Source organism: Callospermophilus lateralis, chromosome 8 (genome assembly GCF_048772815.1).
Source record: "Callospermophilus lateralis isolate mCalLat2 chromosome 8, mCalLat2.hap1, whole genome shotgun sequence".
Taxonomy (NCBI): Eukaryota; Metazoa; Chordata; class Mammalia; order Rodentia; family Sciuridae; genus Callospermophilus; species Callospermophilus lateralis.
Genome location: NC_135312.1, coordinates 4,088,262 through 4,292,159, shown reverse-complemented (window position 1 = coordinate 4,292,159; position 203,898 = coordinate 4,088,262). Strand labels below are relative to the sequence as shown.

Below are 203,898 nucleotides of genomic sequence, written 5' to 3'. Positions count from 1 at the left end.
GTGAGCCACCTGCCCTCCCCAGGCCTTCAGGTAGGGGCCCAGGGTGTGGTGGAGGTCAGTTGAGCTGCTCTTTCTTTCCTTCTGTAAACCAAGACCCAGCTCTGCTCAGCACCCGGGCGTGTTTTTTCTGGGCCCCATCTTGGGCAGGGGTGGTTCATACTTATTGGGTAAGGACAATCTCCCAGGAGGATTGGATCCGCTGGGATCGGGGTCTGGAGGTGAGACCAGCCATCCTCAAACTGTCCTGAGTACCTTCTGTGGGCCAGGGCGAGGAGGCAGATGAAGAGGGAGTACCAGAGGCCACAACCAGGCCTGTGGAGGCTGACCAGGAAGAGGCTGAAGAGAGACGTCCCAAGAGAAAAGCAGAGGCCAGAGAGCTCAACAAGGTGCCACCCGCCTCTCAGGCTGCACCTTCATTCTGGGCAAACCTCCTAGCCCTTTGGGGAGCTTAAAGGCATCCCCCACATCCTGGAGTAGGAAGACTCCTGCACTCTGCAGATAATTTTCTGTAGAGTTTTTTTCTACCCAGGCTGCCGTGAGGCAGGGAGCTCCTTAACTCTGGTGCCACCAACAGCTATGGAGGGGCACAGGGGAAGTGCAAAGGGCTTTGGGGCCCTTTGGGAAATGATGCAGTTGGAATCTGCCCAGCAGGAGAGGGGACAAGGGGATTGCAAGGTTAGGCTGGAGCCAGGCTTGGGAGGGGTAAAATTCAAGGCTGATAAGTGGAGGAAGCATCTGGTGGCCTTCAGGGGAGTAGAAGTGAACCAGTAACCTTTTGGAGGTGGATCTGTCCCTTCTATCTGGCATGTCACACCCACCCAATCTACTTCTAGAGCCACTGCCAGACAAACATGAGGCCCCCCCCCCCCCAGCACCCTGCCTGGGAGGGAGTTCCCAGTGTTTTCCAGGAGCCCCAGGTGGCTCTGTGAGCCTGGGGGACCTCAGCTTGATGGCAGAGACCTTACACAGGTGGGATCCCCCACAGTGGACAGCAGGTGGGGCCAGGAGCTGGGCCTACATCCCTAGCCCACCTCTGCCTGCTTGCCTGCCATGAGGCTCCATGAGGCCGAGTTCTGCAGACCTCGGCATCAGGCTGCGAGCTGGTGGCAGCAGGTGACCCAGTGTGCCTTTAGTGGAGGTTTTTTGGAAAATTCCACTTCAGGTGTGCTGTGACTTGGAGCCACCCACAAGGGCTCTCTGCTTTCCTAGTATTTGAGCCTGGAGGCCTCCAGTATCTGGTACCTCTTTTATCTTTTGATTTCTTTGGTGCATTATAGCTCTACAACATAGTAGCTGGGTTCATTTTGACATAATCACACATGCCTGGAATTTAATATACTCCAATTCAGTTCCCAGGAGCTCCCTCCTCTCCCTCCCCTCCCTCCCCCTTTCCCCTTTCCCCTACTCCTCCTCTTCTGCTCTTCTGGTCTACTTCCACTCATTTATATAATTAAAAAAATATTTTTAGATGTTGATGGACCTTTATTTTATTCATTTATTTATATGCAGTGCTGAGAATCGAACCCAGGGCCTCTTCACACATGCTAGGCAAGCGCTCTACCACTGAGCCACGACCCAGCCCCTCATTTATAATTTAATTGGTGCTTTGTAGATATACATAAAGGTGGAATTCACTGTTATATTTATACATGCATGCAGTGTAATTTTATCAGTAATTCTGCATTTCTTCTGCTTTCCTGTCCCTCCTCCCTCCCTGTGTCTGGTACCCCTTAAGGATCAATGAGCCATGGCCACAGGAGGTCCAAGTCCTCCCCCATCCCACTCCAGGCCATAGCTGCAGGCTTTGGAAGACCCCTTTCTTTCATTGTGACTTTTTCTTCTAGTCAACCACTCGGGATGCTCTGGAATGGGTGACCTTAGGTTGTGAGCCAGCCCGACCTGGATCAAGGCCCTCAGTAACCTGAGATCATCATGGGGTACCTAGGACAGTTAGAAATGCAGCAGAGATGGAAGGTCAACCACACCACAGTGGTAGGATTCTATTGTCCCCACCCCCAATAGCAGCAAGTGGTAGGCCTCACAGAGATGACAGCCCCTGGGACTGGAGATTTCCCCAGCATAGGGCTCCCCTGGCTTAGCTCGGGACTCTGATGACAAGGCTGAGAGTCTTCATTCCCTGGACCCAGGTGGCTGTGCTTATTGGAGTCTTTGGTCACCCCAGCCACCTTACTAGCACATCTTCCTTATGAATGCAGCATATGTTTGCTGTGGGGAAATTTTAAAGTTACCAAACATACATGGGCAGAAGATGGGCAGCTATGCTCACATATTCCATTCGACATTTTTCCTGTGGATGGTGTTTCAAATCCTTTGATTATACTCAGCATGTCTTATAATTTAAACTCTTCTTCTGGCCTATAATACATTCTTTATGATTTTAAAAGACATTAAAAACTTTTTGACACACACTGTGCCCTATAAATATGTATATGTAAATTTATATTATGTATACAGTATACACAATGTAATAGATACAATATTCTATTGTACATATTTATAGGGTACCAGTGATATTTCAATACAGATCAGGTAACTGCCATATCATCACCTCAAATATTTGTCATTTCTTTGTGTTGGGAACATTCAAAATCTTCCCTACTAGCTACTTTTAAATACACAATTGTTGTCAACCATAGATGCCCTACTGGGAGCTACAGAATGCTGAATTATTCCTAACCAACTGCACTCCTAAAGGTTTTATGATGGCTGCATTTGTCATTCTATTTAGTCAGTCTTCCTGCTTGTTGGACACATTATGTTCATTTTATTGTTGTAAATAACACTGTGGTGACCATCTTGTTAGAAGTTTCTGCCTGAATTTGGGGATAATTTTATAAGGCTCATGCCCATAAATATGTCACTGGACTGAAGGGATTTTGTTGCTGCTTCTTCCTTTTAGGAATGTGCTATTTCTAGGAGTCCTGCTTCCATACATTCGCTGCTTTGAATCTCCTGCAGGCTAGGAAATAGACACCCTTGTTAAAACTGAGTAAAACTCTAGTTAATGGCCGGGTGTGAGGGGCCAAGGCGGCTCCTAGAAGCAAAGTACTGGGCTTTGTGAGGTAGATCCTCCCAAGTCTGGGTCCTTCTGGGTCCATTTCTGGCTGTCTTCTATCCAGAAATTCCTAATACTACCCAATTTCCAGAACCAATCACAGAAAAGCAAATTCTAGGGATTGTGTCCTTAAAATGAGTTTTCTGATGAGGTTCTGACAGCCCTTGTACCAATGGGAAGCTCTTCAGAGACAATGCCCCATTGGCCTTTGCCCTGGGCATGGGCCCAGAACCACGTTGAGTCCTAGCATGGAGTATGGTATGGGCCCAGAACCTCGTTGAGTCCTAGCATGGAGTGTGATGCTGCTACTAATTTTATTCATGCTGTGGACCCTGGTGGCTCAGAACAGGAATCTGGGTGGGAAGGAGGATGGTGAGTGGGTAAGACATTGCGGGCAGAGCTGTGAGACCTGGGTTGAATGGCTTTGCCTCCCAGCCTGTTTCCTCACCTCCAAGATACGAGTCACTGCCTCAGCTTGGCAGGTTATGAAACTCGACCGGCACAGTCCTGGCACTTGGGCTGACACTGGGTGCAGACAAGGCATGAACATGATCCCAGTCAACACCTATGGATAAAGGCCACACCTAGGGGCAGGGAATAGGGGCACAAATATGTGCTGGGGAAATGAGGTCCCTCTGGAGACATGAGGGGCGTGGCAGAGGCCTCCAGACTGTGTGCTGACACCCTGCCCCACTCAACCACAAGCCCTTCTGTCCTTCTCTCTCAATACTCATTGTGGGAGCTCTGGTGCCCTGGCAAGCCTCCTGAGGTCTTCCAGACAACCATTTTCCTTAGAAGAGGACAAAATTGCATACACGAATGTACATCTGTCTGTCCTGGGAACTCTGTGAGGGCAGCAGTTGAGGCTGTGGGCCACTCTAGTGTCCCCAATGCCTAGCATGTGCTCAGAGATGGTTTCCATGGATATTGGACATCCCAGGAAAGGCATCCTCACTCCTCTGAGGGAGGATGAGGTCAGGCTGGAGGGTCTCTCCTCATGGTGGTGAGTTGGCCAACATACATTCTCAATGCTGCTGGGGGCGGGTGGTGCTGTCGGGACTCACTCAGAGGTGTGTTCTCTGAGGCAATGGGCAAGCGGGGAGGAACCGAACTGCTGAGAGGTGCAGGGCTGTTTGCTGTTTTTGATTTTGTCAGACTCAAGTCATAATGAGACTGCATCTAGCAGACATGTGTACTCTTATGACAAAAGGCAGGACACGGGTCAAGTCACAGGGCCAGTGTAAGTGACCATGGACTCCCAAGGAGAGGCTCTGAATCCTGGCAGCAGGCTGGTGAAGGTGAGAGCAGGGCCGACAGAGGGCGCCAAACACAAACCTGTGGACCACAAACTCTAGTTCTACATTCCTGACAATGGCCATTTCTTGTCACTGTATCGTTTTAAAACCCTGAGACTCAGAATTAGGGGTGGAAGGGAGCTGGGGCTCAAGGAACACCATCAAAGCAGGCCTGCTCATCCCAAGTATCAGTTGTAAGAACTGAGCAGGGCTGAGGCAAGTCTGTGTTCCTGTTAGTGCTCAAAACCAGCTGCCAGGTTATTGTTTTTGCTTAAACCACCAGAAATTTAAGCATTTATTATGCACCAAACACTGTGAGAAATGTCTGTGAGGCCTCTCTTGCATTCTATTGAGACCACATTTTTCAAATCTCCACTCTCCTGCCAGGAGACTAGGTACTGAATTTTTAGAACTCTGACCTGGGGAAAAAACACAAGTTAGGTTTCCCTGCCCATCCCTAAGGACAATGGCCCACTGCAAGCTTTCAAACTTCCTCCCACGGATTCAGCTGTAGTCTCTGGAGTTTCCCCTCTAGTAATTATTCAAGCTATGAAAACCCTCAGGACTCCTAATATAAACCCACGCCTTCCGGCTCCTGCTACTGAAGTCTTTGCTTTTGCTATGATGTCCTTAGGATATAATTTCAATCTATCAAATACGAAACTATCCAGGTTGCCGTATTTGCCAGGCACAGGGAAAAGAGCAGCAAATCAAATAAGCTCAGTTTGGCTCAGAGCCTATATTCCATAAGGGGGATGAGAATCAGTTACTTGTGAGATTTCCTAGACATTAACTCAGTTAGGGCCTCACTCAGTCTCTCTCAGCGTTGACCCATCAGGAGGACTTCTCTGAGCCATTTCCCACTCTGTTAAACAGACTTGATCATAGATTGCATCTCTGGAGATTTTGCAACGCTGAAGCAAAATAGGGCATATAAACGTTAGGCCAGTGGTTCCCAAACTTGTCTGCACCTAACACAGCTTTCAAAATGCATTTGCAAAGCCTGTTGCAAATCTCCGGAGGCCACTGGCATGCAGCGCTTTGGAATTTCAAGACTCAGGTTTAAAAAGCAGACAGATTTGGGAATTAAGACAGGCACTGAGTGAAAGCGCAACGAGCGAGCAATCAGAAAAGCCCGTTTTACAGATTAAAAGGCTAAGGCCGGGCGGAGAGGGTGCCAAAGCGCAGTTACGGAGCCACAAACCCCGGACGTGAGGCCGGGTCTTCCACACAGACCACCTTCTCTCCGCCGGCTGAGCCCGGCCATCACTCCCACACACCTGCAGGGAAAAGGCTCCCATCGATGCGCTCCGCCGCTCGGCTCCCCACGCCTGGTCCTTGCCCGTTCGTGCCCCTTCCCCCTCCCGGCCTCTTCCCACTTCCAAGATGGCCGCGGGTGGAGCCGATCAGGTAAGAGCCCCTGTCGGACGCCTGCGGCGGCTCTGCAGACACAAAGGTCCTCTCAGAGCTCTTTCGCAGCTCCGTTAGGCTCTTGCAATAGAAAAGCGCCGGGGATGCCGCTCTGGAGGTCGGAGGCTGCTGGACTGACTGGCTTGGAGCTCGCAACTTCGCAGAATCCGCGGTGGGGGGCGACGGCTCCCGCAGAGGAGCTGACGCAGTCCGGCAGGGGGCGTGGTGACGGGGCGCGGGGCGTGGCGAGAGTGCCTGGGGGCGTGGCGATGGGGCGCGGGGCGTGGCGAGAGCGCGTGGGGGCGGGGCGAGGCGTGACGAGGGGGCGCGGGGCGGGGCGAGAGCGTGCCGCTGTTGGCCGCGGGCAGCTCGCGCGCACCTGCCTCGGATCCGCTGCCTGTGGTGCTTCGGCCGCCCTGGCCCAGCGAATAGCGGGTCCCGCCAGGCTTGGGCTGCGGGCCCACCGGCCGGGGATGGCGTCGCAGCTGCGCTGACTGCGGTACTGAGGGCTCCGCGGGGGCCGGGCCGTGAGGGCGGGCGGGCGCGGGCCGCTGCCACCTGCTGCCGGAGCGACGCTGCCCGAGGCGCGGCGCTGTCCGGACACCGCCGCGCCCCCTCCTGCGCGAGGGCTGCCCGGGCGCGCGGCAGGCCCGGTGGGGGCGGCGCTGCGGCCCGCGGGGAGACCCTGCGGGGACTTGCTCCTCCTCCGGAACTTGGCGGAAAGTTTTCCCCTCAGACTCACCGCTCCTGCGCGCCCGGCAGAGCCGGCCGCTCGGCGCGCAGGACCCCTTCCGGGAGCCCCGGGGCCGCGGAGACCCTGGCCGGAGAGTCCCTGCGGTGGGCGGCCGGGAGGCTGGAGCCCGGTCGCATGTCCCCGCGGCCCGCTATCCAGGCGCGGGGACGGGGCTCTCTCCTGCAGGAGTGTGTCAACGCGGTGGGGCGCGGCCACCGTGAGGACCCTGGCCTGGAGGCTGGCCGACTGGCCCTTGTGGATTCCACAGTGAGCCCAAGCAGCGGGCATTTCAGTGACCATTTCAGCGACTGCTGACTAGGCTGCTTGAAACCATTTCTGTCTTAAAGTTGCATAGAGTACCGTTTTCTCCCGCGTAAAATTGGAAGTTGCTTTGGAAGGTTCTGTAGACAACCATGCACTTTGCGGTGACTAAAGCCACCAGGGAGTCACCATAGTGTCTTGGGGACTGAGTATTCACCCTTCTGCCCTGCCCCCAATCTGTAGAATGTTAGTACCTAGTTTTCTTGGCTTTTTTATTGGGAATGGATTGCCTCCTGGGCACCGGCAGGTACTTTGCAGGAACTGGGCTGGTCTTTACAGCGTAATTGGAACACTTCCTGCTGACCAGCTTATCAGGACAGTACCAACCCAAGTCTCAAGTTTGAGTATGGCTTCTCCCTCCAGCTCTCTTAATTGCCTTCTTAGTTTTTGTATATTTTAGACCCTTGAGATTTTGAGCTCCACACTCTGACTGAGACCCAGCTCTAGGGAACCTGGCTTGTAGCTGTGCTCATGCCAGGGCACACCCTTTGGGAAATTAGAGAACTAAGGTTAAAGGTTGATCTGCTTGGCTTGTCACTACATTGTACAGGTGGGGAATTTGAGGTCCAGAGCGCAGTCAGAGCTGTGCAGCAGGTGCTAGGAGAAATGTTAGCAACAGGAAGAAGCTGGAAGAAGCAGTACCATGAGGCTTCCTATGCACAGAGTGGCTGTTTCTGGGCTTGCTTATGCAAATGTGTTGCTAAAATAGTGGGGCTGAGTTGGCTGGCCCTATCTGGTGCCCAGTGAAGAATAACACCAGCCAACAGCTTCTAGGCTTAGCTCATGCCAGGCATAGTTCTAAAGGCTTTATGTGGGTTTCTTCTCCTAATGTTGTCAACTACCTAATGAAGTAGGTCTAGTATTGTTCCCACTTTGCTACAAGGAAACTGAAGCACAGGGAGGTTAAGAAACTAACCCAGAGTCACACAACTGGTAGGTGGAGGAGCTGGGAATTTAACCCCAGGCAATCTACTTCTAGAGCCTGTGTTATTTTTCCCTTGCTTATTTTTAAAAATTTTCTGTTGAAATCTAACATACATACAGAGAAATATAAAACTTGATTTCAGTTTATTGATTGTCACAAACTTTAGAGCATATATTCTTAAGTACTCCACAGGTCATGTATGTATGGGCTTTGGTGTAGACTTGGTCTGAGTCCAGTTTTCTTTGCTGTGTGATCCTGAATGAGATACTTAGCCTCTCTGAGTCTGTTTCTTCAGTGTTCTTGGCAGGCTTGTGATGATTACATCACATGATGGCCCCTAGCCATGAATAGTACATGGTAAATGCTCAGTGGTGGTATATTAACAATTAAAATAATACATTATGTTGCCTTACATTATTAGGTGGTCTGAATATCTTCTCAGCCTGTTAGTTGCCTTCCAGTTACTTCACAGGTACTTATGACAGTTGGGTTTGGTCATTTTCTAAATGTGGCTGAGACATTTTAGAGAAGAGGGAGCAGTCCATATGTTCAGTCTCCTTAATTTAAAGTGTCCCACTTTTAACTTTTAAACATAACCACCTGAGACCTGTGTAAGTGTCTTGTCTGTTAGGGCTGTGAAGGAGCCTTTGGGGACCCTCAACAGTTTAACCCTTTTTGGCCTTGTGTACTGAGTATTCATGGATGAAACCTGTTTAAATAGCATCTTGGAGGGTACCTGGAAGTTTCCATTTATCTTTCAGAGGTATCTAGGTAACTTTTAAAGAATTATTTTTATCTTAAAGAATAATGCATCTCAGCAACCCTAGTTTTTGTGATTTGTCTTTCCACTGTGCATAATGCACACTGGACACTGTTGGTTCCTTTAGGCATCGTGCCTGATGGTGGAGAGTGAGCACTTGCAGTCAGCTTGGGCTAGACCAGCACGGCTGCTTTATCACATGTCCCCCTCAGACTCAAGGCTGTGATGTGGTAGCAATACTCAAAGCTCTTTAGGAGGTGGTGGAGGTCACCTAGATGGGTGTGAACATTGAGCACAGGGTCCCAAGCGTCACATGTTCCTGGAAGGCAGAGCTAGTATTAATTGTTCATGTAGAGATACTGAGATCTAGCTCTAGCCTGGTCCTTTCTGCCTCAGCCAACACTTTAATTCAAGAATAGAGACTTGCTGCTGGTTGGTGCCTATGAGCCCTCTACACAGCAAGTGGGTTCACATGGAGGTGGCACATACTATGGTTCTCCTCATGTCAGAGGCTGATCATTTCTTCTGACTGGTCCGTGCCTGGGGTTGAGCTGCAGGCCTGGTACAGCAACCATTCCTGGGAGAAAGCTGACAGTGCCACCAGATTTTTTCCCCAGGAAACACAGAGGACCCCCCAGAGGCACATGTTGGGGACAGAAGACTGGCAGGGGGAGCAGCGGGAAGGGGCTGCCATGAGACCTGGAGTAGGTCACGCATCTGGCTCAGCTAGGTGGTGTTTCCTGTGTGAAATGCAGTCTACTGTCTCCCCCGTGGCCATAGTAAGCTCTGGAGGAGGTGCCAGCTGTCTGCATGTGGCCTTTGTAAGCAGCAGAGCTTCTAGGGAGCCAGGGAATTACAGACCTGGGGTCCAGTGCTGACCTTGGCAAGTCACATGCCTCAGTTTCCTTCTCTGTGCAGTGGGGATAATACTTAGCTGATGGGGTTGAGCCAGGATGGTACATTCAGAGTTGAGAATGAAGCCCAGGACTCATCCAATTGTAGTTTCATGGTGATAACTGGGTGTGGGTGTCTGATGTACAGTCCTGGTCCTGTCTTCCTGCAACTTTAGCTCTGGGAATTGTATGCCCTTAGGCCATGACTGAGTAGAGATGGTTTGTGTATGCTTGACCCTAAAGGATGAGGATCTGGAAATTGGGCATGGCTGGGTTAGGGGAGTCTCTGCAGCCAGGGTAAGTCCTCTGTCCTTTGAAGGTCAAAGTGAGCAGTGTGGCCCCTTGCTGATGGGGTTACAAGCAGGTTAATCCCCTCAGGACCATCCAGAGAGGAGCCTAGAACAGGAAGGACTGCTCAGGGCATGTGTTCTGGGCAAGGTGCTAGATAAGACATCAGCACATTTGGCAGCAGGCTTCTCCCTGAGGCTGCCCATGAGTATGTGTTTTTCCCTTTGAGGACATAACTAAATCATTTGGTTTGGGTTTCATAAATGGTTTTTTATTTATGCAGACTTTCATCAAGACCCAGTCTCACTGCTTTTTAAAGAAAAGAAAATCAGACTGTTGCTTCTAGGTGGGATTGCTTCTCACAGCCCTGTCCAGAGTCACCAGTTGTTCCAGTCCTTCAGGCAGTTTTCCTTTTTGCCTTGTGCAGAGCTCAATGTTGGGGCAGGCACATCAAATTCAGATGGTCTTGCTGAGTGGAATAAAAACAGTCTTCCTCTTATCCACATTTCACATCTTGCATGTTTTTTTCTTGTCCGGAAAGTGATTAATCATTGTTAGTCCTGTGTTGAGTGCCTGCCTCCCTGGCAGGGACCGCTCCTTCCTCCCTGAGCTGACTGAGCTGAGGTTGCTCAGGCCACTGTTGGTGCTGCTGGGAAGTTAAGGATGTGGATTTGGGAAGACAAATGTGATAGGAAGGATTATGTTTCACTTTCCTGACCATACAGTATGGACAGTGGCGCCTCACTGTCAGGTCTGGTACCCAACGCGATGTAGGAATGGATGGCCATAGCTTACTTAGTTGCTTGTGTCTGTTGTCTGTGCACGTTGTCAGGAACCCCATGGCAAGGGTTTTCTTCCTCCTGTTGCTGCTTCTAGTGCTCATCTTGTTCTTGGAACATAACCCAACTCTCCACAGAGGTTTCTTGGTTGGGACTGCCCCTGAAACATGCCCACCAAAGAACTTAGCAGTTAGTAATATTTAATTCAGCAAGTAATCCATGCTAAGTTTTTGGCAATGCAGTGGTGTCTAGAAATGAGAAAGACTATGCCTGCCTGAAACTTGGAATCCATTGAAGAGAGACATGAAAAAAGGCATAAAATCTAGTTGTTTTAGGTGGGGTGTGGCCAAAAGGATTCAGGAGGAGGGAGGTCCTGTAGCTCTTGGGAGAGATGGGGAGGGCTTTTCAGGGGAGGTAGACTTTGCAGGCAGTGATAGAGTGGCTCCTTGTGCCACATACTGCTGGAGCCCAAGAACCCTGGTGGCCTGGGTGGGAAGAGTGCACTTGAGAGTGGTCCCATTGCATGTCAGGGCCGAAGATGCTGGTGCACAGGAGGCAGAGCCTGTGGGGAGATCATTGCTTATTCAAGCAGTCTGTGTTTAGAATGCATTTGACTTGGAGGCAGGTCATTTGCCTCTGGCCATCTTCCAAAGTCCACCCCGTAGCCTTGTCTCTGGCATGTACCTTGTTCATACAACCTGTCCCTTGTGTGGTATCAGCAATAGGCAGGTGGCCTGAAGTACAGCTTCTTATGGGGTTAGAAAGGATTGAAGACACCTGGCCTTGGTCTTGCTGTGTGTTGGAAGAGGAGATACCTTTTCCCTTTTAGGTTTATTTCTCTGAAGACCAACACTCTGTTTCTGAGGTTTAAGGAACTTAACCCAGACTTGGAACCAATAGAGGCCTCAAAGGTCTCCGGACTTCCCTAGAAGTAAGGCCCTGGGGCTGCTATCCCCAGCTTCCATGGTAGAGGAGAAGGGAATAGGACAGAGGCTATACCAGTTGGCTGAGGGCTCTCAGCCCCTCTTCCTTCTTCCCTGTGCTTTCTTCTTGGTGAGAATCTGAGAAAGGGTCCTTGGAGTGCCATGAGTGAAACACAATTGTCTCATTTAACCAGTTTCCAATACTGCAGACATAATTGGCTGCCTTGTTTGCCCAGGCACTGATTTTCCTAGGAAGAGTAGACTTGCTACATGTTCCTGTCCACTCAAATGCCAGAACTTCTTGTGGGCAAACTCACATCTCTTCTGTAACAGTTTAGAGCCATTATTTGTAGGTCCTATAGCTCTTTCTGTGGCTTGACAGTTGAGGGAATGGCACATTCCTGGGCACCTACTGTGTGTCAGTGCTGGCTGACTGAGCTCTCACCAGATCTTATTTCTTTTAACTTAGAGGAGCCTGTGAACAGTGTGTTGCTGCTTGTTGTACTGTGGGGAAGGAGGGAAGGTGAGATGCAGAAGGGTGCAGCACCTCATCTGACCTGTGAGCCCCCCACTACTTAAGTTGCAGAGCCAGAACTGCAGTGTTGGAGATGCTCAGCCGTGTACAGTGTCAGGATTTCCTCTTCTGTTTATGGCTCTTTGCCAATTTGATCCCTTGGAGTGTTGATGGTATTTTGATAACTTTAATTACCTTTAACATTGTCAAAGATAGCTCTTAACTGTGATTTTTTTTGGGCGGGGGTTGGGGTTGTATTTTTCTTTCAGTTAAGAAAGTGTAACCAGGCATGATGGTGCAAGTCTATAAATCCAGTGACTTAGGAGGCTGAAGCATTAGGATCCCAAGTTGAAGGCCAGTCTCAGCCACTTAGTGAGGCCCAAAGCAACTTAGATCCTATCTATCTCAGAAGATAAAAAGGGCTGGGGACATAGCTCAGTGGTTAAGTGCCCCTATACCCTCTACTCCCCTTCCCTGCCCCCACAAAAAAAATATGACTTTCAAATTTATGTATGTTTGAATATACCTGCATCTTCCTTTGTGAATCCTGTTATTCATAACAACTTGAGGGGTTTTCCCAGATCAGGGAACATAGAGATACTGTGCAGTGGCCTTGCCTTAGGGGAACACGTGGCTGTGGACTTAGGATAGAAGTTCAGAGCACTGAGCCTTGCACAGACTTGCACCATTTTATACCTGGTGAAATGATTCCCAGATCCTTTTGGAAGGTTAACTGAGTATTTGCTCTATAGGTTTAAGGAATATTTTATTTTTTGTAGTGCCTATGAATTTCACTTTTGTGTCTATCTCTAATTTTGTCTGTTTGTTTATCCTGGTGTAGTATAGTATAGTTTTCTAAGAAAAATTGATAATCAATTAGTACAACACTGGGATTAAATAATCCTTCCTACTCACTGGGTTATATTTCATGTTTTTATATAGTTCAGTCTATTTCTGAATTCTGCTTTTTGATTCATTCCTTTACTTTTCTATTTTTGCTCCTGTGCTATGCTGTCTGAGCAGCTCCTTCAGTTTCTAGGAGGGAGGGAGAGAGGGAGGATACTCCCCTCCCCCTTTTCTGCCTTTAATGAATTTGCTTCTGTCTTGGCACTGACTCCTGAACTTTCAGAAGCTAAGATAACAGCCCTGGCTGCCACTACTGCAGAGCCTCAGCCTCACCCGGATGATAGCAAAAGGCCTCTGGGCCAGGTGCCTATTCAGTGCTTTCTTCCAAGGCCTTTGGTGGAGCTGGGACCAGAATATAGGAACGTCTTGATTGCAAAGTTCTGTCTTCATTCTGTTCTACTCCGGGGTGTGGATTTCAGTGCGCCATCTGAATTCTTAGGGTTTTTTTTTTTTTTGGTACTGGAGATTTAACCCAGGGATGTTTAACCACTGAGTCACTTCCCCAGCCCTTTTTATTTTTTATTTTTGAGACAGAGTCTCACTAAGTTGCTTATGGCCTTGCTGATTTGGTGAGGCTGGTCTTGAACTTGTGATCTTCCTGTCTCAGCCTTCCAAGCCTCTGGGATTACTGGTATGTGTCACCACACCTGGCTGAATTCTTAGCTGTGACATTTTCAAGACAAACAAAAGGTAACCTGACACAGGTTAGGATTGGCAGTCTGCTGTGGGCTCTTCTCCAGGCTGTTTCATGTATCCTACCATCCCTCACTTTAGGCCAGAGCACTTTGGACATGGCCTTGGATATGTATGTGGCACCAGTGCTTTTGACTTTTCTTGTTCTAATTTTGATCTTTGTGGTTCCATTACTGGTGGTTTATCATCACTGAGCTATCCTCTCAACCTGGGTTTTATAACCCTATGGTAGCCATACTAAACTAGGCAGAACCCTCTTTGGGGCCCACAGATTGCAGCTCTGCCACGGGGTAGCAGTAGGATCCTGGGCCCACTTTTAAGTCTCTTGGCACCTGGCTTCCACTGTGGAAAAGGGTTGGCATGTCCTGCCTATGAGGTAAGTGTGGCTGTGCTTATAGCAAGACATGGCCAGCTCAGGCCTGGTTGTGCAGTGTCACTGAGATGGTCTATGTAATTCTTTTTGCTCTTTTTCTGTCCTAATGAAGATATCTTGATTTTTGTGCTACCTAGTAATGAGTAGAACCTTAACTTATTTGTGGGTTGTGAATTCATATACTTTTTAAAAAATTTAAAATTTTTAAAAATTCTAGTTTCATAAACATTTGACAGTGGTATCCTATTTATCATTTGCCCCCCTGAATTAGCTTTGTGTAATTGTGACAAAATACCTGAGATAACAACATGAGAAAGAAAGGTTTATTTTGGCCCGTAGTTTCAGGTTTCAGTTCACAGTCACTTGGCTCTGTTGCTTTGGGCCTGGGGTAGCATGGTACATCCTGGCAGGAGTACATGGTGGAAGAGGCTTCTTCCCCTCATGGCAGCCAGGAAGTAAGAAGAGCAATAGGAAGAGTCCCAATATTGTCTTCAAGGCACACTCCTAGTGACCCAAATTCCTCCCTTTGAGCCCTGTTAGAAATAACCAGAGTGCCACAAGGAATCCAATATGAGCTGGGAAGTAGCTCAGCAAGGCAACTTTACCTCTACCAGGAAGGCGTGCTCTGGAGTCTGGCTAATAAGCCCGCTTAGGTGGGCAGTCCTCCAGTTTTATCCCTAATGCTGCACTGCCCCTTGCTCTGACAGGAGGAGTTCAGGGTTATAGTCTACACAACTGGCTAATTTTAAGATTGGGGTGGGCAAAGGGAAGGACTATAGTTAAAATGGCTATGATTGGATCTTACCTCCCAGTTAAGGCTAAGCACTCTAGTAGTAGAATGGTTAATGGACCTCTGGACTTTCTGTTTCTCACAGCCCTGCCTCCCAAAGGTGCCACCATTTCCCCAAAGTGCCATAGTTTTTAGACCAACTTTTCAACACATAGACCTCTGGGGACATTCAAATCCAAATTATAGTATGCTCCCTGACCCCTAAATAAAAAAGAAAACTTCCTTCCTGCCTAGCACAGTTCTCAGGTTCCCAGCACTGTCCTGAGTATCAGAGATGTGACTGGTGGGGTGACAATGATGAAGATAATGATTTTTGCTTTAGATATATGCTTTGTTTGGGTTCATGTTAACATTCTTGATGTGGTTGGTTCTGAATCAAAATTTGGTTATGTGGGACTCTTTGCATGGCATCCCCCTTTAGAAGGGATGTCCTAGTAGTGAGCTGTGTCTGAGGAATGGCATCTGTGGGTCTTATGTCCACTTTCCTGATTTCTGTGTCTTGTGTTTTTCTAGTTTCTCCTTGGACCAAGATGACTGATGGAAACCTTTCCACTTCCACAAATGGCATAGCCTTGATGGACATTCTGGATGCTCATCAGGGAAAACCCCTTCAGAACCTGCAGCAAGTGAATGCTAAGGGGTCCAGATCCCTCTCAACACCTGAGTACGGGCCCAAGTTGAAACTTGGTGCTTCAGAAGACCGGCACAGCCTTCAGTCAGTGGACTCTGGCATTCCTACCTTGGAGGTTGGCAACCCAGAACCTGTCCCCTGTAGTGTGGCCCTTGTGAAGAGGAAGCAGTCGGAGTCAGAGCTTGTCCCTGAGCGGGCCTTCCAGAGTGCATGCCCGCTACCATCCTGCACACCTCTGGCTCCCAACAGTGCAGAGCGTGAGCAGACTGTGCGGAAGTCCTCCACATTTCCTAGGACAGGCTATGACTCAGTGAAGCTCTATAGTCCCACCTCCAAAACCCTGAACCGTAGTGATGATGTCTCCATCTGTAGTGTGTCTAGTCTTGGCACAGAACTGTCCACCACGCTGTCTGTCAGCAATGAGGACATCTTGGACCTCATGGTCACGAGCAGCTCCAGTGCCATTGTGACCCTGGAGAATGACGATGATCCACAGTTTACTGATGTCACCCTGAGCTCCATCAAGGAGAGCAGTGACCTGCACCAGCAGGGCTGGTCTGATGGAACCGAGGAGGGGAGTAAACTGAGGATACTGGCACCATTTAGTAGTTTCTTTACAAGGTAATGCTGTCTGTGTCACTGTGGAGGAGCTGGACTGCAGACCTATCGCCTTATTCTGGTGTAATGTGTGTCATGTGTCCTGGTTGAGCAGGTGCTGTGTCCTGCAGACAGCCATGCCTTGCCCAGCAGCATGGGAGTCGTGTGGGTCAGATCTGCTGGTGACTCTATCATTCGTTCCTCCCTGTGTCCTTGGCTTCACTTGCATTCTTTGTCACTTTTTGGTCTCTGGCCTGTTGTACCTATGGGTAACTCATAGGTGGTCATTGTCACCAAATCAGCAGCTATAGTTTGAAGCCTTAGGCTCTGAAGGGCCCTTATCTAATGACTTGTTTTTGGGGTCACATGATGACTGCAGATGAAGTGACATCAGTAGTAATAACTCACATTTTTAACCCTGTGCCCTCTGGCAGAGACCAGGCTGGTCTATCTGGGTGTCCCAGTTGTGGTCCTATTCTTGTGCTTATGCCTTGGCCTGGTCCTGCTGCCACTGCACTGCAGCCACATGCGTTCCCTTCTGTGTTAAGTCTGGCCTGTATACCCACTTCGTGGCACCCTGTCCCCAGTTACCACACAGGCCTCCTGGTGTGTCTGTTGTCCCCAAAGTCCTAGGAATTGGCTACTTTGGCTATTGCCTCTTGCTTGTGCTCTCATTCTTTTGTTCAGGAAGCATCTGTGTTTGAGGCCCTGTTCTAGGTGGGTCGTGTGGGGTAAAATGCGATTGAAATACCTCAGGTCATGAGGTTATTTCTATTGCACATTATCCCACATAAACCCATGTGGCTGCAGTGCAGTGACAGCAGGACCAGGCCAGGGCATAAGCACCAGAACAGGACCACAACTGGAAAACCCAGATAGACCAGCCTGGTCTCTGCCAGAGGGCACGGTGTTAGAAATGTGAATTATTACTACTGATGTCACTTCATCTGCAGTCACCATGTGACCCCAAAAACAAGTGGACACATCAGTCAGTCACAGAAGCAAGTATGATCTCCCAAACTCTGGAGTGCTGTACAGAAGGGCATGGAGCCAGGAGAGTGTGTGTGCAGGACTGCCAGCAGCTTCACAGCTGCTTTTTGGGGGCCTCTGGGCCCAAAGCTTCACAGCTGGAAGCACTTGTGGCCACCCTGGCTGTGCACATGCCCCTGGAGAAGCCCATGTTGGACCTTTGCTGTACTGGGTGATGTGCTGGCTGGAGTCAGCTGGAGGTGTCTGACTGGGCACACAGTCATTATTGCTGCCTCAGTTGTTTCATCAGCTACATGCAGGACATTGGATGAGTCTAAGACTAGCCCTGAGTGATTTTAGCCACCTTTTTTTCTCTGATGTGCTGACAGGTATCCTGCTGCTCTAGTAGAGTCTCATCCCCTCCGAGGCAGGTGCCATGCTGTGGTGGTGTGATTTTCATTGGTGGGCTGTTTTTAGCTTTCCCCATTTATGAATACCATAGGTGCCTGTTAAGTGTGGCTCTCAGGGGAAAGGGCCTGGAAAACAGGCCTCCACAGTCCCCTGGGGTCCTTAGGCTATCTAGGAATACTTGCTTGAAATGGGTGGTAAGAGAAAGAGCTCGGCTTTGGAATTCAACAGACTGAACCTACAACTTAGCTGTGTGACCTTGAACAAGTTATTTCACCTCTCTAGTCGTTTTCTCATCCTAACATAGCATTATTAAGAGCCTAGCACAGAATGCCTGTCACGTGTTGATTCTGCTCTGCCCTTACCCTTGTTATCCCCTACATTACTGTGCCCAGGACTTGGCTTCTCCACCTGGGGGTGGGATTAAGTGGGTTAATGTGCAAATTTGTTGTGGATCCTGACACATGGAAGGCTTTACCTCTCTGTCACTTGGGATGATTATGGCTGCGCCCTGCTCCTCTGTCCTGAAGGACCCGAGTTGTCTGTTTGGAACCTCTTCCCTTTTTAGGGAAGCTGTAGCAATTATACAATTTCTAGATCCTTTCCAAAGCTGCTGTTTCTTGAAAACCTTCCTCAGGTGTGGGTCACAGAAAACAGTGTGTCCTCTTTATTTTATTCCTTGGTTGCTGTCTCCTCATCCTTGATTTGATGACTGTGACATTGTTACTGACAGCCAGGCTAAAGTGCTTTTGGGAGCAAGTGGAATATGGCAACAATGAGTCAATAAGTGATACTGTATACAGAGTCTACAGGGTGTTTGTCCTGGGTTCTCAGTGTTAGAGAGGAGCTTCAGCCTAGAGTGACTCTGAAGGAGGGGGTTCTGGGCCTATCATGTGTGGAGCCTACTGAACATTTGTAGGTGAGTAAGTGGAGTTACAGAGAATGCTCCAGAGCCTCCCCCAGGCCTGGCCTGCAGCAGGAGCACCGGAGAGTGTGGACTATGTCAGTCTTTGTGGAGAGCAGGGCCAGGGCTGGAGCTGGTCTTCTGTGGACCCCAGGCCTTAGACATCTGCCTCTTCTCCTGGCCCTTTGCCCCTGCTTTCTGTTCTCTTCCTCCTTGGTCTCTATGCCATAGAAAGACATGTGGGTGGTGTTGTGGGAGGCTGGTCTAGGAGAACATAGTTTAGAGGAAGAGGTGAAGATGGTCAGGGAGCTTGTGACTGGAGGGAGCAGAGCTTGATGAAGTGACCTGAGTGAGATAGGAACAGAGGAGTGACAGGGCGACTGGCTGGGCCTGACCACTGTCCTGCTGAAGCCACAGGCCCAGCTGCCATTTGTTCTTCCTTCCCCACACTGTAACAAACACCTCTGAGCCAGACTCGACCCTGAGCTGTAGAGGGAGTCCTGGTCCTTATGCAGCTAGCAGCCCAGTGGGGGAAACAGACCAGCAGCTGGGGGCAAGGCTGGGGGTGGCACTGCAGTCAGGAGCGCTGGTTCAGGGCTCACACCAGCTGGGTCTCACTAGAGCTCTTCTTCTTAATCGCTGTGTGACCTTGGGCAAGTTACCTCTCTGAGCCTACTGTGCAGGGTTAGAGACCAAGTAGGCTAAACATCTGCATTCCTGGCCCTCTTCCAGCAGCAGCTGTCTGTGATGCTAACTCTGCATGGTTTTGTTTTGTTTCCTAAAGCTTTCTCTAGTTCCTAATCCTAGATCATGCTGAAGGTCAACCCATTGCCAAGTTAAGTTAGTGCAGGACCTCTCCAGTGGCCCATGGTTGACATTTTGGGACAGATGCTCCTTGTTGTGGGTGGCTGACCTGTGCACTGAAGGATGTGTCACAGTATCCCTGACCTCTGCCCACTGGATGCCAGTGGCTCTCCCTGCACGACATGCCCAGACATGTCTCCTCCAGGCATTGCCAGATGTTTGGGGCAGGAGGTGGGAAGCTTGCAGAATCACACAGCTTTTGAGACCACAGAGCTAGCAGGTTGTGACTGTTGATGTTGAATTGCTTCCTCGAAGGAAATTTTCTAATGTAATTTGAGCAGGGTCCTCCTCTTGTTAGGAAGGGAGGGACTGGGCTGAGGGATTCCCATGAACCCAGTGTGGTATTTGTCTAGAAACCCCACAGCTAGTGAATGAGGAGGTGGGAGCTCACTAGTGGTGTGCTTCCTTTCCTCAGGAGCCAGGTTGGCTTCCATGGATCTGCATTGATCTAGGAGGCATTGATTAGCTTTGGTCACATATGTCCCCATTCATATAGTCCTTTATTAGTTCGCAGAGCTGGTTATGGAGGCTCCTTTGCTGGGGGAGAATGTTTAACCTGAGGTTGGAGAACGTGGGGAGCTTGCCAAAAGAAGGCTTCAGTGGGGGCAGGAGGACAGCCTGACCGTGTGAGGCACCTGCTTCCTGCATCTCTGAGAACCCTTCTGAGTTATAATTTAAAGACAGAGGTGGGAGAGTGTCAGTTGAGAGCTGGGCTGCTCAGCTCTAAGTCTGATCCTCAGATCTGCCATTTTATACTGTGTGACCTTAAGAAAGTTACTTAACCTCTCTAGGCTTCAGTATGCACTTGGGTGACACAGGGCCATTTACACCTATCATAAAGAGCTAATGTGAGGGTTAAATGGGAAAATACATGTAAACCTCCAGCATACCAGATACCTGTGTGCAGGCTGGATTTCATGCTGTTCTCTGTTTTTGTTGGTTCATGCACACACACCCTCTCCCCTTGTGCTGGGGATTGAACCCAGGAATGCTCTATCCTTTCTATTTTTTTTTTTTTAAGAGAGTGAGAGAGGAGAGAGAGAGAGAGAGAGAGAGAGAATTTTTTGATATTTATTTTTTAGTTATCGGCGGACACAACATCTTTGTACGTGGTGCTGAGAATCAAACCCGGGCCGCACGCATGCCAGGCGAGCGCACTACCACTTGAGCCACATCCCCAGCCCCTATCCTTTCTATTTTTAATTTTGAGACAGTCTTGCTGATTTGCCCAGGCTAGCTTTAAACTTGTGATCTTCAGTGGCTGGGATCACAGGTGTGTGCCAGTGCTTCTGGCTTTTTTTCTTTTGGTATTAGGGGTTGAACCCAGGGGCATTTAACCGCAGAGCCCCATCCCCAGCCCTTTTTTAAAGTTTTTTAAAAATTTGAGGTAGAGTCTTGCAAAGTTGCTTAGAGCCTTGCTAAATTGCTGATGCTGGCTTTGAACCTGGAATCCTCCTGCCTCAGTTTCCCAAGCTGCACTGTACCTGGCTTCTTTTATTTATTTATTTATTTATTTAATTCTGCTATATGAAAATTTTGCAACCACTGGCTTAAGAAAATTCTTCAGGTGGGAACTTTGACTTGGTATGAAAGTGCTGGACCAGCTTTAGTTTCTCTATGGATCTAGGGTTTCAGGATCTGATCCTTTGGAGGGTGAGAGCAGCATGAGGAGGACAAGCCTGTTGCTTGTTGAGGAGTGAGTGAGTTTATCACGAGGTATACTGTCAAGACACGGCTGGACTGTGTTGTTGGCACAGGCAGCATTTAGTGTGTCTGCTTTTACACAGCTGCCTTCTTTAAGCTTTGCAGCCTTAGGAGGTGGCGTGGGGTGGGATTCTGTGGCTGGCTCATCTTCCTTCCAGGCCGCTTTCCTTCTAGTTAGTCTTTCCTGGACTGCAGCAGCTGGGCAGCAAATGTCTATTACCGGAGCCTCTTGCAGTTCAACGTGAATTAGCACCATCAAATTCTCCCACTTGTGAGAGATTTGTGGCAGAAGTGAGGCAGAGACCCTTTTTCTTCTTGTGACTGTTTTGTGCTTCCTAGGCCTAGCATGTGGTAGAGCTGAGAGCCTGTCCTGCAGTATAGTCTCTGTACCAGTTTTCAGTCCCTGGATTTTGAGAGCGGTTGCAGAGGGTGGGAGACTGCATCTCTTGTTCTGGTGCCAGCAGCACTCCCTGAATTCAGCAGTTCCAGTGCACTCAATGTAGCCGCTCCCCTGGTGCATCTCTCCTGTGTTGTTCAGGGAGCCATTCCTGGAGCCTGATTCAGAGCCAACTCCTTCCTATAGTTTTCAAACCATTCCGATTCCTTGAATTAAGTCCCTTTCTGCTTAAAATACTTAGCATGGTGTCTGTCTTGCACTGGAAGCGGATTGATTCGGGAACCTACTCTTAATTATTGTTTTATGTAAGGAAGTTGAGGCAGGGGTGATTAGATAGCTTGCCAGGGCTTGGGTCTCTGACCTTTAGGTTTCTCATCTGTACAATAGGAACAAGTTTATGTAAGTCTGATCAGAAGGTTGTTGAGGTTAAATGAGGAGGGACTATATCTGAATGTGAAGCATCAGGCACGTGGCAGGCATTTTCATGTCTAGTCAATTTTTTTATCTTGCCTGACTTGTTTTCTATAGCTTTGACCATTTTAGAATTAGCACTAGTGAACTGAGCTGTAACATTTTTTTTTTTTTAAAGAGAGAGTGGAGGGAGGGAGGGAGGGAGGGAGAGAGAGAGAGAGAGAGAGAGAATGAATTTTTTAATATTTATTTTTTAGTTTTTCGGCAGGCACAACATCTCTGTTTGTATGTGGTGCTGAGGATCGAACCCGGGCCGCACGCATGCCACGCGAGCGTGCTACCGCTTGAGCCACATCCCCAGCCCCAAGCTGTAACATTTTAACATCGGCTTTCCTGCAAGACCTGTTAATGTTTCTTGTGACTTTGCCCTGGAATTAGGGACGGACAGAAAATACTTGCTGTGTGCCAGAGTGACTGCTGGTGTGTGCTTGTGCTTGTGCTTGTGCCTGGGGAGGAGTGCCAGGTGGTGTTCTGTTGACCTAGCTGCGTGTTGACCCATGGGCTTGGATGAGGCCGGCACTTAGTGTCTCTGGGGCCATGTTCTGTTCCCACCTTACAGGATTATGAAGATGAAAGGAGCAGTCTGATCAAGGTGATGAGCTTCAAGTGCTGGTAGAAGGGGAGCAGGAAGATTCCAATATGGGCGGGCTTTTGCCATAGCCCCTGTGTAGGTCCCTCTGCAGCAGGATGAGGATGCGAAGAGAGAAGTGCACAAAGCAGGGAGACCTTGTGGGTAGGGCTTGGGACCCACGAGGAGACCCGCAGCTCAAAGCATGGCAGGACCAAACGGTGAGAAAAAGGCCTCTGCAGGAGTGGGATGAGCTGCCTAGATATGAGAGGGTTTAAACTGGTTAGCTGAAGGGGTCCTCCAGCAGCAGTTCCCCTTGTGGAGGCAGAGGCTGCCCAGCTCTGCCCTGCCCATCACTTTACATTCTCTCACAGGCATTTCATAGCCCACTGGAGGCAGGTTGGAGAGGCTCACTGGGCATCCAGCAGAGCTGTGCTCTGATATTCATTTGCTAATTCTGAAGTCCATCAAAGATACCACCCTGCCTCTGGTAATGTGCACCCTGATCAGAAAGAAGGGGAGCTTGGCTGGAGAGAGGAGAGGAAATGAGAGGCAGCTGCTGTGCAGGTGTTATGGGCCAGTACTGGTGGCAGGGGAGGAAGAAGTTTGGAGAGCTCTAACCCAGGTCCGGGGATTGACCCTGTATGTCTTTATAAGGGCACTGAGGCTTCTCCTTCAAGGAGAATAGAGTCCCCTCTCGAGCCATTGAAGGCAAGCAGGTAGAGAAGGCCTTTTCCACCTGTCACAACAGGCTCTAAACGAAAGGGCAGGAGGCTGATGTCAGCTTTGCTTCTCCAGCCTGCCACTGGATTGATGGAATTTGTGGTCACCCAGTTCCCAGGGAGGGAAGACTGCCTCCTAGAGGCTGGGAGCACAAGAACAGGAATGATCTTAGCACCCAAGGAAGGAGTGGTAGTTCCCAGTGTCCTGTAAAGAGCTGTGAGGAGTTTCAGGTAGTCAGAGGACTGTCCTTCCTTTCAGCTAAGTGTTTTCTTGGGCACACACTTCCCCTAGGTCTTCTGACCCTGTTTTGGTCCCTATTCTAAGGGTTTAATGTCCCCAGCTGTGACTTCTTGTTCCAGGTAGATTTTTAACAGCTAATCCTCATGATTGCACAATGTCTGCATTTTTCTAGCCACAGCTGTACACAGCTGTACCTACCAGCCATTGGTGCAGTACCTGGGAGGCCTTTGCTACCTATACTGGAAGATATTTCTCTAAATCCTGGTGAACTCCTTTTTGAAGTTCTCCTTGGTATTTACCAAGGATGCAGCCCATAGTGTCATTGTGTAGGCATGGCTGATAGATGCTACAGAAAGCCTGCTGTCTCTGCTGGACAACAGTCTGTCTGCATGCTGCTGCAGACCACATGGAGAATGTTGGTTGAACACCAGGACTTGCCCAGGGTCTGCTGCCTCTCTGGGCTCTGCTGGGCTTTGTTTTCTTTTGGCAGCAAATCACAGCTGTAATATTTCATTTACCAATTGGCTGCTGTGTACAGAGTATCATGCTAGGTCCTTAAATGTGTTTCTCATCACATGTTAAAAAAAATTTACTGAGAATCTACCAGGGTACTGTTCTAGGTTCTTGGAATTCATTTGGGAACTCAAGGCACCTGCCCTTTAAGAGCTTATGTTCTAGTGAAGGAGGCCAGTAATAAACACCATAAGTAAACAAAGTGTATGCATTGGCAGTAATAAGTGCAAGGGGGGAAACAGAAAGCACAGTGGCAGGAGGTGCTGGAATAACTGGGGAGCGCAGATTATGCAATTATAGGCTGGTCAGGGTCGGTCCAAGCAAGGAGGTTTCAGCAAAAGTTGAAGAGGGTAAGGAAGTTCACCAGCCAGAAACATGGAGAGGTGGTTCTGATGGGGAAGAGCTTGGGTGGGACAAAGACCCACATGCATGGACTGAGAGGAGGAGGAGGAGAGATCTATGGGATTAGATCCTGCATGCACATAGGACATTATAAGATGTTTCTTTGACTCACAGTTAACGGGGACCCTCTGCAGAATTTTGAGCAGAGGAATTGTGGTAGTTTTCTGGTGCTCTGTAACCATTAACTACAGATTTGATGGCTTCAAACAACATGAGTAGTATGTCTTTGGTGTGGTTGGTGTGTTCTCAGGGTGTTACAAGCATGAAACCAAGGTGTTGGTGACTGCGTCCCCTCTGAGGCATTAGTAGGGAATTGTCTGCTCCAGGCTGATTCAAATATTGCAGGCAGGGTGCAGCTCCTCACGTCAGTAGGCCTGAACTCTGCATTTCCTTGATGACTGTCAGCTGGGAAGACTCCCAGCTCCTGGGGCTGCCCATTCTCCTCACTATATGGTCCCTACCTTCAGAACCACAGCAGAGATGCTCTTTGGTGTGGAATCCTTTTGCCTTTGACTCTGCTGCCAGGACGAGCCCTGGTTGATCTCAAGGACTCGCTGGACTGGTAAGGCCCACTGGGAAGACTCTTCTCTCTTAACACCGTCTGTGCCACACCATCTGCCATATAGCAGCACTGGGTCAGCAGCAACTGCTCCATCATGATCAGTTTATGCCCCTGCTCAAGGCAAGAGGTTTTACAGGGGTGGATATCAGGGAGAGGGATATCTTGGGGGCATTCTGGAATTCTGCTTGCCTCAATTTCATTGAGGTTTAAACAGAACTTTAGTTGCTCTATTGAGAGTGGCTTTTGGGCAGGGGTGGGCAAAGCAGGGGCCCTAAGGAGGCTGTTGCAGTGGTCCAGGCAGGAGGCTGGCCTCAGCTGGGGTGAGAAGTAGTTGCAATTTGAAGAGAAATTGCAGTGGGGTGTGGAGAAGAGAAAGGGGGTCAGGGATGAGTCTTAAGATTTTTTGGCCTCAGTCAGTGAAAGACCAGTTGTCAGGTTTGGTTTGAGACATCTTAGACCTTTATTAGAAGGTACAGATGATTTGATAGAAACCTAGCATCAGGAGTTAGGGCTGAGCAGGAGACAGGAGCTGGGAGTTGGCATTGTAGGTGGCTTGGAACTTGGTGAAGTTAGCATAGAGGTGAGTGTGGACAGAGCAGAGGACCATGGAGTGAATGGAGGCACCCCAGCGTTGAGATCTGGGAGAAGTGGAGGAAACCAGAAGGAGTGGCCCTGTGGTTGGAGGGCAGCAGAGTATGGCTTTGTGGAAGCCAGGAAAAGGTGGGCTTCAGGAGGAGAGCAGTTGACTGGGCAGCAGTGGCTGAGATTTGACTGATTATCAGGAGGCCATTGTTGACCCTGTCCAGAGCTGTCTTAGTGGAGCAGTGCAGGCAGAAGCACAACTGTGGTGAATTTAGGAGTGGCTGGGAGAGGAGGAGGGGTTGGAAACAATGAGCAGAGATGGGCTTTTGTTGTGTTTGCTCACAGGAGGGAGAAGTGATGTGCCAGCTGGAGGAGGAAGTGGGTGAGATGGCTTCTTTTTCAAGATGGGAGAAATGACAGTTGTTTGTTTACTGTTGAGAACAATGTAGTGTAAGAAAAAAAAAATTGAACATAGCAGGGAGGAAGAGGATCACTGGAACATTGTCCCTGAGTTCTGTCTGCAGTGTTGGAGCCAGAGTTAAGGAGAGATTGGGTCCAGCTGGGGAAACCACCAGGTGGCAGGTGCCAGGGTGGAGGGTGTGGCACAGGTGCGAGCAGGTGTGGCTGTGGGTTCTGTGGAAGTCTGTCTCTCACTGTCATGCTCCCATTTGTTCTCAGTGCATGCCAGTCACCAAATTGTTTTAAAGCTTCTTTATTGCTTTGTTTTTTTTTTTTTTTTTTGTGTGTGTGTGTGTAAATATAGGTTTTTAACTACAACATACTTACTTTAAAAAAAAAAAAAGACTTTAACTGGGCATGGTGGTGCCTGCCTATAATGCCAATGTCTCAGGAGGCTGAGAAAGGAGGATCACAGTTTTTGAGGTCAGCCTCAGCAACTTAGTGAGACCCTGTGTTAAAATAAAAAATTAGATGGGCTAGGAGTGTAGCTTAGTGATAAAGTGGCCTGGATTCAGTCAATAATAACATACAACAATAATTTTATTTTGGAGGGCAGGTTTAGATTCATAGAAAAATTAAGCAGATATACAGAATCCCTTACCCACTCTGTCCCCTCCCCTTCCAACATCCCCCACAAAGCCATACATTTTTTATCATCAATGATCCTACATTGAGGTCATTACCACTGGAGTCCATAGTTTGCATAAGGTATTCTCTTGGTGTAGTGCAGTCTGTGGGTCTGGACAGATGTATAATGATGTACCCAAGACTGTAGCATCATACAGAGGAGTGTCACTACAAATATTGTTTGCCCACTTTTTCATCCCTCCTTTCTCTCAGCCCCAGCAGCCTCTGATCTTTTTACTGCCTGTCTTTTCCAGGACATCCTGTAGCTGGAGTTGTATTGTAAGCAGCCTTTTCTGATAGGTTGCTAAGCCATGGGAAGGCATGGAAGAACTTAAATGCACACTAAGAGAAAGAAACTATTTTTAAAAATTTTATTTAAATACTTTTTTTAGTTGTAGTTGGACACAATACTTTTATTTTATTTAGTTATGTGGTACTGAGGATCGAACCCAGTGCCCGACACATGGTAGAGCACCGCTGAGCCACACCCCAGCCCCCTGTTTTTGTTTTTTTAAATTAAATTTAATTAATTAATTTATTTTAGTTGTAGTTGTCAAAACCTTTTTTTTTAAATATTTATTTTTTAGTTTTAGGTGGCCCAATATCTTCATTTTTATTTATGTGGTGCTAAGGATCGAACCCAAGGCCTCATGCATGCTTGGCAAGCACTCTACCACTGAACCACTGAGCCACAACCCCAGACCCCCCCCTTTTTTTTTTAATGTGGTGCTGAGAATCGAATCCAGGGCCTCACACATGCTGGGTGAGTTCTCTACCGCTGAGCCACAACCCCAGCCCCCTGTTTTTGTTTTTTAAGTGATGAATACTACATTTCTGTATAGAGGGACCACAGTTTATCCATTTACCTACTGAAGGATACCTTGGTTGCTTTCAAGTTTTGGCAATTATTGAATACAACTGTGAGCACCGTGCTAGGTTTACATGTGGTTGGAAATAAATACCAAGTAGTATGGTTCCTGGATTGTATAGTAAGAATGTGTTTAGATTTGAAGAAGCCACCGAACTATCTTCCAAAGTGACTGTACCAATCTATAGCTAGCAGTGGATAAGAGGTCCCTCGCTCCTCATCCTTACTAGTGCTTGCTGTAGTCAGAAGTTCTAGTTCTTTTACTATTTTTCTTGGTGCAGAATGAAGCAGGGTCCTCAAATGATAGCAAGAGTGAGTGTCTTAATTCGTTTGAGCTGCTAAAACAAAATACCATATATTGGGTGGCTTATTAAACAACAAAAGTTTATTTCTCACAATTCTGGAGGCCAGAGATCCGAGATTAGGTGCCAGCAGATTTGGTGTCTAGTGAGCCACTGAACACGGTTTGGTCAGGACAGCCATCCTTTCATTGTTCTCACGTGGCAGAGGGGCAGGATAGCCCCTTGGGGCCTCGTTTATATGGGTATCGGTCCAATTCATGGAGGCTCTGTCCTCATGGCCTAATTCCTTTCCAAAGGTCCCCCATCCAGATACCTTCAACTTGGGATCGGGATTTTGATGTGAATTTTTTTTTTTTTGGGGGGGAGGCAGAAGCATAAACATTCAGACCATAGCTACGTGGATGGAAAATTGGGTTGGAGGGGAGATGAGGTAGGAGGTCATCCAGGTGAGCGGGTCTAGTAATGCTGGGTCCAGCTGGGGGAGGGTAGGCCAGTGGCATGCTTCTTGTTTGCCAGCCATGTGCCCTGAGAGATATTTGTGTGCTGCGGGACCTAGTTCTGTGAGTATAGTGAAAGCAGGAGAGGAGGGTGAAGGGTGCAGGGAGCATACAGGAATGTGGTCACAACGGTGGTACTGCCTTCGCACTGGGCAAGGTGGCCTGGTAGGTGAGGGTATCAAAGGAGGGAGGACAGGAGGCAATGGCAGAGCTTGGACTTGGTGGAGTGCCTTCCTGTGTGGAACCAGTGGGCAAGGACTTGGGGGTCATCCACTCTGCTCAGCCAGCATGTGGCTTAGCTGTGTCTGGAGGCTGTGTGCAGGAAGGTGGGGGAAGGAGCTGTTGTGCCTTCCTTGATTGGCAGAGCGAGGCAGCCTGCTATTCCAGGGTCCTTGTTCAGTGTGTGCTGATTTGGTGGGTGGCTCTCAAGGAGAGGATGGTGTGGGTGTGGGCTTCCTGTGCCACAACTGGGGGAGAACTATTGGATAGTTCTGAATGTAGGCCGTGAGAGTCCCCTTCTCAGGGTCTCACTGAGAACCCTGGTACTGAGAAGCTGTGTGGTACAGTGGTGCCCCATTTGGGCCTTTCTGCCTTCAGATGGACATAACTGGACATGATCCTTTGGAGAGAGCAGGGCCAGGATAGCAAGTAGGGAAGTAAGTACCAAGAACAAATGTCCAAGGGGAACATGGAACATTGTCATGTGCGCATTAGTTGCCACTTCCTCTTCAGTCCTTGGTCCTTTCCAGGGCTCTATCCTTACTCCCAACTGGCTGTCCTCACTTGATGTGCCTTGGCACTACCCCCACACAACAGCCTGAACAGCTTCCCCTCCCTAGGACAGCCCTGCAGAGAGGGCACTTACTCAGTCAGGGACATTTTCTCAATGTTTATCTGAGGATCTGTATTCCTGACTTGTTTCTGCAAATGCTTAGCCATGGCCAGCATGCCCTGTCCAGCCTCTGTGAGGGCTATCTCCAGAGGCCTTTTGTGTGGCTCAGGATCCATGTTCCCACAAGTGAACTTGTGAAACATGCTGGTTTTGTAGCAGCTTGGGTGCTATGACTTTGGCTGCCCTCTTGGTGGGCCCAGTATCCTCTGGTTCAGGTCCTTGGGTACTTCCTCTGCAGCAGCACTCCTTAATGTTTGTCCTGGGTAGAACCCATGAAGGACACCATAGGCCTGCAGGAGAAAAGCCCTGGCCCTGGGGCAGTGAGCAGTGGTTGCCATCCCAGACTGCTGTATGCTCCCTTAGAGTGATGCCTGGGAAGGCTACAGAAACACAGTGAAGTGTTCCATGTGTCAAATGGTGGTTGCCATCTCAGCAGTAGGGGGGTTGCCTTGACCCAGCCATCCATTCTCTTGGCATCAGGGCAAGTGGTATACAGATATGGTTTCCTGTGTGTTAGATGGAGAGTTGGCCCAGCAGTCTCTGTGCCATGAGGCAGGAGGGGCCTTCACATGGGGTATTGCCTGGTATGTGTGGTCCACTCAAGACATGCTGCCCTGAGTGGGGAAAGATGCTCTGGGTTAGAGGGGTAGGTGGGTGGCAGGGCTGGAGAAGGTCCCTTTTAAGCGGTATCAGGGAGTGCCTTACTGAGAAGGTGACATTTGAGTAAAGGTCTGAATGGGCTGTGGGAGAAGATGCCTCCCAGGGACACAGCAGGGAAGTAGGCTCAGAGATTGGCAGGGTGGACCTTGTCTCACACATCTTGGCTGCTTGGGATTTGTGTTGAGCTCCTGAGAGGTGCGCTGACTGCCCCTCATCCCCAGCCCCTAGCATCTTGTGGGTTGTCTGGAGTCTTCTGTCAGGGCATGGTTGTGCTCATGTTAGAGTTTAGCACTGTGCTACTGTCCGATATGCTAGCCTGGCCACACAGAGCTGTTTAAATAAAATTATATAAAATGGAAAATTCTATAACTCAGTCACATTAGCCATGTTCAGATGTTCAGTAGCCACATGTGGCTAGTGGCTTCCCTCAGGCAGCTTGGATTTGTACACTTTCATTCCTGTGGGAGGTTGTTTCCATTGCTATTCTGACTTTATTTTTAACCTTTGTTACCCCTTTGTACAAAAGCAGCACATGGTGGTTATTTAACAAGCTAATCACAATGAAATATATGATGTCAGGAGAACCCTGCAAAAGAACCACCTACTGGGCCAGGGCTGGGGAGGGGCAGGGAACCAAGGCCAGAACATACTAGGGAGGCCAGAGCGGCCGGGCATTGCCCTGAGTCCCTCTGTTGACTATCTTCTTCTTTTGCGCAGGGACTTGGCTTTAAAGAGATGGGATTCACAGGTCACATATGATGTTTCCTATGAACTCTGGTGCATATTTAAATATCCGAGGTCTGGGGGACACGGAGGGGCCTAGAGCTCTTAGAGTTGTACCTCTAGTGTGGGGATGGAAGACTTAGTAGGATTCAAAGAGTATGCTTCTAGAGCCAAAGATGGAAATGTCTGCCCTGCCTTTTTAGCTGGGTGGCTAATTCTTTTCCTGAACTTTGGTTTCCTTGTCTCTGAAATTTCCATACTAGGCAATGCACATCAAGTGCCTGGCACAGCATTCAGGGCTGTGCTCTTATTAGAGGCACTGGGGTTCCATCTCTGCTTATTGCATGAATGAATAATTGAATGAATGATGGTTAAGTGCTGGCTTGCCCAGAAGATGAGCTGGAGAAAAGGAACTTGAGAAGGACAAAGGATGCAGTAGGTCCTGAAGAGCAGACCTGATTCAGTACAGGCCACTGGCTGGTTTTTCTGTGATCTGGGTGTGTCCCCGTGGGTTGACGGTCTCTTTTCTTCCCCTGGTGGACTGGGAGGCTTGCTTGTATCTGAGGAAAGCAAATTTGAGTTCTAGCTGCTTCATGTTGGTGCTGATGTCACCATTCCTGTCTCCACATGGGAGTTGGTGACATTCAGGAATGGCAGGGACTGATCCAAACAGAACTTCTTCAGCCTGCACTCATTCACATGACCTGCTCAGTGGCTGGCTGTGTTCCCCAAAGCACTCTGACATCCCTGCTGTGTTTCTGCCTTGGTTTCTGGAAAGTGGTATTGATGTCCTTAGAAACCTCCAACTAGCAGGGTAGTTTGGGGGAGTAGGGGAAAGGAGAATGAATTTATTCCTTGCAGGATACATTTGCTTCCTGGGTTTATGGCACACTTCACAAGTGTTAGCATTCTCTGGTAATGAAACACCATACCTTTCTGGAAACCTGTCTGTGTGCTTGGGTAGGTAGCTTGCTGCTTACTTTCGTTCTGCTACAGTCAGTCTGTGAGATGGTGGTTCAGGACAAAGTGCAGGGAACTTTGTGGACTCTGGGAAACCACAGGCAGGCCCCTTCCTGTAAAGCAGTTCTGCAGCTACCAGCTACTTTCTGCTGAGAAATTGACTTCCCTTTGTCCAGATGAGTAGAGAATCTGTTCTGCTTTGCAAATGTTAGTGCATAATCTAACAGTTAAAAATGCCTTATCTAATTTTTCACCTTAATGGTGCTTATTTAAAACTGTCTACACACTTATTCTGTTTTTAGAACATGAGGTTTTTGTGTACCTCACACTGAATTCTCTTATGCCTCCTGATTTTTTTTTTTTTTTTTTTTTTGGTGGATGCTGTGTTTGACTAAATTGCCACATCTAATCAGTTCCTGTTTATGTTGAGTGAGCTGGGTTTGTAACCCAAGTGGTTTCAGTTCCAGCTTTGCTGTACTTGTGAAGAGCTGTGCTTTATCTCAGGGCTCCTAGAAGGTGCTATAGTGGGAGAGAGGAGCATCCCGATTTGTGGAATGGCCAACTTGGCCCCACAGTAGTCCAGTTTTCCTGTTAATTCCAGCTTCCAGTAAGAGGCTTTCAAAATCCATCCTATGTGCATAGACTGTTTCAGGGAATCATAGACATTTCCAGGTGTTTGAAAGGGGTTAGATCTAGGTTCTGATCTTCATTTAGGTTTCAGATCTGGGTGACAAACACATTTCCTACCAGGGATATGGGGGGCCTGATGTTAAGAGGAGTAGCTCTGCCTTGGTTGGTGTGCTGTGCAGGTGGAAAGAGCTGGGTGTGGGGAAGGAGGGCAGGTGAGGGCCTCGGGGTGGGGGTAGGGTAGGGAGGGAGGAGGGTGCATCCTGGTCCACCCGTGCCTGGGTTTCTGCCCTGTAGAGGTTATTTTTAAAGCAGCGGCAGTGGAATGGTGGTCACAGTGGAGTGGGAAGACACTATGTGTGTCTTTAGTCAGGTGGATGTCTGCTGCTGTAGCAGACTGAGGTGTGTGGAGGACGTGTGCTTCCTGCTGGTGCTCTGCTAGGCTCTTGCAGTGAGAGTGTGCAGGGGTTTTGTGTTGGGCTTTCTCAGGCCGGGTGCATATGAAGTGGCCACACCATTCTCTCAGAGTCTGTAGTTCCTCCAGATAGCCACATCAGCTTGTAATGAAGTTGGGAAATAGGACCAGTGCCCAGGACAGTGAGATGTGTGTTGGTGAATAGCTGGGAGTTTTGGCCACCCAAGTCATTTCCTTGATCCTCTTCCTCTTCTCCTGTCTTCTAATAATCACGTGCCTGAAGCTGCTGAGTGTTGTGTCATTTTCCTGCCTGGACAGCGTTTTCACCTGCAACATGGGTTCAGGCTACTCGTTGTGGCACAAGGGCACTCTGGTCCCACCTCTGCTTACATCCCCTGCCCCAGGTTATTCTGTGCCATGACCATGGGCCTTACACTCACTGCTGGTAGTCCCCGAGCCAGCACGCTGAGCCTCCTGCCTCTCCTGGAAAATTCCTGCCTGTCCTTTACGATTCAGCCTCAGTGACACTACTTCTAGAAACTCGCAGGATTACCTGAACCTCTTCTAGACCCCCATGTGGATCTCTCAGCCCCTGTAAGTCCTGAGACTTACAGGATTCCCTGTTCCTGTGAGCTGCCCAAGGCCAGGGCTATGTCTGGTCGATTCAATTGTTTTTGCCAGTGCAGGTGTCCAGTAAGTAACCTTGAGTGTGTAAGGGTGGGCAATAATCTAGAAAGGTAATAGAGACCTGGTATACTCAACTTTTAAATCTAATAATGTAGCTTTTCAGTTATATTATTGTTCTGGGTGGTGGAGCTGCCCTACTGACATTGACCCACATGGTCATACTATGTGTGTTGCCTGCGTGGGTCTGTGAAGCTGCTGAGTTCTGTGGAGGGTCTTGCTTGCTTTTGTTGTGCTGGTAGACCTTTTTGACTCATAGGTGCTTTCTTGAAGCTTCTCTTGGTTTGACAATATGCAGGACAGGTCTGGCAGCATTCCATTGTTCTTTCTAGTTCTACACCTACTGTGAGTTTCCCTTTTTATTTTATTTCCTTATAGACGTTCTGTGAATTTTAGACATATAAAAATATGTGCTATTTCTACAATTTAGTGTCCTGCTTTTTCACTTGGAAACATTTTCCCATAGAGTTAAGGATTGTTCATACTTTCAATAATGTTTTTGTGGTATTCCATCTTGTGAATCATTTACTTGCTCAACAATAAGGAAACATCTTGTTTCCCTCTGAGATCATTGTGTGCGCTTTGTTGTGCTTTGTCTGCATATAGACGATGTCCTCAGGACAGAGTCCCTGAAGTGCTTTCTGCTTTATTACCCCTGACCCGGCTTTCTGGCCAGCTCTGACCTGTCCTTTGGAGGTTGTGGTGCTACACTGCCAGCACCCTCTGTCCTTAGAGTGAGCTTCTGTTTTGTGAATTTGGCTGCCCCCAGCAGTGACCACTGGGGGCTCTTGGAGTTCACTGTGGTTTGGGCTTTTGGTTGCTGTGGATTGAGGTTGGGGAGGACATGTCTTTTCTGCTGGCATGCCTTTGACCTTCTCTGCTCCTCAGGGCTGACTGGACACAGCACTGACTCACACCTCTCAACCTTACCTCTACCTGAGGTGCCCCCTTCCCTCTGCATCATGTCCAAGGCAAGGACCTTAAAGCCCAACACAGCTGATGCCCTTCTCTGAAGCCCCATCAGGGCGCTGTGCTTCCTCTCTTGCAGCCAGAGTTTTGTGGGCCTTTTCTTCCTGTGAGCTCCTCAAGGACAAGGCCTGGGGCTTGGTTGTCCTGATCCCCAGCTACCGAGGCTGAAGTTCTTCATTGATCCCAGAACATCAGCAGAACATTGATGGCTTGGTTCTCTCCAGGTGTGCTGTGTGCGTTCATGTTCCTGGAGCTGATGTAAGGGGTTTTTTAAATCCTCTTTGGCAAGGACACCTTGTGGCAGGGATTTTCCATGTGGGAGAAGACAGGTCTGCCAGGTTGTGGGGGAAGTGGCCCAGGTTTTCTGGAGTGGGGGGAGTGGCACCCCTGCTGGGCTCTGGAAGCCACTGGGGTTAGGACAACAGGGAACTTGAAGATGCTAGGAGGCCTACAAGGAGGCAGGTATTTGCAGTTTAATGAGTACAAGCGTTGGAGTAGTTTAAATCAAAGTGCAAAAAGCAATAACTTGCAGTTCATGGAAACTGCTGGAAAGGTGTGGTCCTAAATTCATGTACATTAAAGAAATGAGAAGCTTGGGAAGGGGAACATTTAATAGTTAAAGAGCAAAGTCCTCATCCCCAGCTACACAATAAGATTGTTTGAGAAACTTAAAAAAGAAATTAATGTCCAGGTCACACCTGCAGAGGCAGAGCTTAACTGGTTTGGATAAGATGTGGGCATTGGAATTTTTAGAACCCCCTCTGGATAATTCTGATGTGAAGCCAAAAGGGAGACCACCTGTGGAAGGTGGCCTGGCTTTTCTGTTTGCTGCATGGTCTTGGGCAAGGGTCCATCTCTGAATTTCCCCCATCTTTGGGAGAATCATATGTTTCTAAGGTAAATCATGCCTAACCTCCTTAGAATGGTCATCAGTGATTGTGTTCCAGTGTGCTGGCATGGTATCTAGGATATAGTTGATTCTAAGCATGTATTTGTTGAAAGAAGAAAATAGCCTGTATGAATATGGTGAGGACTAAATGAGGTGAGCTGCTTGCCTTCTGTAACTAATGAGGCCTTCCCATTGTTTATTCATAAGGTTATCCAGATACATGCCCTGGGGACTCTGTGTTGCTCCCATTCCATAGATGAGAATGCTGTGGTGTTCCCATTTCATAGATGAGACTTCTCCTTCTCAGGGCCAGGCAGGACGCTGGGACTTAGCCCTTCTGCCACAGTTTTAATCCCAGGTATGCCCTTTCCATCTGAGGTTGGCTCTTACTCCTCAAGGTTTCTGGTATGGAAGGAACATACAGCATCTTCATTCCTCTCTGAAAGGGAGAGACCCCAGACTGCTCATGATCTGTGGTATAAACAAACTGTTAACTAGCAACTGTTTTTCTTCTTGGAATTCTGTTGAAGATTAAGAATAAATAGTATTTTTCCTTAGTAGAGTAACAGTTTGTGTTAAATTACATAGGCATTTTCTGCTCTGCATTTTCTCTCTGGGAAAGCCTGGGCTGATGTTGTAGCATGGAAGCCTGACTTAGTTCCCTTTCCTGCACTGCATGTTGGAGGGTTTGGGAGGAGAGTCAAGGAGCTTGTGCAGTACATAGCACAAGGTCTGTTGAGAGTTGGCTGGTGGCAGTGTGCATGGTGGGGTCATTTCAGGGTTAGTTAATGAGTCACCTGTGATCTCTGACAGGTTTTGTGCCTGGCCTTGGGGATACAGGCTGAGCGGCAAGTGTGCCTCCCTTGGAAAGTAGTAATGGTGGTGTGTAACAGACACTGCTGCCAGCTCTCTGTCAAGGTGAATGTGGAAGTGCTTTGGGAACACAGTGGGGCTGTGGGGAGGCCGCCAGACTGGAGAGGCTGCAGGGGAAGTTGGTGGAGCCGGTTTGTTTGTTGGTGTTGAAGGTACAACATCAGGATTAAGTGTTTAAAGTGAACTCACCTGAGTGCCACATGCCCAGCATAGAGAACGAGTATTCCCAGTCTCCTAGAGGCCTCCTTTGGGTCCCTTCCCTGGCAGAACCTTGCTGGCTGAGGTGACCACTGTTCTGACCTCTGTCACCATAGATTGGTGTGGCTGTTTGGGGTTTTAGATTAATGGAGTTGAGCCACATACTTGGTTCGGGCTGTCTGCTCACCACTCTGCGTGCTCCTGTGGATGGGCGTATGATCAGGGTTTGACACCGAGGGGGATACAGGTCTTCCCACGCTCATGAGTGTTTTGGTGGACCGGTACCATGGTGGGACAGCTGCGTCTGCTCTCATGGATGTGTAGAGCACTTTCCAGGGCCTGGCTGTACAGTTCACACGTTAATTATGTGATGCATCTTTTCACCCCGCCCCCCCCACTACCCTGTGTTACTAGGGATTGAACCCAGGGGCATTCTACCACTGAGTTACGTCCCCAGCCCTTTTTTATTATTTATTTTTTAGTTTTGAGAAAGAGTCTTGCTGAGTTGTTTACACTGGCCTTGGAACATGCGTTCCTCTTGCCTCATCCTCCTGTGTTCCTGCACTCGGCTTTATTTTGTTTTAATGAGTGCAGTTTTTCTTTTCTTCTTGAACCCAGGGCCTTGTGCATAATAATTTCTTAATTAAAATGAATTCTAGTTCATAAGTCTTTTTGTTTTGTGGTTAGTGTTTTTTTAATGTCCTGTTTAAAAAATATTGGTATCTTCTGGAAACTTGGTTGTTTTGCCATTATTGACCGGATCCATGATCCCTCTGGAATTTTGTGGATGGTGTGAGGAAACAGTTCCGGCTTATTTGCTGTAAAGATCATCCTTCCCACTGAACCTCTGAAGCAAATCAGGTGGCCCTTTGTATTCTGTTGTTCTGTTTCTCCATTTTCTAATCCACTAATTTCACTAATAATCCTTTAGTTACTGTAGCTATATGATAGGGCTTGGTATTTGATAGAGTACGCTCTCCCACTTTGTTCTGTGAGTTTTTTTTAAGATTTTTTTTTTTTTTTTGAGAGAGAGAGAATTTTAATATTTATTTTTTAGTTTTCGGCGGACACAACATCTTTGTTTGTATGTGGTGCTGAGGATCGAACTCGGGCCGCACGCATGCCAGGCGAGCGCGCTACCGCTTGAGCCACATCTCCAGCCCATCTGTGAGATTATTGTGGCTATTTTTGTTCCTCATCATGAATTTTAGAACCAATTTGACAATTTCCACAAAAAAATTAGCTTGGGTTTTATTTGGGATTTATTGAATTTACAGACCCATTTTTACTTACGTGAAGTAAAATGATCCTTCCATTTCTTTAGCCTTGATCATTTTTAATGCAAGATTATTAAGTTTCTTTCATTAAATTAATTTTAACATTCTAAGGTATTATTTTTGGTGATTTTACTATTGTAAAAAAATATAGATTTGACTCCTTAGTGTTTATTGAGAGTGCAGTTAATTTTAAGTGTAGAACTTGAGTCCTGCTAAGTTTTGCTCTTAATTCTGATAGTCAATCAGTAGAATTTGGGGGATTTTCTCTAGAAAATGATGCTGTCTGTGGGTTAGCCTGGTTCCTGTCCTTTCCCTGTTCTTTTTGCTTCTGTGCTGCTTTGTGTGGCAGCCGGGCTGCTGGCTTCCCCTTAGTGTGGTATTCGCTGTGGGTGCTCTCCTCAGGCACCTCTCTTGTCACTGGGGCTTTTATCAGGTCAGAGGTTCTCTCATTCCTAGTTTTAAGTATTTTAAAAGTGAAGACTGTTTCACACTTTATCAATCAAATGCTTTTTTCCTATATCTCTTGTTGGTTTTGTTTTCTTTTTCATTTTGCTTCTGCGTGAAGAACATATTTTCCCAATGTAAAACTGACTTCTTGATCTTAGAAGAATCCCACCTTGTTTGTGATATGGTGTACTCTACATTTGTCACTGATTTGATTCGATGATCTTTTGTTGGGACTTTTCTGTCTGTGTTTGTAGAGTGTGGGCTGTAGTTTTCCTTTTGATTCTGACCTCATACAGTGGCTTCAGGAGAGTTCTTTCTGTTTTTCAAAGAATTTCTATAAGTTTTTTCTCTCATTGTTAGAACCTAATGATATACTAAAATTCATAGAATAGTATGCCAAAAAAGTCAGTTCTATTGTATCTGAAATAAACAATAATAATTACAAAAGCCTGCAGAATAGAGGAATTTGAAACGTGTTCACACACCACCCATATTTACCCCCTCTCAAGTCCATGTTAGAGGACCCTCAGAGGAACTTCAGAAAGTCCTAACTTTATAATTTTTTATCTTAGTAAATGATATGAATAAATGTGTTTATCCAGTTACCTAGTATATTTCCTGGGATGGATACAGGGAAGGAGAGGGCTAAAAAAGATATGTCCTGAAAGAATGTGTGTTTCTTCCTTCAGTGTTTGGAAGACTTCACCAGTGAGGCCATCTGGATCTGGAATTTTCTTTGAGTTTTTAAATTATGGACTTTAATTTTTTGTTGTTGTTGAGGTATAACACATAACAGGTTGAGGAAGAATTTGTAGAGTTGTGGGACTGTGAAGCTGTAGGCTGTATATCTCAAAAGAACTTCTCAAGGAATCTTGGGAAGGACACTGGAGTTGAATGAAGCACAAGAAGGGGCTGGGCCACTGTGTCCTCATCCTCCATCTTTGTTGTTCCTGCTCTGGCCTTACCTGAGCTGCAGAGGCCTAGACCAAGAAACGTGGGTTCGGCTCCTGGGGTTGTGGGAGGTAGAAGTAGATGGCAGGAATAGCCATTTGCCATGTATGGATAGAGTTGGAGCAGTGTCTCAGAACTCTGTGATTGTTAGAGTAGCTGAAGGGCCCCTTGGATCTAGTACCTGTGCCTGGCCCAGAGCGTCTTGATTCCACAGGTCTCAGTGGACTCTAGAACTCGCATTTCTACCAACTCCCAAGTGATGCTGCTGTGGGTGCAGGCACCCCATTCTGAGAACCATGGGTCAGAGTCCCCAACCCCCTGCTCACCTAGTGTTGGTTCCCTGGCTGGAGATCTTACCAGGTTCTTCCACTGGTCCTGAGGGCCTGGCCCAGGCTGTGCAGACCACTCTTATGCCAGCTGCTTCCCATAAAGATATTGTGTCCATGTATAACTAAAAAAAAAAAACAAGTTAAAATAAAAGATGTGGCCATTGGAGGTCTTTCTCCAACAGGCATTTTTGGTGCCCTTGCAAACACACAGCACACAGATGGGGCATTAAAGGACCAGGGGTGGACGCGACTGTTAGAAGCCCTATTTGAGCCATGTGCAATGGCCGAGGCCTCTCATCTCAGAGGACTGGGAGACTGAGGCAGGAGGATTGCAAGTCAAGCTAGCCTTAGCAATTTATCAAGGCTCTAAGCAACTTAGCAAGCCTCTGTTGCAAAATAAAAATAAAAAAGGCTAGGGGTGTGGTTCAGTGGTTAAGTACCCCTGGGTTAAATTTCTGGAACCATAGATAGATAGTAAAATCAGGAAAAAGAAAAGGAAGGAAGGAAGGGAGGAAGGGAGGAAGGGAGGAAGGGAGGAAGGGAGGAAGGGGGAGGGGGAGGGGGAGGGAAAAGAGAAGAAAAGAAAAGGAAGAGAAGAAGACCTGGCCTGGCAGGTGGAGGAGGGTTATTTTTCCAGGACCGATGATTGTTTCATGACTGAATGATGTTGGCTTCAGGTGGAAGCAGGTTCCTCTTGTTGAAGGTTGTTAGTTAGAAATGGGTTTGTTTTGCTTTTTAAAAGCAGTATTTGAAGCTACAGATGAGGGAAAATCCTTGGGTCCCTGGATGAAAGGCTCTCACGGGCACTTGGACAGCGACTCTTGAGCTGCATCTGTGACTTACTTGCATGTCTGATTGCTTGTGCAAAAAGCACAGTGTCTTGCATGTGGCAGGTGCTCGGTGAGCATTGCATAGTTGGTGCCTCATGCCATTCTGTTTGCGTCCAGGTCTGAAGAGCCAGTGTATTTTGTGACAGTTAATCTGCCCTGTCAGAACTCCATGGCAGTGCTGAGCTGTGGCCCAGCCCAGAAACCCAGGCTTGCAGACTTTGCTGCCCCACCCACTAACCCGCCCTGCTTGTGACTCACAAGGAGCCAGCCTCCCCACCCACCTCTCCTCTCCCCTCCCCTGCCTTTCCAGCTGGTCTGCTCCATCCTGTACATTCACCTTCCAGACCTGGAGGAGGAAGCAGGAAGGGTCCCCTCGGTGTGTCTCTGGGACTGTGGCTGCAGCTTGCCAGGAATGTGGTGACAAGAGGGTCAGTGCTTCTGCAGTTGGCCCCCCAAGCTGTGTGGTCACAGTAGACACCATGGCTGTCTCCCCTGTGCTCCTGTTCATGGACAGGTTGGTGGCTGTTGCCTTGTTTTTCATGTTTTTGTAACTGGAGATAGCAACAGCAGGGTCTGTCCAGAGTGTGGAGGCTTTGGTATGGTTCAGCCCACTGTCCTTTATCAGGCAGAGGTGTTCCTCAGGTGGCCTTCAGTTTAAAACAGGTGCTGTCCTGTGAAGGTTTGCTGTTTGTTGGGAGCTTGCCCACGTGTAGCTGATGCTTATAACACAGTAATGGAGCCTCAGTGTGGTCCCCTCTCCTGTGGAACAGGTGGGTTTTTATCACAAGGGAGTGCTGCTATGTGTGGCATGTCTCTCATAGTTGACGTGGGTGGCCTTTTTTTCCTCGCATTCTTAAAAGTCAGAGGCCAGTGTCAACACACGTGGTGCGAGTCAGTGTCCGAGGGTGGGATGGGCCTAGTGACCAGGCTTTAGCCGGCTTCTTTGTACATTTGCCTTCTCGACCCTGATGAGCCCAAGATCTGTGTCCCCAAAAACAGAGCATTTCTTAACCTCCTCCTGCATATTCAGTGGTGACTGCACGGGATGCCTTTCTTGTAAGGCTGTTGGGAGAAGTGTTGGGTTCAGGTCGTGGTACCTATAACAGGTTAATGTAACTCACAATGGTGGCAACCACCTGCTGCACTGTCCCGTTTGTTTCTGATTGCATTGGACCAGAAGTTGCTCACAGTTTTTGTTAGTGAGATGAAGCAGGGAATGAGCAAGAAGCCCCAAGAAATTACTGAATTACAAATGGAGCTCAGGTGTGGAGTGTCTTGAAGGAGGACTTTGAGATTTATTGTGTAGACTCAGAGGAGCTTTGAGAAGCCTCTGATCAGTGTCCATGGCCAGTGGAACCTGCTCTACTGGGTGTGGAGGATGGCGTCCTACCAGTGCATCTGTCCTCTACTTGCAGTGCCAGGCGGTGGCCTCTGATGCTTTATTCTGACTTTTGGTTCTGTGTGGCTAAGCTGGGTGTCTCTGAGTGGGTCTCCTCACCCTCTTTGGATCTTGCTCCCTCTATTTTCAATGTACCACAGAAGTTATCAGGTAACTCTGATGAATATACACTTGAATGCTCTGTGTGCCAGGACCTGTTCTAGGTACCAGACGCAGCAGTGAGTGAAGAGACAGTGTTTAGCCCCAGGCGCTGTTTGATCTGGTGGAGTAGACAAATCAGACAAGGTGGAACTGTCACTGCTGTCAGGACAAGCTCTAAAACCATGTGGCAGGGACCCACATGCAGCCCTGCATAGTGTTTTGTAGTCAGCAAGTGTTGCAAATGGCTCCTGAAAGTTCCCTTCTTTTAACCTTCCCAAGGTTAAGTCAGTGGGGGACAGTGCCTAAGAAGTAAAGGGATTTGCTGCTTTGGCTTTACAGTCCCTAGTCTAAGGACAGAGGTGGGACTTGGTGCTCAGTCCTGCTGTAGCTTTGTCCCCTGTGAGCATGCAGCATCAGCCTCCAATGCCTAGGTTTCATACACCAGACACAGGACTGGGTCTGAGATAGTATTAGTGACGCTTAGCTTTCAGGACCCCTCACTTGTTCCTAATTTTGTGACCATAATTAATTTTTTTCTTTCTTTTTAAATTTTTTTTTTTTTTTTTTTTTTTTTTTTAGTTGTTGATAAACCTTTATTTACTTATACGGGTGCTGAGAATCAAACCCAGTGCCTCACACATGCCAGGCTAGTGCACTACCGCTGAGCCACAGCCCCAGGCCTAAATTTTTTTTTGAAGTTGTATAAGCATCAAGGACACTTGGATCAGCTTCTGCAAACAGATGATGGAAGTATTGAAGTTGCAGATGTACTGAAGCACAGGGGTTGGGGACTACAGATCAGAGCCACAGGCTGCTGCTTAGCTCAGACTTGCTTTTCTGTGGGAATATAGACCCAGTGTGGACTGAGAAGCCAGAAACTCAGGTGTTTTCTTTTTTCCCCTATAACTTGTGGATTTTTTTTTTTATTAGCTACACATGACATTACAATGATCTTGGCAATTCATAAATTTGAATCAAATGGTATAATTTCTCATTTTTATGATTGTACAGATTGCAGAATCACATTGATCATACAGTCACCTATATACATACAGCAATCATAATGTCTAACTTGTGGATTTTAAAAAATGTTCTATAAATAATTCACACTGAAGAACACTGGGAAGACATAATCCAGGTTCCCAGTTTGTCCCCTCTTCTGATGGCCCTGTGCACTTGCCATAGCTGCACTGAACTCTTTTTAAGAGTGTTGGGGTGACTTACACATTATCCCACATGGGTCTCTTGAGGGCTTAGGAAGAAGGTAGTGTTAGCTCCACTCATAACTGAAGAACACGGAGCCTGGAGACTATAGTTGCTTGTTCAGGGGTGCTGCTCTGTGAAGGAGCAGAACTATCATGGTAGCTGGTCTCTGTGTAGCCCCCCACCCTTTACTTCTTTGCCAAATGTGGTGATACAGTCATCTCCCTGCTTGTGGCTTTTCTGATGCAGACTGAGCTGCCTGATTTAGGACACTGTGGGTGTGGCCTCAGGTTTGGGAAGGAAGGCCAGTTCTGCCTTACTCCTCGATTTGCTAGAAGCTGGTGATGCAGGAATGAGGACAGCTACGGGAAGACTGTGGACAGCAAGTGGGCTGCTTCTGGCCACTTCATCCTTGTTGCAATTAACCATTCTCCTGTGTCCCCTTCCTGCTGCTGCCAGAGCTCTGCTCTTCCTTAGAAGTTGAGGGTGAAAAGGAGTGAATGTTTGCCTTCACTATCATCCATGCTGCTGATGTCCCCCTGAGGGTGGTGGCCAGCCACTCTATTCACCAAGGGAGGAAACTGAGAAGTTTGTGGGCTATGTCCAGTAGAGCAGACTCTGTTTGCCCACTGACACTTGTCTAGGGAGACCTGAAGGGTCTGTGTTTGTGTCCCGGGTGGGCCGCCTTGGGAACTTACCTGTGTGGCCATCTTCCTTGGAATTCTGTCACCAGCTACACACAGAAGCTGTGGGTGATGTTTACAGTAAATGCCATAGGACAGGAGCTCTATGACTAGAACAGTGCCTGACGAGGTCAGCTTAGTTTAGCAAATAACAACTACACGTAAGTCAATAAATGTCTGAACAAATGAAGGTGACACTTGCTGGCATAATGTGGCACCTCCGTGCTATGCAGAGTTCCTTCGTCTCCCTGCTCCTAAGGCTGTGCCTTAACTCCTCCTCTTTGTGCATTGGCTCAGGGCTCACCTTCTTTTGCCTTCTGGTCTCCTTGACCACTGCAGCGGGGAGGACTTTTGGGCTGGTGATGGGGCAGTCCTTGCTGCATTCCAGGGAGGGGAATTTGCTGTATAGTTTTGGTCTTAGAAAGTCAAGGGTGCTGACTTTTTATGGGCTGGTTTCATTGTCCTCCTGTTGGGATGCTTCAACCCTCTTGTGGATGTCAAGCCTGCACCTCTGCCTAAGTCTGACCCAGCCCTGTAACTTGGGCCATCTAATTCTGCTCCCAGGTTCTGAGCTTTCTGGGGCAGAAGCTGCTGACTGCATCCTGTGTCCCACCAGTAAATGAACACAAGGCCTGGTGCAGGTCTGGTTGAGAGAGATTGCTACTTGCTGAGGGGCTTGCAGTGAGAGCCAGGCCCATAGTTGCCCTGCAGCCACCTTTCCAGTAGGCTTGCTACTTCATATTGGTGGCTGAGTCTGAGTAGGATGCCTTTGAGCATCTTGATCTCAATGGCTCCAGGAGGTAGGTGATGGAGTAAGGTGATAATAAGTGTTGCCCACCAGCACACACACACATTGCTGAACACTCTTTCCTGGGATGCCCTCGACCTTCAGCCTTCTCTTTCCTCTCCCCACCAAGACTGGACACACCTCTTCTTGGTTCTCCCCACCCCTAAGTCAGTAGAGAGTTTGTTAGTGGGCTCCTTGAGGCTGATGGCCTTTCTAACTCACCTGTTTTATGGTCTGGGCCTTGGACACCATGGACACTCACTGAGTGGGTGTGGAACTGAGTTGAATGTGCTGGGCACAAGGCCCTGCAGTAGGCACTGGATACTTTCCTAGCCTTGTTGGCTATGTTCAATCCTGGGAGAGGGAAGTGAGGCTCAGAAGAAATGGCTACCAGTGGTAGAGCCAGGATGCAGATGCACTTCTGCAGGCCTTCAGAAGCTCTTGGGCCTGCTCGATTCTGCTGTGCTGAATGCCTTGCCTTTGGTCCTTGCCTAGCCATCCTCTAGGCTCAGTGTGAAGGCTGTGGTCCTACTACTTTCAGTCTGAGGAGAGACTTGGCCTCTAGGAAGCATAGAGCAGGCAGTGTTCATCAAAGAGCTGTGGAGTGAGTGCAGACCATGAAGGAGGGGCAAGAAGTGGATGCAGAAGTCCACGAAATTGCCTTCTGTGTAATTGCCTCAAGATTACATTAATTAATTGTACTTGAGCACAGTGATTGAACTTACAGAGATCACACCAGTGCAAGCTCATTCTCACTCTCTCTTCCAGAGGCTTTCACTCTTGGTGCCAGTGGAGCATCACTGAGTAGTCTCATCTTCTCTCTAGCTTTTTGCCTGTCCCAGCCCTTTGCACCACACCTGCAGCAGCTGCCTGCACCCTGCAAGGTGCGTTGCCATGTGTGCAGAAACATCAGGTACTTTACTGGGTTTGATGAAGTCTTTCTGATCTGAAGGATGGGAATGGGAGTGGTACAAAAGTGTTTCATTTTCTAGTGGCAGAAATACCTAGTTTTGCAAAGACTTTTTTATGAACTTTCAAAAAGAGTTTATATATTTTCTGTTTTTTTTTGGGTACTGGGGATTGAACCTAGGGGCACTTAACCACTGATCCACATGTATAGCCCTTTTTATTTTTTGAGACAGGATCTTGCTAAGTTTCTTGGGATCTCCCTGAGTTGCTGAGGCTGGCCTTGAACTTGTGATCCTCTTGCCTCAGCCTCCTCATGGGGTGGGGAGACCTTGAAAACCAAGAGGAGGGGTGTCTAGTCTTGGTGGGGAGAGGAAAGAGAAGACTGAAGTCTGAGGGCATCCCAGGAAAGCATTAAAAGTTGCTGGGGCCAGGCATGGTGGCACACTCCTGTAATCCCAGAGGCTTGGGAGGCTGAGACAGGAGAATCCCGAGTTCAAAGCCAGCTTCAGCAATGGCGAGGTGCTAATAAGCAACTCAGTGAGACCCTGTCTCTAAATAAAATACAAAAAAAAAAAAAAAAAAAAAAATGGTTGGGGGTGCTGGGGATGTGGCTCAGTGGTTGAGTGCTCCTGAGTTCAATCCCTGGAACTAAAAAAAAAAAAAAATCAGGTTACTAGGATAGAGGTGTTCTCTGCTGTGCCCACCTAAAAAGAGGTAATATATTTTCATGGTTCAAAATTTAAAGATTACAACAAAATTTATGGTGGAAGCTTGTGTTTCACCACCTAGTAACCTGTCCTGGAAGAGTGAATGTCAGCTTCCTATACTGTGTGGCCTACTCCCTACTGTATCATACCTTGCTTTTTTTCTTTCTTTCTTTCTTTCTTTTTTTTTTTTTTGGTACTGGGGATTGAACTTGAGGGCACTCAACCATTGAGCCACATCCCCAGCCCTATTTTGTATTTTTTTTTAGAGACAGTACCTTACTGTTGCTGAGGCTGGCTTTGAACTCATGATCCTTTTGTCTCAGCCTCCTGAGTGCTGGGATTACAGGCAGAAACCAAATGTCTTTTTTTTTTTTTTTTTTTTTGGTGCCAGGCATTTAACCCAGGGGTGCTTTACCTCTGAGCTATATTGCCAACCTTTTTTTTTTATTATTATTATTTTAAATTTGAGCTAGGGACTCCTTAAGTTGCTTAGGGCCTCACTAAGTTGCTGAGGCTGGCTTTGAACTTGCAATCATCCTGCCCCCGCCTCCGGAGTTGCTGTTACTACAGATGTGTGCCACCATGCCTGGCTTGCTTTTGTCCTATGACAAAACGTAGGTCCCCAACATTTTCCCCCCAAAAATGTCCCCAATCCTTCTTAAAGCTGCATATGCCTGTGTTGTGAACTCTTGGGTTTTCTTTTTATGACACTTTAAAAATATTTTATTGCATGTAGCAGCATACTTCAACAGTGTGCTTATGCATGTCAGGAACCCAGTGAGCACAATGACTCTCTGTTGCACAGCACAGGTGCAGTCCCTCTGTCCACAGGGATGTTGATTCTCTGTAGTTTGGAGTCTTGTCCCCACTTCCTCTCTCCCCCAGCCCTCCTTGCCTCTTTGCAGATGGTGATCTTTTGCCTACTTCTTGCCTAGCAGGGTGCCCTGACAGACCTGGGGCTGTAAAGAGCCTGGTAATTCAGGGAATGAGGGAGGCTGAGGAGGTCAGTGTTTGTGTACTCACATACCTGGCTGTTCTTGCTGGCATCCTGCAGGTCCCAGGTAAATGTGTCAGTGACTCACCTTGCTCCTGATTCTGATGACATCCTGTGCTCATGCACTTGTGAGTTGCTTTCTGGCTTCACAGAAGAGCTGTATGGCAGAAATCGCCACTCCCTCTTCCCCTCAGAGTCAAGGATTGACCCAGGGCCTGTGTCTGCTAGGCTAGTGCTTTGCTATTAATCTGTCTCCAGCTCACACCACTTTTTTTTTTTTTTTTTTTTTTTTTTTTTTGAGCAGAGGGTACTGGGGATTGAATTCAGGGGCACTCGGCTACTGAGACATATCCCCAGCCCTATTTTGTATTTTATTTAGAGACAGGATCTCACTGAGTTACTCAGCGCCAAGGCTGGCTTTGAACTCCTGATTCTCCTATCTCAACCTCTTGAGCCACTGGGTTTACAGGCGTGTACCACCGTGCCCGGCTGCACCACTATTTTTAATATGATTTTGTTGTTGGTATCCAAGTCTCCTTTTGAGTTGGAACCTGTTGAGGTGAGATGATCACTTTCTAAGCCATGGAATAAATGCCACAGTGAAACTTTCACTCCTTTTTCCTGCTCCAATAGGACCCTTGCCTCCTCCAGCCTGTTGGGTTAGACTCCTCCTTCATATTGGCATGGCTTTATTGGGGACAGCCCCCCAGCATCTTTTAGAAGCGGAGGCTGCTTCAATAAGATTTTAAATGCCACTGATTAGCATTTTGCACAGATCCCGGTGAGGCCACACCCTGTCACCTTTCCTGGGAGCTCCCCATTCATATAAACCAGGTCCCTCTCCTCAGATCTCTCTGTGCCATTGTGGGGAGGGGCAGAGTGCTGGTTTAGCTAAAGGGGGTGGTGTGAGGATAGTCCCTGTTCCCCAGTGGAGAAGTGCCTGGTGAAGGGGCAGCTTTGCTCTGGAAGCTAAGTGTGTGACTGGGCTGAACCTTGGACTCTTCACCTCATTTAATCCTCATGTCTCCTTTATTGGAGAGTGCATAACAGCTGAGGGAACAGCCTCTGAGGGGCCTCATGGGCAGGTGGCAGGAGCTGAAGGGGATGGGGCCAGTCTGTATGCCAAAAAATCAGGTGCAAGTCTGTGGAAGGACGTGAAGACACAGCATAGGTGATCCATTTGTGCTTTCAAAAGGTGACTCTCAGTAGATGGTGCTGGGACCTGAGGATGTCTTTTGAGTCCTTAGGTGTAGTTAAGGCCCCTGGGAAATATGGCAGGAATGAAGCCTGTTGGATGGTTGTGAGGGCACCGCCCCTCCTCAGGGCTTACAGAGGAGCTTTCTGCCTTTCAGAAGGGGGCATTGTTGGTGGTGGTCTGTGGAAATTGCCTGCAGCCTTACACACCTGCCTGCTGCAGCTGGAGGAAGACTGGAGTGGGCATGTGGGCAGAAGTGAGTGGTGAGGTGAGATAGCTTGGCACTGGGCCACCTGTGCAGTGTGTGTGTGGGGGATGACATGCACCAGGTTGACATATATGCATGGGTGTGCAGAGATCTAAAATCTAAGGTTGCCCTGTGTCCCTGTGCAAGGGTGATGGTTGAAGGCAGGGAACATAGGTACAGCACTGTTTGCACTAGGGGCTGGCTCAGGCAGCTGCAGGTGAACTGGCCTCTGAAAGTGTTCTGGATCTCTCTTGGGTCAGAAACTGCCTGTAGGTTAACAGCTGCCTGTCCCTAATGCTGCCAATAGAGTGCTTTTCCTCCTTCTGACAAAGGGGTTTATTCTTCAGCTGAAGGGCCCTGCACTGGGGATGGGAAACAAGGGAGTCTGTTCTTCTGTGAGGCTTTTTTGGAAGTATCCTCAGGCGCTTCCTCCATGGCAGGCACTCATCTCCCCTGTAGGCTGTCCCCAGCTCCTTGTCTTCCTCAAAGACTTGATGGGGTGCTGCTTGCTCTTCCCCCACCCCATGCTCTGAGACCCTACCTTCCATTGTCCCTTCTCTCGTAGAGACCCCACCCTGGCCAGAGTCTGCTTCCCCTGAGCGCAGCAGCTCTGTGTGGATGCCTTTGTGTCAGATTTGCCTCCCTACAGACATGCATTGTGGCTGCTTTACTTGCCAGCAAATATGCATTGAGCACCTACTCCATGCTGGATAAGGCTCTGGGAGTGTGGAGTGATTGCCCACCCCTGCCCTCCTGGTGAGGAGAGGAGCAGGTGGACAGAGCCTACCCTGCAGATACAGAATAAAGTAGTGAGTGCTCTGGAGATAGTACTGGGGAGCTGGGCTGAACAAGCATGAGGACTTCTGGTGACTTTGTGAGAAGAGGAAGCTTAATTCCAGCAGCCCTGGTCCCATGGCAGTTGACAGTCAGGTGTGACTGCTGCATGCCCCAGCGTTCAAGGCTGAGGGGTAGGCTGACTCATGGGGTCACACAGCTCAGGAAGGGAGGAATAGTTCTATGTGTGTGGGGTTCCTAAAGTACATGTCTGTGGGGAGCTTCCAGACCCCATCAGGAGGACAGCACAGGTTAGAGGGCCAGAGGGTCCAAATGAATGGGTTCCGAACCATCTAGCTTGGTGCCCTTTGGTGTGCTCTCACTGTGCCTGTTTGGGAATGAACCTTGCTTCTGTGATAAGCAGACCTTGCCTGGATTCAGCTGCCAGCTGGGCCAGGCTCAGGCTTCCCATACCTGCTGGCCTGTTCAAAGCCCCTGATTGCAGCTTCTTTTTTATTTGTAGTGACTTGTTTTGGGGTTTTCAACCTCTTATTTACAAAATATAATATATTCAAGACGCTTTTAAAATTAAAAAAATCTGTCAAAAGTCATGGTCTGTTGTGTGAGTGTTAGCTTTGAGTTTTGATGTGTTTGTACCACTGTCATGCAGACTTGGGTAGCACTGAGGGTACTCTGGTGTCTGCCCCTATCCTGCTGGCCCCTGTTGTCTTGGTGAGGAGCACTTTTTGTGCTTAGTCTCCCAAATCACAAAAATCTGGGAGCCAGTCACCCAGGCTTCCCCTTATCACACACTCGTACCCAGTTGCTTCTGTGTAGGTGTCCAATCCATTCCCTAGACCCTCTGAGGCTCTGCGCCTCTTTGCTTCTGAGCCTTCCCTCCTGAGAGCATTCTGTTTCCCTATCCTTCTTCCCTATGCCAGCCAGCTGGCTCCCCAGAGACATGCAGCTCTTTTTCAGCAAGATGCAAACCTTGTGAACTCAAGTTCCTGCTGCCACGTCCTTAGTATCTTCTAGGTGCCTGGGATTGTTACCTGGTTTAATTGCTTAAGTCCCCTACTGATGGCAAAATCAGATATTAAAGGGATTGGCTCTCCTGACTCAAAGTTGATTTCTTATAAATATGAAGAAAAATTGTCTTGGACGATGAAAGCATTTCTGACATGGGTTCTATTATAACCACAGCAGAAATACAAGAAAGAAAACGATGAAATCCCTTGTTTTCTTTTGTGAAAGTTTTTGTAGTTTTATTTTGATATAATTTCAAATTTAATGAAAAGTTGCCAGAAAAAAAAATGACATGATGACCTTCATCTAAATTTACCAACTGTTTACCTGTGCCCCATTTGTGTGCCATCAGTTCTCTCTCATATATGCGTATTTTTTCCTGAACCCTTCCTTAGAAGAGTAAACTGAAGATATTATATCCCTTTACTCCTAAATATATCAATCTATTGCCTAGGAACAAGAGGATTCTCTTATATAATCACAGTATAGGTATCAAATCAGGAAAGTTAGCATTAATCCAAGGCAGTTTTCAAACACAATTAGTCTTTTCTCATGACTCAGCATGTAGCTCAGGATCACAGTTTGCATTTGTTGCGTCTCTGTGGTCTGCCTCTGATCTGGAACAGTCCTCTGTCACTCATGATATGTGTTGTTGGAGTGTAGATTTCGTTTTTACCTAGAGGCCCTTAGTGTGGATTGGTGGGCTTGGGGCACACCCTTGGTTGCTATGTGCTGGCATGTCAGGTGGGCTCATAGCACCAGATCAGGTCCAAGTCCTCATATTGATGATGTCAGCTGTGAGCACTTGGCTAAGGTGGTGTCCCCAGGTTCTCCAGTGTAACAAGAATGGTTTTTACTTTTGTAACTGATAATTTGTAGGTGTTTCAAGCTGTGTAAAGATCCCATTCCTCATCCATCTTTGACCACCAGTTCAGCACCAATTGCTCACTTCCTGACTCCACTAGTGATTACTAGCGTGTGGTTAGGGCCTTCTGAGAGCCCCCTGTTGTTTATGTATTTATTTACTTATATCTCTCTGGGCCATGGATTTCTGTTTTAATGGGTTCTAATCCATATTCTCATTATTTTGATGATAACTGTTCCAGAATCGGTCAATAGGGTCCCCTTTAAGTGGGCTGCTGTTTCTGTTAGGGCCCATGTTTCTCATATAGCCAAGTGCTGCAGGATCACCCTATGCTTTCTAGTGATGCTTTGAAATGTTTGTTTTAATAACTACACCAATACAGTGCATTCCAAAACATGGTTTGTGTGGACTACCAGTTGGGATTGTGCTTTTGGGGGCTTTTGTTTGCTGTTCTTGGGAGAGAAGACATGACCATCACATGAGTGCCTTTCCTTTTATGATACTTGACAACTCTGTAAGTAGATAAATACAGATTAACCTTGCAGAGATCTGAACTGAGCTGGAGGCTAAGTACTAAAGTAGCTGCTGTTTTTAGAAACACTGTGCACCTCAAATTCCAATTCATACAACAGCCTTGTTGATCATGGGTTGGTGTCCCTTTGTTAAACATAAGAAATTGGGGTTAAGAGAGGCTAATGTATAGGTCCAGTGTCACATAGCTGATGAATGGTTGAGCCAGGGTTTTAATTCAGTTCATATAACATGTTTTCCTACTCTAAACTGTAGAATAACAGTTTAGAGATAACAGTTAAATAACAAAACGTTCATTGCTGGTTTCAGGACTTTCTCTTGCTTCATAGTTCTGTCTGATGAGTTAAAAAGTATGTGGCTCACCACATTATCCCTCTCCAGTAAAACTTGACTTTTTTTTTTTTTTAATCAGAATCATTTGGCTGTCCTAATGTCTCTTTAAATACCCAGACGTTCCTTAACCCTTTTATTTTCTTCCTATAGGAATTTGCTTGCTAGAAAACAAAATGCACGACTTGACAAACAAAATGACTCGGGATGGAAGTTATTTGGAAAAGTGCCACTCCGAGAGAATGCTCAGAGAGAGCCAAAGAGAATGCAAAAGGTACACCAGATTCAACCCCAAAACAGGCTGTCGTATGTACGGCATATATGCACGAACCCTGCAGAAACAACTATTGCTGAGGCTTGGAAATCAGAAAACTCTTCGTATTGTTTGCATGCTAAGTTCCTAAAAAAGCTAAGTCTGTATCAGAGTGTGGATGAATTTCACCCTTTTTATTTCTTATAGCTTGTCACATGCACATAGGGAAGTTGAGTGGACAGAATTGAGCTTCAGATATTTGTAACTTGATTAAATTTAATCATGTTTTTTCACTAACAGCTGCAAACTTATTTATCATCAGATTTTTTGGTTTGATATTAAAGCATTCTCCCATGGGTTTCTTGGGCTTAAATCTTTTCCAGTGTGACTCTGGAATGGAAGGCTAGGCTGTCATCTTCCTAGGCTCGATAGGACCCCTTCCTTGCTCACTCTGAAGTTACGTACTTCTACGTTGGGGTCAAGCCAGGCCTGCAGCACTCTCCCCTCCTTGCTGCATTGGTCCTCCCCATAGGAGTCATGCCAGCAGCTGTAGACAAGTGCTCATCTTTGCAGGGCGGGGAGGACTCATGCACAGATGTGGCGTGCTTGTGGTCTGGGTAACCTTGACAGGTAGCCCCGCAACTTCTTCTAGGCCCCAGTGCAGCCATTTTGGCATCCTGACAGTGTGCTGTTGGCCCAGTGCTGTGACATTACCCCCATCCACCTTCTTTCTCCAACCTGATGTTTGTCGAGGCAACACTCTTGAGGACAACTACATGCAAGATCTCAGGATTGACACTGGGTTTAGAGGAGGGATAGGCACCTGTGCTCAGGAGTAGCCCTCTGGAAATGATCCCAGGGCAGGTTTTTGAGGAGCTTAGGTATGTGGAAAGGAGGCAAGGCCTCCCAGAAAGCCTCCCACACAGGCACAGAGTTGTGGCAGAATCATTATGGGGACCTTGTACTGACTGATTGTGATGTGCTAGTTTTAAATGGTTCTATTAGTGTTTCTAGTTCCTTTAAAACTGGGATTGACCCTGTGAGGAAGGATTGTTTATCCTTAGTTTACCAAAGAAGCACTGAGATGCAAAGGCCAAAAGACTTATGCAGGGCCACGCAGCTAGGAAGTTGCAGAGCTAAAATGTGACCTCAGGTAGTCCGGCACCAGGGACTACTGCAGGCAGGGCTGTGCAGGCAGTGGGTAGCATGAACTGGGGAAGCAGCAGGAGGAGGCTGTCCCCAGTGCTGGTGTGCTTGGTGCCCGCCTCCTACCTGAGGGTTCTCTGTTGGTAAGAAATGACGAACTCACCCTGGCAAGTCCAGGTGAGAGAAGGCGGGGTCTGGCCTAGTGCTGAGGTCATGATGGGGTACAGTGATGGCCCCTGTGAGTACCGGACAGATGGGCAGATGACCTGCTGGATGTGGGAGAGGCTGAGGCGCAGCCTGGCACTGGCCTCTATAGTCTAACCTCGGCCAACTGTCTTGAATGCTGTCCGCCATTCCCTGTGCTAATTGTCTAGACCTGGGAAACTCAGTAAGTGTTGGAATTCACCTTTGTGATTGTGGTATTTCAGTTTGTAGGCTTATCAAGCAAGCATAAAATTATAAGTTTGTATGCAAAACCCAGATGCAAATTTCTTAGGAGACTAAGTAGTAACACTGTTGTAAGGTTTTTAAATAAATCTGCACTTTAAGCAAAAGTAAGTTATACAGATCAGACATTCCCATCACTTTTAATATCTGTTGCTTCATATTTGAATTTCTCATTTAGTACCCTGGATTATTTGTTCATTTTTGTTTTAAGGTGAACATGTTCTTGACCTCAAAGGGGTTTTTTTTTGGTTGTTGTTATTTTCTTTTTTTGAATTGAAATGATCAGGCCAGCTGATTATGTGGTAACACAGTACTGTACAGAAGACCATCTGGCTTCAGTCATCAATAATAAAGAATGTCATTATACCTGCATGAGTCATCCAGCCCTGCCGAGGATCTGCTTGCTTGTGCTTTGTGTCTCTCATCTCCCATGCCCTGCTCCAGGTTGGCAAAGTCAGGGAGGAGTCGAAGTGAGGGGCCTGTTGCTGTGAGAAGGCTTCTGGGCACCAGGCCTGAGCGTTGCTGTTATAAATATAAACTCTCTCAGCCCCGCTGTGGAGAGGCGGGGATGGGCCTTGAGCATCTACATTTGTGATCTATAATGGAGATGATAATGTGTTAGGTCTAAAGCATATTCATAAGGTGTTCAGGAAACTCTTAATTCCTTTCCCTTCTTTGAGAATTTTTATTTTTTTAAATTAATTTCTTTCTTTCTTTCTTTTTTTTTTTTTTTTGAGAAAAGCAGCATCACATGATGATTTAGGAACTTGACCTTTAGGGCCAGACTGCCTGGATTTGCATCCCAGCGCTGCCACAGTTGAGTTGTGACTTTGGTCAAGTTACTTAACCTTTCTGAGCCTTAATTTTCCTCATCTCTAGAACTGGGAGAAAAATAATATCTACCTTTAAGGTGGTGAGGATTAGATGAGTAAATATACATCAGGCGTTCAGAATAACAATGAAGGAAGTAAGTGCTGGAAAAGTGTTCACCATTAGTACCTTTTCTTTCTCCTGACAAGATAGTCACAAACAAGAGAATGGAACTGTAGTGTGAGAAGGAGCCTGAGCCATTTATTTGCTGCTTCTGCAAATACCAGGCCTCTTGGGACCAGCTCTTTTTTTGCCTGGGGTGGGGAAAAGCAAAAGCAGTTGTGTTTGAGATGCCAAGCTGAGGGATTGGTATACACCAGCCAGGAGCTTTGGACTTGATTTCCAGCATCACCTCTTTTTGTCTGTATGACCTTATGTGTTGTTTCTTCCTGGTTTTCTCGTCTGCCAAATAGTCATTACCACACCTACTTACTGGATTGCTGGGACTGATGAAAGTAGAAATGTATGTGATATATTTCTGCCCAGAGTCTAGCACAGTATATGGCTCAGAGTTAGTCAAGAAGAGGCTCTCACAACTTTTAGTTAATAAATAGACTCAGTTTTTGATGTAGATGCTGTATGTGCTTTGTCCAGGGCACACCTGACCTCGTTCTAACTGGGCCATGTTCTTACTTGGGCCTAATAGACTTCAACTGGGGTAATGTTAATGTATTACTTTCAAATTTTCAAATTTCATAAAAATTTTGAAACTTATGTTTTCTATTAATTTTAATTATGATTTCAGAGAGATTTCCTTAGCAGGGAAAATAAAAATCACACTAAAGCCATAGTTCCCTACCCACCCACCCCATAACTTTATTTACTTATTTTTTCATGTGGTGCTGAGAATCAAATCCAGTACCTCACATGTTCTAGGCAAATGGTCTACCATTGAGCCGTAACCTCAGCCTAGGCATGCCATTATTAGCTGGCGTTTGTGAGAAATGCACATTCTCAGGCTTCAGCCACCTCCCTCTCCTCAAACAAAGCGCGCACACACACACACTGTGGCTGGGGCCCACAGGTAATTCTTATTCATGCTAAAATCTGAAAATCATTTCTGTGCAAGAAGGGAATATTGGATTTGGGAATAAAATAGTCGTTTTCACCTTTACTTAGTTAGCTCTGGGCTAAAGGGTCCAGAGCACACCAGCATACAAATATTGCTAACTGCTGGTGAATTGGAGTTCTTGAGAATAAAGGTGGGGAGAAAGAGAAAGGCTTTGAGGTCTCCAGCCTTTGGGTTTGTATGCACCAGGGCTTTGGCCAGATTGGCAGGGATGGTGACATTGCCTTGGAAGTGTTGTCCTTTGTCTTATAAATAAAAGGGGGCTGTCTTTCTTGGATTCCTTGGTTCTTGCTGAGTAGATTCATCCTGGGATCACAGTGAAGTACAGAACTTCCTTGGCTGTTGCCTTCACTGGATCAAGCAAAGAAATTTTAACAAATAGATCCAATAATTAGTTGCAATTGTGATAAATGTGGAGAAGTCCAGAGTGCAGTGATCACAGAGGAGTTTTTGAACCACTGAGAACATTTCTTTGAAATCAAGTTTTTCAAGTAACTGCCAATTGCCCTATGCAATGCTCAGTTCTCAGCCCTTGTTTTCTGGACTCATCAGCAGCTAACCCCTTTCTTTCCCTCCAGATGGCTCATCCTTCCTCTTCCCAATCCTGTAAATGTTGGAATGCCTCTCAGGTACTTCCCAGTCCATGGTTACTCCCTATGTCATTTCTGCTGGACTTGAGTCTTCATAGGCCAGACCTACACGGGAGCCCTATGCTTGTCTTCAGTCAGGACTCTACCCCTGAACTGCAAATCCAGGCATCTAGCTGCCTAAAAGACTGTAAGAAGACCAGGTAAAAAGTAAATGTGAAGCTTTGTAATTCAAGCAGATGTCAGAGGCTTGGGGCTGGGAACATGACTCAATGGACTTTGTGAATCTTTTAGGCAACATTGTGTACACAGACTTAAGGAGTGGGCACTATTGTGAGAAAATGGGGCTGAGCAGATCCAGTCCTGACAGCCATTGACAAGGGCAGTGATGGCTGCAGGAAAGGACAGGCTGGTAGATTTCAGTATCCTGGATCTGACTCTTGTCATGGGAGCAGAGGTGAGTACATGGCCTGTTGGTTTGGGCTCATATGACGGGGAGTGTCTTGGATGGCCTTCTAGAATTTCAGGTTAGCTCTTAGATCTTAGAACTTCAGAAGGTGGCTAATCCAAGGGAGCTTGAACTGACATTCAGTCTTCTCACCTAGGATCTTTCTGGGTGACTCACAAAGTCACAGAACATCACAAATTGCAGATAGTACAGATCAGGGTGGTCAGTATGAATAGCTGGCTTTGGACCTAGAGGTGAACTACAAGATAATAAAACTATTTTCACTTTCATAAGCCCTTACACCTTTGGAAGGTGAGCTTCAATGAGCTTACAGAGACAGAGCAGGTCCCAGTTTCGGGTACTATGGAGTGTGCACATTCCATTTGCTTCCCTAATGAAGCTGGGAAGCTGAACGGAGTACATGGAGCAACTGTCTGGGTGCTGGAAGGTACTTGGCAGCAGTGGACAGTGAAGGACCAGGGTTCCCAGCACTGCTGAAGTGATACAGAGTTCAGCGATTTTTTTCCCCTCTGATATCCCCCAACCTGAACTTGGGCAGCCCTAAATCCAGAAAGGGGTGTTCAAGTGAGCACAGTAATAGGAGAAGCCCTGGTGTGTGAGATCTGAGGAGGCACTAACACTCAGGCAAAAGCCCTGCTTATCATTGTCCTTCCCCTGTGCTATTGCACCCCAACTCCCAGACAGTCTTAAGGCAGCAGCAGTGGGGACTGGAGCCCTTAGGACAAGGAACTGATGAAAAGAGCTTTCTTCCTCAGAAGGTGGGTGAAGCCCCAGCACTTTATCCTGTCTTGCCTCCACCTGGTCCTGATGAAGACACAGTTGTGGTAAGTGTGTGGCTAGATAACCTGAACAGAGGAGACCTAGGGAACCAGAAAGTGTTGGGGGACTGCAGGGAGGAGAAGCATAGGAAAGTGATCCTTTAAAGTTTTTAGAACCCCTGGACTTCCTACCAGGTTTTGGGAGTGTGGTTCCCACCCGAAGTGGTATTTGTAGACTTAAGACTGAACTTCATGGATCCCAGACTGGTTACTGGGTGACGCACACGTGGGATAGATTGAAAAAGTACTGAGAATGTGGCTGAGTTTGGAACCACAATTCTAAGGCGGCTAGCTGGAACTTGGGTATGGAATCCAGCTGGATCATTTACCAAAATAAAAAATGTCAATGTTTAGACAAGATCCAGACTCTCATAATACAATATTCAAAACATCTGGAAGGCAGTTCAGAATTACCTGGCTTATGAAGAACTACAGTTATCTTTTTTTAAAAAATATTTTTTAGTTGTAGTTGGACACAATACCTCTGTCAGTGCTCCTCTCTAGACACAGGAAGAGCTGAGTGCCACCATCAGCTAGCTGGGTCTAACTGGCCCAAAGGCATACCAGCCTCCACCATCAGCAGAGCGCATGTTCCAGGCACACTAGGGTAGACCAGGTCCTGGGCAGGGAGAGATTGGAACATTTTGAAAGAACTAAGATGCTACAAATTGAACTCTGACCACAGTGGATTATACTAGAGACAGTGACAGAAAGATGGCAAGAATGCCTCCAGAAACTTGGAGGTTAAACAAGTGACAAACTTGTAAATGAGTTATGCATTAATGAGAAAGTCAAAAGGAAAAACTACAAAATATTTTTTTAATTATACATGGTCACAATACTTTATTTCATTTATTTATTTTTATGTGATGCTAAGGATCGAACCCAGTGGAGGCAAGAGCTCTGTCACTGAGCCACAACCCCAGCCCCCTATAAAGTATTTTGAAATACTTTCTAGGATGCAGTGTTTGGAAAGAAAATTGATAGCATTAAAATTCTTATATTACGGGGCTGGGGTTATGGCTCAGTGGTAGAGTGCTCACCTAGTGCAGACGAGGCACTGAGTTTGATCCTCAGCACCACATAAAATAAATAAAAGGTATTGTGTCCAACAACAACTAAATAAATAAAAATTCTTACAAGACGAAAGGTCTCACACCAGTAATCTAAGTTTCTATCTTAAGAAGACATGAAAGGGCAAACCCAAAGCAAGCAAATAATAAACATAGAAACATAAATAATGAGGTTAAGACAAGAAAATGGTAGTGGAGCCAAGAGCTGGTTCTTTGAACTGATCAGTAAAATTGATCAAACTCTAGTGTACTGACAAAAGAACTAAGTATTCATAAAAGAAATGAAAAAGTGAGGGATACCACTGTGGACCACACATAAATGAAAAGGATAAGAGAATGTTTTGGATAGCTCTCTTTACATAAATTTGACACCTTACATGAAATGGTCCATTTCTTTGAAGATTACAAATCATGTAGGATGAAATAGATAACCAGAGTGATCTTTCAATTACTTAAAGGCAAGTAGTAGTTAAAAACCTTCCCCAAAAAACCTCCAGGCCCACATGGTTTCACTGATGAATTCTACTGAATATTTATAGAAAAAAATATAATTTTAGAAGAAGGAAGACTTCCTGACTCATTTTATGTGGCTGGTATTACCCTGATAACTAAACCAAACAAATAGAGTACTAAAGACAAACTGCAGCCCAGCATCCCTTAAGACCACACACATGAGGTCCTCAATACAGTATTAACAAATTGGATCCAAGAATACGTTAAAAAAGCAATACACATGACTAAGAGATGTTTATCCTGGGAACACAAGGCTGGCTCAGCATTTGAAACCAGTCATTATGATTTGCCACAGTGCTAAGCTAAAGAAAACCACATGAGCCTATTAGTTGAGGCAGACAAAGCATTTGATACAATTCAGTGTCCATTTCCAATAAACCATCTCAGCAAGGACAGTAGAAGAGAGCCTCCTAAACCTGGCAGAGAACATCTTCAAAAATAGCTTTTGCTGTAGCCCAACTGAAAGCTCATTTGCCACTGGTGGGAGTGCACAGTGGTGTAGCCAATCTGGAAGAGCAGTTAGGAATTAAAAAAAAAAAAAGTTTTGGAAGTGGGATGGAATGCAGGAGCACTCTACCACTGAACTTCATCCCCAACCCTTTTTGAGACTTGGCCTTGCTAAATTGCTAAGGATGGCCTTGAATTTGTAATTTTCCTGCCTCAGTCTCCCTAGTTGCTGGGATTATAGGTGTGTACCAATGTGCCCAGCTAGATATTTCTTAGACAGTGAAGTATATGCATTTCTCTTTTGGTAACTCTGGGAGATTGATTCTGGGGCCCTCTGCAGGTCCCCAAATTCTCAAGACATTCAAGTCCTTTAATGAAATAGTATAGTATTTGCACATAAGCTGACGTCTTCCTGTAGACTTTAAACCATATCTAGATTACTTACCATACTTCATACTATATAAATGCTGTGTAAATAATCTTGAGCCATGTTGTTTAGGGAATTATGACAAATGCCGTGGAGATGCAGGGTTTTTTCCAAGAATAGTTTTGGTTGGCGGTTGGTTGAATTGTTTGATTAGAAACTTGCAGATATGGAGGTCTGACTGTACCTTAAATTAGCCCAGCAATCCTGCTCTTCAGATTTTAGCATAGAGAAATGAAAATTTATGCTGATACAAGATCTACATGGGTGGTCGGCCAGTCCCCTTCGTCTCCCTCTGCCCCCACTTCATTCTGGCCTCATCGGCTTGCTATTTTCTCTAGACCTGTGTCCCTGCCCTTGCCCTGCCTTCTGCATGGTATTTATAGGGCCAGGTGTCAGCTCAGTTGGTGTCTTCTCAGGTTCCCCTGAGCACCCAATCTAAAGGGACCCCGTGCCCACATGCTCAGTCTTTTGCAGGCTTCTGGGTCTTTTTTTTTTCTTTCATTAATTTTTATTTTTTATTAGTTGCTCAAGACAATACAATGATCTTGACATATCATACATTTGATTCAAATGGGGTATGAATTCTCATTTTTCCACGTGTACAGATTGCAGGATCACATTGGTTATACAACCACATGTATACATACGGCAATACTAGTGTCTGTTGTATTCTGCTGCCCTCCCTATCCCCCCTCCCTTCACCTCTCTCTACCCAGTCTACTGTGACACATTTCTCTCTCTTTTTTTTCCTTCCCCCTCACACCATCGTATATGTATATTGTATAACAATGAGGGTCTCCTTCCATCTTCTATGCAATTCCCCTTCTCCCTCCCATTCCCTCCCATTCCCTCCCACCTCTCTTCCCTCATGCTCTTCCTCTCTACTCTGTTTTGAGTCACCTCCCTTATATCAGAGAAGACATTCAGCATTTGTTTTTTAGGGATTGGCTAACTTCACTTAGCATAATCTGCTCTAATGCCATCCATTTCCCTGCAAATGCCACCATGATTTTTTTATTTTTTAGTGCTGAGTAATATTCCATTGTGTATAAATGCCACATTTTTTTATCCATTCATCTATTGAAGGGCATCTAGGTTGGTTCCACAGTCTAGCTATTGTGAATTGTGCTGCTAAGAACATTGATGTAGCTGTGTCCTTGTAGTATGCTCTTTTTAGGTCTTTTGGGTATAGTCCGAGAAGGGGGAATAGCTGGGTCAAATGGTGGTTCCATTCCCAGCTTTCCAAGGAACTTCTGAGTCTTTTCTGCATGCACTTGTCTTCACCGAAACCCTGCCCATGTTCACTGCTTCACTGCCTATCTCTCAAGCCCGTCAGCATGTAGTCAGGAGGCTGAGGCCCAGACCTTGCCTCTTGTCAGTACCTGACTTCAGAGGATGACTAATTTGTAATCTACCACTTGCCATTTTTTTGATATTGTTTTATTCTTCTTTCTGTGGCATCATATACATTTCCCTATAGGCTTACATATTCTCCCATGATTTCATTTCTACTTACTAAGTAATGATCGTTGGGGTTCCTGTCTCATGGTTTACCAGTTGTTTCTTCAATAAGCATTTGATCCCTGTGATCCTGGTGGCATGTAGTAAGATTGGGTTTGTGGTTTGCTTGGAGGCCACAGTGAACAAATGAATCAGTCTTGCCTCCCTGACTTCCAGTGTGAAGATGGTGATGTTACAGATAAACCAGATCAGCATGTGGAGATGCAGGAAGTTTTGGAATTAGCTGGGTAACTCAGAAAACTTTAGGGAGAAACTCTTTTTTTTTTTTAATTGATAAATAAATGAAAGCGGAATGCATTAAAATTCCTATTACACATATACAGCACAATTTTTCATATCTCTGGTTGTATATAAAGTATGTTGACACCAATTCATGTCTTCATACTTTGGAAAATGATGTCTGTCACATTCCACCATCCTTGCTAACCTCCTGCTCCCTCCCTTTCCCTCCCACCCCTCTGCCCTATCTAGAGTTCATCTATTCCTCCCATGTTCCCCCTCCCTACCCCACTATGAATCAGCCTCCTTATATCAGAGAAAACATTCGGCATTTGTTTTTTTGGGATTGGCTAACTTCACTTAGCATTATCTTCTCCAACGCTATCCATTTATCTGCAAATGCCATGATTTTATTCTTTTTTATTGCTGAGTAAAATTCCATTGTGTATAAGGGAGAATTCAGTGCTAGCTTGAGATGCAGAAAAGTTCTTAACTTCTGATTGTTGCTTTAAGATTCAAAATTTAGTAAAAACAAACCTGTCATCACATGGTATGCTATGTGGTGTAAACATTACTGCTGGGCACAGTGGTGCACACCATAATCCCAGCTATTTGGGAAACTGAGGCAGAAGGATCCAAGTTTTAGGTCAGCCTGGGCTACTTAGGCTTAAAATAAAAAGGGCTGAGGATGTAGCTCAGTGATAGAAAGCTTGCCTAGCATGTGTGAGGACCTGGGTTCGATTCTTATTACTGGAGAAATAAATTTGGGAATGGTGCTCAGTTTTGACGTTTGAGATAGAGGGTCGGGGTGTAAGTCTAAGTCAGTGATAGAGTACTTGCCTAGCGTGTGTGAGGCTGTGTGTTTTATCCCCTGCACCAAAGTAAATTATGAGATAGAAATTACTCCTGGGTGGGCAGTAATATGTGCAGGGAGTTTGGGGAAGCATATCTTTTTCTCAGTACTAGCAATTGCTTAGTACTGCATCACTGAGCAACACCCCAGCTCTTTTTATTTTTTAAGACAGGATCTCGCTAAATTGCCCAGGCTGGCCTTGAACTTGCCATCCTCCTGCCTCAGCCTCCTGAGTAACTGAGATATAGGCACGTGCCATCATATCCACAGGGAAACATATTAATGCATACTCAACATATTTTCCACGCCTCTCCTTCCTGAATAACTATTGAATCTGTGGCTTCCCAGCATGAGCAAACCTCTCAAGTGTGTTGGGCCCTGGGTGAATGGCTGGAGGTAGGAGGCTGGAGAGGCTCAGAACCTGTCCCTGTCTCTGGGAGCTGAGCTCCACAGTACTTAGCCCTCTTCCAGTTGCAAGCATGATTTCCAGAAAGTCACACTTGACCCCCAGGCTGGATCAGTGCGTCCTGGGGCTCCCTTCCCACTCAGATTCCCTGAGCAGATCTGTCTGTTCACTGGTCCACGAGTGACTTGGGGCAGGGGCCTTTCCCCTCTTTATTCCTAGGGCCAAGCACTCATTTTATTTATTTTTTTTACTCCTTCACACTTATTCTTTTTTGTTATACATGACAGTCAATTAGGATCCCATTCTTGTGGGTGTACATGATAGTGAGATGCACTGTGGTGTATTCGTATATGTGCATAGGAAAGTTATGTCAGATTCATTCTACTGTCTTTCCTATTCTGATCCTCCCCCTTACCTTCATTCCCCTTTGTCTAATCCTCTGAATTTCTATATTCTCCCTCAGCCCCCTTGTTGTGTGTTAGCATCTACATACCAGAGAGAAATTTGACCTTTGATTTTTTGGTATTGGCTTATTTCACTTAGTATGACAGTCTCCAGCTCCATCCATTTACCTGCAAATACCATTATTTCATTCTTCTTTAAGGTTGAATAATATTCCATGTGTATATATGCCACATTTTTTTTATTCTTTCATCTGTTGAAGGGCACTTAGGTTAGTTCCATAGTTTAGCTATCGTGAATTGAGCTGCTATAAACATTGATGTGGCTGTGTCACTGCAGTATGCTGATTTTAAGTCTTTGGTTATAAACCAAGGAGTGGGATAACTGGGTTAAATGGTGGTTCCATTCCCAGTTTTTTGAGCAATCTCCATATTGCTTTCCAGAGTGGTTTCACCAATTTGCAATCTCACAGCAATGTATGTGTGTACTCTTTTCCCCATATCCTTGCCAACATTATTACTTGTATTCTTGATAATTGCCATTCTGACTGGAGTGAGGTGAAATCTCAGCATAGTTTTAATTTGCGTTTCTCTAATTGCTAGGGGGCAAACACTCTTAAGTGCTTGCTGGATGGATGGAAGGAAGGACAACTGTATTTGAGTGATAGCACACTCATTCCACAAGAGCTTGAGTTTCTTCTCTGCCTTGTGCTTTGCCTGGCCTCCAGCCAGCTCAAAGGTTTTACAGTCTAGTGAGGTAATGTGAGTCAAATACTAGTGCACTTACCAATGAGGGCCCCCCAAACTAGAGCCTGGTGCTAAGAGAGAGGGTGCTGTGGATGAGGTGGGCAGGGAACATTTCTGCAAGGATGTTGGAGATGAGACCTGAAGGATTGTCCCCCAGCCTTCTTACTAGTTTCAAGAAAATTTTCAAAGAATAATTTGATGGATACACACACATGTTCCACTTGGGTCAATAGTTGCTGACACATTGCACCTGTACTTTATTGTGCCAATATTTTTTAAACATTGAACCATTTGAAGGTAAGTTGAAGTTGTTTTGAAGTCTTCTTGCTCCTAAATACTTCAGCATACACCTTTTAAGATTCAAGACATTTCTTGTATGGAACCATGAAATTGTAGAGGATTGCTAGTAGTGACACAATAGCATAGATCATGTTCCAGTTTCTTCAGTTGTACCAAAATGTGTGTTTTAAACCAGTATCCTGTTGGGTTTATGTATTGACCTTTATTAGTTAATTAGTTAATTATTCATTTTTTTGTTTTTGTTTTTTGGGTGCTGGGCCTGGAACCCATGCTAGGCAAGCTATATCCAGAGCCTCTCTATGAAAGATGTATCTTTTGCCGGGGGGTGGGGGGTGTCCTGTGGGTTGAACTCAGGGGCACTTGACTCCCAAGCCACATCCCCAGCCCCATTTTGTATTTTATTTACAGACAGGATCTCATTGAGTTGTTTAGTGCCTCAACTTTGCTGAGGCTGGCTTTGAACTTGCAATCCTCCTGCCTTAGCCTACTGAGCAGTTTGGATTATAGGCATGTGCCACTGTCCTGGGCCTCCCCACCTTTTTTGGACTGTGAATCAAAGATTTATTTCATGCCTTGAGATGAATAAGATGGCAAAAGTGATTCCAAGAGCATTTAAAGACTTAGTTATGTAGATGGGCATACAAGCCAAGAAAAAATCAGCACAAGATTGCTAGATTATGGAAACATAAATCTACACATTAAAGTGTAACTCCATGGTATTTGGGCTTTAATGGAGTAATAAGTAGCACAAGACCTGCCCTACAGGGGCAGGTGATCTTTAAGCAGGATGTTGGAAATGCTGTGGGCAAGTTGAGAGGATCAGGATCCCCCAACAGTGATTTTGCTTTAATTCCAGATTTTGGGTGCTTTTTCTTAACAAGGCCTTCACTTACACTGCTAGTGAGGATCAACCTCTGTTTTTAATCTCCTATTACTTTTTAAAAAATGACTTTGTTGAAATACACTTAATACCCCATAAAGTCTCATTGTAAGCATTAATAAACTTTTACAGTTTATTAAGAATGTACTCAACTATCACTGCAGTCCAGTTTTAGAAGATTTTCATCATCCGAAGTCTTAGAAAGTTTTCATGCTGTTTGCAGTCAGCCGCCATTCCCACTTCCAGGCTGATGTGCTTTTGTTCTCCAGACGCTGTGGGCTCAACTGGCTTTGGTGTTGTGCCTGGGCATAATAAGCCCGCACAGTCTGGTGGTGGGCTTGCCTCTGGTGGCCTGGGCACAGCCCTTATAAGGAATTTCATGTAAATGGAATCATGCAGATTACCTTTTGTCCAGCATCTTCCACTTGCTGGAATGGTTTTGAGGTTCATTCATTATCAGCGTGTGCCAGTAGTTTGTTACTTTTCATTGCTGTTTGTTCCTTCTCAAGTTGGTGGACCTGGGATCATTTTAAGGGTTTGGTCATTATGAACAATTCTATGAATTTTTGCACACAGGTCTTTTTGTGGATGTATATCTCTTGGATAGGGTCCTAGGAGTGTGGAAGGTGTATGTTGTATATAAGAAACTGTCCAAATCTTTTCCAGAATGGCTGCACCATTTTACATTCTTCCCAAGGATTTGTGAGAATTCCAGCTTGTCCACATGGGTACCAACAGTTGTCATTCATCTTTTGATTTTCCTAATGGATGTCATAGGCTTCTTCTGAGTGAAGAAGTTTCTGCTGGCAATTTGGGAGTTCAGGAAAATCTGGGTCCCAGATGAGGGTGGGGTTTGAACTTATGATGAAGGGATTTCTATGAGAGTCCATCAAAGCAGAGCCTAATATTGCCCACTGCTGACCCGGAAGAGTTTTGACCCTATGCAGGCTTTAAGGATTTTTAAAAATTGAGGCTTAATTTACAGACAGTGGCATGCTCTGATGAGAGTCTACCATTTAGTTTCTATGAATGCATATCACGATAACAATTCTGTCACCCCTAAAAGTTTATGCCCCTTTGCAGTCAGCGCTCCCAGATGCAAACATTGTGATTTGTCAGTATGCTTTGTGTGTGTGTGTGTGTGCGCGCGCGCGCGCACGCGCGCATACCCTGAGATTTTAAAATAATCTCACTGTAGAAAACGTATGAACCACAGCACAGCATAAGAAAGATGTGCACGCCTGTGATCCCAGCTACTTAGGAAGCAGAGATCTGAGGATTCCAAGTTCTAGGTCAGCCTGGGCAATTGAGCGAGGCCCTCCCTCAAAAATAAATACCTTTTTTAATAAGGCCCGGGGTATGGCTTGGTGCTAGAGCTCTTGCCTGGCGTGAGTGAGGGAGGCCTCGGTTCCGTAGTCAGCACGGGAAGGGACAAGAAAAAAGCCCGTAGTCACCCACCAGCTAGAAGTTGCAGCGTTGACGTTTCGCGGAGTTCCTCCAGTGACGCAGCGCTGCTCTCCGTGTGGCCTCCAGGGCGGAGCTCGGCCCTGGGCGCGCCCCTCTGCGGCTCGGCGTGCCGGGAGCGGCAGGCGCCAGCCAGAGGCCCCGCCAGCCGGGACTGCAGGGCCCCTCCGCCGCTCCCGCTGCCAGGCCGCCCCGCCGGAGTGCCGAGGCCCCGAGCGCGATCGGCGCCCATCTGCACGCGATTGAGCGGCCTGCGCCCCGCGCCTCGGTCTGGAGCGGCGCCGCCCGGTCCGCCGAGCAGCCGCCAGAGGAGGGAGCCGCTGCCGGGCATGGGGCGGCCGGCCGCGCGCCTGTGAGGCCCGGCGTTCATGGTGAGTCGGCCCAGGCGCCCCCGCCTGCCCTGCCGGCCCTGGGGCTGTGGCGCGCGCGCGTGAGTGTGAGTGTGAGCGCGCCCACCGGCCGGTGCAGGCGTGCGCGCCCCGCGGCTTGTGCTTCGTCCACCGGCCAAGCTTGCTCAGGGACGCGGTGCCTGCTCTTCCTGGCATCCTTTGTGTCTGCTCCACAGCTCTCCTGGGTCTAGTTTTAACGCAGACGGCGAGAGAGGGCACGTCCTTCCCCACATTCTTGCCAGCCCAAGCGCTGTTGCATCCTGATTCCAGAGCAGGTCAGTTCAGGCCCCAGGGTGGTCTTGCCATTTGAGGGAGTTTGGGGAGATGAACCTGCACCTGCCCCAGGGCCCAGCAAGGTGGGCAGACTCCAGGGATGACTGGGCTTCCCAGAGTGAGGCTGTTAGTACATTCCACTCACCAGAACACATATTCTTGATGCTTTGTAAGAAATTTGATGATTAGGAAAGGTCTCCTGAGAGTTGCTTCCCCAAATGCCAGCGTTCCGGGTAACTTAGTGCTTTCTGTGAGCATACCGTGTGGGAGGTATACCAAAGAGCCCACAGAAAGGCTACAGGGCAGGTGTTCCCCAAGGCCTTGCCTCTGCTGTGGTCACCAGCACTGGCTTCTGGGGGCTAAGCACTTACAAAACCTGAATAGGTCACTCATCCCCAAGAATGACAGAACATCTCCCAGATCCTAGAACAGGGCTCCTTTGCCTATCCCTTGTTACTATGACAGTGTGAAACCAGCTGCCCTTGTCAGCTCTTCAGTCTCATTGGTCTTTACCACAACTCTATTTTAAAGTACCTCTTTTAGAGAAATATTTTGAAAAGTAATTTTAATAGTAATAGAGTGACAGCCATACTTCCATTGTTTTTTTTTCCGTGCGCTGTGGTGTCTACGTCTTGAGGCTTACTCATTCTCATTTTATCTTAACATTTAGCAGAATGCTATTCCATTCTGATGGCATGGAGAACAGAGAAAGTGCTCCTAGCAGCTTTTTCTATCCCCAGTGCTGCCTGTAAGCTGCCAGGTCCTCAGTCTGGGAGGTCAGGCACAACAGGTGGTGGTTGTGCTGTCGCTGGCAGTTCAAGACACTATTGGGATGCCCACCTGAGTGCGGCTTTATGCCACAGTGCTTCCCAAAGCCCCTCCAGGGTTATGTTAACCGGCTGGTCTTGACTCTGTAGACAGCCGAGTCAGAGAAGTGAGCTTGCTTTTAACTGATGGCCCTTTCTCCTGGCTAAAGTAGATTCCAGGAAGCCAGGTATTGGCATGATTGACTGTCTTTGTAGCACTTTTCCAGTTCTGTAAGTAGCATTAACAACCCATCTTTTCTTTCTGCTTGGAAGATTTCCTTTTATTGTTTGAGAATCCTGGTGTTTTCCCCTTAACCTGAAAGTCTGTTGAGGCAGGCTTTTCTTTTTCTTTGCCGAGTATAATTCAGACTAATCCAGGAGTTGTTACCCTTCTCCTGGCCCTTAACCCAGGGCAGCCTCTGCAGGTAAGGTCTACCCTGCTGGCCCTGCATAGCTGGGCTCCCCACACTTGCACTCTGCTCTCCAGCCCCACTGTAAGCCTGGCTCTTCCACTCTGGGGGCCTCATCTGCCAGCTTTAGGAAGCTTTTTGTCCATCTCATTTACTCTGGACAGAACTCACCACTGTTCCCCACTTAGGATGCCTGTGCTGACCCACAAATCAGCCTGCTCCTAGGTGCCCTTGGCCGTGGCTTGTGTTATCAGAACACCTCTGCCTCTGGCATCTGGCCCAGACCTTTCCAGTCTTCGCTGAAGTGGCACCCATCATGGGCTGCTCTCCACGGTTCCTTCTTGCCTCCTGCCACCTGTTATTCTCTCCTTCTGTATTCCTCTTCTCTCTCCTTGCCATGTCTTCCACCTGCACCTTACTGTTCCTGCAGAGAGCTCTGCAAAGCTGGCGACTGAGGGCCCTAAAGAACCAGGGCCCCATGTGGCCTCTTCACAAATGAGCTCTCTTTTTTATTTTTTATACGTTAATTTATTTATTTATTTTTATGTGGTGCTGAGGATCGAACCCAGAGGCTTGCATGTGCTAGACGAGCACTCTACTACTAAGCCACAACCCCAGCCCCAAGCGATCTCTTTTTTATGTGGTTCTCCTTCTTTCCTTCTCCAGCTTGCTAAATCTAGCTGACTGAATCTGCCAGGACCTGAGGCCCCACTCAGGTACCCTTGCCCCCTGCTTTCCTTTTCCTGAAGCTGTGCTGGGTCATCAGACCACACACTCAACAACCGCACCTCTGGTTAAGAGTCACTTGTTCTGTGTGCTGATGCTGTTGGGTTGGTATGCTCTTGTCTTCTCCAACAGGATTCATCATAGACAGCTCAGGGCAGGAACTTCTAAATGAGCAACTTGCAAACTCTTTTTGAAATGTCCCCAATATAAGGCAAGACTCTGTACACAGATGTAACTAGGTGTAGAACTGAATCAAGTTTTCCTCACTATATGTACTCTGTGGTCCCCCCCCCCCCCCCCCCGTCCTTGGGATTGAACCCAGGGATACTTTACCACTGAGCTACATCCTCAGCCTTTTTTATTTTGAGACAGTCTTGCCAAGTTGCTGAGGCTGGCCTCTAACTTGTGATCCTCCTGCCTCAGCCTCCTTAGTTACTGGGATTACAGGCATGTGCTACCATACCAGCCTATGCACTCTATTTTTATTGTTTAATTTTTAAAAATGCTTTTGTGACCAATTAAACAGAGTTGCACTAGGACTATGAAGAATCCTGTTCTGAATTCCCTGTGCCATTGTCTAAGGGGAGCTGGCAGCAGTTGGCCTGGATGGGTGATTTGTTTTCCTGATTAGTCTGCAGAGCTTTTGATGAGCCCAGCAATGAAGAGCATTGTTCCTTGGTTAAAACCAAGAGACTTTCTGACTTGGTCCCATGCAGAAGAAACTTTGAAGTGGTAAGTTGGACTGAGGTAGGGACTCCACTGATTTTGCCTGGCACACAGAAGGGCTCACTATTCTAGCAGGCTGCTGGCCTCTTACGTGTGTGTTATCAGGTTGACTATCACAGTGGGCTTCATAGTTGCTACCTTTTGTAGTGAGGGGGCTGAGACAGTCCAGCTGCCTTGCCTAAGGTCAAAACTCAGACTTAGAACTGGTCATATTTGCTTCCGAGGCCTCAGTACCTGCGACATCATGTACTGATCTAATGCTGACAATCCTCAATCGAGTTGTTTTTCACCTCTCCCAGGGGTCTTAACGGGTGTAGTCCTCTTATTGTTCCTGAGCTTGGTCTGTCTGGCTTGGACTTAGCTAAGCTTACTGTGTCCAAGAGAAGAGACCTAGGTTTGGAGCAGGACCTGTTCTAAAAGCCACTTGTACTTGGAAATATTGCTTGGGGCTTTGCAAAGGCTCTGAAATTGCAAGTATGGGCAGGTTGGGCCTCCTTCATTATTTTAGTCATGCGTCACTCTATGTGATTAAACATTTGTATTTGACCCCAAGTCTTCGCTGACTGTGTGCTTAATTCAGGATTATAGGTTTGTCATAGTTGAAAGCTTTACTTAGACTGAACATGATAAAATGACTTCCAATTCCTGTCTGCTAGTGGCTTGCATGAATTCTGTGGTGAGAAATGTGGCCAAAGGACCAAATGCTTTGCATTTGACTCAGCTTCCCCACTTAACCGCTGGGTAGGTTGTTGATGTCTCTGGCTTCCACAGTGCCATCTTGGAAGTGGGGTGATGGCACCTTCTGTCTCTGCAGAGAACTGTTGTAAAGGCTAAACTGAGTTAACTGTATTTATGGCCCTTGGAAAGCGTTTGGCCCCTTAACCTTGTCAGCTGCTACTGCTTGTTCTTGATAACAGTAAGAAATGTGAGCTGGGGAGATCTGACGTTTCTGTCATGAATCAAGGCATGTACCCCTCCTACTTTCATATCTGCTGTTGTAGACTTGGGGTTGTTGTTTGGCACTGGAGTGTTTTCCCTGCCTTCTAGGATTATATCAGGTCTGAGGGAGGGAGGAGGCAGGCAGAGGCACACACTGCCCAGGCCCTGTGCACTGCAGACCTACATAACAGTCACGCATGTCCTGCAGCTCCAGCAGCCTGCTGTGGCAGTGCTTGTGTCCACTTTGCAGATGTGGAAACAAGGCTCAGGGATTCCATGTAAGTACTGTGCCTGAATCACAGCTAGTGCTTGGTGGTCCTGAGTTTCCTCCCAAGCCTGTCTCCAGAAGCCACAACTGACCCAAGGAGGACTTGCCCTTTTCCCTCTGCAACTCCATACCTGTTTGATTATATTCTTTTTTTTTTTTTTTTTTTTTTTTTTTAGAGAGAGAGAGAGAGAGAATTTTTAATATTTATTTTTTAGTTATCGGCAGACACAACATCTTTGTATGTGGTGCTGAGGATCGAACCCGGGCTCGCATGCCAGGCGAGCGTGCTACTGCTTGAGCCACATCCCTAGCCCCTTGATTATATTCTTAAAGGAGGTTGGGCCTACTCAGTGGCAGAGTAGGCCCAGCCTGTACATCAAGCCCCAGTTGCCCTATCTGAAGAGTGGGTGACACTTGCCACACAGGAAGTTATGGAGACACAATGAGACATGCAGAGCACATGCAAGCACATGGGAACAGACAGCTGCATTCTGGGACATCTGACTGTTGGGCCCAGCATCTCTGGCCTTGGCATCCAGTTCACTAGTCCAGGCTTAGCTGGTAAATAGCACCTGTGGGTATTGTTACTAATTCTTGTCAGAACATAATATGTTTGATAATTAATTACACTTTATAGTCCATAGAAGACCGAAAACAAGCTTTCATAGCGTGTAGATTTTGGTAGATTTCCTATAAAATTGAAGATTTCTCTGCACACATGGAGTTTGAAGCTTTCTGCTTCTACACTGTCACTGCTGTACCTGGCCCAGGGTAGGTGCTCAGAAATTGACCTATGAGCTAGTGAGTCTATTTTCTCAGTACTTCAGTGGAATGGTTGTAAGGCAGAGCAAGAAGGGTCCTGCATCTCACCTTGCAGGAAAAGTGTACAGAAACTGACTACTCAGCTGTTTCTCACAGCCTCTGTATTTTGAGAAAATTTTTCTTTTCTACTTTTTTTTGGCGGGGAGGGGAGTACTAGGGAGAGGAGGGAGGATACTAGGGATTGAACTCAGGGGCACTCAACCACTAAGTCTTGTCCCCAGCCCTATTTTGTATTTATTTAGAGACAGGGTCTCACTGAGTTGCTTAGTGCCTTGCCATTGCTGAGGCTGGCTTTGAACTCGCAATCCTCCTGCCTCACCTCCCGAGTTGCTGGAATTATAGGCATGCGCCACTGTGTCTGGCTTTTTTTTTTTCTCACTTTTTTAGAAGCCTTAATAGGCCCTTCTGTCTGAGAGAATAATTGCTTGCAAAATAATCTTACGAGTCACACCCTCTTGACAGCTGGTGTCAGTAGAATCTGTTCAGCAGTTCACTACCACCTCATGTCAGTGCTGCTCTTGCCACCTGGAGTGAGGACTGAAGGCTAGGTTGGTTCTACATTCGTCTGCCTGTCTTCCCAGCTAGCTTGTCTTCTTTCTGTTAAGAGATGGTCCTGAGGGCCTTGTCTGTCACGGGCAATGGGATTATACCATTTTCTGATGTTGCAGGGAGCCCACACTTGGTTTCAGAAGCACCAATTTGTTGACTCTCCTGAATCCTTATAGCTGGATGTCTAGAATGTGGGTCACCAGGTGTGACTAAGCCTTTGTGGTTGCAATCCATGGAACAAATTGGTGGCTCAGTGGGCATGGAGGCTGCTCTTAGGTTTCCAGGGCATGGTGAAATTATTTACATAACAACGTGCAGCCGTGACTTCCCAGTGGCCCTTTGATAATCAGTTAACACTCGTAGTCTGCAGAAGACAGCAAATAAGCCTGTCACCAAGAGGAGTGTAGACCCAAATCAGCGCTAATGGTCCTTGTAAGGGGCTACTTTGATGCTGGGACACTTCAAAACTTCCTGCATCATGAAGTTCTGGCCTGGATGCAGAGCTGTGGGGTTCCTTTAGCACAGTTCTTTCTGAGTGGCAGGAAGGTCAGTGCTGCGTCCTCAGAATCAACTTCAAGCACTTTCACTTACAAAACAGCTATGTTGCTTTTAGAAGGACTTCATAATATCAGAACTAGCCAAGCTCAGAATCATCCCTCATTTCTTTGTCCTAGGAATATGAAGACAAAGCTGGAAGACCTAGCAGGCCACCATCTCCAAGGCAGAATGTGAGGAAGAATCTTGATTTTGAGCCACTTTCTACCACTGCACTCATCCTTGAAGACAGACCAGCGTGAGTCTTGGGAAGGGCCTCTGGGGTGTCTGCTTTATAGATGAGGCAAAATGCTGGTCCCTGTTTCAGTAAATAAGAATGAGCGTCAGGAGATGGGAGCAGAGTAGGCCATAAGCATTCATGATCCGGGTCCACATGTATTCTAGTGGTGTCATATGGCTGACTTGGAAAAGTGCCCTTTAGCATGGACGTATTGACCAGGATTTTCCATTTAGGTGATTGTCCTTTTAAATTTACTATTTAATACTTAATTAGATATGATAAATGTTAAGCTGGTCTGTAACTACAAGATGCCCTGGGTTGCTTAACGCCTTGCCATTGCTGAGGCTGGCAAGTGGTGTTTTGGAGGTGCCTTGGTATTGTCAGACAATTCCTGGACTGGCCTATGGGGTTCCCTGGGATTGCATTGAATGTATTTGTGGGTGATGTGAGACAGGGCCCCCCTCTCTGGGCCTCTAGTTTCCTGCTGCATGATGAGGAGATCCTGTTTGGAGACCTTCCTAGGTATTAGGTATTATTCTATTAGGTAATCACAACTGATATATATATATATATATATATAATCTATGTATTTCTTTATTTATTTATTTCTTCTTTCTTCCTTTCTTCCTTCCTTCTTTCCTTCCTTCCTTCCTTTCTTCTTTCTTCCTTCCTTTCTTTCTTTCTTTTTCTTTTTCTTTTCTTTCTTTCTTGGGGTTTTGGGGCTACTGGTGATTGAACTCAGGGGCACTCAACCACTGAGCCACATCCCCAGCCCTATTTTGTATTTTATTTAGAGACAGGGTCTCACTGAGTTGCTTAGTGCGTCTCTTTTGCTGAGGCTTGCTTTGAACTTGCAATCCCCCTGCCTCAGGCTCCTGAGCCACTGGGATCACAGGCGTGTGCTGCTGCGCCTGGCTCTGTATATTTAAGTTTAGCGTTTTCTATGGAACATTGTGTTGTAATAGAAGGTCCTCTGCTAAAAAAAAGGAAGGAAGAAGAAAAGGGACTGTAAAACACTGGGCTAGTTAATGCCTAAGACCCCTGCCCATCCCCAAATTTAAAACAAGTCTAAAAAAGAAGTGTATCTTGAATTGTTAATTCTTGATTCTTAGAAACTAGGTGTAAGAAGACCCTGAAGTAGAGGACAGGAAAGTCAGGTGTAGGCCATTGGCTAAAGCTGCTGCGCTGTGAAGAGTCCTTTCAGTGCTCTGAGATGTGGGTGGGGGCTGGTCACATTCTGCAGCCAGTGGCAGTGACCGAAAATCTCCAGGGAATGTGGGTTACATCGTAATAGGGGCACAGGCCAGATGCTGCTGCCCTTCCATCTCGCTAGGCGCCCATAGTCTACACACACATTTTTGAATGAGCATGCATTTTTAATGTTTTAAATGAAATGTGCACAGCTATGGCATATTTTTGTATGTAAAAGATACTAAATGAGCTACAGAGCTGATATGAAACTTGCACATTTAAAGCAACCCTCTCGGGCTGTATTCATACATATATGCTCTGTGCTGTGCAGCTTTTCCTTCAGGGATTAACTGCTGGCAGTTAGCTTTGTGGTTAAATCACGGTTTCTATCTTGGAGAATGGGGTGAAAAAGCACCAACAGATTATCTGTCTCTATTGCAACTACGGGTAATTGTCATTTTATTTTGTGTACTACTCTTTATAATTTAGTTGTTTTAAAGTGAGTATTTTGCTTTTGTAAAGAAACTTTAGTTTGTGAGAGAACTGTGTAATTTTTGAAAATTTAGCTTTATATCTTTGGGCTTTACAATTTTGGGGGTGGGGTGGATGCTGCAGGTGTTTTTTCCTCCCTTCCAGAGACTTTTATTTGATATTTGTAATGGTAAAAATCCATTTATTTCCTGTCAAGAAACCTCCCAGCAAAACCTGCTGAAGAAGCCCAGAAGCACAGGCAGCAGTATGAAGAAATGGTGGTACAGGCCAAGAAGCGAGGTACCGTGAAGCCACAGGCACCAGATTCTGTGTCTTCCTGGGTATTTTCTTTCTGTCTTTTGGACCTCAAGAACTTGAACTTTGCTGAGTGCTTTGATATTCTGAAATTGTAGTTTTCCATAAAGTAATCTATGCTTCTTCTAGTCATTCCTGGTAGCTTTATTTAATATTTAACAAGAAGAGACTGAATGATGAGAATTCCTCATTAGAAAGCTTCAGCCAATGATGATGTAAAGATATCTGTTTTCGGGCTGGGGTTGTAGCTCAGTGGCAGAGTGCTTGCCTCGCACATGTGAGGCACTGGGTTCAATCCTCAGCACCACATAAAAATGAATAAACAAAATAAAGATATTAAAAAAAAAAAGACATCTGTTTTCTTTATTTACAAGAAGATGTGATTGGATTTGACAAAATTTCTTGCAATTCCTGAAAAACTATGATTCCAGGTTATTTCTTTTTAAAGATTTTTTTTTTAAATTATAGATGGACACAGTACCTTTATTTTATTTATTTATTTTTATGTGGTGCTGAGGATCGAACCCAGTCCCTCACACATGCTAGATGGACTCCACCACTGAGCCACAACCCCAGCCCCAGTTCCAGGATATTTTAAAAGTATATATACTAGGCCTAGGGATATTGCTTGGTGGTAGAGCACTTGCCTAGCATGTACATGGCTCTGGGTTTGATCGCCAACACTACCAAAAAAAAAAAGTTCCTGTAATAAATTGTGGTGTATCCATTCATTGGAATATTATATAACCTTAAAAACAAAAATTCTCACATATTTCAACCTAGAAGAACCTTGAGAACATTATCCTAAGTGAAATGAGTCAGTCGCAAAAAGACAGTTCATGGTTCCACTTATGAGATCCCTAGAGTTGTTAGATTCTTAGAGACAGAGTAGGATAGTGATTGCTGGGGCCTGAAGAGGGGGCTGGGGAAAAGGGAACATGCAGATGTGGATGACAGTGATGGTTGCTCAGCTGTGTGCATGTGCTTAATGCTACCGAGCTGTACATCAAAATGGCTGAAATAAATTTTATGTGACATACATTTTGCCATGATAAAATACAGTTGTCCCTGGGTATCCATGAGGAATGGATTGCAGGATCCCTAGCAGATACACGAGAATCTGCAGATGCTCAAGTCTCGCATGTAAAATCTGTGTATAACCTATGCACATCCTCCTGTATACTATGAATCATGTGTGGGTTACTTAATAAAATGTAAATTCTCCATAAATAGTTATTACACTGTATTGTAGGGAATAATGACAAGGAAAAAAGACTGTACATATTTGATATAGACATGACTTTTTTCCCCCCAGTGTTTTCCATTGCTTGTGGGGTGAATCAGCAGATGTAGATCCCATGGGTGTGGAGATTGCTATTGAGTATAGATAAACTTAAGTGCAGGATCTTTCTCAGAGTTGCTACGTACACACTAGTAACTGAGTGATGCTTAGACTTTTAGAAGTGATCCTAGAGATCACTTTTGGAAGAGGTGTGGAGGGAGCACAGCAGGGTGAGTTCTGGGAATGTTTACTGCTCTGATGGATGTTTCAAGGGTTTATCTGTTCTGTTTGTGTTGGATTTGTGTTTGTGCACTCTTTTGTATGCATGTTGTACTTTAACAGTTTACTAAAGCAGGATGGTGCTAAGCATCCCGGGTCCTTGACGTGTGAAGTGAGCCCTGGGAGCACAGGCTTGCTCTAATGCAGTGGCCTTCTCCTGATTTTCTTGCATCATGACTTGTTGAGAAAAATCACCCAGCTTGAACATGGTGTGGGTCAAATAATAGATGTTCTTTTCCTGTTTTTAATTGTGATTTCTAGAGCTTAAGGAAGCCCAGCGGAGGAAAAAGCAGCTGGAGGAAAGATGCAAAGTAGAAGAAAGCATTGGAAACGCCGTCCTCACCTGGAATAACGAGATCTTGCCCAATTGGGAAACCATGTAAGTTTTGATAGTGTGGGTGCTGCTGTGTTGCAGTTTCTCCCTCCAGCTGGCAGGTAACAGCTGTGGTTACTGAGCTCATAGCACAGCCTTGGGTAGATTAGCCTCAGTTGCCGTGGTCCAGCCCTGGGCTTCCTTGCCCCGATGCTGTGACAGCCCCTTCCAGCTTACCTGGTACTCAGCCTTCCTCTGTGCCCTCTCTCCTTAACATTTCAGTAGCTTCCTGTGATGCACAATTTCATATTTCAACTCTGTAGCTTCGCTGACAGGACCCTCTGCCTTTGTGTCTCACCCTCTTCTTTGCTTTAGTTGGGCCTGTCTCTGTCCCTATGGGGTCACCAACAAGAGTCGATGCTTTTTGGCCTCCGAACCTTTATAGGTTCATTTGTGTGTTCTGGACCTCCTGTCCTGCTAATTGCTGTTTGTTCTCTAAAGCTCGTCTTCCCTAGGAAAGGCTCTCCTTTCCTTACCACAAATCCAGGTGTCTGTGGAAGATTCCCCGGGATACCCTGTAGCTGTCTTCTTCTCTGAGGGTAGAGAGCAGGTTGGCTTTGATGTTGACCTACAGTTAATGCAAAGTGCACACCCAGCGGAGATAGCAGCTGTGACGTCCTTTTGGAAGGTCATCTGTACATCTTGTTTCTTCCTGTGTGGTCGGTCTGGGCTGGGGCCCTTAGGGGCAGTCATGCCAGGGCCATACAGAGGCCGTTGGGGAGCTTAGAGACCAGCTTGCCTCTGCTCATGTCTTGCATGTTGTAATGCTAGAGGCTCATTCTGAGTCTGACCTGGTGTCACTCACTTTCCCTATAGGGGCCAGAGGCTGGGTTGAGGGGCATCACTAGGAGAAGATGTTGTTCTCAGAATTTGTTTTTCTGGGTATTGGCCCTCAAATACTCAATGCTGCTAAGAATGCTGAATGCTCTTTCTTAGATTGGGCCCAGTGCCAAGGGCAGAGGTTCTCTTCTCAGACCCTTGTTGTCTGCCTGCATGGCGACCAAGCCTGCCCTGGGCTGTCCTGCCTTTGCCCTAATCCAGAGGACATACCTCCCCCGAAGGACTGTAGTGAGGAGTAAGTGGATAAAGTACAAAGCGCCCAGCACAGTGCCTGACACAGCCAGTGAGCATCTGGACCACCTCCAACACAGGGCAGATGCTCACTGGCTGTGTCGGGCACTGTGCTGAGTGCTTGGTACTTTATCCACTTACTTCTCGCTGCAGTCCTCCGGGGGAGGTCTGTCCTCTGGGTTTTAGAAAGCAGAACTAAGTGTCTCTGGATCCACAAGGCAGGGTAGAGTTAGGATGTAGCCTTGCTTCTGTAACCTCCAAGCCAGAGCTGCCCCGCAGTGCTGCATTCAGAATCACCATGGAGACTGGCGCCTTTCCACTTGTCTGGTCTTTGGCAATACATGTTCATCATGACCAGTAGACCTGAACAACTGCACCGTTCAGAATGTTCTGGGTAGCAAGTCACCCTGTTGTCAGGGTTTGGTGGCTTGCCCTGTAAGGCCCTGGCCCCACCTCCTGCCTCCCACCTCCAGCTCTCAGCAGGGTGGTTGCACTTTGTGCCCAGGCTCAGCTGCGTGTGGTCCTGCAAGAGGCCAGGTTATTTTTTGTGTCTGTTTTCTGCTCAGAAAGTCCTTCCCATCCTTCACGGGCATAATCTGCTCCTGGTCATTTGAAATTGGTTGGAAGGTGCATGGTCCTCTGTGGTGCTTCCTGCTGTGCCCTGTCTCAGCGGGTGCCCCGCGGATGGTGGCCTGAGGCTCCCCGAGGGCGGAATGCCACTCTTAACTGCTGGTGGTATGTGGCGGGGCACACACCCACACACTAGGCTTTCACCTTGGAGCACACGCTCAGGAACTCATGTTCTGTCCTGTGCAGGTGGTGCTCTAGGAAAGTTCGAGATCTGTGGTGGCAGGGAATCCCTCCGAGCGTGAGGGGCAAAGTCTGGAGCTTAGCCATCGGCAACGAGTTGAACATCACCCACGGTGAGTGCTTGCCTGGGAGTCTCCCCTGGGGTCCTCGGTTGAGCTGGGCTTTTGTTAGGGCCTCTTCCATCCCTTCACCCTGATGGGAAGGATGCAAATGCTGCCGAGGAGCTGCGGCTCTGAGAGGCGGGATGATTCTCCTCTGGGAGGGTCTATTGACAGGCTGGGCTTCAGGTCCCTAAGTTCAGGGCAGATTCTCTAAAATGGAGGGCTTAGAGCTCAGGGCCTCTCAGGTGCAGTGGGATCACTTGTCAGGGTCCTATGGAAGGCAGATCTCCATCAGACATGATCGTGGAGGTGTGTGGATTGTGCTAGGGGTACCTGTTGGTGTTCTGTGGGATTTTCTTTCTTTTTTTTTTTTCCCCCTCAGGCAACCTTAAAGGTACAAAATTTTGTGCTAGGACTGGGTCCTAAGGGCGTAAGTGGTCAGTGTCAAGGAAGTGAGACTCTCACATCAGTGTCCTTGTGCTGTTTGTCATGCTGTGTCACCTGCTCAGACTGCATGTTTCTGCCCACCGGGCCAGACTCACTTTCTAGTCACTGTGTCAAATGCTCAGCAGGCTCTGTCTGTCCAGAGGAAGCAGGTCTCAGGAGCTTCTGGACTGAACATGTGGCCTTCCTGCGGGGAGTGGCTACTTGCTCCTCTCCTTGGCAGTCTGAGGTCTGAGCTGTGGAAGGAAAGCAGGCCCTCCTGCTCGTCCAAGTGAGGCCCACAGTTGCCTGTGAGGTCGAAGGCAGCAGGCTTACTCTGGTGGAACCCTCAGAGTTCCAGGCAGATGGGTGGGTGCCTTCCCTCTCCAGTCGGGCTGTTAGCTTCATCATGTCAGCTTTGGCTTTTCACACAGCCTCAGCCTTGTTCTAAGAACTGTGTCCACCGTGAGCTGCACAACGGGTCAGTTGGATGGTGACTCCCTTCCTGAAGAGGGCCTGCTTTCCTTCCACAGCTAAATCCATATCTGCCAAAATTTTGTTTTTAAGATATTTGCCTGAGAAGATGTACAGCATTTTACTTGTGGAAATGGTTTTTGAGAAATGTCCTCAGAAGGTGAGGTTTGGATAAGTTTCTGAGCATTTATTTCGGTCTGTGTTGTTGAAAATTTTTAACTTCTATCAACATCCCTGTCTATGCAAATTGGATATAGCGTGCCGTACTTTGTGCCTCTGTGTGTGTGTTTTTTGGTTCTCTCTGATGCCTGGGTGGGTTTTGTTTAAATTGAAACCTTCTGTGGACAGAATCATGGTGGGTGGCTTTAGCAGCTTCTCCACCATCACTTGGGTATAGATGTCCCTTTGGCCCTGATGCTGGCTCGCATTTTTTCAGCTGTGACTCTCTCACATGACAGGCTGTTTCAGGGTGCTTGCCCCCATTGGAACAGGTTCAGTACACTGGGGCCCCACTACAACTCCCTGCTCCATCACTGTGCCCGGCCCAGTTCTCTGCAGGCCCTGAAATGTCTGTTAGGTAAGTGGGTGCAGCTCCTGGAGTCCTGCTTGATCTCACCCTGCTGCATCTTCAGGCCAGTGTAAGCATGATCCTGGGTTGTTGAATGCCAGGCACCCTCTTAGGCTTAGTGAAGACTTGGGAGTCTGTAGCGTTGACAGTGATCCTGTTGAGGCAGGTATTGGTGACCTTGTCTTCCTTTTGAGAAGGATCATCCTGAAATGGCCAGGCACTGTGCTCCAGGCCCTGTGGCCTATGTGTGTGAGCAGGATTCTCATTCTAGCACTGGCTGATTCCGACGCCCATGTTATGACTTGGGAAGCTCCAGTTTGGCTCTTTTTGTGGCTGTACATTAGGAAATTTACAGTTGGAAAGTTGACCTAATAGTACTATTAAAACTTCACACTTAGGGAATTTGACTTTAAAACTGGGGATGGGGAGTCTGGGTAGGAGGTATAGAGTCTAACCCCTGCCCCCCAGTACATGCCAGGAAAGTCATGGAAGAGATTTTGTAACACTGACACTTTGACCCCTTTTACCTTCAGGACACAGCCACAGCCTCTGTACCTTAATTGTCAAATTCCTCATATGGGAAGTGATTCCCAGGTGGTCACAAGCCACACAGTTGTTTTCACCCCTACTGCCAAAATGACAGCAGTGTAGCCAACCACTTGGGGGTTGAGAGCAGGCAGAAGTGCCCTGTAGGTGCTCTAGCCACCAGCTCAGGACACTGCCAGGTTTGTCCTGTACACACTTGCCCTTCTGGATAAGGATGGCAGGAAATTGTGTTACATGACTGTGCCCTCCCGCCATGGCAGACAGCATAGATTTTGTTAGAGCCTTCACAAGGCTTGATTAGGGTCGTTCATCAAGAATTTACTTGTTGGATTATAATAGTGTTACTAGAATTAACATTTCATTTAATAAAATAGCACATGCTGCCCAGAAGGCAATTGTGCCCTGTTTATTTTTCAAAAGTAATGATGGAAAAATATAAAGTGATAAAAAGTCTGTGGGTAGCTTCATTTAAAGTCCCAGTGACAGACTAGTGACCCAGAACATCAGGGAGCTGGGAAACATCAAAGCCAGAGGCACAGGAAGTTCCTGGGGTGGGACAGGTGTGGAGCTGGCCCTGAGAAGCACAGTCCTCTAAGGACACTTGGGGTTCAGATATACCCAGGGCTGTCTGTACCTGCCAGTGAGATTTGTGAGCATGAGTTGTGACCTAACTATCACCAAACTTCCCAAGAGAAGAGTTGTTGAAAGATGGGTTCTAAATTTGGAAGAGACTTGGAGACTGATGACACTTGTCTGACAGCAAGAGTTCTTGTTCTTTGAAAGCTCTGCCTGTTCCTGGGCACCTGCTCCCACCCCCAGCTCTACTTCTTGCAGCAGAATGAGCAAGCTGGGCCATGTGGGTAGCAATTCCACTATGTCTTTATGTGAAAACAGTGTCCATCCTCATCCCCCAGATCATAGTCCTGATAAGTTAAATTTCCAAAGGTTGAAATCCTGAAAATGGAAATTCCAAAAGTTGCATTTTCCATGGGGAAAAAAAAAAGGCTATGTAAGAAGGGTAGAAACCTGAATTCTGGTGAGGGGATTTATCATCCATGATGGCAAGAACTAAAGCTGCAGTTGAAAAAGGTGTCATTGGCACTCCTTCCCGTGAACAAAATTCCAAGAGCTTTTAATGAATTAAAGCTACACTTTCTGCAGAAGCCAAGAAGGTTACTGATTGGTTTGAAATAATCATGTGCATGGTGGGACAAGAAGACACACAGCAGTGTTGCTGTTTGACCACCTGTACTGATTGGGTCTGTATTTGAGGATGAGTAGAATGCACGTCTGAATATACAGAGCAGCATAGAAGCGTGGTCCAGAAGATGAGAAAATCAAATAGGGGTGCTCGTATCAGTGTGTACCGAGTCAGAAGCCACGTGGAAGTGTATGTGGACTCGCTCTGCCGGAGTGCCACACCTCTGTTGACCACCGTGCAGGATCAGAACAGTGTGGAGCGGAGGTCACCTCCATGCACTGCCTGTGGACTATCCCTGGTTGTGCTTTGTCATGTGCCAAATTATCTTTTTAGTTTTTTACTCTCTTTTAGAAGTTTTTTTCCCCACTTTTTAAGGTTTTCAGCATTATTTTTTACAATTGGCAATGCTGTGTATTTTAGTTTCATATTATTTCCAAAACTGAAGATATAAATTGTGTAAAGACTTTTGGAGAGTTTTAGTTTGTCTTATGTCTTTTTTACAAATTTAAGACTCCATGAAGTGCATTATCACAGCACGTAGGGTGAAAGCCTGACGAGTGTGTGAGAATGTTGAAACTCAGGAGTGATCTGTGACGGACGACATTTCTTGGGGTCTTGGCTCGTGGGTGACTATGTACACAGTGGTGACCCTCAGTGAATTTTAATTGATCTTGTCAAGAGTCGGATAGTCTGACAGTATCCCAGAGGAGCAGAGCCATCAAGCTGGGTGTGTGTGTGGTAGCCACAGTGCAGTACCTCTGTTCTCAGCAGCTGGTTTCCTTATGAACATAGATCATTGATTTCGTCATTCATCTTTACTCACCCAACTGTCTGCAGTATTCCTGAGTGTTTTGCTCTCAAAAATGTTATTATTGCCTATTGTCTAAAATGACCTATGAAGTGTTCTGTTATGTTTTTATGTTTTTGAATAAGTTCCCCTTTTAAAAATGTAAATAAATTTCTTTTAAGGAATTTTTAAATTTGTTTTTCCTAGGATCCTGTTTTCAGGAGTTTAGACATTAAAGATTTTCATCTTTGGGGATTTGAGCATTCAGGATTATGGCATTTGGTATTGTTTTTCCTTTCGGTGTTATGGCTCAAACCCCTTTGAAGCCAGGCATGCTTTCATTTCGCTCCAGCCCCTCCCCCAGCCAGCTGTTGGGTTGTCACCCTCTGTGGCTCCAAGCACCTCTTGGTCTGTAGACAGAGGTGAGTGAGAGGCTGACACAGTCTCGTGAGGATGTTAGACCAGTCACAGTGGATGGGAGCAAATAGTTGTGGGTGGCTGTGTGACAGGAGACACACACAGGCATGGCAGTACTGTGTCCCTACAGTGCGTGTACCCATGTCTTTAAACAGGAGAGTGCTTCCAGGCCAAGGTGGGGGTTGTCTGTGAAGGAGACAGTTGTGTGTTCTTGGGTGTTTCAAGGAAGATGTGCATGTGAGACTCACCCAGAGGCTTTTCTTCCAGAGCTTTTTGACATCTGTCTTGCCCGGGCCAAGGAGCGGTGGCGGTCTCTCAGCTCGGGAGGCTCAGACGTGGAGAGTGAAGGTACAGACCATTCTGAAGCCTGAGCGATTCGCGGTCAATCACGGATGCCTCTCCCGTTACAAAACAGAGCTGTCTTGACTGCAGTAGGCTTCATGTGGATGGTGTTCAGCTCTAGGGGAAAGGGGGCTTTTAAAGCAAAAATGGAAGGTAAATAACTGTAAGAAATAGTGCCCCAGTTCCTGAGAGGTGTTTTCACCCCACCATAGGAGGGCTGCTCACAGTGCACCGTTTCCCTGGAGGCTGCTCATCGGACTTCAGGCTGTGCCCAGATCACCTGAGCGTTAGCTTAGCATGGAGCTTGGGTCAGCTTCCCGAGAGCAGGAGCTCTGCACTCAGGCTGAACTGTGCCTTTATAAGTGTTCACAGCACACCAGAGTAACCACTTTGTTGGCTAAGAAGCATGTTTTTAAGTGGCCTTTAAAACTGTTGTCTGTATGGCAATTGAATTCAAAAAAGAATAAAACAAATTATTCATGAAAAGTTGTGAGAATATTACACAAGTGTCTTACACGTGACTGTATGCTATAGTAGCTCCCTCAGTTCTCTGCATTTAAATTTTTTTATTTTAACTTGTTTTTTAAATGTACTTGCCATGTAATGTTTTAAAGTTTATGCATGCATGGATTCACTCAGTTTAGCTGATTACCATGCCTCTGGTGATCTTAGGGTTCCAGGCAGGAATAGTTTCCATCACAGTCAAGCTCTTCAAAATAGTATCGAGGGTTGGGATTAAATGGCTCAGTGGTAGATTGCTTGTCTAGCATGCATGAGGCCCTGGGTTCAATCCCCAGCACAGCAAAACAAACAAACAAACAAAAGACAGTATGGAATCAATTATGTCACCTTGTTGATAGTAGCTTTCTGGAACTTATTCATCCCATCTAACCAAAATTTTGTATCCTTTGGCTGGTATCTCCTCAGTACCCCCTGGCCTCTGGCAGTCACTGTTTTGGCCTCTGGCAGTCACCATTCTTTCCTCTGCTTCTATGATGTTTAACTGTGTTGTTTAACTAATTCATAGAAGCAGAGGACAGAATGACGGCTTTTACTTTATTTCTTTATTAGCATCATGTCTCCCTGTCCTTCAATAGGTTTATCCTTGTTGTTGAAAATGACGGGATTTCCCTTTCTTTTTCTGGCTGAATAGTACTTTTTTTGAACCAGGGATTGAATCCAGGGGCACTTAACCAGTGAGCTACATCCTCAGCCCTCTTTTATATTTTATTTAGAAACAGGGTCTTACTGAATTGCTTTAGGACCTTGATAAGTTGCTAAGGCTGGCTTTGAACTCATGATCCTCCTGCCTCAGCCCCGTGAGCCAATAGGATTAGAAGCATGCATCACCGCGCCTGGCAACACATTTTCTTAATCTCTTCATCCACCAGTGGACAGTAGGCTGTTTCTACTCCTCGGCTGTTATGAACAGTGCTGCAGTGAGAACCAAGTGCAGGTGGTCTTTGACTCATCTCATCTCCTTTGGAGATAAATACCTTGTAGTAGGATGGCTGGATTCTATGTAGTTTCATTTTTAATTTTTGAGGCCACATCTGTACCAATGTTGTTTGAGATCAGCTAATGACTTTTGCTGTGGTTTCTGTGCCTGGAGGTCTTTGTGTTGGATTCTGCTACTTGTCCTATTTCCCCCTGGTAGTTGTAATTTAGTCAAATTAGATGTTGATTTCAGATTCTAGAAAATAATCTGATACTGCTGTGGCCTTGGTTGGGGCCATGGGTGTTCTGTTCCCTAAAGCGAGGAACTCCACACCTACCCCACCTCCTGAGGTGAGCTTCCCAGAGCTTTTTCTCGGGGCCTGCTTGCAGGACTGCAGCACCTCATATCACCCCAACCTCTAAGGAGTGCAATGACTCTGGATCTTTTGACAGATGCTGGGTTTTCAGCCGCTGACAAAGAGGCCAGTCTGGAGCTTATTAAACTGGACATTTCTAGAACGTTTCCTAATCTCTGCATTTTCCAGCAAGTAAGTCATAGTGATTTGTTGCAAGTGTGTTTTGTCTAAAATTCATAAATGCCAAGCTGCATGAATTTGTAATCAAGTTTGAAAGTTAGGGGTTTTGGCGGGTAGGGTGGGTACTTCTGTTAAAACATTTAGATATTTTAAATAAATGTAACTGATCAATTCCAACAAATATGACTACATCAGCACTTGTGTTTAAATGGCGAGACCTTCCTCATGATACGAATGCATTACAGCCCCTGGATGGCACAGAAGGGCCTCAGGCGGTTGTCAGTGCTTTCCTTATGAGTGCACATACCAGCCTGTGCTCAGCAGGTTGCCGACGAGTGACCCCCAGAGTCCAGTGCAGCCATCTGGGGACAGGAGGACAAAGGGAGACACCTTTGTCCTTGGTGGCACCCTGGGAGCCTTGGTGTAGCCTGGCAGGTGGCTGAGCAGAGGTGTGGGGCATCTGAGCAGGTGGGCCAGGAGGATGGGACCCCTCTGGAACAGAAGCCAGCTGCTGGAGACAGGATGGAGACAGGATGGAGACAGGCTGTTCTCGCTGGATGGCAGCGGGAGCAGAGTGGTACTTCTTGTGGGCGTGGATTTTGGAGTCCTCTGAGAGGAGTTCTTTGGAGACCCTCTAATCTGTGTGTCAGCAGACATCCCTCTGGGGTCCCTGGGACCTCTCCCTCACCACTGCAGCCGTGTTGTCAGTTCTCCTTCCCGGGTCTCCTTGCATCTGTCCCCTTCTCCATGCTGACTGCCTTTGCTCACCTCAGGTTCGTCCCTCCTCTCCTCCCACAACTCCTTCTATCCACCTCCCTGCCTTCAGAGCAGCCTTGGATGCTCTAGTCTGACTCCCTTATGCTCAGGTTCCTGGCACAGTGCCTTATACACAGCTTACCAGTAAATGATGGTGGAATTAGACAGAATAGATTAGTTAAGTGGCTGCAGAATGAGGGCCTGGCAGGAGTGTTGCTGGATCCAGGTCCTTTAAAGGCATAGGGAGGCACTTCTGCTGGAGATGTCCCAGAGGGCAGGAGAGCATTCCGGCAGAAGCAGGTGTAGGATGGGAGCTCAGGACAGCCAGGCATTCAGGAAATGCCCAATTCCCTGTAGGAGAGAGAGCTTGCTAAAGAATGTAGAGGACATGTGTCAGTTTTTTCTAGTCTCCTAGCAGTAGCTACTTTGTTCTGAGCTGGGAACCAGATGTGGATGGTGGGCTGGAACTAAGAAGGACTGCTTCAGAGCTTGAGCAGAGAGTGCCATGGCCGAGCTCTGGGATACTGGTTTGTGGCTGAGAAGGACAGGCAGACAGACCCAGGTGCCCAGGCACTGGGGACCAGCCAGTGTGGGTGCTTAAGTGGGTTGGAAGGGAGGACTGAGGAGGTGTTGGCCTCCAGGGGCAGTATGTGGTTGCCATGTCAGAGTGATTTCAAAGCAGGGGTCTCAAGAGCCTGAGTGTGGAGGGTCCTCAGACGTGGACATGGCTGCCCAGAGTCTGCTGTCTCCCACCTGTCGCCTTCCTGGTGCCTTGTGGGGTACTCTTACTATCTTGCTTCCTCCCGATTCTAAATCCAGCCAGGAACACTCCCATATGGGTCTTTCAGAAATCTTTGCAGAGGGTCTCTCCTCTCTAGAGAGGGAGAGAATCTACAAAGCTACCCAGAGGCCTGGTCTTGGTGTCATGTTGGTGGAACCTGTGAGCGCCCCAGGGTGGCAGGCCTTAACTGGGCCCTGTCTCATTCCTTCCCCTCCCGCCTGACAGTTCTTCTTGCTCTTCTCTACAGCTATTAGTTCCCTGAGGCCTCGAGCACCCCAGGCTTTGCAGCTCTCCTTAGCTTTCATGAATCAGCCCAGGCTTTTCTTACTCTGGGAGGGCTTTATCCTGCTTGAGTCCCAAGGTCTCCCCGCCCCACACCAGGGTTCTCACACCTCATCCTTCCTTGCATGAAGGCCAAGAAGTATTGCTTTGTAGAAAGGGTTTCAAAGCAGATTTGGGCTTGCATTCCATTGCCTTCTGGCTAGCTTGTGGCCTTGGGGCAAACTGTCCCCTCTGAGCCTCCTCTTGTTCATCTGTAACCTGGGGATGCTCACAGCTACCTAACCAGGCTATTGAAAGTACTTGGCACATAACAGGTGCTCCATCAGTGCTCAGTTATTTTTTTTTAATTAATTTTTATTGTTGGTTGTTCAAAACATTACATAGTTCTTGATATATCATATTTCACACTTTGATTCAAGTGGGATATGAACTCCCATTTTTACCCCGTATACAGATTGCAGAATCACATCAGTTGCACATCAGTGCTCAGTTATTATTTACTATCTTTGACTCCTACCACCAGCTGAAGAGCCGTTTTCCCCTCAGGCAGCCTAGAAGAGGTGTGGTAGGCCCACTAGGCTAGAGGCCTTGTCTTCCTGATCTTTCCCTGCAGTGTAGGATCAGAGGGAGCTTAGTAACCTTTCTGACTAGTAGAGATAAAAGGAAGGGAGGGTCCTGGGAGGACTGTCCTGAGGAGAGGGGAGCAAGAAGAACTCAGATGACAGTTGGGACAGTGTTTCCTAAAACGGTTCCTAAAGCCTTCCTTGCTGTTGGCACACTCAGGTTCTGGGATTCACATGTTTGTCTACACATGGTGCCACAGAGCCCTCAGAGCCTACAAAGGCCCTACAGCAGCCCAGGCCCAGCTTCTCAATTCCCTGGCCCTAGGGCCCCCGAGCAGCTCCCTGGGCATACCAGCAGGGACTTGGCTTCAGAAATGCTGAGCTGGAGAATCCCTGGGTAGCTCTCTGGAGGTGGAGGGTAGACCAGGAAGAAGGGCAGTGGGAGCTGTGGGGTCCCTTTTGAGGGGTTGGGGCAGGTGGTAGAGAGGTTGCCTCTTCTCTCTGGGTTGCTTTGTGCAAGCAAGTCTCCCTCAGCCTGTGGGTCCCAAGGTTCTCGATCTCATGAATAGTTAATGTTTAATAACAAAGGGCAGTGGGGGAACAGATGTCCAAAAGCAAGTTAAGGGCCTTTAGAAGAAGGAGCTGCCACTTGCTGGCACTGGAGCAAGAAGGCAGGAATCACAAGGGTGAACAGTGTTTTCCCTTAAGAACATGCAGCTTTCACAATACCTTTCTCCTTCAGCCTGAGACAGACAGACAAAGCTTCCCCATAGTCACTCTTGGTTTTGTGATGGCCTTGATTCTGTACCTCCCCCAGGCCTGGATGCCATCTTTTGACTCTATGGTTATTATTTTTCCTTCTCTCATTCTTCTCATTTGCAAGTGTCTCTTACTTTACTTAGCCCCTTGATGGGTCAGCATGTGATGGGAGGTGCCCAAGGTCACCTGTGGATTGACTTCTGTCACATGCCAGGAGTGTTGCTACTCTTGTGTCAGCCACCAGCACACGGTCTGGAGGGGTTTGCATTGGGCCCAGCCAGTCCCTTCATGGTGTCTTCTTGCACACCAGCAGTAGTGTGAGGTGGCTCAGGGCTTTCTTCTTGCTCCATCAGGGGGGAAAAGAAAGGGCTACCACTAATATTTTTAGAAGCAGTTAAAGGAGCAAATGGAAATCTTGAAGTGAATGGAGAGTTGGGAGAGTGACTGAAATAAAGTGGCAGCTGCCAACACCTAAGGCTAGAGCCTTTCCCCAGACCTGTTATTCAGAAAGATGCAAAAGATGCAAGGAGAATGTCATTTGGGGGCAGGGAGGCAGGAAGGACCCTCAGGATGAGGGCATCTAGGGATGGGATGCTGCAGAGTCACTGTCTGCATGGCCAGGAGCAGGGCTGCCTGAAGAGCTTCCTGCCCACTCAGGTTGACTTTGAAGGGAATGTGGCATTCAGCAGGAGTAAAGACATTTTACTAGGTGCTCACTCCTGACCCACCAGCCTTTTCAGAGCCGCTTCATGGTTGAGCGGCACACCTCCTTGTTAACTGCGAGTTGGTATTTAGTCTGTTAAACTGCATCTGCATGTAGAGCTGCAGCCTGATGCTTGGCATCTCCTCCTCTGTAAGTAGCAAGTGACTGGTGGTGGCAGCAGTAGCATCCAGCGCTGTTCTGAGCACTAACAGTACTTATGCATGTGATGTTTTTGGTTGTTGATCCTTCTAGGGTGGCCCGTATCATGACATGTTGCACAGTATTTTGGGCGCTTATACTTGTTACCGACCGGATGTGGGCTATGTAAGTGAAGTTTTTTAGTACTTTATAATGTTACAATCTATAAAGAAAGTTGAGATTTTATCCAAAATGCCTCAGCTGCCGATGCCAGGTTGAATGCCTTTGTCTTTTATTGAGGAAGATGAAAGGCCTCCTGGCAATGAATTGACTCCATCCCACATAAAGAAGTTGAGCTGACTCGGCTGCTGGGTGGCATTAATCACACTTGAACTGGGTGTGATTTCCATTTTCTGCATGTGATTTTTTTTCCCTAACATTAATTCAATAAAGCCTCAAGTGGTAACCATTTTTGAAAAGTGTGCTGCCAGCATTTCTGCAGCTTAGAACGCGTGTGTGCATGGTCTTTTGTTAAACATGCTAAATCAGATGTGCCTGTCTGTAGCCCCAGGACAGGGCCCTTACTGAGAACAGTGTTTCATATACAAAGGCCTAATGGGGATTGGCTATGGTTTTCCATTTGGAGGGGTGGGGTGCCAATGAAGAGTGGAACAGGTGGCCTTTGGGTTGAGTGGTGGCACTGAGAGGACTGGTCAGAGTGGGTGGGGCCAGCAGTTCAGCTTCGGGTGAGCAGTAGTGGTTGGGTGGCTACACGGACCTTTGTGCTGTGAGGACAAGCTGCTGTGAGTTGACACACTTTCTCTCCCTCCCCAGGTTCAGGGCATGTCCTTCATAGCGGCAGTGTTGATCTTGAACCTCGACACTGCAGATGCCTTTATTGCTTTTTCTAATCTCTTGAATAAACCCTGTCAGATGGCGTTTTTCCGAGTGGATCATGGCCTTGTGAGTATGCTCTGTGTACATGCCCTGGGTGCTGTGTCTTTATGGAGTTGCCCGTAAAGCACTCTGAATTTTCAGGGGGGGGAAAGAATGCATTTTTCCTCCACAAAGAGATATTGATAACAAGGAGCACTATGGAGTGGGAGAGTACCTGGGCATGTTTGAGATAAGCATAGAAACAGGAGTTCAGTGGCCATGTGTAAGAGTGGATTAGTGCATTCTGTCTTTAAATGAGGGAGGAGGGTGGCTCCAGTGCAAACATATGTACTTGGTGTGTCAGGAAAACCTATGGCAGTGTCCACCTTGGGTCCTTTCCATACAGTATCTTAGAATTGACCTTTGCTACCAATCACAGTCACGTGGGGCCTCTGGAATGTGCTCCTACATGGGAGAAAGGAGGCATGTTTAAGAGCATGCCCCTTTACTGTAAAATGAAGCAGCAGTTTGTTCAGCATGCTGCTACAAATGGTCTTCACCACACTGAACAAATGGAAGGAGTTGACAGTGGTTGCCTGATGGCCCTAACACACTTAGCAACTGAGTCCTCTGCTTGGTACAGGTGAGGGAAGAGGCTCAGGAGGGTAGAGTGACTTGTTCAAGACACATCTGGTATGTGAAAGAGCTGAGGTTTGAATCCATTCTGGTTCCTGGGCCTTTGCTCCTTATGTAGCCTGGAAGAAGACTTAGCAGTTCGTGAATCCCTCAGTGTTTAATCTAGCCTCATCTCAATGCACAGAGGGATCACTAGTGCTCCAGCACCTGGTGATCTACTACTTGAGATCAGCTGGGGAGGGCTTTTTCCTTGGTAGCATAAGGACTTATGGGTACTCCTCAGAAAACGTGCTAAATTGGTGGCTGCTGGGATATATGAACTAGTAGGGTCCTCTTGGAAGACAACTGGTGCTGTTCCCAGCATTAGCATGCAGTTCGCTAGTAAGAGTCAGTTCTAGGAAAGTCACAGATGTGGACAGAACATTATGCATAGAGATGGTCATCATGTAGATTCATAATTGTGAATATGGAAACTGTTTAAAGTGGGGCTCAGCAAATGCAGTAGTGGATTCGCATCTGGGGCTCACCAGTGCAGCAGTGATAATCTGTCATGTGAGGGAGTGCTGAAGGAACCTCACTAATTTTTTCAAGAGTCTGTAAAATCGAACATATGATATAATTGCAACCGTATTTGATCAATAGTCACAGGACATGAGCTCAGCTATAGTGTTTGTGATAGGTAGCCAGAATCAGTGGAATGCATGTATTGTCTAAGTTTTCTGCAGTGAGCATTTACAGGTATTGCTTTCATAATCGATCAGGTGAGAACTTTTCAAGAAATATAATCGTCAGAGATTGAAAAAATCTTTAGGACAGATTCTTACTCTTGAGATGACTCATCAGTGCTAACACACATTGCCTTGATGTTGCTCCTGAAATTTATTCCTAGGAAATATTCCTGATGTAAATTGAATTTTACCCTTATAATAAAACAATCCCTCTCAAATTTCTGCTAACTTTGAAGACTCCAGCTTTTTCTTTGTAAATATGTAATAAAAACTATAATTAGTTTAGCTTGTATTTTTGAGGGAAAATTCTAGAATGGGAATATTGAGTGGGACCATCCTTTATGGCAGGGTTCTCACAGGTGGTGCTGCTGTCCATTGGACTGACCTTTCTTAGATGGTCTAGGACAGGAATGAGGCTGTAAAACTCAGCCTTCACCCTGGGACAGGCATGGATTTGAGTCCCATCTCTACCATATATTAATAATAATGCTCTTCTACCCCTGTTAGGCACATCCTGTAACTACTCTTGGGTTCAGTAGCTAGTGATGCTATTGTGAGATTAGAGATAGTGCTTATCATAATTTGCCTGAATAGCACCTACAGTTAGTTACCATTCAAAACATGTAGCAATTTTATAAGATAATCATTAGATTCTAAAGGTGTAAACATATTGACTCTCTTTCATAGGTTGAAAACTTGTGCTGATAATTAGTTTATTAGTATATTTCACATTGTCTCCCTAGATGTTGACTTATTTCGCTGCATTTGAGGTATTCTTTGAAGAAAATTTGCCGAAATTATTTGCTCATTTCAAGAAAAACAACTTAACTCCAGACATCTACCTAATAGATTGGTAAGACTGTTTTCTGTGGTTTTCCGTGTTTTCTTGTCCCCTGCCCGCTTTCCACTGTCCTCATGGTGAGCTTCTTCCAGGGCTTATCTGAATTCCCGTGCCCTGCTTCCTGGCTTCCTCTCTGTCCTGCCCAGGAGGTGCCAGCTATCCTCCAGAGCCTTGCTCTGCTAATCATGTCTCTGTACTGTGGGCTTCCTTTTACTACCTGGCCCTTCTAGATTCCTCCAGAGAAAGATGGTGTCTTGGACCTGTTTGTTTTCAAAGTGCTGTTTGTCCATCTATAAACAGATGAGATGTCTGTAGGTGGCAGGTATGTGCCAGGCCCTCTGCCAAGTGCCTGGGGTGGTGATGAGCAGGATGCAGTGCCCACTTGCAAGGAACTGCTGCTGCTGTGGAGAGGCCTGGGTCATGGCACTATCCAGCAGTGGTGGGTGCTGTCAGCAGAGGGAGGGAGGAGGTGCTGGACCTAGTCTAGGGGTCAGAGTCCACTGAGGAAAGGCATGGGTGGGGGAGGAGCAGTGTGGGGTCCAAGAGAAGCAGCAGGTGGGTGGGTGGGGTTGGGCTTACATCAAGAGGCCAAGGATGGGCAGAGGGAATTTGGGAGCCAGGTTGTGGCAAGTCTCCGAGGCCATACTAAGGGATTGGGCAGGATTTGGAGGTCACGGGGCACTTGAAGGCCTGTGTTGGGACACAAGTGAGTTTTGAGTGACTTGCGAAGGAAGAGTTCTTGGGGAAGAGAGACCAGCAAAGGACAGTGGGAATGGTAAGGAGCAGGGAGTTGGTGGGTTCCAGGAACATGCTGGTTTCGATGTCAGACAATTGCTGGCCTCATGGTCCAAGCCTAAGCATCAGAGCTGAGATCAGAAATGGGGGCAGATCTGGGTTAGGACTCAGGAATTGTGTGGTATCTGTGGACTGTCTAAATAGAGGCCTCCTGAGACCCACAGTGAGAAGTTCAGAGAGTTTGCTGGAGCCGTACCCAAGGCACAGCTGTGTACAGAAGGGAATGGGGTGGCTGAGAAAAGGGTGTGGCCGTCACCCCAGAGAGTATGCCAGGTTGAGGGCCAGGTGAGAGGACCAGGCACCTGAGTGAAGGGAGGGGGAGTGTACCTCAGGATCCAGCAGCCCCTGCAATGACCCCAGGGTCTTTCATACTGCCTGCGGCCTTGTGATGGCCATGAAGCCCCTCCATGCCCTGTGCCCTGCTTGGCCCATGCAGAACCCACAGGATGAACCTTTCAGGGCATTTCAAGACAAATTGGGAAGGGGCTCTGCAGAAGAGAAAAAATGCCATAATGAAGAGAAGGGTGTCTGGCTTGACCCCCCCCCCTTCTTCTGCCCCCTGTTGTGATTAGGCTTTTTATATTTAAACAGGGTCTCGCTAAGTTTCCCAGAACGTATAGTCCTCCTGCCTCAGTCTTCCAGGTAGGTGGGAGTGCAGGTATATACTATCACACTCTGCTAGGAAGTACATTTTATATGGTGACCCTGTGTGCAGCCTTGTGTGCAAAAACTTAATGTGTATGTGCCAAGAACAAGAGTTCCATGAAGCGACCTAACCCTAATGTGAGGAGTGTTCTGAAGCTTTGTCCCCCAAAGCTTCTGTTAATGCAAGATGCTCTGAAGTGGAATGATTGGCTTGTGAGACATGCAACCTCATCAGCCCATCCAGTTTGAGGACTGGGTGGTGATATGGTCCGGTGGGATGGCTGGATGAGGTGGGTCACCAGGGGCATGTGCTGGAAGGGAACATCCTCCCTGCTCCTCTTTCCTCTCTCTGCTTCCTGCTGCCATGAGCAGGGTGGTGCTTCTCCACCATACACTTATGCTGTGATGTTCTGCCTCTGCTTGGGCCCAGGGCCGTGAACTTGGCCCGCTGCGGACTGAACCTCTGAAACCATGAGCCAGAATAAACCTTTCCTCCTCTAAGCTGTCCTTGTCAACATATTGGTCACAGCAGTGAAAAGCTGGCTAGCACTACCCCTCACTTTCTTCAGGAGGCAAGAGGGCTTTTAGAAAATGCAATCCAAGTGTCATCCACAATGAGGCCACACCCTCTGATGGAGCCCACCTGTCACACTGTGGGATTCTTGGTGTGTGTGGCTTCTGTCTTTAACACTGAGACTATTCTGGCTCCGCTCACTTTTTGTGTGCATGAGGGTTAGGAGGTTGGAACTTACAGCTGAAGCTACAGGAACCAGTGTTGCCGTGGAACAGTTGTGAGGCCGTGGATTAGCCACAGGCTGGGATGTTTAGCTGGTCGGTCTGGCTAAGTGTTTAGGGCACCTTCATTCAACAAATGATGGTTTCTCCTACACCCTTGAACGTTGACTGTGTGGGAGGCCCCTTGCCATCCCAATACTGTTCACTTGACCATAAACCCTCACCCCACAGATTCCTGGGTCAGGACTGGGACAGGAAGAGGGTTTTGGGAGGGGAAGGGTCCAGACAGGCCCAGATCCTTCTGCATCTACTCAATTAAGTTGAAGGCTTCTACTTGAGTTTTGGGATTCTAGGCTGGGGGCCAATACTGTCTAGCAGAGGACTGGGGGTAGCTCAGTGGTAGAGCACTTGCCTGGCATATGCGAGGCATTGGGTTCAGTTCTCAGCACCACATGAAAATAAATAAGGCCGGGAGCGGTGGTGCATGCCTATAATCCCAGCAGCTCAGGAGGCTGAGATAGGAGGATTCCAAGTTCAAAGCCAGCTTCAGCAATGGTGAGACACTAAGCAACTCAGGGAGACTCTGTCTTTAAATAAATTACAAAATAGGCCTGGGAATGTGACTCAGTGGTCAAGTACCCCTGAGTTCAATCCCCACTGCCAATAAACAAATAAATAAAGGTCCATTGGCAACCAAAAAAAAAAAAATATATATATATATATATATATATATAATTTTTAAATTAATTTTTTAAATTTATATATGACACCAGAATGCATTACAATTCTTATTACACATATAGAGCACAATTTTTCATATCTCTGGTTGTATACAAAGTATATTCACACCAATTTGTGTCTTCATAAAATGTACTTTGGATAATAATGTCCATCACATTCCACCATCATTTCTAACCCCATGCCCCCTCCCTTCCCCTCCCAGCCCTCTTCCCTATCGAGATCGTCTATTCCTCCCATGGTCCCCCTCTCTACCCCACTGTGAATCAGCCTTCTTATATCAGAGAAAACATTCGGCATTTGGTTTTGAGGGATTGGCTAACTTCACTTAGCGTTATCTGAAAAATATATATTAAAAAAAGAAATGTCTACCGAACTTTTTCACCCTGATTGCAAAAGGAAGTATTTCACTTCATCTTATTTATTTTTTGGTACTTACTGTGTATTAAACTCAGGGGCATTTTACCACTAAGCTACTTACCCAGTCCTTTTTATTTTTTATTTTGAGACAGGGTCTTGCTAAGTTTCCCACAATTATGGTCATGCCTCAGTCTTCCAGGTAGCTGGGAGTGCAGGTGTGTACCATCACACCCTGCTAGGAAGTACATTTAACATGGTGACCCTGTGTGCAGCCTTGTGTGCAAAAACTTAATGTGTATGTACCAAGAACAAGAGTTCCATGAAGCGACCTAACCCTAATGTGGGGAGTGTTCTGAAGCCTTCTCTTCTCTTATTGATTACCAGCCCTCACTGACTTCACAGTCCAATGGTGGCTGGGTGGGTCATGCCCAGAGGACAGCTCTGCCTCTTCTGTCCCAGCCAATGGGTGGCTATAATTCTAGGTGTCCACCTGAAAAGAAAGCTCCAAGGGTTTCCAGAGCTGAGGGTTTTATTCTGTGATGTGATTGCTGCTCACTGCACCTCCATGAGGCCCCTGCAGGGCCGGTTTATTTTTGACGAAATCTGCACCATCTGCGTTTGCAGTGCCAGTGCTGGGCACACAGGACGTCCTCAGTAAAAACTGTTTAAGTTGAACGTGGCACGAGACACATACATTTCATGGGTTTTTTCTTTTTCTTTTTCTTTTTTTTTTTTTCCGTACTGGGGATTGAACCCAGGGGTACTTTACTACTGAGCCACATCCCAGTCCTTTTTAGTTTTTAGTTGAGACAGAGCATTGCTAAGTTTCTGAGGCTGACCTCAAACTTATAATCCCCTTGCCTCAGTCCCCAAGCTGCTGGAATAAAGCATGGTGCTGTACCTGGAAGCTGTGTCTCCACCTTACAGAGGAGGTGGGTCCGTAGTGATCAAGGTTGTCTGTTGGGTGCTGACAGTTAGATGAAAGCTCCATCAGAAGCAGGTGAGCAGTGAGGAAGAAGCAAAGGTCAAGAACAGACCTTGCTCAGGCCTGGCCTTGAAGCTCCTGTTTGGGAATCACACACTGAAGGTACCCTGTTTCTGAGCACAGAGGAGGTCCCTGAGGCCCATTCTCCCTGTGTCTCCCCTGTAGTACATGGTCCAGGTTGGTCTGACTCAGATCCTTGCTCCCCTTCCATCACGCTTCCTTCCTCTGAAGCGGTGTCTGCACCTGGAAGCCCTGGGCCTGTCTTGGGTTGCATGTGCCATGTGCACGTGCCTGTGGTGTGACCACCCCAGGGGTAGAGCAACCAACTGCTTGGGCAAAAGAGCCCTTTTCTTCTCTCCATGGCAAAGCCTGAGGGCACCGTGCAGTGTGGCCTCAAGTGTCCTGGGTGTGCTCTGCAGTGCTCAGATGAGAATGCTGCAATTCAGGTAGGAGAAGTGCCCTTCTCTGCTGTCTGTCCCCAGAGCCTGCTTCCCTCCCTCCCACCACCAGTCATACTGAGCTGTTAGCCTTGTGGGTTACTTCTGTGTTCCCAGAGTCTGGACCCAGGTCAGCTCATGTCCTGGGCACAGGCACATCTGTTCTTCCTAGGCCTTCCTTTGGATAGGCCGGTGAGACATGGCTGGAGGAGGTGGGTCACCAGGGGCATGTGCTAGAAGGGAGCATCCTCCCTGCTCCTCTTTTCTCTCTCTGCTTCCTGCTGCCATGAGCTTCTCCACTGTACACTTCTGCTGTGATGTTCTGCCTCTGTTTGGGCCCAGGGCAGGGAACTTGGCTCACCGTGGACTGAACCTATGAAGCCATGAGTTTGAAGCCTGGCCAAAGCCCACTCAGCTGTTTGCACTCCTCCTCAAGGCTCGCAGGGAGGTGGTTTTGCTGATGAGGGCTCTTACCCAGGTGTGCCTTGCTTCTCTTTATCATGTGGATGTGGAGATCAGAGCCGGGGCTTGTCACTTGTCTTTGTCCTCCCACAGGGCTTTGAGTGGCCAGCTGTCAAGGGTCCACACTCTGGGAGAACTGGCACAAGGTCATTTAACTTGCAAAATATCTCCCACTGCTGCTTAGTGGCATGATTTTTTTTGGAGGCATAAGTGGATTTTATGATAGTCTTAATTTAATCAAAGTATCAAGTGGTACATTCCATATTGTGCTTATTGGTGGCTTTGGCAATGGTGTTTACCTAGAAAGCCTATCATTACATGGATTCCCACCTTACAGAGGAGGTGCAGGGCAAGCGGGCTCCCAGGAGATGGCTGTCGTTTCCTGCATGGGGTTCATGGGTGGCTCTCAGCTTCTGGGCCATAGGTCTGCCCAGGACTCAGGACTCCTCAAGTGCAAGCACTGCTTTGCGATCAGCCTTCTCCAGAGGGATGGAGCCTCTGGCATGCAGGAGGTGTTAACTGAAACCCATTGGCTAAGCTTCATTTTCTGCTTGGTGCTGGGGCAGAGAGGAGAGCGCATGGGCTTGGGGCGATATGGACTGCACTGCCCTCAGGACCAGGCAGGGCATCTCAGGTTTGGTGTCTGCACCTCTGCCTTTGCTTAGTGCTGAGTCTATGCCAGTAGTGACTCTTGAGTAAGTTTCAGAGTCTGCTGAGGCTTAGTGGAGGCTTCTTACCTAGCACACTTGTTCCTGGTCTCTGAGTTTCTTAGGAACACAGGGATCCCCAGGTGCCATGAGGTGAAGGATGAAACCAGGGTATAGCTGGATACTGGGGTGTCAGGACCTGAAGGTCCCAATCTCAGTGTGACTTCATGATGACTGAGGCTGCTAGGTGACTTTTACCCTTTTATTTTACTCTGAAACCTGCTTTTCCACCGCCTTCGTTTCTTGGTAGTTTCCTCCTCTGCCACGTAGGATGAGACTGCGCCTCCTCGAAGGGCTTTAGGGAGGAGGTGTGGGGTGGCACCCAGCAGAGCAGCAAGCAGTCACTTGCCCTGTGTAGCCTGGGCAGCTTGAGGCAGACCAGAGTCCCCTCTATTGCAAGGACACTGACTGCCTTCTGTACTGCTGAGGCTTTGCCCCACAGCTGCTTACAGTGGCCCTGCACTCTCTCTGTGCCTCCCTAGTGCCCCATTTCCCTTCTGCTCAGGTAGGCAGCTGGAAGAGATGTGGCTGGAGAGGAGACTCTACCTTTTTCCACACATGTGGGGAGGTGGGTGCACATGGCTTGGTCTTGCTATCTTTTTAATAAGCCCATAGCCACTCTGTTGGCATAGCAACACAAAAATCCATTGTTGTGCATTACTTGAACCTAAACGTGCTGTATTTGATACACAGAGCAGTAATATGCAGTGCTCCAGGTTGGGGTAGGGAACAAACATTTCTTGGGAGACAGAAACCCATGGATTCTCTCTTCCCACTATGGGGAGAGCAGGAAGGGGGCCTGGCAGACTGCCAGGGATTCCTGCTCATCCGTGTTCCCACACAGTCCTTAGCTGAGGGGAGGCTGAAGCCAGGTGGTGGGGAAGGGGTTCTTGGGCCAGTGTGTGGATAGCAGCCCTTCAGTTCATTGGGTCAGCTTCCCTGGCTGGGTTTCTGTGGGAGCTGGACTGAACCTGGTATCTCCTTCCCAGGCAGTGGCCCGAGCCCAGCGGCCCTTTACCCGAGACTTCCAGGTGAGGGTGCTGTGTAGCTGCTTTCTGAGAGAGTGCTTCAGTGTCCCATGTGCACCTGGCTCCTATGTTTAAATGTGGTTTAAAATATAGCTGAGCATCTGAAAATTACTGGTTCGAGGCACAGGCTTTGTAATCTGCCAGGCTCTGGTCTGATCCGTTCAGCTGTCTCTTTGCTGTGTGGGAAGCAGGTGGCTCCTTGGCTCTGCAGCTCCCTCAGCATAACTCTTCACTTGTTGGACTGTCTGAAGACAAATGAATTAATGAAAAAGATTAGCACAGGGCTTTTTGCGTTGGGGTGGTCATTATTGAGGAATGAACCTATGGCTGCTTTATCACTAAGCCACATCCCCCCAGCCCTTTTTGGGACTGGGCATCACGAAGTTGCTGAGGCTGGCCTTGAAATTGTGATCCTCCTGGTGCAACCTCCTCAATCACTGGGTTTACAGGCATGCATCACTGCGCCCTGCCTTTCTCACTTTTTAAAATACAATGTTAACAAGTCTGTTCTGGACGGAGTTGAGAGCAGTTTGCAGATTGAGGAAACACAAGGTCTCAAGACCTTTCTTGAACTGTGCTTTCTAGACCCAGTGATGACAGTGTTTTCTGTTTTTGTGATGGTAAGAAGCTTAGGACAGAGCTACTTGACACTAAAGTGAGTTCCCTGCAGCAGAAGCCCTGCAGTGCCTGGCAGAGGGAGCTTTGGGTCAGGGCCACTTACTCCTGGAGGTAGGTACTGCCAGTGAGACAGCCGAGGCTGCGGGCAGGGAGCGTCCCACATGCCTAGGACAGACTCTTACTCCACAGACACACAGTGGCCCTCAGCTCTGCTGTCTTCAGGATACAGGGGTTCCTGTGGCCTCTGCCTCCTGCTTGTCATTTGAGTGGGAAGAAATCTCAGTTGTTGTGTCTGTCTTCCCAGAGTCTCCTAGAATTTTCAGCGACTGGCAGGCCTGGCCGGTCATGGATGTGCTAGGTGTTCACCCTTGGCCAGGTGCTCCTCCGCATCCTGGCAGAGCCCTACAGGGTGTGGTGGGCTCAGAGCCCTCTGCATCCTGTGGTTTGCAACAGATGGAGAATCTGTCCTGAGACATGAGCAGACCTCCCATGTGAGGAGCTTTCTGGTGGACTGTGTCATCACTAAGTTAGGTTGCACTGCAGAAGTTTAACGGCACTCCCTTTTGCCCAAGGGAGGCCTCAGCCTGTGTCCAGCATCTGGAGTCCAGGCACATCAAGAGGTGTGGGTCGATTCTGGAACTTTCAGGAGAGCATCTTGCAGGTGGGAAGTGGCTGTCCCCACCCACATGGGAATCACCCCACAGAGGTGCTATTGCTGGTAGCAAGGTATAGAGTGCCACTAGTACTTGGAGAATTCTGAAGCAGACAAGGCTTGGTCCACCCATTTACTCATTCAGCAGAGATTGCCACAAAGCAGTAGGTACTGAGGCCAGCGGGGAGGGCAGAAACATGCTGCATCTAGGCTGGAGGGCATCAGGCTGTTTCCAGAGTGGCTATCTGGAGTCCCCTGGTGACATAGGCCCCTTCCAGGTTAGAAATGTGTTAACAATGATAGAGTTGGTACCCAGGAATGTATGGTTACGTAGTTTGTACTGTGATTAGTCTTTTTTTTTTTTTTTTAAGAGAGGGTCTTGCTAAGTTTCTGAGGCTGATCTCCAACTGATGATCCTCCAGCCTCAGTTTCCTGAGTCTCTGAGATTATAGGCGTGTACCCCCATGCCTGACCAATTATCATATTTTTTAAAGGAACATATGCCTTTATTTCACTTTTTCATCTGACAGTTTTCATTGTACAAGTTTAAGATCTGTGTTTTGTAATCCATAGTCAAGCTGATTGGGAAATGCTACTTTGCTCTTTGCTGGCCCCTGATGGGAGGAAGTTGCCCTCCACTACAGGCACACCCTCAGGCCCACCTGATGCTACTGTATGAGCAGGCGTCCTGTGTGTTACCCATCCTGCCCAGCCCCACCACAGGGGGCGTACAGTGGGTACTTGCTAGCTGCCTGTTGCAGCAGGAGCATTTGGCATTGGTGGTGCAGTTGCGTGGTGTTTCAGCGCATTTCTGGGAATGGGGAGCTCAGCCTGCATGGTGGACTCAGGCTGAGCCCCAGTCCCGTTCTATAGGTAGGGACTAACTCAGGGCATTCTTCATGGTTCAGGCTAGAATTGAGAGTTCTTTCTTTGTACCATTCGAAACTTGAAGCTCTCTCACTTTCCCTAGGATCTTCACCTTGTACAGTAAGTCTCTGCCCCTGGACTTGGCCTGCCGCATCTGGGACGTGTTCTGTCGGGATGGGGAGGAGTTCCTCTTCCGAACGGCCCTGGGCATCCTGAAGCTGTTTGAGGACATCCTGACTAGGATGGACTTCATCCACAGTGCCCAATTCCTGACCAGGCTGCCCGAGGACCTGCCAGCAGATGAGGTATTCGCGGCCATTGCTACAGTCCAGATGCAAAGTCGGAACAAGAAGTGGGCACAGGTAAGCAGTCTCCTCCTTCTCCTTCTGGTTGTAGGGCTGGCACTACAGTATAACCTAGGGAGCTTGCTGCCCACAGTGCTGAGAAACAGTTCTTGGGCTGCTGGCGAAGAGAGCTGGGCGGCCTCCTGGCTCTGCTTCAGGTTGCTCTGTGGGTTCCTGCCTGTTGGAGATCATGGCGTGCCCCCTCCCCTGCATCAGTGCTGGGAGCTCAGAGCTTCTAGGAGGCCATACAGGACTCTTCATGTGCCCCAAAGCATTTTGTAAATTAAGCTCTAGACGCTAGACAGAGCAAAAGGGACTGGCTAGCTGGGCCACCTGGGAGCGGCGTGCCCTGTGCAGCTTGATCCACCTTGCAGATCACAGAAGGAGAAGTCACGGTTGCCTGAAGAGGCCCCGTCCCTTCCAGGTCTTCCTTCCATTGTGCTGCTCTGGCCTGTGGTTTCTTCTGCATTCCTCCAGGCTCCCATATAGGGCTTACACCAGTGGGATTGATGGGTGTTATCTCGCTCCAAGTTTTAGCATACTTAAAAGGAAAAAAGAAAGAAAGAAAAAAAAAAACCTGACTGACTGTTATTTCTCGAGGTTACCTGAGTACCAGGCCCAGCTGGTGGGTCTGGAGGCTTACCCTTCCCCATACGGGCCAGCTGTGCCTGTTATGGACCTGACTTTCTTATTAGTATATGATTTAAAATATTTACAAAACTAGGACAGTGAACCCCACATGCCAGTCATCAGCCTCGTATCTGTGAAGGGGGACTGTTTCAGTGCCCCTCCCCGTGCCCCCCAGTGTTCTGCATGCAATATGTCCACTGTCATGTTGTGTCTCCAAACCATGCTGGCTCTTGGAAAATAAATGGTCACAGCACTGCTATCACCCAGAAAGTCCCTGATGCCTTACTGTCTTCATACACTAGGTATTGTGCTGAGAATCAAGGTTCTGACTGGGCTAGACAGCATAAATGGATCCACGGTCTCACTGATGAAGATCCAGATAGGGTCCTTGCCCTGATTGGCCCGTAGATCTTTGTCTTATACCATCTTTATGCAGCTCCACCTTCTTCTCTTCTGTCCCTTCACACCCTTCATTTGTGAGGAAGGCAAGCCCTTTGACCTACAGCAAGTCCAGAGCCTGTACTTGGTCACCCTAGGACAGTTATGGTTGAGGGGTACAGAGGTTTCCTCTTGAGGTACAAAAGTGTTCTAAAATTAACTGGTGATATGTGCCCATTTCTGTGAATATCCCCCAAAGCATCAAATTACACACTTTGAAGGGTGAATTGCATTTCAGTAAAGCCATGTAAAGGCCTGCCTAGCTGGTGGGGAGGCCTGGGCCTGGCTGGGCTGCGCCAGGTGTCAGGGCAGGAGCGACTTATCTCTGGCTGATGAACCGATGGACGGTGTAAGGGCTGTGGCTAGAACATTTCCAAGAATTTTAAGCCATGACCGTAGAGCAGTAGGCCATGCCGGGCTGCCTGAACTCTGGGCATCGACTGCACAGGCTAAATGCCCCTGAAACTGACCCTGTGTGTGAGGAGGTCTTCTGGAACCTTCTGTGATTTGTTGCTTCCACAGTTTTCTAAAGCCTCAACAGAAAAGTCGGGGCCTTTGTGTTTTGGTGCCGGGGATTGAACCTGGGGGCACTTGACCACTGAGTTACATCTGCAGTCCTCTTTATTTTTTATTTTGTGCAGAGGCTTGCTAAGTTGCTTAGGGTCCCATTGAGTTGCTGAGGCTGGCTTTGAACTTGCAATTCTCCTGGCTCAGCCTCCTGAGTCACTTGGATTGTGGGGTGTGTGCCACTGCACCCAGCCAAGACCTTTCTTAATGGCCTTTGTTCACAGGCAGGGCTGTCCCTACCATGATTTCACATCTTGTGTATTCAGGGCTTACAGGTCTTTCCTGCAGCTTCCTTCCCTGGTACTTCCTGTGAAAGAAGCTCTCCTGCCCTGCCAGTGGGCGCACAGGCACATGCACACGCGCCCACTGCTTGAATAATCCCCAGCATAGTTTCAACCGATAAAAGAGAGGAGGCAAAATGGCAGAATCTGGGTGGAACCCTTCCATGTGTGCTCTGTCACTGACATTATTGGGTAGTCACAGTGCCCTGGAATGAGTTTTAAAGTAAAGGTGCATTGAGGGCAGTGGAGGGAGCAGCACCAGGGCCAGGCTCTGGCGGCCTCTGAAGGGAGTCTGTGAATGGGCTTTGGTTTCTTGGTGATGAAGGAAGAAGCCAGCAGGAGCAGCATTGTCCTGTGGGGCTGAGGGAAGAGACTGTCCCCATGACTCTGCTGTGACATTGGTGTTGTGGCTGGTCAGCATGAGTGTAGGAAATGGCCCACATAGGAAAGAGGACCCAGAGAGAGGGTGGGAAAGTGCCTAGTGGGCCAGAGGGTGGGAAAGTGCGGAGTGGGCGGAGTTGGAGGGGACTTGGGGGTGGCTGCCATCATGGCTGCCCTGCCTTGCTCTGCTAAGCTCTGTGCGCTGCTACCTGCTACGCTCTGCTCTGCTCTGCGCTGCTTCGCGCTGCTCCTGCTCAGCTCCTGCTCAGCTCTGCTCAGCTCTGCTCAGCTCCTCCGGGCGCTGCACTGCTCTCGTGGGTGTCTTGGGAACAGTGCCTCTCGGGGATTAACCACAGCAGTCTTCTCTGTGCTCTAGGTGCTGGCTGCGCTGCAAAAAGACAGCCGGGAAATGGAGAAAGGAAGCCCGTCCCTCAGACACTGAGGCTGCAGATGTGACCCCCACTGGCACTGAGGCAGGTCTCAGGCGGCACCTGTGTGCTCTCAGACCCACCCTGGCAGTGGCAGCAGAGGAGCAGGCACGCTCTGGTTCATGTTGATTCCTGATGCTGGAGTTGGCCTTAAACAAACAGCAAAATCCAGGCTTAGCCTTAAGCAGCTCAGGGGCTGGTGCCCTGGGGGCTGCAGCCAGCCACTGCGCTTTCTGCACAGGTTAAAGACAGGACAGTGGTTGATCCCTCCTCCTTCTTTGTTTCAGCAAAAGTCAATTAAATTGTAATGCTATTATGCCAGCCACTGGAAAGTACATTACAATTTTTTTAGCCAAATGCATGAGAAATATTATTTTGGGAGATCTCAGAGATGATACTGGCTCATATTTTAGATGAGAGGAATCGCTGATTTAGTTATTGAGATGATCTTTCCAGAACTGGAGGCCATGAGTTTGAAACCTGCCTACCAAGACAGCATAACAGGAGATGGGCACATGGGGAGTGTTGCTCTTGGGCTCCCTGGGAGTTCACATGACCTTCGTATTAACACTTGACCATGTTGCCTTGACAAAATCACAGCAGGAAGGCCGACAGTGCTCACTGTCAGGTTTCCGTGGGAACCTGCCTCCCAGAGTCCTTGGAGCTGTGGTGAGGAGCCGGAGCAGGGGACTGTGTGCAGAAGGGGCCTGTGGCAGCAGAACACCCCCGGGAGCTGATGTGAACAGCCTCCTTTAAAGAACAGGGTGGGAGAAACTTGGGATTGCCCCTCGCACCTGCTTGTTTCCAGGGAGGCCAAGGATGGCTGTGTGGTGCTGGAAACCGAAGCATGTGAGGGGTTTGCTTCTGGGCTCTTGCTCTCACTTTTGTCACGAATAGCTGGACTGTCCTAAGTGCCAGGGACCCCCTGACACACCTGGCTTTCCAAAGTGTTTCACAAACCACCATGAGGTCAGAGGAGCGAGCAACACGTACTTAACAACCAGTCTTGTCAGAATTCTCATTGTCTGGACCATGATCCCTTTCCCATTTTAGCTGATTTTCCCAAGTTTATTGTCAAAATTTTTATTCTTGCTTTTCCTTGACTATTTTGAGAACTTTGTATGAGAAATTTGATTTCCCAAATTCACAGAAATGAGCAGTTTTTGCATGGACTAGTCCAACGAGAGATGGAAACAAGTTCCCACCTGGTAACCCATTATTAGCATATTGGCCTTTGGGGGTGCAGACAGGCCAGGCTCAAGGACACAGCCAGAGTCTGGAAGTGCTGGTGTGGTCTGCACTCACCTTTCTTAGCCATTTCTCCCACCCCAGGGGACAGCTCCTCGTTGAGGGAGGCCCTAGTGCTGTACCACATGCAGCAAGGAGGCTTGGACTGGGAGTGCAACCAGCTTGGAGGTGGCCTGTCCTGATGAACTTTCTGCATCTGCCCTGCCTGCTGGCCATATTTCAGGTGCCGCAGCAGGTTAGCAGGCCAGGGTCATGTACACACCCTCTGTCCTACTCCATGTGTCCCTCTTCTTGGAACCTCCCCTCCCCTTGCATTCTCCTGTGAATTCTCGAGGGAGGTTCTAGAGCATGATGGGTCCCACAACACCTCAGCCTTGGAAGGCCGCCTTGCCTGACCTCATGGACGAGGTGCCATCTTCACCTGTGGTCCTGGTGGCCTCCAGACCCAGCCATTCCTGACATGGAGGTATTGAATGTAGTTAGGCCAGTGGCCTGTGCACTGTCTTCCTTGCAGATGTGCGCAGTTGCGTGCGTGATGAGGGTGTTCTGTTCTTTGAAGATGTATATATTTTCTTACTGTACATAACGATGCTCCTTAGATCGTAGAGAGGTGAGGAGCAGGTTCCAGCCCCACCCTCGCCATTGCTTGTCAAATGGCCCGACGTCAGTCTGCAGTGTGCATGAAGGTTCAGACCAGGCTCCCTGCCAGTCTGGGGTGTTTGCCACATCTTCAGTCCAGACGAGGGTTTGGGGGGCCTGTTAAGGGATCATATGAGTTCCAGGTGTCCCCTAAGAGGTTGCAGAGTTCCAAGTCCTGTCCAGGGTCCTGTGGTCCCTCTGGGCAGAGTGCTGTTAGCAAGCACAGCATCCTGCTTCTCTGAGGCTGCTGCTTAGGTGACCTGGAAACACTGCTGTGTTGCTCTCTTGGAAGTTTGCACTGTCCACCTCAAGGGCCAGGGACTTTCTGTACCCCAGGGCTTGGGGTCAGCAGCAGCTTGCCCTTTAGACCCAAGAGCCACCTCCAGAGTCATTGAGATCTCATTTGGGAACAATGTTCACTTCAGAGGTACTTTGTAACTGCTCGGCTTCTGAGTTTTAAAGAGCTGCTGATAGGAACTCCTGATAACATTGCTGCAGATCATGTTTTAATGGCTTGAACAGTTAACCTCTGACTTTATCTAGTAAAGTGTATCAAACTAGGACTTTTTGAATTGTAAATATGTGGTTTTATTAAATAAAAGTCATGTAAAATTGTTACTGATATTCTCTGTAGTTTGGTTTAAAATTGAGGTTCTTCCTTGAAGCATGGCAGAAATTTGAGCATCTGCTGCTTTGAAATCCACATCTAGGCTTGTTCATCAAAAAGAGGATGCAGCCGAGGGCCCCTCTCTGCTGTGCCGGAGGGGCCCCTCTGTGCTGCCGCCTCTCTTCAAGCCATCCTGCTGTGACCTTCACCGCCCCTGCGCATGTCACTACTCACCCCAGTGTGCAGCAGGCACTCACTGTGTGCCAGCCCCTGGGCTAAGGGCTCCTTGCAATTCCTCAGAAGCCTGTGAGTCAGGTGCTGTGACCCAGTAGGGTGGTGGCAGGGCCTTCTCTGTGGGGCAGGGTCAGTAAAGCTGTTCTCGAGATGGTGGAGAGGGCTGGAGGGCCAGGAGGTACTTAGACCCCAGCGGAATGAGTGCACCCACAGGCACTCAGAAGGGTGCTCAGACACAGAGCCACCTTCCATTGAGCCAGTGGCTTCTCTCTGCGCCCCTGTCCCTGTAGGCTTTAAGGCAGGCTGGCTAGCTGCAGGGTAGTGGACAGCAGCCACTTTTGCTGAGAGCTATCTGGCTGCTCTGGCCACACCGGGCACTGGGCCAAGCACTGTAGAAATTAAATTTAATTTCATTTAATTTCCACAGCAGCTTTGTGGAAGATCATTGTCCCCTTCCACACATGTGACACAGAAACGTGGTTTTCTCAGGCTGCTATAGCTGGGTGGTGGCAGAGCAGGTCTCAGGCACCCTCTGGAGAGATCTCGTTCGCTCTGGAACCTTCAGGAGCCTGGCTCTTTAAGGCCTGGTGGGGACACTTGCATCATCTGTGCACGGCCTGCAGGGCAGCTGGAGGCTGATGGAGGGAGCTGTGGATTATGAATGCTAAAACACCAGATACTTGTTCCTGGGCACTGTACACCTGGGGAGTGGGGCTGACAGTTCAGACACCATTCCAAAAGTGTGGAGCCTGCCATCAAGGCACAGAAGGGCCAACACACAGGCATGGCACCCACACAGTGTGGGGGCAGGTACACCCCCGCTGTACTTTGGGAGAAGCTGCTGGTCTCCTGGTGGGAAGGGAGGGGGCTGGCCAGCAGAGGGATACCTCAGAGACAAGACCAGTCCCCTCAGACGGGACTATGTTAAGATGTGGAGGGACTTTGGTTTTCAGGGAAATCGTGAGACCCGCATTGTATGGTGCCAAATATGTGCTCAGACATTTGCTGATAATATTCAGGCTCTTGCCTGGAACTTGGCTGAGAAGTGCCCAGATATCTCTGAGAAGCTCAGGGCGCCATCTAGTGCCTGTCCTGCTCCAAGGCTCCTCTGAGCACCACTCCCTGCAGCCAGCCTGCTCTGGGATGGCTGATTCCCTTCCTGGGCAGGTTCACACTGAAGCCCCTTCCCCAGGGTGCACACACCTTGTGGGACATTCTGTGCAGAGTGAGGAGAACTGTCCTCTGCTCCGACATTACAACAAAATGAGCTACCCGTGGACTTGGAAGCCTGGCTCTGGACCCCAGAGCCTCAGTTCATCTTAAGCGGTGTTCCTTCATCTCTTTCCCCTGCTGTGTGGCTCCTGGTAGAAAGGCTCCAGCCAAAAATAAAGCTGAACTTGAGGTGCAGTTTGGGTAGATGTTAAGAACGGACCTTGGGGTTGAATCTTATACCCACCCATTGCCATTAGGAGCTCTGTGACCTAGTCCTCATTTTCTTTTTCCACAACTGAAGGTTTGGAAGAGGACCCGGCTCCTATCCACTGGCTTGTGAAGATAAAACAAAAACAAGAGGCTAAACTAACTCTACCATAAAAACCCCAGAAACATCGGGTGGGTTGCTATACTCATTCCCTTAACAGTATTTAGTATCTTACGCTTTTGAACTTATGAATTTTAAAAAAACTGAAATTATCTCCCAATTTAATTTCATGTTAATTGTGTAGAATTTGGGAATACAGGAAAGAATTAAAATTCCTCTAATTTTATCATCGGATAAGGGATACTGTTTTCCTATTCTATTTTTTTCTATAAATTTTACAGATGAGTTCATTGTCCCAGGCTGGCCTGATGCCAGAGTCTTCGCCCCAGGCTGGATCTTTCTAGATAGCCCTGTGCTCACCCATGGCAGCCTTTGGGGAGTGTGATCTTGTTAAAACCAATATGTAAGTAGAAACTAGAGGACCTTTGAGTAGTAGTAGAGAAAGTGCTGCACAGTTCCCAAGAGCCCTGTGGTCCCTTCTGTTCTTGCGTGGGACTCATCACAGTGGTGCTAACTGGAAGCTTAAAAGTGAAAAGCACCAAGTCAAGGTACCAGAACTGCCCTTATCTTATGGGCAAGCTCCCACACCAGGGCCGAGACAGAACTAGGGCTACAGACAATCTCTTACGGTTACATAATGTAAAAATCTCAAGTGCAGGAAGTCACCATAAATGAACTTCCACTTAGCAAAGGTAAATGTTTCCTTCTCAGGGGCCCTGGCCTCTGCTTAGGTGGGCAACTGATTTACAAAACTGTCCTATAAAATTGAAGGGGACACTTGGGATTTATACCTATTAAAAAGGTTTAGTTTCAACAAAAAAAAGAAAAAAAAAGGTTTAGTTTCATGTAGCATCTTGCTCACAATGTATTTTTCAGGCCCTGCACTCTGATAAGAAGGCCTTTGCTCGTGGTGCTGTGGATCGAACCCCGGGCTTCACACATAATGGCAAATAATCTGCTGCTGAGCCCCAGCCCCAGCCCAAGCCTTTGCTTTTAACACTCATAAAGATAACCTCCGTGTGACAGTCCTGTCCTGTGGATCATCTGCATTGGGACTGTCCACAGTCTACCTGCAGTGTTTCTTGCTTTGACTACAAAACTGCCCCTGCCATATTCCCTCCTTGGTTTTACTTTTGAGAAGATGGTCTTCCTGTAATTTATTTCTGAATCCAACACAGGACTTAGCAGTTTCTGAGGCATAACATTCAAATAAGGCTTATTTTCAGAATGTGAAGGAGATGGGTAATACATTAGCATAATGCCAAACAACCTGCTGGCCTCCAGGGACCTAGATCTCAGTGGGGGGTAGAAGCCTAAGGAGGCACTCTCTGAGCAGGGACTGCATGCTGGATGGGCCACAGACAGCGCTGTGATACCATGCTGGGGGTCGTCTGTGGACTTCTTCCTTCAGAAGTTACCCTAAGAAATAGTCTGTGGAGTGTTGCTCTTTCCTGGTGAAGCATGGCCCTGTAATCTGATTGGAACCACAGGAGGGGGTGTATCTGTCCAGCACGGGGACTGTAACCTGAGGACATTGGTGACTTACTTTGCAGTCCTTACTTGGTCATTTGCAGCTTAAAGCTTTCTGCAGCTGGGCTGGGATCCATTTGTCATGGGGTTCCAAGCTGCAGGATTCGGCTGGGCAATGCTGTTGGTTCAAAATCAGCTGAGAATACCTGCTCTCTCTACAGTACACCAGAGAGACAAAGGACAGCATTATCATGAAAGCCACTGCTTGGTCAAGACATGCAGCACTGTTGACCCTTCACCAGGAGGCTTCCCCAGCAGCAGAAGAACCCAGTGGGCCTGCACTACTTCTAGCTGGAGCCACGAAGAAGAGAGTTCTGTTGGCAGGGACTTACTGCTCCACTTGGCCTTGATGGACAAGGGGAGAAGGAAGACCCATCACAGTAAGGGGAGGACGGCAGTGGAAATCTAAGCTTTTTACTGTCTGCCTCAGTACATGTGTGTGACATCAGAGAAAATAGTGTACTCAAGCCATGGAAGTTAGGAGTTTTAATTTTCCTCTACCTCACAGGGAATATACTTTAGAAAACGAAATGTCATCAAAAGACAAAGCAATGGCAACATTCTCAGCCACTGAGCCACCTGCCCTGAGTGGGGTTTCTACCAGTCTTCAGAGGCACCCAGCACCAAAGACGGATGGTCTTCCTGTGACCTATGAAGTTTAGGAATAAGCGAGCACCCTGTTGCCATCAGAGAGTACTCAGCTGGGTGCAGAAGGCTGTTGTATGTGATGGCAGCAGCCACCATTCACAGTCTTGCACCTAGTAAAACCAATGGTCACTGTTTTGTTTCCCATGGGAAAAAACATGCCACTTTGATTTTTTTAAACAGATCAATGCAGTTTTTTCAGAGGATCCAAGAAAATGTTTGATTCTAACGGAAAACCGTCATCAAGACAGAAACATAAATGGTGAGAAGACTGAGCTTCCTTCCACTGAAAAAGTAAAGACAACCAAGCATTGGCTTCCTTTCCTGTTGGTCCTGTTTCCTGGAGAGAGAGGGATGGATGGATGGACAGATAGATAGATGGATGGATATTTACATGCCAGAAGCTAGTACTGGCTACTGACAAAGCAAGATCAAGGGGATTTTGTGAGTTTCTAATTGAGACAGTAATTCAGGACTACACAGCTTAATAAATCCAAAGAGAATTTAATAAATCCAAAGAGAATTTAATAATTTGCTTAAGCACAGATTTTTCGGTACTCTGCCCACTTGTTGAACTTCACCTACTTACACCTAGAAGAGGAACAGTGCTCTTTAGTACTAAGTTACTGAAATTATGGAATTGCTCAACTCTAATTTTTAGTTTTTCCTGAGAAGTCACGATACATTAAATAACTCCATTTTTGTTTCTCTGGGTCTATTGCTTCATCCCATGTAAAATTGCTAACCCAATTTTGTAGTCAGCACTAGTTTTGAAGCTGAAAAATGAGAAAAACATCATGGTTTCCTAAACCAGAGATCATAGGCCTCTTAAGGATAGCAACAAGGGAAAGTAAAAGTGGATGAGACAATGTTCTGCTGTCTCTATTCGTCCACCATATCAGGGGGGGAGGAAGGCTTTGGCTTCCCTGATCTTCTGCCTCATACCTTTGCAGGATAAAGTAAGCCCAGCGTGATGGCGCTTAAGGGATTCTAGGCGCTGGTTGAGTAGTTCAGTCTTGTCCATCTTTTCTTCCAAGTCCTGAAGCAGTGATTCCTTGCCCAGAAGGCCGCACTTCTGGTTCAGCTTGATGTTGTCACCCCTCAGGCTGTCTCGGGCTTGCTTGGTCTTGGTCAGGATGTCCCTTCCTAGAGCCACCTGAGCCTCAATTTCCAAAAGCTGTGCCTTTCTGCATGCATTCTCCATATCCATGAAGTGCAGCTTTTCCTTCACATGGGTTATTATCTGCACATTGTTGGTCACCTTGTTGCGCAGTTTTAAAAGTTCCTCATTTCGTTCCTCCACTTTCTCATTGAAGGTCTGGTTCTCAATCTTAAGCTGTTCAAAATCAATGAGGAGCAGACCTTCAGTCAAGTCCTCCTGGGCCTTCATTCTGGTTTCAAAATGCGACAGGCTTTGCTTCAGCTGCACATTCTCCAGCCGCACAGCACTCATCTCCTTCTCCTTTTTATCCTCCAAGGCCTGGATCTGCTCCACCTCCCGCAGTGCAGCCTGGCGCCCACCCCGCATGCGGCAGCTGCCCATGGCCTGCATCACCACCTGCTTCTTGAGTGCCTGGAATCGGTGCCACTCCTTCTCTACCCTGGCCACCTTCTCCTGGCACTGCTGCTTCAGCTGGGCCAGCTCCTGGTGATACCATTCCAGGTCATCGGCCTCTTGCTTCTTCATGTCCTCCAGCATGGCCAGGTAGTGCAAATATGCCTGCTCTTTCTCGGGGGCCTCGGGCTCTGGACCCTTATCTGGCGCCTCCACTGCTTCCACGCCCTTCTTCTTGCGCAGCACCTCACAGATCTTGTGCTGCAGGTACACATTGTAGCGTTGATAGCGGTTCCGCTCTACCACCAGGGTGTTGTACTGCTCCAAGAGCTCATTGCGAAGCTGCTGCTCCTCCAGTTTCTGCACCTCCTCCGACCACTCTTGGTCGTGGTAGTCCACTGAGCCCAGTAGGGAAGATTTCTGCCTTTCCTTGCTTTTCTCCTTTCTTTCAGCACTCTCTACCTTACTCTCCTCCTCCTCCTCCTCCTCCTCCTCCTCCTCCTCCTCTTCCTCTTCCTCTTCCTCCTCTTGCTTAGGTTCCTCTCTTTCAGTCGCTGGGGCTGGAGCAGCATCCTCGCGGGTAGTGGATAACTGCACAGAGTCCCTAGACAGGGCTTTCTTCTTAGTCGTCGTCTTCTTCTTTGCCACCGCTCTCTCCTCTTTGTCCTCGTCCTCCTCCTCCTCCTCGTCGTCGTCCTCCTCCTCGTCTTTCTCTTCCTCCTCCTTCTCTACTTTTTCCTCCTTCTCTGTAGCCTCCTCCGGTTCTTCGGGCCTGGTTTCGGATTGCGGCTGGGCCGCCGCCTCTTCGGGCTCGGGTTCGGGTTCGGGCTCGGGCTCGGGCTCGGGCTTAGGTTCAGGCTCTGGCTGCTTCCCCGTCTCTCCTAGCCCGTCCTCATCCGCGGCCTCGGTAGCCGTCCGCCCTTCTGGCGCCTCGGTCGGCTCGTCCTCGGTGGCGCCTCCCTCCTCGATCTCTACCAACCCAGCCGCCTCCGCTGCCTCCGCTGCCTCCTCTGCCTCCGGCTCAGGCTCCGAGGTTTCGGCGGGGCTCTGGAGGTCAGAGGTGGCCTTGGTCCCAGAGACGAGGCTTTCCCCATCTCCGCTTTGGTCCAGAGAGTCCCCAGCGCGCTCGGAATCCCCTTCCATCTCCGACCACTGCTTCCAGGCCGCGGACCCGGGCTGAAGCTGTTAGGTTTCCCGGGGCAACCGGGCGCACCCGCTGAGCCCGGCGATTGGCCAAACACTATTTGGCATCTTGCCCCTCCACCCCACCTCCGGCCAGAGTCGGCCAATAGGAGGCCGCGAGAGGGGCTGATTGGACTTGGGCGCCGGGCGGTGCCTCGGAGGGCGTGGCGCGCCCTGGCCGCTTCCGGTCCGCGCACCGCCCACTGCCCGACCGAGGGCGGGGCGTCGTGGGGGTGGTGGCGGGCGCGAGGGTGCGCAAGCGCAGCGCGGCGGGCTGGCGGCCGGGCGGGGGCGCGCGGGCGCCTGCGCGATGCGGCGGGGCGACGGCGGCGGCGGCCGGCCCGGGCCCGAGGGCGCCTGCGTGCTGCGGCGGGACGCGGCCCGGCTGGCCGGCTCGGGCGGCGCCTGGGCGGGGGCGGCCGTGGCGGCAGCAGGAGGCGCGGGCGCGGCGGCGGGCGCGGCGGGCGGCTGCGCGCTGACGGCGGGGGGCGCGGCGGGCCGGGCGGGCGAGCGGGGGAAGATGGCGGAGCTGGGTAAGAAGTACTGCGTGTACTGCCTGGCCGAGGTGAGCCCGCTGCGCTTCCGCTGCACCGAGTGCCAGGACATCGAGCTGTGCCCCGAGTGCTTCTCGGCCGGCGCCGAGATCGGCCACCACCGCCGCTACCACGGCTACCAGCTGGTGGACGGCGGGCGCTTCACGCTCTGGGGACCCGAGGCCGAGGGCGGCTGGACCAGCCGCGAGGAGCAGCTGCTGCTGGACGCCATCGAGCAGTTCGGCTTCGGCAACTGGGTGAGCGGAGGCCGGCGGGCGGGCGGGACCTGGGCGCCCGGCAGGTGTGCGCGGGGCCGGCCTCTGGGGCCGGGCGGCCAGGGCGCCCTGGGAACCGCGCGGGCCTGCTGTCTCCGGTGCCTGTCCCGTCCTGTGTGCGCGCTGGGGGTGTCCGCGGGCGCCCTGAGGGTCGGCCATGCCCAGGCGCTGCGGCCCCGCGACACCCAGGACACTGTGCGATGAATGTCCAGTAATGATGAACAAAGGCGCCTGCAATGGCAGGCACGGGCCCCAAGGTCTGCCCTGCTCTGTCAGAAGGTTTCCGTAAAGATGCGTCTGAGAGAGAAGGTGAGAGCTGGGCTGGACTCACGTACACCGTCCGTCGTGCCCCAGGCTCTCTTGGGGAGAGCGGAGCGTTTCTTTAGGTTTCAGAGGAGCTCTCTGCCCACTGCTTATCCTTACCAGAAAAGAAGAATAAAAATCTCTGGCTGCATTGTCACCAAAACCACCAAGGATGCAGCCACCTTCAGGCTTTCTGAGAAGTAGGGAAGTGACACTGGACCCTTAATGGCTCTTCCCCCACAGTGCTGCTCTTCTGCCTCCCACCTGCTGCTTTCATCTCCTCTTGTTTTCCTCAAGACCATTCTGCAGCCCTGGAATCTGTTCTTATAATTCATTAGGAAAGAAGTTGCAAATTACTACCTGATCATCACCCTCCAGACACCTCTGCCTCACTTTGTCCTGACGTTCTGTTTGTGGTTGCACATTCAGCATCTGCTTTGTGCAGAGCAGACACTGGAGAAAGATCCTGAAGGGGAGAAGCCCTCAACCTTGCCTTCAGGGAGCTTATGGTAGTGTGTTCATTTGCTCTAGGCTTCTGCCTTCTGGTTCCCTGCTGACCTACACAGTGACCTGGACTCAGCGCCATGCTCATCACTCAGGTTGCAGCTGACACCCGTCGCGAATGCCTTCTTCCATGCCTTCTTCCATGCCTAGTTCATCAGCAGCCCCCTTTTCAAAATATGTGCAGAACCTAACCCCACTTGGGACCCTAGTGCAGGCTGACCTTCACCCCTCTGCTTGTCTCCCTGCTTAGTTCTCACCTCATCTCACACACACAATCAGTGATATCTTAAGCACAAGTCACGTCTCATGGGCCCTGGTGGCTTCCAGGTCTACTGGGATTTACCTCACTGTCCACTAGGCCATCCAGTGTCTCTGGACCGCTGGAGCCCCACTGGTTACCCTGATTCTTTTTCCTTTTTTCTGCACGGAGTATGCTACCTCCAGTGATGGCTCGAGACTGAGCTCTGCTTAAATGAGTGCCTCAGAGAGACCCATCCTGGCCATCATTCTTCTAGCACTTATTGCCACAGTATACCTGGGGGCACTGAGCGCTGCAGAGTGCCCTGCTCCGAGTGGAGCACTCTGTATGCAGCTCTTGAAATCTTCTCAACAGCCACAGGTTTGGGATGCTCAGGACAGCTGGGGCCTTCTCTGCAGCACTATGGGAAATGAAATAGCACCCCGAAACTAAAACATTCATGGTGTCTGGGAAGAGGCTGGGCTGGAAGTAGGGAGGCTTCTTTTCTAACAGTCCTTTTCAAACTAATGCACTGGGAAGCTTGTTAGAATGCAGATTTTGGCTGGAGTAGACTGCATTCTTATTAGCCCAGGAGAAAGGGCCTTGGGACTTGCTGCTCTTAGTGTAGGCTTGGCCTTGCCACCTGCTGGGCTCCGGCAGGCCTGAAGTGCTGCCTTGCTAACAGGCCACAGGTGCTGCCCAGGACAGCACTAGTTCCAACATTGAGTAGGAAGCGCCATTATTTCTCCAGCTGTGGCATCTTGGGCTGGTTGTTTCCCTCAGTAGGCTTCATTTTTCTTCACCTTAGGCTCTTTCACAGTTTGCACGTGTGGTTCTCTTTCAAGTGTTTATGCTGATCCGTGCCCAAAAGTCCTATGCTCCACTCGGGACAGCAGGCCATGCCAGTTCTGTACAGGTTCTTCCTGTACGTAGCTCATGTGATCTGAACAGTTCTTATTCCTAATTTACAGTTGAAGAACAGCAACTGTGAGACTGAGCTGCTTGTCCAGGAGTCCACAGCTTTGCGTGCAACAGGGCCAGGTTTGAGCTCAGGCCTGCTGACTGCAGCCAGGGCCTTCCCATGGTGTAAGAGCATTAAGTAATGTGGGTCGGAGGCCCAGAGCTATTGATAGGGCTGGAGGTGTGGACAGGCTGGAAGGGCTGTCTTGCAGCCAGACTGGGGCCTGCTTCAGGGAGAGATTAGAGCCGGGGAGGTGATTGGGTGAGGGCAGGAGCAGGTCCAGGGGCTGGGGCTGGATGTGGAAAGAGGCATTGTGGGCATCAGGGAGAGTGAAGAAAAGATGAGGCCCGTGTAGCTCTGGTTTCAGATGGCAGGTGGGGAGATGGCCCCGGGCTGAGTTTTCAGTGTGGAGCTCTAGGTGGGGTGAGCCAAGAAGGCAGGGTTGGGGTGTTGCTGAAGTCTGGCAGCTGAGGCAGGGGAAGGGGGCGGCTGAGGGGAACGAGGTGTATCTGAGGAATGTCAGCCATTGACCCAGGAGGGTTTGTGGATAGTCATGGTCACGTCTGGTACAGGTGTACCCATGTGTTGGACAGTGGGGGTGGGTAATGTGGGATGAGACCTTGGCAACAGTGGGGAAGAACTGGCCAACAGACAGTGACCCCGTGGGTCAGGTTCACTGGGCACTGAGGGTCTCCAGGTAGCTGGTGGGTTCCACAGGTTCAGAGTTGGAGCACAGGGACACCTCTGGAACACAGTCCAGGACAGTTGGAGACTTCACTGGAAGAGCCACGGCTTTGTTGGTTATCCCAAGTCCCTGAGCGTTGCTGAGGAGGCTAATGGAGGAGGTCCCACCTCTGTGGACTACATTCAGGGGCCTTGGGAAATGGGGCTCAGGCTGGCTCTGCAGGGTTTGGATCAATGAGATGAGCAACTGGGAAGGGCCTGATGGCCTGCATGGTACACTCAGGTTTGTCCTTGGAGGCAGGCAGGATGTCCTGAGTCCGTCACGTTTGCCTTTCCTGCTGGGCACTGCCCTATAGTGGGTCATGGTGTCGTACACTCACTCATCTGCCAACTGGTGCTTGCTCAGTGCTACTGTGTCAGCCCCTCCAGAGACATTGCTAAGAGTGACAGCCTGCGAGCTTTCAGGGGCTGTGTGGTGAGCCTCAGTTCTTGTCCTGAGCTGGCCAGATGGAAAGGTAGTGAGTGGAAGGAACTGTTCCGCGTTTTAGGAGTCCGATGTATTTGGGGAAAGGGAGGACTGGAGATGGAGACTCTGTCCCCATGGGGTGGGCGAGGAAGGCAGGTGAGCTTGTGTGCAGTTAGGGTTTGGGCTGGGATTTTGTAGCTGCTTTCTGCTCCCGAGGTACAGGTGTGAGTCCATGTGTTGACACGAGCTCCCCTTGCCCCCACCCTGAGGCCAGATTCTCCCTTTTACAAACGAGGTAACTATTGTGGGTGCTGAAGGATGGGGCAGAGCTGGAGTTTGGGTTCAGGTCTTCTCCCTGCTCTGTGGTTCCCTGACAGCACAGCCAGAGGTCACCAAGCCCAGGGCCCAGCCTGGACGCTGACCTGGCCTCTCCAAGGCTCAGATGGAATCTACAGTATTTATAAAAAGGATCTCACAAGCTCTGAGGCAGCAGGTCCCAAGCCCGTGAAGCTGAATTTGGGAGCTGAGAGCTGGGCCCTTCCACTTCTCTCTGGGCAGAAGGCTGCTTTCGGAGCAGGTGATCTCCAGCCCATAAGTGTCCTGATAGTGGGTTTGTAGGACTTGCTTTAAGGAAAGGCTGGAGGGAAGATCTTGGGTGGGGAAAGGGGCTTAATTTAATAGGGCCAAGCACACTTCAATGGGCATCGGATCATCCAGGAGGCCTAGCTGAACACATCTCGTGCCACACATGTGAGTCAGCGATATTTCCTGCAACTTCCCAGGCTGGTCAGCAACCCTTCCTTAACAGCCACTGAGCCAGGCATGGTGGAACACGCATGTAATTCCAGTGATCTGAGGAGACTGAGGCAGGAGACTCTCAAGTTTGAGGCCAGCCTCAGCAACTTAGTGAGATCCTGTCTCATAACAAAAATTAAAAAGGGCTGGGGATGTAGTGCAGTGGTGGAGTGCCCCTGGCCTCCAGTATAGGAAAAGGGAAAAAAGCAAAAACCACCAAGGTGGAACAGGAAGATGTTTCTCTTAAAAGAAACTGTTAGGGTGGGTAGCACATGCCTGTAATCCAGCGACTTGGGAGACTGAGGCAGGAGGATTGCAAGGCCAAAGCCAGCTTCAGCAACTTAGTAAGGCCTGAACAACTTAGTGAGACTCTATCTCAAAATAAAAAGGACCGAGGCTGTGGCTCAGTGGTTATGTGCCTTTGGGGTTCAATCCCTGATACCCCCAAAATAAAAAAAAACTGTTAATAATTATTATTATGATGATGATTATTGGTACTAGGGCTTGAATTTAGGGACATTCAACCACTAAGCCACATACCCAGTCCTATTTTGTACTTTAAGACAGGGTCTCACTGAGTTGCTTATTAGCACCTCGCTGTTGCAGAGGTTGGCTTTGAACTCACGATCCTTCTGCCTCAGCCTCCCGAGCTCTGGGATTACAGCCATGTGCCACCACACCTGGCTTAGAATATGAAATTTATCATCTTAACCTTTTTCTCTTTTTTTTTGGCAGTACTGGAGACCAAACCCAGGAGTGTTCTGCCACTGAGCTACACACCCAGCCCTTTTTATTTTGAGACAGGATCTAGCTAAGTTGCCGAGGCTGTCCTCTAATTTATGGTCCTCCTGCCTTAGCATCCTGAGTCGCTGGGATGATAGCTGCCCATCAGTACCCAGCCACTTTAACCATCTTAGGTGTGCAGTGCAGTGGCACTGCACACATTTTCGTTGCTATGCAGCCATCACTACACCTACCTGTAGGACTGCAGCATCCTCCCAACAAGCTCCGCTCCTCACCCTCCATCCTCAGCCCATGGCAGTCACTGTGCTGTCTCTGAAGCCAGCCACCCCAGGGCCTTTTGAAGCGGGCAGTGCTTGTCCTTCTGTGGCTGATGTGCCCTACCTAACAGGATGTCTTCTCCTTCTCCCTTCTCTTCCTCTGCTGCTGAGGATGGAACCTAGGCCCTTGTACGTGCTAGGCAACCACCCTACCCTGGAACCACACCCCTGGCCCTTTATATTTCTTGAGACAGGGTCTTATGAGGTTGCCCAGGCTGGCCTCGACCTTGTGTTCTCCTGCCTCGGCCTCCCATGGCTGGGATCACAGGCATGGCCACCAATGTGCCTGCTGAGTTTAATTTGTATCGTAGCATGTGCTGGCCAGTGATGTTTCACTGTGGGCTACACCTCACTCTGTTTACCTTTGGTTGACCGCAGGCTGCTCAGCCCTGGGGGTGCCTGGTGTGTGTGAATCTCTGTTCAGTTTCCAGTGCTCCGGGTCACTACCTAGAGGCAGAACTGCCGGGGCGGAGTCTAGGCTTGGTTTCTGAGGAGCTGACCTGCTCTTTCCTGCAGGGCCATGCCGCTTGTCTCAGCTCTGTCACAGGTGGCCTCATCTGACCCTAGGCTTTCATCACCAGGCCCTAATGGCAGTCCTGTCTGTTGGTGAGTCCTTTGAGTGTGGAGAGGAGGACGGCGATCCAGAACTGAGGCTTCCCATCCACACAGCCCAGGAGTGGTGGCCAGGGAAAATGGTCTTAGGGACCCCATCTGACACCCTGGAAGGATGGGCTGCGAAGCCAGTTTGAGTCCGCGATTCCAAGGGCTTGTCTGACCTGGACAGAGGCAAAGCTGTATGCAGGGCGGTTCCTCTTCCTGACAGGCTGGGGGACTGTTGATGTCCCCACCTGCCTTTTTCTGGCCATATTATCCTGCTGCTGCCTGTGGGAAGGTCCTGGGGGTTGCTAGCTGGGTGTCCTTGCAGGCCAGTGTCTAGGGGAGAACTGAAATTGGTGGCATAGGAGTGGCTTATCTGTGGGAGGTGACGGCAGGACTGAGAGGATGAGAGAAGCTTTGTCCAGCCTGGGGACCATGCCCAAGTGCACATTTGGTCAGCGGGCAAACAAGGCAGTGCACGGAGCTCCTAAGAGGGTGGGAGCCTCAGCCTCCCAGGTCTCCTGTGTATCCTGCAGAGTGGCCGGAGGGTGACCACCAGGAGGCACAGGCAGCATGAGTGCCAAAGCACTGATGTAGGGGTGAGAAGTGAATGGTGTGGGACGGCGTGGAGCGCCTCCAGGGTGCCCTGCCTGCTACCGTGTGCTCTGCACCCTGTTCTTCCCCTGCGGTAGCAGATCCTCCCGTCCTCAGGACACTCAGCAGCTGGAGCTGGGTTTCCACTCAGTACAGCAGCACTTGCCTAACGTGTGCAAGGGCCTGGACCCAGTCCTAGCACCAAAGGGGAAAGACTACCCAGCAGTGGTGTCTGGTTCCTGTCTTCCGCTTCTGCCTGGCCCTGCGGGTGGCCCTGTTCTCAGGCTGCCCTCCCCTGGTGTAGCCCCTAGACCCTGCTCCCCAGAAGGGCAGCCGCTGATGGCTTCTGGCCCTTCCTATGAGTCTTCCTATGCTCTTCTCCATTTGAAGAGAGACTGAAGCAGGAGCCGGGCCTCTCCTTGGAGACAGTGCATGCCTACCTACCTCTGCAAAGTGTGGCCCCGGGCCATCTGGGAAGGGAAGCCCTGCACCATGGCCCGCCCCAGCCTTGTCCCTTATAGTCCAGGAGCCAGGTGAAGAGAGGACCGCAGGGCCTTGAGACCTGTGGAGGAGCAGTGGATAGAAGAGCACTCAAGGCTGAGCCAGGGCACTGGGTGTGTGCAGCCTGTGTCCAGCATGCCCCTCGGGAGGCCAGGCTCTGCCTGGGTCATGGTCTGGGAGGAAGTGTAGCAGCCTGGGACCCAGCCTTGCCATTTGTTGTTATAGCAGCAGGGATTGTCTGAGGCAGGGTGTGCACTGTGCTATGAGGGTGTGGGGTGCCAGGCACACGTGGCCAGGCCTCTGGGGATGGATGTGGCTCAGCAATAACCAGCCTTGTGCCCGGATGGCAGCTCACCAGAAGGCTGAATTTCCTGATCTGTAAAACATGGGCCATAGTGGCACTGATTCCCCTAGGGCTGTGTGAGGACTTGGCAGATGGTATCTGTCGCCATGCTCTCTGTCTTCATCTTGTCTGGGGAAACACGTAGGACAAGGAGGGTCACAGACCCTGCCGCAGCGGGGGGTGGGAGACTGGGAGCCATGAGGCCAGGATGTGTGCCAGCTCCAGGAGCCACTGAAGGCTTCCTGGACAAGAGGACCTGGGTCTTGAGAGACGAACACAAGTCTTAGGAGTAAAGCCGACAGCTCCTGGATGGCAGCAGTAGCTGACAGGAGCACAGGCTGCACGGCCCTGTGCACACGGGCCTCCAGCTCCCCCACCACCCTGGGAGAGGGTCTGCTATTATTTCCAGAGTTCAGTGGAGGGTCAAAGGCACAGACACCCTATAATTTGTCCAGTCACAGAGCTAGGGAGGGATGGAACCAGGCCTGGAAGCCGGGAGCCTGGCCCAGAGCCTGTTCACATGGAGAGGGAGCATCTCTAGTGGGTGAGCAGTGGTGGGCCTGTGGTTTCTGCTGCGTCTTGCAGAGCTGTGAGGAAAACAGGCTAGACCTCGGACAGGTCCCACCAGGACATCTGGTTGGCTCCTTGGGTCTGTGCTTCCCAGGTTTCATGGACTGCCAGGTTGAAAAGTGTTTGGGAGGCTGACATAGAACTGCTAACTTTAAAATCTGCCAAGTAAGGATTTTTTTTTTTTTTTTTTTTTTTTTAACCAAAACTCTACAAGTGGTCTTGCTGGCTACTTCTGAGTTTCTTGCCATGCAACCTTGGTTAAGAGACTGGGTACCTCTGAGTCTCTGAGAAAACTGGGACCCCCAGCCTCACTGGCCTGGGAAGCCCTCTCAGCACCCATCTCTCAGAGGTCTTGGATAACACTGGATGTGTCTGGACCTCCTCCCATCCTCAGACAAAACGGGGCTAGTGCCTACTGCCAGAGAAGTCACACAGGCCTAGGCCAGCTCTGCTGCTGTCGCCTAACAGGGGGTGAGACTTAGCAGTTTTGCCCTCCAGATGCCCTGGTAAGGAGGTCTACCAGGGCTCTCCATCCAACATGGTCCTTTCCTTCCAAGAGCAGGGGCACGGACTCTTTTATTAGTTAGACATGACCAGTAGTTCTGTCTGTCCTAGAGGCCAGTGTAGGCCCTGGGGGCTTCTGGTCTCAGGGCCGTAGGAAAAGAAAAAGCCCTCATCTTGGTGGCATTGACCGTGGGTTCCTGTGCCACTGTGGAGTCTGCAGCCTCCACACTTGAGTGGGGCCTCCAGCAGCCTGGGCCACCCAGAATGGTAAATACTCCAGTAGCAGATAGTCATAGTTTGGTGTTTTGTCTTGTCCTAAATGCTTCCTGAAACAAAATGAACATATTTGATGCCACTAATGATGTTTTTAAAAAGAAGGAATCACATAATTCATTCTAAGACCACCATCTATCTGTTGCTGCAATCCTGTTTTCTGTATGCTTCTGAGGAGACCTCACAGTGGGTCTCAGGACTGCCTTCCTCATTCCTGCCTGCTTTGCTGAGGCAAGCTCATGACCCTTGCAGGTCTCCTGGGAAGTGGCCCAGACCTGTGCTCTAGGGCTTGTCCCAGAGAAGCCTGGTATGGAGAGGCCCAGGCCAGCTTATAAGCATTGCCAGCTTGAATGCACTGGCTGGTTCCTCAGTTCCGGCAGAGCCTTCAGGGGTGGAGACAGGCCACCCGTGGTGGAGTGCTGATGGAGCTGTGTGGCCAAGGTGGGGTACAGAGCAGATTGTCCACTCCTGGGCAGCTGCGGGCTGCCATGGCACTAAGGCAGGGCTGGGCAGTGGCGACAAGAGCCGGTGGCTGGGTGACTGAGTGTGTATTTTGGGCAGTTACTTTCTGAAGTGGCTTTAGTGGTTGACGTTAAGGAAGAGGCCTCTTGGCAGAAGGAAAAGATTGAAGGAGTTCTACGGTTTCCTCCCATTAATCACCCTGGCGCTGTGGCTCCCTGCTGCAGGGGTGTGCACTCCTGGCCTGCGGTAGTACCTATTGGCTTCTTGGGCAGGGAAGCTGTTGTGAACCAAGGCCCTCTCCCTCCAAAGGCCAGCGGGTATAAATCTGCCCAAGGTCACAGGAGATTTTGTGGTGGCATGGTGGAGACCAGAACCCTCCATCTAAGAGCCACACTCTGATCCCCTGGTTTCTAAAGTGGGACTGGCCCACCTGTACTAGCTGTCCCACTCTCCTGCAAACCCTGCACCAGCTGTCACTCTGAGGAAAGGGACAAGCTAGCTCTTTCAGAGCTCAAGGCTGGGCAAGTTCTAATGGCAGTGTCTGGCCCTTCCTTTCTTGGGTGGCTAGGTACATAGGAGAACAGAGTGTCCTACAATTGGGCCTGAGTCATGGTCTGGCCTTGTCTCCATGGGTGCGTCGTCTGTTTTCCGGTCTCTGTGAGGGGTTCAGACATTCATTTCCTGCCCACCTGTGTCTGGGATACTTGATCTCCAAGGGTGTAGGGTTTGCAGGAGAGTGGGACAGCTGGTACAGATGGGCCAGTCCCACTTAAGAAACCAGGGGACCAGAGCGTGGCTCTTAGATGGAGGGTTCTGGTCTCCACCATGCCATCAGAAACTCCTGTGACCTTGGGCAGATTTATACCTCTCTGGTCTTCACTCTCAGTACAAAATCAGTCCAGGTTCCTTCTAATGTGGACCTGGAGAGAACGCGGGACTAACTGTCTTCGAGTGGGTGGGAAGTATTCCAGGTGAGCCTTTGTGAACATGTTGACAGGACTTGGGTGAAAATAGTGTGACAGGCTGGCTTTGCAGTAACCTCTGGCCTTTGTTGTTGTAGGAAGACATGGCTGCTCACGTGGGTGCTTCCCGGACTCCCCAGGAAGTGATGGAGCACTATGTGAGCATGTACATCCACGGGAACCTGGGGAAGGCCTGCATCCCCGACAGCATCCCCAACCGGGTGACAGATCATACCTGCCCCAGCGGAGGCCCCCTCTCGCCCAGCCTCACCACCCCGTTGCCCCCGTTGGACATCTCAGTGGCCGAGCAGCAGCAGCTAGGGTACATGCCACTGCGGGACGACTATGAGATCGAGTACGACCAGGACGCCGAGACACTCATCAGTGGGCTGTCCGTGAACTACGACGACGACGACGTGGAGATCGAGCTCAAGCGTGCCCACGTGGACATGTATGTGCGGAAGCTCAAGGAGCGGCAGCGCCGGAAGAACATTGCCCGCGACTACAACCTGGTGCCTGCCTTCCTGGGGAAGGACAAGAGGGAGAAGGAGAAGGCGCTGAAGCGGAAGATCACCAAGGAGGAGAAGGAGCTGCGGCTGAAGCTGCGGCCGCTGTACCAGTTCATGTCATGTAAGGAGTTTGACGACTTATTTGAAAATATGCACAAGGAGAAGATGCTGCGAGCCAAGATCAGAGAGCTGCAGCGGTACAGGCGAAACGGAATCACCAAGATGGAAGAGTCGGCTGAGTACGAAGCCGCCAGGCACAAGCGGGAGCGAAGGAAAGAGAACAAGAACATGGCTGGCTCCAAAAGGGGCAAGGAGGAGGGCAGAGATGGCGAGTTTGCAGCCATCGAGAACCTTCCTGGGTTTGAGCTCTTGTCAGACCGTGAGAAGGTGCTCTGCAGCTCTTTGAACTTGAGTCCAGCGCGCTATGTGACGGTGAAGACCATTATAATCAAAGACCACCTCCAGAAGCGGCAGGGAATCCCCTCCAAAAGTCGCCTTCCCAGTTACCTGGACAAAGTCCTAAAGAAAAGGATTTTAAACTTCCTCACAGAAAGCGGGTGGATATCCAGGGATGCCTCCTGAACAAGGGTGTCCTGGAGCGTCCCCAGACACTTCCAAGGCTGGAGCGATACTCAAGTAGCTTGTGAGCCAAATGGCATGGGGGGAGGGGAGAGGAACCGCCTTTTCCCCTGTTGCTCTTTTTAAACAAATTGAGTTCCTTTTTTTAAGATGTAAAAATCTTTTCATGGTCCTCTGAAAGAAGCAATAGTAACAATCTTATATTGGATCATGGGGGAGACAAATATGTTTCTATTTTAACTTGGTCCTAAAAGTAACCCTTGAAGATGATGATTTGCCTTTGCGTGTTCCGTTTGGAGACTGTTAAGAGATTGGATGATTTCCTTGTCTTTCCTGAGCCACCTTCCCTTTGGGTGCAAAGCTGTGGGTGCAGGGAGTGACGATTTTCCTGCTGGGCCGACAGCCACCCATCAGCTTTCCCTGGAGACACAAGCTCTTCTCAGGCAGGGCTGCTATAGGCGCCCCTTTTCTGAGCCCACTGATGCCCCCCCCACAACACCCCACATGGCCCGGGGCACGAGGCACTTTATAGAGGGGCCCATGGGACGCAAACCTGCCCCTGTGTAACAGATGAAGAAGATGAGGCCAGAGAGCACCAGGAGGTTTCCTTACACACTTGAGGAAGAAGCCTTGTTTACACAGTTGATCATGTGAGCTTCCACTTAGCTGTCAGCAGCGGCCAAGTGTGAGTTTGCAGCTCCCAAATCCTGCCTCTTTTTAGTCTGAGCCCAGCCTGCTGCCCACTTGGGGATACCCCCTGGGTGCATCCTAGTCTTGTCCCAAGGATGGGAACCCTGGAGTGGGAGGGTCACAGGACTAGTGGGAACTGCCTGGCTTCCGGGGGTGTCCCTTGCTGCTGTGACTACCTGTAGTGCATTTGACTTGGAAGACCCCATTTTAAAGAGTTCCAGGCCAAGTGCTCAGGGTTCTGAGTTCTGGCATTAGCTTCCTCAGGATTCTTCTCAGTTACAAGTCCCCTTCTCACAGAAAACAATGACCATGCTAGCCCAGCTAGGTGAATTATTTAGTGCATGGCCAGGCCTGCTCCCGTTGGCTGGGCAGAGCCATAGTTCCAGCCCACACAGGCCCTGGCAAGCGTGGCGGTTCCTGGCTGTGTCTTGGGGCTACTGTGCTGCTTCCTGCTCGCCCTCTTGCATCTGACTCAAAAATGGCTCCTTCCCAGCCCAACCGAAAAGCTTGTTTCTGGGGCCTTCTTCAAGGACATACACGGTACCTTCCTTTTAAACTTGAGGAAGTCGCTTGTCTTCCGGCTGCTCAGGGTTCTCATGCCCAGACCCTGCTTTAGAGTCCCTGGATGACCATAGACCCCATTCTCCCTGAACTCATCCTGCCCCTGTGCCCCCATAGGTACAAGAGCCTGTTTACCTCCCAGAATATTTGAGCTTGAAGTACATTAAAGTGAAGTTATTCAAAGGAAAAAAAAAAAAACCCTCCTCATTTCCAAGGACGACTTGATTATGTGCCTTTTCCTTTCTTTTTACATCCTCTGTCCCTTAGGGTGAGTTTTTCAGCATTAAACAAAACATTCAAGTACACTGTTTAGTTGCAAAGTGTGTTGCGGGCTGGCAGAGGAGTACCCGCTCGCTAGACCAGGGCTTCTCAGCAGATGCTGAGCAGTGACACTGCTCCAGAGTGCTGGCTGCGTGATGCGCCAGGGACAGTGACAAGGATGGTGCTGAGTTCTTATATCGTCACAGCCAGTGGTTCTCAGAGTGCAGATCTTGGGTACCTGTTTACAAATGCAGAATCTGGACCCCACCTGGTCCTCTTGAATTGGAAATTCCATGGTAAAGACTAGCAAGCAGTCTTTCAAACCCTCTAGGTGACTGGGAGGGAGCTCTGTTTTGACAGACACTGGCTTTAGCTGTCCTGGTGTCTCATTTGTTGATTTTCTACACCACCCGAATACTAGTTTGGTGAGGTTGAGTCTAGTCTTTTTTTTATATATAAAATGATAGGCCTACATTAAGCTTGAGAAGCAGAGGATCCTGAAAATGTGTGGCCCAGGCCAAGAGTTGTCCAGTGAAAACCTTTGTGCTTAAGCAGTTTTGTAGTGTATATATATATATATGTGTGTGTGTGTGTGTGTGTGTGTGTGTGTGTATATATATATCTTTTTGATGGTATGAAGAATTTATTTAGGCTTGACTGTTTTTTAAGACACCATAATGAATGTATAATTAATTTATGTCAAAGTATTAATATGTTGTTACAACAGGAAAGTAATTTTAGGATTGGTTGCCTCTTATCCCATCTGCTCCAGCTTTCTGTTATATTAGTTCTTACCTCTGCATTAGTTTGGAGCCTGATATGTTTATATTCAATTCTCACAATAAATTAGCTACCATAATCCTGTGAACTAAATCTTTTCAAATTTTACACAAACTGTCTTTACAAAATCCAAAAAGATAGATAGGTAATTTTTCAGGTATTTGAAATAATGCTCTCTGGGAGGTCAACATTCCAAGAATGTATTAAAAACTACAACTCTGGCTATCATTTTTATTATTCTTTTACATATTAAACAAGTTGAGAACAGAACAGTGCCTTTGCTTGCTTCTTACCGTTTCTCAAGCCTCTGTGCCTGCATCCTTGCAGAGCCTTAAATGCAGCAGTGAGCCAACACTGAGCCCAGGGGCACGGTGTGCCTGACATGTTTGAGTGGCACACTGGTTATCAAGCCAGCCCCCGCCATCCCTAAGTCAGCCTAAGTGGGCTGACTTTCCCACACCTGCGGTCTGCACCATACAGCTCAGCCCACGCAGCAAGCAAGCAACATCCATCGGTACTAGGTACCAGAGTGGAGCTGACCATATCACTTCCAGCATGAATTTGTCATTAAAAGATGTCTTCCCATTGGTGGTGATTGTGGATAACTGAAATATACTATTGAAGACAAGTTGGCTATATCGGAGCTGCAGTCATCCCTTGGGTTGGTTCCTGGATGCCTTACCCCCCACTCCATTCAGGATTCCAAAATTTGAGGACCTCAAGTCCCTTAAAATAATAGTATTTGCATATAATCTGTACACTCTCAACTTGCATCATCTCTAAGTGACTTATAATGTCCAATACAGTTAGATATCATGTACAGATTGTATTGTGCAGGAAATGAGGACAAGTGTGTTCAGTACGATTGGTTTCAATAGTTTTGTTCTGCAGTTAGTCAAGTTCATGGGTGTAACACCCACAGACACAGAGAGCTGACTATATGTCTTGAGTCATGAACTTAGTGCTTTTTAGCGACTCCAACTGTAGTTGAACAGTAAGAGGAGTGCGTGTGCGTGCGCACACACACACATACACTCAGAGAACAGTCTGAACATGATGTCTCATTCAGGCTTTGCTTTGCAGGAGTGTACCTGCACACAGCTTCACAGCATAAAAACAGGCTGGGCTGGACCCAGGCCTGGGTTCTCTCCAATGTTGGGCTGCCTTCAGTTCCAGGGTATGTATTTGACCAAATAACACAAAGCAACTTCAAGGAAAGGAGGAAAATGCTTGCAAATAGGAAAAATGGAGATCATTGCTTTTGTTTTTCATAATTACTGGCAAAATATATAACTATGCCCCATTTTTTTTTAAACACAGGAAATGGATTTACCAATATTGCCCTTTCACCTAAAAAAGGTCAAGAGGTCACTGTTCCCTTTTGTAACAGATAACCCAGTCACTCAACCTTCATCCAAAGATCTGGACATTATATGAGGCACAGAGACCCCTGTGCTGGAGTCACCATGTGTGGCTGCAGCTCTGGAGGGCTTTGTCCCAACCCCTGCTGTGGTGTGCCTTCTCCTGGTCACTGGGTCTGAGCCTGGAGGGCTGCTCCCTTCCCAGGTGGTGGCACCTGCACACCAAGCAGCCAACTCCCAAGCTGGGGTAGATAAAGGGGAGAGTTAAGTCACACTTGCCTTGGGCTCAGGGGTCACCACTAAAGGACACATCATTACCAGAAGTAGGAAAATAAACATTAGGCTTTTAATCCTCTTAAATAGAATTTTAAAATTAAACAAACATTTTAAGTATACCAAGCATGCAGTCCCCACTGAGAAGGTCCATCTTAATAGGAACATACCTTGAGGTTATTAGTAACTAACTGAATAGATTTAAACAACTGAGATGACAAAACAGGAAAAAAGGATTTACTTTGTCAAATTCACCTGGCAAAATAAGGTGGTAAGAATGTTCAAGTTCACATGCTCCCTTCCCATCTCCACAGAAAAGCCAAGGTTTACCATTCCTGGCATCTAAATGCTAGTTATAAATGAACTTGTATGTTCTCAAAGGTAGGCATCAAATTTTTTTTGTTGTTTTAATCAAGAAACATGTTTCCCCTCTGGCCTTTTCTTCGCAGAGTGAACCCAGCAGTGGCCAAAGGTGCCAGCACTCAGTGCTGCAGTGAGCTGCACACGACGGCACAGACGGGCGGCCAGGCAGCCAGACAGTTCCTGAAGACCTTTTATTTGTTTAAAGTACTTTGCAATCACGAGTTTGAGCAGATACAGCGTTATTCACGATACTCTAGAGGTCCCGTCCGCCCTCCTCTGGAAGAATATGGAGCTACTAAACATGTGGTACTAAGAAATCAGACTCCTGGACCAGAGCTCCTGGACGCAACTGTGTACCCAGCTTGATTCTTTGCAGCCACTTGACCTTTCCATCAAGGCTGGACTCCCAGAGGAGAAAAGATAGACCCGCCTTTCAAGAGTTACAGCAAGTGACTTAAAAGCCAAAGGCCCTGCAGGAGGCAGTTATACTTCCTTCACCACCCCCACCAGGGCAGGCCTGAGGGTGCGCCCGTGCAGCTTGTACCCCACCTTGCTAACCAGCGCCACTGTGCCCGGCTCCTTGCCCTCTACTGGTGTGTGGAACAACGCCTCATGTTCATAAGGGTCGAACTTGGCTCCAAGGGGGTCCAGCTTGAGCAAGCCGTGCTTTGTGAATACCTTCTGGATCTGCACCTCAGTCAGCACTAGCCCCTCGTACAGGCTTTTCAGGTGAGGGTTTTCATCTTTAATTTCTTCCTTTGGAACACTCTGTGTTGCCTTCTCCAGAATGTCTGCAACCTCCAGCAAGTCTTTGCAGAAGCCCTGGATGCCTGATAAAATTAAAGAAGGTGGTTCACAGTCCATATCCACTGCACCTGGGAATTGAGCTTGGTGTGCTTCATAACAGGCTGCTTATGGTGCCCGGCCACAGCACCTGTTGCCCCAGAATCTCAATGCTTCCACCATTTAATACAGAAAAAACAAAACCCTCCAAAGCCTCTCCTGGCTGAAAGCTGGAATCACCTACTACAGTAAGGGGGAAAGGAAGCCAAGTGAAGGGCTAAGGTGGAAGCACCCTTGAGACTCCCAGGCAAGGCTGCTAAGCAGCATGTATGGAATGAAACTCAGGAGACTGAGCTGGAACACAGACCTAGGTGTGGAGGCCCTTTAAACCTGTGGGAGTGTGGAAGTCACCCAGAGTGCCAGGAAGAGGGGAAAGAGGCCTGGTACTCAGGTCAGACAGGTTCGCAAAGGTATTACTCAGGGAGGAAGAGTACCAGGAACCCAGGTGACCCAAGGAAAAGTGTTCCCAGGAAAGAGGTGTTTCTGTGTTGGATGCAGCAGCATGATGAGATGAGGACTCTATTTCCACCTGGTCCCTCACCCTCTCTGTCCTTGGGTAGTCATAGGAATTCCCATCCTGAACCTTTGGCTCCTCACCCTAACACAGGATGCCACACCTGACAGTTAACCAAGTGACCCACAGCAACCACTCCTATGGCAGCCTCAGGTCCAGTTACTACCACAGGTGCCAAACTGGCAGTGATGGACAAAATGCTGGTGCCATGACTGACCGGCTCTGTGATGAGTGGCAAGTCACTAAGCCTGGATTACCTCAACTACAAAGTAGGAAGGCAGCAACAGAAGCACCAAAGCTGACAGTGGAGGCTGCACAGCAGGAGTCCTGAAGTGACAGCACTGCTCTGAAGCATGAGGGAGCCGCAAGCAGCAGGGGTTCCATAGACATCCCTGTATGCCATTCGGTTACTAGGACTTTCCTATTCACAGAGGCCATTTTCTTGAATCGGGAAGAAAGCTGAACATAGTTTATTCTGACTGGACTGTGGCATAATCAGACCTCCTGCTAGTCCTGGTGAAGAAGCCTGCAGATGTATCTTCTGCGGCTGGCTAGGGGCTCCCTAGGGTCTGCACAGGGAGGGTGATAATAAAACTCCTGCTGTGTGGACCACACAATTCCAAACACTGTCACAACTACACAGTCTCTGCTCCTATAAAGACACTTTCACTATGAACTCATCTTGAAAAACCAGAGCGGGTGTGAATTCTGCCCCCCACCCCGGGCTTGTTCTTGGTACACCTGCACCCCTTCTTCTCCACCCTATTATGTTCTTTCTGGGACCAATAACACATAATGTTTAAATGTTTAAAGTTACCATATAATTTCGCCTCTTCCACCAGTTTTTGGCTCCTCAGTCTCAAGTTCTCAGTATCTGCCAAAGCTCGTTTGTATTTTTCCTAAAGAAAAAATAAAAGGAAAAAGATTTACATGAATCAAATGTGGAACAAATTTACAGGAAAGTCATCCTAATTTGAAAATGATTATAACACACTCCAAGTCAAGATACAAATAAGATCTGTCATTCCTTTTGAGATATTGGACAAAAACAGAAAAGCTCAGTGAGACCAATTTATACTCATGTCAGCATTTCCAGAGAGTGGGAGTAATGCGAGGGCTCCCTGCGCTGATCCAAGCGCACAGAGGTGAAAAGACCAGAGGAAAATCCTTCACCCCCAAGGAATAAGCTCTAGTCTCCCCAGTAGAATGTCTGATTTCAGGCAATATGAGCACCTTGCTAGGGGTGACGCCATGTCCAGTCCCATTCCTTCTGGGAGAGGGGGAATGGACTGGGTGTGAAGGGGAGGCCTTGATCCCATGGGGTCATGACCCTGTGGATGCACCTCTGTGCCATCCAGTTTGCCTGAAGGACTCAGTTCACATGCTCACTGTTTAATAATTAATCATGGCAGTTTGGGGAAGTCCCTCAATTCTTACCAACCCTCTCAAGAGCTCCCCACCTCTGGAGTGCCTTCTGCTAATGTGTACTGAAGGGCTCTGTGCGGGTTCCCATACTGCAGCTGCGCCAAGTCTGCACGCAGTCACAATGCAGAGGCGGACAGCTTGGGCTCACCCTACCCCATTCACCCCTGGCTCTGGGAGCTGCAGGTGGGTGAGCCTGGGGTTCCCTTGGCTGCTCTGTGCCTAAGGCTCCTCACCTGTACACAGCTTACTCATAAGAACATGTAAAACTGCCCACACATAATCTCAGTGCTTTGGGAGACATAAATATATTTGATGTTTTTAATCTTAAATCCTTAAAGTACTTGATTTGCAGATGGATGGATTTCACTATAAACAACATATATAACTGAAAATAAAGCCATCATGTCAGATGTTATTTCTATATTTATTGATTAAGCTATACCAATATCATTGGTTAATACTTTTCAATTATATATATATATATATATATCTGAATTAAAGAAGTATGCAAGGTAAGAAGAAAAGCACCTGATCAGTGCTACTTGTGCTTTTCAGCAATAAGAATCCCTACTGCTACCAGCTCACACAACTTCTTCTACTTCCCCATGACAGCAGCCCAGGCCCCCACTCCCACCCCAGTTTTAGTGACCACACGGAGCTTTCCTCATCTGTAAGACCGTCTTAGGGTAACCACCTGGCACGTGAGGCTCTTGTCATGTCAGAAGTGGAGCCATACGACGTGGTTCTCCCCTCCACTGTGGTGGTCACCTGCTACATGAGCAGTGGGTCAGACTGAATGCTCTGGCTTGGGTCTGTCACCAGTGACATGTGGGGCCTTTTCTGTGGACCACACAAGAAATAATTCAGCAAAGCCTGTGTCCCACAAGAGCCATATATCCTCACCATAGTGTCTCTCAGCTGCTCTTCTAACTTGACCTTCTCTTCCAAGAGGATCTTGTCTGTAGAGGGAGGCTCTGTCTTCTGCTCATTGTGACCCATGTCCTCTTCCAGGCTTTGGCCATTGTTCTTTTGTTTTGTAGCTGTGCACAACAACCGAGGAGAGGGCCTACAGAAAAGTCCACACATCAGAAATGACAAATTTTTTTTTGGAAAACCAGACACAGGACAAAGGAGATTTGGAATACTTTTGAACTCTGCTATTTACTGTTTTGGGAGCAAACCTATTTCAGATCTTATAAAGGCAAACTACAAATGACACACACACATATATTAGTATATGCCAAATAACGTCATTCTGGACAACAGATTGCATATGTGGCAGTCTTTATACCACATAACCTATGTGTGTAGTAGGTTATACCATCTATGTTTGAGTAAGTACACATGTAACATTCACACAAGGAAATCACCTAACAATGTAGCTCTCAGAAGGTAGTTCCTATTGTTTTATGACTCATAACTATATAAGACCAACTGCAATACATGCTTAAACTGATGGATACCTAACCTTCTCTTCTTGCATTCTAAGGTGTCTTCTGAGACACAGAGGCCCCACCTGTGTTTAATACAGCAGACACTGTCAGAGGTGAGACCCACTGCTGACATCACGGACAAAGATGACCAGGCAGAGATCTTACCTCGAAGCACTTTCCATCATGTAAAAAAGGTAAGATGTCTATACACAAAGAATTGTAATTGGGGGTTTAAACGTTAGTAAAAGAATCCCAGTGCTTTGAGAGACACAGAAGACTGGAGGAGAAGAAAAGGCTCTGTAGGAGAGGTGAGTTGTACACAAGAGCAAAACATGTAATAAAGAGGTCATTGCTTTTCACACCTGTGGTAACAGTCTACAACGGACCCTTCTCCTTTCTGTGAACCTGAGAAACATGAATACATGCACAGCCTCTCTAGTTCATTTTCAGAAAATATGAACATTGAGAAAATATGAACAAGAGCAGGGTGGATAGATAGATGCGCTTCAGGAAGTGGGCACTGCCTGGATGAAGGTGTGGAGGTAGGAACATGAGACTAACAAATGAGTACTAACAAATCCTGGAAGATATTTAAGGTATTATCCAATCTGATATCCACTTGAAAAGATTCAATGACATGCCTAAGGTCACAAAGCCTTTAGTGATAATCTTAAAACCCAGGTTTCTTCACCAGGATCAGCAGGAGCTCTAATTATGCCACAGTCCAATCAGAATAAACTACATTCAACTTTCTTTCCTGATTCAAGAAAACTAACTCCATGAATAGTAAAGTTTTTGTAAACATAATATACATAGAAGGATGTTTATGGCAATGCTGCACAGGGACAAGCTGGACACAGTATTCTGAAGTAAGGAAATGGCTAAATGAACTGCTGCTTCCCCAATCTGAACTATCATGCAGCTATTAAAAGATGAGTTAAACAGTCATCCCTTGGATGCACTTGTGTGTCTTCTATTAAATAAGAAATACAACTTCATGCACCACTTAATGATAGGATACATTGATACATTCTAAGAAAGATGTCATTAAGCAACTCTATCATGCAAACCAAAACGGCTAGGATGTCACTAGGTGATACAGTCTTAGGGGACCACTGTCCTGAATGAGGTCTGTCACTCACGAGAACTTGTGCAGTGCATGAACACAAAACATGTTCACATGTAGACTGTTACCACAGGTGTAAAAAGCAATGACTTCTTTATTACATGTTTGTTTTTCTGGTTTTCAGGAATTTAAAGAGTAAGGGTAGTGTTGAGATGCCTGCCTTCTGAGTTTTCCCCCTGATGAATGTGACAGTCACACTGCCTTTCTGCAGGTTGGCTCTGCTGTGTGCAGACCCCTTCCTGATGCCAACAGAGGGTCTAGCCACCATGTATGAGAAGGAAAAACACAGGGTCCAGAGTTGCAGCTGGTCTGCCGACTCAGAAAACTATCACTGTGGGAATTGTGATTACCATTCAGCTCTCTTGCCTCTAGTTAAGCATCTTTCCACAAAGCCACAATTTCAGAGACAGAAATGATGCTGACTTCCTGGCACTTTTTTTTTTTGGCAATTCCAGATACAAAACAACAAATTATTGAGGTCTATTGAGGTCTAAAAAGCCTTTTTACTGAAGTATTGGGGGAAGCCTGCCACATTGTTCCCATGGTGCTTTACATGAACTTAGTAAGATGCTATTCACGCCTTGTCACCCTCATTGCAAGTAATCTTTGGCTCATCTGCCTGGTCTCACCAGGTGAGAGAGCTCCTGGCGGGAGAAGACCAGCCCTTACTCTGCTCAGTTTCTACCCAAAGTTTGGACAGAAATAGCTTCTCTCGATTTGGTGAATAACTTGCTTCTAGGAAAAATTTTCAAGGGATGAGATAAGAACTCTCTATATTTGCCGAACTCACTTTAAGACAGGTCTTTCAAAAACCAAAAGCAACAGGTTAAAATGAAAACAGTGACGAGTGCTGGTTCTTCTGACCCGCAGGGAGCCTAAACATACTGCCCACAGCCGGACAGGCTCTGGTGCTTTTTGACCCCAGACTCCCGCGAATGCTTAGAAACTTGAGGCAGAACGGGAAATGCTCGTCAGCCGGGCAACGGACCCTCCGGGGCGGCGCCAGCTGAGCTGCGCTCTGCAGCTCCGGGCACTGGTGAGCCACAGCCCCGTCCCGGCCTCGCTGCGTGACCTTGGGTAAGTCTTGGGTCTCTCTGCTTGTTTCTTCAACCGCAGAAACTGAGGCTGCCTGGGTGCCCGGGCGCGCAGAGGAAGCGGACGTCTGCGAGGCCGCTGCGGGCCCTGGGCCACACGCACACCGGGGCTGCCGAGCTTCCACTCCAAGCACACCGGCCAGGACCCCTCCGTCCCGCAGCCCACGGAGCCCTAAAGCCCCACGCTTCGGGTTCAGGTGGCCGCGCTCCAGCTGTCCGAGCCCAGGACGGGCACACCCCGGCCACAGAGCAGACCTTGGGGGCGGTCCGCGTCCCGCGTCCGAGCCGCGGGCCCGGGGTCCCCGACTCTGGTGATGAGGCCGGGAAGGGCCAGGATCGGAGTGGCAGAGATGGCGCTGAGGAATCGCGCCCCCTCAGCCCAAAGAAGCCCGACGCCCCTTACCTGAGAGACAACGCCAAAGCCGGGAGACCACGCCGCGCCAGGCTCACACACCGAGCCGCCATGACTGCCGCTAGGGTCTCCGTCACGCACGTACCGGGCATGCGCCGAGGCCGCTGTCCCGACTTCACGCCCCACTATTTCTCATCAGCCAATCCTAGGCCGCTTATGCTGTGATTGACAGACCATAGTCACCAATAACGGTGAGTCACAGCAGAGCACAGTCTCCCCCCCCCGTGATGGGCGGGGTCTGAGCCCCCCTTCCCGGGGAGCCCCAAAAAGTGAGGTGAAAGGTGAAGAGAACAAGAGGAGGAACCTCTTCGTGGGCGGGGAAAGTATGGGGAAGAACCAGTGAGGGCTGGGCGGGGCTGAGCGGAGGGCGCTGGTTGGGTGGCGCGTTTCCTTCGGGGCCAGTCTTGTTGTCAGCTCCCAGCCTGTTGCCCTTTTTCGCTGAGTACCGCTGGGGCTTGCGGCCCGACACTCGTGTCTGAGGGCGCCACTAGCCGAAGGAGGCAGGGAGGCTGTGCTACCGGGAGGCGCACTCCCGGCGCGCCTATCCTGGTGGTGCGGGAGGAGGGGAGGGACATGGCTGGCTGGCTGTCCCGAGTTTCAGGAAAACTTTAAAAAGAGACCCAGGAAGCGGATATGACGAAGTGTCATCACGTTTGGTGTTGGATGTCGGGATTCTGGGTGTTAGTTTTGAACCTATCATGTTCTGTTTTCTGAGTAAGGCACAAACCACAAAATAGGAAAAATACAGGAAAACTTTTGGGACCCTCTAAGGCTCATAAATTCAAATACCGGTGTGGTTCTGCCACACACCCCTTAAGTGTCTCAGAAAACTGAGGAGAGGGCGCAACTGACTCTACGCCTTTTGCTGCGCCTTAAGCTTGGGGCCCAACAAAGGCTCTTACCCGACTTCTGCTCTGCACCGCTGACCTCCAGTGCATTCCCCGGGGCCAGCCGGCGCCTGCAGAGGCCGGCCTCCCACCCAGAATACTGCCTGCTGTGTTCCACTTCTGAGAACTAAAACGCTGTTCTTTTCCTTTGTTTTCATTGAAACCCTTCTTTCAACCGATGCTGATTGAGCACCTACTGTTTTCCTGCACTGTGCCACCTATAGATGGAGGCAAATGGCCAACTCCAGAATGTGGGCTGTCGATTAATTGGCGGGGTCAGTGGGAGGAAGTGGAACGGTTAATAAACGAACTTAAAAGACATGATTGAATTCAATTCGGATCATGATAGAACAAATCAACTGTAAAAAAGACATTTGTGAAGTGATGAGGAATTTCACTGTTACTTTTGTTAAGGAGTCATAATGGCCTGGTGGCTATGTAAAAATGTCCTTGACATCAAAGATGCAAACAGAAATGTTTACAATAAGTTGCTACAGTGTCTGGAATTTGCTTTAAAAATACTCCAGTAGAAAAATAATGAGTATAGGTGAAACACAAGTGGAAAATATGGAAAATGGTTAGAACTGGGTGCTGGACATGATGAGGGTTGTAACTTTTCTTTCTTTTTAATAATGTTCAAAAATTTCTGGGATACCCTTAAAATGTGTTTTTCATCGGCTGTAACCAAGTTGTCTAATTGCACTCATCCTGAATCTGCTCACCTGTAAAACTGGGGTTTTTTTTGTGGTGGGGGGGGTTGCTATGGGAAAATACAGAAAAACTTTTGGGACCCTTTAAGGCTCATAAATTCAAATACCGCTGTGGTTCATAAAGTGCGACTTATGCAGTCCAGGGGGAGAAATAAAAGAATATCCACGAGCTTCTGCCCCTTTCAATGCTTTATTGACGCAAATCAATACAATTCATCCTATAGGTTCTTAATCAAGAACAATCTTTTATGCTAGGCATTGCAATAGACATAATAAATTCACAGCAATCATTCTAGATTAATTCTAAGCACTGCAAACACACTTAATCATGACAGACTCATGACAAACATTCCCTCTGCATTCTAAGTTCAAGTGTCAGATCAAAAGTCTCAATCTGGACTGGGGATATGGCTCAAGCGGTAGCACGCTCGCCTGGCATGCCCAGGGCCCTGGGTTCGATTCTCAGCACCTCATAAAAAAAATAAATAAAAATAAAGATGTTGTGTTCACCGAAAACTAAAAAATAGATATTAAAAAATTCTCTTAAAAAAAAAGTCTCAAGCCTTAGGCTCTAAGTCCAGCAGATGCACACTCACTCAGACCAGATGCACACTCACTCAGACTTCCGTGATCAGGTCAGGAACCAGGCAGGCTTCTCCTGGGGTGGAGCTGACCACTGGCTGGGAAGGCTCTCCCCAGGGCCAAGATGTGGCTATAGAGTTTGAGAGAGGTGAGGAAGATGCAGAGGATTAGCAACAGTGAAAAGTGTTGGGATGTTGCCGCAGTCTGGCTGGGCACAAATAACCAAGCCGCCACAAAGCCTTGTAGATTCAAACAGCAACTCTTTATTCCCCAACTCTCACCTGCACTGCACACACCACACAGGAACACACTCCCTCCACCGGGCTCCGTCCAATCTCTCCGAACCCACGAGAGCTGCTGGGGAACTCCAAAGTAGGTTGCCCTATTGCCCAACAGTAAAGGTCAAATATACAATTCAATCAATCCAGCATCACAGCAATTATATATAGCTTAATTCAAATCATCATCTCAATGGTTCGCTGGTGTCACCTTTCAACCATTCCCTCTGGCAAATGCCAGGTGTCATTCTGACTGGGCTGTGGCTCTCAACAGGATGTCAGTCCAGGTCCTCATCAGGCTCTCTGTGTGAGGGCATCAGTGTGGGCTGGCTGAATGTCGGTTCTCTTGCTCCATTATTTATACCAAATTTTGGGGATTTTGACCCCCTTTTGATCCTTATCAGCTGCCACAGGATTTCCCAGTGACATCATTTACCCTGGGGTTAAAACATCTGGTCTGGTGGTCCCCACCCTGATCTTTTTGCCTTTCCCCCTCATTATGGGAGGACAGCCTGCCAGAGGCTTCACTCTGAGTTTGTCAGGGTAGGGAGAAGTGACTTCTTTGTGCCTGAGGGCCATACTGGAGGGCTCTGTGAGGCGTGCCTGTGAGACTGCAGGTTTCCAACCAGAGTTTTAAAATGGAGTTGCTGAGGCTCATGCCTAAGGCCATCCTCACAGGAGGAAGGGTACTAGGGATTGAACTCAGAAGCACTTAACCACAGAGCCACTGTGGTTTTATTTACAGTCAGGGTCTTTCTGAGTTGCTTAGGGCCTCCCTAAATTGCTGAGATTTCAACTCACAATCTTCCTGTCTCCCAAGCCACTGAGATAAAACTGGGATCTTATTGTGAAGTTTAAAAAGAGGCTGGACTCAGATGGGCATCCTAGAGTATAGAGAGAGGTGAGCAGAGTAAGAGCCACTGGGTCCTGAGATGGACAGGAATGGGTCTTCCTGGTGATGCTGCCACACTGGGGACCCTGAACCACCTCAGTCCAGGCCAGCTAGCCACCCAGCTGTGCCCCCTGTCACCCAAAGCAATGGAATTCCCCTACCTGAGGCTTGCCTGTGCTGCCACCTCATGGCCACACCAGGAACAGCTCCAAATGGCTTCTGTGTGAGAAGACTCCTGCATCATCACTCGGAGCTCATGTCCTCCAGGGTGCAGGGTGCCCTGCAGTGTGGGATAAAGGTGGGGGTGCTGAAAGAGCAAACTAAACAGCCTGGGGTGCCCTAGGAAGGATGGGATGGTGTTTAAAAATAAAAAATTCCTCAGAAGAAGGTCATGCTTGACACATGTTGGTCATGGGCATGATGCTCATAACTGCTGAGCCAGCTAGATGGCTTGCACTCAGTGAAGCTGCTGGGGACACATAAAGCTCTGTCATGGACCCAGCCTGCCTCTTGAAGGGTTGGCTGCTGACTGGAGCTATGTTGTCATGTCTCAGCAGGGCATGGGTTTTCATCCTTTCATTAGACTTTGAAATAAGTAAATTTAGAAAACGTGGGTTCGATGGATGTGGCAGACAGAATTCTACAGATGGATTCCAAGCCCTGCACCCCACCTCCAGTTATTCAGTCAAATACTAGTGTAGATGCTGTGGTACATGGACTTTGGACTTGGAATTAAGGACATTGGACTTGGAATTAAAGTCCCAGCCAGTTGACCTTGAGGTACAGAAATTATCCAGTGTATTTGACCTTTTGAGCCCTTTAAAAGGAGGGAGAGTTTTGAGCTGGCAGCAGAGGGCAAAGTCACATTCAAAGTGATCATGTGAGAAGGCCTGTGGGTGACCCTAAGAGCAGAGAGCAGCCCTCACCTGACAGCTGGCAGGAAGAGGCCTGCAGACCTGCAGCCATAGGAGCTGGGCTTTACCACCCACCTGAAAGAGCCTGGAGCAATCATCCCCAGAGCCTTCAGGTGTTGGCTCAGCCCACCCACTGCCTTGACTCTCGCCTCATGAGATCCAGAGTGAGAACCTTGGTTTCATTCACTTTAGACACATCATCATCCTGTGAAGCAGGAATTTATTCTCCCATTTTATTGTGTCTTCATTCTGGACTTTGGCACCAAAATGGACCTGTCGAAAACCTTGGTTCCCATTCTTATCATCACAACCCACCACCCACAGGAAGCTCCAGCTTACAGATCAAGAACTGACCTGGAGGGAGGAAACTGACTACCAGATAGCAATTCCCCCTCTGCCTCCTGCATGCAGGCTTCAAGCCAAAAAGGATGCTCTTGGTAAGAAAATACCCAGAGGGGCCTGCAGACGGCTTTGTGGAAACACCCTGATGCAGATAGGCTGGCTTCATGGGGGTTTGGTTGAAATAAGCGGTTGCATGAGGAGAGAGCAAATGCACAATTATTAATAGTCATCTCCCAGGAATGTTCAAGCAGCAAATTAGCCATCTGGACCTAGTGGCATGCAGATGTCTCAGTTGCCCTAAGCAGCTAGGGTGGCCAGAGGTGGCAAGGAAGGAGAGAGGGGTGATGGAGTCCTTGGATCCCAAGAAATTCTTCCTAACACGTCTGTAGACATGAGGGATCATTTGAATCTAAGGCTGCTGACACTGTCCTTACCACCTGCTGCAGTTTGAACCCTCCTGTGTGTTGGTTAAGTCTGTCTGCAGGCAGAGAACATCAGCACCATGGGGAGTGCTGAGGGTGAGGGTTGGCAGGGAACATTACTGTAGAATGTTGGGAACTAAGTAGTGGGTTCAGGGATCTTGCGCCTTTCTCCTTCCTGTACTCCCCTGCTCCTGGAGGAAGTCCAGCACTGGCATTCTTTCTCTCTTTGCTTCTGGCCTTGGATTGGTCACAGACCTGGAACTGGATTGGGTGTCGCTGGTGAGCAGAGAAGAAGTGGGCCTCTCTGAATCTCAGTCTTTTCCCTGACACATCACTGTGAAAAGCAAGGGCTTTGTGACATTTGCCCCCGATGAGTTTCAGTTCCAGTGAAACAGGCGTCAGGATGGACATCGTGCGTCCCTTCCTGGGTGCTGTGCTGGAGGAAGTCTCTGTAGCTAGTAGCCAAAACGTGGCCAGGTGGCTGCACCTGACTGCAGGGGAGGCTTGTAGTCTGCCCCCAGTGCTCCACTCCCCACTGGAAATTCTCTTCCTGCAGACCACACACGGGAGGCCTGCCACGAGCCACTGGATAGGAAGGGCTCATAGCCACTCATTGAGCCTGGTCCTGGGTGCGTTCTGAATCCTGGTAAGTGTGACAGACACATGGTTACCCAGCTCTCAGTGGGTTCCCTGTACAGTTTGCCAAGGTGTACTTTAGAGTTTGATTTTCCCTGATGATCGGTGACTCCAAGCACAGTGTAAGTAATTATCATTTTAGAGCCTTAGCAATCCCTAAAAGGGATCCGAGACATGGAGGAGGGTCTGTTACCACTCTGTGGGCTTTGGGGAGGCATGAGCCTTGGGATCATTTCCTCATAAGGCCTTGGCCACCCCATGGCCTTTTCAGTCCCTGTGGGGAAGGCTTCAGCCCTTCCAGCAGCAGTGTCCACCAGGACCTGTCAAACCTGAATGCCTGGCAGGTGGGCACAGAGGTGGGATGCAGCTGCCAGTCCTCTCTTGAGTGGGCTGTCTGTGCTGAATGGATTTAATCGATGGGAAACTTTTTTCCTGGGGTTAGGATAAGAACAGAGGGGACAAGCTTTACAAAGTTTTCTTAGCACATCTATTATTTTGTTACCACAAAGAACCAAGTGGCTCTTAGGGTGACTTCTCTTCCCACAAGCAAGGAATCACGTAGGCCCTCAAGGGCCTTCCCTCGTAGGGACAGGTAGGTACAGTTGGCTGCTTCTTCCACCAAACCCCATGTTGGTGAGCTCTGGCCGCCAGCAGCCTCTTCCTCCTTTAGGAAAGGGGATCAAGGCGGTGACAGGCTGTTGCCTCCCTCTGAGCTGCCTCCCCAGCTGCTCAATGGGCCTTTCCATGGCTTGAGGGTGTTTCTGACACCTCTCCCTGGCACCCCTGGCAGTGAGTGACTGCTGTTCCCTTGGAAGAGTGCTGCTTCTGGTAGCTGTAGGACCTGCTCTTTGTGTTTGACTGGGAGTGTCCACCAGTCAGGGGTCCCTTCCTTCCACTTGGCTGTGTGGAGGTGAAGCACAATGAAGGCGTGTTTAGAATTTGTCTCAAGGGGGCAAAATTTCGACGTATGCAGTCAAGAAATAAAGAATGTCCACACGCTTCTGCCCCTTTCAATGCTTTATTCATTCAAATTACTCAATACAATTTCACTCTATAGGTTCTTTTTTTTTTTTTAAGAGAGCGAGAGAGGAGAGAGAGAGAAATATTTTTTAATATTTATTTTTTAGTTTTTGGTAGACACAACATCTTTATTTTTTTATTTTTATGTGGTGCTAAGGATCAAACCCAGCGCCCCGCACATACCAGGTGTATGTGTACCAACTCTGGGCCACATCCCCAGCCCACTGTATAGGATCTTAATCAAGAAAATGACAATTCTTAATGCTAGGCACTGCCATAGACATAATCAATACACAGAAAACAATTCTAGATTAATTCTAAGCACTGTAAAACACACTTAATCATGATAGGCTAATGACAGACATTTCCTCTGTGTGCCAAGTTCAAAGGTCTTAGGCCTTAGGCTTTATGTCCAGCAGATGCACACTCACTCAGACCACGGTGATCAGGTCTGGAACCAAGGCAGGCTTTTCCTGGCGTGGAGTGGAGACCGGTTGAGGAGGGGGACATAGGGAGGAATTGCACCTCTCACCAGGGTCTAGACTAGGAGGTAGAGTTTGAGAGTGGTGAGGATCACGCAGAGGATCAGGAACGATGACAAGTGATGGGATGTCCGGTCCACATCAGGCTCTCCAGCCCGAGGGCATCCTTGTTTCGGCTGGCTGGATCCCTGTTCATTTGCTCTATCATTTATACTAAATTTGGGGGCTTTGACCCCCCCCCCCTTTCAATCTTTATCAGCTACTACTGGATTTCTCAGTGACATCATTTACCCTGGGGTTAGAAACATCTGGTCTGGTGGTCTCCACCCTGATCTTCTCGCCTTTCCCTCTTATTAGGCGAGGACAGCCTGCCGGGGGCTTCACTCTGTTTATCAGGGTGAGGGGAAGTAACTTGTTTGAGGCCACACTGGAGGGCTCTGTGCCTGGTGAGACTGCAGGTTTCAGAGTGGAGTTTTTAAAATGGAGTTGCTCAGGCCCAGCCAGGCCTCAGGCCATCCTACAGAGTTGGTACACATTGCGTTCTGTGGTTCCTTTATAAGGGCTCTTGTTAGGGCAGTCAGTTTGACCTTCTGAGTTAAAGTTGCTGGGGCGGTGAGCCTTGGTGCTGTATCTCAGCTGACTGCTGTGTATTTAGCCCTTCTCTGGCCATTCTGGGCAAAACTGCTACCATCAGTAGGTCATTCTTCTTCTGGTTTAGGGAGGAGTTGGTCAGAGAAGTTGGAGTGAATGGCATAGGTCTGAGGAACAGCCTGTGCGCAGGCATAGCCTGTGACATGGTTTGGATTTCAGGCAGCCCCCAGAAGCTCACATGTGAGACAATGCAAGAAGCCTTGAATTCACCCAATCACCCAATCAGTGAATGAATTCCCTGAGGGGATTAACTGAGTGGTAAGTGAAGGCAGGTGGAGTGTGGCTGGAGGAGCTGGGTCCTTAGGGGCCGGGCCTCTGAGGTATTTATTTTCTCTCTGGCGAGTGGAGACTCTCTTGATCATGTCCTGAGTCCTTTTCCTCCACTGGGATGTCCTGCCTCCTTGAGCCCTGAAGAATGGGGCCAGCTGCCTGTGAACTGAGAACTCTGAAACTGTGAGCCCGAAAACAGACTTTTCCTCCTCTAATTGTTCTTGTCAGGTCTTTGGGTCACGGCAGTGAGAAGGCTGGCTGAAGCAGGCAGTTGGAAATTTGGTGGGCTGGCTAAGAGTGTTGCAAGTCCTGACAGTGACCTTAGGGTTATCTAGACATGTTGCCTGGTATTTTGTAAGCATTTCTCCAGTCACCCACAAGAATCCTCCTGTTTCCCGGATGGCTTTTACCTGCTGAGGAGTTGAGCCTTAAGCTGAACCTTAAACCCATGATGGCTCTTGAGCTGAACCCATGATGCCTCTGCCCGTCCTGAGCTTCCTCCACGAAGAGGACTGTGGCGTCCACTCTCCACGTGCACCTGGCCACTCTATCTGGGTTGGTTGCCCAGATTTTGAGTTAGGACCCTGGTAAGCTCTTTTTCTTTCTGACACACAGAGGATAAAAAACGTTTGTCATGATAGGTGTTCCTGGGTAGAGCTGGCTGAGAGCCTGTTTTAGGGATTTAAAGGCCCACATTCATTTCTGAGTCCTGTAGGCTTAGATCTCGTTCTTTAGTCCCCTCACAGAGAAGTTCTGCAATGAGGCTGAAGTTGGGAATCCAGATTCTGCAAAAACCCACCACACCCCAAAATGAGTGCCATTGTTGTTTGGTGGCAGGTAGACCTGATTCACAAATGGCCTTTGTCTCTGGAAAGGCATGTCTGGTCCCTGGGGTAAGTAGATATCGCAAGTATTGAGCCTTTTGTTGGGAGATGTGTGCCTTTTTCTCAGATATCTTGTATCCCCTTTCTGCTAGAAAACGAAGTACCCGAAAGTATTATGGTTGGAGACTTCCTCTGCTGGACTGGACACCAACAGGCTATCACATACAAAAGGGTCCCTCCCTGCTTGAGCCGTGATCCCTTAAGTCCCTTGCCAGGGCTCAGGCAAAGAACTGAGGGCCATCCTTAAGCCCTTGAGGGAGGACTGTCTATGTGGATTGCTGGTTTTTTCTTGTTAAAAGGGGTTTTCTACTGGAAAGCAAGAGGGCCAGGGATGGCAGGTGCCGGGGCCTGAGAATCAGGTATCTTTGAGCTCTAACAGTGAGCAAGGTGGCATCTCCTGGTATCTGGAAGAGACGATGTAAAGGTCAGCAGCCAAAGGGTGGCTAGGGACACAGGCTCTTTGACAAGTCTCAGGTCTTGCTCCAGTTGGTATTCCCTGCTGGGTTTTAAGACAGGCAAACTTGGGGCATTGCAGGGAGGTTGGCAAGGTCTAAGGCATCTACATTGAGGTAGCTCATCTAGGAGGGGTTACGATCCCTTTTGGGCTTCTTTCTTTAGTATTGGGGTCCTTTGTGTATCCTGGGTGGGCATCAATTGCCCTTCCTGGCTTCCTGTTACACCATGCCAATGGATTTATGTGTAAGTCAGTGGCCTTTGGCATAGGAGTGCTGTCTCCAGCTAGGTGAGCAGCTTGGGCTCTCTAACCAAATTGTAAGGTGACTCTTAGTTTCCCATGATGTCTCTGCCCAGGAGAGGGGGTGGGAAGCTTGGAACCATTAGAAACTCATGCATGAAAAGTTTTTTTCCCAAATCGATATAATATAGAGGGAGTAAAAAAATTAGTTTTGCCTACCACTAGGTTGGTTCAGGGAGAAGGCTTACCTGCCTAAGTGGTTAGACCTGAGTAAATGCCTTCTTGTCTAGAAGGAATTAAATTGGTTTTTCCATGATGTCCAAGGGCTTCTTGGAAATGGTGATGACATCCCTCAGGGGGCCCTCAGTTGCTCCTGGGCTCCATCTGGGCCACCTACATGGCGAGAGTCTTAGCTAACTGGTCCCCTTTTTAGACCGAGGGCTGTCAGTCCCCCAGTGCCGGGGGTCTCCAGAGAGTTCCCACATATGCAACAAGGGCAGTCTTTCACCCAGTGGGAGCCGTGTATGAACTATGGGTATTGTTTGCGCAATTAAGGCAGGAAGCTCCTGGGTGAAATTCCCTGGTCTGAGAAAGCCCAGATCATGCTGGCGCCCTGCCTTAGCCCACAGCCCCAGGTTCAAACACAGCCATCCGGAGATGGGCGTGACCTGCCAAGCCCCAGACAACCTGTTTACTTCAAGAGCATGCCACACTGAAACTTTTGATGTACTTCCCCTTAAATAAAGGACTAGGGTTTGTTCAGTTGTTTAGTTTCAGTTCCTATCAGGGCTGGAAGGCCCATCAGGCACCCGCCTTTAAATGGTGCCCCCCTTTAAATCTAATTTTTTGGCTTTGTCTTTTATTCCTCACTGATTATTTCAGACTTTTTATTTTCCCAGGCGGTTCACACCTCCGAGCAGGAATCTGTTCTACCAGGGCGCTGGTAACCCAGGCACCAGTGTCTGGTATCTTTGCACTTAGAGCAAGAAGTTTTTCTTGGGGCCTCTCCGGTTTTTGAGATGTATGGATTCCAAGGGCATGGCCAATCATGGCTGCCATGAGTTTGGATCACTGCCTCTCCTGGTCCCCTTTCCTTCCTAGTTTCTTTTTTCTTTCTTTTTTTTTTTTTTTAAGAGAGAGAGAGAGACGGAGAGAGAGAGAGAGAGAGAGAGAGAGAGAGAGAGAGAGAGAGAGAGAGAATTTTCTTTTAATATTTATTTTTTGGCAGACACAACATCTTTATTTGTATGTGGTACTGAGGATCAAACCCAGCGCCGTGCGCATGCCAGGTGAGCACACTACCGCTTGAGCCACATCCCCAGCCCCCTAATCATTGGTTTCTATTAGTTGGAAGTCCCATCTGGAGTTTTTGGAGTTTTTGCCTAATATCTGGAGCTGACTGAGGAAATTCTGACCTAATGAAGCAGTCACTTCCCTGGAGAAGAATCTGAGTTGTTATACTTTGGGAAGCTCTCTAACTGATCATAACAGGTTGCTGGGTTTTCATGCCTTTCCTGAGTAATACTTCTTAATTTATCCTAATTAACAGGCTTGTTAATGCCTTTTTTATTCCTACCAAGAGAATTTCCATCACTTACGTCCTCCTGTCATGCCTGCTTGAGTACTGTAGTCCCAGTTGGGGAGAAAGGCTGGGACAGTTTGAGACCAGGGTAATTTCCCACTGGGGTTCAGGCAAAGATTTCATTAGCTTCCCTGCAAGCTACTCCAATAATTCACTCTTGAGAAGGGTGCAGCTCACTCTCAAAATAAATTGAATGTCCCTGCAGGATAAGTCAAAGGCCATAGTTAGAGTTTGAAACCCATTGACAAGCTTGTCTGCTTTTCTTTACATCGTTGGATGTCAGCTGCTGAGAGGGGACTTGTACTCTTACTGGCCCTTTGGCCCTGGCCACTTCCTTGCATAGTGCCCAAGCAGGTAGCCCCACTACAAGTATGTGGGATGTTTGGAAAGGAGTGGGGAGCAGAGGGTTTTCTGGGAACCAGTGGATTTTTGGTTTTGCATAGTAGAGGGGTTTTGTACAAGGCCATGAAGGCTTGGGTATATGGGATTTCTGACCATTTCCCCTGTCTTTTACAAAGCAGACCTAAGAAGGATAGAACTACAGTTTGACTGTCATCAAGGGGCCACCTTTCTGAGTCTCCTTTTGTGGGAGTCAGGCAGTCTTGCAGTAGATGATGAGGAGTCTCTCAGGTTTTCAGATCAAAGTAGACCCAGTGGGGAAGAGCACAGCTGAACTGTGGGAGGAGGCAGTTCCTTCCATGATCACCTATGAAATAAGGAAACACTAAAGATCTCAGGCCCAGATGCCAAATTCCATCTGCAGAGTCCCTCGAGGAATGAGATATCTAACTTAGATAGCCCTGTGGCAGCCCCCTGGGAATCCTAGCTTAGTTGGTCAACCATCTCTGGCCCTTAGTGGGCACCAGTGCCACTGTTGAATGTTCCCTAGAACATATTCCTTCTTGAATTCCATGAATCCCTTCTGGCTCCTAAGTTCCTCATTGAGAAGTCTTTGTAGACTGGCCTGATAGCAAAGAATTGATTGCAAAAGAAAGGTGGTCAGATGAAGTCTAGGGTCAAGCAAGCCATAAGAACCTGACCAAAGCAGTAGGACAGCAAATCCCAGTTTTTCTCTGGGGTGCTTTCTTACCTTGGGACAGGTAGATTTTCTCCAAGGACAGTGGCCAACAATAGTGGTGGGACTCCTGGATGTAGCACCCAACTTTGGGTCTCCTCATGTTTTCATGAGTTCAATGAAATTTGGCCCTCCTACCCAGGAGATTAAGGAGCACACAGCCTGCTGTATCAGCCAGGAACTGATTGGCTATATTCCAACCACCCAACTCCTTTTTCCACTTTTCATCAAATTTAAGCAATAAAACAGATAGCAGTCGCCATGCAGGTCTGGTCTGTGTTCCATAATGTGGAGACGACCACGGCCAGTGGACCTCAACCTTCCAGCAGAGAGAGTGGGGTGCTAACAGTGCAAAGGGGCAACCTGTCTCCAGGAGCAGGTGTTGGAGACATTTCAGGAGAGCATCTGGTAGTTTTGGCATAAAGTCCTGTTAGAGGCAAGAGAAGAATGAAAATTATGGAATCATAGGTGGGCTGAATGCCTGAAACGGAAGGGGAGGCTCGTGACGTGATCTGCCCTGGCCCAGCTGTGTCTTCAGATGGCCACAGGGTTGGGGTAGAGAGGTTTTTCTATGATGGTGAGCTTTGCTTGAGTCCAGCATAAGCGAATTCTAACTGTGGCTCACAACCAGATTATTCTATTATAGGAGTCTTCAAGTGACTGGTATCCTAAAGGCTTCTAATTGCCCAAACCATGCCTTTAATAGTGTAGACTTAGGCTTTAGGCAGATCACTGGGAGAAATGAGGTTAAGTAGTAGTAATTGACACACACACACACACACACACACACACTCTCACAGAAAAGTAGATCTTCTGCCTAATAGGCAAATAATGCAAGCTCTCTTTTCCCCAGATCTCTGAGTCTGTCCAGAGAGTTTTCTTGGGAACTTGAAATTATCTGGGGAAGGGAGTTTCCATCTCAAGGCCCAGTGAAGTAGGGTTTTCTACCCTATTTGGAAAGGTTTCCTGCTGTCTCTAAAAAAGGTGGCTTCTGATTGCTCTCTGGAATACACTGGGAAACTGTCAATTGCTCCTCATTATGAATGTGGCACTATTGGAGATTCCAATAGAAAACCAGATACGGCAGAGCAGTGAAATAACATTAAGACCCAAGAAGGCTTTGGTGGTAGGATTGGGGGGGGGGTTACCTCCCGGCTGGCTTGCCAGATGTTACTGGAAGAGAGTCAAGTCAATGTCCAGGTTCTTGGCATCTTGAATAAAGAACTGAGCAAGACACACAGGAGAAGCAGCTAGAACACAGATTTATTGAAAGTGTAAGTACACTACATAAAGAGGAGCTGGCCAAGTGGAAAAGAGTGACTCAAGTCCCCAAGACCAGGAACTGATGGCGTGTATCTGCCTTCAGCAGAGGATTTCCAGGAAGGGTAGTACTTGGCCTTCTCCGCTTCCCTTGGTCCTGTTGATGGCCAGGGTGGGAGATCCCTTGGCAACGTTAATGACACAAGCAGGTTCATTGTCCTGTGACTCAGCCGACATGTTGTCACATTCTGCAGTGTTGTCATCCCCTAAACTCCTGCCTCGCCTGGAGTCTAAGTTCCCTGCCCCTGCCCCTTTCCCAAGGGGAACCTGGTCATAGCTGAAGGTTGGCAGGCCATGTACACATGCCACCTGAGCAAGAGCTTCTTGTGATGATCCAAGAAATGCTGGACAAAGTCCCCACAGCTCATAATGGCCAATGCCAACTACTTACACAGGCTGTTGTGTATCCTTCCAGATGAATTCCTAGGTTCTTACATGTACATGCCTGGCTACATGCACACACACACACGTGTAGATAGGTAGGTCGATAAGAACAATGTCATATTATTCCATTGTCCTACAATTTGTGTCTAAAAAGATACTATTTCCAAAAGAAAAAAAAATTTATACACCAGTAAGTTTATTCTTTACTACCAACTGTTAATTTATTTAGACATTTTTCTATAGTTTAACTTGTTTAGGTTGTTGCTATTTTCTTTTCATGAAGGCCAAACGGTCTTGGTTACACTTTCCCTTTTCTCTTTCAGGTAAACTTTGGGTTTGTTTCTCAGTCCTGAAAAAATTTGTTGGAATTCTGTTATAGGATTAAATGAATTAATTGGTTGGGGAATATTGGCATCTTTATAATATCTATCAAGTAGTCTCTTCCTGAAAAATGTTACCATTGTCTTTTATTCAAATCTTGTTAAATGTTGTTTAGGGAAGGTTCTGCTGTCTTCCTGCCCTGGGTCTTGTGGCTTTTGTGAAATGGCTGCTCCTGTACCCCTCAGGTTGGCAGTAGCTGGTGTGTGGGAGTCTTTTGGTACTTATACACTGATCATATACCTGGTCACCTTACGTTATTTAAATGGGGTAAAAGTGGCCCGGTATATTGTCCCTGTGCTGTTGACTTTACAACAATCTTGTTTACAATCTTTGTAGCTCAAAGCCTGCCGCATCAAAATCAAAGTTTTACATACCTTTGCTTTAAACATAGTTCAGCTGGGTGCAGTGGTGCATGCCTGTAATCCCAGTGGCTCCAGAGGTAGTGGCACATGCCTGTATTCCCAGTGGCTCTAGAGGCTAAGGCAGGAGAATCACAAGTTCAAAGCCAACCTTAGCAACTTGGTGAGGTTCTGAGCAACTTAGCGAGACCCTGTTTCAAGATAAAAAATAAAAAAGGCCTGGGGAGCTGGGCAGAGTGGCGCATGCCTGTAATCCCAGTGGCTCAGGAGGCTGAGGCAGGAGGATTACAAGTTCAAAGCCAGCCTCAGCAATGTTGAGGTGCTAAGCAATTCAGTGAGACTCTGTGTCTAAATAAAATGCAAAAAAGCACTGGGAATATGGCTCAGTGGTCAAGTGCCCCCGAATTCAATCCCCGGTACCAAATCAAACAAACAAATAAATAAATAGGCCTGGGGATGTAGCTCAATGGTTAAGCAATCCCTGGTACCCACTCTCCCCGAAAAAATAAATAAATAAAGCCCAAAGAAGCATATTTGTAACCCCTAGAGCTTGCTTTGCCTAATCTGCTTTGTTCCCCCCCAAACGACAGTCAGGTGCTAACCCTAGACATGAGAACCCAGGCCGGTCAGAGATCCTATGGCTGCTGTCCTTTGAAGCTCTCTGGCTCAAAGACTCACCTGTACACTGAAGCCCCTCACTGTTCTCCTTTGTACCCAGGTCCCATGTCCACCTCCCTCTGGGTATGGCCAGGGCTGCTCATGCTGAAGTGTCTCTGCCTGTGCCCAGTCACAATCCCAATATAGCACACTGTGCTACTGCCACCTTGTGGCCACATTTTTCTCCTTGATAAGCCCAGAGATCCCCAAACTCAACAGAACTTTCTGAATCCTCCTTATTTTAAATCGTTTCAGTCTGATCACCTTACTTTTTAAGTAACTACATAGTCAGCTGTGGCTCTCTAGATCTTCCTTTCTGCTGCTTACATCTCATTTTATTTTCTTGTCTTATTGCATTTGTTCTGATTTAATGTTTAATTTTTAAAAATTTGGAAATCTTTACACATAAAAATTGTAAATTTTATGGGGTGCCATGTGAAGTATCCATACATGAACACATTGTGTCATGTTCAAATCAGGGTAAACGTACCTATCTTCTCAAGTATTCATCAATTATTTGTGGTGGACACATTGGACACCCTTTCAGCTTTTTAGAAGTGGCACCTCACCTGTGGTCACCTGCCGTGCAGGGGAGCACTGGTACTTTTTTCTGCTGTTTCACTGTAACTTAGTGTCCATTGGTCCACCTTTCCCCTTTCCTCTAATTAATGTCAAATTTCAGCAGTGTGGCAGTCATCTTTGCCTTGTCCCTGACTTCAGTGAGGTTAATTTGAAAGTTTTGCTATTTTGTGAAAGTTTTTTTCCTTGGAAAGGCTCCCTTGCCTTCCTGCAAGGAGTGAGGGAGCAGGCTCCGTGTGTCCCCTACAACTTCCTCGTGGGCTGATTCGACTGGTAAGCCACATTTTGCTGTCTCCAGTCCTAGTTTATTTTTACTGTTTTGATTTTTTAAATTTTTTCCAGATGCCTGCTCTGAGGCTGAGTCTAGGGTCCAGGTGACCCCCTCGAGGGCCACTCTGAGTTAGTCCAAGGAGCTTGGGCCATTTCTTCATCCTTGGGACCTGAACACGCCTCCCCCCCCCTTGGTTGTATCAGAAGGGCACACCTCACCTCCTCTCACACGTTCCCCAGTGCAGGGTGTGGCCTCAGCCATCTCTGCCAGTGTGGCTGGCACCTGGACAACAAGGGTGGGCACCAGAGGCCCAGTGTGGCCACTCTGCCTGGGATTCTGCCACCTCCGCTGCCCAGTGGCTGCTGCTTCTGCTTGGGCAGGTTGACCTGAGCTTTCCGAGACTGGCCAGCATCACCCAGGGCCTTGAAGACACGGACGAGGGTCTGTCAGAGCAGGGGATGAAGCCCCCTTAAAAGGGATACTTGTCACTGTTACAAGTAGGCCACTGACCAGAGGGGGCCATGGCCTTCACTGTTGGGGGTGAGGGGCTATGGCCACACCCAGGTGTGAGAGAGGCCATCTCAGTGTCCCCAGAGCTGGACGGCAGGTTACTGGTGGGCAGAGAGCAGGTGCTCACTTTCCTCCACACCTGGGTGCACGGTGGGCAGAGGTGAGCCCAGGAGTCCTTGGCAGGTGGCCAGCTAGGAAGTGGAGTGAGCTGATGTGTGCAGGTGACCAGGACTGGGCTGCCCAGCCTCGGACATCCAAGGACAGGTGGCCCCAAGGCCACCCCTCTGCTGCTGGAGCAGAGGTCACGGCTCTGCTCTGGGTGCCCCTCCTCCCTGGGTCTGCTCCACCACTGTCACTGCTCACACACCCCCTGGGCCACAGAGGGCTGGGCTTTCACCTGCAGCTGTATGGTGTGGCCTCTCCCCTTTACTCTGGGGACTTCCACGTCACAGAGCCCTTCTCTTGCGTGGGTGTGGTGTCCTTGTGCCTGTTGCTGTGTCTCTGTCCCTGAGTGTGACCCATGCTGGGAGTCTCCCATCTAAGGTCGTTTAATTTGCCAAGTGTGATCTGATCTGATTCCCTCCATGACTTCCCTGCCTGTTCTGCACCCTGGTCTTCTCTCTGGAGACTCTGTCTGTCCCAACTGAAGCCAGCCTGCATCCCAGCTGCAGGAGCCAGGCCTGCCCTCAGTCTGGTGGCTGGACCTTCTGCACGGAGGCCCTGAAGCCCCCACACCTCCCGTGAGCTCTGGTTTGGAAACATCCGTTGCCCTCCCCAGGGTCTATGGGAATGCTGTGCTCCCTGGGATGGGTTGCATTCCCCAGGGCTGCCTTTTCCTTGGCTGACATCAGAGCCAGGCGAGGTCCTTGTGCACAGTGCTGCAGAGCTTTAGGAGTTCAAAATACTGTTCTTTGGCCTTTGAGGAGCAGTTCTACCCCAGACATGGATCCAGAAAAGCCGAGAGCAGCGACTCCAGCAGTCACCCTGCCCCCGTGCTCAGCAGCGCCAGTTGCACTAGCCAAGAAGTGGGCACAGCATTCTCCAGATGGTGAGGGACACTATGTGCACCGCACAGTGGCTGTACACAGCCTAGGGAAGGAAGAAGCCGTCGCAGGCTGCAGCATGTCCTTGAGGACAGATACTGTCTGCTTTGACCTAGGAGAAATACCAGAGCCACAGAGGGTGGCCACCAGGGTGAGGGCTCAGGGCCCACTGGACGAAGCTGCTGCTTGGGGAGATGGAGAGCTGGGGGTGGATGGTGGTGCTGGGCACAGCAGCAGGGACGTGCCCAACTGGACTGTGCACCTGGAAATGGTGGAACCGCAAATTTCATGCTATGTTGCCACAACTCACAATAATGTGAGTCACCCTCGGTGGCTTGAGGCAGTTCTGCGAGGGCGGGAATGGGGTGTGCGGGGCCAGTCCTGGCTGCGGACTGGGAGGGAAGGGATCAAACCTCCTTGGGAATTTGCGGGGGAGGGATTTCCATTTCTTCCAAGTACTAAAAACTAATGACCAGCAAATTGAATCCTTCTCACGGAAACAGTCTGAAGAATTGTTCATCCCGTCCACGTTGTAAATCTACAATTAAGATGGAAAACCAATTCTGGAGCCTGAACTGGCATTGAGGCAGGGGTCATAGGGTAAGGGCAGAGTACACTGGGCCTCAGCTCCTGGCCTGATAGTAACCCTAGGAGCTTGGGGTGCCCCTCCACCAGTGCCAGCCCTGTATCACTGAGGCTAAGTGCCCCGCGTGTCCCTTGAACAGCGCAGCAAAATGCTTGAGCACACAATGCCTGAAGCCACTTGGCACCCACCCCTGGCAACTCCCTTTTCATGTCTAGGATGCCAGCCTGTGCCTTCTGGTGGAGGCTGGGTCTCCCTTCCCAGGTGGAGGCCCTGCGAACACCCAGCTTGTGTGGTCACTCGCCACTTGACTAGGCTTCCACTGTCACCAGGTGGAAAGACCCCGTGTCTGGCAGTGTTGTGGGTTGTAGGATGCCCCCATTTGTGTGTTGGAGTCCTTACCCCAGCACCCCAGCACCTCAGAATGGGACCTTATTTGGAGATTGTGGCTTTACTGAGGTAATCATGAGGCTCTGGGGTAGGTCCTAATCCAAGACATCGCTGTCCTCATAAAGAAGAGAAACCTGGGCACAGACATGCACCCAGGCAGAGCGTGTTGAGGGCTCTCCTAGCCAAGGGTGCCACAGGATGTCAGCACCCCCAGGAACGGGAGAGGCCTGGGGCAGATTCTCCTCCAGCCTCAGAAGGAACCAGCCTGCCACCCCCCACCCCAGTTAGACTTTCAGCCTCTGGACGGCAAGGTGCTCTTTTCTCTTCTTAGAGCCCCGGGCCTGTGCTGCATTGTTACGACAGTCCTAGGAAATGGATCCCAGAGGCTAAAACAATGAACCCATTCTTCCCCCTGTACCTCTGGTCAGATGTCTGTCCTCGTAAGGCCACCAGATGGGTCTGTGGGACCCACCATACTCCTGGGTGATGATCTCCTGACCAGTCCATCTCTGGTGACTGCACTCCCAGGACGATCACAGGAATGGGGGTGGAGGGCTAGGGCTTTGATGTGTCTTTTGGGGGCTCCAGTCAACCCATAACAACCCCTTCTGAGCCCCATTCCTTCCTTCCCACAGGCAGCAGGCCTTTGCCCTACCCAGAGGCCCCAAAGTCTCTTGGATTCCAGCACTGCCGCCCCGTTCACACCAAGTCTCTGCTCTTCTCCAAGGCGCAGGCGCAGCAGGCAGGTGTTCGGGGAGCACCTGGTGGACACAGCCACGTCAATCCCAGCTGTCAAACTCCGGGCGTGCTCTGCTCTTGGTACCGATTAGAGCCACAAGCTGCATGGCCACTACGGATGGCTCACTGCAACCTCCTCTGAGCTGGTCCTGGGGCCCTGCGGTGAATCCGTCAGAACCCCGGCCTGTGGGCACAAGAGACATCAGCGTGAAATTCTGTGCTTGACCTTAGTGTCCCCAAGCCTGCGTGGTCCTCAGCTTGGGGCTATGGGTGTGTGTGTGTTTGGCAGCAGGGATGGAACCCAAGGGCACTTGAGCACTGAGCCTTGTCCCCAGCCCTTGTATTTTTTATTTTGAGATGTGGTCTTACTATGTTGCTTAGGACCTCATTGAGTTGCTGAGGCTGGCTTTTAACTTGAGATCCTCCTGCTTCAGCCTTCTGAGTGAGCTGCTGGGATTTTAGGCATGTGCCACTGCACCCAGCAGTTAAGAGGTGGGGCCTAGGGGAGGTCTTGGGTCACTGGGGGTGCCCTTGAGGGGAATGGGCCTGCCCCCCCCTTGTCTTTGCCTCCTGGCCACCATGAGATGAGCACCCCTCTGCCACATGCCCTGGCTCTGATGTTGTGTTGCCACAGGCCCAAAGCAACCAGGCCCAGTGACCCCTGCACTGAACTCTCAGAAGCCACACACCACAGCATGGCTTTTCCTCCTTTGAGCCGAGTACCACATGTATTTGTCCCAGTGGTGGGACCCTAACAGTGTAACACTGGGGGCCCTCTGTGGCGCGGTGTGCACACTGTTGTGTAATTATTTCCCTGAAACAACCTGAAATATGCACAAGTGGTTTTTAATTTTTGCAAAAGTAACATGGTTTCTATTAACCTCTAATTTCATCCTCCTGAGACTTCATCTCTGTGGCTCAGGTGTTTGAAAACCATCTGTAGAATCTGTGAGAGTCCCCTCACTCCCTACCTTGGCGATCTTTTCCCCTACTTTTAGCGGTGTACCACAGTGGTACGCGACGGCGGGACTCATTGGGTATCCGCACGTGCGCGCAGTGTGACACTGTGACTTGGCCAACTTCGTTACTTCCCCGTGTCCCTCTCCCCGTCCTGTCCCTCCCTCTGGTACTGGTAATGTGCTCTCTTTTCTTCCTAATCAGTCTAAGTAGAGTTTGTACGTGCTGTTGACCTTCTCCGAAAACCAGGCTTGGGTTCACGGCTCTCACTGTGTTATTGTTTCTGATTTCAGTGGATCCCACTCTGGTTTTTCTTATTTCTTCTCTTCTGCTCACTTTGGGTTTCATTTTTCTCCTCCTTAAGGTGAAAGTTGAAGTTAACAGATTACCTTTCTAGATTTCTTTAAACACTAAAAAGACCTGACATTATTAAGATGTACTTCACTCTTCAGTTACAGTCAAGAGGTTTTTAGTGTATTCATAGATACGTGTGTTGCCAAAAGCTTGGTCCCTATCCCCAATGCCAATGCAATAACCAGGACATGGTTTTGAAAAAAAGGAAAAAGGTTTATTGCTTGGTTAGCAAAGGAGACCTTGGCGATCTTTGCAGGGGACTATAAAGGGGGACTCCTGTCCCAAAGGCTGTGATTCTGCCCATCATGGGGAACAGGGGTTTTTTAAAGAGGTTATTTAGAGAAAATGAGATTAAAGAGGAGAGATCAGGAAGGAGAAGATCAGGAAAAATCAGATCAGGGAGGAGGAGGCCATCAGGAAGAACTAGTCTGGGAAAAAATAAAAAAAACACCAGTTTCAAAGCCACAAGGGATATATAGTCAAAGCATCAGCTGAAGCCCTGTTACAGGTGCAGCCATCACTAAGATTGATTTTAAACATTTCCATCACCTTAAAAAGAAAGCACACTTAGCCGTGCCCAGTGGTGCCCGCCTCACAACCTCACAGTTGTAAGGTCAGGCACCGGTGACTAAAGCAGGCAGATTAAAAGCTGCTGAACAAGGCTTTATTGAGATTCGCTTCCGGACAAGACCCTCCAGTCTCACAAGCGGGTCCTGGGGAGTCGCACTCAGACTCAGCCGGATTGGATTTTATTGGGCTTAGGGCAGGAAGGGAGGGCTTGGGATAGGAAAGGGAGGTTTTTAGAGTCCCTTGTCCTCCTAGGGTTGGTTGGGGGATCTTGCTGAGGTCCCTGTCCCCCAGGATTGGTCAGGAGACCCCGCTGATGGACAGGTGGTTATGAAGTGCCTGATTGGTTGTTCCTTTGCGCATGTTGTTGTTGCTTGGTGCTTTGTTCCCTTAGCCACCTCAAATTGCCCTAACAACAGTGACCTGGGAGGTGGAGGCAAGAGGGTGGCAAGTTCAAGGGCAACTTAGGGAGACTCTGCCTCAAAATAGAAAATAAAAAGTCCTGGGATGTGGGTCAGAGGTTGAGTGCCCCTAGGTTCAATCCCTGGTACAAAAAAAGAAAAATAAAAAAAAACAGGAAAGAAACCGTACTCAGTAGCTGTTACCCTTCCCACCGCCACAGGCCCTGGCTCTGGGAGTCTACCGCCTGTCTATAGATTCTGCGTCTTGGGACGTTTCGTGTGACTGATCTTGAGAAACTAATGTGACTCCATTTTTGAGAAACCTGCCTCTACCTCAGAGCAAAGCCTGTCCACGGAAGGGGGTGTGACCCTTGTCCTTGGAAAATCTCACAGAGCACTCCTAAGCACATACCCACCCTGCTGAGTTGTTTATATACAAAAAATAAAAATAAAAATAAAAAAATAACAGGAGAAGTTTGTGGCACCAGGTGTCCCTGACTCAGTCAGGCTAGGTGAGGACCCATAGCAACCCCCCTAACAACCTCCAATCAGCATGAGACAGGGAAAATACAGGGGATGCCAGATGACCCCCCAGTAGTTTATGGTGGTTGATAACATGTTGGGAAACCATGTAGTTTAGCACATACACCCCTCATGGCCTAAACCAATCAGTTCAAAGGAATCCCCCTCTTGTACTCACCAATCACCCCTACCCAAATTGTTCCTGCCATTGAATGTGCTAATCAATGTTAAGAGTTGTTGTTTGATTTTCCCACAGTGTGAAATGATTTGCTGTGTGCTGTTGTGACATATAGAGAATCCCCCAAAACCTATAAAATCTCACTGAACAAAAGACCGGGACTCACTACCTTGGACCGCTGCGTCGGGAACGGTTGTGAGTCCAGGCTTGAGCTTGCAATAAAGACTCTTGTGTGATTGCTTCAGATTCGGCTCCTGGAGGTCTACTGGGGTCCCACGAATCTGGCATAACAATCTCATACTGTCTGACCCTGTTTGCCAGCAGCGTGTTAAAGGTCTGTCTGTCTGTCCTGGGTCATGCGTGCACCAGCTCTCCATTTTTTCAGATGGCCAAAGGATATTCACTGAGAAGCCGCAGCAGCTATGGACCGTCCACAAGTCATTTATCTGTCCCCACTTGATGCACATGTGGCTCGTGTCCAGATGTGGCCCACGCTGCCCTGAACATCCATGTGGATGTGTTCGTGTCCATGTGCTCATCTCTCAGATGCGGGATTCCAGGTCCTCAGAGACTCCCCTGGAGGCGGTCAGACCTTTCCAGAGCTGCGGTGGCGTTGGCAGTCCCAGCCGCCTCGCGTGACTGTTGGCATCTCCATGGTCTCCCAGCACTTGCTGAGGTCTGGCAGCTGCACTCCAGCCATGCTGGTGGGTGGAGGTGGCGTCTCATGAGGTCTCGATCGGCAGTCCCTGATGGCGCACAACACCCAGGATCCCGCCCTTGCTGTCTGGCCATTTGGGAAAACATCTGTTTAGATCCTTGCTGGTTTTTACGCGGGTTGTCCTTCCGTTATTGCTCTCTGAGTTCTTCTTGATGCAAACCCTTTATCAGATGGTGCCTTGAACGTGCCCCCCATTCTCTGGGTTCTTTCCACCTTGTGTCGGGTGCACCTGTGGTTTGAATTTGATGAAGTCAGGAGTTTCCATTCTTCCTTGTCTCTTCTGCTTGTGGTGTCAAGGCCAAGTGCAAGGCTGTGAAGAGGGACCCCTCGTCTTCTGAGAGCTCTGTGGCTCTAGCTCCCCCAGGGGGCTCTTTGACCCTTTGGGAGGAGGGGAGGAGGGCAGGGGCTTGTCTCTGCTGGAGGATTCTAGCATTGCCCTGGACAGGAGTCCAGGTACTGGGCCAGTGTGGGGGGAGCAAGGGAACCAGTGAGGCAGGCCCTAAGTTCCAACAACCTGGAGAGGCGACAGGCTTCAAGCGGCGGCTGACCAGGGGCCATGGCTGCTCCCCCGGGGCCTGTGGAGGGTGGAGAGAAAGGCTCGGCCTCCCAGGGCCTCAGGGTTGTAGAAGCGGCAAAGTGAGGCTGGGCAGGGAGGGGTCCTCTGGTGCCCCAGCCCACCACTTCAGCTAGAGGAAGGACTGTCGGATGGGCCAGGAAGGGGCCCCAGCCAGGGAGACTAAGATGAAAACACCCCGCCTGCTGCCCGGGATGGGGAAGGTGGTGCCCACTGCCCGAGCTTCCCTCCCTCCCTCCCTTTCCCTCCCTCCCTCCCTTTCCCTCCCTCCCTTTCCCTGGCTAGTGTGGGCCGAGTCCTGCCTTCCTTGGCCCTATGCGTTTCCCACAGGCTGGGAAAACTGCCTGGCTGCCGAGAGGTCAGGTGGGGCCCCAGCTGCCGCTGCCATAGCCTCTGCTGGGCCCGGGCCTGCCTCAGGTCCTCTGCCAGCCTTGATTCCCTGCACCTGAGGGGCCGGCGTGTCAGGTGTCTTGAGGCAAGGGGTTTGCATCATGGTGATAATCGTGGCGCGCTGGGGCTGGGGCGGGAGCCAGCACACCCCGTGCAGCCCCGAGCCACCCTGAGCCACTCTGAGCCATCCCAGCGGCTATTACCCTGACTCTAGGAGGTCAGCCAAGACAGGAGGTTTGAATTCCTCTGGCTGGGAAGGCATCTCGTGGCAGACACGCCCACCTGGAGAACTCTGGTGGTCTCTGGGGTGTATCTTGGGAAACTGAGGAACAGCCACAGTCAGGCCCCTTGGTTTTCCAGAGCCCTCTGTCCTGGGCTCAGGGGTGTCTGGAGTGAACACTGTGGTGCCTGAACCGGAACTCGCCCGCTGGGCTCCATGTCTGGCTGGGCCTGTGCCAGCTGAGGGCAGCAGAGCAGCAGCGGGCAGTGTCGGGGACCCCCTTCCCACTGCCCCTTTCAGGTGCTGCACTGGAAGTCCAAGGCTGTGCAGGGGCCTCGGGCAGGACCCTGGCTGTGCGCTGAGGACTCCATGCTGGAGAAGACGGGACTTTCCCCTCGTGCACAACCTCCTAGCACCCTGGCTCCATTCCCCGTGTCGCACCTCCACAGTGAGCCCGCAGCCTGCTCTTCTACCTGCCTCTGCTGGGCAGGTGGGGGCAAGGGCCACTCCTGAGCCTTGGCAGCACCCTGTGCCAGATCCACGTGGGCACTGGCTGCCCCTGCTCTGGCCCCCTTGCTCAAGGGGCTTCCTTTCTTTCTTTTTTCGGTGGTGGTGGGGATTGAACTCAGGGTCTGTGCATGCAAGACAAGCGCTCTACCGACTGAGCTCTGTCCCCTTTCCTTTCAGTCCTGCTCTGGTTCCTAAGCCTTAGGGAAGACCCCTGCCCCTCCACGTTAGGGGTTTGGGCTGGCTTCTGCTGGACCCTGGAGACAAATGGGCACCCTGTGATGGAGCCCAAGGGGGAGGTGGGTGTAGCACCTTGGAGGTCCCAGGACCAGAGTGGCTTCCTGGAGCTGCCTCCCCCATTCCTTTCCCAGCCAAATTCCCTGTGACTGAAGCTGCAGTTTTCTGGTTTGGGGTCCGTGTGGGAGTGTGCACAGGTGTGCAGGGTTACATGTGGTATGAGGGTGTTCACATGTGTGTGCCATGTGGGGGTCTCTCTGGAGCCATGCACATGCCCTGCTAGCCAGGTGGGAGGCTGGCAGCTCCTGGGTCCTCCTGCATGGAGCGACAGTGCCCTGGAGCCTAGTGCTGTGCCTCCAGCCTGAGGGCCAGGTGGGCTTGGTCCCAGTCTGCGTCTCCAGTCTGCGTCTCCATAGTGAGGCAACCTGGCCAGGTTGGAAGCTTGGCTGAGCCCTTTTCGCCCTGTAAGCGGGGAGGCAGTCAGGAGAGGTCAAGTTGGGGGGGGCACAGTACCTGTCCTGTTGGTGTGAGACCTGGAACATCCTCTTCTCCTGGTTCCAGGGTGTGGCCCAGCTTGTGGAACAGTGGCTGTTGTTGGTCTTGGGCTCCACCTGCTCACCTCCCCCTCAGGGCCCCACCTCACCTGCAGCTCTGGCTGCCTCCCCGCCGTGCTGCTGGCCCTGTCCTTTCCCTTTAAGCCAGTGTGGCCCCTGCAGGTACCTAGCTCCGGTGGACTGAGCAGTCCTCACCCAGGGTCTTTGGCACCACAGTTCCTATTTATCTGCAGCTGCATGGATCCACCAAGGTAAGGCAAGGACTTTCCTGGTTTTTATTTTCTTTCTTTTTTTCCTCTCTAGAACCTCATTTTTGAGTTTTGCTGCTCTAAACCTTGACCTTTGACCCATGATTTGTGGGGTAGCAGGAAGACAGCGTGCTATGGGGGGTTTCCTTTAGGGGAAGCACACTGGCGGCCCCTGGCTGGCTGACTTTGAGGAGGGGCTGGTGTTGGCCTCCTCTCTGCTTGGGGTCGGTAGCACCAGGTGTCACCAGTCTGGCTTCTCCTTCCACTCACCCCTGCTTTCTGTCCCTGGGCGCTGCGTGGCCCCGATGGCTGCTCTTTCTCCTGGCTGTTCCAGAAGCCCCCTGCCTGGCCTCTCTGCCTCCCTCCCACCTGTCCATCCTTCCAGAGAGAGCTTTGCTCGCAGATGGCACGGATGCCCCTTGGGAAGCAGAGACATAATGTCCACCCTGCTTGCAGCCTTTGCCTGGGGCCGAGCAGAGGCCTGGCAGGTACTTGTGTTTTGGGGCCTGGGCCTGCTTCCCCATCTCTGTGGGCTGCACTGGGAATCTGGCTCAGCTAGTGGCCTGATGCCCTCCCTCACTGGAGTGTCAGCTAGTGAGGTGGGGGACTTGGCCACAGCCGTGTCCCCGGGGCCTGGCAGGTGTGGGTGCTGATCACCTGGTGTGGGGAGGTGGGTAAGTGAATGGCCCAGGCCCTCCCTGTGCGCTTCCTGCACCCTCCAGTTTCGGCCCGCCATGCTGCTTCCATCCCCCGATGCTGGTGGCTTCTCCTCATGGATGGGAACCCCAGGATGACAGGACTGAGGCTTTACTGGAGCACAGAGAACCCACCTGTGCCTTGGGGAGCAGAGCCCCAGGTGGTTGCAACCCACAGGCACCCACCTGGCCTCAGGGAGCAGAGCCTGAGGTGGGTTGTGACCTCCTGGACTTGATAAGCTGACTGACCTCTACCGCCTGGACAGGGTGTGGGGGACTCTGGGCAGCTGTCTGGAGGGGCTGAGGTCTGCACTGTGCCCCAGAGGGCACCTTCTCCCCCCAGTCCTTGGAGCCTGGCAGATGCGGCTCAGCTGTGTGCGCCCACGGTCAGCTTGCCCTGGGCGCAGGCCTCTCCAGATCCCTTCACTGCTTTCCTTAACTTGGGGCCGGGAGTGGCTGGGAACTCTGGTCGCTAGACAGAAAAGTTTGAGGGAAGAACTGGACCCTGCAGATGTCAGAACAGCTCAGCCTCAAGGACCCAGGCTGAGGTGGGAGTCAGACACCCCCCAGGCCAGGAATCCCCTAGGCAGTGGGTGTGGCGCCTGTGGCAGAAATAACAGAACACCTGACCTTCCCGCAGAGAGAAGCGGCTAACGCTCCCTGCAGCCCGACGAGGGTCGCTCTGGGCTGGACGTTAGGTCTGTGCTTCTCCAGAGCCCAGAAGACGGTTCATGAGGCCTCTGAATGGAGGGTCATCCAGGGGCAGGTGTGCTGGGCCCAGCTGGGCCCAAGCTGCAGGGAGTAGCTGCTGGGGAGTATGGGCAGGGCCTGGGGGCCCAGAGGAAGGGAATTTTGATGGGGGTGTCTGGGTGGCTTCCCTAGAGGTGGCCCTAGGTCTGGGCTGGAGCAGACTTTTCAATGGAGAGAGAAGAGCCCAAGCTGGCAGATGCACCCCATGGGGAGGGCACAGCTGGGATCTGCCCCTCTGTTCTGAGGCTGCAGAGAAACCGCCACCTGCCCGTCTCTCCAGGTGCCCCAGGGCCAACCCTGTTGAGCCCACCCCTGACCACCTTCCTTGCCCGGGTGATGCTCCAGTGGCCATGGCGAGGGTGGGTTGTGGTGTGTGTTGAGCACAGTGTTTATTAATGTCAAATCTGGGCTTGAAGAAAGGCCCTGAGGTCCCCACGAGGAGGAACTCTGGGGAGGAAGGGCCTGGCGTGTGCCAAGATCCCCAGGGGTGACCGTGACATTTGGGGAACTTAATGAGATAAGAAGAAATAAAGGCAGAAAAACGGTTGGGTGGGTGCAGGATGGTGAGGGGCTGGCCCTGCTGGCCTGGTAACTGCACTTACTACAGTGTCCCCGAGAAACCTCCCCTGAGCTCCTTCCACGCAAGCACGTTTTCCCAACAGGCCCCAGCTGATTCTGGTCACAGGGAGGGGGACTCTGTGTGGAGGAGGGTGGGCTGTGACTGGAGATTGGGATGGCTCTGCACGCACCTCTTTGTATTGTGTGATCTGAAGTTGGGCATGGGCTGCTTTTATGCCTTGAAAAAAATTCAAAAGATACTGCACATCAGAAGGAAAACAAATCACGGAACCAAGGTACAAACCACAGGAAACGGAGGAAATGTGGAGAGTGGCGGGTGGCATGGTGCTGAGCTGGGCGCACTGGCCTCCCTGAGTTACACGGGCCACCCTGGGTGAAGGGGTAACGGTGCTTCTCAACCTGTGGGGAGAAAGAAATGAGCCAGGTGGGAAGTGGGTGAGGAGCCCTGGTAAGTTCTCACTCTCTGGAGAGCAGGTCAGAGCAGGGTCGGGGTGCCCCTGGAGCCTGCCCCCTCCTCCGGACATCCTGCCCTTCCTCTGCACACACGGAGACCCCCCGGTTTGCTCCCTGTCCCCTATTTTGCATGGTGCACTTCAGACTCAGCCCCTTCACCTGCAGGGTGCTCTGGAATTGTCTGAGGCAGGGCAACAGTACTGGGGTTAAAGTTTGCCAAACCCAAGAGTGTTTTTTTCCCCTCCTACCAGCGCTAGGGATCAAACCCAGGGCTTTGTGAACACCAGGCAAGCGCTCTACCATCGAGCTACATCTGCAACGCTTTTGAAAATTTTATTTTGTGACAGGGTCTTGCTAAGTTGCTGCAGCTGGCCTTGAACTTGGCAATCCTCCTGCCTGCTGGCCTGTCTTCAGTGGGAGACGTGGCAAACCCGAGCCCTCCTGCACTTCTCCTTCTGGCCTTAACCTGTGACTGTGAGAGTGAACAGATCCCAGGGGCTCTTAGAAGTTTAATCCATCTCTCTCCTTCTTCCACCCGCACTTCTCTCTCAAGCTATAAAAATTTTTTTAACAAAAAACACCTTGAGAATTTCCAGGGTCTGTACTGATCTGCCAAGAAAACTGCAGACTGAATAGCAAAGCAGTTGGCAATGATCCTTTGGCCCAATCGAGGGAGGGTCTGGGCAAAAATTCACCCTCGGCCTCCGCCTCCTCCCAACACTGAGCCTGGACCCAGGTGGTCTGAAGAGGGGTGCAGGCCCTTCTCAGAGGGGCGCTGTGTCCAGAGCCGGGCTGGCGTGTTCCCAAGATAGAAGAAAAATCGGCGGTTGCTCATTTGGGGAGAGAAAATGCACATCTGCCATCTTTACCAGACCCCCTGCCAACATGTGTGCAGTCCTAAGTTCTGATCAGGGCCAGGCTCTGCTGCTGACAGCCCTAGGAAATGATGCCAGAGAGGGCGGGTGGGTCACACGCCCTTGGCCAGCTCACTGTGCAGATGGAGCCCTGGCCACAGGCCCTGCTCCCTGCTGCGGGAGGCCGGGCCCCCTCCTCCTCCCTCTCACAGCGCAGAGGAGGGGGCTGAGAGCTAAGCTCAGGACGGAGATGGCCCCTGGGGCCAACCGCAGCCTGCCATTTCCTGGTGTGTGTCCTCTCCCTGAGCCCAAGATCCTCGTCTCCCACTGGGATCACGATACCCGCTCAGCTCAGTGATGCCGCCATGTGCGTGACTCCCGCCTCTAACTTGGGGCTTGAAGCAAAAGCCGATTTCTGCTCAGGCTCCAGGGGCAGTGAGGGCCCTGCTTCGTGTCTCACTCGTGCCCATCTGAGGTTGGTCCCCAGTGGCAGACCCAGGGACAAAGCTTTGTATGCAAGCGAAGGAGATGGGTTTTCAGAAAGGCCCAAAGCTCGTCCAGAATCAAAATCTCTCCAACTGCTCTGGCACTTAGGGAGAAAGCAGGAAAGAGCTGAGCAGAGAGGAAATAACAGATCCCCGTAGCTCTGCTGAGCGGAGGTCACTCTAAAGGCAACAGGAGGCAGTGGGGGCTCAGCAGGCGATTGCCAATGTCTGCCCTGCCTCTTAGAGGCTGCCTCTGGCTCCCACATGGAAGGTGTGTTGGGGGAGAGAGGCGAGGCAGGGAGGCAGGCTAAAGAGGGGAGACCACATCAGGGAAAGCCAGAAGGGGCGGGGAGACAGGGAGGGGAAGAAGGCCAACCAACCGTGATTCTCCAGAGCCATCTGCAGCTGGTGCTGAGTCCCAGCAGGGCCTGGGAGATGGCGTAGAACCCACCCTGGAGCTGACTCACCGTGGGCAAGAGAGCTGCCCACTGCCTGGGGCTGGTCCCCAGCACTTCAGCCCGCCCTGCACAGGGTGCGGCAGAGAGAACTCTGAGTCGCCGTGCAGTACTGCGGCTGGAACCCAGGCATTGCCTAGCAAGGCCAGTGCTCCACCACTGCCTCCCGCCCCTACCGCATCTTCAGCTGAGGCCAGCTCAGTCTTTGTGTCTGCAGACAGCCACTGACCTGGTCTGATGCTGTCCTGAAAGCTTCCATAAGCATCTGTGATGCAGAGCTCCAGGAGAGTCATCGTGCAGGCCAGTAGACCGGCCTTCCGGAAATTTCAGGAGCACGTCAGGGCCCTGGGTTGTTCCTGGCCCTGTGGTCTTTTATGCTGAAGCTGGAGACTTGAAATACACTTCAGAGAAACTGTCCCGAGGGCTGAGGTAGGGGGAGCCCTGGCATTTGCTCTGCGGCCTGCAGAAACCTCAGCAGAACCCCAGCAGCCTCGCGGGGCACGCTCACGCGGCAAACAGGAACCCCGTCAGCCCGAGACACACCCAAAAAGGTGAGCGTTGTTCTGTGGCAGTGAGTCAGAGGGTGTAGCCCAGACCTCAGAGATCTAAAATCCCGCGTCCAGTGCTCTCCCAGTTCGGGGAGCACTGTCGTCAAGCTGGTCTCCTTTTTGGTGAAGTCCTGGCTCCTGGGGACCTTGCTTTGGGGTCTCTCCACACGGTTGGCACCCTCCTCCCACCAGTTGCGTTATCGCCCTCTCAAGCCTCCAACACGTGGCGGGGATCACGAACACACAGGTGTTCTCCAGCGACCTTCCGAAGAACAAGTGACAGAGGCTCCTGAGACCCTGGTCTGTGACCCAGGATATCTACTGGAAAGACAGTTACGATGAATGACACGGTCACGTTTTGAGTACGATTGGGAGGATGATCAAAGGGGCGGCACTGGAACCGTTCCCCGGGAGGCACCCAAGCCAGAGCCCCTGTCCCCGTCAGCGCTGGTGAAGGCTCGGGCTGGGGTCGTGTGCAGCCTGGCCCAGGGCTGAATGAGCCACACCCTGGCCTTGTGCTGTGGTCTGAGGAAAGCAGGGCTCTGGAGGTGGCATACGGCAGGTGTGAAAGGAGCACTGAGAGGTGAGACTGCCAGGTGTGGGGAGCCAGGGCTCAGCAGGGAGGCGCAGCTGTGACCGCCTCTGAACTCCCTGAACTGGGGAGAGGCCTTGGGTTCCTTCTAATTCCGTACTTTTGGGTTGGACAATGACATTATCTCATGGGTCCCCTCTCATCTCTAAAATGAGCCCACGTGCCCCTCCTGGAGTCATTTTGAACACTGAATGAAAAAGCGCCTGAATAAGATACTTGAGTAACACCCGTGCAGCTTTGCTTTAGGAGCCGACCTTCTCAGGTGAATAAATGTTCCCATTTAACCATCTGAGAAAACCACAAAACTAAAACACGTGCAGTTGGTGAACTTGGGAGGCTCCTGCACCTCCCGGACGGCTGCTTCCGGAAGGTGGGGTGCTCTGGCCTGGACGCTGCTCCTGGCTGTGTGGGTGCCACTGGCTCTTGGCAGCACAGAAGCCCAGGGAGCCGGGTCTCCTCCTGTTAGGGCGCCAGAGTCCCCATGTGCCCATCCCAGGCCAGGACCAGGCCCCCAGGGCCGGGCTTCCCGCTGCGTCCCGGCTCTGGCCTCACAGCCAGGGGCATTTTGGTGAGCGGGCTCAGTCCCTGCAAGTGTTTCCAAAGGCCAAGTGCTCCTTTTGCCATTCCCAGAGCAGTTTCCATGGCACGTGAGCCCTGCCTTTGGGACTCCCAGTTTGGTTTGCTGAAGTCACTTAGTGTGATCCCGTTGGTACATTTCAAGCCAAGATTTCTAGGTGACTTTTTAAAATGTGGTAAAATGCATGATCTAAAAATGTCCAACTTGACCGTCTCAAAGTGTCCAGTGGTGTTAAGGACGTTCACATTGCGATGACACCGTCACAGCCGTTCGTCTCCCGAACCCTTTCATCTTGTGAAACTGAGACTTGGTCCCCATTAAACACCAGCTCCCGCTGCTCCAGCCCTGACCCTGAGCTCCTTGCTCTCTCTGTGGTCTGCCTCTTCCAGGGGCCTCCGAAGTGGGATCACACACCCCTGGGCATGAGTCCCTGAGGACACCACGTCCCCAAGATTCATCCCTGCTGCGGAGTGTCAGAGCCCCTCCACTTAGCTTTCTTCACTCCGTCACCCTCCGGGGACTCTGAGTTCACTTCCATCCTGAAGCTGCGGTGAACAGAGACATGCAGACATGTCCGTGTGTCCTCAGGCCCTACTTTCTATTCTCTCCAGTATGCACCCATCTGGAGGGACAAGGTCCAGGGAGGGGGGTAAGACTTCCGCCTGAGACTTGTGCAGGCCAAGTTCAGACGCCAGTGGACACCAGGGGAGACGTCACCCCTCCCTCTCTCCACCGTGCCTTCTGGTACCGTGAGTCATTGCGCTGTCTCAGGGCTCAGGACCTGATTTCTGTGGCTGCCAGTGCACCTGCCATCTCCTCCGTTCCCCGGGCAGGCTTTGAGCTCCTCCTGGATGCTGGTTGGCCGTCGAGTGCTGGGTCCATCACACAGAACGGACAGCAGCCCTGGTGAGCCAGCTCACTGTCCCTCCTGTGGCTGTGGAGTGACAGGCAGCAACCTGGGCAAAGTTGCAGCTGCCCCAAGGTGTGCTGAGAACAGGCACCATGGCGGGGGTGGTGAGTGGCCGGTGACAGCTGTGGGGCTGGGCGGGGGCAGCTGCACGGGGCCAGGCACCGAAGGGCCCCGAGAATCAGGGCCGGAGGAGGCGCCTCAGCTGAGGGACTGTCTGGGAAGGGCGGTCCAGTAGGAGGAGCAGGAGGAGAAAACCACAGGACAGGAGACTTCCAGCAGGGCTGTGGGCCAGGCAGGCACCTAGGTGGAGGCCAGTCCACGTGGGGCCAGAAAGGACTTCTGTCTGTGCTAGTGAGGTGTGAGACAGCTGGGTGTCTTCTCCCTGTTTGTGATATTTTAACAGTTTTATTGAGATGGAATCTCACAGCATGTGACTCAGCCCATTAGAAGGTGGTCAGCAGGCTGCAGTGTACTTGCAGGGACATGCATCCATTTTAGGATTCGTTCATCATCCCCAAAGACACGGCACCCCTGGTTTTGGATCCGCAGCTCTGCAAACACTGATCTACTTTCTGTCTCTGTGACATCTGCCTGTTCTGGACATTTGGAACTGCGGACTCACGTCACACAGGGTTCTCTAGGACGGGAGCCTTCCCCAAGCACCAAGCAGGGGTCATGCTCCATTCCTTGTTCTGACTGTGTAATATTCCATGCGGGACAGAGCACCCAGTGTTTATCCACTCACCCTGGCGGGACAGTTGTGGTTTCACATTTTGGCTCTTGTGAAGATGCTGCCGTGACCTGGTGCCAGGGGTTTGTGTAGATGTAGGTGTTCATCTGGGGCTTTGTCCTGAGCCGGGAGAAACAGCTCAGCTGCTGTCAGTGGTTCCCTTTTGGAGCTCATGGCTTCACGGGCCAGGTGCAGTGGCCAGCTGTCATCATGGCCAGAGTGGGCAAATTAGTAAGACCCTGCCTCAGAATAAAACAGAAGGGATGAGGACATAGCTCAGTGGTGGAGCCTGGCATGTGAGAGGCCCCGGGCTCCATCCCCAGGAGCAAAAAAAGAATAAAAGAGTTCGTGGTCTCATCACTTTGGTGACAAAGAAATTCAAGTGTCAGCCCTTGATTGAAAACCAGACCCAGGTCCTGGTACTGTTGGAAGGCCGTGCCTCTGGCTCTGAACTCATGGTGGGGTTTTCTTTTAAGTTCAATTTTCTGATAATTTTGGAAGACCTGAATATCAGCTCTGATGTTAGTCCTCAGTCTCATTTTTGGAATAATTATCTTAAAAGTTAGTAGTTAATCTAAATCCAAAATCCAAATCTAAAGTCACAAAAGGTGCACACTGAGAAGTTGGTCTCCATCTCCGCTTGTCCCTGGCCACCAAGGTCTCTTCTTTGGACACAGCCGCGGTCAGCTATGGGTTCCCTTTGATCCTCAGGTCAGCAGCCTGGTGGCCTTGCAGGGAACTGGGTTGCCAGGTAGACTGCAGGGCGCTGATGTACAAGGTGGCTCTCCGCGAGGTGCTCCTGGACTCTCGGGGCTGGGGGCTGCATCCTCACTAACCACCCTCCTGGTCAGCCCGTGTTGCCTCGATGAGAGTCTGGTGCTGGCCACGTGTGAAGTAAGGAGCTTTGTCTTTGCTTGAGGTTCAAGTCAGAGATTGGGGGGCCACAATGGCTGGTTCTGTGGTCAGGGCAGCACATCCCAGTCAGTTCCTTAAAATAAACTTTTGGTCTCCTCACATGAGCTTGTGCTTACACCTCTACTCACCGCTGTCCCTTGGTTCCAGGACCCCTGCAGATGCCCTTACATAGACGGGGCAGTGTTTGCATGTGAGCTGCCCTTGTGCCCCCGGGTCACCTCTAAACTGCTTGTGAGACTGATGCAGTGTCAGTGCAGGATAAATGGTGCCAGACCATGTTGCTTAGGGACGGTGACAAGAGCGGGTCTGTCCATGTTCAGCACAGGGAGCTGGTTTTCAAATATTTTTGATCCTTGGTTGTTTGAATCCACCGATGTGGACCCCGGGACCTGAGAACCCCCTGGTTGGTTACACCCCCCACTGCGCTGGCTGGTCCGAGGGGATGTGCTCTGAGGTCCCCGGGGATGCAGGGGCCCTTGGTAGCGCGGCGCATGCAGACCTGTGGTGAAGTTTGCGCTGTGAATTCAGCACAGTATAGATGACCACAGCAGCAGAGAGCTTAGCAACTTCAACTTCTTTTTTGTTAGGTCGGGAGCTCGCCTCTTCAGGAGAGGGAGCATTTCAGGGCTCTTGTTGGCCTCTCTGACTTGGCAGCATCATCTCGCCGGTGTGTTGAGGCCATGACTCAGGAAAACCAGGGCTGCGCAGACACCAGCGCTGCGGTACTGCCACGACACGCGGCTGCTCCAGTCGGGGTCACTCCAGGGCACTGGACTGGCACGAAATAATCACATCTTTTCCTTGGGGTTCTTCAGGACGGCTCCTCTGCTCCCACTCCCACCAGGGAGGTGAGTGGGGAGAGGAGCACATTCTGAGATTTATTGAGGGACTCCCTGCTGAGCAGGCTGGGATCCACCTGCTTCTGCAAGCAGCAGAAGCCAGTCTCCGCATTTCCATCACTCGACACTAGGGGGCGCTCAACTCCTGTGTGACAGCTCCTGACAGCTACTGTGACAGCAGATCTGATAACCAGGACGGCTATAACCGATAACCGATAACCAAGTGACTAATGGGTGGGTAGTGCCCATGGTGCGGACACACTGCATGATGGGGTGATTCGTGCCTTGTCGGGGACAGTGTAGAATGGCTTGAGATCTCGCCACGGTACTCACACTGTGCACAACTTCTGAGTTGTTGATTTCTGGAACTACCATTTAATGTTTTTGGACCAGGGTTAGCTGAGGGTGACTGGCACTGTGGGAAGTGGAGCCGTGGGTAGAGAGACTACTGGGCACGTGTCCTGTGGATTCTGTCCCTCTGAGAACCCTCATTGGAGCAGGCCCCTCCCAGGACTGAGCCAGAATCAGCCGGCCTGCGGTTGGTGGTGGAGTCCTGCTTGTTGCTGACATGGTGACTCTGGGGACCAGGGACCTGGCCTCTCACTCTAGAAATCACCTGGGCCTTCTGTGTTGATTGACCCCCTGGCTGGGCCACTGTCTCTGCCTCTTATGGGACATCCCTCTGCTGCCCGGCAGGGAGTCCATGTGGGTGTTGGGAAGGTGTTTCCTCCACTGGAGCTGCTGGGCGGTTGTCGGCTGTCCTGCCAGGCCCACCCCAGAGCCAAGACCTACTGGGACTTCCCAGGCCTGGCCCTCCCCTGCTCTGTGCCCCTGTCTGATCCCGTGACCCTTCAGCCGTGCGGACTTGGTAGTGGGGTGCCCCACCCTGCGGGTGGATCAGGGTGTTCACGCTGTGGGCTGGATTGTGTCCTCTCCAAATGCAGGTTGAAGCCCTGAGGCCAGCACCTCAGACTGTGACTGCATTTGGAGAGAGGTCTTCACAGGGGCCATTAAGATAAAATGAGGTCATTAGGTGGCTCTCATCCAACTGACTGGTGTCGTTACGTGTGAGTCAGTTTCCATCGCTGGCAAAATACCTGGGGGAAAAATTAAAGGAGGAAAGATTGATTTTGGCTCCCGTCTCAGAGATTTCAGCCACGGCCACTTGGTTCCATTGTTTGTGCCTGAGGTGACACAGAACACCATGGTGGGGAGGGTGTGGGGGGGCCAAAGCTGTTTCACCCGGGACAGCCGGGAAGCAGAGGGAGGAAGGGGCCAGGGACATGCTATAGTCCCCAGGGCCCACCCCCAAGGGCCCACTTCTTTAAAGTAGGCCCCACTTCCCACGGTTTCTACCACCTCCCTCTGGTCCCTGCAGCCACCAGTGGATTAATCCAGACACACAGGCCAGGGCTGGATACAGAAGGGCCAGCTGACAGAGGGACAGAAAGGCAGGACACCAGATTGGCTCAGTCCAAGGGGCCTTGGCAGTGTTTTCTCCTGACAAGAAAGAAACCTGCAGAGCATGTGCTTTTGCCAAGCAGGTCCCTGTCTTGAGGCAGCTTCACGCCTCCAAGTGGCTGGTGGACGACAGCACCAGAGACCCCGAGAGCTGTGTCTTGGCGCGAGGCCTGGTGTCTGCCCAGTGCTGCGTTCTGGACACGTTGATGGCCTCGAGCAACAAGCACCCGGAACCTGGTGGCATCACAGAGCAGCTGCTGCAGAGACACAGCCACTTGGCCCGGCGTGGCCACAGGATTCCCTGGGCCTCCCAGAGGCAGCTTCATCAGGGCTGTCAACAGATGAGGGGGCTTGGTGTAGGCCCAACTGTCCACCATGTCGGCTTAGGAACCGACTGCCTCAACAAGACTCCTAGAGTGCAAGAAGGAAAACCAAGAATCAGTGAGTGGGATGGTACCCAACTGAAGAGCTTCTTCACAGCAAAGGAAACAACCGATAACATGAAGAGAGAGCTACAGAATGCCCCTTGCACCACACATAGAGCATGAATCTCCAGGACATGCAAAGAACTCAAGAAACTTAACACCACCGAAACCAATAACTCCATCAGTAAATGGTCAAAGGAACTGAACAGGCACCTCACAGAAGAAGAAATACACATGGTCAATAGATACATGAAAAACGTTCAACATCTCTAGCAATTAGATAAATGCAAATCAAGACTACACTGAGATTTCATTCACTGCAATCAGAATGGCAATCATCAAGAATACAAGTAGCAATGCATGTTGACCAGGATGTGGGAGAAAGGTCCACTCATACATTGCTGGTGGGACTGCAAATTGGAATTTCTGAGGAATCTCCATACTGCTTTCCAGAGTGGTTGGAACCACTGTAATGGTCGATCTGAAATAGTGACTTGATTGGATTAAGAGATGCCCAGGGTTGAGAGGATTGAGGGTGTGTCTAGAAATGATTGGCATGTGGGATAGCCAACTGAAATGGAGACCCTCCCTAACCATGGGCAGCACCGACCAAGAGGGTGGTGGCTTGGATGGAATAAAAGTTGGAAGAACAAGAAAGCAGCAGATGAATGGATAAAGAAAATGTGGAATATCACTCAGCATAGAGGAGAAGTGATGGCATTTGAATGAATGGAATGGAGACTATCATGCTAAGTGAAATAAGCCGGTTCCCCAAACCCAAGGCTGAACGTTCTCTCTGATAAGTGGATCTGACACACAGTAGGGGGAGGGGAAGGGAAGAATGGAAGTACTTTGGATAAGACAGAGGGGGATGAAGGGACGGTATCGGGGTGGGAATGGGAAAGACAATAGAATGAGAATGACGTAAATTTTCTGTGTTCAAGTGTGAACACAGCCGCGGTAACTCCACATCACGTACCGCCACCAGAGAGGGAAGTCATGCTGCACGTGTGCGACGTGTCAGAATACCTCTGCTGTCATCACATCTGAAGAGAACAAAGTAAAAAAAACAACAACAAACAGTTGAGGGGCCTTGTCACATCTCCAGCTGGCAGGGAGAGAGAAACTTGCAGGTGCCCTCACTTGCCCCTGAGCTGTGGCCACATCCCTAGCGTGACCACATCACCGAGCTTGGGGCCTGCCATCGACTGCTCCAGTGGTAGCAGTTGGAGGTGAAGAGCTGGGCTGCTGAGTGTGGCTGTGTCATCTAGGAGGGGACAAGAGGCCGACTGCCTCTCTTGTGGCCCTGCAGTTGCCAGGGCCCTGCAGAGGGTGCTTCTGTCTCCCACGATGGAAAAACAAGTCACTGTGGACTGTCCCCAACAGGGGTGAAGCCTTTGGCCACTCTGGAGGCCGAAGTCCAGAGTCAAGGGCGGGCAGGGCTGCATGCTGCTGGCTCCCAGGCCTCTGGTGGCAAGGCTGTCACGGGCAAGCCTGCTGCTCATCCCCCAGCCTCGGCCTCCGTCCTCCTGCCCTCCAAGGGTGGCTTGCAGTCTCTCTCCTTCCTTGTAGGCACTGGTCCCATCTCAACCTGGGACGAGCTCATCCTGCGGTCCTCAACTTAGTTACCTGCAAAGACAATTTCCAAATGACGTCACAATCGCAGGACCCAGGACATGGCTTGGGCGAATCTCTTTGGAGTCACTGTTATCCCACTACAGGGGGCTGGACTGAAAGGGGGGTCATGAAGGCCCTGTTTATAGAGGCCTGGCCGGGGTGAGGGGACCCACTGGGAGGGAGGGGGGACGGTGCCTTGTCCAGCTCCCTAGTGCCATCCAGGGAAGCTGGTGCTGGACGGGGTGGCTGGCTAGAGGCTGTGCCCAGAGCGGTGGTGGCTGGGACAGGAGAAGGGCTGGCACCATCCTGTGGAAGCTGGGCCATCCAGAGAGGACACTGTGGGTCCAACCTTGGCATGGGCAGGAGAGGGGCGAATAGCCCACCCCACTTCCTGCCTCCTGTGTCCCTGTGGCTGATCTCGCCTGGAAGCCAAAGGGTAGGGCAGGAGGGGTCCTTGGAAGGCAGCCCCCTGGGCACAGGGTGGGGCAAGGGCCTTGGGAGAGCAAATGCACTGTCCGTCAGCGAGGCCCCCAGAGGCACCGGGAGAGCCTGGGGGAGAGTGCTGCGGGTGGGCATTGAGGCCACGAAGCTGCCCTGGTGCTATTGTTAGGGGACCCCTCCCCCTCCTCTTTTCCTCCCATAGCCACCTCTGAACTCCAAGGCGAGGAGCTGACTTATTGCAAACCTCACTGTCCCTGGACTTGTGGTCCCAACGGACAAGTACCTGGCCAACATGTCAGATGACTGGGGGTCCAGGGGTGGCCTGTGGGGGATAGGCTCCCAGCCTGGCTCTGTGGGGGTTGCACTGAGTGCTGCAGAGGCCCCAGCCCTGCAGAAGGGGCGGCAGGTAGGACTGGGGTGTGTTCTGCGCCCAGAGGGAGCCAGACCTCCTGGCTTCGTGATGGCCACGCCATGGTGCCCCAGGGCGTGTCTGTCTGCGTCTCCTTCAGCACTCCCTGTGCCCTCAGTGCCCTGTCCTTTGGGCAGATGACAAGATGATGGGGCTTTCTGGGCTAGGACTGGGGGTCAGGGGAAGAGGCATGGGGTGCAGCTGGAGAGATGGCCACAGAGGGCCACTGTTGGCACAGGATTCTGGAAGAGGCGGGGAAGGTGTCTTGTCCAGCTCCCTAGTGCCATCCAGGGAAGCTGGGTGCTGGACAGCGAGTGGCTGGGTCTGCAAGCTGAGAACATTACCCATACTGCCCCTGGCAAGGGCCTCCTGTGCCATCCCTAGCAGCAGGTGGGTGGCCAGAGGGCAAGAGAGGCCCAACTCACACCCATCCCTGTGATGACAATGGCCTTCTTGAGGGCAGAGCCCCCATGGCCTGCTACCTCTCGAAGGTCCCACCTCTGGGCACTGATGCCTTGGGGACAAGGTTCCCAGAACATGCATGGGGACACATTCACATGTAGCTTTGCCTGACACTTTAGATGTGACAGCGGACCCCGAGAGGGAGGAACACTGCGGATCGTCCACCTGGGCCCCACATGAGCAGAGGAGCAGAGGGGAGTTTGGCGGTGAAGGTGGGGCAACGTGGCCACCGAGGGATGAGGGCAGCCTCCAAGGATGCAGCAGGCAGGGGACGAGTCCTCCCTAGAGCCTCAGGAGCCAGTCCTGCTGAACTCAGCTTGGTGAGTGGCTTTAGGCCAGTACAAGCTGACACTCAGACTCGCCAGCCCTGTGGAGGGATCCGTGTGTCCCAGCCAAGCACTGCAGCCCACACCCGATCCTTAGGGTGACAAGGACATGGTGACTCACAGAAGATGACGTGAAGCCACAGTTGCAAGGGCTGGGATGCTGGGCGGGGGCAGCAGGAGGGGAGGATTGGCTGGGAGGGGAGGCTCACTGAGAGATGGCAGCTGGACGGAGGGCGGAGGGACACTGACCCCCAAGCAGGTGGACTAGGAATGGGGACTGGAGGACATTTGGAGATAGCCTCAGGGTTCAGTCAATACCCCTAGTTTCAGAACCAATCAGAAACAAACCACACAAGGCGCGCGCGAATCCAGAGCTAGTGGAGGAGCGCCCACGCCTGACCATCAGCAGTGCCCACGCTGTGGGACTTTTCAAAACAAACTGTGCCCACATGTTGGTGCTTAGCTGTGCCTCCTGGTCCCCCCCATCTCTAGAAGTTCCCACTGGCCCCGAGGGGACCCGTGCCCTTCCTGTGCAGGGTCTGTTGGGTGATGACGCGCCTGCCGCCCGACTTACCTGAAGGGTGCGCTGGCGCCTCTGCCGCCGCTCAGCTCGTTGCTGGCGATGCCGTGCGGGGTCTGTGCGTGCTGCTGGCCTTGGGGCTGCCCCCTGGGTCTGCTGAGCTTCCAGGTCAGCGGCTGCACTTCCTGCAGCGCCTGCGACGGGCCTCAGGCGGTCCGAAGTTCCCCGTTTCCCCTGGGCACACAGCTGTCCACTGCAGCAGAACGAATCACAGCAGCTTCACCACCACCCGCTGGCCAGGCCTGGGTCAGCTGGTCCTCCTGCTCTGCCTCTCGGTGGCACCTTGAATTGTTGGGTGGGAGGTGATACCACTCGTAGGGCCCTCACAACACTGCCTGAAGCCCCCGCTGTTTGGGCAGCTGGGCCACCTTGCAGTTAAGGGGGAAGGCTAGCCAGCCACGAGGGGAATTTGAGCCCAGGAAGGAGGAGCCCCGTCCTGCGCGGGCTCCAGGGACCACCTGAAGTTAGCTGGTTGCTGGTGGACGTATCACCAGCATCGCGGCTTGCTCCCCCTGTGCAGGTTAGTGAGGAGGAGGTCACATGTGGGCAATAAAAGAAGTCCTGGGAGGTTCAGCTGTCAATCAAGGTATCAGTGGACCCCCAGGCCCCCAGGGGAGAAGAGGGGAGACTAACAGCCCAGTGAAAGCCCCTGTGCAGAGGGTCCAGCCCTCCTCAGCTCCACCTCTGCTCCCGTGTTCTCTCCTCCCAGAGTCACTCCCCTCTCAATACACCTCTCTTTGTCCCCAACCTCTTGTCTCGTCAGTTCTTGGCTCCGGATGCAGAGAATTTGGACCCAGGACTCCCTGAGGCCCCTGTCCATGAGTCAGTAACAGAATGACCTTGGAGTGGCCCATCTGTGAGCAACCTCTTCCTACAGATCTTTTTTATGTGAGCACAGCACCTTTGCCTTACTGTTTAAGCCATTTTGAGTTGAGGTTTAAGTATTTGGGGTTGAAGGTATCCTAACTCACAAAGAATCTACAGCTCAGAGAGGTTAAGGGACACCCTCTGGGGTGCACAGCTCTCTGTGAGAGCAGCCAACATCTGAACTCCAGTGAACATGGTACACTTAACTGCTAGGCAAAGGGCGATGTCTTAGTCAACTCCAGCTGCTATAACAAAATGCTACAGACAGGGAAGCTGATCCAACAGACTTGAGCTGTCACATAGTTTCAGAGGCGAGAAGTTCAAGGTCAAAGTCAAGGTTGGCTCCCCTGAGGACTGTGAGGGATGTCCAAGTCAAGAAGGTTGGTTGGACACTAGCCCTCATAGCGAGGGCAGACTCTAGCCAGTGGTGACATTGATACAGGAGGAGTCTAGGTGGGCTGAGCTAGGCCTGGGTGCCTTGATAGGAAGTGGGGGAGGAGGAGATGGGGTGAGCAGGGCTCACAGGGGTCAGCAAAGCAAAAAATTACAAAACCAGGAAGCGGCTGATCCATGGGAACCCACCTGGGTGCTAGTAGTGAGCGGCTCCTGGGCGGCCTGGTGGGGGTGAGGGCCCTGTCTGCAGGTGCTGTGAAGCAAGCCCAATGCTCTTTACGTTGCCTCGAGCTCTCAGGCGGCTGTTAAGGGGGCTCAGGTCGCCCCAGGGTGGCGGTGGAGCTGTTAGAAGCTGTGCAGTTGGGGCTCCTGGTGGGGGGCTTACAGTGGAGCCTGAGTACCAAGAGCGATGGTCCGGGCTCTGCAGCGCTGCTGGTCCTGGCATCCCCGGGGCTCCGTGGCTCGTAGAACCACCATCGGCCTCTGCCTTCCCCCTCCCAGGCCTCCTCCCTGTCTGCGAGTCTGTCTAAGCTCTCCTTCTATGAGGTCACCCGTCGTGGGGGATGAGCCCACCCTGCTCCAGGATGACCTCTGAGCCAAGGGCAACTGCAGTGACCTGTTTACAAGTTCACTTTCTGGGTCCTGGGCTTAGGACTTCAACTGTGGGTCTTGGTGGGACGGAGCTCCACCCCGGATGGAAGTTATTACTGTTGATCTGGCCGTTTTGTCAGCCTGTCCACCCTGCCATGCCCGGCCTCTGTGAAGACTGGAAGCTAGGGGTGTCCTTGGTGCTGTGCTGAGACCTCTCAGGGGCACATGGAGAAGAGGTGTGAGCCCCCAGCCCTGGCCTGCATATCCCTCTGCCCTGGGGAGGCCCAGCCTCCCCCACATCCAGCTTCTCCTCTGGGAAAAGGGAGCCCACAGTGTCACTGCTGTGCCCTCCCGTGGGCTGGCCAGGTTCCACACCATGAGAAGGTGCTTCCTAACTCAGGCCAGGGTGGAGAGACCCCCCTCCGTCCTCTTAGTGTCCTGGATGGGCAAGAACTGAACCACCTAGCCAGGTTACTGGAGAAAGCGTGGAGCGGTTCCCAGGTCTTCCGTGGCTGGGGGCCTTGTTAGGAAACAGAGACCCAAAGAAGGCAAGAAGCGGCTGCCCTGTCCTGGGCTCTCGGCTGTGGACACACGTGGCAGCTGGTGAGAAGTGGCTGGGACCTGAGCCAATGAGGGGACGAGGCCTCTAGGTCTGCAGGAGCCCATCAGGCCCTCAATGTGGGATATGGGGACACTCACGTCACACCCACCTGTTAACGTGGGGGTGGGGTGGGGGGGCGTTGCTGGCTCAGCCAGGGCATCCCTGGGCCCAGCATGGGGACAGGGACTGGCCTGCAGGCCCTGCAGGGGGACAGCCCTGGCCTCACTCCCGATCACGGCTTCCTGGCTGTGCTACTTTTGGAACTGTTTTTGCCACAGCTTGGGAAGCCACAGCCTCCAAATCAAGACGTGGACCGGCCTGGCTCCTCCTGAGGGCTGCAGGGCAGGGATGTGGCCCAGCCCCCTCTCTGTGTCTTTTCCATGTCCTTCTGTGCACACTTGTCCTCTTTCCTGCTTGGGACACTGGGCAGGTTAGGTTAGGGCTGCCTTAATAACCCATCTTACCTTGTCACCTCTGGGAAGACCCTGCTTCCATACCCAGTGACGTTCTGAGGTGCGGGTGGTTGGAACTTCAGGGTGTGAATTTGAGGGGACTCAGGGGAGCACACAACACCCTTCACCTCCTTAGCCTAGTTTGTGTTGTGTCAAATGACACTAAGAAGTTTCCACCTCCCATGTCCCCTGCCATGGGGTGCCAAGTGCAGTCCTTGGCTTCCGAGCACTCGAAAGGGTCACCCCAACCCAAGGCTGCCACCCACTCCAGAGCCATGTGCTGCCCTCCCACCCTGTGGCCCAGAAGCCCACCTCCCAGGGACTCACCAGGCCAGGTGGCTTCCTCCTGCACCGCCTGCCTACCTCTGGGCTCCTCCTTGGACCACGTCCTGCCTGGGGCCGCTGCAGTGGCTGTGGAGTTGCTCTTGCTGCTCCGTCCCCTGGGGCCTGCTGTTGCCCTAGAGGGCACCACCTTCCCTGCGGCTCCCGGCAGGTGCCAAGTCCAGTGAGCATCCATGCCCGCTTTCCTTAGGGGGTCTTGGGATGGCTTCCAGGGCCAGCTCCCCGCCTGCTGGAGCCCCACTTGTTTTCTATGGTGAAAGCAGAGGCCTGTGCGGCCCGGTCTGTCTTCCCCACCACCCTGGTCTGAATTGCTACCTGACGTGCATGCTGGGGCAAAGGCTGCAGGAGGGCAAGAAGGCCTGGCCACCACGGGGAGGTGGGCAGTGGGCTCAGCTCCCAGGATGTCGTGGGGTTGGGGTGCACTGTGGGCATCTGCTCCTGGCATCAGAAGACACTTCCAGAGAGAAGATAGAAGAGCTGGCAGTTGAAGGGACGGGGCCTGGGATCACCCACCAGTCCATCCGTAAGCTGCCACTGTCCAGCTCTGTCCAGGGCAATGGGGCGAGCCCCTCTCAGCCTGGGACCCTGCCATGACTCCCACACGGTAGAATAAGATCCAAATCCCTGAGGAGCCCCCAGCCCACCCCTCCCGCCTCGTGCCACTGTGCAGCTTTCTGTGCAGCATGGGGCCCCTCCCGAGTGGCATAGCTCCTGGGTTTCTTCCCTGTTTCACGCCTCCGTGCCTTTGCCCACGCAGCCCAGGAGGCTGTCACTTGCAATTTAACTAATGTCAATGGATGAAAACTGCCAAGGGCTTACAGAAAGAAAGGCTCACTCCTTGGAGAGCGAGGGCCACCTCCGCAGGGGAGGGGCTGTACTGGGGCCCGAGCTCCAGGGGACAAACAGCCGGGCTCTTTCTGGCTGCATCTGGCCTCCTTGCTCCCCACCGATCCAGCACCTTCTTAGTGGTCCAGACAGTGGGGAAGAGCCTCTGGCTTTGGAGTCCAACAGACAAGGGATCCAACCCCAGTTCTGCCACTTGCTGACCCTGAGCAAGTTCCTCTCAGACCCAGATTCCTTATTTCCATGACATAAGACCAAAGGAGGTGACCAGTGTGAAGAGCTGGCATGTGGGCCAGCAGGTACAACTATCTGGATAAACAGTCCTGCTGTGATTTGGGGCTGGTTTCAGGGTGGAGCTCAACTCCTGTGCCTGTCTTGGGTCAGGTTTTGGGGGGAGGTAGGATCCTTAACTTCAGGCCCCGCAGAGCCCCTGGACTCTGGAGCTGTCTGCTCCCATCCGTTCCCAGAGCCTGTGGTGGCACTGAGCTTGCAGGGGGTGACCAGCAGACCCATGCTGAACTCCGTCCCACGAGCATCTGTCAGGCCGCTCTGTGTGTTCCCAGAGGGGATAACTGTAGGCTGTGCCGCGGAGCCGCTGTGCCAGGGGAGACGGATGTGCAAACAAGCAGTGGCAGCACCAGGTGCCAGGCCCTCAGGGCAGGGGGGCATGGAGGAGCACCACCAGTCGGGGGAGGGTGCCGGCACAGGCTTCCTGGTGGACGGCTGTTGAGTGAGCAGGTTTTGAAGTCGAGCAGGGAGAAGCTGACCAGGCCAAGGGAGAGGGGACCTGAGCTCCGCAATTGTCCAAGAAGCACCCGGCCTGGGGCAGTTGGGGAGGAGTGGCGGGGCCACAGGCAGTTTGGTGTTGGACGAGTCACCCAGGACTTCCGGGTGGGCAGACCAGAGGAGGGCGATGCTCCCAGTGGACGGAGGAAGCTTCCTGAGGCTGCCCATGGCCAGGGCGGGGCTGGGCCTGGGAGCCACATCTCCGGGTGTCTCCACAGCAAGCAGCCCAGGTGCCAACTTCAGAGGAAGCAGGGCATCTCAGTCTCCTGGTGAGAGGGAGGAGCAAGCTCTTTGGCATCTCTTCTTACAAGAGCACTGTCCCGTCTTAGGACTCCCACTCCTGTGACTTCATCTAACCTGTTTTCTTCCCAGTAGCCCCACCTGCAAGTACCATCATAATGGAGCCTTCGACGTATGAATTTGGGGGGACGCAAACCTCAGTCCATAGCAGAAGGGAAGACCCACCTTCTGGCCCTTTGGTCTCGGCCTCTGAAGCTCTACAAAATCCACTTTCTCCTACATTTGGAATGTGCTGATTTTACTGAATGTGATCAGTCACTGGGAACCTCGTGCCCTCGGCTCCTTTCCCCGCTCCCTGTCATGCTGATCTACAGCCTGGATGAGGGGAATTGTACACCACAAAGACCTGTGCTTTGGAGAGGATAAAATACCCTCTAAATGCACATTATTGTTATTTTTATTACAGGCATCAGAGCAAAGCCGGCCGTTCAAAAGAGCTAATTTAGTTAGATCAGGAATAAGTGCTACTTGAGTTGAAAACTCATTCTCCTTTGCGATATTTTCTTTTGGGTATAAATCAAGAGAAGGGCTTTTAAAATATTTTTAGTACAAACACATTTCAATCATGTGGTCAGTCACCTCTTAGCACAGTTACTGAACAGGGATCTCCATGTGATTTCCAAGATTGACTTGCCGTGACGGCTCAGCAATCCTTTTCTCCATTCAAACCATATTCGGTTTCTCTGATTTGAAAAGGGAGCAGGGAGAGTTGCCCATGTCTTTGCATGGAAAACCAGGTGTCCTGCAGGAGGCAGAGGTTCTACTGTAGACCCGCTTCTGCGTGGAATCGAGACTCAACTTGTGGTTTCAGGTTCTCTCTCCCCTCTCAAGTCCCTTCCCCAAGTTGCACCTTACGTTATCCTGGATTCCGGAAATTCCAGCATCCAGCACGCAGCCCCCAAACCACTTACTACAGTCACTGTCCCGGAGGACCCCACCACGCTGGTGACACTCCAAACCCGTGGAAGACATCACTGATTTATCTGGATGGTTTCCCACTCTGCCTTGCTCTCGACCAGGAGCTCCTGGTAGACATTCCCGACACATCGGATCAGCCCCCAAACATGGTGGCGATGAAGGGGAGGAGGTGGAGGTGAAGACGGTGGAGGCAATCTATCATATTTAAAGAAAAATTCATGGTAAAATACGTGCAGCGTAAAACTTGTTGTCCCAACCTTTGTAAGTGCCTAGTTCTGATCTGACCTAGTGCCCAGTTCCTGGCGTGGCACACACACACTACTGTGCCCCCCCCAGAACTCTCCCCGTCTTGTGAAACTGAAGCTCTGTGGCAGCATCTCCCCAGCCCCCTCCCAGCCCCAGTGCTGCTGCTCGACTTTCTGTGTCCATGACGGTGACTCCCCCAGGTCCCGCATGTCAGAGGCATCCATAGTTCTCATCCTGTGGTGGCTGGCCATCTTCCCGAGCATGATGTCCTCGAGGTTCATCAAGTCATAGCGCGTGTTGGGATTTCCTTCCTTTTGAGGCTGACGTCCCCTGGTTCCTGCGGAGCACGTGTCGTTGACCCTCGCTGTGGGCCATTGGTCCACTCTAGTTTTACATTTTTTTTTTTACCCCTTACAAAGCCTCCTCCCATTTCGTTCAGTCCCACGATAGCCCTTCTGAGTAGATGTGAGAAGCAAGAGAAGTTGGTTTTGATGCTAGAGGATAGTCAGACACCCAGGAATGCACGATTCTGGCTCCGCCAAACCCTTCTCCTCTAGGGGGTCCTGAAGGGTGAGCTGAGGACCCCCAAAGAACAAGTTAAGTATCGGGAGGCCCTTGAGTATGCCTGGGAAATGAGCCTCCGCTGTGGTTTTGCTGACCAGCGATCTCCAGAGAAGCAGAACCAATAGGTATCTCTTTCTAGAATCAGGTTGATTATGAGGAAGTGTCCGGTGTGGTCATGGAGACTAAGTAGTCCCCTCCTCTGCCCATTGCAAGCTGAAACCTAGGGAAAAATCAGTGGTGCAGTTTGAAGCCCTGAGACCACAGAACTGACGATACAGATTATAGCTTAGGTCTGAAAGCCCAAGAACCGAGAGCATTCAGGGCAGGAAAAGATTGATATCTTAGTTCAAGAAATCAGCAGGGGTAAAATTCAATTTTCCTCCTCCTAATTGCTCTATCCAGGCCCCCAGTGGATGAGATGATGGCCACCTACTTTGGGGAGGGCCACCTGCCCTACTGACTGCAGCAGTTGAAATGCTGGCTCCACCCAGACGCACCCTCACGTACACACGAGAGGAATGTGATCCGCTCTCTAGGCAACCCTTAGTCCACACCTTGACACAGAACTAAGCATCTCCATGTTGCTCTAAAGAGATGCAGAATACATGAGATATTGCACCATTCCAGAATCTTGTTGGAAAAATTGCCCCAGAAAATACTGTACTCTGAGCCTGCGCTTGCATTTGGCTGGTCTTAAAAATCAGCACTTTATTCCAATTACATGTGAAGTTTTGTCACATATCAGATGAAACTAATTTACATTCACAATTCTTGCTCCATTTGTTTATTTTTATTTTTGGTTCTGGGGATTGATCTCAGGAGTCCTTTACCACTGAGCTAAGTCCCCGGCCCTTTTTATTTTGAGAGAAGGTCTCTCTGTGTTGCTTAGGAGCTCACTAAATTGCTGAGGCTGGCTTTGACCTTGTGATCCTCCTGCCTCAGCCTCCTGAGTTGCTGGGATTACAGGCTGTACCATCGAGCCCAGCTTGTTTATTGAAGTAAAATGTGCACACTGGAAAGGGTACCTTCCATGAGGAGAAGCTCTGTGATTCTCACAATGAACACATCTGTGTAATCCGCTCCCAGAGAAGAAAGCGAGCATCCGGCTTCAGGAAGTCCCCTGCTGTCCTTACTGTCCTTTTGAACTGAGAACCCAACGCGCCATGGCATTCTGATTCTGCTCCAAGTGGATTCATTCCAGGTGGCCTTTCTACTGGCAGTGATTTTGCTCTGATGACAAGAGCCTCTTGCTGTAAGAGCAGTAAAGAGCTTGCTATAAAGAAAGGGCAGCAGAAGCAGGGCAGGCAGGGGCCCACGGGTCACTGGTACAATATCCGATTTTCTGGAAAAGATAAAATCATCCATCAGACTTGTCTGACTGTCTCAGAGAAGGAGCTCCAGCCGACGACTCCAAGAAACATTGAGATTTGGAGTCAAGCACACATCTGGGTCCTTTGGACAGAATCCTATAGGGCCAGCACTGATCTGGGGACTATGGTGCAGACACAAATTGGGCATGGACCCCATGTCCCTCTCCTGTGGCTGCCATAACAAATGGTCACCGACTGCGTGGCTTAAAATAACAGAAATTTATTCTGCTCTGGATCAGGAGGCCAGAGGCTGGAGTGGAGGCCCGGTAGGGCCGGTTCCTCTGGGCTGTGGGGAGCAGGGCTCCAGCTCCCTGGCTCCTGGTGCTGTGCTCCTGGGTCCTGCCAGGCTCTGCCTCCGTCTGCACATGGCCTTCCCCTCTGCAGCTTCTTTTCCGTCTCTTATAAGGATATGTGTCAGAAAAAATAATATTAAGGACACGTGTCGGGGGAGTTAGGACCCACTGGAAATCTAGATCTTTTTAAGAAATTTTTATTTGATTTCACATTTTTGTGTCTCAGATTGATCTTCTCTTGAGCTTCTGAACCTAATCACACCTGCAAAGACCCTATTTCTTCATAAGACCCCATTCACAGCTTCCAAGGGACAGGCATCACCTCACCATAGACCCCCATTCCCTGGACCAGCTCTCAGGGTGGAGCAGGGTAGGTGACCAGGCTCCCCAGAAGCCCAGCCTAGGCACAGAGTCATGTGCCTCTGGGTAGGGGACCAGGAAGCTCGGAGCAAGGGGGCCCTGGGCCCTGAGGACTTCCTGGGAGCGGGGAGGTGGAACATGTTCAGCCTTGGGGACCCCTTCTCATCTGTGCAATGAGATGCACCTGCAGTGCCCACCTCCCAGGAGTGTGAGGGGTCAAGAGGGAGGGAGAGCAGGCGGGCGGTGCTGGACCTTCCAGTCCCCCTTGGCTGCTGGGTCTCTTTCCACTCCACATCCCCAGCCCCTGGCCTGAAGCTGGCACAACACGGCGGCTGGAGACTCGGCAGCTGAGTGAACAATGAAAGCCCGAAGCTCATTTCTTTCTTAAAAAAGCAATTTTATTGAGGTATAACTTACACACCATAAAATTTTAAGTGTGCATTCCATGGTTTTTAGTAAATTTATAGATCTGTGCATCCACCCTGCAATCCAGCAGTGGAACAGGGCCACGCCCACCCTGTGCTGTTTGCAGTCCATCCCCATCCCCACCCCTGGCCCTGGGCGCCCACTGCCCTGCTTTCTATGGTACAACTTTGCCTTCTCTGGACATTTCACATAAATGGGATCATGCTATCTGTTGTGTGTGTGTCTGGTTTTCTTCCACGTGGAATAATGTCTGGAGGTTCATCCGTGTGGTAGCACGTATTGATTGTTCCCTCATTTATATTGATAAACAGGACTTCACTGTATGCGTCCGCCCCTGTCTAGCCAGTCCCCAACTGATGGACATTTGAATTGCTTCCAGCTTTTGGCTATTGTGAAGGACACTGCTAGAGACAGACCAGCCGTGTGTGGATGCCTGTTTTATTTCTCGGTGGTCTTGGGTGTGAAATTGCTCTCATACCTGTGAAGCGGGTACCATCAGCAGCGTCTGGCTCCACGGATGAGGAGGGTGAGGCTCAAGGTGCCAGCAGTACCAGGTTCATGTGAACTTTTAAAAACTGCCACCCCCCAGTGGCTGTGTGGGGTACGTTCCCCCCAGCCACGTGTGGAGGCCTGCTTCGATTCCGTCACCGCAGTGCCTTGGGATAGCCTCTCGCCTGGGTTTGAACGCGCATTTTCATAATGACTAACAAAGCTGGGCACCTTCTGTGCTTAGTTAGTCATTTACAATTCCTCTCTGGTGAAATGTCTCCTCCTTTTTTTTTCTGTTTAAGGTCTGTGTGTGTGCGTGTGTGGGGGGGGCGTATTTTAGATATAAGTCTGTTCTTTCCCCATTGCATTGTTTTGGTGCCTTTGCCACAAATCAGTGACCCAGAAATGTTGGTGAGGGCTTTATTCTGACTTTCATTCTGTCCCATCATCCATACATCAATCATTCCGGGCAGGCCCCACTGTCTTGATCACAGAGCGTTACTAGTACGTTTGGAATCAGGTACTATGTCTTCAACTTCGTTCTTTTTAAGAATTGTTTGGGTGATGTTTGGTCTTTTGTCCTTCCATTTAAACTTTGAGATCAGCTAACTAGTTTCTATTTTTAAAAATCCTAATGAGCTGGGTACACTGGTGAACGCTTGCAATCCCAGCGATTTGGGAGGCAGGCAGCCAGTTTGAGGCCAGCCTCAGTGACTTAGTGAGACCCTAAACCACTCAGCAAGACCCTGTCTCAAAATAATAAATAAAAGGGGCTGGGGAGGTGGCTCAGTGGTTAAGTGCCCCTGGGTTAATGCCTAGTACCAAAACATTAAAAAAAGAGAAAACAACCCAATGAGATTTTCATAGGCATTGTATTGAATCTATAGAGAAATTTTTGGAGAGATTTCATCTTGGCAATATTGAATCTTTAGCCCAAGAATGTGGGATGTTCTCCATTTATTTAGGTCATCTATAGTTTATCTCAGAAATGTTGGTAGATTTCCATTAGGTCTTACATTTCTTTGTTAAATTTGTTCCTAAACATTTTTTAATGCTCTGGTGACTGAATTTTCCATTTCATTTTGAACGGTTTGTGGCTAGTACTTGGACGCAATGGCTGTGCACATAGATACTGCATCACCTGACTCTCTCGACCGAGTCCTTCCTGCAGCTTCTGGCTTAGTCCGCCCCTCTGTTTCTAGTTTCTTCAAATAGAAACTGAGGCTATCTAAGACTTTCCCTTCTTGTGACTTAGGCCTTGAAGGTATAAATCCCTCCCTAGGCACTCCAACGCTGTTCCTAGATTGTGGGGAATTTTCACGGGTGTCAAGTATCTTCTAATTTCTGTCATGATTTCTCCTGTGGCCCTGGAGTTATTGATTTGGACCTGTGCAGTTCAGTTCTGAGTTACCGGGCTCTCAGATTTCCTTCTGTTAGCGTGCAGTGCGGTCTCACTGTGGCTGGGGAGTGTGTTCCACGAGATGGTCATCCTTTACCAGGGGTGGCCTGGCACATCTTGTGTCCTAGGGAAAGTCCCACAAATGCTCAAAGAGAGCACAGGTCCTGCCGTCCTGGGGCAGGGGGTGGGCAGGTCAGCAGTGGGTTTCAGTTGTCTCTGGTCTTAGTTGTTTTTCTGGTTATGGAGAGTGGGTATTCCTCAACGGTTATTGTAAAATTGCCTGGTTCTCGTTTTAGTCCTGTGAGTTTTGCTTTGTGTCTACTGAGGCTGTATTAATAGGGGTGTATGTTTTAACTTCTGTATCTTTTTGATAGGTCCACTCTTATGCTTATGGGTCGACCCTCTTTGTGGATGGCAGTACTTTTTGTCTTAAACTTTATTTTGTTGAATATTAAAATAATCACTCCCCAGCTCTTCCGTGGCCTAATTGTTCCTTTAACCTATTTGTGTCTTTGAATCTCAGGTATGACTCTTGCGATAGTGTATAGTTGTATGTTGTTTATTTATCCAGTTTGAAAACCTCTGCCTTTGATGAGGGTATTCAACGACACACATTCAATGTAATTTGTATTCCTTTACATTTATAATTGCCATTTTTGTTATTCTTCTTTATGTCTTATGGCTTTTTGGAGTCTCATTTCTCTGTTCTGTCTTTGCTACTTTCATTTGTATTAAGTAAATATTTTAGAGTCCCATTTAAATAATTTTTTTAAAGTATGTTTTTAGTTATTTTCTGGGTGATTGCTTTAGAAACTACAAAATATATTTTTTAAATATTTATTTTTTAGTTTTAGGTGAACACAATATCTTTATTTTACATTTATGTGGTGCTAAGGATTGAACCCAGTGCCTCTTGCATGGTAGGTAAGCACTCTATCACTGAGCCACAATCCCAGCCCCACTGTAAAATATTTTTAGGGTCAATTTTCAGATTAATCTTATCTCATTCTGATCAACTCTAGGAACTTTGCTTCAGTGTAGCCACCCCCCCCCCCACAACTGTGTGTTATTACTGGCACATAAAGATGACACATGTGTATGTATATATGCTACTTTTTTTTTTAATCAATTTATCCACTGAAGGGCATCTAGGTTGGCTCCACAGTTTAGCTGTTGTGGATTATGCTGCTATAAACATTGATGTGGCTGTGTCCCTGTAGTGTGCTGTTTTTAAGTCCTTTGGGTATAGTCCGAAGAAAGGGACAGCTGGATCAAATGGTGGTTCCATTCCCAGCTTTCCAAGGAATTAAAAGAAAATAAAATCAGGGCATTTGCAGGTAATTGAATGGCATTGGAGAAGATAATGCTAAGTGAAGTTAGCCAATCCCCCAAAACAAATGCCAAATGTTTTCTCTGATATAAGGAGGCTGACTCATAGTGGGGTAGGGAGGGGGAACATGGGAGGAATAGATGGATTCTAGATAGGGAAGAGGGGTGGGAGGGAAAAGGAGGGGGCAGGGGATTAGCAAGGAGGGTGGAATGTGATGGACATCATTATCCAAAGTACATGTATGAAGACACGAATTGGGTCTCAACATACTTTATATACAGAGATATGAAAAGTTGTGCTCTGTATGTGTAATAAGAATTGTAATGCATTCTGCTGTTGTGTATTTAAAAAATAAAATCAATAAAAAAGGATGCCACGTGTGCTTTGCATCTTTTTGTTGTTACAAACCCAACAATCTACTGTTATAATTATGGCTACGTCTTTTAAGTTACTGAAGATATATTGAGAGTGCTTCATATTAGCTTTCCTATTTGCCATTCTCATGCACCTTATTTCTTCCTACGTGTCTCACTGCCCATCTGTCTGGGGCTGTTTCATTTCTACCTGATGGGCTTCCATTAGCATTTTTTTTTTTGTTTTTTTGTGGATCTAATAGCAAAATATACCACAAAAAATGCGAGAAATGCAAGGAAGCAACAAAATGTCATCTCTACCCTATGGAGAGGGCAGCCTCTAAGGGTCTCCAGAGGTTGGATTTGGTAATAAAACAAACGAATGAACAAGGAAAAGCTATTATAAATGTGATCAGAGGGTTAAAGGAAAGTATGACAATAAGTCAATAAATCATCTTAATAAGGAGAAAAACTGCTATGAAAGAACCCAAAGGGGAAGTCTGGATTCAGAGTAAAATAATGGGGAAAATTTGCTTATTTATTGACTTCTTATTATCGTACTTTCCTGTACTACTTTGATCCCTTTATAAATAGCTTTGGGTGTTTGATTCACTACCAAATCCAACTTCTGGAGACCCTCAGACACCACATGTCTCCATAGTGGAGAGACCATACTTCCCTGTTTCTTTGCATTTTTCACTTTCTGTTGTTGAAAACGGAACATTTTAGGTAGTACCTGGTGCAGTGGATTTTGACTCCCCTCAGAAGACTGTTCGCTGGTTTTGTTCTTGTTCAGCAGCTCGCCTGGGCTAACCCTGTGGACCCTTTCTCCTGTGTGTAGTTGCTGATGCTCAAGTTTTTTTTATTCTAATTTTTATTTTCAGCCTGGCTTTTGGACCCCTGTGTCTGCAGAGCACAGAGGTCACTGGTGTCTGGTCAGACATCACCCTCAGACCCCCCTCCTAATATGCTTCTGTCCTCTGTCACGGGCCATTGTGTGGATGGAGGAAACACACTGAGGCCATTTTCACAGCTGCCTGGCTCTTCCTCCTCAGGGGGCCTGTCCTGGGTCCTGTGTGTGCACGTGGCCTCGGGGCCCTTTCCAGTCTCCATTACCCTTGTGTGCAGCCCGGCCACCCTCCTTAGCCTTTGGGATCACCACTCCTGCTGCTGGCGCCACCGGATCCGTCACCCCACTTCTCAAGATTCAGCTGTAGCCCTGCTGTCCAGCCAGCCAGGAGGGCAGTACGGAGACAGCCTGGGCAGAATCCTGCAGACTCCTGCGGCTGCCCCCTCAAGTCCAGCTGTTTTCAAGTGTGGACACTTCCAACACTGGTGTATGCTATGCTGTTGGGTGATTTCCAGGTGGAAGTGGTGGCTTTGGTCAATTTTGTGCAGCACTATAATAGCCTGTTGGGAGAGGCCTTGCCAAGTCCTCACCTGGCCATAGCTGGAAGTTCTGCAGCCCAGACTTCCAACTGGGAAATGAGGTGGTGGAGATACGGGTCCTTGGATGGCAAGAGTTAGGGTACAGGGTGCAGGTGCCAGGCTGATCAGGCTCCGGGACAGGATGGGCCTCAGGTAGCAGAGGAGGAAATGGCAGTACCCCCGAGAAGGGGGTTTTTGCCAAGATTTGAACCTCGGACAATGGAGAGATGACACTGGAACCCCCAACTCCCCAAACAGCGTTCTTCCCTTCTACCAAATTGCTGGTCACCTTAGGAGTGGAGGTTTATTCGCTTAGACTAGAAGTTTTCAGTATGACAGGCACATTTACCTTCCTGTTATTCACCTGACCTCCCATCTCTACATACCTGTCCAGCGTCCACTGTGTGCCCGGCACTGCTAAGCTTCTGGAACGACAGTGGTGAGCAAACCTGACCACTGTCCCAGGACCCTTGTGTGCTCAGAGGAGGACGGCTGTTTTGCAGGAAAGACCCTTGCCAGGGCCAGTCTGGAGGTACATCCCTGCTTTTCTGCTGGTCTAGAGGAAGGCAGGGCCCTTCCCAAGGAAATCAGCGAGTTTTAACAAGGCTGAAGCCTTCAAGCCACAATTCTCAACCAAAATTTTGTGAGAATTCTTAAATTTAAATGAAGCATCAATTTCCTATTCAGTAATTTGGTAGCAAAAATTTTGATTTCTGAAATGAATCTTAAGATCAAGAATATCAAGAGGCCACTTTCAAAACATCTGTTAGAGCGGAGCTTTGAAGCCCTCTTCTCCAGAGAAGTTCCATGGCAGGAGGCCCTTGGCCCCACACTGTGACAGTGTCAGGGAGCTGCAGTGTCCAGACACTTGCTAGTGAATCTGGGCCGCCTGGGTGGATTCGCCCTTCTCTCCTCCTTCCACCAATTCATCACATATTTCCCTAGTAGCTTGTGTTGTCTAGGGTGTTCAGAGCTGTTAAGCAGAAATACAGAGCTCTAGGGTCAAAAAGTTGGGGTAACAATGGAACCCATCAAAATCCAACCAATATTTAAAATGCAGAACTTTCCAGGCCTTACCTGTGAGCACCTTGTGCCTCTACCTCTGCTGCTGTGCATTTCTGCAGAGTTGCGCGTGGGCTTACCTTCTCTGGGAGCCCTAGGGCAGTCTGTCCTCATTCCCAGATGGGGAACCAGAGCACGCAGCTGGCCAGTGACCAAGAGGAGAGAGCCAGAGGAGTGCTGGAGATGGAGAGGTGGGCACACCCTGGAGGCTACTCACCAGCATGGTGGCACCCACCCAGCAGGTTGGGACTCCCTGCTTAGCCCTTGGCCTTGAGAGGTGCTTGCCTTGTGGCTGTGCACACTCCCCAGCCAGGCACACGTGCACAGGACAGAGGAGCTGAGAATTTGCAGTCATGGCCCCACTCACCACAGCTGGAGGTGTGTGCCCTCAAGGGGACTAGCTGGTGTGCGTTTCAGCAGCGCACACCAAAGCCTGCGCCTTCCAGGTATTCTCCCACCCCCTCCAGACGCCCTGGGGGCAGTTCAGCTGTGTTGCCAGGGTCCACTGGGACTAGAGGCTTGATCCCAGGGTGGGGCCTCTAGGGCTAGAGCCTTAAGAGTTGGGGGATCAGGGGGTGCTCTGGGAAGTGTCCTGGGACCCTGCCTCTGCTTCCTCATTCCTGTTATAATCTTCCTCTTGTCCCCTCTTGGTCTCCGGCTTGTTGTCTGTGCGAGCCCATGAGGGCAGGCCTTGGCCTGCTAGTTCCTGCCACTCCCTGGGCCTGGGACAGTGCCAGGCATGTGGTGGCCACGCAGCAAACATTTGGTGAATGGGGAGACGGAGCAGCTCTTTGCGGTGGATCTGCTGTGCTTCTCGCTGCAGGGCCTGGCCGGCCCACAGAGATGGTGTTCCAAGGGTCAAGAAGTCCCCACAGTCCACCCAAAAGCAGACGCTTTGAGAAGTGCCGCTGCGAAGAGCTGCAGACCCTGACTTCCCGTCTCCCCTCCTCTGGGGGCGTGGCCGGTCCCACCCCTGGCTCACCATGGCACCCTCTCTCCTGCGGAAGATTTTCCTCAGGCTCCAGCTCCAGGCCTGAGTCAGGCTCTGACCCGCTGTGCCCACTGCCTGGCCCACAGCCCCCACCAGATGACCAGATCCTGGCACCTGATCCTCCTTGCCCAGGCCGTCCCCTCTAGCCCTTGTCATTTGCTAAAGTCATCAGGAGACGTCTCTGAAAGTCACCACAGATTGTCCCAAGAGTGGGAACTGGAAAGGTTCTCCTCCAGCCAGAGGCAGTGAGGGGGCAAGAGGTGGCCTCCTCCAGTGGAGTCCCCCAGCAGCCTGTCCCCCACCTTCCTGCCTGCCAGGCCCTCCCACTCCTGCCTGTGGGGTCCTTACCTGTCTCTGAGGTCAAGCCTGCTGAGGGGGAGACATAATTTGACCTTTGATACATTTGAAAAGTTGAATTAAAATGTTATCTCTAGAAACCTCCAACAATTTAAAAAATCAGGGGACTTTCAATGCTCATGTGGGTGACTGACTGCTGGAAAGACCTGCTCCCTCCTCCTGTTGGAGGTGGGCATGGCCAGGGCCCCGCAGGAGTGCATTTTGAAATCAAAAGGTCTGCGTGGGGTTTTGCTGGCCCACCTAGCTACCCCCACCCCTGTTGGTGGGGTCTTGCTGTGTTGCCCAGGCTGCACCATCCTCCTGAGCAGCTAGGGCTACAAGGGTGGGCAACCGTGCCTGGTTTTCCTGAATCTTTATAAAAAGCTATGCCGTGACTCAGTGGTGAGTGCTTGCCTAGCGTGTGCAAGTGCACGTACACACACACACACACACACACACACACACACACACACACACGGCTGTGGGCTCACAGTTGCCTGCACCTCTGAATCACCCAGGGAACTTGGAGATGACTGAATAATGGAGTTCCAACAGCCTGGGGTCAGGAAAAGGACCTGGGTACTGGGCTTTTTCCCCAGGTGACTCTAATGTCCAGCCTGGGCCTGGAATGCAGGGTTAGCACAGTGGCTCTCAAACTGAGAAATGCTGACGGACTGAGGAAACACAGACTCTGTTCCCAACCCCGGCACCTCAGGCTCTGCAGGTCTGTGTGGGGCCAGGTCCCTGTGAACGCTGCAGGTGCTGCTGGTCCAGCGACAGCACTTTGAGGACCACTGGGTTGGGGCAGGGCCATTTTACAGGGGAGGTCACCTGGAATAGGGAAAGGCAAAGAGTCTGAGGCAGGACCTGGGAGTAGGACTTTGTCCTTAGGGTCAACTGCTAACCCCATGTGCCTTCCTCCCCTTCATCTTCAAATTGGGGAAACAGTCCCTGTGCTCTATAGGTGTCACAAGGTCACTGAGCCCCGCCCCTAGAACCGTGCTTGGCCCATGTGCCCAGCAGGAGCTCATTATGGTCATGGTCACAGTTGCTGGAACTACTGCTGCTCACAGCAGCTCCCCTTCCCTCAGGCTGCCACCTGCTCCTCTGGGGTCACTGTTTACCTGTGACCTCCCCATCAGACTGTGAGGTCCCGGAGCGAGGGCCAGGGAGGATTCCCTGGAGGCCCGTGTGTGGCCTGGAGCTGGGGGCAGAGCTGACGAGGGTGGGTGACTGGGCCTGAGCTCCATCTCGGGGCCCCGGCGTCGTGACCACAGGGTCCACAGCCTGGGGGAGTCTGATACTTGACCAGTGCACCCCAAGTGCCGGATGCTGAGTTCAAGCATCCACAGGCGCTTGGTGAGTGGCACCTGAGGGGGCTTCATAACCAGGGCTCCATCAGCCCTTCACACCCTGGTGCCCGCCGAGCCTGTGGCCACCTGGGAGGGCACCACTGACTCTGCCCTTTCTCCTCCTCTGGGCACGTGCCAAGGGGGCCAAGCAGCTCTCCTTTGCTGTTGGCACTGTCCCCATCCTATGTCCCCGAGTCCCAGGGGTGGGTCACTAGAGAGGCAGAGCTCAGGAAGCAGGAGGTGCCTGGAAGGGGGGTGACGGTCCTGCAGGTTCCCCTCCGTCCTCCTCCTCTGTCCCTGCCAGCCAGCTCCTGGCCACCACGGCCTCTCCCTGGACCTTAGAAGGAAGAGCCTCCTAAGTGGCTTCCTGTGCCTGTCCTCACAGCAGCCAGGACGATGGCTATAAAAATGCCAATACTCTCACTCCCCCACTTAAAACACTCCAGCGCCTCTCAGCAGCCTGTGAATACAAATTGGGTCCCGGACGCCTGCTACTCCCTGGGCACACTAACTCCTCCCCACCCCCTCTTCCCAAGTGCCCATGGCCAGCTCCTTCTTGCCGTTGGCCCTCTGTTCTCAGTCACCTCTGGGGGACCGGGAGGTCGGGGCTTCTCTGACCCCTTGTCTCCTTCACTGATCCTCAGAGGGCAGCCTTCTTTGCTTCTGGTTACTTACTAGTAGCAAAATTGATTTCCCTTAGTATCTATCCACCCCGCTGAGACCAAGGCTCCCCAAGAGCCTGGGGATATTGTCCATCTCCTTCATCACAGAGTCCCCATGTTCAGCAATGTCTGTGAGCCAAATGACCTGGGGGGGTCATGATGGCTGTGGGCTCTGAATACACAGGAGGGACAATTCCTGTTCTTTGCAATGCCTGTAGCCTCATTTGGGCACAGACTGTTCTGGAAAGAGCCCTGGTGGGGCACCGTGCTACCTGCATTCCAGGCCTGGACCCTCTCCCCGACTTGTGAGGGGCCCTAACCGAGTCACTGGGTGACTTGAGTCTGGTGTGAGCGGGGATGGGGGGGGGCATGTTTTCTCCCCGCTTGGCTGGGCAGCTCGCACTGGACCCCGAGGGGCGAAGGGCTGAGAGCCCCACACACTGGTGACCCCAACGCTGGTGGTACAAGGAGGGCCACTGGGTCCGAGAGCCAGGGCTAGAATCTGGGCTCTGGCATACTGGCTGGGTAAGCTCGGGGGTCCCTGAGCTCTGACTCTGTACCTTATGTGTAAATGGGGACAATTGTACATATGTACTCTGCCGTCTGGTCACAACAGTAGCCCCCCAGGAGCAGAGGACCCGTTTTCTTTTTGAGCCCTCAGGAGACTGCCCATGGTAGGTGCTCAATAATTTGCACAGGTTTCTTGAAGATGATACTTAGAGGCCTTCTGTTATTTAAAACAAAACGAAACAAAATACTAGACCCTGGAAGAGAGCTTAGGGGTGGTGGGGCCTCCCCTTCAACTCACAGCGGGCGAGCGGAGATGGGGAAGTCTGGGCAGGGGCAGGTGAGGTGGTCTAGGCTGGGATGATCTGGCACCTCTCCTCTGAGCCCCTCACCAACCCTGCTCTGCTCTCTGCCTGCTTTCTAGGCCAGACCTTCCTGCAGTTGGCAGCGCCCCTCCTCCCGCACCCTGGAGTCTGATCTGACTGCAGGCAGCGTGGAGGCCTTTCATGACACTGAGCCAGAGCTCCCTGTCTGTCCCCTGGCCCCAGTGCGGGGCACAGGTGGACCCTGGTGACCACTGCCTGTGCCACTGCTAGTGTCTCCTGGGGAGGGCACTGGTGTGTCAATCCCTGGGGGCCACAGGGAACCCCATTTGCTACCTTTCCCAAATGTTGGAGACTGCACCCCTTTGCCCTGCTCCGTTCTCTCTGGAAAGAAGACCCCAACTAAGAGACGAGGTGTGATGGGGTCCCCAGCCTGGGGTCTAACTCAGAGGGCTCTGGGGAAGGACAGAGGTCAGGTGGGCACTGGCCTAGCTGAGTGTAGTACTGACCCGGACCCTGGCCTTGCCAGGGGACGCTCCTGCCCTGTGTGTCCCCAAGACCAGCCTGGTTCCACTAAGGGTGCCCCATGGTTATTTTTATAGATATCAAACTGAAGTAGCCACATGACCTTGGACGAGAACTTTTTGTACTCTGAATCAGTTTCCACAAGCTTCATGGTGGCCTCCCAGTTTCTCTGGGACCTCTCCAAGTCGCTCCCACCCAGGCCAGTCTCTTGTTCAGGGGCTGCCCCCAAACAGGTCCCTGGGGGTGGGCGATAAAGCCTTGGGGTGGGCTTTGCATCCCCCCACATGCCCTTCTCAGGTCTCCATGTCCTCGGGTCCTTCCCTGTGCCTCTCGAGGTCCCAGAGGAGGACCGCTTCCAGGCCTTTCTGGTCCAGCTCTCTGGAACTGTTTTGTCTGAAAGCCTTCCGCTTGGGTGTGGTCTGTCTCCTTCTGCAGACTGGGGTTCCCTGAGAGGCCTGGCTGTACCCCCAGTGCTTGGAACCCTGGCTGGACTAGAGTGAGTGCTCAGTAAATACCTGAAGAAAGGAAGAAAGGAAAGAGGCAGAGAGAGTAGGCAAGGAGGCCAGGCGGAGGGTAGGAAGAGGGAGGAAAGGGATGGGCCGGGAGCTGAAGCCTGGCTCGGAACCTGGGGCCCTCAGGCCAGATCACAGCTGTGCGCGCTCGCTCACGTGGCGGGCGCGAGCTGGCCGGCAGGTGGCGATGCGCCCTCGGCTGCGGGCGTCGGCGAGCTCCAAGTCCCCTCCTCCCGCGGCTCCCTCCCCTCGCCGGCTCCTTTCTCTGCGCTCTCGCTCGCGCTCCCCGGCGCCCTCCCGCTCTCCCGGCCGCGGAATCCCTCGCCGCGCCGCCCGCCGCCGGCCCCGCCGCCGCCCCTCGGCGACCATGGCGCACCGGGGGCCCCCGCGCTTCCCGAAGAGCCCCGGCCCCGCCGCCCGAGCCCCGAGCCGCGGGGCGCCTCCGCTGCTGCGCTGGCCGCGCTCGCGGCCGTTCCTGTTGCTGCTGCTGTTGCTGGCCGCTTGCGGGGCGGCCGGGCGCTCCCCCGAGCCCGGGCGCCTGGGTCCCCGCGCGCAGCTGACCCGGGTGCAGCGGAGCCCGCCTGCGGGGCTCACGGAGCACAGCGGCCGCGAAGACCGGCAGACGCGCGGTGCGGAGCCCGGCGCCCCGGGTCCGGATCCCAGTCCTGCTCCGGGTCCCGGTGAGCACGGCGCCCCCGCTTTGGGCAAGGGGCGCTGGGCGCGCGCGGCGCCAGTGGCTGGAGTGGCTTCGCGGGCGCAGGTCTCGCTCATCAGCACGTCGTTCGTGCTCAAGGGGGACGCGACACACAACCAGGCGATGGTGCACTGGACGGGCGAGAACAGCAGCGTAAGTGGCCTCGCGCGCTCCCCCTCCCCGCGACCCCTGCCCGGGACACCTCGGGGAGATTGTCACAGCCGCCCACTTCCGGACCACCCCGCAGTCATCCCCGGCGTTCTCAGACACTTGGGGACTAGGTCACCTCGGCGGCGCCCCTACTGGCCTCTGGTCACTGGCTACTTGGGGAAGGGTCTCCAGATGCAGGAGCCTCTGTCTATCAGGGGCATTCCTGTGTTCCAGTCCGGAGCCGCCTCCGGGGCTCCAACCTGGCCTTTACATTCTGGGTTACCAGGGAGGGTCCTAAAGGTTTCTGGACCCCTGGCCACCTTGGGTGCCTCCAGGTACCCGGGGGCCACACAGCTGGGTGTTGCTGGATGGCCCCCACACTCCACTCTGCTCAGCATGGGGCAGGAATTTCTGGCTGCAGGATCCCCCCACCGTGGTCTACCCTGTGGATCAGCTCAGCCACATGTGCTGTTCTGGGACTCTCCTTTTGGTATTGCCCCTCTTCCTGGATTCTCCTAGTGCAACCTCTAGCTGCCCTGAGGTTCCTCCTGAGGGCATGTGGATGCTACTGGACTTCAAATCCCCAGGGGTCAGCATCAGCACTACTCCGGATCTGTCTGGGCCATCTGCAAGCCTCCTGCCCCGTCCTCCTTTCACATGGGGCCACATTGATTTTCTTTGTAGCTGGAAGTTTGTCACCCCTCCCCCTCTGCCTCCACCCACCAGCCGTGGTTAACAGCCCTCCCAGATTCAGCCCCATTCTTTGGTGCTGCACCCCTGGGTCATGGGGGTCCCTTCACTCTTTCTGGGGATGCTGCTTCAGTCTTGCTTTTCCTGGTGAAAGACTGGTGGTCACTGTGGTTACCTCTGGGCAGCCCCAGTGGACAAGTTCTGGAGAAGGGCAGGGTGGCTGTGGTTCTCCAGGTAGGGTGCATTGTGTGGGGAGGGGGAGGGCAGTCTCCCTCGTTCTCTTGCATTACTGTTCGCTCAGGTCTCCCCAGTGGGAGAGCCCACCTCTTGTTACTCCCTAAAGTTCTGAGGAGGCAGCATAGGGCTGCCTATGGGGTGGAGAGGGTAGGGGTCTCCTGTCCACTGGCTTTCTGTGGCCAGGAAGGCCGCAACCTGCTGGACGGCTCTTTACCCCTCTTCTCTCTGCATCCCTGGCTACTTTCAGGAGCTTCCATGTGTGCTGGAGAAGGGATGGGGAGGGGGCAAGGCGCAGCTCTGAGTGGACTTGACTGACCGGGACCCCGTGCCTGCTGTCTCTCCCTCAAACTGGTGGCTTCCAAGGTACAGTTACCTCAGAGGGCAGAGCTAACTCCCTTCCCTGGAAGAAGTGGGCCCAGCTGGAGCCATCCACTGATGGGGGTGCCTTACAGAAGATAGCAGGTGCCCCTCCCTAGAAGAACGTGGGGCCACCCCCCCCCCCCCCCCCGTATCTTGAGCCGGGTGTGTCAAGGTGTGCAGCTGTGCTCAGCCCTCGCTCGCCCACTGGTGCTCCTGCCTGCCCCGCACCCTCAGCCATACGGCAGGGCTGAGAGGCAGCTCAGGAACCAGGCAAGTAAACAGTGAGTGCAAACCCTGCAGAGCTGGACTGGCCAACCCAACTTTCCCACCCAGACTGCCAGCTTGTCGCCTGTCCGGCAAGCTTGCTCCTGCCCCTTTATCATTTAGCTTCAGTGTGTGTGAAGAGCCAGGCAGGGGGTGGTAGAGGAGCCACAGGAACTGGGGACCAGCTGTCTTCAGGAAGGGCTGATGCCCAGCCTGACCCTATTCTGGGCTTGGAGCCTGGCCTCCAGTGGCCAGGAGAGTTGAGGAGGAAGGCGGCCAGCCGGCAGGGGCGCTGGGATGGGAGGAGCCCCCTGGCTGTTCTCCTAAGGGAGGATGGTGGGCGGGTTGAGTGGCTGTACCCTGTCTGCTGGCCGGTGAATGCTGGGGAGAGGAGTTCTGAGTAGGGGTGGGATTGGGGCGCCGTGCTGGTCAGTGGGAAGCAAGGGACAAGGGTAGATGTGGATAGCAGGGCAGCCCTGGTCCTTCGCAGATGGCCGGGAGGCAGGAGGCAGAGAGAGTGAGAGAATGTGGGCATGTGTGGGGTCAGGAGAGGGGTCAGTGTGGAAACCCTGGCTGGGCATTTGGCTCCACCCCTTGCCCCTGCTTCCCTCTCGCCCACGCTGTGGCCTGGGCAGCCTGGGGAGGTGGGTCCTCTCCAGAAAGGCCTGTCCTCTGGCTGGGAGCAGGGATGCCTCAGGGGCCAACCTGGGCATGGAGCAAGGGGACAGGGCCGCCCCCACGGCTGCCTGGGTGCGACGGTTCCTTTAAGTCGCGATGGCCTCGGTGCTGGCTGCATGCGCAGCAGCTCTCTTGGCACAGGAGCACCTCAGATGCACTGTGCCCCCGCCCCTCTCAACTTGCAGCCCAGGGACAAGGATCTGAGACCGCGTTTGGCAGTTGTTCTCACCTCTGCTGGAAGCTACAAGCTCAAGGCTGCTTTCCAAGCGGAGTCTTCATAAAATCTGAAAATCTTTGCCGATGCTCACTGACTCCTGTGGACCGGTCCACACCAGCAGAGGGGCGAACCTGTACCGTGTCAGGGGTTCTTCAATTAAACAGAGCTTGGGTGAGGGGGCTTTACAGGTGCACCTGGGAGCATCTCACTGAAGGATTGCGGGAGGCAAGCTGTTCGCAGCCTGGGAACATATGTGAGCTTTCCTGGCAGTGGAGGGCTCCTGGCTCCATGGAGATGCGGAAGGGGCTCGCTTGGAAGTTCAAACACTGCTTCTCTGCCTGACGTGTAGCTGTAGAAACAAATTGCTATAGTGAAATTAATATCTCACTGAAACCGACTGCGTTCCATGTTTATGGATCAGGCAGCTCAGGGCTTGTGTCTCCTGAGCCGCCCTCGCAGGTCACATGTTTTTTGAAGGTGGATAAATATGAGTGCTGGTCTCTGCCTCTGGGGTGGGGCTTCCAGGTACCCTGCTGGGAAGGTGTTGTGCCGTGACCCAGTAGTGCTCTTTCTGGGAACTCGCGTGCTGATCAGTCTTACTTTAGGCACAGCCCCTGGGCTCCTTCCCTGTGGGACTTGAATTGAACTTGGATGAAACATTTGATTTGATCGTGAGCTTCCTGCAACCAGTTTATTGGCCCCTGTCCATGTTCCCCAGGCAGGCGGCACCTCTCTCTCCTGCTCCCCTCAGTGTGTGTGTGTGTATATATATTGCAAGGTGGAGCTCAGTGGTCCAGCAGGGGAGGAGAGAAGGGCGTGAACCGCTAGGTGTGAGAGGCGGGTGCCCTTCTTCCCCTGATGACACTGCGGAGAAATAGGGCAGGCTGCATGGAAGAGGTGGCACCAGCCTGAAGAACAAGTGGGTGGACTCTGGCAGATGGGGATTGGCATTCCAGCAGGAGCAGCCGCGTGAGCAAGGTCTGGCAGGGATTTGAAGGTGCAGGTGTGTCGTACACAGACAGTGGGTGTGTTGTGCAGGGACAGAAACCCCAGGAGAGAATTCCACATTTGACTTGGGAGGAGGTGAGTGAAGTCTGCTCCCGGGGGACCCCAAACACCAGGTTGTGAGCCCATGTAGTGGTGCCGGGTGGCGGGTGTCCATGTCAGCTTTGGGAGCCCCTTGCCCGGTTGTGTCCTGGCCTGCCCCTTTCCAGCTCTGGGGTCCTGGGAGGATGGCAGAGGGTCTCTGGGCCTCAGAGTCTGCGTCTGGGAGAGGGAGAGGCGGAGGCTCAGATCTCGGCTGAGCAAGGTGTCGTGTTCCACTTGAGACACCAGGTCAGTGCCTGGTGCCTGGCCAGAGGCAGCAGACAGAGCCAGGTCGGGTCTGGCTCAGAAGGGGCAAGAGGCAGCGTGGAGGGTGCTGGTGAGAACCCTGGACTGTGGCTCAGAGGAGGCTGCCACCCTGTGGAGGCTGGCCAGGCTGTGAGAGTGGGGGACGGTCTGCAGGTGAGGATGGCGTGGCCTGTCCCTTTCCTGGAGGCTCCAGGTCAGCCTCCAGCATGCCGAGAGCATTTGATCCTTAAATGAGCATGTGCCCACCCAGCATCCAGCCGGCCCACAGCTTTCCTCCCCTCTGCCGCCGCTGCTGTGGTTTTGAGATGTCCATCCTCTTCCCTCCGAGGCGAGTTTGGTGGCTCCAGGGTGTGTGGCTCTCATTAAAGGGTGCAGAACCTCCCGAGTGCTGTTTTGAAACTCCAGGCCACTGTAGGGCAGCCTCCTGGCATTTTGGGGTGGAGGCTGGGTTGGAGGGAGGCGTCTGGGTCACAGTCCTGAGCTGTGGCTGGTCAGCTTGGAGCGCATGTGCATCTGTCCGGATGAAGTGCTTCTCTGTCACGGCAGCTGTCACCAGGGTGACACCCTGAGAGAAACGGGCAGCAGAGGTCGAGGGATGTGGCACCCGGTGCCGAGTACTTGTCACATCAGCTGCCGATCGTGCTGGCCTGTGGAGACCCGGGCCTGACTTCCCATGCA

At 50.1% G+C, this 203,898-nt stretch overlaps 5 protein-coding genes across 10 annotated transcripts in view; 3 read left to right on the top strand and 2 right to left on the bottom strand.

The window, feature by feature from the left end:
• The first annotated feature begins 5,755 nt into the window (after positions 1-5,755).
• On the top strand, positions 5,756-124,843 carry Tbc1d14 (TBC1 domain family member 14). Of its 6 annotated transcripts, XM_076864944.2 has the most exons (15): positions 5,756-5,781; positions 15,193-15,931; positions 51,636-51,756; positions 72,975-73,093; positions 74,955-75,037; positions 76,875-76,992; positions 78,874-78,980; positions 83,652-83,732; positions 85,617-85,711; positions 89,796-89,867; positions 90,516-90,644; positions 92,665-92,774; positions 101,895-102,153; positions 104,809-104,909; positions 124,769-124,843. In XM_076864944.2, exons 2-14 carry the CDS (start codon positions 15,210-15,212, stop codon positions 104,872-104,874), a joined length of 2,082 nt encoding a protein of 693 aa, XP_076721059.2. In that variant the 5' UTR covers positions 5,756-5,781; positions 15,193-15,209; the 3' UTR covers positions 104,875-104,909; positions 124,769-124,843. The 6 variants fall into 6 exon arrangements, with proteins under 6 accessions (XP_076721059.2, XP_076721058.2, XP_076721060.2 ...); XM_076864943.2 differs by lacking the exon at positions 124,769-124,843 and having other exon boundaries at positions 104,809-104,976; XM_076864945.2 differs by lacking the exons at positions 89,796-89,867; positions 124,769-124,843 and having other exon boundaries at positions 104,809-104,976.
• On the bottom strand, positions 111,788-114,001 carry Cfap184 (cilia and flagella associated protein 184). The gene has a single exon (XM_076864760.2). The coding sequence runs from the start codon at positions 113,999-114,001 to the stop codon at positions 112,202-112,204; it is 1,800 nt and encodes a 599-aa protein (XP_076720875.2). The 3' UTR covers positions 111,788-112,201.
• Positions 114,561-128,125, top strand: Tada2b (transcriptional adaptor 2B). Its single transcript, XM_076864949.2, has 2 exons — positions 114,561-114,830; positions 124,765-128,125. The coding sequence occupies exons 1-2, from the start codon at positions 114,561-114,563 to the stop codon at positions 125,755-125,757; spliced, it is 1,263 nt and encodes a 420-aa protein (XP_076721064.2). The 3' UTR covers positions 125,758-128,125.
• A 2,090-nt stretch (positions 128,126-130,215) lies between these two features.
• Grpel1 (GrpE like 1, mitochondrial) lies at positions 130,216-136,990 on the bottom strand. Its single transcript, XM_076864950.1, has 4 exons — positions 136,882-136,990; positions 133,729-133,891; positions 132,218-132,299; positions 130,216-130,873 (listed from the first exon to the last, which is right to left on the bottom strand). Exons 1-4 carry the CDS (start codon positions 136,980-136,982, stop codon positions 130,527-130,529), a joined length of 693 nt encoding a protein of 230 aa, XP_076721065.1. The 5' UTR covers positions 136,983-136,990; the 3' UTR covers positions 130,216-130,526.
• A 61,954-nt stretch (positions 136,991-198,944) lies between these two features.
• Positions 198,945-203,898, top strand: part of Sorcs2 (sortilin related VPS10 domain containing receptor 2) — a 291,097-nt gene continuing 286,143 nt past the window's right edge. The window contains exon 1 of the mRNA XM_077110199.1: positions 198,945-199,424. Coding sequence (XP_076966314.1) covers positions 198,945-199,424 — 480 coding nt within the window. The remainder of the gene's footprint in view (positions 199,425-203,898) is intronic.

Bases quoted from the DNA above. Each gene is read 5' to 3' on its own strand.
- Tada2b (XM_076864949.2), top strand. From the start codon at position 114,561: ATGGCGGAGCTGGGTAAGAAGTACTGCGTGTACTGCCTGGCCGAGGTG. The intron at 114,831-124,764 runs GTGAGCGGAGGC...TTGTTGTTGTAG, and splicing joins AGTTCGGCTTCGGCAACTGG to GAAGACATGGCTGCTCACGT.
- Tbc1d14 (XM_076864944.2), top strand. From the start codon at position 15,210: ATGACTGATGGAAACCTTTCCACTTCCACAAATGGCATAGCCTTGATG. The intron at 85,712-89,795 runs GTAAGTCATAGT...TGATCCTTCTAG, and splicing joins ATCTCTGCATTTTCCAGCAA to GGTGGCCCGTATCATGACAT. The intron at 92,775-101,894 runs GTAAGACTGTTT...CACTTTCCCTAG, and splicing joins GACATCTACCTAATAGATTG to GATCTTCACCTTGTACAGTA.
- Cfap184 (XM_076864760.2), bottom strand. From the start codon at position 114,001: ATGGAAGGGGATTCCGAGCGCGCTGGGGACTCTCTGGACCAAAGCGGA.
- Grpel1 (XM_076864950.1), bottom strand. From the start codon at position 136,982: ATGCCCGGTACGTGCGTGACGGAGACCCTAGCGGCAGTCATGGCGGCT. The intron at 133,892-136,881 runs GTAAGGGGCGTC...ACTTTTCTGTAG, and splicing joins GCTTTGGCGTTGTCTCTCAG to GCCCTCTCCTCGGTTGTTGT. The intron at 130,874-132,217 runs GTAACTTTAAAC...TAATTTTATCAG, and splicing joins GGAAGAGGCGAAATTATATG to GCATCCAGGGCTTCTGCAAA.